Genomic DNA, 288,358 nt, shown 5'->3' on the forward strand with positions numbered 1-288,358 from the left:
CAAGGATCTCCTGTTGTAGAAGTCTCATGTGGGCCTGAGCATAGGGCACAGCCTCAAAAGAGGACACCATCAGCCCCAGCACATGCATCGATGACCGAAGAGACAATAGATCGCAAGCCAACAGAGACAGAAGCGCCTCCTGCTACTTCTGCAACTTCGCCGGCGGAAGAAACACCTTCGCCGCAGTAGAGTCCAGGAACAGTGCCCAGGTACTCTAGTCTGGTCGATGGAACCAGTGCAGATTTCTGAAGGTTGGGAGTCCAACCAAACTGCTGTAGAGATTTAATGGTCACCCCCAAATCCCGTTCCAATTGCACAGCAGAATCTGCTCAGATCAGGAGATCGTCCAGATAACCCAGAATGGCTATGCCTTTCTGCCGAAGCAAAGCCAGTATAGGGGCCAACACCTTGGTGAAGACCCTTGGAGCAGACGCAAGCCCAAACGGCAATGCCACAAACTGAAAATGGTCCTGGCCCACCGCGAAATGGAGGAACCGTTGATGGGCCTGACAAATGGGAACATGGAGATAGGCATCCTTGATATCGATCAAAGCCAACAGGTCCCCCTGATGCAGGAATGCCACCACTGAACGCAGGGACTCCATGCAAAACTTCTGAATGTGCACAAAACGGTTTAACCGTTTGAGGTCCAGGATTGGACGCAATTTGCCCTCCTTCCGGGGAACGGTAAACAGGTTTGAATAAAAACCTCGAAAGCGTTCCTGATGAGGAACTGGGACAATCTCACCTTGGGACAGAAAATCCCGAATTGCATCCTGCAATCGAGCAAGCCGGTCTGAGGACAGTTTAAGATTGGACGGAAAAAACCTGTCCGGAGGACAGGAACGAAACTCTATCTTGTACCCGGACTGAATCATCTCGTGAACCCACCTGTTGTGCAAGAGAAAGGTCCAGGGATCTGGAAAGAAATGGAGACATCCCCCACCCCTAAAATGGGTGGGGGGTGCCCCTTCAGGCAGAAGGGGTCTGTTTGTGGGTCCCGGGACCGGAAGATTTCGGCTTCCCAGCCCATCGTTTCCCGGTACCTCTACCACCGGAAGTCTGCTTAGTTTGCTGCGACCCAGGTGTACGAAAAAGACGCTTCTGAGCAGAAAAGCAAAGGCCCCGCTTACACGAAGGGGCCTTGTTCTTAGAGGAATGGGGAAGGAGCGTGCTCTTACCCCCGGTAACCGTCTTGATCAATTCATCCAAAGAAGAACCAAAAAGGCGATCACCCTGAAATGGGAGATCAGCAAAAAGCTTTTTAGAAGCCTGGTCGGCCGACCAAGGCTTCAACCAGATCACACATCTGATAAGCACACTAACCACCAATGCCCTGGCCACAAGTGGGAGAACATCCAGGTTAGCATCGCATATGAATTGCAGAGTCTGCAATAATTGTTCAGTAAGTTCCATCATAGCTGACGGCAACCGAGTGACCGTCAGCGCCTCTCTCAGGGCCTTCACCCATTCAAACATAGTCTGAGAAACCAGAATGGTAACCAGGGCAGGCCTGAGAATAGATCCCACAATCGTATACAGGTGGCAAGATAAGACCTCAAAACGTCTATCCGCCGGATCCGACAAAGATGAGGATTCCACCACTGGTAAAACCGTGGACTTGTGAATACCACATATCTGGGGATCCACCTGAGGAGGAACCGTCCATCTGCGTAGGATCCCTTCCTCAAACGGATAGCGTCTAGCCAAGCGTTTGGGAATCACAGACGTGCGATTGGGACGCTGCCACTGCTCTTCCACCAAGGTGGATAAAACCTCTGGGCAGGGAAAGGCCCTTGCTGATTTTTTGGCCCTAAGAGACCAAAAGGAAACCGAGTCCCCTTGCGACTTTGAAATCGCATCCGTGAGTTTAAGGCTGTCCCTCACCAAGGATATAAGAGCATCCACCATTGCCTTTTTCTGTGCTAAGGCAGATGTAGAAACATCCTTCTCCGCATCAGAAACATCTGAATGCGGAGACGCATCCTCCAGAAGAGGGTCTGCATCGCCAGCGAACATGTCAATCTCAGAATCCGAAGCCTGCGAGGAGACAGACGAGGAGCGAGGGCGTTTCTTTGAAAATGCTGCTGCAATAACCTTGTCCATTTTCTTGGACATTTCTTGCATAACAGACAATAAAGACACATCATGAGTATCAGATGCTGGCCCCAGAGATACATCAGGAGTCGCAGATAACCCGAGGAGTCCATGTTAAAAAGATGGCCTATGTGAGCACTACACGTGGTAGATAGGGATACGTGGAAACGCTGAAACCTGCACCGCAAAGGGTTAAACAATGTACACTTACAGGCAGGAGAGATCCTGTAGCAGAAACAAATGAATGCACCACAGGTCCCAGCAAGTCCGCCACCCCCCCCCCACGTGTACCGCACCTTTAAGAGGCGATCGCTGCACACAGAAAACACCAGGTAACCCTGAAGCCCCCACGAGGCCTGAAACTCCCCTGAAAATGCAGCAGTAGGCAAGCAATAGCACCGTTACCACTCCAGGATCAGCGTGTCTTCACAGCGCAGCAGAGTGAAAAGAAACGCCCATCGCTTCCCCGCCCACCAGAGGCAGTAGCTTCCCGCGCTCTTCACGTTCTCGGTCTTCAGCAAAATGGCCGCCAGCCCCAAGGCAGAGAGACAAAACACAGGTTGCTGAGACCTGTGATAAGGGCGCCAGACCACCAAAAAATGGCAGCGCACGCTGCCGCACATGCGGTGTCGTGCTCACTAAAGGCCACCTAACCACAGGCCTGGGGGTCCTGGTGGAGGTCTTCCACGGTGAAGACCCCCCCTGCAGCAGAAAAAGTGCAACCACAACACCCCCCCACCGAGGACATCCCCCCCACTGTCCACTACCCTGCCCAGCACCCTCAGGTGCCACACATATAGGAGACCCCCACCAAAGTGTCCCGGGGCCCCAAGCCAGGGTAGGGGTCATGGCAGGAGGGGAAGGTCCCAGGTGACCCATCATAGTGAGGGGGATGACATGCGGAGTGGGTTCTTAAAAGACCTACTCACCTTGGAAGGCACCCGCGTCCAACCCAGGCCCGCTAACCAGATGGGGGACTGAACTTACCTGACCATGCTGCTGAGGATGGGCGTCCCACCTGACAGATTGTCTCCGCACCGCAGTGAGGGCGCTGTCGACCAAAGGGCACGCTGCGACGCTGGCAGGCTAGGTGTGTGCGGTGCGTCCCGGCGGGAAGTCACCGCAGGCCAGTCCCCGTCCATGGGACTACAGTGGGGATCGACAGTTTGGGCACCCCAGGTAAAAATTTGTATTAATGTGTATAAAGAAGCCAAGGAAAGATGGAAAAATCTCCAAAAGGCATTAAATTACAGATTAGACATTCTTATAATATGTCAACAAAAGTTAGATTTTATTTCCATCATTGACACTTTCAAAATTACAGAAAACAAAAAAATGGCGTCTGCAAAAGTTTGGGCACCCTGCAGAATTTATAGCATGCACTGCCCCCTTTGCAAGGCTGAGACCTGCCAGTGTCATGGATTGTTCTCAATCATCGTCTGGGAAGACCAGGTGATGTCAATCTCAAAGGTTTTAATTGCCAAGACTCATCTGACCTTGCCCCAACATTCAGCACCATGGGATCTTCTAAGCAGTTGTCTAGAAAACTGAAACTGAAAATAGTTGACGCTCACAAAGCTGGAGAAGGCTATAAGAAGATAGCAAAGCGTTTTCAGATGTCAATATCCTCCGTTCAGAATGTAATTAAGAAATGGCAGTCATCAGGAACAGTGGAAGTTAACCACTTGCCGACCAGTCACTGGGACTGTACTGCGGCAAAGTGGCTCGATTCCGTCCAGCGACGTAGACCTACATCGCTGGACTCCTCTCCTTGTGGGCGGCGCTCGCGCGCCGCCGGAGGCTCGCTCCCGGAGGCTCGCTCCCGCTGTTTTCAGTCACAGCAAGAGTTGGGCCAGGGGAGGAGCGGCGGTGATTACCGCCGCTCTACCCCGATCGTCGGGGAATCGAGTCTGGAGATCCGCCCGCTTGTGTAAACAAAGCGGGCGGATCTCCTAAGTGACAAACAGTGACAGATTGCAGGGTTCAGCATAGCTGAACATGCTATCTGTCCCTGTGTCACTCAGTCACCTCCCCCCACACACGTTAGTAAGCACCAGGCATACATTAACCCCTCCCTCTCCAATAAAATTAACCCCTTCCCTGCCAGTGTCATTTTTACAGTAACAGTGCATATTTATAGCACTGATTACTGTAGTAATGTCACTGGTACCCCCAAAAGTGTCAAAAATGTCAGTCAAGGGTCCGATCTGTCCACCGCAATGTCGCAGTCCCGCAAAAAAATCGCAGATCGCCGCCATTACTCGTTAAAAAAAACACCAAAAATGACAGAAATCTTTCCCTTATAGTTAGTAAACGCAATAACTTTTGCGCAAACCAATCAAAATACGCTTATTGTGATTTTTTTTACCAAACATAGGTAGCAGAAAACAAATTGGCCAAAAATTTAAAAACATTTTGATTTTTACATTTTTTGGGGGGGGAATTTCATATAAAAAAATGTGAAAAATATTGTTATTTTTTCAAAATTTGAGCTCTTTTTTTGTTTATAGCGCAAAAATTAAATATCGCACAGGTGATCAAATACCACCAAGAGAAAGCTCTGTTTGTGGGAAAAAAAGGACGTAAATTTTGTTTGGGTACGGCATCGCACGACCGCGCAATTGTCAGTTAAATTCGCACAGTGCCGAATCGCAAAAAGTGGCCTGGACGTAAGACAGCAAAATCCTCCGGTGGTAAAGTGGTTAAAGCAAGATCTGGAAGACCAAGAAAAATATCAGACAGAACAGCTCGCAGGATTGTGAGAAAAACAATTCAAAACCCACGTTTGAATGCACGATCCCTCCAGAAAGATCTGGCAGACACTGGAGTTGTGGTACACTATTCCACTATAAAGAGATACTTGTACAAATATGGTCTTCATGGAAGAGTCATCAGAAGAAAACCTCTTCTACGTCCTCACCACAAAAATCAGCGTTTGAACTTTGCAAATGAACATATAGACAAGCCTGATGCATTTTGGAAACAAGTTCTGTGGACCGATGAGGTTAAAATTGAACTTTTTGGCTGGAATGAGCAAAGGTACGCTTGGAGAAGAAGGGGCACAGAATTAAATTAAAAGAACCTCTGTCCAACTGTTAAGCATGGGGTTGGATCAATCATGCTTTGGGTTGTATTGCAGCCAGTGGCACAGGGAACGTCTCACGAGTAGAAGGAAAAATGGATTCAATAAAATTTCAGCAAATTTTGGATGGTAACTTGATGCCATCTGTGAAAAAGCTGAAGTTAAAGAGAGGATGGCTTCTACAAATGGATAACGATCCTAAACACACCTCGAAATCCACGGGGGATTACATCAAGAGGCGTAAACTGAAGGTTTTGCCATGGCCTTCACAATCTCCTGACGTCAACATAATTGAAAATCTATGGATAGACCTTAAAAGAGCAGTGCGTGACAGACAGCCCAGGAATCTCAAAGAACTGGAAGACTTTTGTAAGGAAGAATGGGCAAAGATTCCTCAAACAAGAATTGAAAGACTCTTGGCTGGCTACAAAAAGCGTTTGGGGACTAGAAACATAAAAGCACAATACACGTTAGGAGGGGAACCCTTGGGGGAATCAAAAATGGAGAAAGATCTGGGAGTCTTGGTTGATGATAGACTAGGCAACAGCATGCAATGTCAAGCGGCAGCTGCCAAAGCTAGCAGAATATTAGCATGCATAAAGAAAGGGATGTATTCTAGAGATAAGACTATAATCCTTCCACTTTATAAAACTCTGGTCCGACCGCATCTGGAGTATTCTGTCCAGTTCTGGTCGACAGTCCTCAGGAGGGATGTGTTGGAGCTGGAGAGAGTCCAGAGAAGGGCAAATAAACTAATTAGGGGATTGGAGGACCTTGATTATGAAGAGCGTCTGCAATCCCTTGATTTATTCTCCCTGGAGAAGAGACTCCTGAGGGGGGACGTGATAGCAATTTTTAAATATCTCAATGGGGATCTCAGCTTAGAAAAAAAGCTGTTTAGTCGAAGGGATTGCATGAGGACTCGGGGGCATACAATGCGATTAGAGGAGAAGCGTTTTAAGCTCAGGCAACGTGGGGGGTTCTTTACTGTTAGGGCTACAAGATTGTGGAATTCTCTACCACAAGAGGTGGTTTCTGCGGGTAGTATGGTGGCTTTCAAAAGACTATTGGACGTGCATCTCAAGGATCAGAACATTCAGGGGTATGAGAGATGATTACAGCCACACACACCTACACAGGTTGAACTGGATGGACTACTGTCTTTATTCAACCTCACCTACTATGTAACTATGTAACTATGTTTACAAGCTGTGATACTTGCTAAAGGGGGCAGTACAAGATATTAACTCTGCAGGGTGCCCAAACTTTTGCAGACGCCATTTTTTTGTTTTCTGTTATTTTGAAAGTGTAAATGATGGAAATAAAATCTAACTTTTGTTGACATATTATAAGAATGTCTAATCTGTAATTTGATGCCTTTTGGAGATTTTTCCATCTTTCCTTGGCTTCTTTATGCACATTAATACAAATTTTTACCTGGGGTGCCCAAACTTTCGATCCCCACTGTATAGTCACTAAGGACACCCCGCTACAGTCTGCAAGCGCTCACTGGCACAAACTGGGAGACCATAAGTCTCTCATACAGCTAGTCTGAAACCCAGCCGGCAGATCCATCAGGAGTCAGCAGCTTCAAAAATAAAACAAAAAAATCCAAAAGGAAAAAAAGGTTCCCTTTAAGACGTTTAAAAAAGGCAGCCAGGACAAACGTCCAAGCAGGGAGCTGTTTGGCCACTCCTAAGACCAGGCAGCTAAAAATGGAAATGCAGTCGTGAGGCTGAGGGTAATAGCCTGGGGGTACCGCCTCCTGGGTGTGTCAAAACATTTTGTTCTGCCTGGACACTCCTAGTGGGAGGGGCTTATTACCCAACCATATATGAATAAGCAGTAGCTATGTCTGTCGGTGGATGAAAGAGAAAAGGTATTTAGCAGTCTATTTACTAAAATTGTGCATTTCCATGTTCTGTCTACTGTGGAAGACCAGATATAGCGAATGCAGGGTCCTGGGTTTGGTAAAATTTTAAAGGAATTCTGTGGTCACAATAATACTTTCATTTTACAACATTAGTTTTGTAACAGCGATACAAATAATAGTTATCTTTTACAATTCCATATAAGCTTTTTTTCAAAACTCTCATTTCATGTTGTGAGTTCTTTCCACAAATTGCTGGATGCCCAACATGTTTTGCAGCTTCATCTCCGCACCTCTGTAGTTTAGAAGGCAGGCTCTGTTATTCTGTGACACAACAGTGCCTACTCACAGGGCATAAAGAGAACATGCCACAGAAGTAAAGATGTAGGGATCTTCCAAAGTAAGTTTACAAACTTGAGGATTGTTCAGGTTATTGGTGTAGTCTAGAAGTAATTGAAATTGAAGGTGGAAAACGAATATAAGGATTTAAGATTTTACCATAGATACTCTTTAGGTAACAAACACACACAATCAGGTTTCTTCAATATTCTTTGTATTTAAAGGGTATTTCATGTAAAAGTGATTGCATGAAAAATAAATATTTCTGCAGTTATATTAAACATAAAACATGTTAATCCTCTATGACAATGTATAATGTGTAACATTTATAAAACTATGGAATGTAGTAGACACATCACTTCAAAAGTTTGATATTCAAACAAGCTAAATTGCTAAATCCATGCCATGTAATCTTAATACAGTGTTAATGATAAAATTACCAGAATGGTACATGAGCACCCAATATTAAACAAACATATATCTCCAGACAGTGCTGAATAAAAAGTGCAGATTTCCAAGAGCGGTTGCTCAGACATTCTTGGGAACAGTGTTCTGGAAATGTCCTATAAATGTATGTGTTTTAAAATGTTATTCTCTGTACAGCAGAAAGCCAAGGGGATATTGTACAGTAGAAACATATGTAAGAATAGCTCCAGGGTTGCCCAGCTAGAAGTTGACCCTATGGAAGGTTTTGAACATACAGCAAGGGTTAGATCTGCCCACTGGCTTGGGCAAATTTGTATGACATTCAAGATCACAGTCCATTAAAGAAGGTATTTAAGGCACAAACATAGCATGAAGCATAGGCATCCTGCATTCGAGTAAACTACCAAAGCAAAGACATAGGAGGAGAAGTTGCCCAAAGGTGCTAAAAAAATACACAACTCAAATCCACAGACACTGCCAGAGACACCAGTTCTTCTGGCTAAATGCAAAAATATCAGGTTGTCAGACCTGCATAGGAGGTACCTAGTGACATACCCAATAAAAATAACACAAAACATGACTTCCAAGTGATCTTGTTTGTTTTGGATGACAGAAGTTATGTTTAGTCTTGGTTACCAGTGTTACAACCAATTCATTCAACAGATGTTCTTCTTCTCAGTGCTTAATACATGATCACAATACTTTGTGCACAGGAAAGCAATGATACAAGATAAGATTTCTGGTCTGTTTTCCTCTCCTTTTGGAGATAGCGTAGAGTCACATATCCTTACATCTGATACAGACTTCATATTAATGAACTGAAGAGCAGAGGAGAACATAACTCCATGTTGCTTAAGTCAGTGAACCAAAGTCCTATACGCATTTTGTGGTTTGAGGGCTTTCTATCAGAAATACAGGGCAGATTTCTTCTTTCTCTGGCTTACTGTAGACATTATACACGTCGCTTTTTAACCATTGCTAGAAAAAAAGAAAAAGACGTAGTCAAGAATTCTGAAACTAAATGCATAATTTGTAATCAAAGTTAAAGAAACAATAAATACAGTTTCCCATTAATGGATTTTCCTATAGAATTCAAACTACACACCCCGTATTTTTCTTTTTTTTTTGAAAGCTGATTGGTTTTTATGCAGAGCTGCACCAGATTTTGCACTCTCCAGTTTTAGTAAATCAACCCCAATATGTTCAGTTGCTGCTCTTCTGTGCTCACATCCCTCAGCTATGGGTTGCCAGATGGTCTGTTGCTTCTCGATCCTCTTCTGTTTGGGTCCCCGCTGATGGTCCTGGCTCCTCCTCCCTGCCAAGTGCCCCCAATAGCAAGCCTCTTGCCTCCCCGCTGATGGTCCTTGCTCCTCCCCCCTGCCAAGTGCCCCAAAGAGCAAGCCCTGAGCCGCGCTCCTGTGAATGGATATTGTCTATTCACACACAGAGTGCGGCTTGCCCCTCCAAGCTCTCTTCTCATTGGCTCACTGGCTGTGATTGACAGCAGCAAGAGCCAATAGTTCCTACTGCTGTGTGAGCCAATGAGGAGAGAGAGACCCGGGAAAGACAATAATCTAAAAATGCTCGATATCGAGATGGGGTTCAGGTAAGTATTAGGGGAGGCTGGGGGGGGGGGGGGAAGCTGCTTTTAGTTTTGGATAAAGTGCAGGAGGATTAGAACACTTGGCAGTTTTTATTGCTGCCTGTGCCCCTGTTATAGAGATCCACTCTCTATATTTGTCCTGTTTACCATTATCATTGAAAGTGAAAGTAAAAGAAAATCCAAAATTTTGTCCCCAGTAAAGTAATAGAGGGGAAATCTTCCAACGGGGGACACTAGTTCTAGTGACTGGGAGGTCCCCATGGAATTGCCTTAATTTGCAGGGATTTCCTTTCACTTTCTGTTTGGCTATGGGACAGGAAGGGAAATCTGCAATGGGTCACAGATAGCAAAAAAAAAAAAATCTGACAGGGGTTATAACCCTTCCTTGCTCTATCCAAAATTTAAAAAAAAAAAACATTTATGCCTATAGTTCCACTTTACGTCTTTTTTAATCTCTAGATTACCTTCTTAATAGAACAAATTTATTTGTATAAACAAGGCTCGCCAATCTACTAGGTGATCATGAAGCAATATAAGAAATTGATTTACATATTTCTCAAGTATGCAAGGTTAGGTGATTTTTTTGGGGGGCGGGGGGAGGGGGGATACCACCAAAATTACAGATTTAGCTTTCTAAAAATTGTTTCTTAGGTGTATAAGTCTTACCTGTAAATCTTTTGGAAAAATTCTTGCAGGATCTGGAATTTGAGGGCAGATAAGGGCCTTTAGTCTGTGTAAAGAAAAATAATATTGTGAACACAGAAAACTTCCTACAATAAAATGTATTTTGTGTGTATTTTTAGACTATCTGCAGTGGCCCTTTAAAAAAAAACAAAAAAATGTTTGTGTATATTATTATTATTATTATAAAGGATTTTTCATTATGCTAACAGTTTGCGCAGTGCTTTACAGCGTGAGGGCAATCAGTACTGTTAAAATACAATTCAATACAGGAGGAATTAGAGGGTCCTGCTTGTTAAAACTTACAATCTAAAAATATTTTTGAACTATCTGCAGTGGTGCTTTAAAAACCAAAAATATCCACAAATGAAAATACTTACCAGTTATCCAAAGCCAACAATAATATATTATATTGGAGCTTATCAGTCCTTAGATGTGGTGACTGCACTGTTTATTATTTTTCCATTTAGAAACATTTACAGATTTTCTATCTTCCTTCTGAATTATCTTTTGTAAACTACTAATCCCCCCCCCCCACCTTCCCAATGTAATGGAGATGAAGAAAGGAAGTCATGTTTAAAATGTAGCCTGGGTGGCAATCATGACTCCCCCATAGATGGGCTAGAGGAGTAGGCGTAGCTACTCTAGGACAGGAAGTGTGTTATTCTCGGGATTACTACTAGATGAAGACTATTAGAAGGAATGATAAGAGGTTGTATCCAAGAATCTAGTGATGAAAATAGTATCATTAGTAGTAACCAACATTGATTTATGAAAGACTAGTCTTCCTAGATCAACCTTTTACCATTCTATAAGTAGGGAAGTTGTAATTTGGATAGAGGAAGAAGGCCTTTGGGAGTATTATACCTATATTTCACTAAGCCATTTGATACAGTATCCCACAAATGTTTAATTTATAGATTAAGGTCTTTTGGCATTGATTAGATTGTATGTACCTGTATAGAAGACTGGTTGCAAGAGTGTGTCTACAGGGTGTTGAATAATGACATATTTTCTGAATCTTCTGGAGTTATGAGTGATCTACCCCAGGGTTCTGTCCTGGGACCAATTTTGTTTAACTTTTTCATAAAGAATATAGAGATTGGAATAAATAGTTCCATTGCAGTGTTTGCTAAGGATAAAAAGCTATTCAGGGTAATAACTTCGCAAGAGGATATAGCAACTTTACCAGAAGAGCTTGATAAAATAGAGGGCGGCTATATGGCAGATGAGGTTTAATATTGAAAAGCATAAAAAAGCATATTCTCCCATGGTTCAGTATGTTTTCTTCCCTCTTTTCTCCCCTTCCACATCATTATTTGACAGTCTTCATTAATATGCATTACACACACCTGCATTGATTTCATTCACAGCCAATGATGCTCATATACCTATGCTTGGCTCTGTGATCAAGCCCCATTGTGTGGGGCGAAAATTGTCAGAGGGCATGGCTGGAGTAGCACTTGCTGAGGCCACATTTATCCACATATTCATGCACTGGGATGGTAAGTGGTGATCCTTCCTTTCTCTGTTAATGCTCCTGCACTCCTGGTGCACAGACACCTGCTCCGTTCACTGCAACTGGCGGGGAGATCTTTGTCTCAGCTTAGAGTGGCACTCCAAGTTATACATGAATCACTTTGACCAGCCATTTGTCACAAGTTGGGGAAGGTTGCAGAGGACTGACGCCGCATCAGTCACAGACACATCTAAGAGCTAGTAAGCTGCAAATTATTTGGTGATACATATATTTTAGTAATTTTGCAGAACCATTATAAATGCTTACTATCAACTTATAACAGTATTTTCACGTTTTATTTGTTGGAATTACATACTGTATGAAAGTATTACCCCCCTAAAACAAACTTTATATGTAACCTCAATTGCCAACAAATCCAAAAAAAAAGAAAAAACAAGGAGCTTACATTTAATTTATCTATAGAAAGAAAACCATGCAAGTCATTCCTTTAAAGTGTAAAGTGTTAAAAATAGTGATCAACCAATATAATTTTTTTATTGCCGATACCGATATTTTGGTCATCGCGTATTCGTATTGGCCCATATTTTCGTACATTTAAAAGAAAAATATTTTTTATTTTTTTTACTTTACAGGTACTCTTGTGGAGGGATTTGGGGGTCTAAAATACCCCAAACCCCTCCTCTGCACTTAAAAGCATTCAAAACGCCCTTACCTGGTTCCACCCTACTAGTATTAACGAGGTTGCCGTACTTTTATCTAACACCCATCTAACCACCTGCCCCCTGGATCCTGCTCCCTTGCACATGCTACGCTCACCCTCTGACTCTATTCTACGGTCTCTAACTCACATCTTCAACCTCTCCCTCTCTTCTGGCATCTTCCCTAATTCTCTAAAACACACGCTAGTCACTCCCATCTTTAAAAAGCCCTCACTGGACCCCACCAACCTTCACAATCTATGCCCCATCTCTTATTCTCTTCCAAACTCCTTGAATGATTGGTCTAAAACCAAATGAGCGACCATCTGACTAAGAACAATCTTCTTGATCCCCTTAAGTCCAGATTTTGCCCTCAACATTTCACTGAAACTGCTCTCCTTAAACTCACAAACGACCTACTAAAAGCAAACACCAATGGACACTATTCTGTACTACTCCTCCTGGACCTCTCTGCTGCCTTTGACACAGTACACCACCCCCTCCTCCTAGAAAAACTCCACTCCTTTGGCCTCCGTGACCGTACTCTTCACTGGTTCTCATCCTACCTATCCCAACGCACCTTCAGTGCTACTTACAACTCTGCTACCTCCTCTCCTCTTTCTTTCTCTGCCGGGGACCCCCAAGGTTGTGTCCTTGGACCAGTCCTTTTCTCAATCTATAGACAAACAAACAGTGCTGCGCCAGAAAAAACAAAATGAAGAACTAAATAAATATAATAAGTATATGTGCTCCCGGTGTTCAATCATAGAAGTGACTCATGAGAAAAAATCTTCACATCTGTGATCACCACTGCATCTCTGTGACCCCAAAAAAATGCACAAAAAAACGCCAGCTACAAAAACGCCCAGGTGTGTTTTTGCAGCTGGCGTTTTTTTTGGGCATTTTTTGGGGGTCTTTGGAGGCAGGCAAAACATCTGAACTTCTGTATAGGGTTATATATACACACACACTTATATGTATTTATACACATACACACATATAGGTGTTATAGGAGCGGAGACATATTGGTGTTCATTATTTCATTAGCGCAAGCATAGTGTTCTGCTACTTTCACACCTATATATGTGTATGCATATATACCCCTACACAGAAGTTCAGATGTTTTACCTGCCTCCAAAGTCCCCCAAAAAAACGCTTGCTACAAAACCGGCAAGGTGTGAAAAATAGCGGAGCCATATCCCTGTTCTATATTGATTCTAATACAAACAATCTTTTTTTTTCTGGTTCTGGACATGCTACAGAGCTGAAACTTCACAGGTACACTTTTTAGACCCCCCAGACACTAAATCCATAGAAATCTCTTTTTTTTTTTCAATAATTTTTTCAATAATTGGCTCTCTATCAAAAATTAAAATTTTTAAGAACTTTTTTTTGTGTGATTAATAGTCCCTGGGGCATGACCCAGAACCCTAGGCACTTTTTAGGTGCATTTATTGGGTTTTAGGGCTTCAAAATTGTGTTTTTTGATTACCGAAGTTCGGGTCCCATTGATTTCGGGTGTTCTGGTCGAACCGAACTTTTGAAAAGTTCGATCATCCCTATTGGCGGGTAGGACCAGGCTTTAACTGAATGGCTATACCAGGTTATCAATATCCACGCCCCGGGCCATATATTTTTAGACCGTAATAGGAACGGCCCCTCTTGAGCAGCATTGAGCAAAAATAATAACCCAGTGTAAGGTGTCTATAATGCAATGAAATCTCACTTAACCAAATGCCATATACTATCAGTAGTGCCTAGCTATCGAAAGATCTTCTTGCCATTTTATACCCTCTTTGATTTTAATTACCTCAAGAAACAAGCCCCAAGGCAACCCCGTCTTGATTTCAAAGCTGAATTTATTCCTTGAAACGCTATTGTTCGGGAAATCTTTTAGATGGATCAAAGTAGGGTTGCTTTTTATTCGCTCTGGCACTCGTCCCCAGGAGAAAACAATTGTTGGCGTCCCTCTTGAAGGCCACACTTGGTGGGACTATTTCCCAGGGATTTCTGGTCTCTTCCTATATTTATACTCCTAAAGAGATTTAAAACCACGAAACATGTTGAGCAAGGCATAATCGCAGATTATAGCCTAAACATATGTTGTTTAAATACAACATGGGTAAACATACCAGCACTGCTATTGAGCCTGTATTTGTAGTGACCGATTGTAAATGATCATGTGATGTACTTGTGTTTGTAATTGTTGCTTTTACCAAATCTTGTAATAAATAAATCATTTATACTTTTTTATGTAAAAGTTTATTATATTCTTATGGTACCAGCAAAATCCCCTTTGCCCCACTCTCTTCCCCCTTCCCTCCATTGTTTCCCTTTTTTGGCACACGTTGCTATAACATTTGCAATCCATATGGGATGAAGGTACCCTGATAGTTTCATGTACTATTTTAAGAAGCACAAATGCTTTGCAAAATCAAGTTCAGATAAAATAATTCCTGTTAGGGCAATAATGCATACCAGTGTGTTATGAAACATTCAAAAGGTCAATAAACATTGAAAACATTCTAAATCAACCTGTTCTTGAATAAGAAAATCTCTGCTAGTTTAAAAAACCCAAAAAGAAAAAAAAATACCTTTCAATATGAAGAAGCAGGATAACTGCTGCAATAATGACTACAGCTGAAATGATGAGAGGTAAAATCAAAGATGTTTTGTCATCCTTCCCTAGAAAACAACAAAAACAAGCAATTAAGAGATTTACATGTGGAAATATAGAGTTCCATGAGGAAAAAGGATATTCCAAATTTAGTAGATTTATAAGATGACAGACAATGATCATCAATGTCATGGAATATTGGAATTTTGGATAACTGGGAAACACATCTGCTTTCACTCAAGACAAAAACTGCTTTAGGGAAAACCTTTTTCTTGTTTTGGACAGATGGTGAAGAATTTAGGCTTTCTTTCACTGTTTGTGTCCCTAGATAGGACATTTGTTCTTACTATTCTAGAAGCCAGGAGAGAAAATGTGGGGAATTTTTTTATTTTACAGTTGTCATTATACAGAAGTACAGGGGAATCTTCCAACAGGAACACGTGTTGGTGACAGCTGTCAAAAAAGATGGGATTTCCCCTTACATCAATGAGATGAAGTAAATAACTTTGGTTGGTGTTCCACATTTAAAGCTGTCTAGTAGAGACATGGCGGTCGCTAGCACATGGCATGTGCCCTTGCATCTCTTGCCTGGGGTGCCAGGTCCTGATGCTGGTGCTACCCCATCATTTCTCTGGTGTCTGTGTCTGCCCAGGGAAGCTATCAGAAATTTTGGGGCTCCTTACACAGCTTTAGGCCTGGGCCCCCCAGGCCTCACCACCAACATTACCTAGGGCCTGCTCACTGGCCATCCTAACCGAATCTGCTCACTGACCATCCCACCAAGTCCCATACCATTTACCTCTCTTCCTTCCCATGTACTTTTCCTTCTCCTTAAGTCCCATCTACCCATCTCGTGTCCTTCTCTCACAATCTCATCTCCCCCATCACATGTCCTCCTCCTCCTCCATCCCATGTCCTCTTCCTTCACCAGTCCCATCTCCTCCACCCCAATGTCCTCTTCCTCCTCTTCCTTCAGTCCCATCTACCCATCCAATCCTCTTCTTAAAATCTCATCTCCCCATCCCATGTCCTTCTCTTACAATCTCATCTCCCCCATCCCATGTCCTCCTCTAACAATCTCATCTCCCTATCCCATGTCATCTTCATCCTCCATCCCATGTCCCCCTTATCCATCCCATGTCCACCTCATCCATCCCATGCCCCCCTCATCCATCCCAAGCTTTGTCCTCCTCCTCTTCCATCCCATGCCCCCCTCCTCCGCCATCTCATGTCCTCTGTCCTATGCCTTACTCCTCTTCCATCCCATGCCCCCCTCCTCCGCCATCCCATATCCTCCTCCAACATCCCATGTCCTCCTCCTCCATCCCATGTCAGTAGATAGTGAACAGTGTCATTCATTTTTTATTATTATTTTTTAGGGCCCCGGCAGTAGAAAGAAGTGATAAATCACCAGAAAGTCATAGTAGCAAAAGCCGACATCCAGAGTGACAGAATTGCATGGAAAATTGGTAAAATTCAGCAATCTATAAGAGCCACAGTCCCTCCATTAGTGATGTTATCCAGACCTTATATTAGGGATTCTTGCTGGAATATTTGTGCAGCACTTTGTAGTGATAAAAATACTGGATCAGGCATACATACATCATAGGCATAGAAGTAAGCATAGTGAAGGGGATTAGATGGGAACATAAAGATGTTAGACACAAAGGAGTGACTGGACAGATTCTAATATTAGCAGACACATATGAAAAGTGACTTGGGGCGGGGGGTAATACATTAATTGTGAGATATCAAAGTACTATAATCCAGCCACTACCTGTAACATTAAGTTTCACTTCGTACATGTGCCTAAACACAGCCACTCGCCAGCATCTGCAAGGGGAAGGAGCCAGTACATCGATGCAGAAAAGAGGTAGATGGAAGCCCTGTCATTGCATGATAATGACTGGAGGGGTGTGTAAGGAACAGAGGAGAGTGATTCCTGCCAATCCCCTCTGATCCCTCCCCACCACTTTGCTCCCCATCTCCTCCATGGGCTGCTGGGATGAGCTCCATGTCATATGAGAAACTGATCCCTGTCTCTCTCCATCTTCTCTCCCTGCTGCTCCCCAGCGCCCAATCGCCTCAATGTCTGCAGCTCTACTACTTGTGATGTGAAGGAGATCTGGCCCGAGCGGGAGGGGCAGGAGGAGTAGATTGGATGAGAACCCCAGATGCCCCCCTAGTTTCAATCCTGTTCCGGGGCACCAGGAGCTGTCCCATGGCCTAGAGACCCTCTATCATTTGAGCCGCTCCACCACACTTTCTGATTGCTGGAGCAATGCCAAGCTCCTCACAGGCGCTACCGATTAGACGCCTCGGTATGCACTCCTGCTGCGATTGGTGGAGGGGGCGTGGCTGGAAAAGAGCGGTTGTCAATCATCCAGCCTTCAGGCAGCAGATAGAAATAGCTCTGGGGCCCTAGCCCCTTACATGTGTGTGGGTTGTCCTCCCCTGATGTCTGCCCAACATGTTGGTATAAGGCAGCCACATTTGGTATGTATAAAGGAGCATGAGGCCTTAAACAGGGCCCAGGCTGTCATGCCACTCTCCTTAACACTGCTGCACCCCATGCTTTCCTGTTGGCAGGAGTGAGGACAAAGAACTGAAGAGGCTGGAGACCGCCAATTATGTTACCAGAGGGATAAGTGATAGTGTGTGCGGCACTTCCGACATATAGACCCAATTTACCCTGTCGAAAGCCTTTTCAGCATCCATCGAAAGGACCACACAGGGTGCTTGCTCCGCCCCACCATAAAGCCCATTTGATCGGTATGGATTAAAGCTGTTACATCGTAGGGAGGCAGAGAGCAGGATTTTTGGCCAATATTTTGGGGTTCAACAGAGAAATGGGTCTATAATTTGCTCACTACTGGGGATCTTTGCCCAGTTTTGGTAGGACTGTCCCATGTGAGAGCAAGGCCTCAGGGGGCAGAGGATTAGTGAGTGGTAGCAATGGAATTAAAGTAGCTGCAAAGAGTAGAAGACAGAATTGGGAAACATTTTTTGTAGTAAAGGTTTGTAAAGCTCTCAGAACCAGGGCTCTTGCCTGAGGGCAAGCTAGCGACTGTGCTAAACTCCCCAACGGTAATTGGGCATTCCAACACCTTACAGAACCGGGGACAACAATGAAGAGAATTTGGAAGCTGTAAGACATGCCTTAATGTTATCAGCATGGGTCAAGTCCTCTCCCATGGGGGCGAAATATTATACAGGGAGGCAAAATATAGCTAAAATTAGGCTACTATGGAGTGTCTACTATCTGCCTACTCTGAACTCATAAAATGTGAACATGGCAAAAAGCTTGTTGTTTCTTTAGCTGCCTAACCAAACGCCGACCACATTTGTTCCCATGCTCGTAAAAGTGGTGTGCATAATACCAGAGCTTATCCCTGGCTCTGCAGTCCAAACACTGGGACAGGCTAGACCGTAGCACCTCCAATTGTTGGGCATCCTCTGAAGTAAAGTGCTTTTTCTGCTTAACCTCAAGAATGTGAAACTTGTCCAATAGCTCAACATTTTTCTTCTGTTTTTCTTTTATTAATACGGAAACTGTGGGCAATCAATTCCCCCCTGATGACGGCCTTATGGCCCTCCCAGACTGCTTGTCTGGACACCTCCCTGGGGGGGTTGAGCTTAAAGTAGATAGTCAGAGAACGAGAAACCACCTGGATGACCGTCTTTTCATCCAAAAGGGACTTATTAAGCCTCCACGTCCTCTCAACCTGGTGGGCAGTCACCTGGCACAGGGTCAATGTCACATGGGAATGATTAGAGATTGTTAAAGATTCTATGGCTGGGGACATAACATTGTTCAAATAAAATTGATCCACCAAAAGTAGATCTCATCGAGAATAGGGGGTCAAAGGATTTGGAATAGTAACTGTAATCTCTGTCTCTGTCTATGCATCACACGCCAACAGTCCACCAGATGGAGGGAACATAGCAGTTGTATAACATGCCTAAGAGCCCTAAAGGATAAAGAAGTTCTACCTGAAGAGGTGTCCAGGCTAGGGTTTGAGGGTGATATTGAACCCCCCCCCCCCCCAGTACCAGCAGGCCTTCCTGGAAGTTTGCTAGCCTCTTGAGGGTCGTGGAAATTGCGTGCATGAATTAGGGGCATAAATATTGGCAAATGTGTATATACCGCTGTGAATCAGCCCTTTACTGAAAAGGAAATGGCCCTCAGGATCAGCCAGCATAAACTGCAAGAAGAGGCAAGACTTATGTATGGCTATTGACATCCCCCTAGCCTTTGGGATAGGGGAGGGGCCATGAATTCATTGATTAAAGATCATGAGGGGCATAGGAGATTTAAAGTTGGCTGCAAAGTGCGTCTCCTGCAAAATTACAACATCTGGGGACAGGTGACGCAATTCCTGCTAGAGAAAACCTCTTTTTGGTGGCAAGCAAAGACCCCTTACAATATAGGACAGATATTCAATTTACCGGCCATAATTGGAGTACAAGGGGACCTTGCAACACATTACATAATGTATAATGCACCCCATACACAAAAAATTGGAGGATGCCTTTGCTAAAACATATACACCTCAGCGCACCCAGAGAGCAATATAAAAAGGAACAAAGAGTAAATAGAAGCAAAAAAAAAAAACAAAAAAAAAACAGTACCACTAAATAAGGGAAAAACCTACTAAAGGGGAGGGGTAGGCCCGGCGGGAGGTAATACTGCTCCCCGGGGCTCCCCCTGCTGCTACTATGCAGAGGGACCAACCTATTGGGGGGAAAGTGACTGAGTGCATGAATAAAGCCGGTAGAACACCCTGGGAAAATCATGCAAAAGTACATTTAGATTGTTATTATAGTGGCAGCAAGTAATCGGATAAAAAACACAAGCGCATGTGTCCATAGAACATCTGCAAAAGATTCAATGCCCATATAGAAAAACCAGTGTAAGGGGGAAACTAAATTGAACTGGGACAAGGGAAAATAGAAAAAAAAGGGAGGATAAGGAGTTCCCCCCTCCAACATCTGCCATCACCCTCTAGGTAGACACCATCCTCCTTCCATCCTTCAATAAACAATTAACTCACATATCAAAAAGCCCAAAGACAGGAAGATGGAGCAGCTTTTGCTCTTTGATGTGGACGATTCCATCTACGAGAGCGGTTAGGTGGCAGGGCTATCGAGTTGTTCAGTCCGGAAAATCAGTTGGTGAAAGATCCAACATTTTCACAAAGTACTGCAAATCATCTTTAGTGAGAAGGACCGCTGTCTTCCCATTCTGAGAAGCTATCTGGTGAAAAAGAAAACCCCAGCGGTAGCCGATATCCACCGAGTGTAGGGTATCCAACAAAGGACGGACCTCCCTGTGTTGCATAAGGGTGACAAGTTGGTAGAACAGGGATAGCTGAGCACCATCAAAGTAGATTGTTGGTTTACCATGAGATGCTTTCATAATTACCTCTTTCAAGGAATATTTGTGCAGCTTGCATATGACGTCTCACGGCCTTTCAGTGTCTTACAGGACAGGTAGTAAAGCACGATGAACCCTATTCCCATCAATAAATCAGGGGCTGCATCTCCAAGGATTTGGCGAAAAAAGACCTTGCACTGTGGGAAGCAGATCAGCAGTATGCATAGCTTCTGGCAGACCGCCGCGTATGTGGATGTTCTGGCACCAGTCCCTGTTCTCGTAGTCATCAAGTTGATCCAATTAGGAATTTAGGACCTCTTTATGGTGTATAGTTGTGTCCTTTATGGTGGTAACAGATTGCATAATGTCTGTCATCCTGGCTAGTCTCCAGATTCTTCACTCTATTGCCCAGAACCACTGTGTCTTCCCTGAGGCCCGCCACTGCCTGCTTGCATGAGAGTTCCACAGCAGCTATTAGCTGCTGTATATCACACTTAGTGGGGAGAGTCCGGATGTGCTCCCTGAGGTCCCAATCCACCTATGCTGCATCTATTTTGAATGGGGGAGAGAACTGGCCAGCTGAGTGTGTGGAGGTGGAGGGGCTGGAGTACCTCACCTGGGGTGTAGCTACTAGCCCTGGGGAGCCGCAGCTGGAAGTCAGGGAAGCACGCTGGATCTCCTCATGGCCAGATGCCACCTTGGCTGCAGGCCTGGAGCCCAAGGGATGCAGGGAGAAGAAGGACTGGAGCCCACTGTTCCCCTGTCAGCCGCCGAGAGGTTTGCGAGGCAGTGGGGCGCTTGGAGGGCATTGTTGGGTGCGCTGGGTAGAGCGGAGGACAGCTGCCACTATGCTGTGTAGCCCAGAAATGTCAACACTCCCAGAACGAGCCTACTCACTCCATGCAGGTCAGGCCACGCCCCTGTATAGAATACTTTTAACCAAAGTGCTCATTGTCTCAGCTTTTCAATGTTAGGTTGCCCCCAAGTGTATGTTACTCCAATATTTCATATTCCTGATACTGCATGTGTCTGTGTTACCACATACTTATACAAAAAAGTATTTTTTTCTATTTGTATTGCTTCCTTTGTGTGAAATACCTGCTGATTTTTTGAGCCCCATGTTAAATTGACCATGCCGGGGGCATGCAAGCAAATCCATCAGTTTTCTTCTTTTTATTCTACTTGGGAGCACAGTCTGTCCCCCAATGGCCAAGACTTGTGCTGACACTCCCCCCTGCACAGCTCTTCACTGGAAAGATCAATGTATTGCTGTTTCTCTGATTTTTGCTGACACCCCCCCCCCCCCCCCCGCAATCTCCACCTCCTCATACAAATACACTGCTCAAAAAATTTAAAGGAACACTTTGAAAACACATCAGATCTTAATGAAGAAAAATATCATGCTGCATATCTACACTGATATGGACTGCGTAATGTGTTAGGAAAGAAAGGATGCCACATCATTTGAATTAAGCCCTCTGTAGGTTGATCATTTTAATTTCCATCAAAGACACCCCAAAAATCAAAGTGAAAAATTGATGCAGCAGGCTAGTCCATTTTACTGAAATGTTATTGCCACAACTCACAATGGTACTCTTTAGTTTGTATGGCCCCCACATGCTTGTATGCATGCCTGACAATGTCGGGGCATGCTCCTAATGAGGCTGTGTCCTGGGGTATTTCCTACCTGGACCAGGGCATCACTGAGCCCCTAAACAGACTGCGGTGAAACCTGGCGGTCAGATGGACCAAAACAGAATGTCCCAGAGGTGTTCTATTGGATTTAGGTCAGGGGAGCATGGGGCCATTCAGTGGTATCATATCCTAAATTCTCCAAGAACTGGTTGCATACTCTCCCCACGTGAGGCCGGTTATGGTCATGCACCAGGAGGAACCAAGGACCCACTGTACCAGCGTAGGGTCTGACAATGGGTCCAAGGATTTCAGCCCGATACATAATGACAGTTAGGGTGCCATTGTCTAGCCTGTAGAGGTCTGTGCGTCCCTCCATGGATATGCCTCCTCAGACCATCACTGACTCACCACCAAACCGGTCATGCAGAATGTTACAGGCAGCATAATGTTATCCACGGCTTTTTCAGACCCTTTCACGTCTGTCACATGTGCTTAGGGTGAACGTGCTCTCATCTGTGAAAATCACAGGGTGCCAGTGGTGGACCTGCTGATTCTGGTGTTCAATGGCAAATGCCAGTGGAGCTCCACAGTGACGGGCAGTGAGCACAGGGCCCACTAGAGGCCATCGGGTCCTCCAGTCACTCACATGAAGTCTTTTTCTGATTGTTTGGTCAGGGACATTCACACCAGTGGCCTCCTGGAGGTCATTTTGTAGGGCTCTGGCAGTGCTCATCTTGTTCCTCCTTGCACATAGGAGCAGGTACCGGTCCTGCTGATAAGTTAAGGACCTTCTACGTCCCTGTCCAGCTCTCCAAGAGCAGCTGCCTGTCTCCTGGAATCTCCTCCATGATCTTGAGACTGTGCTGGGAGACACAGAAAACCTTCTGGCAATGCCATCCTGGAGGAGTTGGACTGCCTGTGTAACCTCTATAGAGTCCAGGTATCGCCTTATGCTAACAGTAGCGACACTGACCCTAGCCAAATGCAAGTCAGAAAAGATGAGTAGGGAAAAAATGTCAGTGGCCTTTACCTGTAAAACCATTCCTGTCTTGTAGGTTGTCTCATTGTTGCCCATTTAGTGCACCTGTTATTAATTTCATTAACACCAAAGCTGAAACTGATTAACAACTCCTGTGCTACTTAACTGACCATATATTGATGCTATACTCTGATTAAAAAGGGTTCCTTTAATTTCCAGATACCTAAAAAGGCATTTCTTAATATTACTACAATTTGTTTATTACTAATTGCTTTGGTTAGAAATATATGTGTGTTTTGTAATGTAGCCTTACTCAAACAGTAGTTTAAAGTATGCAATTTTATTTTATTTATTTTATGTGTATCGTCATCAATATTTAAATTATGGGCAGATATGTATGAAACTCCCCCTCTTTATAACATTGTCCATGTAAATGCTGCTATCACAAACTAGAAAGCTGCCAGACCCTCTTAACAATTAAAACCTTACAGAAATTAACTTTTTCCCACTTTCTCCAAAATGAGAAAGTAGACTGCAGTAAGGCTTTACATTTTTTCTGTGAACCCAGTGGGGATCAACAAAGGGTTAATATCTCTTGTTCTGGGGATCCTTAATAATCTTATTGTGGACCCCATCAGAAGTCCAAAGTTTTGCTCAGAAGAACGACTGTTCTAAAGACATGTGATCCCTAGATATTGGAGACAATCAGAAGTGCCCTCTCTGATGGAGTGGGCGGTAGAGGTGGATAAAATTAAAGTCTTGGAATGTTTACTTGCGCAAGAACTTGATGATTTGGAACGTTTCGTGAATACTTGGTCCGTGTGGGCTGAGTTTCGGGATTCAGCTGAGTTTGTTAAGTGGGCCACTGATATATCGTCATAGTGGAGTGCGTACTTTCTGTGTGTATTTTCTGTGTTTTTGTGTTTTTTTGTACTTTTTGTTTTTATTTTTATACATTTTTTCTTTTTTTTTTTCTTTTCCCCCCTGTTCGGTGGAGAGTGTTTACATCAAGTCATTAAGCCAACTAAGTGTAATGTTCTGGTACCTCTGGTACCCTTTATTCCACTTTCCAAGTCAGTGTATGCGTCCCACCATTCTCTTCTGGTAGGTGCGCATACACCTTTAAGACCAATGCTGTCATCACTGAGCGCCGCAGAGCGGCTATTTCAACCGCCGGCGTTCTCAATCACATGTTCGTTCAACCTGCCTTGAAGCTCACATGTTCATAAGCGTACCTCGCTGTCGGAACCTCGCTACTGATCCCTGTATCCCGCAACCGGATCACTCGCTCATACCGAACCTCTCTATTACTGCTTGCTATTAGTGATAAGTACCCCGCAGGGGAATCCTCCATAAACCTTCCTACTAAGCTTACACTATCTAGCTCTGCATATTAGGGGCTGTTACTATCATCTGCACTTTTGTTTAGATTGCTAGCTCTTGAGCCTACTAACATCTATCCTTGCACTGGGTTAGTCTCTCCTGTATGTCATCTGCTATCCTACCACCTACTACCATACATGATTGCTAACCTATCTGCATCCTACCTGTTACCTTCTAGACTCTCATGAACATTTCTCTCAAGTGCTGTTCACCTATTGTCACTGTTCATACCTGTCTCTTTAGCTCATCACCACTATACTGCTATATACATCTATCACTCCAGGAACATCTTATTGAGTGTGTATATTTGTATGCTGAATCAGACAGACCACAGTGATGAGTCTTGGGAGTTGGAATTGGTATTTCAACGTATCTCTACATGACTACCGAGTGGAGTTTTTCTGCAGCTGCAAATCCATCTTGTTTCAGAAAACGCAGGAGCGTTACAGATTGAACGAACCACAAATGGATTCAGCAGATTTACCCACTCAAGTGACACAATTAAAACAACAAGTGACTGCGTTAATACACGCTCTTACTGAATTAAAAGAAGACAATCAGGCTCTGAAGCAGCAGGTAACCCGTCTATCACAACTTGCCGCTGCTCAGCCCCCTGAACCCAAAATAAATCCTCCTCTAGTGTTTACAGGTGATCGCAAAAAATTTCGTGAATTCAAAAACGCCTGTCAGTTACTTTTCTTGCTAAAACCTCGTACCTACCTTACTGATCATATCAAAGTCTGTACTATTATTTCATACCTAACGGGTGATCCACGGGCCTGGGCAGACTCTCTCTTTGAGAAAAATGATCAGCTTCTCAACTCCTATGCTTTATTCCTAGCGGAACTCGCTAGTCTATATGATGACCCCAATAGGCAGAGTACTGCCGATATTCAATTGAGGTCCTTGAAACAAGGTAGGAGACCTGTAGAAGACTTTGTAGCAGAGTTCAAAAGATGGACCCTTGATTCAGGGTGGAATGATACATCTCTGAGAACTCAATTTAGACTCGGCCTATCAGAAGCCGTTAAAGACGAGCTCGCCCGAGCGGATTTACCGGACACCCTGGATGCTTTGATACAACTCAGTATCAACATAGACAGGAGGCTGCGAGAAAGAAAGGCTGAAAAAATGGGAATGGCATTGTCCAGTCCTTCTCGGATTTCGGCCGTTGACCCTACTCCTATGGAGGTAGGAACCATACGCCCACCTTTATCAACTACTGAAAGAGCCAGGAGACGATCCAGTAATGTTTGCTTGTACTGCGCATCCCCGGATCACATGATAAGCGTCTGTCCCCTTGTCCGCAAAAAAGAGGGTGAGTGTTCACATGTCCTCCTAGGGGGATTGACAACTTCATTTACTAACCCTTATCTTTTTGTTCGTTTGACATTGCAGTGGGACCAGACTAGGATTACCACTAAGGCCATGATCGACACAGGATCTTGCGGAAATTATATCGATATACGTTTTGCTACTTTAAATAAAGTACCTATTATTTCAAAACCTAAGCCTGTCTCTGTGAGTCTTATTAACGGTATTCCGTTATCTTCTGGCCCAATCACTAATCAGACACAAGCACTCCTAGTCACCATTAACGAGTCTCATACGGAGACCACTACCTTCGACCTATTATCTTCGCCCCACTTTCCCATTGTTTTGGGACTTCCCTGGTTACACACACATCAACCAACCATAGATTGGAAGAAACGGACCCTAACCTTCCTCTCTTACTATTGCGAGAGTACGTGTAACCTCCCGTCTTATGGAAAGATCCTGTCTGTGGTGTCAGATGAGATTGCACCACTATGCTATCAGGATCTGTCCGAAGTTTTTCTTGAGAAAAATGCTCAAGTACTGCCTCCCCATAGGGATTATGATTGTACTATTGATCTACTCCCAAATAGTAAACTGCCTTTTGGTCATGTTTATCCTCTTTCGCAGGATGAACTTTCCCATCTCAAGGAATACTTGGATGAGAATTTGACAAAAGGTTTTATTAGACCTTCCACTTCTTCCACAGCTGCAGGACTTTTTTTTGTCCGCAATAAAGACTCAAGTCTCAGGCCTATTATCGACTATAGGCAATTGAACGCCATTACAGTAAAAGATCGCTATCCTTTGCTGCTTATCCCTGAACTCATTGAACAAGTGCGTGGAGCTACCTACTTTTCAAAATTGGACCTGAAAGGGACATACAATCTAATCCGAATCCGTGATGGAGATGAGTGGAAGACAGCATTCAGAACCAGATACGGATTGATCGAATATCTTGTAATGCCATTTGGGCTATGTAACGCTCCCGCAGCTTTCCAACGATTCATAAACGATATCTTTAGAGACTTACTTGATGTCTGTGTTGTGGTATATCTGGACGATATACTTATTTATTCACGATCCTTGTCTGAACATATAAAACATGTAAGACTTGTGTTATCCAGATTACTCACACACAATCTATACGTGAAACTAAAAAAATGCTTATTTCATAAAGAAGAAGTATTATTCCTAGGATACATCATATCCAAAACAGGAATCAAGATGGATATGAGTAAGATATCCTGCATTCAGGATTGGCCTATACCAACCACCCGCAAAGCACTACAGCGATTCCTTGGATTTTCAAACTTCTATAGGAAGTTCATCAAGAACTTCTCTGCCATTGTGAGACCTCTCACACAACTCACAAGTATTAAGAAACCATTTAAATGGTCAGATGAAGCAAATGAAGCTTTTCGCTTGTTAAAAACAAACTTTACCTCTGCTCCCATACTACGCCATCCAGACCCATCCCTCCAATACATTCTGGAAGTAGATGCGTCAAATATGGCAGTAGGAGCAGTACTCTCCCAACGACCAACGAATACTTCACCACTCCATCCAGTCGCCTTCTTCTCTAAATCTCTAAGCAGCCCAGAGGTGAATTACCCAGTGGGTGAAAAGGAACTGCTTGCTATAAAACTGGCTCTGGAGAATTGGCGACATCTACTTGAAGGCACCCGATTACCAATACTCATATATACAGATCATAAAAATCTTCAATATCTTCAGACTAACAAAACCCTCTCCCACCGGCAGGTACGATGGTCACTATTCTTCCTAAGATTTAACTTCCTAGTGACCTACACACCTGCAGACAAGAATAAAAAGGCGGATGCGCTATCACGATTAACTGAAGATAATTGCTCCGAAATCCCTTCCGTTCCTATAATACCCTACAAGCGTATTATTGGGGTTGTCCGTTCCTTGAAGGAAGAGATTCTGCACGGTATAGGTTTGGATTCACCTCCACCACAACTAAGTGCTGATGCAGAAGGCTTCCTCTACTACAACGACAAACTCTACATACCCCCTACTATGCACACCAAGATCTTGGAATTGTCACATGATGTGCCTATGGCAGGACATATGGGTATGACAAAGACTCTTAATTTGCTTACCAGGCAGTTTTGGTGGCCTGATATGAAGACATCTATACAAAAATTTGTCTCTTCATGCAACGTCTGTGCCAGGTCCAAAATTGACACTACAAAACCATCCGGTCTACTATGCAGTCTACCAATACCCCAGACTCCATGGGAAGTTGTGTCCTTGGACTTTATAGTAGAACTACCACCTTCCAAAGGATTTAATACCATTTTAGTGTCAGTGGACCATCTGACAAAGATGGCACATTTCGTTGCTATTCGCAGACTACCTTCGTCCAAACAAACACCGGAACTACTAATGAAACATGTCTTTAAGTTACATGGAATTCCAAAAACTCTTTTGTCTGACCGTGGATCACAATTCATCTCCAAGTTTTGTCAAGAACTATGTCACATACTACGAATTGAGCGAAAGCTCACTTCTCCCTACCATCCTCAGACCAACGGACAGACTGAAAGAGTCAACCAGTGCATCGAGCAATATTTACGTTGCTACACATCATACCTACAGGATGATTGGGTGGATCTCCTCCCTCTGGCAGAATTTGCCTACAACAACGCAACCCAAACAGAGTCCGTTCTACTTGAACTATGGGTTTCATCCCACTATTCTTCCACCACGCATCCTTCCATCAAGTAACCCAGTAGCCTCAGACTATCTTACCCAAATAAAAGACTCTCTGGGTTTACTTAATACTACCATCTCACACGCTCATAGTCAACAAAAAAAGTACTATGACCTTCGTAGAAGACCTTCTCCTCAGTATGCTATTGGGGACCTTGTTTGGCTATTGGGGACCTCGTTTGGCTATCAACAAAAAACTTAAGATTAAAGATCCCTAGCAAAAAGCTTGGGCCTCTATTTTTGGGACCCTTCCCAATCAGGAAACTTATTGGAAAAGCTGCAGTACAGCTCACATTACCAACAGACCTCAAGATACATCCCATCTTCCATGTGTCGCTACTGAAGCCCCATGTTCCTGACCAAGGAATAAGGCCTACCATCCCACCTCCACCTCCTGTACAAGTTGAAGGCGGAGAAGAATATGAGATAAAGGAGATTCTGGATTCTCGTATCCACAGAAGAAGACTCCAATATCTAGTACGATGGAAGAACTATGGGCCCCAAGACGACACCTGGCTGGATACCTCTGATATACATGCCCCTAGACTGATTCGCAATTTTCATGCGAAATACCCGGAAAAACCAGCTCTAGAGGCCTTCAGGAGCCGGCCTTAAGGGGGGGGTACTGTAATGTTCTGGTACCTCTGGTACCCTTTATTCCACTTTCCAAGTCAGTGTATGCGTCCCACCATTCTCTTCTGGTAGGTGCGCATACACCTTTAAGACCGATGCTGTCATCACTGAGCGCCGCAGAGCGGCTATTTCAACCGCCGGCTTTCTCACTCACATGTTCGTTCAACCTGCCTTGAAGCTCACATGCTCATAAGCGTACCTCGCTGTCGGAACCTCGCTACTGATCCCTGTATCCCGCTACCGGATCACTCGCTCATACCGAAACTCTCTATTACTGCTTGCTATTAGTGATAAGTACCCCGCAGGGGAATCCTCCATAAACCTTCCTACTAAGCTTACACTATCTAGCTCTGCATATTAAGGACTGTTACTATCATCTGCACTGTTGTTTAGATTGCTAGCTCTTGAGCCTACTAACATCTATCCTTGCACTGGGTTAGTCTCTCCTGTATGTCATCTGCTATCCTACCACCTACTACCATACATGATTGCTAACCTATCTGCATCCTACCTGTTAACATCTAGACTCTCATGAACATTTCTCTCAAGTGCTGTTCACCTATTGTCACTGTTCATACCTGTCTCTTTAGCTCATCACCACTATACTGCTATATACATCTATCACTCCAGGAACATCTTATTGAGTGTGTATATTTGTATGCTGAATCAGACAGACCACAGTGATGAGTCTTGGGAGTTGGAATTGGTATTTCAACGTATCTCTACATGACTACTGAGTGGAGTTTTTCTGCAGCTGCAAATCCATCTTGTTTCAGAAAATGCAGGAGCGTTACACTAAGACATTTTGACGTATTTGTAAATCAGGATTAAGTGATATATTCAGAGGAGCATTTAGTTATGGGATTATAATCATGATATGAGTTGGTTTTACTAACAATATATTAAGGTTTTGTAAGATAAAGTACTCTGTGTAGCCATAATGTTTGTTGAATATTAAATGTTTGATATCTATATTTCTAACATCAACATGAAATACTTCGTATCATGTTAAGTGGTATTAAGTAAGATGGTTCTGGAGAGAATTTCTGTTTTCCCTTTTTCTTGTGTACACTTGTATTTTCTAATAAAAATAAGATTGAAAAGTAAAGACATGAGGCAATCATGCAATGCAAACAAAAGCAGAACAGTGGTCTACAAAGGCCTATGCAGGGCTGAGATCCTTTATATCAATAAAAGGAAAGTTCCTAGCAAACAGTGGCTTTTCATGTTTCCAGGAAACCCCTTGATATAAAAAACCTTCCTACACACTCAGTACTGCATTTATAAGAAGGGAAAAGGGACAATTGTCCAGCACCCCCCTCCCCCTGCCAGAAGGGGTTCCAGAGTTCCTTTAGAAAAAAAAAGAAACATATTTTCCCTAGAGACTTCAGTCTTTGAGGAAATTGTCCAGTTTCCAAGGCTCCGATCATGTCTCACTCTATCTCAGTTTATTACATGATGAAGGGCTCGCTGATAGGTTTTCAGGTATTAATGTAGCTCCTAGAAAATATTTGAGCAGGATCGTTCAGGAGAAAGCATGTTCAGCAAATTAGCACTGATAAAGAATTAAGTGAGATCCACGATGACCCATGAAAGACTAAGTGCTCTGCGCCTACTGGCTGTCGAGAGCAGTATCCTCAAGATGATACAGATTCATGAGTTAGGCAGCCTCTAGATTATGCAATTTTCTTTCCTTCCATCATGGGAGCCCAGGGAGCCTTTCCGACCGGCAGAACATGATTAATACTGCTAGCGGCTGTAGCTGTCAGCAGTAAATGCTGTAAAAAATCCAACAGGTTGGTTGCACCCAAGTCAATCGATGGATCATATTAGGTACAACCAGCCTTCCCATAGATGGATTGAATCTCAACCAGTCCCTGCTAAACCAGCTCCCTCTACAGTCAATTAAAGATTTTTCAGGTGCTAAGGACAGGAAGAAAGGCTTTTTGTAAATATTGTAGTTTGTAATACATAACTGTGACATACAACTTGCCATTTACAATTACCTGCGTAATGTGTATTCTTACAGTCAATAAAATTGGGTAAAACAAATCAGACAAGTGTCTTCTTCAGAACCTAACTTTTTTAAAAAAATAAATGTGATTTATCCTTTATTTCAGTTCACTTTTTGTCCTATCATTTATTTGTATGTTGAGGGCCCCTGAACTTGAAGTGCCCAGGGCCTCCCAAGGTCTAAATCTGGCACTGTAGACACTATGACCCCTTAAAGACAACCCTAAAGACACAAAAATAAAAAATAAATACCTGGAAATATTGTTTCTTTACTCCAGTCGCTCCAGATAAAATTGTCATTGTCATATAACAGAACCTTTGAAGGCTTTACCCGTACTTTAATTGTGTATGTAACATCAGGCAGAACATTAAGAGTCGTGCTGTTGTTAGCCATCTAAAAAATCAAATAATCATGTGTTTGGTCATTTAGAGAATATATCAATATTGAATTACTACGTAGTCCCAATTTTTCTTCCAATTAGCCTTTCCTAGCCATATCACATTGACTATTAGTGCTATGCACAGTAGCGAGAGGAACAAATGCCAGGGATTCTGTCTAATCAAACAGTATTACATAAATATTACCTATTTCCTAAAGTGGTTGTAAACCCTCACATATACCCAGTGAAGTGACTGGCCTCAGGTGATACGTAGAGATGAAACAAATCCTCCTACATAAGTTGTACCTGTCTATCTACAGTATTCTCTCCTCTACATCTGTTCAAAGTGTCAGAAAACAGTGGGCAGATAACTGAAATTACACACCGCAGAGCTAATTGAGAAGAGCTCTGAGAGGGAGGGAAAGGACACACTCCTCTTTACACAGCACAAAGGAATACATCTGAGGCGTTCAGTCACAGGATGTGTGCTAAAGATCCCTACCCTGTAACCTTTTTTCTCTTGGTGTCAGAAAATTGTGTCAGAAGTGATTCATGCAGATGGCAAAGGAACAAGGCAGCAGACAGAAATTACACTTACGGCTCTTATAAGAGACATCTACACACTATAAAGGGATATACTTTGTTCATATTTCTGAGGTTTTGCAACCACTTTATGTAAAAATATAGTATCTTATAGATATACTGTAACTTTTTGATGTTAGAAAGATGTTTAAATTTATAGCAACCAATTTAAATTACACCACACTCTTTTAAAATACTGTTGTCAATTTAAAAGAGTATGGACTGATCTTGGCCACATTTAGATGATCTTAATGGATAAATAGAGCAAGTAGCTTGCTCCAGAGCACAGGAAGGGGCCTGGAGAACAAAAAAAAAGATAAATATTATTTGAGGAAAGAATCAGTAACAAGCAGACAATCAGGGTAGAAAGGAAATGTTCATTAAAAGGTAGTCAGTCCTTGGCTTATTATATACACTATATCACCAAAAGTATTGGGACGTCTGCCTTTACATGCAAATGAAATGTAATGGCATTCCAGTCCTAGCCTGTAGTGTTCAGTATTGAGTTGGCTCACCCTTTGCAGCTATAACCGCTTCAACTCTTCTGGGAAGGCTGTCCACAAGGTTTATGAGTCTGTTTTTTGGGAATGTTTGACCATTCTTCCAGAAGCGCATTTGTGAGGTCAGGCACTGAAGTTCGAGAGAAGGCCTGGCTTGCAGTCTCCACTTTAATTTATCCCATAGGTGTTCTATCGGGTTGAAATCAGGACTTTGTGCAAGCCAGTCAAGTTCCTCCACCCCAAACTCACTCATCCATGTCTATATGAACCTTGCCTTGTGAACACCTTCCCAGAAGAGTTGAAGCTGTTATAGCTGCAAAGGGTGGGCCAACTCAACATTGAACCCAAGGTTCTAAGACTGGGAGACCATTAAAGTTTATGTGCATGTAAAGGCAGGCCTAATATAATGTATCTTGGGGACTCAACAGCAAGATATGCCTAGCACTTTCGAATCCGCCTTGAAGATTAAAATGTGTCCACACACCCTTCCATCACCTTTTGTTGCCTTCTCTATATATAAAGTTGAAATTAAAAGACCAGAGCAGATGTGCAGACCCAGAAATTGAAGCAGAGATTGCAAGTAGTTTATCTCTTCAGCATCCACCAAAACTGAAATATCAGTTTGGCATACACAGACTTACAACGTAAAACTGAAACTCAAAATGACCTGCCTACTTTGATCAGATCAAGTAAGGACGAGCAAAAAGAGACAGCAAGTGAGAGAGAGATTAGGAAGAAGAGAGAGAACATGAGAGTATACATGCATGTTTAAGGGGGAGGTGTAAAAGAAAATCAGAAGAAAAAAGTGAGACTTAAAGTGGTATTAAAACCAAACATGTAATATATTGTAGTAATTAGTGATGGGCCAAACACTCCCCTGTTCAGTTCGCACCAGAACATCTTAAACAGGGGAAAAGTTCATTGCCATAAAAGGTACAGTATATGGGGACCCGGGTACTGCCCTGGGGGACATGCATCCATGCAAAATATTTTTTTAAAACAATAATTTTTACAGGAGCAGTGATTTTAATGATGTTTAAAATGAAACAATAAAAAATATAAAATACCTTTAAATATCATGCCTGAAAACTTTTTTTTTTTTTTGGAGGGGGTGCCCTTAGTGTGCAAAGTGGAGCATTTGTGTGATGTATAGATCTTGCTGCAGCAATACTGACATTTCTAAAGGAGAAAATGTAATTCAAACTTGCTCACGGCTGTAATGTATTGTCAGCTCCCGGCAATACAGAAAAAAAAAAGAAAAAAACAGCGTGGGGTCTGCCCTCCAGTCCATACCAGGCCCTTCGGGTCTGTTATAGAATTTAAAGGAGAACCCCCCGCCAACTTTTTTTTAAAAAAGGGCCCCCCTAGCTGTTTTTTACCCCAATTTTTATTTACATTCTCTTTTTACAATTATTTTTTTAAATTCAGCTCTCAGCGGGGAAGCCTTAACAACCTATTGACTGTGCACTCAGCGGGCGAAGTGCCGAGGTGTTAAGCGAGTATCTGAGTGGGCTATGTTTAGGCCAAACTTATGCTCGGCCCAAACTGTTCACCCATCCCTAGTGGTGCCTGAACACTGTAACCCCTCACAGTTCCTCTTGCTGGGTGCAGGAACAGGCCCTGCTGTTAAAAATGAGAAACAAAAATTTAAATTACATGCACTTGTCATACAGGTGCAGAAAAATTGGGCCTTGGGTGTTGGTGGTGCCTGACAACAATGTAACCCCTCACAGTTACTCTTGCTGGGCTCAGGAATGGGCCCTGCTGTTAAAAATTAGAAACAAAAATTGAAATTACATAAACCTATGATGCAGGTGCAGAAAAATTGGGCCTTGAGTGTTGGTGGTCCAGTAAACCAAAAACATTGTTGGAAGCTAGCATAATCAAGATTCAGGAACAGGATAGGCAGCATAGGCAGTCTTCAAGGGATCCCAGATCCCGAGCAAATTCAATCAGTTACACCAGCATTAGGGGCTTGATAGTTGCTGTAGATCCAGGATTGATTCATTTTGATATGTCAGCCGGTCAACGGTGTCTGTGGACAGACGCACTCTTTTATCCATCACAAAATCTCCAGCAGCACTGAATGTCTGCTCAGAAAGCACACTGGAAGCAGGACAAGACAGTAGCTTGATTCCATATTGATTCCATATTGAGCAAGTTCTGGCCAGTGGTCCATCTTCAAGACCCAGTAACCCAGTGGATGCTCAATTGGAAAGGTCTCCAAGTCCACTCTTGTCCCTAGACAACCCTGCACCATATGCTGCAAATGCTGCATATGGTCGCTTAAACCTAACAGCCCTGGGTGCTGAGGACTAAAGAATTGTTTAAAGGCATTGGTCAGCTGGGCGCCTTCTCCACCGCTCTTCTTTTGACTGAACGAAGCCTCAGAAACACGTTGTCCAGGAAATGGTAACCTCTCAGTGTCTGGAAAGGTGTTACACAAATTTATCTTCAAGGCTTCCTCAAGATTTTTCATCCTCTGCTCCCTCTGTGAAGCCAGGATGAGCTCTGCAACTTTACCCTTGTAACATGGATCAAGAAGGGTTGCCAACCAGAAATTATCCCTCTCCTTGATACTACGAATCCTTGGGTCCTTTCACACACTTTGCAGCATCAGGGAGCCCATGCAGAGTAAGTTTGAGGAGGCATGAGATTCTGAGTCCTTTGGGTCACTAGGGATGACATTATTAAGAGCAACCTCTCCCCAGCCATGTATCAGCAACCACTGTTGTGGTGAAAAGAAGCCAAACTCTCCTGAGCCTGTCCTTGTGCCATACTCACACAGATACTAATTGATGGCCCTCTGCTGCTTGGGCAGCTTCTGCAGCATTGCCAATGTTGAGTTCCACCTTGTGGGCATGTCACAAATGAGGCGGTTGGTGGGCAGGTTGAATTCCCATTGAATGTCAGATAGCCAAGCACTGGCATTGTACGACCGCTAGAAATGGCCACAGACTTTTCTGGCCTGCCTCAGGAGATCTTGTAAGCCCAGGTACCTGTTCAAGAAATGCTGCACCACCAAATTCAGGACATTTGCCAAGCATGGAACATGTATCAAGTGTCCCTGTCGGAGGGCAGAGAAGGTTGGTGCCATTGTCACATACAACCATTCCTGGCTCAAGCTGCCCGTGGCATCAACCACCTCTGAGCCAGTAGAGCTGACAGAATCTTTGCCATCTTTTAGCCTGACTGCTTGCGTAGCCCCTTGAACGCTTAGGAAACACTGCTGGTTCAGAGGACAATTTAGCAGAAGTAGCCATAGAGGAAGAAGAAGAGGAGGGGGTGGAACAGACAGATGGGGCAGAATCACCACCAATGTTTTGGAGGCGTGGTGGCGGAACAAGCTACAGCACTCAAACCATGTCCTGCATCCTTCCCAGCTGTCACGGAACCATGAACCAGACGTACAACAACAGATAAGTGAAAATAAGAAGGCTTTATTGAAAATCAAGCTGTAAAGCAAAAGTCCAAACGGATGGCAAAACCGAAGCAGAGTCTTTGCGAAGCCAGAGGTCAGGAGCCAGGAGGGTAGTCAGACGAAGCCGGGATCAGGAACCAGCAGGGTAGTCAGACGAAGCCAGGATCAGGAACCAGCAGGGTAGTCAGACAAAGCCAGGATCAGGAACCAGCAGGGTAGTCAGACGAAGCCAGGATCAGGAACCAGAAGCAGCAGCAGTCTTAGAAGCATGTGAACACAGGAGGACCAGGCAAGGAACTGAAGCCACAGACCTCCTATATATATGAGCTAGGCATCCAGCTCCTCCCAGTGGGAAGGAGGAGCCGCAGAGTGGGAGGCTACAAGAAACCCAGAAACCAAGATGGCCGCCAGCACATGTCAAACGAAGGAGAACAGCAAGAAGGTAAGACCATGACACCAGCTGCCAGCAGAGTTACCCAGTGCACCCTGAAGGAAATGTAATGTCCCTGACCATGCCATGCCTGAGTCCGCAGAAATGTGAATCTTCCTGGTGACTGCTCTGTCCAATGAGGCCACATGATTGCCTTCCACATGATGATACAGAGCTGGAATGGCCTTACGTGAAAATTTATTTTTGGAACCTTCCACTGGGGTACAGCACATTCTGCAAAATCACGAAAGGGGCAGAGCCTACCAGATGAAAAGACAGCAGTTGTAGTGCTAGCAACTTGGCCAAGCTAGCCTTTAGACGTTGAGCATGTGGATGGCCGGGACAGTTTTTTTTATGGTTCAACAACTGGGTTAGTGAAATTTGCCTGCTGGTCAAATTAACAGGTGGTGTACTGCTAGCAGATTGGGTGCAAGTACCTGTGGCACCCAATGCTATACCATCATCATCAGTGGAGGTTATTGAGAGGACTTGAGGTAGAGTAGGGGTAGAGATCCAAGATGAGGAGCAAGGAGGAGTCTTCATTTTATCATGATGTGGGTCTTTCAGGTGTTGTTAACAACGGATTGCATGGCAGGTCATCATATGTCTTGTCAAGCATGTCGTGCCCAAGTGGCTGTAGTTGTGGCCACGTTTGATCCGCTTCAGAGAGAGATTGCAAACAGCAACGCTGCAGTCTGCTGCACATGTGTTGAAAAAAGCCCACACAAATGAACTTTTGGAAGTCAGCGGGGAGTTAGCAGAACCCTGCACCTGTGGAGCTCTGTGGTGTGATGCAATAGGGTGGCTGTTCTTAAGCTGGCCCCTGGAGGACATCCTGCTTAGTTGGAGTTGTGCCGCCTCCTCCAACTCCTCACTTTCCTCCTCTACCCTCTCAGGCACCCAAGTACCGTCAGTGACATCATCATCCCCTCCCTCCTCGTCACTGGAGCAAACTTGGCAGTATGCTGCAGCTGGGGGAACATGACTGCTAGTTTCTTGTTTGTCATTGTCCTCCCCTCTCTCTAGGCTCGTGGTATTCCCTTCCTCAACCTGGGAACCAACATCGGAGCATTCAAATTGCTGCGCATCCTCCAGCATAATTTAACGACACTATGAGCGAATAATTCAGGTGACTCCTCCATGCATGATGGTGGGGCTATGGAAGGAGTAGCTGTGGACAAGGAGCCTGTGGAATATGCCGCTTTGGCAGCTGCAGTGGAAGGCAAACTAGTATGAGCCTGGGTGACAGTGGATGGGAAGGATGAGGATGGCTTAATTATCCACTCCACCATCTCTTCTGCACGTTGTGGCTCAATAATATGTCCAGCACCGGAAAGAAAGGACAAGAGTGCCCCGCCTGCAGAGGATGTACCATGTCTGTGACCACCACTTTTCACTGTGGACCCAGAGGCTGCTTGCCCTCTTTTAGTGGCCTATGAATGTCTGCCTCTCCTTGTTGGCCTTTCGGACATGATGGGGATTTTTAGGGGAGTATTTATAACTTTTTATTATAGAATTTGGGATGGAAATATTTTTTGGGATGCAATACTTTTGTTCTTGGTGCACTATAAACCGCTTTATTTTTATTTTATTTTTTGGGGGGGGGGGGGTTTATAACTTATTAAATAGTGTAGGAAGGGAATATGATGCTTGGGTGCAATACTTTTGTACTTGGTGCACTATAAACAGTTTTATAGTTTTTTTTTTTTAATAAATAAAAATGTGTTAAAGCCAAAAAAAAAAAAGAAATTCCCTGCTGATGCAGAAAGAATAGCACATATGACACAAAAGGGGGGACAGCAATTATGCCCTTAATAAAATTAGTGCTGCTGCGCCACAAAAAAAACCCCCTGCTGATGCAGAAGGAATAGCACCTGCGAAGCAGAAGGTGGGACAACAATAATGCCCTAAATATTATTCGATTTGCTGTGCCACGAAAAAAAAAAATATGAAAATAAAAAACCCACTGCTGACACAAAAGGAATAGCACCTACGACAGAAAAGGGGGGACAGCAATTATGCCCTAAATAAAATTAGTGCTGCTGCGCTCCAAAAATATATATATATATTACTGCTGATGCAGAAATAATAGCACCTGCGATGTAGAAGGGGGACAGCAATTATGCCCTAAATATTATTAGTCCTGCTGTGCCACGAAAAAAAAAAAGAGACCCACTGCTGACGCAGAAGGAATAGCACCAAGACACAAAAGGTGGGTAAGCAATTATGCCCTAAATAAAATTAGTACCGCTGCCCCACAAAGAAAATCACTGCTGTCACAGAAGTAATAGTACCTGCGACACAGAGGGAGTACTAATATTGCAGCAACAGAACACGGTGCTGCAAAAAAAATTGAAAAAGAAAAAAAAATGTATGGAAAAAAAATTGGATTGGTGGGGTGACACAGACATGTTGTATACATCAACACTTCAGTGGCCCCACTACACTGTGTTACACAAGAATCACAGCACAGCACTATACTGACTGCACTACACTGTGTTACACAAGAATCAGCACAGCACTACACTACACTTACTGCACTACACTGTTACACAAGATGAATCAGCCCTACACTATACTGCACTGACTGCATTAAACATCAAAGCACAATCCACTAGTTACCATGCCTAATCTCCACTCCTAACACACTACACACGGCTGCCATGTAAGCAGCCTTATATAGTGTGGGGCGGTGACATAGCCCGTGAGCCACGATTGGCTAATGGCACCCTGCCTTTGGCCAATCATGGCTCTGACAGGACATTGTACTGTAATTGGCCAAAGCATACAGGTCAGGTGCATGCTTTGGCCAATCACAGGCACTTAATGCACTGCAATCGCGCAGTGCATTATAGGGCATTATAGGGCAAACCTCTCTCCGAGTGCCCCATTTGTTTGTGTGTTCGGCATACAAAGGAACACCCCATGTTTGAGTCAAACTTATGTTCGACTCGAAGGTTAAGCCCATGACTAGTAGTAATGACTGCATTAGTTTCTTTTTTAAAGCTTTCCTCTTTCTGTTTTCACCTGTGATCTTGCCAGTAACACACCACCTGTATTAAAGCACATCTACTCTGGATGAATGAGCACAGGGGGCACAGCAGACAGCAGCCATGCCAGTCTGGGGGGAGGGGAGAATTAGATGCACTAGCAGATTTACAATAAATACACTAACAAGTTGAAACCAAATTCTAGATGACATTTTATGTTCAGTTACAGCAAACCGTTTTTTTTTTTTTCCTTGTGGGAAAAAGGTTTTGCATGAATAAATAAAAGTTGATCATTGTAAGCGCCCCTGTCAGTGTTAAATGGTTAGAGTTCTCCCTGTAGGTTGACATATCTGGAAAAGACTTTGTTCTTTTAAAAAACAAACAGACCTTCTGGCTGGATCACCAGATTCAAATAAAAGAAAGAAAGCCTAAAAAAGTAACCTAATTTAGCCATCACAAAAACAGGTAAGCTGCAATATGATAAAGGTTTGCTCTTGGGTTTAATACTGCTTTAAAGGGGTTGTAAAGTAAGAAGGTTTTCAAGCAATCATCTGCCATGAAGGGGGGAGGGCGTGGTTCGTCAATGGCTCCGTGAGAGGCCGAGCAGTGAGGAGCTCTGCTTGGTGGAGGAGAGCGCCGTGCAGTGAGTGAGTGGGCTCTCCCCCCCCCCCTCCCCCGCTAGGTGCAGAGCGGGGCCCGAGGCTCACAGAGGACGGTAATGGGGAAATCCAGGCTCGGGGAGCCATAAAGCAACGGTGGTGGCAAGGAAGCAGGCGGTCATACGCTGAATGTGCGGGACCCTGCCTCAGAGTGAGAGAGGTACAGCATAGGGTGAAAGACCGCGCGGGTCGGCGTGGGGCTGAGGGGCTGTGGAGGAGGAGAGCCGGGGTCGAGTGCCAGCTGGGACAGTAGATGCAGAGGTCGCTGGTCTCCCCTGTATATATGACTCAAGCAGCCAGCCTGGAGCAGAAACAAGCCCTAGAGAGAAGGACAGACATTACCTCATATTTTCTGAGACACACAGTGGCATCACGAAGCACTGTTGGGACCAAGGCATCACAGAAACGCCAAACAAACTCAGTAATGGCAGTTCAGCAGAAAGGGCCCAAAGCTAAAAACACTCAATCTATTGGGGTCTCTGCTGGTGGGAAGAAGCCTTTAGTAATGGATATATCGCAGGAACAAAGTAACGAAGAGCCCAAAGAGTCCCTGACTATACCGCAACAGCCCCAAATACCATCAACAGCGGAGTGGGGTGAGTTTGTAAAGCTGATCCCGACGAAACAGGATATCCAAGATATGGCTGCAGCAATCGTGAGTGACATTAAAATGGAAATGGAAAAAAGTTGACCAAATTGAAGGCAGACTGGTGAATACAGAGTCAGTACAATGTGATATTGAAGCCAGAATCTCTGAATTAGAAAGTTCATGAGCACAGTTGCAAAAACAAGTCACCTGGTTGCGGCTGCAGCAGGATGATGGCGAGAACCGCAGCCGGAGGAATAATATTCGACTGCGGGGCTTGCCTGAATCCGTAAAGGGCCCAGAGCTCAGAACCACGGTAGTGGGTATTTTGAATGGTGTGTTGGAGAGACCCCAAATGGAAAAAATGGAAATTGACAGAGTGCACAGGGTTAAAGCACCCCGAAGGACGGTAACAGAACTAATCCCAGATGTCCTGATTAGGATTCACCTGTTTTCACTTAAAGAAGACATAATGAGACAAGCATGGGCAAAAGGGCAGATTGAGTATGAAGGTTCTCAGCTGAAATTGTTGCCAGATCTTTCACGGGGGACCCTAAAGATGAGAGCCGCAATTACACCCCTCCTAGAGGTCATAAGAAAAGTGGGAGCAACCTATTTTTGGGGACACCCCTTCCATTTGAAAGTGGTGAAAGACAGAGTTCTTATTGAAATGGCCAGACCAGCTCCCCGGGCTCTTTACATTTTTGGGGTGCGCCCCGATCCATGTGAGTGACTGGTTAGATGTCCTAGGAAACTCCGTGAACTATTACATGAATTAAGTCATACAACATGGGTGAAATTTGGAGCAGAGGTGTGGGAGCAAAACAGATACTCAGGACAAGGAGACATTAATACAACGAACCTAAAAGTGCTGCACACAGGTTCCTGGCCTATTCCATGTTTTTTTTTTTTTGTATTTATTTTTCTGGTTTTTCCCATGTGTTTTTTTTTTCTTTTGTTTGTTTCTGGGGTTCTCTCTATCTCCTCTTCTCCCTCTCTTTCTGGGAGGGGGGAAAGTTAAGATGTGTGGAGGTCCCTGGTATCCCCACACCCGCCTCGAACATTTGCTTTGTCAAGATATGGGCGTTTTTTCTGCATTTTTTTCTGTTTTACTTCTTATATGTCCTTACTATCTGAGTCACCCTCGAAGGGGAAGGGGGGGGGGTTACTTTTAGTGTGATTTGTGTTATTTTTTCATGTTTTTCTTATGGGGGATTTGTGGTGTGCGTTTTTGGATTTTTTTTTTTTTTTTTCACAGGAAAGTTGGATATTATATATTTGTATCTGTAGAAATCAACTATAACTTCACAATGTGTTTTTTTTATAAAATTTTTTTTTTTTTTTGTTTCTGTTCGTGCCCCCGCCAGCCATGGAGGGCCGGAGCACGATCTTAAGGGTTAAGAGGGAAGGGGGCACTGAGGTAGAGGTAATTCGAGAGTGTTCCCTCACTTCGTGCAGGACACGCTTAAGACATAAAAAAGAAGATATGTGAGACTTAATAATACCGAATTTAAATCACTATTAGGGTGTATACAGAGGATATAGTGACTCAGGGAATAGTTATGGTTAATAGCAACTAGAAGTGAGTAAGAGAGATCCTCCCAGGACCTAGCGTAAGTCTGAAGGGTTAAGATGGAGTTGAGGGGAGGGTAGATGTTTTGCAGAAGAGGGGGTGAGGGGGCCCCGGGGCCCTCAGGAAGGGAGATGGGAGAAGGGGGAGGGGAATCCATAGAGTGATAGGAGTAGAAGGCACAAGCAAGGGATTTGACCATGTAGCAATCAAGTCCCCTTTATCTGTGACCTGGCTCGGGGTAGTTTGACTAGATTGTGAGGCGTAAGAGGGGGTCTCTGGGGCGGGGGGGGGGGGGGGAGTAGGACATTGACATTATATGAAGGGAGGCGATCGTCCGCCCAGTTAGAGCTCCTCTAGCTGGACACTTTAAATTTATAGTTTTACTGTCTGCCAGTGATAAGATAGGGACTACATCCTTACCACCACGGTAGGGGTGAGAGGGAGTAGAGCCCATTTTCTTAGCTCCAATTTTTGGAGCCCAGCCTTTTCTTCTTTTTTCTTCCCTCTTGTGTTCTTGAAGGAGAGTGTCCAGGTACAGTGGCTTGCTCACGGGGTTTTGGGAACCACAGCCCCCTCAGTAGATAGCGCCTGGTTGCGCTGGTTTAGATAACCATTAGAGGGGGGTAGGGGTAGTGGGCATTAAACAGTATATACATACTTGTGTGGGTGAAGGGGGTTTCTTTTCTTGTCAATTTTTATTTTATTTTTTTCCCATAGGTTGTGTGGCCGTAGGGGGCAGGGACCGTTTCACAATGGTGGCTGGAGGTGGGGCAGCAGGTTGTAAGATTACGACCTATAATGTGAGGGGACTATCAACCCCACAGAAGCGTAGGAGACTTATGGGGGATCTAAAACGAGATGCTACACAAATAGCTTACATTCAGGAGACCTACTTCCGCAAGATGCAGTACCAAAATTGTACAATAAAGACTTTCCATTGGTTTACCACGCTACATCCCCTATTGCTAAATCAAAGGGTGTGAGCATTTTAATATCAAGTGCTATGAATTGGACCCTGAAAGAAGAATTGGCTGACCCAATGGGTAGGTTCGTGTTGGTAAAGGGGTGGATAGGACGGGTCGAGGTAACCCTCGTAAATGTCTATTTTCCCAACTATGAGCATGTAATGTTTTTACAGAAAATTATTCCAGTTGTCTTGGAATTCCGGGAAGGGCACTTAGTGATGGGAGGTGACTTTAATTATGCCCCAGAACCTCTGTTGGATACCTCCAAAAGAAGCTCATATATGTCATTTGCTAAATTACGAAGGCTACAAAAAGAGATCTCCCTCCTGGGCCTCATCGACCCATGGAGGTTGATGCACCCAGGGGAGAGAAATTACACTTTCTATTCTCCAATCCACAAGGCATATAGTAGGATAGACAGAATCCTGGTTTCCCAGGCAGACCTGCCGTTAGTGACAGACTCAGATATCGGAGATTTTTCAATCTCTGACCATTTTCCGGTGTATGTGAGTATAGAGTGGGAATCAAAAAACTGTAGTCCAAGATCATGGCGCATAAATGAGGCCTTATTACAATCCTCGGAAATGGAGGGGAAGATAGATGAGGCGTTACATAACTAATTTTTGGAAAATACATCGGAGTCGCTCTCACCTTCCACGATCTGGGAAGCGCACAAGTGCGTGATAAGAGGGGTTCTGAGTAGACAGCATAAGAGAACGCTTGCGGAAGTTCACTTGATCCCTCTCATGCGGGTAAGAGAGGAATTGAATCAGATACTTTTCCAAAAGACAGTACGAAATATGTTATGGTTGAAAAGACACCTGTATGAATACGCAAATAAACCAGGGGCGATGCTGGCACGAGCATTGAGGGGCCCAAAAAGACGAACTCAAATTTTACGTCTTAGAAATACAAAAGGTGGGGAGGTTCACACTTCAGCTGACATAGCAGAAGAGTTCTGCTCTTTCTATCGGTCACTATATAACCTACCGGAAATAGGGAGCAAGAAAAGTCCAGAAAAGGGGAAGCAGATAGAGGAGTATTTACGAGACTCGGGCATGCGTACACTTTCAGAAGACCAAGTACTGACTTTGGAAGGTGAGATATCGGGGGAAGAGCTGGCCGCTGCGATTTCACAGACCAAGGCACATAATGCACCTGGCCCAGATGGCTTTACTTTAAGTTATTACAAGAAATTTGGGGAGCGTTTAAAGAACCCCCTACTATCACATTTCAATGAAGTGGGAAGAAGAGCGGCGTTCCCGTTGGATTCTTTACGGGCGCATATTACTCTAATACTTAAAGAGGAGAAGGACCCCCTGTGTTGTGGCAGCTATCGCCCGATATCTTTGATAAATGTAGATACGAATCTATACGCAAGAATATTAGCAAATCGGCTCTTACCACATATGGCAGACTTGGTCCATTTCGACTAAGTGGGCTTTATTCCTACCCGGGAGGCCCGGGACAATACAATCCGAGCCATAGATTTAATACATCGGGCACGTACATCACGGAAGAAGATGGTTCTCTTTGCAGCAGATGCGGAAAAGGCCTTTGACAGGGTGGCGTGGGATTTTATCTGGGCCACCCTGTCATACATAGGCCTGGGACCACAAATGCTGCAATTTATACTGCCACTTTATACGGTCCCTACGGCTGCGGTTAGGGTAAATGAATGGAGGTCGAGTTACTTCCCTATCTCTAATGGCACACGGCAAGGGTGCCCTCTATCCCCGCTTATATTCGTGTTGTGTCTGGAACCCCTATTGTGCAGAATTTGGAGTTCTCCGGATATAGCGGGAATCCAAAGCGGGGGGGAACAACACAAGGTGGCCGCGTTTGCAGATGACCTGCTGTTTTTTGCTACTAACCCTTCTCTTTCATTACCAAATATTCTAGACGCCCTGAAAACATACAGTGTGGGTTCTCTAATTATAAAATTAATGTAACTAAATCAGCGGCACTCAACATATCGTTATCTGACCAAGAAGAGAGAGCACTTGGAACAGCGTTCCCGTTTCAATGGGCCTCAGATACGCTGAAATACTTAGGGATACAGCTAACGGCAGATCCCGCGGATCTCTATAGAAAGAATTATCTTCCGCTTGTAGGAAAGATTAAAGCAGATCTTAGAATATGGCAGCTGTTGGCAGTGACGTGGTTTGGGCGCTGTAGCGTTATTAAAATGAATGTGTTACCCCGTATTTTGTATTTAATGCAGACAATTCCAATAGCAGTTCCAAAAGAATTCTTTCAATCAATCAAGGGCATACTCCGCGCCTATATTTGGGCAAACAAATCCCAGAGAATTAAGATGCAGACGTTGGCCTTACCCAAAGTAAGAGGTGGGATGGGATTACCAGATATCCTGAGATATTACAGGGCGGTCCATATAGTAAGGGTGGTAGACTGGCACTGCAATAAACTTACCAAACGATGGGTGGATTTAGAGAATGAGGAAAAAAGGTCAGCTAACCCCCCCAGCCCCATGGTCGGTGTTCGAATCAAAAGACGCTATTCTCAAACATCCTACAGTGGGAGCGACTATAAAAGAAACTAAGAGAATTCAGTCACATTGGAGGATAGCCCCGGGTATATCTCCGATGACACCGATCTTGGGGAACCCGGATTTTCCCCCGGGGTGTATAAATGCCAGACTCCGTAGGTGGGCTCAGAATGGTAAAAGGCGCCTAGGTGATATATGGCAAAATGGGCCTATGCCCTCCCTATAAGAACTTAGGACAGGTGCAGGAGAATCGCTAGATTATTTCAGCCTTTATCAGTTGTATAATTATATTAGATCAGTTCGGCAGAAAGGGTATGCACCATGAGAGCTAACGGATCTGGAAAATATGTGTAGAACAGGTAACGCGACGGGCCATTTGATCTCAAGGTTCTATACACAATTGTCAGAAGATGAGGGAGACCAACAATTGCCGTTTATCCAAAAATGGGAGCAGGAGTTAAACACCGTGTGGTCAAAAGAGCAGATAAATAAGATCCTGAGATTAGTTCACCAATCGTCACTAGATTGTAAGATCCAAGAGACAGGGTATAAAATTCTAACCAGATGGTATAGAGTCCCATCACTATTACACAGAATAAAAGAGGCGGTCTCAGGAAAATGCTGGCGGTGTGGATTGGAGGATGGAAATATGGTACATATTTTTTGGGGATGTAAAAGAGTGCGGCCATTTTGGAATAAGATAGCAGTGGCTATAAAACATATAGCCAACGTGGATATACTAGAGGACCCCGCGTTGTGCTTGCTGCATTTGACAGGAAGCTCAGTGCGGAGCTACAGGAAGTCCCTGACTCTGCGTCTGTTGAATGCAGCAAGGGCATGCATACCTATTTTCTGGAAACAGACAGTGATCCCAACTTACGAGTTGTGGTGTGGGAAGGTCAACGAGATTTTTAAGATGGAAGAACTGTCCGCCATATTGGGAAATTCAGAGGATCAAGTTAAGTTGAGATGGAGACCCTGGGTGCAATACTTGGAAGCCAATTCTTCTTAAAGGGAGTTTAAGAGAAGGTCACCCTGGGCGGAGCCTGGTCCAGGCTGCGGGGGGACGGTCCCCATACCCCTTCTGGCGTACGGTAATATAGTATGGAATACATCTTCATACGAAGAAATGTTGGGAATGAGTGCATAAAAGTAGAAAAACTTTCTTTCTTTTTTTTTTTTTGGTTTAATTGGGGGGAGGAGGGAGGGGGAGGTAAGGGGGGTGGGGTTTGGTCAGATCATGACAATGTTTGTTTGAAATGTATGTATATATAAAAACAATCACCAATAAAGATATAAATTTAAAAAAAAAAAAAAGTCATAAGGTTTTTTTTTTTATCTTATTTCATTCTGTGCATTAAGATAAAAAACTTACTGTGTTCAGCAGCCCTCCTCAGCCCCCAATACTTACCTGAGCCCCCTCTATATCCAGCGTTGTCCACGAGTGCATCAGCCATCTGGGACTCTCTCTCATGATTGGCTGAAACACAGCAGCGGCACTTGGCCTGCTGTCAATCAAACTCAGTTAGCCAATCAGGAGAGAGAGGGGGCGGGGCTGAACTGCAGCTTCATGTCTGAATGGATACACGGAACCTGCAGCTTGGCTCAGGTGCCCTCAAAGCAAGCTACTTGCTGTGGGGGCACTCGACAGGAGGGAGGGGCCAGAAGTGTAAGCAAGGGACCCCGAGAAGAGGAGGAACCTGGGCTGCCCTGTGCAAAACCAACTGCACACAGAAGGTAAGTATAACATGTTTGTTATTTTAATAGAAAAAAAAAAAAACACAAGACTTTACAATCACTTTAAGGCAAACAGATTTTGCTTCATGCCTATATACCAAGGGTGCGACCTGTAATACATTCTGTTTTAAAAGCATTATACTTACAATATATGATTCTGTATGGCCACTGGATGATGTGAGTAATAATTCATATTCTATATTCGCAGTATCTTGTGATTTATACCAGCTCACATATATATTGTGTGAAGTCCTGTTTGCCTCAATTATTGTTGGGGGTTTAAATTTTGCTAGAAAAAAAAACAAACATTTAGATATAAGTAATCTTTATAGTTATAGATCTTAACTGTATTATTTCAAATTATTTCAAGAGGCTCTTTCACCTTGTACTCAAAGATCAAGTCCCTTAGCCTTATTATCTGGTTCCCATACCCTCAAACGTTATTGATATTACCCCCTGTTGGGAAGAAGCTTTATTCCCAAATTTTGATGATCCAGGGTTTTCTGTCATGATTGTACTTCTTACATACGGTTTTCAGTCATCAAATAAATGTTTGCAAACACAAATATTATGTATGCACTGTCATCCAAGTGACCATGCAAAAGGCCCTCAGATCCCCTGTACTCACCTTACCTGTGTTCCCTTGGTACCACACTTCCAGCCCTTACGTAAATGACTGGTGTCCGTGTCAGCATCCTGGAAGCAGGGCTGGCCCAGGACATTGTGCTGCCTGGGTCCATGAATGAAATGCTGCCCCCACCCCCCTAAAAATAAAAACACGCCCAACAAAAGGCCCCCACGTCTATTATTTTATATAAAATTTAGAAAATATTATATATACTGTTATCTTCTTCCATAACTCTCCACCGGTCCACCAAACACCCACTGTCTGTCCTCAGTCCTTCTGTCACTCCTGTGTCTGTCAAGCCCACCGCACTAGAAGATCCAGCCTGCCCTGAGATGGAGTGCGCTGATGTCTGATGTCATTGCTTACACCACGATCATGTGAGGGACGTTCACCGGAGGAGACGCTCTGCCTCCTCTTATACTTTAGTTTGCACTACAGGTGGCAGTATGAGATGAGGAAATGCTGCCTCTAAACACGCCGCAAACTGATAACACACAAAACTTCTAAAAAAAATCTTGGGAGTCAATTTGCTGCCGCACCCCCCCCCCCCCCAAGTGCTGCCCCAGCGGGACCCATGGTAGGGCCGGCCCTACCTGGAAGAGTAGTCCCTCCAGCCATTTGACTCTGCTAGGGTGTACTGTATTTGTAACTGAAATTTTGCTTACTCACTGATAAGTTAGCTTCATCCTACCCTTCAAGTTAGTCATCTACCTTGTAATTATGCTGCATCTGCTTTTGCACTTTATTTCTGGACTCATAAGTTTTGAAACATAAGCTTGGGTATTCTTGAACGTAAAACTTATTAGTATGCTTTGTCTATTACTTCCAGATTGGTGCAGCAATCAACATTGGACTTTTTTAAACGGTGGGAGTGGGACCTAGCAACACAATGCTCTTGAAGTGAACATGTTAGGTCAAATATGGAATCTGCCATTGCTGATCTTATTTAGAAAGGTGCATGCTATGGGTTAGTGTTTCACTACTTAGTAAATCACTGAGATGGTATGCAGCCAAGTTCAGCCCTGTAAGCTAGTTTCAGTTGAAAGCCTCAATAAGCAGAAAAAAACAGGATGAGAATAAAAGCCTTAGTGATGGTACTTTTAAGCTGACCATACGCAAAGTGAGTTTCAGCCTGTTCCTGATAAACCAGCCAAAATGTAAGCTGTGAGGGGCCTTGAAAATCAAAGTAGCTGGCATAAAATTATTAGCCGAACAATGAGAAATCTAAACAGATGCAGCCGCTCTTGGAATACTCTGACAACTGTGAGTGCAAGCTGTCAGAATACAATAGTTGGCAGGGTAAATTTAGCAGTGATGAGGGAACTGATAGATCAGATACCGTGCAAGACCAAATCAGCTATGGCAGCTTGTCCTGCCCCACTTTCATGTAATAGTTCTGATTTGTATTGAACTGCATTAGGATGTTATGGTTTTGTAGTATGCTGACATGTAGTTGCCAGAAACTGCAACTATAACTTGTTTCCTATGTTATTTTGGTACCTCCCTATGTCCACCCCTCCTGCTTAGTACTTGTAGCACCCTCCTTGGTAGATGCTAGAAAAGAGTATAGTTTTTGGGTCTTTCTGCTTACCAGAGATTGACAGGTGAATTTAGATTGCTCTCTGCCTACCAAAGAGCAGGATCCATTAATAGGGTCTGCTCATGGTGCCCAGGTGCAGCTCGGCTTGCCTGAAATGTTTCACACTGGTCCAATAGGGAGGCATATTGGACAGTGGGAAGAAACCCGACAAGTGAGGGCACAGGCATTGTTACAGCCCTGGTAATTGGCACAGGAAAGTGCCTCGGGCCGTGCTGGGTAACTGTATGAATGCCAGGGGCACATGTGCTCCGGGTCTTCGGTTGGAGAGCAGGGTCCCGGAGGGAGGGGGTAGCTGCCATGCCTCTGTAGAATTTGCTTTGTGGCCTCAGGTAGTCGACCTGAGGGCCTGAAGTCAGATATGAGCTGAACCCAGAGGTCCTGCAGAACTGACTGGAAGGGAGACACTGGAAAGGATCTGATCCTGCCTACAGTGAGTAAAGATCTGTGTCATGGGGCCTTTCATGTGAGGGCCATCCCTTCAATGAAAGAGTCAGTGGACAGATGTCAGTCAAGGGGATGCTAGAGAGTTTTGTGAAGATAAAGTAGTTGCATCAAGTCTGCTGCTAGAGAAAGCAAGAGGACTTAATTCTTCCATACAAGTGGCAGTATGGTAAAGGCAGTGTGTCTGCTTCCACAAATAACCTGGTGAGGCCAAGTGAGAGTTGTCCTTATCTACTGTGAATAGTTCAGTTGGAGTTTCCCACTATTCCCTTCTTCCATACAAGTTCCATAATAAATACAAAACCAAATACCCTGAACTGTTTATTAAGTAATGAGCAAATGAGTAAATGAGTAAGGATGGATGTGTGAAAACTCCCTTAGTGACTTTCTGAAGGAAATCAGAGGGAGGCCCAAGAAGTCAACCGGCAGCAAGCCCTACGGGGACAGTGCTACATTTGGGGGCTCATCTGGGATCTTACAGCAGTGGTTGCTAGCATCAATAACTGTATATATATCTATGAAACACCATGTCTTTTCATGTAAAGTGCTGGAGTGTCAATGAAGAAAGAATGCTGTACTGTAGAAGAAAGTAATGTCTGATTTTCAGTGATCAGTACAAGTGTGCTTTCAAGTTATGGTCAAGAAACCAGTAACCTGGGAAGCAGGGATCAGTGCGTCAGGGGTTGTTGTGTCAGTATATGTGCTGTGGAAGAAAATGTCTGCTGTGCAGTCGGTAACAGCAGGCCATTTTTCAGCAGCAGTGGGGGAGTTTGGCTTGCATGTGAACAAAAAGGGGTAACCGGAGCTAAAGTAAAGACAGAAGGGCAGATGTATGTGTGTCTGTGGCAGGGAATACAATCTGTATTGCAGTACCATTACTGCAGTCTAAGCCTTGTTATGGCAGCAGCGAAAAGGTTGCTGCACCGCCCAGAAGAGAGGGCGCCAAAGAGATCTGCCTAGCAGGAGGAGCCACCGGTGGAGAGTCAGCTAGTCTGGGGACTCCGCCCATGGGCTGCCAATCTGAACGGAGGAAGGGAGCTGAGATGTCACTTCGGCCGTCGGGTGTAGCTGAAGAGAAGACACGTGTGTGGAGTAGCAATATGGCGGATGCCGGAGTGAGCTGGAGCACAGAGGCTATCCCACGTGTTGGGTGGAGAGCCTGTAGCAGAGCGGACTGAGACGCAGAATCTGATCCTGTTGGACACAGGAATCAGATTGATGCCCAAGGCAAGTCTGGAATTGTGCAGCGGAGGGGACACGTAGTATATTGGACTGGTATGTGGCCGAACCTTGAATGTATCTGTGTGGCTGCGAGCGTGGGGCCAGTGTGGGCACTGCGGTGACATGTTGCTGAAGTTGGAGCAGAGCAATTGCAAGCCAAGAAGACTGTATGCGAACTGGGAGGCAGATACTTTGAACTGCTAACGCCAGTAGTATCTATTCTCTTGGGAGAGGACAGGGACTGCCGAGAACCCCGCTAGGGCTGGGACCAGTGGTGCAGATCCGCACAACCATCTGCCAAACCAGGGAAACCCATATTTCAGAGGTGCAATGCACTCTAGTCGTGAGGGCTGAGCAGCGGCCACAGGCTACATTGGTTGGAGTCGCAGCAACAAAAGGTCCAGCTCTTAAAGAGGCAGAGGGGCATCAATGGATCTGGAAGTTGAAGTCCTCCAGTTGGTCCAGTGAGGAGGAGGCAGGGATCATTGATGTGAGGTCACCCAGCTTTGAGTACTGATTCGGATCCCTGGCAGAGGGAATTGGTGAAAGGGGATCAGATGTGGAGACTGAGTGGAACTGGTAAACTGAAGGAAGAAGAAGTCCAACAAGTTCCAGTTCACTTAGCGAAGAAACAGAAGCAGCGGTCGTTCGTATGAGGTGTGCGAGGAATCTCGGATTCTGTGAGGCCTATGCTACAAGGGTCTCAGATTTATCCCCACCCTGCACCTATGCTTGGGCCTGAGTGCAGAATGATGCTTATTCTATACTGATCTCTAAAGTGGAGACCCCGTATTCCCCGCCTGGGAGATAGGCAGAAACTTCCCAGGTTCTTTCGTTTCCAAGGATTCATCCAGAGGAGGGTGGCCATGGAATACGGATACAATTATTCATATGCTCCAGGGGAGGTAATGGAGGAAATCGAAAGCAAGAGGAAGGTTTGGGCTGAAGAAGCTGTCTGGGACTTTCTATATGTCCCAAGGCTGCGTAGGAATTCGTCCAGGACTCAGCTGTGGGAAACCTTCCTATCCATCAAAAATTGGAATTTAGCGTGGTCGATATACATTGATCAAGTGGAAGTCAACCATCCAGACAAGAAAGGCCAAGCTTAGGCTATCAGAATCTTGAGTCCTGAAGGCTTGTTTGTATACCTCATCCTGACCATTACTACTGAGGTATGCCTTGTTCTTGATCCATTTAAAAGAGTTTTTTGTTACTAAGAGGCGGTTGAGCCCGAAGAATTACCACTGTTGAAATGTTGCTGTTGGGGCTAAGAGCCCTTTTCCCAAATCCCCTTTCCCTTCTTTCCTTGCAAATGAATACCGGGATCATTGAAACTGCTATTGTTTCATCACCTGGGAGAAAATAACTTCTGCCACAGAGGACTTCTGTTAAAGCCAGGGGCTGCTACCTGGAGGGGGTAAACCCCTAGTTCACAGAGACACTTTGTGAAGATCCTTTGGCCCATGGGCCATTACTATTGCTGAGGCAATATCTCTTTAAGGACACTTCGCGAAGATTCCTTTGGGCTAATGGGCCAGTGTTATGTGGATGGAAAATGTGTGTGAGTTGCTACGTTTTTGAGAAAGAGGAAAAAAGAAGGGTAGTGGCTCATTGTCTCTCCATAGAGAGGGGTGCCAGAGAGAAAGGACCTCTTAAAGTATTGTTATAGACACTCACAAGTAGGCCAGCTATTGCTAAGGCTCCAGCAATGACAGCATGCTGCAAAGAGATGTGTTGTGTCTGTGTTGCAGAGGGAAGGACACTATGAACACCATAGTCAGGTGGACTCCGCACTTCTTCATCCTAACTTGTGGGTCTGACTAGGATAGGAAATAGTCAGTACCCTGGTACCTGGTACTGAGTTTTATGGTTTTTGAATGGAACAGGTACAGGATATGCTTAGTTAGTCAGATTGGCAGGTTGTTCTGTTTGTCTATTACAGGAACACAACAGGACAATGAGTCATGAGTTGCCCTTAGAGGGCTGGATGCATCAGCTGTCTCTACATGAATGCCAGTTTCAGAGATTCTTCAGGTGAGAAGGTCACCTCTGCGGAGAGGACAGTCTCACTGTGAGTACATATAATGTAAATTTGCAACATGCTCATATTACCTTTGCAGGTTTGCAAGGGGTCTCCATGCCTCTTGGGAGATTGTCCATTGCTCATTTCTGTGTATATGTGTACAAATGTTATTTGTAGTATAGTTAGTCAGGATGCTTAACCATTTCCTGTCAAGCAGTTTTTGTTTGGCGGGGGGGGGGGGGGGTGCATACGTCTGTGTATAAAATTATTATAAATTCTTACAGCAGATGTCTTTTTTTTTTTCACGTAACTTACTGTGTTCACTGGCCACATTTGGGGTATGCCCCATGGCCCTGTACATACATTATTTCCTTTTTCCAGGTTTGTGGGATATTTTGTAGGTATGTTTGTAGGGGTGGATGCCCAGAGCCAATGAGGACATGGCTCAATTTGGTGGGGGTGGATGTATCACCCTCCTAGATAGGTGCTAGAAGAGAGTATAGTTTTTTGGTATTTCTGCTTACCAGAAAGATTTTCAGGTACATTTATATTGTTCGCTGCCTACCAGAGAGCAGGATCCATTGATAGCGTCTAATCATGGTGCTCAGGTGCAGCTCAGCTTGTCTGAAATATTTCACACTGGTCCAATATGGAGGCATATTGGACAGTGGAAGGAAAACTGACAAGTGAGGGCACAAGCATTATTACAGCCCTGGTGATTGGCAGAGGAAAGTGCCGCGGGGGATGCTGGGTGACTGTATAAATGTGCACATATGCTCGGGTCGTCAGTTCTCTGTAGAAGCTGCGACCTCGGGTAGTCGATCTGAGGGCCTGAAGTTAGACAGGAGCTTAACCCAGAGGAACTGCAGAGCTGTCTGGAAGAGAGACACTGGAAAGGATCTGATTCTGCCTACAGTGAGTGAGTACAGATCTGTGTCATGGGGCCTGTCATATGAGGGCCATTCCTTCAGTGGAAGGGTGTCAGTCAAGGGGATGCTAGATAGTGTCCTGATGATAAAGTAGTTGCATTAAGTCTGCTGCTAGAGAAATTAAGAGGACTTAATTCTTTCCATCCACAAGGGTTCCCTTTAAAAATGCCTCCCTCCTTACATTTACAGAACTACCAATGTAACATTTCATACAGCCTTCAAACTTACCTATCTGAATAGCATTTGCATAATATATATAGGGCTTTATACTTTTTGATGTGTCTGTAACTACCATTGCAAAGTGATCAATATCTTTAATGCTGTTGCTTAGTAGGAACTGGCATCCAACAGTATTCAAATCATTTGAGGAAAAAAGCTCACAGGTCCTTCCAGTTTCAAATAAGTCCCATAGCCTGAAAGGAAAAATAAATAATATTCAGTATACTATATATTTTAAGACTTAAAAACTTTGTTAAAGAAGTGACAAAATAAAACAAAAACATGCTTTTTTTAAATCCCTGGATTCCTATTGTAATTCAACAAGCATTACCAAACCATACTCCACTCTCTGTCTCATATTTGAATAACATAGAGCAGAACTTGGAACCTTTGATCAATTTTCATATATTTCTGTGGCACCGTGTCATTCTGAATGCCACCACAGCAAACCTTTCTAAAGCACCACTTCAATACATTGTAACACACTATCATGTGTTATGGTGCATGAAACATTTTAGTGCAGTTTGGTGCATAGGCAATGTTATGGTGCTTTACAGAAATACACTATATCATGCAGCCTTATGTGCATTAGCATGCCTACATTGTTGAACCATAAAGATGTCCAAAATAGGCCCTACAAAAGCTGTCACACCAATTCAGTTTGGTTGGCTGCTGCATTATTATTTATAAGCAAACAGTCATGTAGCACCCTGATGATTGGTGTAAAGTTTGCTTGAGGTTGTAATGGAGGGTAGTCTTGTCTGCTGTTTTAACCACTTGCTTACTGGGCACTAATATCCCCTTCCTGACCAGGCAAATATTCAGATTCCAGCGCTGTCACACTTTGAATGACAACTGCGTGGCCAACAACACCCACCTGGAATTTTAATATTTTTTTTTTAGACAAAGATTTTTTTTGGTGGTATTTAATTATCACTGGGCACTGACAGGTGGCACTGATAGGCGGCACTGTTGGGCATTGATGGGCACTGATTGGCACTGAAGGGACTACACTAATAATTAGGGCACTGATGATCAGTCCCCTGTCAGGACTGCCGGTTACCAGCTCTCCTCTCCTCATGTTGTGACAGCCCGTGAGGAAAGTACTGCCGATAATTGGCAAGTATGTTTACACTGTGATCAGAGTGTGCTGGATGCGTGCCCCAGGGATGTGTGAGGGACGTGGTTTCCGGGAGGACCTCCATGGATGCCCTCCCAGAACACAGAGTTGCGCTGTAGCCATCTTTTGGCTATAGCGTGGTAAGGAAGTGGTTAAAACAAGGCCTGTGCAGGTTTGATAAGGCTGCACAGTGCACAGCACAGCTCTTGATTTTTGGCAGGATCAACAAGGATTTTTTTTAGCACAGTTTTGTTCAACAGATCTAAAAATACTACATTTTTAAATGGTATATTTAACTGACCAAAATGCAGCAAATAAAGAGGACCTAATTATTAGAATTTAAAGGATTTTCACATTTGGTGGACCTGTTCTAAAGTCAGGCACTTCTGGATACTAGTCCATTCCTTAGTTTATTCTGTTACCATGGTCAATATTACTAAAGATGTTCTGATAGCGTTAAATGAACCTGTTGAAAATATCCCTAGACACACACAATCACTGATTTATTTTATCTTTTTGGCAGCCAAAATCACAATAGCCACTGCTAGATATCACTTTGCTGAAGCGCAAGCTGACCTGGATTATGCTCCACATGGATGATGCGTGTCTTAAGAGATAAACAACCGCTATTTGATAAAATATGGAACCCCTGGCTCTCCTATTTACAGGTCCTGGATACCTGGAGGTGGTCTCCTTGGCGAGATGGAGTCAGACTCCTGGATCTTTGGACGGGCCCCTCTTTTCTTTTCTCCTACCGGTTTTGCTGTTTTGATATTTCCTTTCTAAATTATTTTTGATAATAATGTCACGTTTTGTATCCTGACTCCTGATCCTATCTGAAGTTTATCACAGTATGGAACCTATCATATTTTCAAATTTTTATTGCTGACATTTTTGATGGGTTCACTTTAGGTGTATACCCTTGAGCTAGTCCCTTGGGTCTAGTAGCCTAATGGTTGCGAATATTACCTCCTTAAAACATGGGACTATACTGGTATGCCTTGACTTGTTACTACTGTATGCCTTTAGCCTTCTTGATAGCCTCAATAATGTAAACATGCCTACTAAATTATATATATATAATTTATATATATATCTTTTGTAAAACTAAGGGCTCTTTCACACGGATGTTCCGTATGTCCGTATATCACCCCATCAGTTTGCGGGTGATACACGGACATAATGCATGTCAATGGGATTGCGGACGTCAGCGGATGACTATCCGCTGACATCCGATTTGTGTCCTTTCAGTTCTGTTCCGTTTTTTAAAAAAATGGAACGGATGCAAAATCGGATGTCAGTGGTATCATCCGCTGACATCCACAATCCCCATAGACATACATTATGTCCGTATATCATCCGCAAACAGATGGGATGATATGCGGACATACGGAGCGGATGACAAAAGTGTCATCCGTGTCCGTGAAAAAAAAAAAAAGTGCCGCAACGGAAGAAGAAAACGGAGCGGCCGTGTGAAAGAGCCCTAATAAAAATGAATGAAACCGAATTTAAATGATATTTATAATCAAACTTACTCTGCCTGTGTATACAGTCTTTCTGTGTTTGAGGTGTTCTTTATCCTAAAAAACAAAAACCTACGTCAAGAAACTACAAACATTTTTACTTGCTTGAAATGTTTTTTAACTAAAGAGGTGTGAACCCAGCCATATGATTACCTAAGTACAGTTACCTGAAAAAAAGTATTAGTTCTGAAAAAAAAAAAAAAAAAAAAATGCTGTTTTTTGACAGAAAATACCTGTATATATGTTGATTATTATTTATTACTTACATTTCTACAATCCAGCACTCACCGATAATAATTCCCCATAATTCTACCACTAGTGAGACCTACCTTTAAATACACCTACCTCACTCCCATTACCATGTCATTTATGAGATTTGCACCCCAGCACACATACCTCACCCCCACTAACCAAGTCACTAGTGAGATGTGCACCCCAGTACACATACCTCACCCCCATTAACCTTGTCACTAGTAAGATCTGCACCACAATGCACATACTGTAGCTCTGTTAACCATGTCACTAATGAGATCTTCACCCCAGTACACATTCCTCACTCCCATTAACTATGTTACTAGAGAGACCTGCAACCCAATATATGTGCCTCACCCCCATAATCCTTATCAATAGTGAGATCTGCACCCCAGTACACATACTTCACCCCCATTAACTATGTCACTAGTGAGATCTGCACCCCAGTACACATATCTTACCCCCATTAACGATGTTAATAGTGAGATCTGCACCCCATTACACATACCTCACTCCCATTAACTATGTCACTAGTGAGATCTGCACCCCAGTACACCTACCTCACTCCCATTAACTATGTCAAGATCTGCCACCCAATACACATGCCTCACCCTCACAATCCTTGTCACTAGTGAGATCTGCACTCTAGTACACATACCTCACCCTCATAATCCTTGTCACTAGTGAGATCTTCACCCTAGTACAGATACCTCACCCCCCCCCCCCCCCATTGACTATGTTACTAGTGGGTCTAGCTGTTGCCTGCGTCTCCTGTGAGACCAGAAAGTCAGTGGAGTGGTGCTGCAACTGGGGCAGCAGTGAATTGTGAGAGGAGCCAGGTTAGTGTTTAGCGGCAGGGGGAAGGGGGGGGGGGGGTTGCTAGTTTGTGAGAATAAAGGAATCTGGTCATCCATAGGTTTAGGCATGGTGATGATTTTGATATACAAAAGAATACAATACACTTCAATACAATACTAATTAAATAGATACAAAAGTATAAAGCATGTAAAGCAATAAAGCATGCTTGGTATATTCACTGTGAAACCTAAGGGGGTTAATCCTCTGCATTGTGTAAAAAGGCTGTCTGATCTTGTCTTCTCTGATCCTCCCCTTCTTCCACTGTCACCAATCTATCTGCAGATAATACAGAGGCTGGGGTACAAGCTGCACACGCTCACTTTGGTGTATATTGCTAGAGAGTTTTTTCTTTATTTTCTTTTTGGGGAGAGTGCATGTGATCAGCACAGGACCAATCAGCACTGTCCAGACAAAGGGTCAGGAGTCTTGCATCCTCATAGGACAATCATGAGAGAATGAAAACTCCTCCTACAAGCTTTAACCAGACATTGATAGAAGTCACAAGACTGCTCTAACTGCTGATAAGAAAAGGTATTTAAAAGTTAATATTTACTAAAACTATTGTATATTCATGTTCTGGGTACTGTGGGAGACCAGATATAGTGAATGCAGGGGCCTGGGTTTAGTAACACTTTAACGAGTGATGAATGTGCACTCAAAAAATGTAACAACCAGGCAAATGAGTGGAGAATCCTTTGTTTTCAATGTTTTTATTAAAGGTTTTCTCTAAACAAGAGTCCAGAGATTACAACTTTAGTTTTGAACAGTACACAATATCCACGAGATTACATATCAAGTAAAGATATGAGGTTATGTGATGTAACTACTCAAGTAAAGCGCAAAAGACATATATAACAGCAGTCCTCACTTTGATAAAGGTTTAATCCGCCTGAAACCACTTTATTCAACACACATCTAAGACATTTAGCCACAAATTGCAACTTGTTTTTCAATCAACTGCAGTATATCTTTATAATTTGTAAAGAAACTGTAGAACATAAAAATCGCTGTGTATCTTTTTATTTTATTTATTTTTTTCTCTTTTCCTTTTTCCAATTAGTAACAATGTGTTTTGATGGAGTTCGAAGTGCCTCCTCCACATTGGGAGGTGCAAATCCTCTCAACTACGTAGAGAAGCACGCTCTATCCTCCGTACCCGCGGAGGTATGCAGTTCAAATCCCTCTATTACAGAGGCTAAAATAAAATAAAAGAAATGAAAAAAAAGGAGAAGAAAAGTAGAAAAAGAAGAGAGAAAGGGGAAGAACAAAAGGGGGGGGGGGGGGGGAGAAAGGACTCCGCGCCCTGGTTCGCATCCACCATGAGGGGCTCTAATCAGGTATGGTCCAGGGGTCATGGGTTGAGTATCTAATCCACAGGCCGCCCCATACCTTTTCACCCATACCTTTTCAAACACCTGTATTTTATCCTGCAGGGTAGCCTTTAACTGTTCATTTATCATAATCCAGGAAAGTTTGTGCTTAAGCTAATCAAATAGTATGATAGCCAATTTCCAATTTTTGGCTATAGTAATTTTAGCGGAAACAAATATAAAAGTGAGGAGTCGTCTCTGGTTATTCGTGGCTTCCTCCACTTTACATCCCAGTAACATGTGCTTTGGGGATTTGGTCAGAATCATTTGTGTAAAGGTAAAAATGAAATTATTAACTCTGATCCAAAACCGCTTCCTTTAGGACATTGGCACCATATGTGGTACACTTTCCCTTCCTGACCACTGCCCCAGAAGCACTTAGAGGAAACTTCCGGGACATAAGTGTGGAGAATCCTTTGAACATATGCCGAATTCGTTTAAAGGATCCATTGATACTAATTTGTTTGTAGTGTGCAATACAATGTTGCAGCCATTGTGATCTATTGTGTCTAGTCTCTGCTAGGGACAAAATGCATTAGTGAAAGGATATAGTAAATTGGTGGAGTATGATTACACTGCATGCTTTTTATGTAAGAATAGTCCTCGTCAGGGTAAAAATACATTAGTTAAGAGATGTGATAAATTGGTGGAGTGTGATAACAATGTTTACTGTTTATGTAAGAATACTTGTGGCGGATCAGTTCTTAAAGTGACTAATCTGAAAGTGAGAACTTGTACTTGTGGCTTACGAGAGCCTTAAATTGTTTGCCATTTTCGAATCGGCTGTAAGGAGGATTCTGCTGAAAAAAAAAAATATGTTCCTTTTAAAGAAACCATTGTTTAAGTTACAATAATTGCTAGAAATGTCAGTGTTTTAGCACACACAAAGTGAAAGTTGAAAACTGTCTTTCAGTGGGAAAACTTGTGATGTACGCTATGAGCTTATAGGAGAGAGCAGCTCAGGGTGTATCATGTGGAAATGTTCACTAGTAAAAGGTGGGATAGTGTCACAGGTTCTGCAGTTTTGGGAACTCTGAAAAGGACTGTAATTCTTTTTATACTAGACAATCAAATAACTTAGCAGGAAATAGTAGATGGCAAGAGGAAGTAAAAAATAAAATAGCTCACATACTGGGTTTTAGATTTGCAAAATGTCCCCACCATTCAAATTCCAGGTGTCAGTTGCCAACATCCCAAAAGTTACAACAAAAAAGCAACCCCTTTGGTAAGCGGGACTTTAAAGGCAACTAATACATGATAAAAAAGTATAAATGTATTATTCCACATTAAAAAGAAGATACAAGTATTGAAAACACATATATATATATATAGATTACAATTTTAATAATTCATTTATAATTTGTTATAGTTTTATAGTTTCTAGCTGACTGGTTGGATTTGCCCTTTAGGGGAACAGTAACATTTAGGCCACGCAGTAATGTGTGTTTTTTTGGCAACACAGTGCACCACATGGTATGTGTGCTGTAATGTGTGCTGCAGTGTGTTATGCTCTACTGCAGGGTTCTCCAAACTTTTTAAATAAAGGGCCAGTTTACTGTCCTTTCGACTTTAGGAGGGCCAGTGGCCCACTATGGCCATTGGGAGTAAATAATGCCTGTGGTCAGTTGGAGGAGGACTAGTGACCCTCATTGGTGTTAGTGGGAAAAATAGTACCTAATCATCCATATCAGTGGAAAGCCTAGTGCCCTGTCATTTGGAAGAGATAGTTCCCCATTGTTGGTATCAGTGGGAGGAATAGCCACCGCCTGGGTCAGTGGAAGGAATAGTGCCCCATTGTTGGTGTCAGTGGGAGTAATAGTTCCCCATCAATGGTGTAAGTGGGGGGAATAGTGCTCCATCTTTAATGTCAGTGAGAGGAATAGTAGTCCAAAGTCAGAAGAGGTAAGTATGGCTCATTGTTGGTGTCATTGGAAGGAATAGGGCCCAACTGTTGCCACCAATGAGAGGAAAATGCCACACTGTTGGTATTGTTGGAAAGAATAGAGCCAGTAGGAAGAAATAATGCCTTGTATCAATGAGAGGAATATTGCCCCAATGATTGGATAAGGGCAAGCATCTGACCCTTGGGCCACAGTTTGGAGACCACTGGTCTGCTGTACAATACGATGAGGTGCCTTTTATAATAAATAATTGGTGCCACAACACAATGCACATAGAGCGGATTAATTACCATGTATTGCAGAAATGTGTATTATCTCACAGGTTTTAACACACATTGCGCAATTCCCAAGTGTGAATGGGCCCTTAAGCTGACCTGCAGTGCATATAAATAAGCTCATTGTGATTCATGTATCAAAGCAAAAGCCTTGCAAATTACTAGCCCACATAATTTTCCTATCAGCTCACATTGACGTCACAAGGCTCTGAACTTTGAAGCACCTACATGTTCCAACACAGTAAGAGCTTGTTCTACTACTCTATGCATTAAATGCAGGTGTGAGGCCAACAAAAGTGGATAGTGAGGTATAGTAGGATCGGAAAAAAACTGTAAGGATAGAAATATAGAATAAACTATTGGCATCTTGCAAGCTCTAGGGGCAATATCCTTAACCACTTATTAAAGGGTGTGTGTGATCCCTGCGCTATCTGAGGTGGCAAGAGAATCCCTGCTGCAGCGCCACTGGGACTGATACTAAAACAGTAAAAGATATAATTGTGGGAGTAGTGGTGCGCTTCAGGGGTTAACTCTTGTAGATCTCTATTTAGGTTGGTGGGTGTAATGTGTACAAATCTTGATCTAAGAGTGCTCAGTGTAATAAGTCTGTGTATGCGTCTATATTCCAGGGAATGGATGATAAAGGTGCAAATGCGTAGTGTCAATCAAAACAATGTGTGTCAATAAATAAATAAATAAATAAATATCAGGCTTCTTCTTCTTTGCATATAAACATCAATAAATAAATATATAAATACAGTGTTGGTCTTCAATCTGGTTCATAAAAGGAAAAAATATATGTATATGTGCTCAAATAAAGTGCTGCATGCAATTTCTAATAAAACGGTGCTAAAAATATATGTGAGCGGTTCTGTTGCAATCCTTCAAATAACCAATATCAACTAAAATAGTCCAAAAAAATATATTCCAAAAAAATATATAAATAAAGTCCGAAGAAAACTTGTGTAAATAAACTCCTCGCTTATGTCCGTGCTTCACTAATTAAATCAAGTGACTGTGATCTCCTTCACCTTGTGTGTCACCTCTATGTGCTCTAGCCTCTCACCTTATAGGCAAGACCAATATGCCTTTGGTATCTATCCAGACTTATCAATGGACTCTGTTTCTCTCAATCCGGATCCTTAATCTCTTTTTGAAGCAGACTTCTTGAATTCCTATGGGTGTTTGTCTCGATCGTTTTCCTAGTCCTATCCTCCTTATCCGGTCTTTAATGTGCCTCAGAGACAAAGACTATTCATGGTGCAGTATATCCAGCTCATTTATTAAAATATACAGATTTGCACTTACATTTTAGGCGAAGAAAAATCAGCATGTAAAAAACAACCGCCGCTGTGGAGATCGGGCTCCGTTGTAACGTCACTTCCGGGTATAGGGCTCCTCCTACGCGTTACGTCATGAGGTCACGTGACTTCCTCAGGGGAGGAAGTCACGTGAGGAAGTCCCCTGAGGAAGTCACGTGACCTCGTGACGTAACGCGTAGGAGGAGCCCTATACCCGGAAGTGACGTTACAACGGAGCCCGATCTCCACAGCGGCGGTTGTTTTTTACATGCTGATTTTTCTTCGCCTAAAATGTAAGTGCAAATCTGTATATTTTAATAAATGAGCTGGATATACTGCACCATGAATAGTCTTTGTCTCTGAGGCACATTAAAGACCGGATAAGGAGGATAGGACTAGGAAAACTATCGAGACAAACACCCATAGGAATTCAAGAAGTCTGCTTCAAAAAGAGATTAAGGATCCGGATTGAGAGAAACAGAGTCCATTAATAAGTCTGGATAGATACCAAAGGCATATTGGTCTTGCCTATAAGGTGAGAGGCTAGAGCACATAGAGGTGACACACAAGGTGAAGGAGATCACAGTCACTTGATTTAATTAGTGAAGCACGGACATAAGCGAGAAGTTTATTTACACAAGTTTTCTTCGGACTTTATTTATATATTTTTTTGGAATATATTTTTTTGGACTATTTTAGTTGATATTGGTTATTTGAAGGATTGCAACAGAACCGCTCACATATATTTTTAGCACCGTTTTATTAGAAATTGCATGCAGCACTTTATTTGAGCACATATACATATATTTTTTCCTTTTATGAACCAGATTGAAGACCAACACTGTATTTATATATTTATTTATTGATGTTTATATGCAAAGAAGAAGAAGCCTGATATTTATTTATTTATTTATTTATTTATTGACACACACATTGTTTTGATTGACACTACGCATTTGCACCTTTATCATCCATTCCCTGGAATATAGACGCATACACAGACTTATTACACCGAGCACTCTTAGATCAAGATTTGTACACATTACACCCACCAACCTAAATAGAGATCTACAAGAGTTAACCCCTGAAGCGCACCACTACTCCCACAATTATATCCTTAACCACTTGCCGACCTCTCATGTTGCTGCTACTGCAGCAGAGCGGCTCGGCTGCGTCTGGGCATTCACGGGTCGCAGGGCGCACGGGCGAGCCGATCCTGGTGTGATTGGGCTCAGAACCAATCAGTCACCAGATGCAGACCAATGATTTTTGGTCTGGATCTGGTGATCGGTTTTGGCCAATGGCATCATGTCCCCTGCCTGTAAAATATAGGCAGGGGAAGTGATGTAATTTTCCCTCCGGGGGCCCTTTCGGTTCCAGTAGAAGAAGGAGAGACATCTAAAACGTGAGTTCCACCAAGAGCACACTAACACCACCTCACATAGGCACACTTTGACCCCTTGATCACCCCTGATCACCCCCCAAACCCCTCACAGTGTACACTATATACAGTGGTATACAGATCTTTTACTGATCACTGTATTTAGTGTCATTTGTGACCCTAAATCGCGCTTGCGCTAGGCCCAAATAGGTTTAGGGCACCCTCCATCTATCCCCTAAAAAAGTTTTAACCCCTTGTTTACCCTCAGTTAACCCTTTCACTTCCTATCACTTGTGACCCTAATTTGCACTTGCGCTAGGCCCAAATAGGGTTAGGGCACCCGCCATCTATCCCCTAATAAACTTTTAACCCCTTGATCTCCCCCAGATAACCCCTTCACTCCCTATCACACAGTGCACTAATATATACAGTATATCAGCTAACTACTGATCACTGTATTAGTGTCACTTGTGACCCCAGTTTGCACTTGCGCTAAGCCCAAATAGGTTTAGGCCACCTGCCATCTATCCCCTAATAAACTTTTAACCCCTTGATCACCCCCAGTTAACCCCTTCACTCTCTATCACACTGTGCACTAATATATACAGTATATCAGCTAACTACTGATCACTGTATTAGTGTCATTGTGACCCAAGTTTGCGCTTGCGCTAGGCCCAAATAGGTTTAGGCCACCCGCCATCTATCCCCTAATAAACTTTTAACCCCTTGATCTCCCCAAGTTAACCTGTTCACTCCCTATCATACAGTGCACTAATATATACAGTATATCAGCTAACTACTAATCACTGTATTAGTGTCACTTGTGACCCCAGTTTGCTAAACAAAATAGGTTAAGGCCACCCGCCATACATTCCCTAAAAAGGTTTAACCTCTTGATCTCCCCCAGTTAACCCCTTCACTGCCCTGTCACAGTGTTCACTGTATACAGTGAATACAGTGATTACTAGCTAGGCTAGTTAGCGTCAGGGTCCCACCACACCACCATTATTTAGCATCAGTTACAGTCAATTACACTAACACACACACACACACACATACATACACCTCCATTACTAGTATAGTGTTTGAACAGATCAATATCTGATCTGATCAGAACTATACTAGCATCCCCATAGTTTAGTGTTCCCAAAACGCGGTGTTTGCACAATCAGCACTGATTCCTGCCAGCACCTGCGTTTAGCCCCTCCGCCCAGCCCACCCTACCCAGACAAGTGCAGTAATCAATAGATTACTGTCACTTCCAAAAAACACAAATCACACAAAACCGCTGCATTAGAAGAGTCAGGCCTGATCTCTGCTAGCACTAGCAGTTTTTTTTGTTGCGACCAAATAGTCCTTGACAACCAGGTGCTTTTTTACCTGTTAGTCACACTACTGTACTTTTAAATTTAGTTGCTAAAATGTCCAAAAGGTGGTACAGTAGTGCAGAGGCCTACAGTATACTGACCATGTCAGATGAGAGCGATGGGGAAGCCTCACTGACAGAATCAGGGTCAGTATACGAACCTTTAGAGAACAGCGGTTTCCTGACAGATAGCTCCGACGACGGATGGGTCCCTGCTAAGGTCAGGCGTACCCGTCTCCATTCTGGAGTTGCTGAGATGCAAGAACCGGATGCTTCTTGTATGCAGCAGAGTGCCAGTACTAGTGCCGCTCACACTTCTCGTGATCTGGCAAGCGCGAGCGGCCTAGTACACCCTGGACCTAGACATACCAGCACTGCAGTAAGACTTGGTGACGTGGTGAGTCCCATAAGTGCAGTTGAAGCTGGTGTGGTGGCTAGCACGAGTAGTGGCCCGCAGCCACCGCGTATTCGAAGACAGGCCTATAGTGCCTGGTTGTTGGTGTCAGTGCCAGGGCTGGTCTGAGTACTTCAAAAACTGCTGATCTACTGGGATTTTTTGCGCATAACCATCTCTAGGGTTTACAGAGAATGGTCCAAAAAAGGGAAAATATCTAGTGAGTGGCAGTTGTGTGGACGAAAATGCCTTGTTGATGTCAGAGGTCAGATGAGAATGACTGGTTTGAGATGATAGAAAGGTAACAGTAACTCAAATAACCACTCGTTACAACCAAGATATGCAGAATACCATCTCTGAACGCACAACACATCAAACCTTGAAGCAGAAGGGCTACAGCAGCAGAAGATCACGCCAGGTGCCACTCCTGTCAGCTAAGAACAAGAAACTGAGGCTAAAGTTTGTACAGGCTTACCAAAATGTGACATTAGAAGATTGGAAAAAGGTTGCCTGGTCTGACAAGTCTCAATGTCATCTGTGACATTCAAATGGTAGAATCAGAATTCAGCATAAACAACATAAAAGCATGGATCCATCCTGCCTTTTATCAACGGTTCAAGCTGGTGGTGGTGTAATTGTATGAGGGATATTTTCCTGGCACACTTGGGCCCCTTATTACCCATTAAGCATTGTTTAAACGCCACAGCCTACCTGACTATTGATCCTGACCATGTCTATTCCTTTATGACTACAGTGTACCCCTCTTCAGGATAGTGCACCATGTCAAAAAGCTCAGATCATCTCACCAATGGTTTCCTGAACATGACAATGAGTTCACTGTACTACAATGGCCTCCACAGTCACCAGATCTCAATTCATTAGAGCACATTTGGGATGTGGTGGATTGGGGAATTCGTATCATGGATGTGCAGCCAACAAATCTGCAGCAACTGCATGATGCCACCATGTCAATATGGACCACAATCTGTGAGGAATGTTTCCAACACCATGTTGAATCTCTTCCACAAAGAATTAAGGTAGTTCTGAAGGCAAAAGGGGGTCCAACCCGGTACTAGCAAGGTGTACCTAATAAGCGGGCCGCTGAGTGTATATTGTACATGCACATCAGTCCCTGCCCTCAAGGAGCTTACAATCTAAGATCCCCCACATGTATATGTGAACATACTAGGACCAATTTAGACAGGAGCCAATTTTTCCAACCAGCATGTCTTTGGAGTGTGGGAGGAAACCCACACAAGCGAAGAAGAACATGCAAACTCTAGGCAGGTAGTGCCATTATTGGGATTTAAACTGATGGCCTTAGTGCTGCTAGGCATTACGTGTCACCTCATCCTAGCTGGAACACTGACATTGCTGATGAACAGCCTAAGGATGAAACACTAATTGACTGCTTTAGAAGTCTCTGACAACAACTCTGTAAATGTAAATGTGGCAGTGTTTGTACTTAACCACTTTAAGACCGGAAGAATTTGCCCCCTTTCTGACCTGGCCCTATTTTGCGATTCGGCACTGCATTACTTTAACGGACAATTGCGCAGTCGTGCGACGCTGTACCCAAACAAAAATGTATGTCCTGTTTTTCCCCACAAAAGGGCTTTCTTTTGGTGGTATTTTATCACCTGTGAAATTTTTGTGCTATAAACAAAAAAAGAGCGTCAATTATGAAAAAGAAAAAACAATATTTTTCACATTCTGCTATATAACATTCTCAAAAAGAAAAATTTAAAAATCAAAATTTTTTAACGTTTTAGGCCAATTTGTTTTCTGCTACATATTTTTGGTAAAAAAAATTGCAATAAGCCGTATTTTGATTGGTTTGCGCAAAAAGTTATCGCGTCTATTAACGGGAAATATTTATGTAATTTTTATTGTTTTTTTTTTTTTTACTAGTAATGGCGGCGATCTACGATTTTTAGCGGGACTGCTACATTGCGGCGGACAGATCGGACCCCTAACTGACATTTTTGACACTTTTGGGGGTACCAGTGACATTACTACAATAATCAGTGCTAAAAATATGCACTGTTACTGTAATAATGACACTGGCAGGGAAGGGGTTAATACTGTGGGTGATCAAGGGGTTAAATGTATGCCTCATGCTTACTGACGTGTGGTGGGGGGGGGGGTGGAGTTTCTGTGACAGACACAGAGATCGCAGTTTCAGCTATGCTGAATCTGCTGATCTCTTCCTGTCTGTCACTGAGAAGATCCGCCTGCTTTGTTTACATAAGCAGGCAGGTCTTCTCACCATTTCCCCAAGGATCGGGGGAGGAAGGCGGCATTCTGAGCCGCTCCTCCCCCAGCCAGACTCCAGCCGTGTCTAAACCGCCGGAATCACTAGGAGCCCAGTGACGTAGGTCTACATCGCTGGACCCAGGGGAGCCAACCTGCCGCAGTAATATTACTGTTGGCGGTCGGAAGGCGGTTAAATAAGGAATACTGATAAAAGTGTGGTATTAAAGTTGAGCAACTGATGGTGTCAACAAAGTATTATGAAGAAACCCTTGTTACTAATTCCAGGACCCTGCATTCACATATATTCTGGAATGCAATAGTTTTAGTAAATATAAACTTCTAAATACCTTTTCTCATTAGCAATATATAGCAGTCCTGTGACTTCTATTAGTGTCCGGTTGAACAATGGTTAAAGCTTGTAGAAGGAGTTTCCATTCTCCTCTGACTGTCCTATGAGGCTGCAGGACCCCTGACCCTCTTCTGGACAGTGCTGATTGGCCCTGTGCTGATCACATGCACCCTCCCAAAAAAAAAAAAAACTCTCTATCTTTTTACTGATGCATGTTTTTGAACTACTGATCACTGACCTATATTCAACTTACTTTTGGTTCTAGATGCTGTTTTTATTCTGTTCTGATTTTGTGCAACGTTTCTATACATTCTTTGTTGTGGCATCAATGTTATTGCTGTATACAATATTTTTTGTTGGACAGTATTGAAGTCCCCTGAGTGTGAATTCTGTACCTTTTTCTGTTTGATTTAATAAAGAATTTAAAGAAAAAAAAAACTCTCTATCAATATACACCAAACTGAGCATGTGCAGAGTGCCTCCAAGGCTCTATACTATCAGGAGATGGATTTGGGACAGGGATAGATGGGAAGGATCAGAGAAGACAGGATCAAACAGTCTTATTACACAATGTGGAGAATTAACCCCTTAGTTTCCACAGTTAGTATAACAGGCATACTTTACTATATATACAGACTTATTTTACTGTTGTGGGTTTAGTAACACTTTAAATTAGCTCAGGAGAAATATATGGAATGTCATGTGGGTACAGAAAAAAACACTACCTCAAATGATTTACACTTCTTTTTTGGCCTGAGTACCCGAAGATGTTTCTAAATTCTGTGTTACTATGCCATTGGGACTTTATGGGGTGCCATGAACATTTCAGCACCTAATGAGGGATCTTTTGGATGGGCATACGGAGTATGCTGCTGCATATCTTGGTGATGTGATGGTGTACAGTTCCACTTGGGAACACATGCAACATCTGGATGCCATCCTGTCCAGTAATAAATCTTTAGGACTTACTGTCAACCCCTTAGGGCTCTTTCACACGGGCGCTCCGTATGTCCATATTTCATCCCATTTTTTTGCGGATGAAAAACTGACATAATGCATGTCAATGGGATTGCGGATGTCAGCGGATGACCTTCCGCTGACATCCGATTTGCGTCCTTTCAGTTCTGTTCTGTTTTTTGGAACGGAACAGAACCCTATTTTTCTTCCGTTTAGAAAACGGAAAGGATGCAAGATCGGATGTCAGCAGTGTCATCCGCTGACATCCGCAATCCCATAGACATACATTATGTCCGTATATCATCCGCAAACGGATGGGATGATATGCGGACATACGGAGCGGATGTCACAAGTGTCATCCGTGTCCGTGAAAAAAAAAAAAGTGCCGCAGCGGAATAAAAATATCGGAGCGGCCGTGTGAAAGAGCCCTTAAAGTGTACGTTTGCGCATCTTGGGCAATGGTGAAGTAAAAACTGAAATGCAAAGATCAGAATGATTACCGATTCTAAGATCCCTACCACAAAAATGGTGTTCGTTCTTTTCCAGGTTTCCATCTGGATATTACAGAAGGTTTATCCACAATTGTAGCACCACCAACTGAGCTCACCAAAAAAGCAATCAAGTATTATGGATATAAAATGGGAAAATCTTTCACTAAAATTAACTAAATTGACCCTATTCTGAAAAACTGATTTTTCAAAGCCTTTTATTGTCCAAACAAATGCTTCTGGAGTTGGTTTAGAAGCTGTTCTAAGCCAGGAATTTAAAGGCGAGGACCACCCAGTGCTCTATATAAACAGATTTTTTCCCCCAGAGAAACAAAATGCAATCCTAGAGAAAAAATGTCTGAATATAGAGAAGGCCTCAGAGTCTCTAAGATACCAACTTTTAGGACAGGAGTATCTACTGATAACAGATCCACTTCTGTGACCCCCTATATTTCAGAGTTTAATAGAGTATGTTCAATATTTCAGAGTTTAATAGACTAGCATAAAATAGAGTATGTTACCCCAATATTTCAGGATTCTGATATGTGTCTTTGTGACCATGCACTTATGCTAAAACAAAGTATCCTGCTCTGTTTGCATTGCTTCCTTTGTGTGAACTACCTAGTGATCCTGCAGTCACCCTACTTTCCTATTTCAAACTGACCATGCCAGGGCATGGAAGCATATCCCTCCCAATGTAGTCAGTATGCTTCTTTGCCTACAGCTTGCCTGTTCTACAGTAACCAGACTTTGGCTGAAATGGCCCCCTGCACAGCTCCTTAATGGGAAGATCAGTGTACAGCTGTCCCTCTGCCTCCTGCTGGCATGCATTTTAGTTTGAGATTTTTTTTTTTTTTTAAGATATAAATTAATTATTATTTTTATTTCTTATTTTTATGAACTTTTTTCAACTTTGCAACTACACTGTGTTTTTGCAAATTTAGCTTAGCATTTTTTATTTTGTAGATATGAATTAGTAATTTGTATTTAAGCACTTTTGGCACTTTTGTATTTTTGCACACCATTTGAGATCACCAGATTGACAGCACATTTTTTCTTATGGTTATATTACTTTAAGGGACTCTGTATTCAGGATCTCATTAAGTTCAGCAGTCTAACTCCATTAGTGGCTGAGTGCGAGTTCTGAATTTTTTATAAACAAAACATTATATATTTTCTGAAAGCAGAGACCCTGGAGAAAAAAATGTGGTAGTTCCAATTTTTTATGTCACACAATATTTGTGCAACTGTTTATCAAGTGCAAAATTTTAGGTCAAAATAAATTAAAGTTAATTTTAGGTCACAAAAACGCAATATATTACCCAATTCTTTGTTAAAATGTAAAAGATGGGGTTGTGCCGAGTAAATAGATACCCAATATGTCAAGCTACTGTATATATTATGTGATATAAATGTATTTTCTTAAGACACTATTACCACTGCTGTTTTAAAAACAAAACGAGATAAGCTACTCTTCAAGGGATGTGCACGCTGAATTGGTTGAACTGTATTCTGATTGGTTGTGGATCAGTCAGAAGTCAGAATTAAGCAGTTACACCCCTTACAGACTAATCACTAAATGCCGAAGTGGGAGAGATGCTCAGAGAGCTGCCACTGCTGTATAAGGATCTGCTGTCAGCGTCGAGTGGCTGATCCAGTTTATATATGGGAGCTGGAGGATATATTACTACATTACAGTACTTTAGTCATGGAGCGTGGTGGGCATGGGAACTCTACCCCCATTAATGATTAGGTAGTATCAGTAGAGCACCAATTTACTTTCTCTTGCGCCACCACTGTTAATGCGCATGTACATGTTATTTCTGATTCTTCTGATCCCTGCTGTGTAGTGTCACTGTGTTCTCATCTTCTGCTACCACCTGCCATGTGTTCAAGTACTCTATCTACAAATCTTCGGTTTACGAACCAGTAAAAGATCCGGTAAGTTGTGTTGGGTGGTGTATTTGGGCCAGGTTGCCAAGTGCACTTCACATGTTCCTGATAATGCCAAACACAGTGGAAATTGTTCACAGCTGTTCGTTCATCACCTAGAAAAGAAGCAAATTTTAATTTTTGCATGAATTCAGCATTGTCAAAATGTATTAATTTGCATAAGCCAAGCTGTATGATGTCACATTTTGTACATAGAAAAATTAGGACATGTTTATTCTTTGATAACCCCACAAAACTGACACCGTACTAACTGGCTAAGGTCTCGTTTACACTAGTGGCAAGGACTGGTGGTGGTATTTGACAGGTGGTGGGGTGGCAATCTATCCCTTTCCCACCACCTGTATTAACCCCCTAAATATCGTACTACCATACCGCATGCCTTGCAAGCTGTTATGGGATCACCTTCAGTAGGTGCAATTGCCTGCTGAATGTGACAGGGGGTATAATTCTTGCCACAGTCATGAAGCAAAGCATCATGACTGCGACATGTGTACACCTCTTGTGAGGGGGGGGGGGGTGCGTCTCAGCTACATGCCTTTGCTGCCTCCCAACCGCAAGTGTAAACAAGCCTTAAAGCGTATTGGAGTCAGTTTCTCCAATACTTGAAGAAAGCAATCTTACACAAGCTCCACCCACTCACTTTATAATTCCCATTCGACTCTCTGATAGGGCTAATGACACTTCCTGCTCTGCCATGTTGGACTCAGGAGCGGGGGAAAATTTTATGGATATTGGATTTGCTCAAGACCATCATATTGAATTGAGGAATAAATCCTCACCTGTAGATATGGAGACTGTTGACGGTTCCCCCCTATCCTCCGGGCCAGTTACCCATGAGACTGCTCCTCTCAGTCTGTTTTTTGAGCCTGATCACCAGGAGACCATATGTTTTCAGTTGATTTCATCACCAAAGTTTCCTATCATTCTAGGTATTCCCTGGTTCTCTATTCATAACCCCTCTGTCAATTGGGAAACACGCTTTTTTAACTTTTGCCTCCGAGTACTGTAAAGACATTGTCAACCTGATTCCTCCCATGTCCAGAATCTCCGGGTGGAGGAACACATGGTTCCTGGATATGAAGGCCTGCCACCCCAATACAGAGAATTTCATGATGTTTGTGATAAGAAGAATGCTGATCAGCTACCCCCACATCACCCTTATGACTGTCCTATTGAACTTTTACCTGGGGCAGAGATTCCTTTTGGCCGCCTCTATTCTATGTCTGAACCTAAATTAAAGGTGTTAAGGGAGTGGTTGGATGAAAACTTGGCAAAGGGGTTCATAAGACACTCAACCGCTCCTGCTGGGGCAGCTCTCTTCTTTGTTGAGAAGAAGGATAAGACATTGAGACCATGCGTTGATTATAGGGAATTAAATAATATCACTATCAAGTATCGCTATCCCCTCCCACTAATCCCTGAGCTTTTGGAAAGACTTTGTTCTGCAAAGATCTTTACTAAATTGGATTTACGGGGTGCATATAACCTCATTCGCATTCGTAAGGGTGATGAATGGAAGGCTTTCAGAACCAGATATGGACATTTCGAGTCTTTGGTCATGCCTTTCGGTCTTTGCAATGCTCCAGCAAACTTTCAACACTTTATTAATGATGTGCTGCGAGATCTATTGGATCAATTTGCTTATTTAGATGATATTCCTATCTTTTCAGATTCTCTACAGGAACATCGCAAACACGTATCCATTATTTTCGAGCGGCTGAGGAAGAATCGGCTGTACATCAAATTGGAGAAATGCGAATTTGAACAGACCCAGATTCAGTTCCTGGGGTACATAATCTCCCCTGAAGGGTTGAGCATGGACCCTGATAAGATTAAAGCAGTGGTGGAGTGTCCTGCTCCTTGGAATGTTAAAGAGATTCAACGATTTCTTGGATTTGCCAACTTCTACAGAAAGTTTATAAGGGACTTTTCCAAGATGGTTGCACCAATTACCCAGTTAACCAAGAAGGGACAGCTCTTCACATGGGCACCAGAGGCACAAGTTGCTTTCAGTAAACTGAAGACACTCTTTACCTCTGCACCAATTCTAGTACACCCTGACCCTGAACTGCCCTTTGTTGTAGAAGTAGATGCCTCCGATTCTGCTGTTGGAGCAATCCTTTCTCAGCGTATAGGTGAAAAGATGCAGCTTCATCCCTGGGCTTACTTTCCCCGGTTGATGTCCTCTACTGAAAGGAACTTTGACATTGGGAATAAAGAATTGCTGGCTATAAAGGAAGCTTTCTCTGAATGGAGGCATCTGTTGGAAGGGGCTGAGCATTTAGTGACTGTTCTTACCGATCATCGGAACTTAGAGTTCATCGGTTCTGTAAAGAGACTGTCCTCACGACAAGCACGCTGGTCTTTATTCTTCTCCAGATTTAATTTCATTGTTTCTTACAGACCTGGCTCAAGAAATGGCAAGGCTGTTGCCCTGTCACGGAGTTTGTCTGAATCCCCTCAAGGAAGCAACTCTGACTGTACCATTCTTTCTCAAAATAACATTTTAGGAGCCACTAATCCCAAAGAATTTTTGACCTTGCTTAAAGATGGCTACTCTTCTGATACCCTCCTTAAACATCCTCCCAAGAACCTGAGTCTCACCTTCAGAAATCGCTTTTGGATTCAGAACCATTGCATCTATGTCCCTCAAAGTGCATGGCTAGAAGTTCTCAGACTGGTTCATGATTCTAAGCTTGCAGGACATTTCGGGGCCTTTAAAACTGCTGAACAGTTGTCTCGTTTTTTCTGGGGGCCTAGTTACAATAAAGATGTAAAGAACTATGTTGCTTCTTGTCCAACTTGTGCACGTCATAAGACACTCCGATCTTCCCCTGTGGGATTGCTTGAACCGCTTCCAATTCCATCACGGCCTTGGGAATCAATTTCCACGGATTTTGTGGTTGAACTCCCTCCTTCGAAGGAAATGACCACCATCTTGGTAGTGGTTGACCGCCTCACCAAGATGGCTCACTTCATCCCAACTGAGGGGGTACCCAATGCGGAACTAACTGCAGAATTAATGATCCCGGAAGTATTTAAACTACATGCGATCCTGGATGATGTGGTCTCAGATAGGGGAGTTCAATTTACTTCCAAATTCTGGAGAAGTTTCTGCATGTCCCTGGGTGTCACAGTCAATCTTTCCTCTGCCTTTCATTCTCAATCCAATGACCAAACGGAAAGAACAAAATCAGACTTTGGAACAATATCTTCGCTGTTTTGTTAGCTATTTCCAGGATGATTGGGTGGATTATCTTCCAACAGCGGAACTTGCCTACAATAATTCTAAGCACAGCTCCACATCTCTTAGTCCTTTTTATGTGAATACAGGGTACCATCCAGTTTGCATTCCTGACCTCCCTATTGCTACACGAATTCCTGCTGTTAATGAGAGGTTATCTCTTTTACAGGAAACTCTCAGTAAATTGCTTAAAACATTGAAGGTGGCACAGGAGGCTTACAAGAAGACATCTGATAGACGTTGAAGAGAAATACCGTCTTTCCGTGTTGGAGACAAGGTCTGGTTATCCGCAAAGAATCTCAGGACTCAGGTACCATCTTTTAAGTTGGGGCCAAAGTATTTAGGACCTTTTCAAATCCTGGGACAAGTTAATGCAGTTACTTTCCGCTTAAAACTTCCTGACAGTATGAGAGTTTATCCTGTTTTTCATGTTTCTTTACTTAAACCCCTCCATGAAAATTCCTTCCCTGGGAGAGTCCTTCCTCCTCCCCTGCCTGTGGTTGTTGAGGTTGCAGTACCTGGTGAAATGGGAAGGATACGGACCTGAAGAAAATTCTTGGGAACCTGCTGAGCATGTCCATGCTCCTAGACTGGTTCGGGAGTTCCATCAAAGGTTTCTGCTTAAACCTGGTCCTGAGACGCCCTGTGGCCATCTTGGAAGGAGGGGCATACTGTCAGGGCCCAGATTCAAACCCAGGCCTTCGGTTCCTTCTGGCAGTGCTTCTTCTTGCTGAGCTATCCGGCAGCTGATATCTATGCATTCTAGATCTATGTGATGACCTAGACCAGTTTCCTGTCTAGTTCCTTGACCAGCCTCCTGTGAACTCTGAACCTTTGGCCACTCCTTTGAACTTCCAATTTAAGCCTGATCTGGGAACTTCCTGATGCCAGATTATTGAGCTTTTGCCAAGATCTAGCTTTGTTTGCTTCATCCTCCCGAATCTTCTACTTGTGTACCGACCTCCAGCTACGTTCCAGGACTACGCCTCTGCCTGCTGCCATTTGCTCTTCACTGATTGTGTACCAATCTTCTGCTACGACTACTCTCCTGCTTGCTACCTCACTTCGGCTGATCTCTTGTGTACCAGACCCTGCTTGTTGACCACTGTTGTGCTGCTGCTTCCTGCGACTGGACTCTGAGCCTGACCCAGTAATCGTGACAACCTGCCTAAAACTGGCCATACACTATTAGGTTTTTTCATTCAGCCAACAGACTATACAAAAAAAACGATAGATCCCTCTATCCACAAACAAGGTGGATGGTGTTACACCCCCCCCCCCTCCACCACCCCAGACATTTTACTCTGACAGCGGCACCTGCTGCTCTTAGAATACACTGATCAGCGGCTGCAGCTGCTGCTCAAGAAACATTTTTCAACTTGTCAGTTTGAAAAAAGTCGATCAAACAATCAACTTCTGTCAAGCAGGGACAGTCACAAACTGAATGAAATTCATCTGGCTTCTTCTGAACCAGCTGGACTTTGATCAATTTTTTATTGTACGATCAGCCTAACTTATCCTCGTTACCACTCTTTTTTTTTATCAAAACGATTTCTCAACAAAATAAAGCATGGCGATATGGATGGATGAGCACGTTTTCTTTGAATAATAAAAATGTATTAATTAGCATTATTAGTTTGTGGTGCTCAGATGCAGGTTCGTTTCACTTTAAAATTGAGAAAACAAGGCTTAGCTGGATTTGTGGCTAGTTGAAAACAGCTGGTCGGCACGGATCTGAGATTTCTGGTATGACAGGAAGTAAAAGGGAAATCTTTCCAAAAGGAGCAGAAACAGGAATAAAAACCCAACATGGACTCTAATACTTAAAACACTTTTCACAGCGCTGCCCTTATGATGCTGCCACAAACACAATATATACCTTGAATGGACAAAAAATAGTATGTGCTGACAAAAAAAAAAAAAATCTGAAAAAACAAATGTCCCATTATAGTCCAAACAAATACAGAGACACGCACAAAAAAATAGGATTATAATTATATATCTGGCTTGCAAAGTGTCATTGTGCTTAAGGTGCTCCAAAATATGACTTCATACGGTGCTCTAATAGAAAGTGCTTCTGTGCTGCTATTCCTGTTTCACAATAATGCATGCATTGCTCTGTGCCCAGTATCACTCACCAGATTCTTTTGACTTTGTGCTTCTTAGCAATAAAGTCTCCCAGGCTTGTGAATATTCCCCTCCCGGGTCTTTGTAGGATGAATCTCCTCCAGTCCCTTGGCCTCAACTCCTCAGGCCACATCCACCATGTATAGGAACAGAAGGTGAATGTGATCTATGTTTCAAACAATTGCCTATAGTTCTCAGCTTGGGCATTTTGTGAGCAGCTAGCAGTCTCAGGTTAACATTCATGCTCGTCAAGTGACAGCGCTGTGGTTAAGTTATCATCTCTAATCCTTAAGCATAGTACACACTAGTAGTTTTCTTTCATTCAACCCAGCAGGGCTGAACAAAAAAAAACGACAGCTCAGGAGGAGCCGCTGTACTAACTATCCAACGTTAGTACAGCGATCTCCCCTGCTGTACTTTTATGTTCTGACACAATAGCTATTGACTGAGTGCACTGATCGGACCTGATCGGCAGACTTTTTTTCGGCCATACCCCTTCGACACAGGCCTGACATTCAGGCTGTTTGTACTTCGCTTTACTCTACACAAAATAATATACATTTTTGCTGAAGTTGGACTTTAAATTATTAAACCATTAAGGACTACAAAAAGGAAAAAGAAGCGTGCATGTGACACAAAAACACCAGTGTGACATGCCAAGAATTAGATTAAAGCTAGATCTAAACTATAGACAAGTAAAATAATCATATTGCAAATGTCCATTTGAACAGATAATTATGATAAACTCTAGATAAGTAAAAACAGATATATTATGGCCAGTAGATATCTGCGCAGACATACAGCATATGTGTTTCTGTGCAGCTAGCAAACGGTTCCAGTGAATAACCTAAAATTCAGAACAGACATCTCTGTGCTCCAGAGTCTCGGAATCTGCTAGTGTGCCAGACATCAGTTACTATTGAGGACTCTGCTGGATTGAGCACAGAGACTCTGCCTTTGGACTGAACTATTTATCTGCAGTTTAAAAATAAAAGTGTAGAGAAATGTACATAAAATATGGATATGATATTGAACATTGGACAAGTAGTAGACATAATGATATGTCAAATGTGAATTTGAACAGATATTACCTGGTGCCAGCTGTACAGTCCTGTTCATTGATTCTCTTGTCATGTTGTTGCACTCAGCTTTAGCATAAAGGGAGAGTTTTACATTCGGATCAAACAAGTTCATTGTAAATACATCATATTCCCCGTGTGGTGATTTTCCTTTCCCCTAATGTAATTGCAATATAAAAAAAGGAGCTGTCAAACTCAGCAAAATAGAGTACATGCATTTTATTTTGTTACTGATTTACAAGTGAAAAATAAAAATAATAATTGATAACTAAACCCTAGAACAAAAATGCAACATATTGCAGCTTTTAGTCCTAAAATGGCCTGGGTGGCTAGGGATTTAATTTTTTTAAGCAAAGAACATGTTTAACCACTTAAGCCCCGGAGGATTTGGCTGCTAAAAGACCAGGGGGTATTTTGCGATTCGGCACTGCGTGACTTTAACGGACAATTGCGCGGTCATGCGAAGCTGTACCTAAACGAATTTGACGTCCTTTTTTTCCCACAAACAGCTTTCTTTTGGTGGTATTTGATCACCTGTGCGATTTTTTGATCATGCGCTATAAACAAAAAAAGAGCGTCAATTTTGCAAAAATAACAATATTTTTCAAATTTTTTTATATGAAATTCCCCCCAAAAAAATGTAAAAATCAAAGTTTTTTAACATTTTCAGACAATTTGTTTTATGCTACATATGTTTGGTAAAAAAAAATCGCAAAAAGCGTATTTTTATTGGTTTGCGCAAAAGTTATCGCGTTTACTAACAAAGGGAAAGATTTTTGTCATTTTTGTTGTTTTTTTTTTAACGCGTAATGGCGGCGATCTGCGATTTTTTTTGCGGTACTGCGACATTGCGGCGGACAGATCGGACCCTTGACTGATATTTTTGACACTTTTGGGGTTACCAGTGACATTTCTACAGTAATCAGTGCTATATATATGCACTGTTACTGTAAAAATACACTGGTAGTGAAGGGGTTCACTTTATTAGAGAGGGAGGGGCTGTGTGTGTCCCTAGGGGCGTGATTCTTACTGTGATTGGCTGTGGCTTGAGCTGTAGGGACACTGATCAATGGTCCTACTTTGTAGAACCGTATGATCAGTGTTTCTACACCGGGGAGAATGACAGGTGGCGTGTTTACACAAGCCGCCTGACTTTCTCCCTCTCCCCCGACGATCCGAGTAACCGGCGGACATCGGGTCCGCCGGTCACACGCGCGGGGAGGGGGTCCGTGACCGTGCGGGAGCGCGCCTCCAGCAGCGCGCACTCGCTCCCCAGAGCCTCACAGGCTAGCGACGTAGACCTACGTCGCTCTGCCTGTGAGGGGCTGACTGCCGCAGTAAATATACTGTGCGCAGTCGGCAAGCGGTTAACAAATATAGAAAATACTTGCCAAAATGTTATCTTCTTTCCTAGTTTTCTTTTGTAAATTACCAATTACCCTTCTTCATGCAATGAAGATGAAGCAATGTGGATATATTTGTAGTCCCTATCACCAGCCCAGGGTGACATCCATGGCTCCCTCCATAGATCAGTGGAGGAGTCATATAGCCACTTAGAGACAAGTGGGTTATTTGCAGGCTCACCAAGAGAAAATAATGCAAAAAAGCTTAAAAAATAAAACAAATGCAGCCACCACACCAAAGACTAGTAAGCTGCAATATCCAATGTCAGTATGAACATGAGTGGTCTTTGATCTGTGTAATGTACAGTGTATGAAGAAAGCTAAATTATATGTAATGATTTCCTATAAGGGTATGAGGATTTGCTACAGGGTTATGTGGTCTTATACACAGAACAAAATTATAAACGCAACACTTTTGTTTTTGCCCCTATTTTTCATGAGCTGAACTCAAAGATCTAAGACTTTTTCTATGTACATAAAATGCCTATTGCTCTCAAATATTGTTCACAAATCTGTCTAAATCTGTGTTAGTGAGCACTTCTCCTTTGCCGACATAATCCATCCACCTCACAGGTGTGGCATATCAAGACGCTGATTAGACAGCATGATTATTGCACAGGTGTGCCTTAGGCTGGCCACAATAAAAAGCCACTCTAAAATGTGCAGTTTTATCACACAGCACAATGTCACAGATGTCGCAAGTTTTGAGGGAGTGTGCAATTGGCATGCTGACTGCAGGAATGTCCACCAGAACTGTTGCCTGTGAATTGAATGTTCATTTCTCAACCAAAAGTCGTCTTCAAAGGCATTTTAGAGAATTTGGCAGTACATCCAACCAGCCTCAAAACTGATGACCACGTGTAACCACACCAGCCCAGGACCTCCACATCCAGCATCTTCACCTCCAGGATCATCTGAGACCAGCCACCTGGACAGCTGCTGCAACAATCAGTTTGCATAACAAAAGAATTTCTGCACAAACTGTCAGAAACCGTCTCAGGGAAGCTCATCTGCATGCTTGTTGTCCTCATCGGGGTCTCGACCTGACTGCAGTTCATTGTCGTAACTGCCTTGAGTGGGCAAATGCTCACATTCGATGGCATCTGACACTTTGGAGAGGATGAATCCCGGTTTTCGCTGTACAGGGCAAACGGCAGACAGCATGTATGGCGTTGTGTGGGTGAGAGGTTTGCTGATGTCAATGTTGTGGATCGTGTGGCCCATGGTGGCGGTAGGGTTATGGTATGGGCAGGCGTATGTTATGGACAGCGAACACAGGTGCATTTTATTGAAGGAATTTTGAATGCACAGCGATACCGTGACGAGATTCCAAGGCCCATTGTTGTGCCATTCATCCACGACCATCACCTCATGTTGCTGCATGATAATGCAAGGCCCCATGTTGCAAGGATCTGTACACAATTCCTGGAAGTTGAAAACATCCCAGTTCTTGCATGCCCAGCATACTCATCGGACATGTCACCCATTGAGCATATTTGGGATGCATATTACGACAGCATGTTCCAGGTCCTGCCATTTATCCAGCAACTTCACACAGCCATTGAAGAGGAGTGAACCAACATTTTACAGGCCACAATCAACAACCTGATCAACTCTATGCAAAGGAGATGTGTTGCAATGTGTGAGGCAAATGATGGTCACACCAGATACTGACTGGTTTTCGGACCCCCTAATAAGTAAAACTGCACATTTTAGAGTGGCCTTTATTGTGGCCAGCCTAAGGCACACCTGGGTTTTCCTAAATAGTACCACAATAGTGTATGGAAGTGTTAAAGTGAAACTCTACTGTAATATACATACACATTATTTACAGTAAGTGTGCCCATTAACTATAGCGTTTTTTCCAAGGTAAACCATATTGGCGCTGCTATCAATGACCTCTAGCCACAAGGCTAACAATGCATTACAACATCGTTTGTGATTTTTGTTTTTTATTAGTAGTTTTTCCTTATAATATGCTTTCCCTAGATTTACTGCCTTCTCCTTTCTGGAAAAGTACTGCATTTCACTGAGACACAGACATTAAAAAAACAGCCACCAGAGCCTTTAGGGTTTGCCTTGACAATCATGTGAGCACTGCTTGCTAATGGCTCCTGGCTGCAACAGAAAACAGTGGAGAAGGTACAGTAATATAGTGGGAAAGTGATGAGCACAGCATAGATAGCCATAGTGAGTGTAATGTTCTGGTACCTTTGGTACCCTAATTCCACTTTCCTTAGTGTATGCGCCCCACCATTCTCTTTTGGTAAGGTGCGCATACACCTTTAAGACCGATGCTGTCATCATTGAGCGCCGCAGGAGCGGCTATTTCAACCGCCGGCGGTCTCACTAACATTGTTCGTTCAACGCCGCATAACCTGCCTTGAAGCTCACATGCTTGCAAGCATACCTCGCTGTCGGAACCTCGCTGCTGATCCCTGTATCCCGCTACCGGATAACCCGCTCATACCGAACCTCTCTACTACTGCTTGCTACTAGTGATAAGTACCCCGCAGGGGAATCCTCCATAAACCTTCATACTAAAGCTTACACTATCTAGCTCTGCATACTAAGGACTGTTACTATCATCTGCACTATCTAGATTGCTAGCTCTTGAGCCTACTAACATCTATCCTTGCACTGGGTTAGTCTCTCCTGAATGTCATCTGCTATCCTATCATCTACTACCATACATGATTGCTAACCTATCTGCATCCTTCCTGTTACCATCTCATTCTCAAGAACATTCCTCTCAAGTGTCTGTCAACTATTGTCTCTACTTAAACCTGTCTCTTCAGCCTATCACCACTATACTACTATATACATAGATCACTCCAGGAACATCTTATTGAGTGTGTATATTTGTATGCTGAATCAGAGACTATCCACAGTGATGAGTCTTGGGAGTTGGGATTGGTATCTCAGCGTTTCTCTACATGACTACTGAGTGGAGTATTTCTGCAGCTGCAAATCCACATTGTTCAGAAAACGCAGGAGCGTTACAGTGAGCCCCCATTGGTGAGAAGAGCCTAGGTTAATGCGATGCAAACACCAACCCTGGTGCAAGTGAATAGAATGTGTTTTAATTTATATTGAGTCTGAAGACACTATGTACACAGCAGAAGCACTACCGTATACAATTTAATGAGCCCCGCATGCCGAGTATCTGTGCTAAAGGCACTGTACACAACAGAAGAATTGCCCCTCAATGAGCTCTGCTGTCTGTGTTTAAATGCTCTCTACTGTGTAAAATTGAACTACTGAAGCAGGCTCTAAATGTCCAATAAAACTTCCTTAAGGACAACATTATGTTAGACAATAGCAGTACAGTAGGACGTTTACACACAAAGGTAAATAATATCCAATTACCCCTTGATGGAGTCCATTTTTTAATGAACGTATCTCTTTGTAATAGTTTGAGCAATTTGCACTTGAAGGTGTCCATTTCCAAAAAAAAGTAAATATCCCTTTTAAACCAAATGTGATATTGTCTGGAGAGGAAACATCTGCAAAAAAAACAAACAAAATGTGAGCTGCTATTACCAATACCAATACAAGACACAGTTCATTCATACTTCATCAACAATGAAACACATACAGGAGATATGTCCTACCTTCCCTTCCTTCTAGTAAAGTTTGAGCACACCAGGCTACTCTTCTCTAGAAAATCCACAGTAGAAAAACAATTTGCCCCATTCTTTGGATCTGACTTAAGTGTACTCACACAACGTGGGCAAATTATCTTTTAACTTCTTCATTTTGGCCTTGCTGTGCCTTGTGTGACTAGCTATTATGTCTGATCCTGTTAGAGGGAAATTAAGCCCAGTCAGGCAACTGGAGGGGAGGAGTGGCACCAGCTAGTTGGTCTAGATGGGGCATGCAGTTTCTGCATAACTTTGACGCAGTGGTGGATTAAAGTGTAACGTCACTATCCCCTTGCCTATTTATTTTTACAAAAATATATATATATATATATATATAAATATATATATTTTTCATGCAGGCTTCTAGCCTATCTGGTGATGTCATGGAAGCTGCATTTCTTCCTCGGTAGCTGCAAGTGGCAGGTATTCTTCAAGGGACACTTATGTAAAGTTGTGTGAGCACTGCTCAGTTCTGGAGTACTAGGAGTCTAGCCTGCCTGATGGTTTGCCCCCCAGAGAGTGTTTCAGCAAAAGGTTGGCCTCCCATGAAATGACCAGAATGATATTAGTGATGTTCAGCTCAAAGAGAAGCAGCAATGCTGGTCGGGAGAGGGTAGAGAGGGTAAGTACAGCTTGGGAACTTTACTGCGTGAGAGGGGAACTTAAATAATTGAAAGGGGAGATCCAAATTTATTGTACTATGGGCCCTGGGCTGCTTTTATTTAATGGGTCCTCACTAGTTTATTGGGATTTCATATAACGGTATAACAGTCAGTGTACACAGACATTTTGTTTTTCTTTTCAAGCGGGTTTGTGAAACATGTGTTTAAATTTTGAATTGAATTTTATTCATCCGTATACTGTTTGCCAATTACTTATATAAATATACCCAGGAACTTGCCAGGACGTATCCCTTAATCACAAGGGTTAAGGGGTGGGAGGTAGAAGTCCTGAAATGTTTTATAATAATCCAACAGACTCTTCCTCGGTGTCAGTTTTCCTGAGTGGCGTCATCAAATGTATGGTACCACACGCTACAATTTTATAACCCACATATTATCGTGCAGGATTCAATGGCCTAAATCTGCCTGGTATCAAAACTGCTCATAAAAAAAGTTAATACTTTCAGCTAGATGCTTGTTATTAAGCTTTATTTTAATAATTTTTATGAATTGTGTATGGATTTTTAACAAATGTGAGTTTGAAAGGCCATTTTATATCAGCCTAAATGTCTTTACAGTATCAGTTAGCCCTGTGTATCATGTTTTTTTTGCATGCCAGGTATCCTTATTGGACTTTATTTTCTTGAGGTCTACAGTGTGTAGGCAGGTCCAGTTAGCTTTCCCATCTGTAGATAGCCTAATGTTATTGTTAAGTAGGGAAGTCTCATAAGGGAATTGGCCCCTTAGAGCTTCCATACAATGCCTTGAGAGAGGAAAGTTTTGTGAGATTTCTTGCAGCCATCTTGGGTAAGGAAACCTTTCAAATAAGGGACCCCATGTCATTTTGGCACACTTTTGGTAAATGTATGATAGGCAAAGAAACTCGCTTTAGAGGGACAGTATTTAACACAGGGTCAGGTTCCAAATGAGGTTGGATAACTCAGGGAAGAATCCTTCTTCATAGTGTACTTTCATATAAGCAAGTGCAAAGGTGTGGAGCTGGTACAGACTGCCAAAACATCTACAGTCTTTTCCAAGAAAAGTGGGACACTGCCACTGGTAATGGAAGTCTTCCAGTAATACCTCCTGTAAAATTCAAAGACTGTATGTTTGATTGCATATACCAGTGTTGAAGATCAGTTATCTGCATGGTTATTAGACTGTGCCAATGCATATTACATAGTTATATATAGTTACATAGTTTGTGTGGTTGAAAAAAGACATCAGTCCATCCAGTTCAACCTATGATGTGTGTGTTTGCTGTTAACCGTACATTGTATACCCCTTTATGTTGTGGTCTTTAAGGTGCCCATCGAATAGTTTTTTGAAACTATCGTTGCTCCCTGCTGATACCACTGCTTTTGGAAGAGAATTCCACATCCTTACTGCTCTGACAGTAAAGAACCCATTACGTATTTTAAGGTTAAACCGTTTTTCCTCTAGTTTTAGTGAGTGGCCACGTGTCTTATTGTATTCCCTTTCTCTGAAAAGTTTGTTCCTTATGCTAGGGTCCTCACCAGTACAGTATTTGTACATTGACACCATATCCCCTCTCAGGCGTCTCTTCTCCAGAGAGAATAAGTTCAATGCTTGTAGTCTTTCCTAATAGTTGATGTCCTCCATTCCCCTAATTATTTTAGTTGCTCTTCTCTGGATTCTCTCCAGTTCCAGCACATCCTTTCTGAGGACCGGTGCCCAGAACTGGACGGAATACTCCAGATGTGGCCAGACCAGAGTCCTGTAGAGTGGGAGAATAATCTATTTCTGGAGTGAATCCCCTTTTTTATACATGCCAGTATTTTGTTGGCTTTGCTTGCAGCAGCTTGGCATTGCATGCCACTGCCAAGCCTGTTGTCCACTAGTTCCCCCAGGTCCTTTTCCATCTTAGATTCACCCAGAGGTTCCCCCCCTAGTGAGTAGCTTGCTTTCGTGTTTCTGACGCCCAAGTGCATATCTTTAAATTTTTCAACATTAAACCTCATCTGCCATTTAGTTGCCCACCCCATTATTTTGTTCAGGTCCGCTTGTAAGATTTCCACATCCTGCATAGAAGATATTGGCATGCTTAGTTTAGTATTATCCTCAAATACCAAGATTGTGCTGGATATCCCCTCCTCTAGGTCGTTTATGAATAAATTAAACAGGATTGGCCCCAGGACAGAACCTTGGGCGGACCCCCCTTTCCACACCCGCCCAATCCGAGTGCTCCCCATTTATCACCACCCTCTGGACTCTCCCCTGGAGCCAGTTCTCTATCCAGGTACTCACCCTATGGTCCATACCTACGTACCTTAGTTTGTACAGTAAGCGTTTGTGGGGGACGGTGTCAAATGCCTTTGCAAAGTCCAGATACACCACATCTACAGGCCTTCCTTTGTCTAGATGGCAACTCACTTCATCGTAGAAGGTTAATACATTGGTCTGGCAAGAACGATTTTTAATGAATCCATGCTGATTACTACTAATAATACCGTTTTCATTACCAAAGTCTTGTATATAGTCCCTTAACATCCCCTCCAAAATCTTGCAGACTATAGATGTTAGGCTGACAGGTCTATAGTTACCCGGGATATATCTCGGCCCTTTTTTAAATATTGGTGCCACGTTGGCTTTTTTCCAATCAGCTGGCACCATACCCATCTGTAGACTATCCTTAAAGATCAAGAATAATGGTCTGGCTATCACCTGGCTGAGTTTCTTAAGTACCCTCGGGTGCAAACCATCTGGTCCCGGTGATATATTTATGTTAAGTTTATCTTCTGTTAACCATGGGGGTACTTCCTGAGGTGTATTATTTAATTTATCATTACAAGCTGGGTTAGTGTAGCCCCCCCCCCCCCCCCCGATTCTTTTGTGAAGACTGAAGAGAAGAAATTATTTAACACTTTCGCCTTCTCTCTGTCCTCTGTGGCCAGCTTCCCTTTGTCATCTTTTATGGGGCCAATGTGTTCTGGCCTCGCTTTCTTACTATTTATATACTTAAAGAATTTCTTGGGGTTTTTTTACTCTCTTCCGCTATATGTCTCTCGTGTTCTATTTTAGCCGCCTTGATTTCACCTTTACATTTCTTTGTAATGCTTGAATGCACTCTTTGTAATGCTTGAATGCTGCCAATGACCCCTCAGCCTTGTATTTTTTTGAAGGCCTTTTTTTTAGTATTAATATGCATTTTTATGTTGGAGTTTAGCCACCCAGGGTTTACTTTTGCTCTTTTAAATGTATTCCCCTTTGGAATGCACTGGCCAATCCCTTTGTTTAGCATGCTCTTGAAGCACTCCCATTTTTCCTCCGTGTTCTTTGTTCCCAGGGTTCTATCCCATTTGATATTTTCTAGCAAAGAGCGCAGTTTAGGGAAATTGGCTCTTTTGAAATTCAGTGTCCTTATATTACCCTTGTTTCCTTTTACTATGATTAATACTGAAACTAATTGACCTATGGTCACTGTTTCCTAAGTTGCCCCGTATTTCTATATCCGTGAGCAGGTCTGTATTGTTGGTAATCAGTAGGTCTAGTACCGCATTGTTTCTTGTCGGTGCGTTCACCATCTGACCCATGAAATTGTCCTGCAAAAAATTTAGGAACTGCCGAGCCTTGGATGAGTGTGCGGTTCCTTCTGCCCAGTCTATATCTGGATAATTAAAGTCCCCCATTATAATGGAATTTCCCATCCTTGCTGCCAATTCAATCTGTGAAAGGAGGTCCGCCTCCCCCTCCTCCCTCCGGTTGGGGGGTCTATAGCATATGCCCAAAATTACTTTTCCCATAGTACCTTCCCTTTGAAGTTCTACCCATAGGGATTCTACCTCATCCATAGCTCCATTACTAATATCATCCCTCATATTTACCTGTACATTGTTCTTAATATACAGACATACCCCTCCACCTTTTTTACCTTCTCTATCTTTGCGATAAAGGGAATACCCCTGAATGGTCGCCAGCCAATCATGAGAGCTGTCAAACCAAGTCTCTGTAATCCCCACAAAATCTAAGTTCTCCTTATACATCAGCAGCTCCGGCTCTCCCATCTTTTGGCCAGGCTTCTAGCATTGGTATACAAAATGTTGTCCGGTTGCATACTACATCCTCGTTTGATGTTGTTTTTAGGCTGCTCTTGCGATTATTTCCCCATACCCACCTTGGATTTAGGAAGACATCTGTACCCTATCACTGTGTGCGACTATTCCCTCCCAATACAAGGTACCTAGGATAGGCCCCCCACCTTGAAGTGTGGCAAAACTGGAATGCTATTAATACATTTATGATGGGCTAATGCCAGTTCCCTGGGTATCAGTATGATTATGTAATTGCTTATAAAACTTGTATATTTTTACTGCTAACAGACCTGATGACATGATTCTAATCAACTACTAAAAGACTGTAGTGTGTTGTTTCAGATATCCCAATAAAACATTTAATTCCTTTTTTAAAGATTTAGCTATTGACAGCTGTGAAGGTTTTACTGAGTACGATTTATGGTCCTGCTTCCCTTACTGGAATTTTTGACACTACTCCATTTTGGGGATGCTCATTACTGTCACAAGATTGTTTGATTAAAGAAAAATACAGAGACTAATTGCTGGTCACTTTCTGAAAGAACATTTTAAAGATTTGTGAAACTTTGTTTTAGCATCTTTATGACCCCTTTGGAGTCCAGCACCCCAGGCAGCCTCCAGTTGTGTCCATATTATAATCTTCCACTGTCCTAATGATTCAGAAAGACTGCCCCATTGCAGTCTACAGCAAGCAGGCAGACAGACCAGGATGAAGTAAAGCTGCTCAGACTGACTGTCAAAAGGCTGCACTGCTACCTAGGGGACTTCAGAAAGTCTTTCACGATCTAGTAATAAAGAAATTATATAAAAGTTGAACTAAAGATAAATTTAGTAGACTGAATTTGGACAGTAGGAAGGTTTTCCTAGATTACATTAGAAGTCAATTGCATAATTTTATTAGACATCTGGAGTTGCAATCCAAAAATGGTCTGAAATCTCACAAATTAGATTATTGTCTTTCAATGCAGTGAACTTTCTGTAAAGAATGGTAATCTTGCAGCTGGCAGCTTGTGTTATATATTCCAGAAAGTCTCGCTGCTGGGAAATGTAGGAGTATGTAAAACGTGCTGAACTGCACATACAAACTGAGCTCTGTATTCCCTGGGGATGAATTTTTTGTGTTGTGCTCTGTTAGGACAGCAAAAACACAGCAAAAAAAACCTCAACTAGTATCCAACTCACCAGAAATGCTTTATATTTAGGTTTGTTGCAGTTCTGGCCATGTGTTGTGAAGCCAAAAATACTGCTTAATACAAATATAAAGTGCATAAATGAGTTTCAGCATAAAGCCCAATTTCAGGAAACTTGAAATGGATCCCTTGCAGTAGGGCTGCACTCACACTGCAAGGGTTAATTGCTCACTTAGGCTTACACACTAAGTTTTTTTTTTTTCATTCAACCCAGTGGGCTGAATTAATAAAAACTGAAGAGCTCGGGAGGAGATACTGTACTAACAATCCAATGTTAGTACAGTGATCTCCCCCCTCTGAGCTATTGTGCTGTGACAGGGGTGCTTCCTCCCTGCCCGATATGGACCCTGCATTGTTCATGTTGACATCAGAATCTTAGACCAATGGAGTATGGGGGAGACCAGGCTGCCGTCTATCAGCGTAGAAGAGCTAAGGATCAGGTAAGTAAATCATCTTTAACATGTTCCCTAGATCTAGATGTGCAATCAGGGCAGCCATCAGAAATTTTGGGGCCCCTTACACAGCTTTAGGCCTGGGCCCCCCCGGGGCCTGACCACCAACATTCCCCATGGCCTGCCAACTGGCCGTCCCACCAAATCCGCATCCCTTTCCACAATGTATCCCTATCCCCACCCAGAATTATCCGCATCCCTTTCCACAATGTATCCCCATCCCCGACCAGAATTATCCGCATCACTTTCCACAATGTATCCCCATCCCCGACTAGAATTATCTGCATTCCTTTCCACAATGTATCCCCTTCCCTGCCTAGAATTAACCGCATCCCTTTCCAAAATCAATGTATCCCCTTCCCTGCACAGAATTATCTGCATCCCTTTCCACAATGTATAGCCTGGTATAGCCTTTCCATAATGTATCCCCATCCCCGAACAGAATTATCCGCATCCCTTTCCACAATGAATCCCTATCCCCGCACAGAATTATCTGCATCCCTTTCCACAATGTATCCCCATACCGCACAGAATTATCCGCATCCCTTTCCACAATGTATCCCCATCCCCACACAGAATTATCCACATCCCTTTCCACAATGTATCCCTTTTCCTGCACAGAATTTCCGCATCCCTTTCCACAATGTATCCCTGTTCTCGCACAGAATTATCCTCATCCCTTTCCACAATGAATCCCTTTTCCCGCACAGAATTATCCGCATCCCTTTCCACAATGTATCCCTTTTCCCGCACAGAATTATCTGCATCCCTTTCCACAATGTATCCCCTGGTATGGCTTTTCCATAATGTATCCCCATCACCACCCAGAATTATCCGCATCCCTTTCCACAATGTATCCCTATCCCCGACCAGAATTATCTGTATCCCTTTCCACAATGTATCCCCATCCCCGACCAGAATTATCTGCATTCCTTTCCACAATGTATCCCCATTCCCGCCCAGAATCATCCACATCCCTTTCCACAATGTATCCCCTTCCCTGCACAGAAGTATCTGCATCCCTTTCCACAATGTAACCCATCCCAGCCCAGAATTATCCGCATCCCTTTCCACAATGTATGGCCGGGTATGGCCTTACCATAATGTATCCCCATCCCCGTGCAGAATTATCCATCCCTTTCCACAAGGTATCCCCATCCCCACACAGAATTATCCATCCCTTTCCACAATGTATCCCCATTCCCGCACAGAATTCTCCATCCGTTTCCACAATGTATCCCCTTCCCTGCACAGAATTATTTGCATCCTTTTCCACAATGTATCCCCATCCCCGCCCAGAATTATACGCATCCCTTTACACAATGTATCCCCATCCCTGCCTAGAATTATCCACATCCCTTTCCACAATGTATGGCCTTTCCATAATATATCCCCATCCCCGTGCAGAATTATCCATCCCTTTCACAATGTATCCCCAGCCCCGCACAGAATTATCTGCATCCCTTTTCACAATGTATCCCTATCCCCGCACAGAATTATCCGCATCCCTTTCCACAATGTATCCCTTGGTATGGCCTTTCCATAATGTATCCCCATACTGGCACAGAATTCTCCATCCCTTTCCACAATGTATCCCCATCCCTGCCCAGAATAATCCATACCTTTCCATAATGTATCCCCATGGTATAATTTTCAAGCTTCCTGGAGTTGAGTTTTAACACAGGGTGATTGACAAATTGCCTTTGCAAAAAGGATGGCTATTACACTAATTTCTCTTCCTTTTTTTTTAACAATTTAAAGGCATAAAAAGGTATGTCACTTTGCTACCCCAGATAGCAGCTAAGGGAAAGTATGTATAAGCAGGCCCAGATTTATCCTTTCTTCCCGCCTAGGCCAACTGCCTTATGCCTCCCCACTACCACCTCTGTTGGCATGCTAGCCTAAGTACCACACCAACAGGATCAGGCATCATAACCACACAAGTCACACCAAGGCTGGGAGCAGAGAGGCAAAAAAGGGGAAGTTTGCTTAATCTGCATCAGCATGCTTAAACTTGTTGGGACAAACTGTAGGCCTATACTGCTAGCAGTTTGTTTCTGGATGTACAGATCTGGTTAGCCACATGAACTGTGGGTTTCTGTGAGCCACCCCTAAAAGCCCAGCCAAGGGCACTCTGCCATATGCTCCAGTCACATGAGGTTTTAGACCTAACAACACAAGTCACACCAAGGCTGGGAGCGGAGAGGCAAAAAAGGGGAAGTTTGCTTAATCTGCATCAGCATGCTTAAACTTGTTGGGACAAACTGTAGCCCTATACTGCTAGCAGTTTGTTTCTGGATGTACAGATCTGGTTAGCCACATGAACTGTGGGTTTATGTGAGCCACCACTAAAAGCCCAGCCAAGGGCACTCTGCCATATGCTCCAGTCACATGAGGTTTTAGACCTAGGCCCACTTTTTACCAGCTTTAAAGCTGACTCTGGTAAACTTTTACTTACAGGAGGCCTCCCTTTAACCAGTTGCTCCAGGCAACTGCCCCCAGGGACCCATTCCACTCCAAGGCCTTCAAGATGACAAGACTCAAGGTTATATACTTGACACAAGAGAAGGTAGACCCAGACACTCTAGACTCCAGCAGTGCCAGCCCATAGGTAGCCCAACTTAGACAAAGTCCAATCTCTCCACATAGCCCACTTTCACAGTATAACCGCAAGTTTCTTTAAAACAAAAGCAAGCCCTCAATCGATCCAGTGCTTTGCACAGCTACATCTCTTCTCTCCTCTCTTCCTCTGCTCGCAGGGACTGGGGCAGCAATGACAGTCAGTTGCTCCTGTCGATCAAATACTGTGAGGAGGGAGCGGGAGGCTGGGCCGATCCACGCTGTGAGTGTCAGTGGACGCATACAGCCCGGCCTGAGATCGAACCTGCACATCTTCCCTCATAGCAGGCTGTTTGTTTTGTGGAAAAGCAACCAAAAAAGTCCTGGCGCTGGTCCTCCGGACAACCACCTATAGAATTATAGGAGCCAACAGCCACAACAGTGTGGTGGTGGGAAAAATTGCTGGGAGTTAAATGCCACACGCAGTGCTGCCAAATCCCTAACACAGGATGAGTTGTGTGGCATGGAAGGACTGGAAGGAGGGATGGCGCATAGCAATGTAGTGTAGAACTGATACCCCTGGATGAAGGACAACCAGTGGATGATGACAATAAGAAAGTATATTGGAAAGTACAATAAAATCCACAAACCGGTCACAAGGTCTTCGGCATCACGTGAGGACACTGTGGGGGTCCCGCTCAGTCTAATGGGATGTCACTGTACCAAATCCAGGGAAGGACCGGGAGTAAAATCCGATGGATCACATAGACAGGGAAGGAAGTGCGCCCTCGCGTCACTTTCGGGATACTCCTACCGCACAGCGTCACAGGAAACAGAGAGCCGAGGACAGGACAAGGCGTGGAACTCAAGCTTCAGGTTGCCATGACTACATGTTTCACGCGCATGCGCTTTGTCAAGTCACGGCAATCAGCAACCTGAAGCTATTTAAAGTCAACGAGAAGGGCGGGAAGTGGACGGAGCAAAAAACAAAAACCATGGGAACCAAAACAAGCTAAAGGAACAGAAGAAAGAAAAAAGGGCAGGGAAAGGGAACCCCACATTAACCTCACAGATAGAAAAGGCCACATATGATCAAATTAAACAATGTGATGAGAGATAAAAATATCAAGATATATCTAAAAACAATACTAAAAAATATTGATATTAATAATGATTAAATACATATGTGTATACACAGAAGACATATGGAAATACACATATGTGAATAAAAATTGCAATATATACTCACATATATGTTGGCATAAAATAAACACACATAATTCAAATGGTTATACCATACCCAAAATTTTTTTTTAAAAAACATAAAAATTCTACGCCATAAAATGTTTAGCTGCTGAAAAATGCCAAGGACCACAAAACCTTTATACAAGATTATGTACCTCAAGATCCTTATTCAGGCCATTGGGTGTTAGAGAACCAAATTCATAGATCCAAAAAACCTCCCTTCTACAGAGAAGGGAGAAACGCTCATTGTCTGTGAGTGCTCCTTTGGATATAGTGTCGATCGCCATCACCTCAAGACACCCAAAATCCTTGTTGTGCGTCTTGAGAAAGTGACGAGGGACACTGTTTATCGCAGCCTTTTTGTATCAGCCTACGGTGCTCCCCTATGCGCTTCCGCAATGTGCGCATGGTGCGTCCAACATAAAGTAGGCCACAGGGGCACCTCAGGACATAGAGAACAAATTCTGTAGAGCAAGTGATGAATTGCTTGATGGTAAAAGCATTACCCTTGTTATCATCAATGGTCATACGTGCATGTGGAATGGACTGACAGGTTAGACAACCCCGTTTCTTGCACTGAAAGATGCCAGTCCTACTATCAAAAGAGGATCTGATATTCTTGGGAGACCTATTATTGTGGGTTTGAGGCTTGCTAGGAGCTAGAATATTTTTGATGGTGTGGGCCCTCTTGAAGGTGACCTGTGGGACTGGGGGTAAGACTGGAGCCAATCTTTGATCCAACTGGAGGATATTGAAATGTTTATTGATGATGTGGGATATGGCTCTAAACTGATCAATAAAGCTAGTGGTAAAACTCACAGTGTTGTTATTCTCTACCTTATCCTTCTTTCTAATGGGAGCTGGATCCATATTTTCCTTGAAGGCGCCTTTAACAAGAGATATAGGATAACCCTTGTCCGCAAAGCGTCTCATTATAAGAGGGCCCTGACTAAGATAATCAGTTTGTTCAGAGCAATTTCTACGGAGTCTGTGAAACTGGCCACTGGGAATGTTCCGCTTCCAAGCTGGATGGTGACAGCTGGAGAAGTGGAGATAGGAATTGCCACTAGTGGGTTTGGTATGGTTCCTACTCGTGATGTGAGAACCATCATGGGACAGAACCAAATCCAAAAATACTATCTCCTTCGGGTCAATCACATGGGTAAAAGAGAGCCCTAAAGAATTGGAGTTGCAATGAGTGACAAAAGCATTAAAGGCCTCAAGGCCCCCACTCCAAATCAGAAGGACATCATCTATATATCATTCATAAAAAGACAATATGACGAGTGAAGGGGTTGTTGGTCCAAATTGACCTCTCTTCCCAAAAACCCATGGTGAGGTTCGCATATACAGGGGCAAAATTAGCCCCCATAGCAGTGCCTTTGACCTGTAAAAAGTGATCTAAAAAAGAAAAATAATTGTGCCGTAGACAAAATTCTGTGCCTTCCACTATAAAAATTGATTGTTCGGAGTTGAAATTACCCGATTGGATCAGAAAATGTTGGAGGGCGGCCAATCCTACCTCGTGTGGTATGGATGTGTATAAAGAGGAAACATCCAGCGAGGCCCACATATAGTTATCATCCCATGAATAAGATAAAAATATCCAGAATGTGTCCGAAATCTCTGATGTAAGAGGGTAATTGACATACCAGCGGTTGGAGAAAATTATCAATATACTTGGAAATACCGCTGGTGAAGCTATTGGTACTGGCAACTATGGGCCTCCCGGTTGGGTTAACCAAAGATTTGTGTACCTTGGGTTGATGGTAGAAATATGGGGTACTACATTCCACAGGGAGCAAAAATTTCCTTTCTTTATCACTAACCACACCACATCACCATGCTCTCTCTACCAAATACTTTAGTTCTAGTTGGAAACCCGGAAGTGGATCTGCAGCCAGTTTCATATAAGTGTTGGTATCAGCCAGAAGGCGACAAGCTTCCTGAAGATAGTCTGTCCTATTTTGTACGACCAGGCTGCCCCCCTTGTCTGCTTGCTTAATAATAATGATCTGTTTGTTGTTAGTCAGATCCATCAGGGCCTGTTTCTCTTCTCTACTGAGATTCCCTCAGAAGGCATCCCTAGGGGTCTTACAGAGCATCTTGAGGTCCTTATACACCGCCTGGTAGTACGTTTCTATGTATGGACCCTTGGGCTGGGTAAAAGGTAGATTTGAGTCTAAAGTTGGTATGTATGACCTCAGGGTCCATACATAGAACGGTAGACGCCTCCAAGACATTGTTCTCAGACCATAACTCCTCCAATATTTCAAGAGCGGGATCCCCCATGCTAGTCGTAACATCACTATCCTGAACCTAAGGCGGCAACGACACTGTCTGAAGGGGAGCAACTTTAAATAAATGGTCATTAGCATAATGTCTTTTAATCGTTAGTAGTCGTATAAATCTGTTCAAGTCCTTGAACAAATTGAAATCGTTGGGACCTACAGAGGGAGAAAACCCAAGACCCTTCCTGAGAATGACTGATTCTATCTCAGAGAGGGTATGGAAAGACAAATTAAAAATTTTAACCACTTGCCTTCTGTGCACTTAAACCCCCTTCCCATCCAGACCAATTTTTAGCTTTCAGTGCTCTCACAATTTGAATGACAATTGCGTGGTCATGCAACACTGAACCCATATGAATTTTTCGTCCTTTTTTTCACACAAATAGAGCTTTCTTTTGGTGGTATTTAATCATCTCTGGGTTTTTTATTTTTTACAAAAAAAAGAAAAAAAGACAGAAAATTTTGAAAATAAATACATTTTTCTCCTTCACTGATGTGCGCTGATGAGGCAGCACTGATGGGCACTAATAGGCTGCACTGATGGGCACTGATGAGGTGGCACTTATGGGCACTGATGAGGTGGCACTGATGAGGAGGTACTAATATGCCGCACTGATGAGCACTGATAGGCGGCACTGATAGGCGGCACTGATGAGCACTGATAGGTGGCACTGATGAGCACTGATAGGTGGCACTGCTGGGCACTGAGAGGTGGCACTGAGAGGCGGCACTGATGAGCACTGATAGACGGCACTGATGGGCACTGGCGGGTGGCACTGATGGACACTAACGGGTGGCACTGATGGGCAGCACCATCAGCGCCCACACCCAGTGCCCATAGTGCTGCCAGTCAGTGCTCATCTGTGCCTAGATGAGCAGGCACTGATGGGCACTGACTGGCAGCACTATGGGCACTAATTGTGGGCACTGATGGGGGGCACTGATGGCGGGCACTGTGGGCACTGATGGTGGGCACTTAGTGTGTTTAATTCAGTGCCCCCCAATCAGTGCCCTGATTACATTCCTCTGTGTCCCCGATGGCTGATCGGCTCTGCTCCTTCCTCACACTGCAGTCTCTGTGTGAGGAAGGAGCGCTGGCGATGAGAGATGATCTCATATGTTTACATACAAGAGAAACAAAAATAAAAATGGAAGTAAAAAACCAAAAAACTCGTTGTAATAGCTATGAGATATCATAAGAATTAACCAATCATGATATTACCATTGCAAGTAGCTCTCGAAAGTAAAAAGTAAATGGGTTATATTGTTTGAAGTAACAAACATACACATAAACATTTTACCTAAAAAAACTGGGTGAACAATCCACATGGAGTTTGTTATGTGGGCAGGCTGAGAAGAGGAGGAGCGGAAGGCAGGGGACCACAAAAGAGGAGGTTTGGGGGCCGCTCTGTGCAATACCATTGCACAGAGCAAGTAAGTATACATGTTTATTACTTTAATTTAAAAAAAATATATTGATTTTAGATACACTATAAGTATAGAACACAATATTATACTGACTATGGTCATGGCACCAACCCTTTGAAACATCCCACACAGGCATTTTGTGACTGGTTCTGTCGGGATTATTGGGGGTAATTAACTAATAGAATAAAATGATTTTAAAAGCCATGTATATTTCATATTATGCATATAAGATTCTGAATGGTGCAGCGTCCATCTTGTTCAGGGTGAAAGAAAGTTCATATATGTTCTTTGCAAAATGTCTCTTACAAGTTTACAAAGGGTCTATGGTTTCAACAGAGATCTTTGTATTTCTTTTAAAATCGTAAATAAGGTAATACATTGACATCTCATCAGATAAGGACAATTAGTGAGACACCATACTAGTCTATCTTGTAATCTTATCTGTATATAACAATGAACAATGGCTCAGTGTTCTTCATCAGACATTTAAAATATAAATGTTAAAGATACATCATTATGTGTGTGAAGATATTAGCCATAATTATGTCATTATATTATGTAAGGCATATACATATATATTTAGGAATGTTATATTACCTTTTGGGTTTATATTCTTACAGTAGTAATCTTACTTAGAATACATTATTATTAAGTGTAAGAACATATGTATCTCGTCACTAATTACCTCATTTCAGAGAAGTTTGTGTCTAAGTGTTCAGAGGTATCATAAATTCTTCCAATCCTAGACTAAATGTCTGACAGCCTATGGCATGGTCAAATAATTAATGGATCTTCACTAGCTAGAGGTCAATAAGGTCATCAGATAACAATGGTGTCTAATTATTATAAATACAAAATCTGATGAACGGTACGATACTGCCCTCTATAGACGAAATACCAAATGCAGTTTTGGAATTATTCAGATATTCCCATATAGAAATATTATATTGTATTAAAAATAATTATTATTGAAATGGTTTACCAGATCCAATAATTGCCAAGGTGAATGATGGAGATACAGATGGACATTTATATATGTACTGGGAGTATGGACAAAGTTTTATGTTGTGTTTTATGATTACTCTTACATATAGAGAAATCATCCTTTAATTTTATTATACCAAGTATTGGGTTAATTATCAAAAGAGGTGTGTCTCTGACCTCACCAGTTTAGGTATAGAATATCCCGACCAATGGGGATAATGTTTCATCCCTCTGGGTTTTACTTATGGTAATTTTAATAGCCCTTTGTTCTTACCATATAAAAGACCAACCCAGATGAGAGATAGGACACATTACACAACACATTACATTACACTACTGACAACACACCTTACACTTACATCACACACGCTACTACGTCCATCTATAGACTCATCCAGACATACTCCATCTTGGTCCATCATTCATCTGAAACTTGAAGGGAAGCCCCCATCTTAAGAAAGGCATCCATCTTAGGACTCTGGTACCGACCATTTGAAGCTAGCGGCCATCTTAAGTGTGGTAAATATGCCTTGCTATGTTATTTGATTTTATTTAACGATTGTTAATTCCTTCCTTATATGTTTTATATTGCTTATTTAAGGGTAATAAGATTACAATCCCAGCCGTATGAACCATAGTAGATTTTTCTCTAGAAAGCTGATTTTTGTTTTTATACATTTTTATTAATATCAGATTTAGCGCATTATTGCGAATTTAGTCTTCCGTTTTGCCTGGCTTATTCTCACTCCATCTGCAGTGGAATGACTTTCGGCCGTGTGATTCGCAGACAATTGTGGTCTGTTTATATAGAACACATACCTATGGCTCATGCTGTACCTGGAGAAATGGTAATCTTGCTTTCGTTTCACTTTCACTTTGTTTCAGTTTCACTTTCATTATTGAGCTGAACATCACATTGCATTAATTGTATGAAGTTAATATTTTCTGAAGAGTTATCTTTTTGTGTCATTTCTTGTTTGATCATATATCGTGATTACATGTCTTGAGAATAAATATTTTTATATATATTCCATACTGTAGACTGTACTCACTAAGATTGGTATATGCTTTTAAAAAGAAATTAATCAATTAAAAAGAATTCATGACATATTGATTTGTGGCAATAGGTAAAGACTCTCCTTTATCATAGATCTTTGCTTATTAACCATAAATAGACACTGTTATATTCAGAGCTGTATAAATTTCTGACATAATGAAGTACGAGCGTGATATTTATTATTAAATATTCTTACAGTTCCTTCTAAATTTTAATGTTGCTAAGGATAGATAGTCTATCATCAATGTTTTCCTATTATTATGGTGAATTTACTGTTTGTGAACATTAAATTAGAATTTTGAGAACTCTAACAATACAAATAGAATAATAGCACAGTTGAATGCATTTCCCACAGACATAAAAGCACTGGTTGGCTTGCCCACTGAAACCTACAATTTAATTGCCAATCAGCACAATATTCTTTTGAGTCAGTCGGCTTGGTGATTTAAAAGCTGAACTCCAGCATTACCTTGTGTCCTTAACAATTTTATCGGCTTCTCTACTGTACTTAAATTTCTTACTCTGATTTCACTGCAGACTCTGAGCTTCTTACAGTGTGCAATAGAAGCTGCAACAACTGCCTCATTTCCTGGCTGGAGGTCTATCATCTATCATCTAACTCATTCCTGCCCAGCCTAACTATCCCTGGCCTGCCCATTTAATTTATTGGATTTCAATTCTTTCAATAATTGAGTATCAGCATCACAAATAAGCATTGCCACAGCTTCCGGTTTTAAGAAAGCTATGTACAGCATTTTACCAGTCATGTTCTGTCTGCATTACATAGAGAAACACAAAGGCCTAGTGATGATATTACAACCATGGAAGGCAAAATATAAGCAGATTAAAGTGCTTTTAAAGGCTGAAGGTTTTTTATGTGCTATTACAAAACTGACCACGCTGGCCCTGAGTGCACAGTGTGGTCAGTTTTCTAGTTGTGTTCAGAAGTTGGCCTGCTTTCCTTCAATGATTAGATTAGTGCTGTTATTAGGTATAATGGCATTTTTTTTGCTACAGTTAAACTTCCTAAACCTCTTCATGATGCAAATAGGGGATGCAAATAGTGTGTCAATCCCTACAGGGATCACAGCCATAGCATGAAAACTGATTAGCTTTTTTTAGACCTTGCTACTGTAATTCATAACAAAAGGATAGCACTCTCTATTTCTTCAATAACCACTTCTAAACTGAGTACAAAGCTGGAACAAGGCTAGCCATGCAGCAATAACATTATACAAATTCCAAATACAGAGTAATTTATGATGATGTGGCTGTGTTTTCTTTGCCAATATTTTTATTATTTTCACAATACCTAAGCATACAAGCTTTTTTTCAGGTCAAATGACAGATGATAGGCTTCAATAAGTAACAAGTCCCACCACATATGATGTACTGTACACGTTGTATTCAGTAGACCAAAAAGGACTTAAGATATAAGGTTTTGCCTGCAGTCCAGACATATGGGATATGGTGCGAATGATAAGACATCTGAGGCGCTTGGCAGTCAAATCCATTGACCAAAAACAAAAAATAGCGAGACTGCATTTATGGTCAAATATGAAAAGGAACACAAGAAAAGCAGCTCGCACAGATGTCAAATGTACCATATAATACTGTTATATAAATATAGGTGCTGCACTAATCTCGTATGTGGGGGGTGCTGAAGACCTAGAGCTTATTGTGCCACATCCCTAATAGAAATACAAAAAATTAAGGTTCCCCTAAATCAGGACTTTTAAGGCACGTAAATTTTTAAGAAAATAGATAATAGTGATATGAAAATATTAAATTTTATTAAGTTAACAAACACAATAGTAGATTAAAAAACATTGTGCAAGCAGGCAAAGGACAGAAGGAAACAACTCATATCGCTAGAACATATAACCCGACATGTTTCGGAGCTGAAATACTTGCTCCTTCTTCAGGGGTGGAGGTTCAAAGCGGTACTCTGGTGGTAGAAAAATGGACGTAAAAGAACCAACAATTATAGAGGTTTTTACATATTAGATAGTGACTATTACAGTTCACACATGTAATGAGTACTTACAGAGTTAGATCAAAACTGAGCTTGGAGAGCCTGCACAGGGGTTAAAAACATCTGGTGGTGTGGATCTATCTGGCGGACATATGCAGCAGCATCAATTATGGATTGGTATACAAATTGCAAAAACCACAGCTGTTGGACCAGGTCAATGACCGCAATCAACTGGACATCTGAAGTCCTCAAAACGGGAGGAGCCAGGAGCAGTCTCCTAGGGGCAAAGTGTATCCAGTGTGAGTGCTGCCGATCTGGAAGATAGGCAGACAGCAGCTGGTTAACTTCAAATTTAGTTCAACAGTATAAAATAAACTGTATAGCAATGTTTAAAAAAGAAAAAAATTAAGTAGAAAGATGACAAAAAGGAGACTGCAAAATGCCAAGGGATTAAGTTGCTTTAGGGGATAAAGCAAGAGAGAAGTATAGAGCATACCTTATTGTTAGACCAGATTCAAATAGCGGCTTCCTCTCCACACTGCAGCCAGCAAACAAAAGCGCTGGCTGTGTGTTGGGAGAGGTGCACTATAAGAGTGCTCGCCGATGAGTGGAGATGTGTTACAGCTGGCATCACAGGGAGGACTCCCTGGAGCGCTGATGCCGGGCCCGTCCCCAACCCATGTGTCACGCAGCAGCGTGACCTGGTGTGGGCGGAGCCGGCACTTGCGCTCCACCGGCACGGAGATTGCAACCGGAAGTGTGTAGAAACACCACGGCTGCTAATTGGTCGAACACTGGACCACCAGGGAACAGAATAGATGGAAGGAAGGACCAAGACAACACATCGCTAGACCGCGAAGTGTGTCTCACCGTGCCGGGATGGACAGAAGAGGGGGGACATAATCTGGAGACACAACTAGCTGGGAATTATATTAAAAATATGGCAAAATATTACATTAAGAAGTAATGCTGCATGTGCCATCAGCTAAACGGGCAGAAGAAAAGAAACTGTATATAATAAGCAGCCAGCAAGTCGCCAAGAAAAGATCGGCCACCAGATGTAATTAGAGTGCTGGTCATTGACAATTGATAACAACCATGTTCAAAAAAAGGGGAAAAGGAAGACAAAGAGGAACATAATAAGCAAAAAATAATAATTAATATATATATTTTTGGAGGAACAATACTGTAAAGAGACGATTGCGTAGTACATATTAATATATAAGAACAGGGACACAATAGACTGATGCATGAAAACATATTGAAAAAAAAAAAACGGTCAAAGCCTATGATACAGTTACATACAAACAGTCAAAAGGACTAATGTAATACAATAGGCATGGAACAAAGGAAACATAGATGGCAAAGGGGATAGCAATGAAGACATGAAAGGACAAGCACCAAATATTATGGGAGATAGCATAATAGGGGAGTGGCATGGAATTACAGAAATACTGTATTTTAGGTTTCCATACCCCCCGAGTTAAAGCCCTCAAGGTATGGTTTGAATGATAGGGTCCCATTCAACCCTGGGGGTTCAGTGGCCTTCAAATAATAAATCCACCTTAGCACAAGCTGGAGGAGAGCCTTGTTCCAGTCACCTCCTCTGGAGCCAGGGTGGATTCCGTCCAAGATCAAAAACTTGATCCTGGGCATTTTGCCGGCGTGTACTGTGGCCACATGTCTACCCAAGGGTAAATCTGGATCTGATTTTCTCATGCTCAGAATGTGGCGGTAGGCACGTTGCCAGAATTTTTGTTTGGTTTTACCAATGTAAAAACATTGGCAAGTGCAGAGTAGAAGGTAAACTACGCCAACAGTCCGGCAGTTAGCAAAATGTTTTGCTTGATATGTGTTTCCATTGGGTAGTAGGGGACATTTCTGTGTGAGCATGTAGCCACAGTATTTGCAACTGCCACACATATAAGTCCCCTTATACTTGCAGCAGGTAGACGTTGTGCTATCAATAAATTCGCTGTGGACTACCTTATCTTTTAGGGCTGGAGCCCTTTTAAAGGTGAAATTGGGTGCGTCAGACACGTACTGGCCCAGCACTGGATCTGAGGACAGGAGATGCCAGTGCTTGGACACAATCTGTCTGACCTTTTGGTGTTGCTGCATGAAGGGGGTGATAATCCTTAATGTATCCCTATTGTCTGTTGTATTAGCTATTTTTGGGGCTAATAGTTCTTTCCTGTCACTCGATAAGGCTCTCTGGTAAGCTTGTTTAAGGGATTTGTTAGAGTAGCCTCTACGTTGGAGTCGTTTTTGAAGTGCGTTGGCAGCCACTTGAAATGATTTGAGGTCAGAACAATTGCGTCTGAGCCTCAAATATTGGCTGATGGGAATGGACCGGAGTAAGGGAGAAGGATGGAAACTCGATCCATGCAGGATGGTGTTTCCCGCCGTGGGCTTACGGTATAAATTGCTGTGGAGGGTGCCATTCTCACTGCGCGTGATTTCAACATCCAAAAAAGTAATATGCTGAGAGTCAACATTCATAGTAAATGACAGGTTGAAATCATTCTTATTCATGCGGGCCAAGCATGCTTCAAGGGACTCGGTAGGGCCATCCCAGATGAGGAACACATCATCGATGTATCTGGTCCAAAAAACTATGTGATCGGTGTATACTGACAATGTGTCGTCGTTCTAGAAAAATTGCTCCCACTCCCCCAGGTACAGGTTAGCGTAGGACGGGGCGCAACATGTGCCCATCGCTACTCCCTGTACCTGGAGGTAGTGGGACCCATTGATTGTGAACACATTGTGAGTGAGAATATGTAACAAAATCTCGTATACACTATATCACCAAAAGACCCAGTGAACAACAAACTCAAAAAATTGTGCAAAGGAATACAATCGAGTTGACAAAAAAAAAAAAAAGTGCATAAAACATTAATAGTTCATCTGTTTGACCCTTGTGCAACAGAGCTAAATCTGTACTTCCACTGTGTTATTCCACTCCCCACACCACACATGAAGGTTTACTAGAAAGACATGGCCCTCAATGCATGAGAAGTTAGAATACACATCATGAATCATCAACACAGCCATTGTGGGTGTAAAACGTAGTCGCCTTTCAATCTATCTCCAACAGCCATCCGTACAAATAGGAAAGAAAAAGGAAGAGCCCCATGCTGCAAATAGTGTGAAGTCCAGAGATAAGATTTATTAAAATGGTAAAAACACATCACATGCACATGACAATGGCACCAAACAAACTACATTTTTTGTGCATGCGTGGTGACACCACAGCCTCCTGCTCTGCAATAAAAATTTTGTCAAACATGATGTCATCCATTGACCAAGGCCACCATGCAGCTAGCTCAGGTGGTCCATATCTATAAAGAGATGACCAATAATCCCAACTATAAAAAAAAACGTACGAAAAAAATAAAGAATAAGACTAGTATAGAAGAAGAAAACTAAAGATTCTGTAGGTGGGATAAAGAAAAGGAGAGAGAGGAGTACATTTTTTTGCTCTCCTTGTCCTGATTTCATGCAGGTGACTGCATATATCATATTCAGGTGTAGCACCCTACAAGGTAGGTGCTAGGCAAAAGTATAGTGGGCCTTGGCTGCCTAACAGCAGGGCCGTGATTTTAAGCTGGGCTGTCATGTCTCCCATGTGTTGCTATTGAGAGTGGGGAGTCTCCCCACTGGCTCCACAAGAGGGTTCTCATCGAGCAGTGGAGGAAACCCAATCAGTGGCACATTCAGGTTTGTATCTACCCCAGAAAGGCAGATTCTGCCGCACAGGATTCTGGGAGTGGGTATAAGTTTGAGGGGAGCGCATGATGCAGCGTGTTTGGCGGGAAGCAGAGTCCCAGGAGGGAGAGTACAGCTGTCTCTCCTCTTGTCAGAAGGATCGTGTGTCCCAAGCGGCTTGCATGAGGGGAGATTTTTACATTTTTTTGGGGGAATTTCATATAAAAAAAATGTGAAAAATATTGTTATTTTTGCAAAATTGACGTTCTTTTTTGTTTATAGCGCAAAAAGTAAAAATCGCACAGGTGATCAAATACCACCAAAAGAAAGCTCTGTTTGTGGGGAAAAAAAGGACGTCAAGGTACAGCGTCGCATGACCGCGCAATTGTCCGTTAAAGTCACGCAGTGCTGAATCACAAAATAGGCCCTGGTCAGGAAGGGGGTAAAATCTTCCGGGGCTTAAGTGGTTAAAGTTCTGCAAGGACAGTGACTTTGGCATTATGGGAGGTGTAGTACGGGAGGAGCAAGATCATAGACTGAGAGAAAGAGAGACTCTTCTCCCAGGGAGAAATAGGACGAGAGCTTGCTGGGAGTGTCTATATAAAGGGGGCAGAACTCCATTTCACTCTCTTGCCTCGAGGACAGCGTACTGACAAGAAGGGGAAGAGCTGCTGCGGATAGCAGGAACTTAGGGCTAGTGACAGACACCGGAGTGAAGCCGACGGTGGGAATGAGCGGAGGAAGTCTCGGTAGCGTGACCGAGCGGAAGGTTGCTGACAGGCGGATGCAGACTCAAAGAGGAGCGGGGCCTGGACGTAGAGGAGATCGGAGCTCCCGGTTTGGGTGAGAGACATCCAGTATCCACATCTCTGTTAAACACAGATCTAGATTGAATCCGGGCAGGACAACTAAACTGTGTACTTTCATAAGGCCATACTGACATCCTGCTAAACCACTGGACACTGCAAATATACATACAGTGCAAAGTGGGTGAACCAGGCCTCAAGCCCTCTACTCAGAACTAGGCTGTTAACCTGTTGTGACGCATTAGGATTTATTACGTTTGCTACTCTGTGGATTACAACTATTGATTGCTTTGGGGAATACAGTTCATCATCTCTACCTTTATTGGATTACAAATACTTTCCTCAGATTGTTGGGAATTCCTTGCCGGTGAAGACAAGTGAGGCCTCACTCTCCAGGAGACGCTTGCAATTCATTATAAAGGGGGCCCCTGCTAGTACACAGAGTGCACTCTGATAGTTGTTTTAATATTGATATATATTGCTTATGTTGCATTCAAGTTACCAATTGTAGTCACTCTTATCTGTGGTCACTCTCTAATTACTTAAGCTTGGTTAGAGTATTGTTATCGTTGCTGAATGCAATCCTCTAGCATACATACACATTTGTTTGTGTATATGTATGTGTGGCCTGTGTTCTGGATCCTGAGTGCTGAACTAAAAGGCCTAAATCCTTGGTTGGAAATTCAGGATCTATCCTTTAAGCAACCGTTGTGTTATTTCTGATTCTGTTTGCATATTCTTGTTTTGCATAAAAAGTCAAAAGCAGTAAATTGATTATTCACTGCAATACTTGTGGCCTCCATTGTTCATAATGACAGAACTAATAGTGTGAGATGGGTTGGAGCAGGCTCAGGGCGCAAGAAGTGAAGAGGATACCCATACAACCAAGATCTATTTAACTGCTTTGACAAGAACAAATTCCATACAAGTTATTTAGCACCATAAACTGATACTTGGGGCAGTACTAGGTGGTAGGTAGGGGGTGAAACCAAGGTACGGTTCTTGGAGAGGGGTGGGGAGCAGAGACAAGGGGGGACTTATAAGGGGGGAGTTCCTGCACCTATTCTCTGAGAAAAAAAGCCCTGTATATATATATATATATATATATATATATACACACACACACATACACATATATATATATATATATATATACACACACACACACATATATATATATATATATATATATATATATATATATATATATATATATATATATATACATACACACAGTGTGTATATATGTTGCCGCTTTTAAGTGGTTTACTGGGGTTATGGCTGAAGCTATCAGCCATAACCTTGGTGTTTTTTCTTTTCAGCCGGCATTTCTCTTTTCTAATAAGCTACTTAATCACTTTTAGAAGCAGCAGGAGGGGTTTTTCCCACAGAAAACGCTACAATGGTTTGCGATAGGGATTGGCTGATTATCGGCAAAAGAGTGCCAATATTCACTTTTCCCGATATATCGATATCGGCCCTGGAACTTGCCGATATTACCAATATTGTCGTGATGTCACTGCGTATGTTGCGCCACGTGCCTCCACGAACTGGGCCTAAACTTCTGCCTTCTTAGGCCACCTCCCTCAGCTTGGACAGCCTCGTCTGGAGTCAGGAGTCTCTCGGGAGTGTATAACACAGCCATACACCCACCCACAGAAGCCCGGTGCCAGGCAGCCACCCACACCCACTGGTCCTGTACCAGCCAGCCACAGGCACTGTACCAGCCAGTCAGCCCACCACAGGGTGCCAGACAGCCAGCCACCCACCCACCACAGGGTGCCAGACAGCCAGACACCCACAACAGGGTGCCAGCAAGCCAGCCACCCACCACAGGGTGCCAGCCACCCATCACCACAGGGTGCTAGACAGCCAGAGACCCACCACAGGGTGCCAGCATGCCAGCCACCCACCACAAGTTGCCAGACAGCCAGCCACCCACCACATCGGACCTTCAGAGCGCATGCGCCGCTGGTGTCAGCAGCTGCATGCGGGGCGAATATCTCCTAAACCGTGCAGGTTTAGGAGATATTGATTTTACCTACAGGTAAGCCTTATCATAGGCTTAAAAACAAAACTGTAGCGCTAAAAACCCTTGGTCATGACAGTCCCACTTGAAGATGTGAATAAAGCAATATGATGACAGTCCATATGAATCCGACTCTTCATTCAAAAAGTGATTTCTAGGATAGAAAACCGCCACCAGACAGCACTCCAACACCAGTAATTCTAACTTCTTACCAGAAGCTGTTGATCCCCATGACAGAGATCAAAAATTGCGCATAACCAGTGATAGGTGAAGGCTTCTCCAGTGTGTTCCTGATATGCTCACAGTAGAATGTAATATGCAGAGAGAGAAGGAACATCTCATAGCGTAGACTGTTTAAAAATGCTTTATTCTAAAAAGAGGTATGGTACTCACAAACATCATGATGTAACTCGCATGTAGTAATGAGCATAGAGACCTCCGGGTGTCTATAGGGCGTCCTGTCCGTGGACCACCAAACCTATGGCCGTCCTACAGTTTTGTTTTTATTTCTTTTTAATCTGCTACAATTCGGATTAGTGTGGCTGCTGGACCCAACTACATTTGCTGTTTTTACAGTTATTACATTTCTTCTTTAGCGCAGCAATTTTATTGTTTTGTTTTATCATAGGCTTACCTGTAGGTAAAAGTTTATTGGAGGAGTATACTACCGCTTTAAATAAAAAAAAAAAATGCGTTTGAAAAACCGCTGCATAAATGCCATGTGACATAAAAATTTGCAACAATCACCATTTTATTCTCAATGGTCTCTGCTATAAAAAAAAAAATATATATATATATAGTATCTCAAAAAAGTGAGTACACCCCTCACATTTATGTAAATATTTTGTAAATTAGTGAGTGTACAGCTTGTATAACAGCGTAAATTTGCTGTGCCCCCAAAATAACTCAACACACAGTCATTAATGTCTAAGCCGCTGGAAACAAAAGTGAGTACACCCATAAGTGAAAAAATGTCTAAATTGGGCACAATTAGTCATTTTCCATTCCCGATGTCATGTGACTCGTTAGTGTTACAAGGTCTCAGGGTTGAATGGGGAGCAGGTGTGTTAAATCTGGTGTTATCGCTCTCACTCTCCCATACTGGTCACTGGAAGTTCAACATGACATCTCATGGAACTCTCTGAGGATCTAAAAAAAAGAATTGTTGCTCTACATAAAGATGACTTAGGCTGTAAGAAGATTTCCAAGACCCTGAAACTGAGCTGTAGCACGGTGGCCAAGACCATACAGCAGTTTAACAGGACAGGTTCCACTCAGAACAGGCCTCGCCATGGACGACCAAAGAAGTTCAGTGCACATGCTCAGAATCATATCCAGAGGTTGTCTTTGGGAAATAGACGTATGAGTGCTGCAAGCATTGCTGCAGAGGTTGAAGGGGTGGGGGGTCAGCCTGTCAGTGCTTAGACCATACGCCACACACTGCATCAACTTGAACTGCATGGCTGTCGTCCCAGAAGAAAGCCTCTTCTAAAGATGATGCACAAGAAAGCCTGCAAACAGTTTGCTGAAGACAAGCCGACTAAGGATATGGATTACTGGAACCACATTAAAGTTTATGACTGTAGCCTATCAAATTTTATGGTGGGCTGAAATACATTGCGGCTGGGCGGGGCTGTACCAAGTGATACTCCAGATATACATCCCTGAACGCATGGGGCTACAAAAGAGAGTACCACTCGGTACTGCAGTCAACCTCATCCAGCCACAGTGTTTTTGAGCCTGCCATAAACTTTGACAAGCTGCAGGCAGTGGGGCTCGACACAGCAATTGTGCCTCCTAAAACACTAGGACAAGACAAAATGCTATTCATTTTTTGGCCTTTCCATTTAATTAAAATGTCAAACTACGGTTAGTTTCCCATGCAGGATATTTTTAAAACATACTCCAGCATATCATTCTGATGAGAATCTGCTCCACTTACATAAGTAAATAATTACATTTCCATTAGGTTTATCTTTTTCAAAACAGCACACTACATAGAAATGTGTTGACTGTGAAGAAGACTTAAAAAGTTGTGGGGTTCCACCATATGTTTAAGCATAGGGCAGCTGTGACAAAGGGTGTTCTTCAGCAGAAAAGGGAATATCTTAAAAGCAAACCCTTCTCTGCGCTGAGCACATGAAATCCCCTATGAAAAAAAATAAAATAAAATGTGCTAAAAAATATTGCGCTTAAAAAATACAAGTAAAAATAGAAAAAAATATGTGTCTCTTCACTGCCCTCACTTTACATCCCAAATACAAATTACAACAAAGTAACCAATAATAATGAGTTACTAGGAGCGCTGTGTTTCCACCCTAAAAAATGCACATACATTTATAAACAACTCTATATGTATCTATACATAAACGTGTATGTATTAAATAAACAACCTTTTCTAAAATATCTTTGTGAGTTAGTGAGTCCAGTAATATAGTGGACAATAAAAGTAATTCTCCCAATGCAGGTAAAAAACTCACCAAACAATATTGCCTGTCATTTTTCAGATAGCCAATATGAACTTGTATCAGAAATCCCCCACACCCCTTTTCTCAACGAGCTCTGTTTTACCTCTATTCAGCTCCACTACACCAAAGCAGGTGTTAATGGTCAGGGATCACATGAAAAGAAAAATGCTCCACATAGAGCAGAAAAACTCAAATAAAACCTTTATTCCACTAGAACATATCTCACCAGAAAATTTCTTATCACAGGTACATCTAAAAATTTCACATATATCCAATAAGTAGAGGTAACACCTCACACTAACAGATGTTGGGATCTCACCAAAGCATTCTGCTACTGGTATAGGCCCAACTTCACCGTTCACCATCACTCTTACTGCTTACACCAAGTCACAGCCCAACATGTTTCATCATATCTGACTTTATCAAGGTATCACTCTTAATGATTACACCAAGTCACGGGCTAACATGTTTCATCATATCCGACTTTATCAAGGTTTCACTCAATGCTTACACCAAGACACAGTCCACCATGTTTTGTCAATTCCAACCTTATCAAGGATACCTTAAAAAAGTTGGAGATGACTAAACATGTTGCACTGTGATTTAGTGTAAGCAGTAAATCCCCTTTCACACTTGTGTGACCTGAAAGTCATGTGACTTTGTCACAACTTGAAGCAATGCTTGTGTAATCTTGAGGTCTATGAACCTCAAGTTGCACCAAAGTCGGACCAAAGTAGTGCAGGGACTACTTTAAAGTCACTGCAACTTGAAGCAAAACAGCTATGTACTCATTGGAAATCATGGGGTACGACTTGTCATGGGACTTTGCAGACCCATGTCGCAGGACAATTCGCACAATAGGAAAGGGGCCTAAGAGTGATTGGCAGTGGTACTGGACTGAAGTCGGGTCTATACCAGTGACCGAGTGCTTTGGTGAGATCCCAGTATATGTTAGTGTGTGGTGTTACCTCTGCTTATTGGATATCGAGCTATGTGGAATTTTTAGATGTTCCTGTGACAAGAAACTTTCTGGTGAGATATGTTCTAGTTCTAGTCACTGGGGGAGGTACAGGGGGCAGAGCGTCAAGTGTCTATGTGTAATGGTTGTGAGTCGTCCCGACCGCAGCTCTGATTTCCCGGGGGGGGGTGGCCTCACAATCAGTAATATTTTCTCGGGAGGAGCAATTGCCCTGTTGCCCCCCCCGCGGAACCCCTGAGACTGACTCACCGAACCCCTAGGGTTCGATCGAACCCAGGTTAAGAACCACTGTTCTAGTGGAATAAAGGTTCTATGTAAGTTCTATTGCACTTTGTGGAGCATTTTTCTTTTCATGTGATCATTGACCATTAACACCTGCTTTGGAGTAGTGGAGCTGAATAGAGGTAAAACAGAGCTCGTTAAGAAGAGGAGTGTGGACAGTTCTGATACGAGTGCATATTGGCTATTTAAAAAATGACAGCAATATTGTTTTGTGAGTTTTTTACCTGCATTGGGAGAAGGAAACTGCACAGTGTAAACACTTTTGGTGTGGTAAAAGAAGATATCTATGCTATTATTTACATTTGGACTTTTATTGTCTACTATATTACAGGACTTACTAATTCTCAATGGTGTTTTGAAAACTTTATTTACTTATTAAATACATATATATATATATATATATATATATAGATACATTCTGTATAGAGTTGTTTATAAATGTATGTGCATTTTTTAGGGTGGAATCACAGCGCTACTAGTATGATAGCGATATACAAATTAGAGATCGCCTTTCCCCGATATATCGGAATTGGCCTTTTGATTTACCGATATTGCCTATATTTTTGTGACATCATCGCGTATGTTGCGCCACTGGACAGCTCTTAGGCCGCCTCCCTCTGCCTCCTTACAGTGTCTTACCCGCTGCTGCCACACTGGAGTCTGCATGCGGCACAGGCGGTTGGTTGGGAGAGTAGGGACAAGAAGAATTCTGCTACATCTAGTGAGTGCAGTGACCAACAGTCTGACACACGTTCTGTATTCTATCTGTTCTGTGATAAATGAGAACAGTGACCAACAAACACTCTGACACATGTCCTGTATCTCTCTGTTCTGTAACACAGCTGCCGCGGCCACCCACCACCCACAACTGCCCAGTGCCAGCCAGCAACCCAGTCCCACACAGTCCAACCAGCCAGCCAGAGACCTGCCTGAGTCCTCCTCCTGACTGTACCAGCTCTCCAGCCACAGGCCCTGGGCCTGTACGTGCCAGGCCAGCCACCACTACAGGGTGCCAGCCAGACAGCCACTACAGGGTGCCAGCCAGACAGCCAACCACCACAGGGTGCAAGCCAGCCACCCACCCACCACACAGGGTGCCAGCCAACCACCCACCACAGGGTGCCAGCCAGACAGCCACTACAGGGTGCCAGCCAGCCACCCACCCACCACACAGTGCCTGCCAGCCAGACAGCCACCCACAACAGGGTTCCAGCCACCGCAGGGTGCCAGCCAGACAGCCACCCACCACAGGGTGCCAGCCAGTCACCCACCCACTGCACGGTGCCTTCCAGCCAGACAGCCACCCACAACAGGCTGCCAGCCACCACAGGGTGCCAGCCAGACAGCCACCCACCACAGGGTGCCAGCCAGCCAACCACCCACCACGCGGTGCCTGCCAGCCAGACAGCCACCCACAACAGGGTGCCAGCCACCACAGGGTGCCAGACAGCCATTTTGTGTAAGCCTAAATTAGTGTCTGACTCTTTCTTGTTTCAGTGGAGATGGATGGAGATAGAAAAATTAAAAGTGTGGTCTGGGAGTATTTCTCTTTTCCATCGCCAGGAAAATCAGTAGCACTGTGCAACATGCAAAAACAATGTGAGCATGGGATCAATAACTGCAAAAACCAAAAATATGTCTAATCTTTTGGGCCCATCTAAGAGTTCATCATCTTGAATTGTATCATGCAGGACAGAAAAAACTAAATTAATCACAAGGTGAATCATCCCTATCCCAGGCAACAATAACAGATATGTTTCAGAAAAATATCACAACTGCTGGACAGAGTAATCACTGAGATGATGGTCACTGATAACCAGCCATTTACAATAGTGTCTGACTGACACTAGGTACAAGGTACACGGTACACACTGAAGAGTGACAAGTTTTATCGGACTGAAATGCTGCAAAAGATTCACCAAAAGGTCGTTGACAAAGTTAAGACTATGCTGCAACCAGGGAATGCTGACAACTCACTCTCATTCACGACAGACTGCTGGTCAGGACAAACAGAATCACTAATGAGTCTTACATGCCACTACATTGACAGCGGATAGACAAGAAGGCATTTGGTGTTGAATACAAGAGTGATGCAAGGATCCCACACTGGGGAGTACATTAAAGACATGTTTCTAGGCATGCTAGAAGAATGGGGAATCAGCAAAGACCGAGTGATGCTTGTGCTGCGAGACAGTGGAGCGAACATAGTTAAAGGTATGAGACTTGCTGAAGTGTCAGACCTCAGTTGCATGGCACACACCCTCCAACTGGTGGTAAATGATGGTCTGTCTTGCCAGAAAGCTTTGCTGGACATTATTACCATGCTGAAGAAGTGCGCAGGCCATTTCCACCTTTCTGTTCTTGCCAAGCAGTGACTGGGGTGCATTCAGGAAGACCTTGGCCTACCCAAAAACAACTTGATACAGGCTGTTCCAACACGATGGAACTCAACGCTGCACATGTTACAGAGGATGCTGGAGCAGAAGCGAGCTCTCGCTATATATTCTGGTAAATATGGACTTGGAGGACATTCTAGCCCTACTGCAGATCAGTGGGACATAGTAGGCAACATTATAGAGACGCTCGTACCCATTGAGGAAGTGACACTGGAGGTGAGTCATTGCGACTCATCTGTTTCCTCTGTAATCCCATGTGTGAGAGTCCTGAAGATGCTTCTTCAACAGAATGAAGGACCCAACACATGTGGCATCAAAGCATGTAGGCAGGCCATGAGGGACGGCCTCACCAAAAGCATGAGGAGAATAAAACTGTTGTGCTTGCATGTCTTTTGGATCCTCGATACAAGAACCATCCTTTCTCTTCTGATGATGTATTGGCCAAGGCAAAGCAATGGCTGACAGAAGATATTCAACAGAAAAGTGCAGGAGGTTCCTCCTGATGAAAAGAAGAGTCAAGGACAAGAAGAGAAGGTTTCTGATGTGGAAGAGCAGGATGCAGGAGAAAAATGTCCCAAAAGATAATGGACAGAAGAGAAAATTAATTGTGATCAAATAGATGCAATGTTCAGAGTTTTATTGGGGCCTCATGCAGAGGTTTCATCAAAATCGGCAATAATGAGCCTGGATGATGAACTTCATCTCTATTTGAAGGAACCAGTAATTGACAGAAGAAGTAATCCTCTTCCGTGGTGGAAAGAAAATGAGGCACGCTACAAAAAGACTTGCTTATCAGATACCTTTCTGCTCCTCCTTCCCCAGTACCAAGTAAGCGTGTTTTTAGTGAAGTAGCAGCAATTTATGGAAAAGAAAAGAAGCTGTATAACTGGTGAACATGCTGAAATGTTATGTACTATAATACACTATAATATTGTTCTACTTAACTGCGAGTATTGATTTGAAATTGTAGCTAGTCTATAGTGTAGTGTCTGTCCACCAGTCCACTGAGTCTGTCCAATCCACTGTCTTGCTTGTGTCTATCTATTTGTTTCTAACAATTTTGCACTGACTGCGCTGTGCTGAAGTCAGTGCAAATGTGATGTAAAAAAAAAAATGGACAAAGACAGTGGATTGGAGTCAGTGCCAGTGGACTACTGCTGCAGCAGGAACGCCACTGACTGCTGCAATAATTTTAAATCACTACTGCAGTAGATCGCGATCGTCAGTTACACCGGGAGAAAGGCAGGCGGCTAATGTAAACACAGCCGCCTGTCATTCTCCCCTGTGTAACAGCACAGATCATACGGTCCTGCTATGTAGGACCGTAGATCTGTGCTGTTACATCACAAGCCACATCCAATCACAGTAAGAATCACGCCCCTAGGGACACACTTAACCCCTCCTTCTCAAATAAAGTTAACCCCTTCCCTGCCAGTGTCATTTTTACAGTAACAGTGCATATGCATAGCACTGATTACTGTAGTAATGTCACTGGTACCCCCAAATGTGTCAAAAATGTCAGTCAAGGGTCCGATCTGTCCGCCGCAATGTCTCAGTCCCGCAAAAAAAATCGCAGATCACCGCCATTACTCGTTAAAAAAAAACAATAAAAATGACAAAAATCTTTCCCTTAGTTAGTAAATGCAATAACTTTTGCGCAAACCAATCAAAATAAAATTTTTTTTTTTTACCAAACATATGTAGCAGAAAACAAATTGGCCTAAAATGTTAAAATATTTAGATTTTTACATTTTTTTTTGGGGGGGGGGGGATTTCATATTAAAAAATGTGAAAAATATTGTTATTTTTGCAAAATTGTCGCTCTTTTTTTGTTTATAGTGCATGATCAAAAAATCGCACAGGTGATCAAATACCACCAAAAGAAAGCTCTGTTTGTGGGAAAAAAGGACATCAAATTTGTTTGGGTACAGAGTCGCACGACCGCGCAATTGTCCATTAAAGTCACGCAGTGCCAAATCGCAAAATAGGCCCTGGTCAGGAAGGGGGTAAAATCTTCCAGGGCTTAAGTGGTTAACTTCTTGCCGCCCACGCTATAGCCGATCCCGCGAGCGCGCATCGGGGAAAATCTGTGTCGGCCGTGTCCCTTGGACACAGCCAATCACAGATCATGGTAAATGGCCAATCACAGCGGCCATTTACCACGTGATCGGACCATGCAATGAGAGATGATCTCATATGTAAACATATGAGATCATCTCTCATCGCCAGCTCTCCTTCCTCACACAGAGACTGCGTGTGAGGAAGGAGCAGAGCCAATCAGTGGTTAGGGGACACAGAAAAATTTAATCAGGGCACTGATTACAAAAGAGGTGAATTAAATACAATAAGTGCCCACCATCAGTGCCCACAGTGCCCGCCATCAGTGCCCCCCATCAGTGCCCACAATCAGTGCCCATAGTGCTGCCAGTCAGTGCCCATCAGTGCCTGCTTATCTAGGCACTGATGGGCACTGACTAGCAGCACTATGGGCACTGAGTGTGGGCACTGATGGTGCTGCCCATCAGTGCTCATCAGTGCCGCCCATCAGTGCTCATCAGTGCCACCCCTTAGTGTCCATCAGTGCCACCCATCAGTGTCCTGCAGTGCCGCCTCTCAGTGCCCGTCAGTACCGCCTCTCAGTGCCCAGCAGTGCCACCTCTCAGTGCCCAGCAGTGCCACCACTCAGTGCCCAGCAGTGCCACCCATCAGTGCCGCCTATCAGTGCTCATCAGTGCCGCCTATCAGTGCCACCTATCAGTGCGGCATATTATTACCTCCTCATCAGTGCCACCTCATCAGTGCCCATAAGTGCAGGGCTCAACAATCCCCGGGCACCAGGTCGCATTTGCGACTAGAATTAGCGACCTGGCACCTGGGGGTGCCCTGCAGAAGGTGTCCTGTCATTTTTGCACGGGCCGTCCGAAAATTGAGGCCCCGGCTTTTCGGCCTACTTGAGATGACAGGCTTCCAATGGGGAACTGGCGCCCTCTTGTGGTGACTGTTTCCACTTCCACTGTTCTCAATTCATTACCATCTCCCTGTCCAGTTAGTTACCTTTGACAGGGAGTGTGGTTATTATTATTTATTTAATTTATTTTTTAAATGTAAAAAAAAAAAAAAAAAATAATATTTTTTTCTTTTTTTTTTAATTATTAAAAAAAATAAAAAAAAATATTTTTTTTCCAATTATTAAAAAAATATATAAATATATATAAATATATATATATATATATATATATATATACTTTTTTTTTTTTTCCTCATCGCCATGCCACAGCCGAAGGCCCCTTTCACACGGGCTGTCTGATCAGGTCCGCCTGTCAGTTTTTCAGGCAGACCTGATCGGACCCTTGATTCTCCTCTATGAAGCAGTAATCTGCCGCCATCTGATCCTGTCCACCAAAAGCAGACGGAAGGTGGTTCTATTTTCTATCCATCCCGTGGATCGGATCAGATGGCATCGGATGGAAAGAGATAGACAGTCTGTTTTCATCCAATTGTGCTATAGAGGAGAGTGTGGTTCTAGTCGTATTTATGTGTAAATTTAGTATCCGTTTTATTAAATAAAGCTTTGTTGTTAGTTTAACCACTTTACCACTAAGTACTGTAATAGTACTGCGGCAAAGTGGCTCGTTCCCGTCTGACGACGTAGACCTACGTTACCAGACTCCTCCCCTGTAGGCGGCACTCGCGCGCCGCCGGAGGCGCGCTCCCGCTGTTTTCATTCACAGCGGGAGTCGGGCCAGGGGAGGAGCAGCGCTTATCGCCGCTGCTCTGCCCCGATCGTCGGGGATCTAGTGTGGAGATCCGCCCGCCTGTGTAAACACAAGCGGGCGGATCTCCTCAGTGACAGGGAGTGACAGATCGGAGTGTTCAGCATAGCTGGACATCCGATCTGTCCCTGTCTCACACAGTCACCTCCCCCCCCACACGTCAGTAAGCACCAGGCATACATTAACCCCTCCCTCTCCAATAAAGTTAACCCCTTCCCTGCCAGTGTCATTTTTACAGTAACAGTGCATATTTATAGCACTGATTACTGCAGTAATGTCACTGGTACCCCCAAAAGTGTCAAAAATGTCAGTCAGGGGTCCAATCTGTCCGCCGCAATGTCGCAGTCCCGCAAAAAAAAAAATTGCAGATCGCCGCCATTACTCGTTAAAAAAAAAAACACCAAAAATGACATAAATCTTTCCCTTTGTTAGTAAACGCAATAACTTTTGCGCAAACCAATCAAAATACGCTTATTGCGATTTTTTTTTAAGACAGCAAAATGCTCTAGTGGTAAAGTGGTTAAAAAAAAAACTGGCTCCTAACTTTTTTAGCTGGCTCCTAGATTTCAGGAAAATTTGTCAAGCCCTGCATAAGTGCCACCTCATCAGTGCCCATCAGTGCAGCCTATCAGTGCCCATCAGTGCCGCCTCATCAGCGCACATCAGTGAAGGAGAAACATTTATTTATTTTCAAAATTTACTCGCAGAAAATAAGAAAAACTTTTTTTTTTTCAAAATTTTCTGTCTTTTTTTTTTGTAAGAAATAAAAAACCCAGAGGTGATTAAATACCACCAAAAGGAAGCTCTATTTGTGTGAAAAAAAATTATAAAAATTTCATATGGGTACAGTGTAGCATGACCGCGCAATTGTCATTCAAAGTGTTAGAGCGCTGAAAGCTGAAAATTGGCCTGGGCAGGAAGGGGGTGAAAGTGCCCGGTAGGCAAGTGGTCAAAGGAAACTTGTTGCTTTGTCCTGCAAGGGTAAAGCACAAATTCCCTTTCAAGTTGGACTCTTGCTTGTTTTCCCCCCCACATACACCATTTACCCCCCACTATATCGCTGAAATAAAAAGAAAAAATACCGAAGTTAAAAGCCCCATTTATTTATCTTAATCGGTTGTCACATGTCATATAAGGTCTCTAGTCTTCTATCCTCCTCAATGCAGAGAAGGAAGGTCCTCCTTTGGGTGCCCACATCATTGTCTGTGTAAAATTAACATTTCCCATTGGATGTCCAATTAACATTATTGTTTTGCTGATGTTAGCTATAAATATATACACAAGGTATCTTGCTCCAGCTACCTGCCCACTTTTCCTAGAACATTGCTGGATTTTTTAAGTAAACCTAAATTCTTTAAAGCTGGGATAAGCCAATATTGTCCAAATACAAGAGGCGAGTGTATCCTATCAGAATCTTAGTGTGCTTTGTGTATTTCCTACAGACCTGTGGCGTAATGCAGGGTAAACTTCACCTGTGTGCAGGAGCTTCCTGTAATAAAGACCAGTCACCGCTGCTCTCTATCTTTGTGCAGGGTGACTAGTCTTGTCCCTGCCCCCTCCTGTAGTTTTCTGCAGGTGGCCTGTGGGTAGGGTTGCCACCTCATACCTGGACACACATTAATTACACAGGTTCTGTGGCAGATAAAGGTGGTAATTAAAATCACTTGGTGCCTTATGTGCATTGTATTAGCCTCAGAACGTGTAATTCATGTATGTCCTGGTTTAAAGGGATGAGGTGGCAACCCTACCTGTGGGTGCAGCTGGTGGGCCTTTTCCCCCGCTCAGCTTTCTGCACAGACTGTGAGCATCAAAGTGGGGTTGTTTATTTCCTCTGTGTCTGTTGTGGAATATATTCAAAGGAAAGTCTGTATACCTATAGCTCAGCTATTTTTGTAACCTCGGGCAGCAAATAATAACTCCAAGATTAAGGTTTACTTGTACAGACTTAAGAGAAAAACTGAAAGCAGAACACTGACGGCAGAAAGTCTGGTTAACACATGTTGCAAAGTTCTTTAATTAGTAAAAACAATTCAATTTAAGGAAGGTTGTAGAACACATTTAATTGAAACGTTTTAGATCAGGGGTGTCAAGCTTAATTTCATTGTGGGCCGCATCGGCATTTTGGTTGCCCTCAAAGGGCAATTGTATCTGTAAGACTAGATGTCCAGAGTCCCCCCACCCTCCTTTACATTACAGTGCTCCTCCGTGTGCTGTTTCCGAGAAGAAGTTGCGGGTTGAGCTGGGAAACAGTGCAGCGTCTGGAGGACCAGAGAAGGGCTGGAGTCATGCTGAGACCGGGGGAGGCAGAGAGGGGTGCTGTCACCTCTCTATTGCCAACTGCTGAGACAATGTGGGGGCAGAGATGAGGGGGTGCCGTAGCTGCAGGAGGGGTGCGAGGGCCACATGAAATGGCCTAGCGGGCTGGATTTGGCCCCCAGGCCTTGAGTTTGACACTTGTTTTAGATGAATGCTATATTGTCAAGACTTCTACACATAACGCCAGATATAAGCCTTTCTCTGCTGTTCTAGGGTTTGCAAGTGTAGCCAGGTGCCTCACCCCCAGAGTTGTATAAAGTACTCGAAACCCATACTTGAGTAAAAGTACAAGTGCTCGATCAAAAAGTGACTTGAGTAGAAGTGGAAGTGCTCGATGAAAAAGTGACTTGAGTAGAAGTACTAAAGTATTCAAAGTAACATTTTTTTGTATTTAAGTATTGCAAGTATTTTTTTAAAAAAATTTGCTACTCAAGTACTGAAAGTAAAAGTACCAGTAGTTTTGAAAAAAAAATTGCTACTCAAGTACTGAAAGTAAAAGTACAAGTACTGTGTTATGTAGTTATTAAAGAAAGAAGTCAAAAGTTTGAACATCATATTGTTTTTATTATTTCAAATGCAGCTTTTATTTATGCATACAGTAGCATTTATTTTAGTATGCGCTGATAATACACATGTTTTGAGCTTCATGAAACCTGCCATCTACTGTTCTGGCAGTGGTAATTTTTATAACAGTAACGAGTAACTATGCAGCACAAAAAAAATATCAGAGTAGAAGTATTGAAATCCTCGAAAAAATGTAGTGAAGTAAAAGTGGAAGTAGGAGAAAAAAATTATACTCTAGGAAAGTACAGATATCGCCTTTCAGTACTTAAGTACAGTAGTGAAGTAGTTCTACTTAGTTACTATACATCTCTGCTCACCCCCCCCCCCCCAGCCACTGGGAGAGCTGGACTGTTTCCCTCCGTCCCTGCAGCCGCTGCACTGTGCGGCTCTGTGTGTGTGTCTCCCAACACCCCCCCCCCCCCGCCTAAAACCGAGACGAAAGACAGCAAAGAGGGCAAAGAATGGACCAGAGCTACTGTGCTGGGACACTAAGGAGGTATAGCGGTAGGCTCTGTGTAATCCCAGGTAGCTGCCAATCTGTCTCTTCCCTCTCCTTCCTGGCAGTGGCAAGGGACCAATTAGTAGTCCCCTAAGAAGCGCTGTTGATTAAAAATAATAGGGTTTAAACTACAGCCCCCACCTAGCTCAGCTAGGGAGAGGAAGAGGGAAGAAAGTTTTGGCGTCTATCAGAGTTCTTCAGTGTAGCGTGGAGGGGGAAATTGCCAAGATGAGTGCTGTGTATCTGTACTAGAAAGTGGGAGGGACTGAGCCAACCAAGAGCACCCTTTGCTTTGCCTACACCTCGAAAGAGCAGAGCTGCCAGGACCCTGCTGCACTGCCTGCCTCCAGCAATCTAAGTAACACCTGCCCAAAGGGGCCACCACCACTGTATCGCTTAGTTTGGCTGAAAAGTTTGTTCCCTATGCTAGGGTCACCAGTATGGTATTTGTACACTGATATCATAACCCCTCTCTCTTCTTCAGAGAGAATAAGTTCAATGCTTGAAATCTTTCCTCATAGCTGATGTCCTCCATTCCCCTAATTATTTTTGTCGCCCTTCTCTGGACTCTCTCCAGTTCTAGCACATCCTTCCTGAGGACCAGTGCCCAGAACTGAATGGCATACTCGAGATGCGGCCAGGCCAAAGTCTTGTAGAGTGGGAGAATAATCGTTTTGTCTGTGGAGTGAATCCCCTTTTTTTATACATGCCAGAATTCTATTGGCTTTGCTTGCAGAAGCTTGGCATTGCATGCCATTGCTAAGCTTGTTTTCTACTAGGACCCCCAGGTCCTTTTCCATCATAGATTTACCCAGAGGATCGTTCTCCCCCTGGGGAGTAACTTGCCTCCGTATTACTGGCACCCAAGTGTATTACCTTACATTTATCAACATTAAACCTCATTTGCCATGTAGTTGCCCACCCTAATATTTTGTTCAGGTCTTCTTGTAAGGTTTCCATCTCCTGTATAGAGGATATTGCCATGCTTAGCTTATTATTATCCGCAAATACTAAGATTGTGCTGGTTATCCCACCCTTTAGGTTGTTTATGAATAAATTAAACAGGATTGGTCCCAGCACAGATCCTTGGGGGACCCCACTTTCCACACCCGACCAATCCGAGTACTCCACACTTATCACCACCCTCTGGACTCGCCCCTGGAGCCAGTTTTTAATCCAGGTACTCACCCTATGGTCCATATCTACGTACCTTAGTTTGTACAGTAAGTATTTGTGAAGAACTTTATCAAATGCCTTTGCAAAGTCCTTCCTTTATCTAGATGGCAGCATACTTCTTCATAGAAGGTAATAGATTGGTCTGGCAAGAACAATTCTTCCTGAATCCATGCTGATTACTACTAATGATACCGTTTTTATTACTAAAATCTTCTATATAGTCCCTTATCATCCCCTCCAGTTTCGTCAGACTACTGACGTTAGGCCAATCGGCCTGTAATCCCCCGGGATATATCTTTACCCTTTTTTAAATATTGGTACCACATTGGCTTTTTTCCAATCAGCTGGTACCATTCCCGTCAGTAGACTATGCATAAAAATTAGGAACAATGGTCTGGCTAACACCTGGCTGAGTTCCTTAAGGACCCCCGGGTTTAAGTCATCTGGTCCTGGTGACTTATTTATGTTATGTTTTTCAAGTCTAGTTCTGAGTGTCTTCTGTTAACCATGAGGGGGCTTCCTGTGAAATGTTATTAACTTTAACACTACAAGCTGGGTTAATGTAGCCCCCCAATTAGTTTGTGAAGACTGAGGAGAATAATTTATTTAGCACCTTTCTTTGCCTTCTCTCTGGCCATTTGGTTGTAGAATTTTGGTGGAAAAGGTCTTCTCTAGTGTGGGAACACAATGTTGGATTCTTCTGACACATATATATATTTGTGTACTGCTCATGGAGTGGACTGTTTCACTAGTTGTTGGTACTTACATAGTTTAAGATTGGTTACTTTATCACATTTTTGGTCACTTTTTATTTAGCGCAACACAATTTAGGTAAAATGGTTACTATGATAAATACCTCATAGGTCATTTTTTTCTTTGTTCACTTTTACTGTACTATATTCTGCTGAGATAGCACTATAGTAGGAACAGAAAACACAGCAGATGTAACCAGGAATGTTACAGGAATGCTGCAAATGGAAATAAGCCTTGCTGCAGCTGTTAACATCCATTGTGCTTGATTTTTATCTTCTCAAGGTAGAAATATACAATGGTCATATAGAATGGTCACCAGGACAATGAACTGAGATTTGGACTCAAAACTTTATCATAAGAGTTTGAACATTAGGCTGCATTGATCAACATTGGCTCAACAAAAGGACACAACAAATACTACTGATGTCCATGTACCCAGTTCATATCAATGCATTATATTGGTGTGCACTATGGAAAAATGTAGACACGCTGCATTTGTTGCAGTGAAGTGAAGCACATAGAACGTAATTGAAGTTAAAAAAATAAAAAATAAAAAAAAAATAAAGGAAGGAAAATTGCAAGCTTCGTTTTTCTTTTTCCTCAAATTGTTGGGGTTGGACGTAGGCATACTTCTCAGAAGCTTTACCACATACTGGGAAACTTGACCACAGCATAACTGATATTTATCACCTAAGAATTCTTGTTTTTCTACATACATTTTAGCATACCTTAAATGATTATCTTAAGAAAACAGAAATTGCTGGGTTCATGAGCAGTGAGTATTACGACATTTTTTTTAACACCGTCCTGCTATCATTTTTTTTCTCATTAGCTGGACTAAGAACCTTAACCTAACCCTATCCATAGCAGCAGCATTGCAGAACTGAATGCCGTTAATCAATTTGACTGTGTTGTTAGGATCAGATTACCAGATTATTCCCTATTTTTAAAGGAAACCATGTGTTGGATAAAATTATACTGTGCCCAGTAGTGATATTTATTTATTTATTTATTTCAGGTACTTATATAGCGCTGTCAATTTACGCAGCACTTTACATATACATTGTACATTCACATCAGTCCCTGCCCTCAAGGAGCTTACAATCTAAGCTCCCTAACTCACATACATACACAGGGAGAACATGCAAACTCCAGGCAGGTAGTGTCGTGGTTGGGATTCGAACCAGCGACCCTCTTGTGTGCCACCCTAAAGGTTACCGGGTGGAACCCTGGAACACAGTGAAGGATCAGGAGGTTGAAACTCCCAGAAGTGTCAGTTTCTGTTTGGATTAAACGGAAAACCCTCTGCTAATCCTACTATGAGCCTGGGTTCACACTATTGCGAACACAAACATTGCATGTGATTCGCACCGCATTGCTGTGCAGATCACATGCGATGTCTGTGCAATGCAAATTCAGCCATACAGTTTGTATGGCTGAACTCGCATTGCATTCACATGAAAACGCTGCAGGAACCTTTATTTTCCCGCACTGGAATTGGATCATGTTCACACCCATCCAATCTGATTCCTGTCCAAATTCACAGTTCACACTGCGATCTGCGAACAGATCTGCGGGTGTCATAAACTTGTATTGACATCTGCAGCAGTTTGCAGAGGGCAGTGTGAACTGCCTGCGAAGGAGATGCAATGCAGGAACCCACACTAGAAACGCACTGAATTGCAATAGTGTGAACCCAGGCTTAGAGTTTATCCAACTTTGGAGATAAGCATCACCATTCCTGACACTAAGCTACATTTATATTATGCGTGGTTATTAAGTGCCCTGTGAAGATAATAAAGTGGCAAGCAGGGTGAACTTTCCAAATCCCACCTGGTAACTGCCCTTAGGCAGACATGTTAGGCCCTGTTCACACTTGAGTATTTTGTAGCTTGTAGCTTGAAGCTCAAAAGTGCTCAACAAGCAAAAACCTATTGTTTTCAATAGCCCTTGTTCACATCTGAGCGTCCTGTCACTTGTAGCAAAACGCCTGTCGCTCAAAAAATTACTTCAGCTAATCCTCAGGCAGAATTGAGTGTTTTCGTCCCCATAGACTTCAATCAAAATTCCTGAAAAGCACAAGCATTTTGTTGCAAGTTTTCTGCTCAAACTGTAGCTTCCTGCTTCTTTTTCAGCAGCACTCTACTTATTTTAATTGAAAAATGCCTGACAAAAGGTGCCAAAAACGTGCAATACTGCTCCAAATAACGCTTAAAAACGATTGAAAACGTGACGTTTAGGTGTGAATGTAGCCTCAGTGTTTAAACTAGATTCTATTTAAAATGGACTGAGAATTGCTTTCAAGAGTGTCATCTTTGGTGGATCAACCATATACAGTATATCAATACAAACTAACACAACCAAGACAATTTTGCACAAGTGAAAGATTTCATAAAGTGGCCATTTAAACTTCCTGAATATGTTTATTTTATTTGGACTGGGATTTTTTTCTATGCAATTTAAATAGCTATGTAATAATAATTCAATTGCATTTAAATAAGCATTTAAGGATAGAAAAAGTCACTTCTATTGCTGAATTTTAACCACTTCAATACAGGGCACTTATACCCCCTTCCTGCCCAGAACAATTTTCAGCTTTTAGTGCTCTCACATTATGATTGACAATTACCCAGTCATAATACACTGCACCCAAACAACATTTTTATCATTTTTTTCACACAAATAGAGCTTTCTTTTGGTGGTATTTAATCACCGCTGGGTTTTTTATTTTTTGCGATATAGGAAAAAAAAAAAAAACAGCAAACATTTTGAAACAAAAACACCTTTTTCTAGTTTATATTATAAAATTTTGCCAATTAGTAATTTTTCTTCAAAAATTTGGGCCAACATTTATACTGGTACATATATCTTTGGTAAAATTAGCCCAAATTAGTGTATATTATTACTGATAGCGGTACTATGTGACAGGTCACTGATGGCGGGCCTGTGCGACAGATCCAGATGTGGTCACTGATGGAGGGCCTGTGTGACAGATTTTGACAGATCCAGATGTTCTGTGACAAATCCAGATGTGTTGTGACAGATCTAGATGGTGACAGGTTCTCTTTATTGGGGGGGGGGTGCAAAGTAATGTGTTTTACAGGCAAAAATGTCTCACACACTGATCCTAGCTCTCCTCCTCACTCGATCGGTGTGTGAGGACGGAGAAGAAGCTGGATCAGTACTAACGGCTGTTTATGTTTTGATTTGTGACTGCCTGTGATTGGGCACAGCCGATCATGTGGTAAACAGACAATTTCATTGGCTGTTTACCCTGGTCAGGGAAGGGGAGGGACATGCGTCATCCCCGATCGACGCGATGCGCGCCCCCGGGGCCGTGCATTAGCTGCTCTTCCTGCTGGAGGTCATATGACGGCCAGTCAGGATAGTTTAACCACTTTGCAGGCGTCATTCTGTTACATGGTGGGCGGGAAGTGGTTAAGCAACAGGCTCCAGGACTAAAGTAAAATTTTGGGTTAGCAGCAAACATCATTATTGGTAGCCATTCCCCCCCCCCCCCCCACCTTCCCTCACATACACTATATTACCAAAAGTATTAGAACGCCTGCCTTTACAAGCACATGAACGTTAATGGCATCCCAATCTTAATCTGTAAGGTTAAATACTGAGTTGGCCCACCCTTTGCAGGTATAACAGCTTCAACTCTCCTGGGAAGGCTGTCCACAAGGTTTAGAAGTGTGTCTATAGGAATGTTTGACCATTGTTTCAGAAGCACATATGTGAGGTCAGGAACTGAAGTTGGTGAGAAGGCCTGGCTCGCAGTCTGCATTCTAATTCATCCCTAAGGTGTTCTGTCGGGTTGAGGTCAGGACTCTGTGCATGCCAGACAATTTCCTCCACCCCAAACTCGCTCATCCATGTCTTTATAGACCTTGCTTTGCTCATTGGTGTGCAGTCATGTTGGAACAGGAAGGGGCCATCCCCAAACTGTTCCCACAAAGTTGGGAGCATGAAATTGTCCAAAATGTCTTGTTATGCTGACGCCTTAAGAGTTCCCTTCACTGTTACTAAGGGGCCAAGCCCAACTCCTGAAAAACAACCCCAAACCATAATCCCCCCTTTTCCAAATGATTTGGACTAGTGCACAAAGCAGGGTCCATAAAAGACATGGATGAGTAAGTTTGGGGTGGAGGAACTTAACTCGCCTGCACAAAGTCCTGACCTGAATCCGATAGAACATCTTTGGGATGAATAAGAACGCAGACTGCAAGCCAGGCCTTCTATCCAACATCATTGCCTGACCTCACAAATGAGCTTCTGGAAGAATGGTCAAACATTCCCATAGACACACTCCTAAATCTTGTGGACAGCCTTCCCAGAAGAGTTGAAGCTGTTATAGCTGCAAAGGGTGGGCCAACTCAGTATTGAACCCTACAGACTAAGACTGGGATGGCATTAAAGTACATGTATGTGTAAAGGCAGGCATCCCAATACTTTTGGTATAGTGTATACAAGATTAGGGATGCTGTTCAGGTGCACCGCTACTATGGGTTTACAGGAAATTCAAATGAAATTGTAAGTCCCAGTAAATTCATGTAGAATATTCACCAAACTGAATTCATTATAATGATAAAGCACTGCCTGGACTCTAAACTTAGATCAGCTGCCACAGAAAAGCCAATCATGGGTGACTTTAAAGTGGTTGTAAAACTTTGAAATGAAAAATGAACAAAGCACAACCTTCTATAGAATGTACAGTACTTTCTTCAACCCAAAGCATTTTAGGGATTTCTGTCTGCTGTCTTCTTCCTCTGCTATCTGCAGAAGTCACTGCTGACAGCTTATGCTGGCTCCAAGAGATCCAGGGGTGGGGCGGGGAGCTCCAACACACATTCTGTGATTGACAGCCTCGGCTGTTCATGTTTCCTTATGAGACTGTGTAGAGGTGGGTGTGCCCATTTCCTCTACTCAGGTCTCAGATTACACTCAGCACTCCTCTTTATGTTGTGCAGTGTGTGACTTCAGGTTCCTCTCCCCCTGACTTTTGAGATCAGAATTTTTGTGTAACCTGTATATTTTGAACCGCTGTGGATAAGAGATATCTACAGATAAATAGGTTGCAGATAAACAACCTATGTAGGAGTGGTTGTTTCATTTCTATATATCACCTAAGACTTTAGTGGGTATATGTAAGGAATTACAGCCACTTTAGGCTCCAGCCCCCTCACAGACACTTATCAGAGTGTGGTTGAGTAGTTCAGGTTGAGCTGACAGTCTGCTGGGAGAATACATTGGTATACGGTGCTATATTAAGCTATGTTGCACTAAATAACTGAATTGCAGTGTGGTGGGCTACATATTCTTGTTTACTCCCTGTGTTCGCAGAGATGTGTAATGGTGCATCACAATGTTTCCACAGCTGGACCTCAGCTGCAAAATTTCTAATGTTTGCTGTAGGGTACCTCCTGCCAAATTTCTAATGAATGATGTAGAGTAAATCCTACTTTGTGTCTCAAAGTTTGCAGCGTATTCCAGTGTGTACTGTAAAGGTGCCACACAATGTTTCCACAATTGGATCTCAGCTGCCAAATTTCTAATGTTTGCTGCAGAGAAAATCCAGGGCTGCACCTTTTCCGGAGCTTTGACACTCAAAAAGCTGAGATCCAGCTAAGTAAACATTGTATGGCACCTTTACAGTACCTTGGCATTGGAATAGGCCTATTCCAACCTCCTGAACAAAACTAGCATTATATTAAGTATATGCGGGGGGATTAAGAGGAAAGGAGTGGGCTGTTGTTATTTATTTTTATTAAGCTGGGCTATAAACTTACACCTTATATGCATGTTTGAGGAGAGTGACTTGCCAATAATGAAGCAGTAAGAGTAAAGATGACTAATATAATACATATTAGGTTTAGTTTAACTTCCTTGTTTAAAAAGCCTGTTGACCCCTTTAGCAAATACATGCACAAATAAGAATTGCTCCAAAACCATGTTTTATTTTTATTCAATATCTATTTCTCATAAGACGTCGAAAACATCTTAAATAGATTTTCTACATTAACCACTTGCCTTCTGTGCACTTAAACCCCCTTCCCATCCAGACCAATTTTTAGCTTTCAGCGCTCTCACACTTTGAATGACAATTGCGCGGTCATGCTACACTGTACCCATATGAAATTTTTATCATTTTTTTTTCACACAAATAGAGCTTTATTTTGGTGGTATTTAAAAATCTCTGGGTTTTTTATTTTTTACAAAAAAAAAGAAAAAAGACAGAAAATTTTGAAAAAAAAAAAAGTTTTTCTTATTTTCTGCGAGTAAATTTTGAAAATAAATACATTTTTCTCCTTCACTGATGTGCGCTGATGAGGAGGCACTGATGGGCACTGATAGGCTGCACTGATGGGCACTGATGAGGTGGCACTTATGGGCACTGATGAGGTGGCACTTATGGGCACTGATGAGGAGGTACTAATATGCCGCACTGATGAGCACTGATAGGCGGCACTGATGAGCACTGATAGGCGGCACTGCTGGGCACTGGGAGGTGGCACTGCTGGGCACTGAGAGGCGGCACTGACGGGCGGCACTGATGGGCACTGGCGGGCGGCACTGATGGGCACTGGCAGGTGGCACTGATGAGCACTGATGGGCGGCACTGATGAGCACTGATGGACAGCACCATCAGTGCCCACACTCAGTGCCCATAGTGCTGCCAGTCAGTGCTCATCAGTGCCTAGATGAGCAGGCACTGATGGGCACTGACTGGCAGCACTATGGGCACTGATTGTGTGCACTGATGGGGGGCACTAATGGCGGGCACTGTGGGCATTGATGGTGGGCAGTTAGTGTGTTTGGTGTACCTTGTGTAATCAGGGCACTGGTGATCAGTGCCCTGATTACTTTTTTCTTTGTCCCCGACGGCTGATCTGCTCTCTCCTTCCTCACACTGCAGTCTCCGTGTGAGGAAGGAGCGCTGGCGATGAGAGATGATCTCATATGTTTACATATGAGATCATCTCTCATTGGACGGTCCGATCACGTGGTGAATGGCCGCTGTGATTGGCCATTCACCACGATCTGTGATCGGCTGTGTCCAAGGGACACGGCCGACACCGATTTTTCCCCATGCGCGCTCGCGGGAGCGCGCGGGGAGCGTGTGTCTGGGAGGCCGTTTAAAGACGGCCTCCCGAAAATGTGAGTCCGCGCTGCAGCCGTACTTCGGCTGTAGCGCGGATGGGAGGAGGTTAAAGTCACTATTAATCAAAAATGGAATAACCACTAAGGCTGGGTTCACACCTAAACTGGATACGGCTCACAGCAGGGGTCTGGTGCGTCCCTGTTCTCCGTTTCAGGAATGAATCAGGCCCGAATTTTTGGCAAAATTCGGACCTGAAATCAGCCAAAGACACACAGGACTCCTGTGCAATGCACTCCACAGCCGCCACAGCGATGTGTGAAACGGCTCCATTGAGAGTCGGGCACACTCTCCTGTCATGCGAATTTGATGCGGGGAAACTCACATCCAGTTCGCACTAGTGTGAACCCAGCCTCAAGGTATTACACAAATTATTAGTCAGTTTCGCAGCCTACCCTATGCCTGAATGCCTGACTTTTCCGATTGGACAAAGCTCCGGCACTTCCTGGATCATATTTAGCTCCTCCCACTATTTGCTTGCTCTTTACACCTGCCAGCAGCTTAATTTTTTTTTTTAAAGTGACAGTCACTTTAAATATAGTTTTACAATCCCTCTTGCACTTCATTTGAATAAAAATGACCTATTCTTTGTTTTGTTTTTTTAATTTTATGACTCAGGCTCTCTGCACACAAATTGCCAACAAGTATGCATTGTGAGGGTCTGCATGATTGTGTGAAGCTTGATGTAGGTAGGTCCTCATAGTACATACAGTAGTTTTGGTAAATCTAAGTTAATTTACAGAGATTGTACAGTCAGATTGGAATGTGTAGTAAATCTTAAGGGATAATCCCAACTTCAAGTCCTAGCAGGGCTTATTTACTGCCTGGACCTAAAAAGCACAAAGCATTAGAAACTGTAAATACTCTTTAAAGTGGTTCAATGCTAAATCCTATGAGTAAAAGTATAGCTAAACCAAAACATTTAATAAAGTGTTGGACAGAGGTACAAAGAATAAAAACCCCTGTCTGGTTCTTTTTACCATCTGTGTCCCATTGGGGAGAATAACCTTCATTTTTATTTCCATAGAAACAGGAAGTGAGTGGAAATCTCCCCAAAGTGACATTCTACAACTAGTGTCCCATTGGAAAATGAACCCTCTATTCTTGGTGACAACTCAAAATTTTGGATTTTTTCACACTGGGGAATGGTTACCAGGATGAAAAGAGTAAATCCCCCCAGATGAAAACCAGCAATAACAGCCTAACAAACATAGTAACCCTTAACAACTAACCGAAATATAAAAAAAAAAAGAAATTTGGCTCTATCTAAACTGTAAGATGTCCTGTAAACCACAATCATGCACACAAAATTGTTTGCTTTGAAATGCCTTATCCTTTGAGAGCTAAGATCATCCTTGACATCACTTCCAGTCCATGGTTTGGCGATGACATCTCATCTCATGTGTGCACAGGGCGGCCAACAAGTTGGTTGGATTCCAGCCACTGCTACGCTTACCTCAGATTGGTGCTTCCCTTTCTCCCTGGCACATTCGCGGCTCCCTGTCCATCCCACTGCCACATGGGTATGTGTTTTTACCAATCCCAGCCTCTTTATCACACCAGAAGCTGTAATACACATTGTGCTGCAAAGGCTTGGTGGAACCAGGAACTTCCATGTATGCATCATAGTGCTTATCATTTATCCTCTTGATTAAACTGAGGTATTGTTACTATCATTGATTTTGCTAAATAAAACTGTTTTAATCTTTTGGACTGAAGTTGGATCATCCCTGTATGCACAATTAACTATACAACTCCGAAGGGTTTGTGTACAGAACTTTAGTGCGCTGCCTCTTCTCTTTTCTACAAACCACAATGTATTGGCGCTTTTCCACTGCATGGAACCGAACGGTTCGGCTCACTTTTGTGCTTTTCCACTGCTGGTACCTCATGGTACGGTGTAGGAACGGTTTCGGTACGGCGTGGTGGCGCTTTTCCACTGCATGGAACCGAAGGGTACGGCTACCACCTCGATTGTGTTTCCAAGAGGTACCATACCCGGTACCATATCCCACAATCCTTTGCATGCAGTCACTACTAGCCACTGGTTGGTCAGAGAATCATTGTTATCCCACCCACTTAACTTTAGTACTACTTTAGTGGAAAAGCAAACCATACCATACCGTACCGAACCGTTCCAACACCATACCATGCGGTACCAGCAGTGGAAAAGCAAACCAGGCCAAGCAGGGCCGAGTAGAGCCGAGCCGGTACTTGCAGTGGAAAAGTGCCATATGTGACCTACAGGGTCTGTAGTTTCTACACTGCTATAGTCAGAAAACATACATTGCATAAGCTAGATAAGTGAAGGTCCAGAACAGTTATTCAAAAAAACTGACAGATCTGTACGATCAAGTTATGGATATAGTTTATACAATAGAATGGCATTGTCCCGAATGTACTGAGTGCAGGTATCAGATGACAACTTCTAAGGTACATATACAGTGGATTAGACATCTGTGCAGCACAGAATCCAGCAGGACTTTGGTAATCACTATAATACAGAGTTCACTACGAAAAGCACGTCTAAAAGGTTACAATTACTGTAAAAGCACCAAACTGCACAACACAAGGCTTACCACAGAGCTCCCAACTTCCCTTTATTTGAAGGGACTGTCTCTCTTTTAGAACCACTTCCCTCTGCTCCCCCCCAGTTGTTTCTCTTTTTGATCTGATATGTAGACTTCCATGAAAAAATGCACCAATTAAGTACCAAAAATGTTATACTTCACCAAACCTTTAATTCAACCTTTTATAAGAGATGTATGTGATTTTTTTTTTCTTGAATCATACTTACCTAGGTGGATGCAGCATTGGTCTGATGCTGCATCTGTCACCCGCAGGCTCTAACACTCAAAACCGAGTGATCGCTTAGTTCCTAGAGCTCCCTGAGCAGAGAGCTGGTGATCGCTCTCTGTTCTGCCTCCTCCTCGCTCACTGGAGCGCTGGGCTGTGGAGGGGGTTGGGAGCGGCTGGCTCAGGGTCTCAGCAACTCGCTGAGAGGCTTAGCCAGGTGGCGGTCCAGGCATGTGGGCAGATCCTGACCATATAATCATGATCCTTCCTGAGCCTGAGCCGGCTCTGTGACATCAGCCGACAGTGGACATCAGCCCGCTGTCCGCTGAAAACGGGAATGAACTGCATTCCTGTGATCGACAGGAATATTACAGCTAAACAAGCTCCTTTATTGATGTCATTTATTTTTATTTTATTATTTATTTTGAAAACTCATTAAAATATAAAAGAAATAAAAGTGAGATAAAAATGGATTGGAGGTCTAACCCAGCAGTGGGCAATTTTCAAAAGTGGATTTCACCTACACCCCCAACACATAAATTATGTTCTTGATTTCACATTGCAAGGGGAGAGATTAACCTACAAACATAGGGGATGTCCTAACAAATGTAAAATAATTATAGTCCTGGTGGGTGGACTCTAATAAATCACTTTTTGATGCCCCCCTCCTGGAGATGCAGAAGATATTAATTAAAACGCAAATAATAGGCTATGGGTGACAACCGATACAGGGTTAAGTAGCGAGACACACTAAGGTGGACGGAGGGTAAGGTCATAAGGGGGATGTCCAGTATTTAACGTGCAAAACGCCACATTCAGCAGATGTTGGAAAGTACAAATTCATTAATAATTGGATTCAATAAGGGTATTACACGGCCTGTGAGTCAATACGTATATACAAATATCTTATGGTATTTAGAAGCATTTGCCATTATTGCTTTTAAATTGTCTGTGAATGACTGTGATTGGTTTTGTTTTATATGTTTATTTTATTATTTTTTTTTACCAGAAACTTTTCTTTGTAATACGCTTCTGGTATTGCGTATTTGTCTTTGTATTGTCAAAAAAAAAAAAAAACAGGTTTGACAAAAGCAGGGTTGACGCGTAATAAACCACAAAATATACAGACTCAGTGAGGTAAATAGAAATTGCATTTGTTACTGTTATTTGCCTTTGAATGACCCTGCCAAAATGGCGTGATAAACGACGCTACCAGCAGCAACAACAGCAATATTGGAAGTAAGTTTATCCAGTTCTGGATCGGAAGGATTTGCCCCCTTAATGACCAGGCCATTTGTTATTTTACCGGAAAATTGGGTGGTCGTTGTAGTGTAATAACACAGACCAGGTTGTACAGGTTGCTTCTTTATTCACTGAACATCACGCATGCAACTAAACTTCAGCCACACCCAGCTCCCAGACATATACATAATTGTAACATTTTGCAGACATCAACTTAACCAGTTGCTTACCATACTACATTCCCTCCTCTCTTTGAATAAAACATAACATGCACAACGTATTAATAAGATTAACAAAATGCATGGATGAACAACTAGAAATTTAAACTATAAACTCCTGACTATACACATAGTCCTTAAGGTAGGCCGGTGGATTAGTTGCTCGTTTTTCTCTTGGCCATTCCGATGTGGATGGTTGTGGATTGAAGTCTGGATCACTGGCAGTATCATCACTACTCTTTGCCTGTTCGCCATCGTCCGATACTTGACCTTCTGACTCAATAAATTTCTTCACAAATGAGGAATTACGCACTTTTGGGTGTCCATCTAAATCCTCTAAAACCACTTGAGTACCTCTTTTCTCCTTTACAACATAAGGCTCAGGTTCAAAGGACGGAGCCAGTTTGTTAAACCGATCATTTTGAAGCAACACCTTATCACCCTGTTGAAGGCCACTAGGTTGACAATGGCGGCGGTGGTTTGCATACTGTTCAGCCCGGATCTTCCTTTCCTCATCAATATGCCAAAAAGGTTTCTGACTCGTAGGAGGACCCCCAATGTCTGGCAATTTTGTCCTGAATTTGCGACCACAAAGAAGTTCCGCAGGACTAACTCCAGTGACAGTATGCGGAGTTGTGCGATAAGCCAAAAGAAAACGCCACAGTTCCTTTTTCCAGTCTCTTCTCTCTAAATGAGCAATCCGCAAAGCTTTCAGCAAGGTTCGATTCTGGCGTTCCACTTCCCCGTTAGCCTGTGGCCAGTATGGAGTTGTACGATGATGTTCAATAGCATTTGATTTCAGATAGTCCTGAAATTCCTGAGAAGTAAATTGGGCACCATTATCACTCACAATCCATTTAGGCAACCCATGAGACGCAAAAATGCTCTCCAACCCCTCAATTACAGTTGATGATGTAGCTTTAGTGAGAACTACCACCTCTTGCCACCTTGAATAATAGTCCACAACAACTAAAAGATGGTGTCCAGATGGAATGTCACACAGATCAATGGCTAAATCTTCCCATGGTCCCTCAGGTAGAACAGTGTGAGTTACTGGTTCTGGTTTAGGTTTGCTGCCCACCAACTGACATTCTCGACATGAAGAAACCAAACGTTCCACATCCTTGTCAATTCCTGGCCACCAGACTTTCTCACGTAATCTTTGTTTGGTGCGTACAATGCCTTGATGGCCCTCATGGGCTAAATGTAATGTACGTTTCCGTAAGTCTCTAGGCATCACAATACGATTGCCACGTAAAACTAGTTGTCCAGCAATACTCAGCTCTTGTTTGATTCTGTGATAGCTTGGGTCACAATCCACCCAAACCCCTTGTCTTACACATTTTCTCAATCGAGCAATGTCCGGATCCACAGATGACAATTCTTCAACCTCCCGCGGTGTCAATGCCTGAGGCATGGCATTAGTAGCCACAAAACGAATGTACTCTTCTGCTAGGTTATGAACAGGTGCTGAAGACTGAGGCAATCTGGAAAGTGCATCTGCCGCATTAGTCGGTCCAGGTCTGTACCGCACTGTAAATCGGAACGGTAACAATCTGAGAACCCACCTTTCAATTCTGGCGGATGGTTTTGAGCGTGGCAAATATATCACTTCCAGAGGCTTGTGGTCTGTGATGATTTCAAAATCAAGGCCGTAGAGATAGGTGTGAAACCTTTCACATCCCCAAACAACAGCCAAAGCTTCTTTCTCGGTCTGAGAATAACGTCTCTCTACATCAGTAAGGGATCTGCTTGCATACTGAATAGGCCTGTAATCGCCTGTGCATTGTCTCTGAACCAAGATGGCGCCTAACCCCACAGGGCTAGCATCGACAATAACTTGGGTGTGTGCAGTAGGATTGAAATAAGCCAAAGTTGTGGCGCAAGTCAGCCGTCTCTTAAGTTCATCAAATGCACCTTGTTCCAAAAGGCCCCACTTCCAAGGGACTGCTTTGCGAGTTAACAATCTCAGAGGTTCACTGACAGTCGCCATATCTGGAATAAACTTGGCACAGTAATTCACTAGCCCAAGAAAACTGCGTACTTCTGCAGGGTTTTCAGGATTTCTGGCATCAGACACAGCTTTAATTTTACAGTCCTCCGGACCAATGCCCCTGTCAGACAGCACATGGCCCATAAAAGTAATTTTATTCATTTGAAATGTGCACTTCTTCTCATTTAATGTTAACCCTTTCTCCTTCAAGAGATTTAGCACTGCACGGAGACGTTCATCGTGCTTCTGTGTGTTTGTTCCCCACACAATTATATCATCAGAAATGTTATGCGTGCCTTCACAACCATGTAGCACTTGCTGAATCACATGTTAATGGGCCTCCGGTGCTGACGATACGCCAAACATCAACCTCTTGTATCTAAAAAGACCTTTATGGCTTGCAAATGTAGTGATGACTCTAGATGCTGAGGTCAATTCAATCTGATGATAACCCCATTTCAAATCCAGTTTACTGAAGACACTTGCCCCATTCATTGCATGTAGAACATCTTCAATAGTGGGAATTGGACGTCTCTCTCTCTGCACAGCTTGGTTAGCACATCTCATGTCCACACAAATCCGAATATCTGTGCCCTTTGGTACAACAACTAACGGCGATACCCACGGAGTGGGTCCTTCCACAGGTTCAATAATGTCAAGGTCTAGCAGCTCTGCCAGTTTGTGCTCAACAGGTGATCTCAGGCTATAAGGAAGTCTGCGTACTGGCTGTGCAATAGGCTTTACATGTGGATCAATGTGAAGCTCCAACTGAAAATCCTTTAATTTTCCAAACCCAGAGAAGCAATCTTTAAATTCCTCTTTCAATGCAGAAATAGCAGGAGACAGCATATTCACTCTTGCGCTGCCTACATCACGGCCAATCTTTAACACCCCTAGTGCCATTGCGGTTTGACGACCAAGCATAGGCGACCCTGTGCCATCTACAACATAGAATTCGGTCTGCAATGGAGGACCAGTCTCATGTGTTTGAACAGAGGTATAAAATTTGCCTTTAAGTTGTAGTGGTGTACTGGAGCCATAAGTATAAATCTGTTTAGTGGTGTTACACAATTTAAGGTGGTTTTCTCTGCTATTAAGACTGTGCCAAGAAGTCCATAACATTGCATGTAGCTCCAGAGTCAATCAACACTGACACATCTGTATTTCCAATCTTAATGGTTAATGTCTTAGCTTGCAGAGAACACAGGGAGAATATAAATTCACAGTCAGGAGCACTCTCTTTATCCTCAGCTATAACATTTACTTGTGCTGATGGTCCTTTGGTTTTGTTATCTCTGGTTGTACTTCTACACACAGCTGCAAAATGACCTGTCTTTCCACAAGCATAGCACATTTTATTCTGTACCACAGTGCAGTCCTGACTTGTGTGTCCCTCTCTGCCACATTTACTGCAGGTTATATGTAAAGTCCTCTTTGGAAAACTCTCTTTCCTACTCCAGATATTCCTATTATTATAGGTAGGTTTGGAGACTGTATTGACAGATGCAGTGTCCTTGGTTTCAATATGCAGAGCCTGGAGCTCAGACAGTTCAATGGCTCTTGCAATCTCCTGCAGACTAGTGTGAGACTAGGTTCTCTCAATAATCTCCTCCTGAGGTGCACAGATGTGCATTTCTCTATGACCTGATCTCTGATTATCTTCTCAGTTACAGTCCCAAAATCACAAGACTTTGCCAGATATTTCAGCCTAGTCACATAACTGTCTGTGGTTTCTCCCGGTTCTTGCACAGCCTGTCTAAACTTATATCTTTCATAGGGAATATTTTTCTTTGGCTCAAAGTACTCACTCAGTCTATTCATGGCTGTCTCATAGTCTGAATCATCCCCTGTTGCTCCCAGGGTTTCAAAAATGTCCTGAACTTGAGGTCCAGCTAGATGCAGCAGCATGGCTCTCTTCTGAGCAGGTGCAGTCACTCCTGTGGCTATAACATAGAGCTGAAATCCTTTCTTCCACTTGTCCCACCGCTGTGAGAGACTAGTGTGGTCTCCAGACACATCAAACGGTCCGATAGCCGGTAAATCCAGAAAGCTAGCCATCCTCGTCGCCAAAATGTAGTGTATTAACACAGACCAGGCTGTACAGGTTGCTTCTTTATTCACTGAACATCACGCATGCAACTAAACTTCAGCCACACCCAGCTCCCAGACATATACATAATTGTAACATTTTGCAGACAGCAACTTAACCCGTTGCTTACCATACTACATTCGTGCGACGCTGTACCAAAATAAAATTGATGTTCTTTTATTCCCACAAATAGAGCTTTCTTTTGGTGGCATCTGATCACCTCTGTGATTTTTATTTTTTGCTTTATAAATAAAAAAAAAGAGTGACAATTCTGAAAAAAAAAAAAAAAACAAAACAACAAAACAATATTTTTCACTTCTACTATATAATATTCCCCCCCCCCCCCAAAAAAAGAATTAAGAAATCTAATCTATCTAATCTTTTTCATCCTTTTAGGCCAAGTTGAATACTGCTACATATTTTTTGTAAAAAAAAAAAAAAATCTCAATAAACATATTTTGATTGGTTTGCACAAAAGTTATCGCGTCTACTAACTAGGGGAAAGATTTATGTAATTTTTATTTTATTTTTTTTACTAGTAATGGCGGCGATCTGCGATTTTTTTTTTTTAGCGAGACTGTGACATTGCAGGGGACAGATCGGAAACCCTAACTGACCTTTTTGACACTTCTGGGGGGACCAGTGACATTACTACAGTAATCAGTGCTAAAAATATGCACTGTTACTGTAATAATGACACTGGCAGGGAAGGGGTTAACCTAGTGGGTGATCAAAGGGTCAAATGTAAGCATGGGGGAGTGTTTACTAACTGTGGGGGGAGGGGCTTGTGAAATGACTATAGAGACCTGTGATCCTATATAGAAGGATCACAGACGCTCTGTGATCATTTCAGAGAGAAGAACGGTCAGCTGTGTTTACAATAGCTGACCGTTCTTTTCTCTCAGCGGGGAGTGATTGTGGGTGGCCGCCAGCAATCAGTGCCGCCAGCTCTATGCATCGGCATCCCCGCTGTCTAGTGGGGGCAGGGGAGCACATCTGCGGCGGCACGCATTCATCCCCCAACACCACGCGCGCGACCGACGTAGTACTATGTCTGTTCACGCAGCCGAGCCAGCCTGCCGCAATAAAACAAGTGGTTCAACAATATGTAAAACAGTGGGGCCTATCCTTTCTCACCCCGTCTCTGCCCTCTTCTTTGTTTCATAGGTGGGGTTGCAAAGAAATGCTGCTAATATCAATGCTGCTCTCAGATCCCTAGTAAAATGGCCACAGCTCCTTCTGTACTGGGGACAATTCCTCCTCTCACCAGCATTCTGTCAATCAGCAGCAGTGAGGGAGAGATGAGCGGTGAGTAGCTTAAAGGGGCCACCAGCCAGGGCTACAAGGAAACACAAGTGCTGCTGTTAGAGATAGAAGATATGCAATAGGAAATGGTCACAGATTAACATCATGGTACAAGAGATAGTCAAAGACTGCAGATACACTGCAGATGGTAAGATACTGTAAACATGGGCATTGTTTATGACTGAAGACAATATACACATTTCATGACACTTCCAAAGATCATTGCTATCACAGCCCCTCCACATAAAAGTAGATAGTGTGAAAAGAAAATAACAAAGTCATTTTTACTAGAACTCAGTTGAAAATGTTTTTTTCATTCGCTGGCATCAATAAGCTGGAAAAACACATACTGCTGTTTGCAGGGATCCCGCCACCAAAAAAGTGTGCCTCATTCAGCTCTTGGGGCTCAGGTGGGGCACGAAGGGATAACTCAATATTTTTTGTAAATAATTCTATTTGTTTTTTTTTTTATTTGGGAGCTGAATTTAAGCACTTGCGGTTGAGCCTGTAATATTCCTAATTACTACGCCATGTTTCCATTTTCTATGCTATGACAGTTTGATTGACAACTACTTCGTCGTGCAACACTGTATACAAATTCATTTTATACCATTTTTGAGACACATTTCTTTTGGTGGTATTTAAAACTTAAGTATAAAAAAAAAATAAATAAAAACACCTATCCAAGTAAGAGCAGGGAAAAATGATGGAGTCCAAAGGCAGGAAAATAACCTGGGACATGGAGGAAACTGTGCCTTTTGATCCATTAAACTGAAGGATGGCTTAGGAAGAGGTGTCTGGAAGCAATACTGAGGGGTAAGGTAACTGATGCACAATGAACTACATTTGTCTAAATTTAGATGTTTGCCTTTTAAAAAAATATGTTTCCCTTAAGGCTCCTTCACAGGGGTGGCAAAAGTAGAGGATGGAGCTGTGGTCTTACTGCCCCTGACCACCCACCTAAAGAAAGACATGCAGTCTGTCTCTCAGAGCTGTATATATGCCATCGTCACAACAAAAATTAAAGTAGAAGTTCACTCTATACTAAAATCTCTAAATCTACTGGCATCCACAATCTACATTAAGACTAAGCAATATGGCCCTGTAAAGAAGAAATTGCTTTACATATCTTTTCTGAAGCCGATCCGGTTCGGTCCCACGCTGAGTTGTCAGTGGCAGCTTCTCTATGGAGACGGCTGCAGGAGAGGCAGCGGACAACGGACGCCTCATAGTAACTCTATGGTTGATGTCCCTTCCCAGGCATTTCCCAGCCATTGTCGGCTGTCTCTTCTGCAGAGCTCCCACTGCTGGAGCCTGGACCAGAGCGGCTTCAGAAAAGGTATGTATAGCGATTTCTTTTTTACAGGGCTAGATACAGTAGGTTAGTCTTAGATTGTTGAAGCCAGTAGATTTAGAGATTTTAGTATTGGGGTGAACGTCCACTTTAAACCTCATGTTGTTTCAGTGGGCAGAACCACTGTTGAATGCAACCAGTTTAAGTGCATAGGGCCATGCCACAAGCACCCTGCAACAATGCACATGGTTTTGGCGCAGTGGTTCACAACTGGTAAATCTGGTCCATGTCGCTAATTGTACCAAAATCGAGTGACCTGGCATTTTATATTTGCCATCCTGCGATATGTGGGTTTGGAAGATGGGATAGTCAAATAGATATCTAGCATTTATTCTGCCCCGACAGCATCAGTCAAAGCTAACAGCATACACTTGGGCCCTTTTTCCCATCACAAAAGGAACCTGGTAGGGTTGTCCCCTATCACCACTGTACTTCGCCCCTACATTGGAACCATTTATTTGTAGGATTAGGTTGAATACAAATATAACCGGCCTGAAAGTAGGGGACACGAAACATAAAGTTGCAGACAATATACCTTTTTTCTCTGGCAAATCCTCCAATCTCCATATCTAACCTTCTTCATGAATTTGAACAGTACGGAGCTTTATCTATTCTGAAATTTTGTAGAAAATCAGAAGCGATAAGCATAGCTATACCACACTCTCAAATCCCAAACCTGCAGCTCAATTTCAAATTTAAATGGACCTCCACGGCCCTGAAGTACTGTACTTAGGCACGTACATACCTCTGCATTTGGCTTGAACCTTTGCATTGAATTTCCCACCCCGTCTTAGCAAGACTCGCACGTTGCTAAATAAATGGCATCAATGCCTTCACTCATGGTTTGGATGGTGAAACATCATCAGGGTGATTATCTTGCCTAAATTCCTGTACCTACATCAAGCCTTATCCATTAACCGGTTGCCGACCGCCGCACGACTATATACTGCGGCGGTCAGCCCCGGCCAGGCAGAGTGACGTATCGGTACGTCACTCGCCTGTCACTGACTTGCGAGCCTATCGCGGGCGGGCGCGCGCCCGCCGAGGCGCGCGCCCGCCGCGGCTCGTTCACAGACAAGTCAGTGCGTGTGACCGGCGGACTCGATGTCCGCCGGTCACACTGCGATCGCTCCTGTGAAGGGAGAAAGACAGAGCAGCTTGTGTAAACAAGCTGCCTGTCAGTTCTCCCTGTGTAAAAGTGAAGATCTGACCGTTCTACTATGTAGAACGGTTGATCTTTGCTTTTACACCAATAGGAATGTCCCTGCACAGTAGAAAGCACGCCCCTAGGACACACTTAACCCCTCCCTGTCCAATAAAGTTAACCCCTTCCCTGCCAGTGTCATTTTTGCAGTAACAGTGCATATGTATAGCACTGATTACTGCAGTAATGTCACTGGTACACCCAAAAGTGTCAAAAATGTCAGTCAAGGGTCCGATCTGTCCGCCGCAATGTCGCAGTACCGAAAAAAAAATCGCAGATCGCCGCCATTACGCGTTAAAAAAAAAACACCAAAAATGACAAAAATCTTTCCCTTTGTTAGTAAACGCGATAACTTTTGCGCAAACCAATCAAAATACGCTTTTTGCGATTTTTTTTACCAAACATAGGTAGCATAAAACAAATTGGCCGAAAAATGTTAAAAAATTTTGATTTTTACTTTTTTTTTTGGGGAATTTCATATAAAAAAATGTGAAAAATATTGTTATTTTTGCAAAATTTACGCTCTTTTTTAGTTTATAGCGCGTGATCAAAAAATCGCAGGTGATCAAATACCACCAAAAGAAAGCTCTGTTTGTGGGAAAAAAGGACGTGAAATTCGTTTAGGTACAGCGTCGCACGACCGCGCAATTGTCCGTTAAAGTCACGCAGTAAAAAATCGCAAAAAAACCCCTGGTCCTTTAGCAGCCAAATCCTCCGGGGCTTAAGTGGTTAATATTACCACCGTCTACTTTAAGCAATTTAACACTATTTTTCCTGACTTTACATGGGCGAATAAGTAGCCCAGGATATGTCGACACCTCCTGACCTTGCCCAAACAACATGGGGGAATAGCTGTCCTGGACATATAGAGATATTACCAGACAGTCCACCGCGGGAGACTGAAAGACTGGTGCCGACATTCAGATATTAAGCTCTGGCAGAGGCTCAAACAAGATCAATGCAGGATTCCCCTCCGTAGAACCCCTTGGTGTTATGTAGACCTACCACCTTTGCTGAAAGTTCGTTGGACAGCACAGTGGCTAAGTGGTTAGCATTTCTACTTAGCAGTAGGGATGATCGAACGGTTCAGGTCCACCATCGGTTCGACCCGAACATTGGGTGTTCGAGGTTCAGCCGAATTTAGAACTTTTTGCCCAAAAAGTTCGGAATTCGGCAACCAGAACCGCCAAAAATGCAATGCTTCAGGAAATGGACTTTAAAAGCCCGTGATTGGACCAGAACCATTAGCAAAAGCCAATTGAGGGGGCAGGAGAATGCTAGGAATGTGATTGGAGTGACTAGGGGGTCCCTAGACCAATCATTAGTGAATACGCCCCCCAGTATATAAGATCGCCCCCGCCATATTCCTAGCATCGTTATACTGGACATGGAAGAGAATGGAAGCAGTTCTGTTAATTTTACTTTAAAAGTGTCATTCAGCTATTTTTAGTGTGAGGAAAGGGATATCTAGTGTAGTTAGAGTGCTCCTTTACACTTAAGTTAGCTTCAAAAATTTAGTTTCTGTATGGAAAGTGTTAATTGTAAGGGGACAGTAGTGTAGTGTAGGGTTAACTGGCAGTGACTGCTATGGCAGGGTGACAAAACCCTTCCATAGCAGGGTGACCGCTATAGAGAAATGATCATTTCTCTGAATAGCTTTGTAACTGGAATATGGCTTCTCACCAGCCAAGCATTTTTTATGCTGCAGGGGCTGCCACTGCCAGTGCTTTTTTGAGGACATGTTTGATGTCAGACATGACATCTGAACATGTGTATAGGGGGTATATATAGACATATATGTCTGAATATATACCCCTAGACATATATAGGTGTGATAGTAGCAGAAATAAATGCTTGCGCTAATGAAATCATTTACAGTAATATATTTCTGCTACTATCACACCTATATATGTCTAGGTGTATATATTCAGACATATATGTGTTTATATATACCCCCTATACACATGTTCAGATGTTTTGCCTGCCTCAAAAGAACCCAAAAAAATGCCAAAAAAACACTAGCGTCAAAAAAAAAAAATGCCCAGGTGTGTTTTTGCTGGCATTTTTTGGGGGGTTTTGGAGGCAGGCAAAACATCTGAACTTGTGCACAGTACCACTATACACAAGTTCAGATGTTTTTCCTGACTGCAAAGATCCCAAAAAAATGCCTTCTATTAAACCGGCAAGGTGTTACAGCAGCGAAGCAAACCCCCTGTCAGAAAGTTTTCTAATACAAACAATCTTTTTTTTTTCTGGTTCTGGACATGCTACAGAGCTGAAACTTCACATGTACACTTTTTAGACCCCCCAGATCTGAAATCCAAAAATCTCTCTCTTTTTTTTTTTTTTAAATTTTTCAATAATTGGCTTTTTTATCAAAAATGACAATTTTTAAGAACTTTTTTTTGTGTGATATTATGTCTGGGGGGTCTAAAAGGTGTACCTGTGAAGTTTCAGCTCTGTAGCATGTCCAGAACCAGAAAAAAAGATCATATAGGTGTTAAAGTTAAAGGAGGGTCCCGACCCACATCCCTGTTCTACTGAAAAATTATATTTTTTTTTTCATGGTTCTGGACATGCTACAGAGCTGAAACTTCACATGCACACCCTTTATACCCCCCAGATACAAAATCCAAAGTAAAAATCAAAAAATCTCTTTTTTTTTTTTTTTTTTTAATTTTTCAATAATTGGCTTTTTTTTATCAAAAATGACAATTTTAAGAGCTTTTTTTTGTGTGATTTTGTGTCTGGGGGGTCTAAAAGGTTTAGCTCTGTAGCATGTCCAGAACCAGAAAAAAAGATCATATAGGTGTTAAAGGAGGGTCCCGACCCACATCCCTGTTCTACTGAAAAATTATCTTTTTTTCCCCCATGGTTCTGGACATGCTACAGAGCTGAAACTTCACATGCACACCTTTTAGACCCCCCAGATACTAAATCCAAAGTAAAAATCAAAAAATCTCTCTTTTTTTTTTTTTTTAATTTTTTCAATAATTGGCTTTTTTTTATCAAAAATGACAATTTTTAAGAACTTTTTTTTGTGTGATTATTAGTTAATGGGGCATGACCCAGAATCCTAGGCACTTTTTAGGGGCATTTATTGGGTTTTAGGGCTTCAAAATGGTGTTTTTTGATTACCGAAGTTCGGGTCCCATTGATTTCAATGGGGTTCTGAAATCCGAACCGAACTTTTGGAAAATTCGGGTGTTCTGGTCGAACCGAACTTTTCAAAAGTTCGATCATCCTTACTTAGCAGCACTAGGGTCGCTGGATTGAATCCCAATCACGGCACTACCTGTATGGAGTTTGCATGATCTCACTGTTCCTGAGTGGGTTTCTTCTGGGTACTCTGTTTTTCTCCCACACTCTAAAGACATGCTGGTAGGTTAATTTGCTCCTGTCTAAATTGGCTCTAATATGTGTATGTATGAATTTGAGTTAGGGACCTTAAACTGTAAGCTTGTTAAAGGCAGGGACTGATGTCAAAGTACAATATATATGTGTAAAGCGCTGTGTAAATTGACAGTGCTATAAAAGTACCTGTAATGAATAAATAAATCCATTCTTAGGCCCCCCATTTAGAGTATGCTCCCCTTTTGCTCTACTACCGCCTTATCCCCCAGCCCCTCTCCACTCTTATCTGATCCTGGGCACCACATGCTTCCCTTCAGGGCTCCAAGATGGAACCTTCCCTACTTTACTTGATTTTCAGTGCTTTCAGGCATCTCACTTCCTTAATACCGCCATCTTCCCATCTGGCCTGCTATACAGACATTAATGAACCCGGTGGGGCCTTTTGACCTAGACTTCTATAAAGCACTACAGCTCCAACATTTCTTTAGTTCTCTAGCTCCCCCATTGTTTTCAATGCCCTTTAACTACATTTAAAGAACCACATAATATTACCAAAAGTATTGGGACACTTGCCTTTACATGCACATGAACTTCAATAGCATCCCAGTCTTCGTTCAGTAGGGTTCAATATTGACAACCCCCCCTTTGCAGCTATAACAGTTTCAACTCTTCTGGAAAGTCTGTCCACAAGGTTTAGAAGTGTGTCTATGTGAATGTTTGACCATTCTTCCAGATCACTCACGGTCTGTGCTCTAATTCATCCCAAAGGTGTTCTATCGGGTTAAGGAAAAATTAATAAACAAAGAGGGTGCACCCGCCTAGCGCATTACCTTTGCAAAAATGGTCTGAGGAAGCGGGGACACCCCTCGAAACGCGTCAGCTTCTTTTGGAGATATCCATTCCACGACTGTCGCTGACCAGCAGACCATGCCAAGTGGAAATCTGGGTTCATTCATACTTACATTTGCTTGAATTGTCATCTTAATTTGTGAGTATGATGTGCATATATTTTAAATAAAACCATTTTTGCAAAGGTAATGCGCTAGGCGGATGTGCCCTCTTTTTTTTTTCTCTCTAGAGTGCCATTCGTGTTTCCCCTGACCTGCTGAGAGTTGCAGCACAGTTCACATGGTGCTTGTGGTAGTGGACCTTCAGTTCCCATTCCGGACATTACCGCCTCTCAACCGCAGGAGCATTAACTTTCTCTTTTCTTCTATCGGGATAAGGCTAGGACTCTGTGCAGGCCAGTCAAGTTTCTCCACCCCAAACTTGCTCATCCATGTCTTCATGGACCTTCCTTTGTGCACTGGTCCAAATCATTTGGTGGAGGGGGGTGAAGGATTATGGTGTGGGGTTATTTTTCAGGGGTTGGGCTTGGCCCTTAGTTCCAGTGAAGGGATCTCTTAAGGTGTCAGCATACTAGACATTTTGGACAATTTCATGCACCCAATTTTGAGGGAAGAGTTTGGGGTTGGCTCTTCCTACACACCAGTGCACAAATCTGAATTTGACTGACCTCAACTCGATAGAAAACCTTTGGGATGATTTAGAGCGCAGACTGCAAACCAGGCCTTCTCTCCAACATCAGTGCCTGACCTCACAAATGCACTTCTGGAAGAATGGTCAAACATTCCCATAAACACACTCCTAAACCTTATGCAAAGAATTCCCAGATGAGTTGAAGCTGTTATAGCTGCAAAGGGTGGGCCAACCCAAGATTGAACCCTACGGACTGGGGTGCCATTACAGTTCATGTGCGTGTAAAGAAAGGCATCCCAATACTTTTGGTACAATAGTGTATGTACGTGATCAGGGTAAATAAAGGCAAAATGTTTTTGCTAGATCAAAGGAGACAAATTGTCTTATCTGCCATGAAATCATCCATCTGTATGTGAATACAAGACTATAACTTGAAGATCTTAACCAGATAGTACCATACACTGCACTTCATAATTTTTTTCCAGTGGCTATGGATCCCTACTGTAGATGCCAGGAGGAGCAGGGGATGTTGCTGCATATATTTTGCTCCTATTCCAAGCTAAAACATTTCTGGAAGAAGTATGCAGAATATCACAGAAATGTATCTATTCATCTGACTATCAGCTCCCAGAGGACCCCTCCATTTTTTCTTCTGCATGTTTCGGACATCCACGCCAGAACCTGCAAGAAATCCATCCTATGTCATTTTCTTAATACCAAGTAATGCATCTCTCTGAGATGGAAAGATGCCCAACGTCCTGCTCTCATGCTCTGGCTTAAGGACCTTGCACTTTCTGCTTCCAGTGAAACCTGTTTTCACTAGAAAATGTTTATTTATTTCAAGAATGTCCATTTGCGTCTCTGTCCTATCGTGCCACCATTGATTTTTTTCTTTTATTCCTTACCCTTCTACTCCTCTCCCTCCCCCCCCCCCCCCCCAACTACACCTCCTCCCCTTTTTTTTGTCTCTTCCTGTTGCCCACCCCCCCCCCCCCCAATCTTCCCCCATCCCCTCTGTTTCAATTGTACTTCTTTGTGTCCCTTTCTCATCTTTCACTTTCCCAGTGAAAATGAAAATGCATAAATACTTTACTACAGTCATGGCCGCGAACTTGAGACATTGAAAAGTATTGCATGTTTGTTTTACGGACTAAGAGCTCAGAGAAATTCTAGAGCTTTTTGTTTATTTAGCATGGGTTTATGATGGCTGTGCTCTACTGTATGGTTTGTTACCCTGTTCATCTACTGTTTTGCTAATAATGTTTGATATTCCAATTCTATTCTATATGTTTGCTTATGTTGTTATCTAAAGGTGGCCTCTATGTATTAGATTGTATAATCTTGGTTACCATTTTTTGTGTGGTGTATTGGATTCTGTACTCCTACAAAGAAATTGCAAAAAAATAAAATGCTAGTATTTAGGGGGTTACAACATGGCTTTGGTAGTGGTGCATTGGATATTTTGTTGTACAGGCCATACACTGAGAAAGGAGATGAAGGGGTTAATATACAGGTTACATACAGTGGCAAGGTAGACAAGAAGGGGTTCATTTGCAGGATATGGGAGGTGAGGGGTTAAAATCCATTCACAGACTGCTACAATCCCTCTCCTTCCACTGTTGTAAAAGGAAGGAATAGGGTGGTCAACCATGTAAACAATAGCAAGTGATTGATGTGAAAACCAATTACAGCTATCACAAGGTACTAATCCCCTTTGGATCAGCTTGATACATTTACTTTGTGTACAGAGCAGTCAGATGGTGGCTCAATATCAGCTATAGGTGTGTGTAGCCTACTGCATTACTACCTACTGCACCCCAAAGCTCAAACACACATGTGTGTCTACATACGCTATATAAGACCCCAGCACATTGATCTCCCATTGGCAATAATGCCAATGGGGTGATGAGGGTGTGCCCAGGCAACTGGTGGACTCACTCATACTGGTCACTGAAAGCTCAACATGGCACCTCATGGCAAAGAACTCCCCGAGGATCTGAAAAAAAGAATTGTTGCTCTACATAAAGATGGCCTAGGATGTAAGAAGATTGCCAAGACCCTGAAAATGAGCTGCAGCACGGTGGCCAAGACCATACAGTAGTTTAACAGGACAGGTTAAACTTAGAACAGGCCTCGCCATGGGCGACCAAAGAAGCTGAGTGCACGTGCTCAGCGTCATATCCAGGGGTTGTCTTTGGGAAATAGACGTATGAATGCTGCCAGCATTGTTGCAGAGGTTGAAGGGGTTAACCTGTCAGTGCTCAGACCATACGACACACACTGCATTAAATTTATCTGCATGGTTGTCGTCCCAGAAGGAAGCCTCTAAAGATGATGCACAAGAAAGCAAACGATGATGCGCAAACAGTTTGCTGGAGACAAGCAGACTAAGGACATGGATTACTGGAAAAAATGTCCTGTGGTCTGATGAAACCAATATAAACGTATTTGGTTCAGATGGTGTCAAGCGTGTGTGGCAGCAACCAAGTGAGGCATAAAAACACATGTGTGTCTTGCCTACAGTCAAACATTGTGGTAGGACTGTCATGGTCTGGGACTGCATGAGTGCTGCTGCCACTGGGGAGCTAAAGTTCATTGAGGGAACCATGAATGCCAACATGTACTGTGACCTACTGAAGCAGAGCATGATCCCCTCCCTTCGGAGACAGGGTCGCAGGGCAGTATTCCAACATGATAACGATCCCCAAACACACCTCAAAGACAACCACTGCCTTGCTGAAGAAGCTGAGGGTAAAGGTGATGGACTGGCCAAGCATGTCTCCAGACCTAAACCCTATTGAGCATCTATAAAGCATCCTCAAACAGAAGGTGGAGGAGCGCAAGTTCTCTAACATCCACCAGCTCCATGATGTTGTCATGGAGAAGTGGAAGAGGACTCCAGAGGCAACCTGTGAAGCTCTGGTGAACTCCATGCGCAAGAGGGTTAAAGCAATGCTGGAAAATAATGGTGGCCACACAAAATAAAAAACACTTTGACCCAATTTTGACATTTTCACTTAGGGGTGTACTCACTTTTGTTGCCAGCGGTTTAGACATTAATGGCTGTGTGTTGAGTTATTTTGAGGGGACAGAAAATGTACACTGTTATACAAGCTGTACACTCACTATTTTACATTGTAGCAAAGTGTCATTTCTTCAGTGTTGTCACACGAAAAGATATAACAAAATATTTACAAAAATGTGAGGGGTGTACTCACTTTTGTGAGATACTATCTATCTATCTATCTATATATATATAAAAAATGGTGCAACAAACATCTCTGAAAATTATTTGAGGCAGAACTCTAGTGTTCTTTAGTACTGTAACATACCTACTATGTAAGTGCAGAAGTTAAGATAGTGTTTTTACATTTTTTACAGCTTCTATTTGCTTTTCTTTAAAAAAAAAAAAAATAAATAAAATAAATAAATAAATAAATATGCAATTAAATTTTCAAACTTTTTTTTAAATTTCCTAGTAACAACAATGGGCAAGAAATGGTTAGAGTCACCAGGACAGGTTGTAGAGGGGGCACCTCCCACCAACTATTCACACAATAAATAATGCCCTGACAGAGTTCAGTACACATAAACTAATACATTTATCTTCCAGAACACTAACTAATGGCAAAATGTACCTTCTGCAAATGGGGTTAAATTTTGCACCACTAACAAACCTAAATGGTTTAACTTGTATCTAAGTAGATTTGTAAAATGATGCACAACAAAACCAATTGTTTCAAATAAAACTTTTCGTGAAACACGCTCTCATAAATGACCTGATCAAACATTTCTTAATATGCTTATAACAGATTTGTCAAGAGACGATATGGATTAGAAGTGTTTGGTAATGTTACAAGAATTGCAGTAAGAATGTGGAAACATTATTTTTCTTCCTTGTTCAAGTATCAAACCTGCATCATGCTAAGGATTCTTTCATTTAAACTTTTTACCATATGGTATAAATGGCGGGTCTTGCTGACTCAAATCTATATGAACTAGAACTAAAAGTCCTAGCAGACCTAGAATAATCTGACAATTTTGGAAGCACAGTAATCCCTATTTGTGATGAATACATAAAAGATTGACTGATACTTCCACATTTTTGGTTTTCTTCAAAATGTTTACATCCAAACCTTCAGCACTCTCATGGGGGCAAGTTTTATAGCATATTAGGAGGATTTATTTATTAGGGCAAATAATCTCTTTTTTCCAAGCATCTAGTCTTTTATTGGCAATATATTGATTATGTAAATATTATCTGGCAAAGTAGTGATCATTTTGTGAATGATTTTGTAATGTTTTTTTTTTTAAACCAGCCTATTTGGGATTACATTTACTTCTGTATTTGACAGTTAGTCTAATTTTTTTTTCTACTTAGGATAAAGGCATGATGTGACAGGAAATATGTGTTCCAAAACTCATTCTAAAGGCCCGTACACACGTACCGATCGTCGGCATACAAACGTCGGTGGACGAAGGATCTGCCGATTGTACGCGTGTTAGTATGGTGCCTCCGACAGATGTCTGCGCACAATCCGCGGACAAAAGTCTTTCGTGCAAACATGAAAATATTTGTATGCCGACACCAGAACGGACGATTGTTCGCCTGTCAGTACACAATTCGGCCGACAGACCGCAGATTTGCAAGACTGGGCATGCTCAGAAAATAGAAAACACAGGGAAAGTTAACCATTACATGACATCACTTCTGCAGTCGGCGGACAAAATTCTTGTGCTGTCCTTGTGCTGTCTTTGCACTTTTCAGCAGACACCGACATCCCGGGGAGAAAAGAGGAACATTTGTAAGCCGACCATCGGTACGTGTGTACGGGGCTTTAGCCAACAGCTGGAAATTCTTGTACACCAAACTAGCTGAAGTCACTTTCAAAGGAAAAAGAATATTTTGTTTGAGCAATTTTGTTGATTAATAGGAATTGCTCTTCTCAAAGGGATTTTGAAACATAAAATGAGATACTCTAAGATGGGTTCATTGAAAAAGGATATAAACAAAAATGTGATTAGTATAGCCTATAAGAAATGCTACCAGTTATATGTAATGTCCCCTTAGCCAAAGGAGGGGGGCTTATTTATTATATAATTATTTAATAAAGAGCACTACACAATCTACAGCACAATTGAAAATAAACATTACTTAAAGTTGCTGTAAAGGTTGAATTTTTTTTTTTTTTTTACCTTAATGCATTCTGTGCATTAAGGTATAAAAAACCTTCTGTGTGTAGCTCCTCAACCCCCTTATACTTACCTCAACATGATTTCAATCCAGTGCTGTGCCTGAGACCAGCGGCTCTCTCCACTCTCACTCTCCTCCCTGGACATGGAGGCAAGAGCCATTGGATCCTGCTGCTGTCAATCACAGCCAATAAGCACACAGCTGGGGGCAGGCCTGAGCTGTGCTCTGTGTGTCAATGGACACACAGAAAAAGGCTTGGGATCGAGCCCACATGAGTGCCTTGCTATGGAGGGGGACTCAGTAGGGGGGAGGAGCCAGGAGTGCTGGCAGGGTACCCTATTGCACAGAGCAGGTAAGTATAACATGTTTATTTTTTATTTTAACAAACAAAAAAAAAGTTAAAATATTAAGGCCCCTTTCACGTATAAGGACCGTGATCCATTTACATTAATTTTCATCCGCTTTTGTCAACATCCGTTTTTTTTTGAATGGATGAAAGCCCTATTTTTCATCCGTTAAAAAAACGGATCGGATGAAAAGTAGATGAAAAATGGTTGACAATGTATAAAATAAGATGACAACGGATGAAAAACAGATGACAGCGGAACACAACGGATGAAAAAGAGATGACAACGCATGAAAAATGGATGTGAAACTGATGTTGACTGAAAAAAAACTGATGACAAAAAAAAGTGACTGAACTGATAAAATGAATGGATGAAAAATGCATGTGTGAAAGGGGCCTTATGGTTAATAAATAGAAATGAACTAAAAAATCTGTAGGAGAATAATAATTTAATGAATAAGGAGAATAAGGAGGTAATTAGGGCTGATTAGAGTAAATGAAGGGTTAATAAGGGTTTAAACAGAAAAATTTTATTAAAAAAAAAAAAATACTTCTTTTACTTGACAGGCTCCTGTCTTTATCTGTAGATAAAAGTTTATCCCTTTAACAGAATGATACAAATGTTACAATAGGTTACATTGTATCTTTCTGTAGCATCTAAATAGTGTTATATAAACACTGTCAGACTGCTTTTTTGACACCTAGAGCTGCCTACCTTCTCAGTGTACACAGCAATATGGCTTTGATTAATTAGAGCCAATCTGCTGTGTACTGGGAGTGGGAAGAAGGGCAGAAGGACTGGATGTGCTACACATGCCCAGTATACAATGATGACCTTTTTTTTGGGTGTGTGTAGCATGCCCAAAGCCTGCATATATATATATATATATATATATATATATATATATATATATATATATATATATATATATATATATATATATATATATCATATTAGAAAGGAACAGTAAAGAGCAATCACTGCACCAAAGACAGCATCATAGCATTTATCAGTGGTGAGCAAATATTGCTACACTCATGTACATAGTGTATATGATTACAAACTGTACTTATAGAGAAAGTATATAGATGTATTTTAAATTGTCCAAGTGCAGTCTTTTTCGTATCTGATTTTTCTCCTATGAAAACCGTACGAAAACAGTACACATTAAACGAAAATTGTGACTGTAATAACAAAAAGTCCCAAGTGCAAAACGTATTAGTGAAATTCCAGGGTGATATACATGACCCACAGAAGGCATCAGCTCCCAACAACAAGAGGAAAGACAAATAATCACGCTCACCGGAACAAATGGACCCAACTTGCCATATGACAAAGGGGGTCAAAAAAGGCTCATACGGTATCCTTCAGATCTTCAAACTGCAGTAATGGATGTTCAAGTTTGCGGTCAGCGGGTCAGAAGGAAAAATACTCCTCTCTCTCCAGATTACATGGAAATGATAATTCCAAACAAAGCAAACATGGTGTAATTTCACTTTGAAACGATTTATTAAAAGTAAAGGGTACACTTACAAACATCCGCAAGCATGAGACAGTAAATAACAGATGCATAGATCAGGCAGTCCTTGGCATGTTCCTGGCTGGATAGGCAAAGTTCTGACACGTTTCATCAAAAACGATTTCCTCAAAGGTAAATGCCCTAGGGGCATCCCTCTGCTTTCTTTTAAAAACTGGCTACACTAAGCAGGAGAGCACACCGTGGTTCTTCAGTTCTCTAGCTCCAATGATCAGACTTGTCCTGACATGCCCCAGTTGCACAGCCATTCACTGGGAAGCTCAATGTGCTGCTGCTGCTTCTACCCCCCCCCCCCCCCCCAGGTCTTATGTAGCTGAGAACAGTGAGAATGTGATAATTTATAAAAAGGAGGAAAAAGGTATTTATATCGCTTTTTATATGTATACAAAAATGTTTTGCCTTTCATTTTTATTTTAAACTGATGGGTTGTTTTACAAGGTGATCGTTTACAATCACCTTAAGGATAACTAATGTAATGTAAGGTAATGCAATGTTAAATGTAACAACTTTCTTTGCTTAACATATCTGACAAATACAGTAGTATTAGCATTTTGCATTGTTTGAAAAAATGGTATTAGATTGTACATTTAATCATTTCATTTTCTGGCATTGCACAACCACTGATAAGATGTTCTGAGGTTACACTTGAAGGTAATAGCCCCATATCTCCCCAGGATCTTTGCTGTCAGTGTTCATAAATGAGGCTGCCTCTAGATATCAAAACCAACCACAGCAAAAGTTGCTAGAAAAGGTCAAGTGCAAAATCATAAAGAGAGTTGAGCATAAAACATTTTTCAGGCAATTTTCTAGAAATTGGAAAACATCCTCTATTGTATTTAGGCTGCTTAACTAAGTCTAAGTTTGCCTTTTTGAAAAAAAGAATGCACTTGTTTTTGCAAGGGAAGCAGAAAGCCTCTTCTTGGTAGGGGAATCCTCTCCTTGGGCAAGAAAGCCTATACTTGGTTCACACATTGTAAACACCCACTGTGTAAGCCATTTGGTACAATACGTAACCTATAAAATACAAGATATTGGTAAGTGCAACTGGTTTGTCATATAGGAATTCTATTATATGCCTTGGAGCCCCCGGAAATAACCTATTTTAATTCTAACTTTCTAATAGGTTTGCAAATGCAATGGGCAGGGAATTATGGGTTTGCTGGGGATTTTGGGACATGCCTATGCTCCCACTACCTGGTAGAGGTTATTTTATGCAAAGTGATGTGAGGATACAGGGGCACACCAAAACCTGATTTTCAGCAAGCGAGAATAACTGCCAACATCTGCTGATATCTGTTTACTCAAGCAACAGAAGTTTGCTGTGTGCATTATTAGAAAAGGATAAACAGGGCTGAGTACAAAATTGATTAATTGAATGGATTGGGGAAAGGTTAAACCCTTTTTTGTTGAGGCCTTATGTGTCCATTGGACGACTCAGGTGTTGTGCTGTTTCCACACCAGCCATGGGTGCATGACGCGGCTAGAAGCTGCTGCATGACGAATCCACAGCTGATCTCAACCGGAAATTACGTAGGTAGGGAAATCTGACGGGGTAGGGACATCTGATAGAACACCGGTTGCCCCTAGAATCCAACAGCTCCCTTCCTAAAGCTTAAAAAACAGCGTGAAGCCATATACCACTGATCCATCCAACTTAAATCAAATGTATTAGTCCAGTAGCACTGAGACACTCCATCAATGACCTTACCTAATGTGTTTTGCCCCCTACCGGTCCTTTATCATAGCAAGAACGGTTGTGGCTGAAGATCCATACGCCAGCCATAGATGGTTAGATTGTGCGATTTTTGTGTTCCTGTTTGAGATTATCCCTTGCATCCTGTCCCAGTGACAAACTTTTTGATCCATTATCAGACATATTAATTCAATCACTTGGAAAAATCCTGCCTCATAAGGAAGAAAGTGTTTGCTATGCCATTTTTTTTAAAAAAAATGCTAAAATCAAATCAACTCAAAACCATAATCCTTCAGTTCATTTTATAGTATTTGAAGAGTTAACCAAAGATTTTTCAATTTCTTTCTCTGCATGCAGCTGATTTCCTGAGAGTAAACTGCAGATGTTTAAGAGGATAATACAATAACTTTTTGGGCTAAAGCTGGATACACATTACATAACTTTTGTTGTTCGATTTCCTTTAGATTTACCTTCAACTATGTAGTGCAAGGGCCTGCCTGATTGCATACACATTGAAAGTGTTTAGGTTTGACCTCATATTACCGTATTTTTCGCCGTATAAGACGCACCGGCATATAAGACGCACCCAATTTTAACCACTTGCCTACAGTGCACTTTCACCCCCTTCCTGCCCAGACCGATTTCCAGCTTTCAGCGCTCTCACACTTTGACTGAGAATTACTCAGTCATGCAACACTGTACCCATACAAAAATTGTGTCCTTTTTTTCACACAAATAGAGCTTTCTTTTGATGGTATTTGATCAATACTGGGTTTTTTATTTTTTGTGCTATAAATAAAAAAAGACTGAAAATATCATGAAAAAACGCATTTTTCTTTGTTTCTGTCATAAAATTTTGCAAATTAGTCATTTTGCTTCACAAATTTTGGCCAAAATTTATACTGCTACTTATCTTTGGTAAAAATAACCCAAGTAAGTGTATATTATTTGGTCTTTGTGAAAGTTATAGAGTCCACAAGCTATGGTGCGAATCATTGAAAATTGATCACACTTGATCACACCTGATGTACTGAAGGCCTATCTCATTTCTTGAGACACTAAAAAGTCAGGAAAGTACAAATACCCCCCAAATGACACCTTTTTGGAAAGTAGACATTCCAAGGTATTTAATAAGGGGCATGGTGAGTTTTTTGAAGTTGTAATTTTTCCCCACAATGCTTTGCAAAATGAAGATTTTTTTTTTTTTTTTTTTACAAATTGCCGTATTAACAGGTTATTTCTCTCACACAGCACATGTATACTTGCAACTACACCCCAAAACACATTCTACTACTCCTCCTGAGTATGGCGATACCACATGTGTGAGACTTTTTCACAGCCTGGCCACATACAGAGGCCTAACATCCAAGTAGCAGCGTCCGGCATTCTAGGAGCACAAATTACACATATCATTTCCTGACAACCTATCGCACTTTTGAAGGCCCTGGAGCACCAGGACAATGGAAACCCCCATAAAATGACCCCATTTTGGAAAGCAAACAGCCCAACGTATAATTTTTGAGGCATAATGAGTCTTTTGAATATGTCATTTTTTTCCACAAGTTTTTGGAAAATGTGGAAAGAAAATGAAAACACATTTTTTTTACACAAAGCTGTCCATTTATGCAATATTTCTAACACATAGCATGTACATAGCAAAAATTGCACCCCAAAATACATTCTGCTATTCCTCCTGAGTATGGCGATACCACATGTGTAACACTTTTTCACAGCCTGGCCACATACATAGGCCTAACATCCAAGTAGCGCTTTACACAAAGTTGTCCATTTATCCACTTTAAGACTGGGCCTATTTTTGACACTTGGTGTTTACAAGCTAAAATCATTTTTTTTTGCTAGAAAACTACTTGGAACCCCCAAACATTATATATTTTTTTTAGCAGAGACCCTAGAGAATAAAATGGAGCTTGTTGCAATATTTTTTATCACACCATATTTGCGCAGCAGTCTTCCAAATGCGATTTTTTTGAAAAAAATTCACTTTTTTGAACAAAAAAATAAGAAAACAGTAAATTTAGCCCAATTTTTTTCCATAATGTGAAAGATAATGTTACGCCGAGTAATTAGATACCCAACATGTCATGCTTCAAAATTGCGCATGCTCACAGAATGGCGCCAAACATTGGTACTTAAAAATCCCCATAGGCAACATTTAAAAAATTTCTGCAGGTTACTAGCTTAGAGTTACAGAGGAGGTCTAGGGCTCAAATTATTGCTCTCACTCTAACGATCGCGGCGATACCTCACATGTATGGTTTGAACACCGTTTACATATGTGGGCGGGACTTGCGTATGTGTTTGCTACTGCGCGCGAGCTAACGGGGACAGGGCGCTTTAATTTTTTTTGTTTTTCCTATTTATTTTATTTATTATTTTTTTTATTTTTACACAGTTTAAAAAAAAATGTTTTGATCATTTTTATTCCTATTACAAGGAATGTAAACATCCCTTGTAATAGAAATAGGCATGACAGGTCCTCTTTATTGTGAGATCTGGGGTCAAAAAGACCTCACACCTCACAACTACACTAAAAAAGAAAAAAAAAAAAATTGTTGAAAGAGGGAAAAAAAAAAAGAAAAAAAAAAAAGCGGCCCTTTGAAACCGGTTGCTAGGCAACGTCTTTTGACGTAGCTCCGGTCCTCCAAGACCATAGAGTCGAGTGAGGGCCATCTTGCCCTCACTCGACTTCCTGTCTCTGAGGATCCGGAACGGATAGTTTTCCCCCGCTGCCGGCGGGTCCGGTAAGCTGGGAAAACGCCTGGGACGCGGCAGGAGGGGGGGGCACCTCTTCCCCTGCACCGTAAGGGTAATTCCGCGGCGAATCCGCCACTGGGACCACCCTTATCTGAAAGCCGACCGCCCGCCGTTTCAAAAAATACCGAGGTTATAGGGGCTATCTGCTGCCATAACCCCAGTATTTAGCTTTTAATGGCCGACGCATATAGTCGTTAGGCGGTCAGTAAGTGATTGCATGCATATGGCAAACAGGTGACGATGACTGATGGGGTGACAGGTGACGATGACTGATGGGGTGACAGGTGACAATGACTGATGGGGTGACAGGTGACAATGACTGATGGGGTGACAGCTGACGATGATTGATGAGATGACAGGTGATGATGATTGATGAGGTGACAGGTGACGATGATTGATGAGGTGACAAGTGACGATGATTGATGGGGTGACAGATGACAATCACTGACGGGGTGACATGTGACGATAATTGATGGGGTGACAAGTGACGATCACTGATGGGGTGTCAAGTGACGATGATTGATAGGGTGACAGATGACGATGACTGATGGGGTGACAGGTGACGGTGACTGATGGGGTGACAGGTGATGGGGGATGGCCACTGATGGGTGACAGGTGATGGGCGATGGTGCACGGCGGTACTGATGGCAGTCTCTGGTGACCGGTGAACTTTAGGCTACGTTCACATGTGAGTGTAGCGATCGCGGGCAGAATCACTGCGATTCTGCCCGCGATCCAGAAATCATTGCAAATCGCGGGGCGCCTGTGTGTTGCCCGTGATTTGGAATAGCACCCCAAACGCTGTGCGATGTTGCTGCGATTTCCGCCTGCCGAATCGCGGTAACATCGCGCAAACAACGCATGACGCCCCAAAGAAACTCTTGTACTTTTTTGGAGCGTCATGCGTTGTTTGCGCGATGTTACCGCAATTCGGCAGGTGGAAATGGCGGCAACATCGCACAGCGTTTGGGGTGCTATTGCAAATCACGGGCAATGCACAGGCGTCCCGCGATTTGCAATGATTTCCGGATCGCGGGCAGAATCGCAGTGATTCTGCCCGCGATCGCTGCGCTCACATGTGAACGTTATGGGTGTCAATTTCTGGGCACTGATGAGGTGACTGTTGGGTGACAGGTGACATTGGGGGGGGGGGGGGCTGAGGACTGTGTGTGGACATTTATTTCTGTGCTTTTACTTTTTACATGTGTACAGAGCAGTAACTCACTATTTATAGCTCTTCTCTCCTCACACTGGAAGCTGTATGAGGGGAGAAGAGCTAGTAACAGTGAGTTACTGCTCTTTGTTTACATTTTGTGATCGGCTGTGAATGGATTCACAGCCGATCACATAGTAAACAGTCACTGTCAGTGACTGTTTACTACCGCCGGTGACAGCTGTGTTCCTTGGGATCACAGTGCAAGAGGCCCTTTGAAATTACTATACTTTTGTTGAACCAACAAAGTAATATGGCATAGTGATGGATTTATTATTTTATTGATGGATATTTCTTGGCAGCATAAACCATTTCAGTAGTTTTTTAACGGTGTGGTGTACAAAATAGTTGCAACCACTTTGGATTAAAGAACAGCATAGAAGGCTGATTGGCTGGGTTTGACTTCAAGCTTTTTATTATACTTTAAAGCCTCGTGCACACGATCAGATTATCGGACAAATTTTCTTTAGTTTTTTGTAGCATGCTAGTCTCATATGGAAAGTGAAGAGGTTACTTTCATACGAAAATTCTCATATGACAGAATTCAACTTCAGAAGTGATGTCATGTGTTGAATTGTTTTGTATGTATTCTTTCGTTTCCAGGCATGCCGAGTCTTGCTTTTACGATTTTTTTCTAATTAAATGCGAATCGGACGTTGTGTTGGCGTACGATAAAAATTTTATAGCCTGCACATCCAGTTTTTGTCATCCGAAAATTTGTAATCGGGTGTCGAAATCACTAACGATCCTAAAATCAGCAGATCGTTCGTCGGATTAAATTTTACTTCCGATTTGCTTATTGTGTGGGCCTTAAGAGACACTGCCACTTTGCCCATGCAAGCCCCCCCCCCCTGCCCCCTATAATACCCTTGTCTGTGCTCCTTCATCCAGCGACCAGAGGCATGTGACCGTGTTCAGGCCACGGTCACATGCCTCTGGTCGCTGGATGAAGGAGCGACGAGGGAGCACAGACAAGGGTATTATAGGGGGCAGGGGGGGGGTGGTTTGCAGAGACACTGACTGGCTGCTAGGCTTGAGCACACCTAAATGGAAGGGGTCACATGCTCCTCCATACCGGAGAGTACCAGGTAACATAGCTAGTTGCGTGCAGGAAGGACCAGTTGGGGAGCTCTGGAAAGATAAGGATACAGGGGTTGGGGGTTGAAGACTATCATTTTTTCTTCGAAATCTTGCCATTTTTATCTTTATTAAATAAAAGATTCTGAACTAGCAGGGAATATGTGATCAATAGTCTAGGTTTTTACTCAAGTGAGCGAAACTGGAAGGATCCTTGAGCAATGTATTCTCCAGGAAAAGTATTTCATCATGTTGATGTTCATCTATTTCAACAAATCTGGGTTGGTTCACACCACAGAAACACAGTCTGGATGCATTTCTGCATGTGTGTGTTTTTGATGTATTTTCTACCCTGTTTTTTCCAAGTTTCCTGTGGTTTCTTTTTTGCTGTAATGCATTTTTGATTTATTCTGCTGCGTTTTGATGCATTTTGCAGTGTTCCAGTACAGTTCTGTGCATAAAAAAATGCATCATCATGTTTTACTTTTTTTTCTGCACTGGAGCTGACTGCATTGGTGTGAACTAGGGCATTAGAACGCATATAATCTACTGTCCATGCGTATTTGATGCAGAAAACAATGCACTGGAGCTGACTGCATTGGTGTGAACTAGGGCATTAGAACCCATATAATCTACTGTCCATGCGTATTTGGTGCAGAAAAATATGCACTGGAGCTGACTGCATTGGTGTGAACTAGGGCATTAGAACCCATATAATCTACTGTCCATGGGTATTTGATGCAGAAAAAAAATGCACTGAACTGACTGCATTGGTGTGAACTAGGTTGTTGGAACCCGTATAATTTACTGTCAATGCGTATTTGATACAGAAAAAAACGCACTGGAACTGACTGCATTGGTTGGAACTAGGTTGTTGGAACCCGTATAATTTACTGTCCATGCGTATTTGATGCAGAAAAAAATGCACTGGACTGCATCTGATGTGAACCAGCCCAAAGCGATTTTAAAGGTTGTAATATGAGAAAAAACAAACAAACAAACATGTTGTACTTACTGCTCTGTGCAATAGTTTTGCACAGAGCAGCCCCAATCCTCTTCCTTTTGTCTTCTCTCCCCTGCTCAAGCAGGCTCGCCCCCTAGCCGCACTCCTGTGCTCGGCGCCATCCTCGCTCTCTCCTCATTGGCTCACTGGCTGTGATTGGTAGCAGCAGGAGCCAATGACTTCCACTGCTGTGTGAGCCAATGAAGAGAGAGATGCCTGGGAGAGAAGCATGCACATCACTGAATTGAGATGTGGCTCAGTTAAGCATAAGATGGGGGGCTGCGGGGGGGAGCTGCACCCAGAAGGTTTTTTACCTTGATGCAAAAAATGCATTAAGATAAAAAAACCTTCTGCTTTTAAAACCTCGTTATAGTCTGATAGCAGACCTGATAAAAGCAAAGGAGAGATAGCGAGGGGAAATAACTTTAAGGAAACAAAATCTTTGATTGATAATTTAATTTGGACCTTTCTTCTATACATTGAGCTGATTGGTGTATGAAGACAGCCCCAGGAGATATCATAGGATATTTAAAGGCTTTGTCTTTTTATACTGAAGGTGAGCGTGCATTTTAGCCACACACTTTGGTGGAAGATAATTCACCCATTTTTTTTGTTTTTGTGGAACACTGTACAGTGTTTTTTTTTTTTTTTTTTTTTTTACTGAGGTGGATTGTTTTTTTTCCACCTGCTATTACTTCACTTGCACAATTGCACATGTCACAGCATGTTGGTTCATATGCACTGCACTGATTGATGAACCTTCTATGTCACTTATTATAAAGATAATTTACTTTTCTTGACAATATTACACTATATGCTGTTTATTTTTTATTTATATATCTGGGGAAAATACGTCAAGAGGAGAAGTCTCCCCACAGGGAGGAATCGCATCACAGTTTGTTAGGCTCCTTTCACACGAACGATCCGATCAGATCCGCCTGTCAGTTTTTTTAGGCGGATCTGATTGGATCCTCCATGCATCCCTATGGGGCAGCGGATGTCAGTGGAGACATGTCCGCTGACACCCGCTGCCATCCGCATCCGATCCTGTCCGTGAAATCCGGAGGGATGGAAACCCTATTTTCCATCCGTCCAGGGGATGGGATGAGAGCGGACAGGCGGTCCGCTCTCATCCGATTCCCCCATAGAGAGCAACAGGGCTCTGACAACTCCCTCTCTGCACACAGTGCGGAAATGGAGCTGTCATCTGCTTGCTCAGCGGGGATTGGTGGATGGATCCCCGCTGAGCACAGAGCGGTCCGCACAGCGGACCGTGTGAAAGGACCCTTACAAGCATTGGCTCTAATTGTTAGAGCTGATAGCACCAGATTATCCAATCAATTAGTGGATGAACTTTTCACAGACTTTTTCCTTTTTGGACTTTCAATAGTATTTATATTTTTTATCTTTGGACTTCTCTCAATTAGTTTTTTTTTTTTTTTTTGCACTCTTTGGCATTGTTTGCACATTTAGAAATTCACTGCAATTGGGAAGATTATATATATTTGTGCTTTATAAGTATTCAGCATTTGATTTTTCATTTATATATATTATATATATATATATATATATATATATATATATATATTGGAGGTTTATCATATTGTTTTTATCTATTACATTTTCTGGTTTATCTTAATATTATTTTAGCTTCATCACACATCTGAATAGCACACTACCCTTTGCAAGCTCTTGAGTACTTGTGTTGGTGAGTGCTGCAGTTCATTTAGGCCCCTTTCACACATGCTGTCCGTTTGTCCGTTTTTCATCCATTCGTTGACGGATGAAAAACGGACATCAATGTATCTCTATGTAAAAACGGATGACAACGGATGATCATCAGTTAACATCCGTTTTCATCCGCTTCCGTCAATGTCCGTTTTTTTGAACGTATGAATGCCCTATTTTTCATCCGTCATAAAAACGGATCGGACGAAAAACGGATGACAACGGATGAAGAACGGATGACAACGGATGAAAAACAGATAACTGACAAAAAAAGGATGAAAAACGGATAACAACTGACGAAAAACGGATGAAAAACGGATGAAAAAAGGATAACAACTGACGAAAAACGGATGACAACTGATGCAAAACGGATGAAAAATGGATGGGAAACTGATACATTTTGACGTGACTGAACTGATGAACTGAACGGACCGTATGTGTGAAAGGGGCCTTATAGGTGTGATATTAGCCATCCCAGCAGCGTACTTGTCCTAATACTTTATATTTACTGACAGCAGACCTGCTTTAATGACCTGCCAGTTAAAGTAAACGACCCTTGTACCTTGCACAACAACCCATTCAGTTTAAGGGCTCATTCACACAGGCGATCCGATCAGATCCGCCTGTCAGTTTTTTAGGCGGATCTGATCGGATCCTCCATGCAGCTCTATGGGGCAGCGGATGTCAGCGGAGACACCTCCGCTGACACCCGCTGCCATCCGCATCCGATCCTGTGCGTGAAATCTGGACGGATGGAACCTCTATTTTTCCATCCGTTCAGTAATCGGATCGGATCGGATCTGATGAGAGCGGACAAGCGGTCCGCTCTCATCCGATCCCCCATAGAGGGCAGCGGGTGCTGAGACACCTCCCTCTCCGCTCTGCAAGCGGAGACGGAGCTGTCATCCGCCGGATCAGCGGGGATCGCGGATCGATCCCCGCTGAGCAACACGGATCCGCCTACGGAGGCGGACCGGGTGAAAGAGCCCTAAAATAGAAATGAAAGGCAAAACATTTGTGCATAGAAATAAAAAAACATTATAAATACATATTTTCCCCTTTTTTATAAGTGATTACATAACCCCTGTTCTCAGATGGATCTTCGAGAGCTAGGAGAGGAGAAACAGCAGCACACTAATATTTGCAGTGAATAGCTGTGATGGGGGGGGGGGGTGTCAGATCAAATCTGATCATTGGAGGAGAGCAGGCTGAGCTCTCAGTACAGCTACGGACTGACAATGCTATGCTGGCATGCTTAGTGTGGTCAGTTTTTAATCAGAAAGAGGGAATGGCAGGAACACCAGGAATTTCACACAAAGGAAGCAATACAAAGAAAACAGGATTGTGAAAATAATAATATTAAACCCGCGCTAAAATGATGTGAACTAAAACCACCTGCAGCTGCTGCTCACTTAGGTAAAAAAACAAGAAATCAATAAAATATTATAAAACAGCGCTACTAGGCGTTTACATGCCTAGTAGCGCTGTTTTATAATATTTTAAAGAAAACAGGATACTTTCTCATACAAGTACATGCTACAGCAGGCACATATCTTATTTTAGTCATATTCCTTGCAACAAAGGCGCATGGTGTTTTCTTTAAAAGCTTCAATTACACCAAGCTGAGTAACAGCTCAGTAAACACAGAGCAGGTTCACAGCTTGAATTGCATCAAGAAAGGAAATTATAGAAAATACTGAGTCAGACATTTTAGCTGTGACAAAATGAGGAAGAAGAGCAGTTTAACATATTTTCTACATGAGAGAGTGTGGTTTTCTCTAAAATGGACATTGGTCTATATCATGTGACTATTTAGAGGCTGAAATCCAGAAAAAACTTTAATACACACTTATAATACATTTACTGTGTTTAAATTGTGCTACCTGCCAACAGATTTGTACTTCTGTTCAGCCAGCCTTATGATCCATGCATCCCTGTCAAACAGCATTGGCATTTCAAGGACCTCACCTTTTTTCCATTTGAGTAAAAGTAAACGTTTTCTAATGTAAAATAGATTGAAGTATTCACATGTGATGCTAACAAGTAGCAGGAGGGCACATGGGCGTCCGCAGAAGTTTTTTCAGGGGGGGGGGGGGGCATCATTTTAAGGTCACTCATGCTCTGCCCCTTTTCAACAATGTCATGAAGGGGAGGGGCTTAATCATTATACTTATTTTGAGTATTTATTTTTAAAGAGCAAACAGCAGCGTTTTTTTTTTAAAGCATTTGTTAACCTAAAAAAAAAAAAAAAAAAGATCCTGTTTTCTTGAAGCATGTTATACAGCACAGTGCTGAAATACCTGGCTTATCCTGCCTGATTATGTCCTCCCCTCTAAACTGACCACGGTATATAATGGCTGCTGAGCCCTAAAACCGTGGTCAGTCTATGTGTCTCCGTCATCCGCAGCCCTCCTGTCCTCCTCCGTCTTCTCTCCCCCCTCTCTCCCTGCCTATCTGCTCCTGCTTTTCCTCCCCTCCTGATGCTGTAGTTTTATTTCAAGTTTTATATCTACAGTCTGTTTAATAATCCTGTGTGCCCCTGGGTCTGTGTTTTATAAAAATAAGCCATTCTTTACAAGTTTTCAGAGTGCCACTCATCGCTCACGTGACCGGTCGCTTCTCTCCTCCTCTCCCCATCCTCCCCTCCCGACTGACATCAGTGAGGATTCCTTGGCCCTGCCCGCTGCATGGAGCTGTCAGACGGGGAGAGGAGAGAGCCGATGGGTCACGTGAGCGGTGTTTAACCCTCTGAAAACTGGTAAAGAACAGCTTATTTTTTAAAAACACAGACACACAGGCACACAGGATTATTAAACAGACCAGACAGGATGGTATAAGGTGGCTTAACAACCACTTGAAAGGGGAAGTTGAGATTCCAGGGGGGGGGGGGGGCATTTGCCCCCCCTTGCCCCTACCTGCGGATGCCCATGGGTGGGCAGCATATTTAACAGGTATAATCCACATTCTAGAGATGTACAGTTCTTCGAGAGTGAATGTTTTTATTGTAAAATAGCCCATAGCTGGATTCGCCCAGAGCTTTTTGCTGGGCGACATTTGTTTATTTTCAGAGAGCGTGCTTATTGTCAAATACAGCTCTCAATCTGAACTAATGATCAGTAGCTGCCCAGACTGGCTCCCCATCATGTGACCACTGTGACAGCTAGTCTCAGTAGTCACATGATCACTGAAACTTTCTGCTCCTGGTCATTCAGGAATTTTTTTAAAGGGACGCTGGAATGGGTGGGGTGGGAAGGAGTTAAACTAAGCAGCACAACTTGCTCAGTAACCTGTCCCCCCAGTTTGCTGTTTGGACATTATGGCCCCTTTCACACAGCCCGTCCGATGTCCACATTGTCTCTGGACAGGCGGCTGCGCTTGTCTGTTATAACACCCCCAGCCGTGCTAAATACCCGTTCAGATAATACACTGGCTGCAGGGCACGCCAGCACCTCCAAGGCTTTATTTCGATCCGCCGATCCCCCGCTGCTGAGTCTCCGGGAGATCGATCCGCCGATCCCCCGGAGACACAGCTGTCAGTTCCCCATACATCTCTATGGGGGAATCGGATAGGAATGGACCTTTGGTCCATTCTCATCCAATCCGCTGGATGGATTGAAAATAGGGTTTCCATCCGTCCAGATTTGACGGATTGGATCGGATGTCAGCGGACATGTCTCCGCTGACATCCAATGCCCCATAGGGATGCATGGGGGGACCGTTCAGATCCGCCCAAAAAACTGACAGACGGATCTGAACGGTCCACCTGTATGAAAGAGCCCTTAAGGAGCATCATAATGCTGATTAATGCCTCGTACACACGCAACGATTATCGGCCGACCGATCGGCCGTCTTTTGTCCGGTGTTGTTGTGTTGGTTGAAATGTGCTCTAAACTTGCACTGGACTTTTGTTGGCCAACAAAAACCAACTTCAGAAGTGATGTCATGTGCTGGTTTACTTTCCGTGTTTTTTTTCTTTTCTGAGCATGCCCAGTTTTGCTCATCTGATTTTTGTCTGCCGAAATCTGTACTGACTGACGAAAAATCGGCCGTTGTGGTGACGGCCAACAAAAATTTTATAGCATGCACACCAGATTTTATTCGGCCGAAAAGTCACAGTCGGTTGTCGGAAGCATCATACTAACAAGCCGAAAATCGTGCGATCGGACGTTGGCCGAAAATTCACGGTCAACAATCGTTGCATGTGTATGAGCCATAAGTCATCATTCTTCACTCCCCTCCTGTCTGCTTGCTTCCACTGCTTTTAAACAGTGTAGAATATCTGACTGAGCCACCGCACTCCCCTTCTTTCATACTAAACCCCGCCTGTTAAAGAATAAGTATTCGCTTAAAGTATGTTCTTCTATTAGGATTTTATTCTCTGATTTGAGCAGTGGCAGAACTACCAGGGTCCTAAAGGTCGCACTTGCAACTGGGCCCTGGCGTTTCACCACCGTGGGGGGGGGGGGGGTGCTGCATTACAGTAAGGTTTGATTCCCGCTGCTGCGATCTCAAAGTTATGCAACTTACTTGTGATCTCTTTGCAACTTTTGTGGTTTAACACACTCAAATCTCACCAGAGTGGCAGAGAAGTAGTGCAGGAACCTTTTATTTTGTCGCTGCTACTTGAGTCACATTGATTGCACCTAAAATTAATGTGTTTAACCTACCATGCAACTTTATGGAGGATATTTACTAAAACTGGTGCACACAGAATCTGGTGCAGCTGTGCAAAGTAACCAATCAGCTTCTGACTTCAGTTTGTTCAATTAAGCTTTGACAATAAAACCTAGAAGCTGATTGGTTGCTATGCACAGCTTATGTGTGCACCAGTCTTTGTAAATCACCCTCTATGTGTTGCAGTGCAAAACGGGGCTTATAATATGTCCCATGACGGGAGTAAAGGGCCCCTGGATCAGTGGGTAGGGTCCTGAGCCTGAACGGGAGGGCTCGGGATCCAGAAGAAGAGGCTCCGGGACCAACAGAAAGGGCTCTGGCGGTCAGGGGGGCCCTTCATGGTTTCTTGCAATAGGGCCCTGAAGGTTTTTATTAAGCCTCTGGATTTAAAATTGTTCATAAGGATTAGTAAAAAAAAAAAAAAAGACTTAATGGCTAACTGCAAAGAGCTGTATCTTTTTAATTTCAGCCTTCAATTAAAAGAATACTCACATTTGTTATGTAAAAAATGTCATTCATAATTTGCCTTTAAACAGTTTATAGCCTAACGTGCATTTTCAGGATTTAGTAATAAGTTCCTCCAGTTCCCTTTCTTTACACGCATATTACTCAGAGTTGGGTGACCCCCCTTCAATCTTTGATGGCTACAACCTACAGATCTGCAGGGGTGGGGAAGACCCCTAGCTGCATGTATTAGGGGGGCTAAGAAGGGGGCAAGGGGGATTTTTGCTAAATTCTGAACACATATTTTAATCATCTATTTTGACCACAATCTTAGAAGGTCAGAAGTTTGCAAAAAAAGCAGAACTTAACTTTCTCAATCTACATTAACTATTTTTAATCCTTAAACCTCTAGCCTTAGTAAATAGGTAGGAAAGTATATTATAATTACTTTTTTACCTTTTATTTATTTATTTATTTATTTTTTCTTCAGTTGCTTCCTGGTTTCTGACCTAGGATAAAATACTGATATACACTATATTGTCAAAAGTATTGGGACACCTGCCTTTACATGCACATGACCTTTAATGGCATCCCAGTCAGCTGGATACACACTATACAACTTTTGTTGTCAGATTTCCTTTAGATTTACCTTTTCTATGTAGTGCAAGGGCCTGCCTGATTGCATACAAATTGAAAGTGTTTAGGTTTGACCTCATATTATCTGGTTTTGGTAAGTCTGAAGGAAAAAATCTAAAGAAAATTGTATAGTGTGTATGGCCCATTAGTCCATAGGGTTCAGTATTGAGTTGACCCATCCTTTGCAGCTATAACAGTTTCAACTCCTCTAGGAAGGCTGTCCACAAGGTTTAGGAGTGTGTCTATGCAAATGTTTGACCATTCTTCCAGAAGTGCATTTGTGAGGTCAGGCACAGATGTTGGACAAGAAGGCCTGGCTCGCAGTCTACACTTTATTTCATCCCAAAGGTAGTCAGGACTCTGTGCAGGCCAGTCAAGTTCCTCCACCCCAAATTCACTCATCCATGTCTTTATGGACCTTGCTTTGTGCACTACTCCAAATCATTTGGTGGAGGGGGGATTATGGTGTGGGGTTGTTTTTCAGAGGTTGAGCTTGGCCCCTTAGTTCCAGTGAAGGGAACTCTTAGGGCGTCAGCATACCAAGGCATTTTGGACAATTTCGTTCTCCCAGCCTTTTGGGAACAGTTTGGGGGGATGGCCCCTTCCTGTTCCAATATGACTACACACCAGTGCACAAAGCAAGGTCCATAAAGACATGGGTGAGCGAGTTTGGGGTGGAGGAACTTGACTGGCCTGCACAGAGTCCTGTCCTCATCTTGATAGAACACCTTTGGGATAGATTAAAGTGGAAACTGCGAGCCAGGCCTTCTCCTCCACATCAGTGCCTGACCTCACAAATGTTTAAGTTCCTCCACACCAAACTTGCTCATCCATGTCCTTAACCACTTAAGCCCCGGAAGATTTTACCCCCTTCCTGACCAGGGCCTATTTTGCGATTCGGCACTGCGTGACTTTAACGGACAATTGTGCGGTCGTGCGACGCTGTACCTAAACTAATTTGATGTCCTTTTTTTCCCACAAACAGAGCTTTTTGGTGGTATTTGATCACCTGTGCGATTTTTTGATCATGCGCTATAAACAATAAAAGAGCGTCAATTTTGCAAAAATAACAATATTTTTCACATTTTTTTATATGAATTTTCCAAAAAAAATGTAAAAATCAAAATTTTTTAACATTTTAGGCCAATTTGTTTTATGCTACATATGTTTGGTAAAAAAAAAATCGCAAAAAGCGTATTTTGATTGGTTTGCGCAAAAGTTATGGCGTTTACTAACTAAGGGAAAGATTTTTGTTGTTTTTTTTTTTAAACGAGTAATGGCGGCGATCTGCGATTTTTTTGTAGGACTGCGACATTGCGGCGGACAGATCGGACCCTTGACTGACATTTTTGACACTTTTGGGGTTACCAGTGACATTACTGCAGTAATCATTGCTATACATATGCACTGTTACTGTAACAATGACACTGGCAGTGAAGGAGTTAACTTTATTGGAGAGGGAGGGGTTAAGTGTGTCCCTAGGGGCATGTTTCTAACTGTGATTGGCTGTGGCTACTAGTGTAAGAACAGAGATCAACGGTCCTACATAGTAGAACCGTCTGATCTCCATTCTTACACAGGGAAGAATGACAGGCGGCTTTGTTTACATTAGCCGCCTGCCTTTCTTCCGGTGTAACGGAAGATCGCTAGGGTCCGCCGGTCATACGCGCGGTGGGGGGGTCCGTGACCGCACGGGAGCGCGCCTCCGGCGGCGCGCGCTCGCTCCCTAGAGCCTCACAGGCTAGCAAAGTAGACCTACATCGCTTTGCCTGTGAGGGGCTGACCGCCGCAGTAGATAGTCGTGCGGCGGTCGGCAAGCGGTTAAAGGCAAGCGTCCCAATACTTTTGACAATATTGTGTACATCCAATGAGTTCTCAAGGGCATTTCTTTTTCTTTCATCTAGAGGTGGGTGGAGGGGCTTTCTCAGCTAAGCACACCCTCCTGCCAGCGTGCCTGAGATAAGGACATATGGATTCCAGAAATAAGTATGTACATGAATCATCTGCCCTTACTCAAGATGACCATGGCTAGAAATGCTAGGGGTTGTTTTTCAAAAGTGATCTCTCAACAAAATAAAGCATGGAAACATGGATGGGTGGGTTTGCTTTGAATATAAAGAATTAAACAGTGTTTTCAGTTTGATGAAACCGAAATTATGCAGCGCTAGCTCAAAACAAAGTGTTAAGTGTTGTGATATAAATACAATAATCAGTATGATCAAATATACAAAAAAAGTGCTAAGTGCTTATAAATATCTGAGCAGTAACAGATAAATATATAATTAAATATGATAGTGCACAATAAATAAGTGATTGAAAATAGTCCAAATAAATATTCAGTGCTTGAAAAAGTCCTTATAGTGATCCAATTAAGGTGCCAAGGTGCCAAATAATTAAGGTGCTTGCAGAGTGATATGGTGCCCCTCAAGGTTCCCCACTCACCAGATTGCAGATAATCATAGACCTTCAAAGTTATTGCACATTGCCCGGGATCTTTACAGGACCAGAACTTCTCCTATGTAGCCTTGGAAATTGTTTTGGGTCAGCTTCCGCTTCCACCGTTAAACAAAAAAATGGCCATACATGGTGAAGTAAGTATGAGCAATTTTATTCCCAAAAAAAATTTAGATGGGTACTCACAAGCAAGAATATAACTCAGGCATATACAAGGAACTCGTGTGGCGCCGCTCTCGTGTGTGGAACGCACGCCGAGAGCGGCGCCACACGAGTTCCTTGTATATGCCTGAGTTATATTCTTGCTTGTGAGTACCCATCTAAATTTTTTTTGGGAATAAAATTGCTCATACTTACTTCACCATGTATGGCCATTTTTTTGTTTAACGGTGGAAGCGGAAGCTGACCCAAAACAATTTCCAAGGCTACATAGGAGAAGTTCTGGTCCTGTAAAGATCCCGGGCAATGTGCAATAACTTTGAAGGTCTATGATTATCTGCAATCTGGTGAGTGGGGAACCTTGAGGGGCACCATATCACTCTGCAAGCACCTTAATTATTTGGCACCTTGGCACCTTAATTGGATCACTATAAGGACTTTTTCAAGCACTGAATATTTATTTGGACTATTTTCAATCACTTATTTATTGTGCACTATCATATTTAATTATATATTTATCTGTTACTGCTCAGATATTTATAAGCACTTAGCACTTTTTTTGTATATTTGATCATACTGATTATTGTATTTATATCACAACACTTAACACTTTGTTTTGAGCTAGCGCTGCATAATTTCGGTTTCATCATATTTTCCTAAGACTTTCTTAGTGTCTGCAGCAGCTGCCCAATATTGCATTTATCTTTATTTAAATTCTCACGTTGTGTAGCGCGGGTTTAATTTTTGTTTTTTCACAGTGTTTTCAGTTTGTGGTGCTTAGATACAGTTTAGTTCCGCTTTAAGGAATGGCTGATTTTATCAGTCACATACTCTACTAACTGCAAAGCAAAACACACAAAATACTGTGGTTTCACTTTAATGAAGATCCTGTAGACATCAACAGTCAGGAAGAAAATGATTGATGGAAAAAAATTGTCCTCTTACTGGAACTGCAAGGATAAACCTTTAGCATTGGACCTCTCCTAACAGATTTTAGTTTTTGTTAGATGCCAATGAATCATTAACCTTCTGCCCTCATCCCCTCATCCCCTGTATTCTGGTAATTATTTCTAGTAATCACACTGCATTCCTCATAAAAACAAACAATGTCTGACAAGGACATAGAGGTGAACACATATTGCTAAAAATGTAGGAAGTGACTCAAAGATGAACTTTCCACAGATTGAAAACATCTTGAGACCTTCTCCTGTCGTCTTGGAAGCAGTAGCACTCAGGATGTGAAGGGCAGCACCAGAAACGAATAAAGTCTTGCTATATGCACATGTACTGAAAGGTAACACGCCAACAGGAGTAGAGAGCGTAGTGTGAAGAGTTGTGATGCTGCTCCCTTATTGTCCAATCAGTAGGCAGTGGGCAGAAAGATGATATCACTATAAACTGAAATCCGGGCAGAAGAAAAGTCACCCGTGCAGTGGGGGCCCCTGGACTGCAAGGGTTAAATGCTTGTTATGTGCAGAGATGTATAGCAACTATGTAGAACTACTTCACTACTGTACTTAAGTACCGAAAGGCGGTATCTGTACTTTCCTAGAGTAGAATTTTTTTCTCCTACTTCCACTTTTACTTCACTACATTTTTTCAACGATTTCAATACTTCTACTCCGATATTTTTTTTTGTGCTGCATAGTTACTCGTTACAATTATAAAAATTACCACTGCCAGAACAGTAGATGGCAGGTTTCATGAAGCTCAAAACATGTGTATTATCAGCGCATGCGAAAATAAATGCTACTGTATGCATAAATAAACGCTGCATTTGAAATAATAAAAAACAATATGATGTTCAAACTTTTGACTTCTTTCTATAATAACTACATAACACAGTACTTGTACTTTTACTTTCAGTACTTGAGTAGCAATTTTTTTTCAAAACTACTGGTACTTTTACTTTCAGTACTTGAGTAGCAAAATTAAAAAAAAAAAAACTACTTGCAATACTTAAGTACAAAAAATGTTGAATACTTTAGTACTTCTACTCAAGTCACTTTTTGATTGAGCACTTCCACTTAAGTCACTTTTTGATCGAGCACTTGTACTTTTACTCAAGTATGGGTTTTGAGTACTTTATACAACTCTGGTTATGTGCAGGGGGAGAGAAATAAGGTCAAATACTTTGCTTTTTCCTCACTTCTGCAGGATTCTTTCTCTTCATTAGACATTTCTTCCCAGCAGCTCCTCTTGACTGGTTTAGCGGTCACAGCCCTCCGATGTAATCAGTCACTTACAATATGACGAGTGGTGCACCATTATATGTAATGATATAGAGGGCCAGGGAGGACAAGAGTGCTGGAGGAGCAGGAAATTAGGTAAGTAGTTTACTCTATTCATCCTCCCGTAGAGAAAATTATCATTTAAGTATTGCAGTTCAAAAGGGAGCTCCACTGCAACGGGCAACTTTTTCTTCAACTCGGGTTTCAGCTTTAGGGCTCATTCTCACATTCGGCTCCCGGAAAGAGATCTGTGGTGGATTGCTTTTCAGAGGGTGTTTAGCAGGTGGTAAGGAGGTAATATGTCACCTCATACCTACTTGTTTTAACCCTAAAAAAGCTAAACCACCGGCTGTGCATGCTGTTGAAGGGTGGTAGTGGCATGGCCCCATACACTAAAGCCAGTTGTGTTCCTCGGTGGTACCACCCCCCAAATACGACATGCAGTTGAATTTTTGCCGCAGCTGCAAACCAAGGCTGCATTTTTTAGGTGGGTGGTTAGGGGTTGATAAAACTGCTTTTAACCCCCTCACCTTCCCCTAGCTGTCTGTTTGAATGAGCCCTTCCAGCTGAATTTAAAAATTATATACATAAAAGAAAGCTGTTTCACCTTCCAAAGGATTTTTGAGTTTTAAAGAGCTCTGCCACACAGGACCCATTTACACTGTTGCATTCTAATACATGCATTGCAACATTGCTAAAAACTCATGCATCCAAGTTCTCCACAATAAAAATAGTGTCTGTGCCCATCTCAGCCCTGCAATGCAGGGCAGGGCAGTGCGCTCCATAGTGTGCTTCCAGCATGGAGACCAAGCTGTTACTGACAGCTTTGGGTCTTGTAATAATGATCAGGAGCTGGGAGCAGAGGCGTAACTAGAACCTTCAGGGCCCCGGTGCAAGAAACCATGAAGGGCCCCCTGGCCCGGGCCCTTCCCTTCAAGCCTGGGGCTCTTCCCATTGACTCTGGGGCCCTTTACTCTCATTGCAGGGCCCTTTATTCTGCAGTGGGACCCTTTCACAAGTTCTGCAGTGGGCCCCCTTCCTGCCATCTTGGGGCTTCCCCGCGGTGGTGGAATGCCAGGGCCCGGTTGCAAGTGGGACCTTTGCAATCCTGGAAGTTCACCCACTTGTGACACATCCCCTGCAGCAGTCGGCAGGAGAGAGGAGGGAGCATAGTGGGGGGTTGGGGTGGGGGGGGCAGGGGAGCACATTTGGGGGGGCAGGGGAGCACACAGGGGTCCAGAGACAGCATAACACAAGTGAACTGGATGGTAGGAGCGGTGGGGGCAGCATACAGAGGAACCAATCTCCTCCATTTTCCTTCTGCAGCTACAGGAGGAAAAAGGAGGACAGTGATTTCTCTACATGCTGCCCCCACCGCTCCTCCTATTCAGGTGTACATGGGAGCCACACAGGCCCCCTGGAGCATGGGGCCCGGTAGCGATTGCAACCCCTGCAACCCCTGTAGTTACGCCCCTGGCTGGGAGGACCAGCTAGGTACTGATCACCACTAGGGATGGGCTCAGGCATGTTCAGATCATAGTTCCAACCTATTTGCGCAATCCCACTAGGAAGACATCACTGCATACCGCCAATCATAGGCAGTGAGGCTTTTCCTGGCTCGCAGCTGCACATACACACTCCCTGACTCGGCTGTTCATGATTGACAGTGTGCAGTGATGTGTTCCTGGCGGGATTGCTCAGGTGGGTTGGGACTAGGATCAGAACACGCCTGAGCCCATCCCTACTGATCACGTGATTACTGTGATGGCCTGTACTTAGCTTTAACAGTGATCACTCAGTATAACCTATTCTGGTACTCCCTCTCCCTTTTAAATGGAGAAAAAAATATATATTGCATCTTTTTTCCACTAGTAAGAAGAGAAGAATGTATAAAAAAAAAAAAGTCTGTGTTTAAAAGAAAAAAAAAAAAAAAGAAAGAAAATAATAATAATAATAGAGCTAAAATAGCTATACTAGGGCTTGATGTAGGTTAGTGTTAGGGTCAAGGTTGGGGTCAGCATGTTTTAAGTAGGATTAAAAAAAAAAAAAACGAAGAAAGTTTTTATTTAGTGTTAAGGCCCATACACACGATCAGGAAATCGTACGAAAAATACCACTTTCAATGCAATCTTATGATAATCTGATCGTTGGTACGCAGCTTTCGAGAGTCAATCACGACAGATCATGTAAAATTATCTGGTGGGGCAACCACAATATTTTTTCTCAATACAATACCAGATCGTACGATTTTCTGAGGTTTTTCGCCTTCCGCTGGATTAACTGTGGGTATAGGATTGTGTATATAGGATTGTATAGTTGTGTTTTTTTTTTGGATGGACTTGTGTCTTTTTTCAACCTGGCTAACTATGTAACTATGTTTAATCAGTACAGTTGTTGTCAGAAAAGACAATACATTACATCACTTCCATATTTTTATTCTGTCATACGAGAATTTTTAGAACTTTAGTAACCTCTTTTATTTTTGATATGAGACTAGCATGCAAAAAAAAAAACAGACAATCATTCGTACGATAACTTGTGTGTACCAGACATTAGAATATACAGTACAAGCAATAAACGAAAAAAAAAAAATACACACTATTGTTTCTTGGCCCTTCTATAGATAAAATAATAAAATATCAAATAATATACATATACGCACTTCATAAGTATGAGGATTTCTTTTTGGGTTTTTTTTTTGGGTGTTATGGTAGTGGTAAGAAATATTGTTAAATAAAATAATATATATTTTTTGTACTATTATGAGCTATTTTCCTTTAATAAAAAATAGCAGGAGATATTACCATTAACATTTACCATCAAATAAAAGCACAGTTTTTCCTGAAAAAAAGATGATGATGTGTCCAGTGAGTCAGCAACATGCCAAAATTGCGAAACTGCGATCAGACGATCATATTGGTTTTACTTTCAGGCATTAAGTGGTTCACTTCCTTTTCACCTGTTTTTCATGAATTAACCCCAGTATTAAAAAAGTCCCTCATCCCCCCCCCCCCCACGTGATTAACCATTACAAGCCAATAACATGAAAAGTAAGTAGAAGTAATCACATTTTAACAGGACTTGTTTTGTAATGCTGAAGAGGTTTTGCAGCTCATGCCTCCACTTGTTCACTTCTTGTGCAAGGAATTTGTTAGAGCCGAAGAAGTTCTCTCAACTCCATCTACCCTTATCTATTAATAATATTTATATACGTGTAGCAGAATTTCACGGCATTGTGCCAGATGTGGGTCTGCCAGGGTTACCGCTAATAACAGCACATTTGAGGAAGTTCTCCAAGTGTGAGCACTGAGACAAGAAACAGTCCAGCATCTTTGGGTTTTGTATTTATTTTAGGAACTTGGATGGGAGAAGGGAATGAGTGGGATACTCCTCTGGGACAACTGAGAAAAATGCCTCTTGACGCTGACTTGCCCCCGGCTGAATGCCGGTCAAAGCTAGTTGGCGCTTGTTAACGCTGACTTGCTGTCCTGTTAACTCTGTACTGACTTTGACACTTCCCCGGTGACACAAAGTCCTTTGCACTGCTCCCTTTAGCCCTCCTAGCTAAGGGAGCTACTTGAAATACTGCTGCAGCTCTTAACACTTCAGGGCCCGCACCGGGACCCTCTTTACTCTTATACTTCTCTTCAGGGCTTAGACTCAGGCACCCCCTTTTCTAACCTTCCTCCTGGTTAGCTGGCTCCTGGATCCCTCTGACCTTCCTGGAGTTGTCTCCTATCCTAGGCAGACTCCTGGGCAGTTTACAGTACTCACGACTCTGCTTTCCTGGAAACTCCGGCCCCAACAGCTCCGCACAGCCCTCAGCACACTGGATCCCTCTCTGCAGCTAAGCTCAACCTTCTGTCCTCTAGGCCGACCGCCAAGGACACCTTCCTTCACACTGACAGGAGGAGAGACAGCCATCACCACCCCCCCCCCCTCCTGGGACTCTGCTTCCCGCCAAAGACACCCTGTCATGTGCTCCCCTCAGACTTATATCCCCCTCCCAGGATGCATTGCGACAGAATCTGCCCTCTGGGATGGATACAAGCCCTGGTGTGCCATTGGTCAGCTTTCCTCCACCGTCCAATGAGAGCCCTCATTGGATACAGTTGGGAGACTCCCCAACTCAACAGTCACACCTAAGAACACATGACAGCCTGACTGAATAATTGAACCCTGCTGATAAGCAGACAAGGTCTCCCCTATAAGGTTACCTAGCACCTACCTAGGAGGGTGCTACATCCCCTTATGTTCTAAGGAAGCTGGAAACAACATATGGTGTAATACTATTTATTTTTCTTTTATCGCCATTTACTGTAATGTAATTAGTATTCATGATAACCTGTGAACTCTCTCAATGTATCTGTGCTTTTTGGTATGTGGCCTTTTCCATCTGTTGCCCTGTTTGCATTACCATGATGTTTGCTCTGAAGAGTCTTACCATGTTTTATGTGATGACCTTATCTTTATGACCTTTCTTGCTCGTCTGACTTTAGAAGTGAAAGGTCCATTCTGATTGTTAGGCATCCTTATATCCACTCACGACTAACAAATTTTCACCCCAACGCTTATACCAGTATAAATTTAGTGCACCCTTAAGGGGTCAGCACATTGCTGGGGGAAGCGCCTTGCAGGGCATCTTTCCTTAAGGCTTATTTCTCAAGTGATATGCACTTCAAGCTCTGCATTTCAGCAATTGGTGCTTGTTGGTGTAGTTTGCTGTGTATGCTCGCTTCGTACAAACAGGCTACAGATGACCCTGTCTCTCTATTCAGCTTTTTTTCCACTCTGTAACATGTGATCTCTACCACTCCTGCTGGCAATGGTGTCCTCTCTTCTCAAACTCAGTTACCTTGCTCCCTCTTCTCCACCCCACAGCTTATATATATATATATATATATCACCCTACCTTCTGTCCTCTCCCTATTACTGCTCCTACCAAATCTTGCTAATTTTACATCCATATACTGAGAAAACCTCCAGGACTCTGGGGCATGTCCCTTCATATAAATCACACTCCCTCACCCTCCTGCTTCTCCTTACCTCTTGGGACATATCCCCAAAGCCTGGGCCTCCATTTGGCTTTTCCCTACGCTCCCACCTCCCTACACCCTCTGGCAGCAGCCGTAACCCACAGAACCTAGTTTCCATTCCTCTTCTTTCCATTCCCAATACCAGCCTCCCCTTCTTCTGTGCCCTCTGGAATGCCTGCTCTGTCTGTAACAAACTCATCTTCCTCCATGACCTCTTTATCACAAATTCCTTTAACCTACTTGCCATTACCAAAACCTGGTTTCATGATTCCGATACTACTTCTCCTGCTTTCCTCTCCCATGGTGGCCTTCTCTGGACTCACTCCCCCAGACCAAGTGGATGGAAGGGAGGTGGAGTGGGAATCCTTATAGACCCATGCAGCATCTATCAGGTACTTCACCCACTTCCCTCTCTGACATTCTCCTCTTTTGAGGCACATTGTATTCGTCTATTTTCTCCGGTTTCTCTAAAAATTGCGATCATTTACCGTCCCCCTGGACCAGGATCAACCTTCCCTGATGACTTCTCTGTCTAGCTACCCTACTTTGTCTCTTCTGAAATCCCCATGATCATTCTCGGTGACTTCAACATCCCTGTTAATGCTAATACTACTACTGTTTCTAAACTTCTCAGTCTTACCTCATCTCTTGACCTAAAGCAATAGATACAGGCTCCTACACGCTCCAATGACAACAGCCTTGACCTTGTCTTCTCCTATCTATGCACTCCATGCAATCTCTCCAACAATCCTCTTTCACTCTCTGATCACCACCTTATTAGTTGTGCTCTCTCCCTGTCTTCCACCTCCTCTTACTCCAACTGCCTAACAGTTACACATAGAAACATTCGCCACCTCATTCCTTCTTTTCTCTACTCTGCTACTGACCATCTATATGACAAAATCTCACCCCTGTCATGCCCCAACCTAGCCAATTCCATTTATAACAGCTTATTGTCATCCTCCCTAGATAAGCTCGCTCTCCTCACTACACACAGAATTCGGCCCCGACCGCTACAACCCTGGTAAACTGACGACACCAGAAGCCTCAGAAAACGTAGCCGCTCTCTTGAGCACCTGTGGCGTAAGACTAAGTCCTTGGCAGACTTCCACCAATATAAATCTGCCCTCCTTAAATACTGTTCCTGCCTCCTCACTGCCAAGCAAACCTATTTTATCACGCTCATTCACACATTCTCATCTAGTCCCTGTCAACTCTTCCACCTTTAACTCTCTACTCTGTCCTCCACAGACTCCACCCTCTAACTTAATCACTGCCCAGGAGATCACCAATCACTCGATCAAAAGATTGATACAAATCGCAAGGAGATCTCCAATGTGCAGAAACCTCCCCCACTTAACACCCTTAATGTCCACAGGCACAATCGTTACTTCCCTCGTTCAAGCCTGCTAGTATTATCTAGGTTGTTGTACTTTTTTCTAACACCCATCTAACCACTTGCCCCCTGGATCCTGCTCCCTCGCAAATGCTTTGCTCACCCTCTTACTCTATTCTATGCTCTCTAACTCACATCTTCAACCTCTTCATCTCTTCTGGCATCTTCCCCAACTCTCTAAAACATGCGCTTGTCACTCTCACCCTTAAAAAGCCCTCAATGGATCCCACCAATCTTCACAATCTATGCCCCATCTTCTCAGTGACCATCTGACTAAGAACAAACTTCTTGATCCCCTTCAGTCCGTATTCCACGGAAGCTGCTCTCCCTAAACTCACAAAAGACCTACTAACAGCTAACACCAATGGACACAATTCTGTACTACTCCTCCTGGACCTCTCTGCTGCCTTTGACATAGGGGACCACCCCCTCCTATTCTGTGACTGTACTCTTCACTGGTTCTCATCCTACCTATCCCAATGCACCTTCAGTGCTACTTACAACTCTACTACCTCCTCTCCTCTTCCTTTCTCCATCTGGGTCCCCCAAGGTCCTTTTCTTGGACCGCTCCTTTTCTAAATCTACACCTCCTCCCAGGGTTAGTTGATTTCCTCCCATGGCTTTCAATATCATCTCTAGGCTGACGACACCCAAATCTATCTCTCCACCCCTCAGCCTCCTACATCAGTCTCCTCACGCATCACCAACTTACTAACAGACATATCAGCCTGGATGAAACATCCCTTCCTCAAACTCAACCTATCCAAAACTGAGCTCATGATATTTCCTCCCTCACATTCCTCTTCCCCTGATTTCTCTCTCAAAATCAACAGCTCAACTATGAACCCATCCCCCATGCCAAGGTCCTGGGTGTAATCCTGGACTCTAAACTATCCTTTCGGCCACACATCCAGTAGCTGTCCAAGGCTTGCCGCCTCAACCTCTGCAACATATCCAAGATACGCCCCTTTCTAACCAACGACACCACAAAGCTTCTAATCAACTCCCTGGTCATCCCTCGTCTCGATTACTACAACTTTCCTTCTCATTGGCTTACCTTTAAATAGGCTATCCCCCTTCGGTCTATCATGAACGCTGCTGCCAGGCTCATCCACCTTACTAACTGCTCGGTGTCTGCTATTCCTCTTTGCCAATCCCTCCATTGGCTGCCACTCAACCTAGGAATTCATTTCAAGATACTAACCATAACTTACAAAGCCATCTAGAACTTGGCACCCAGCTACATCCCTAACCTTGTCTCAAAATACCAACCAAATCATTCTCTGTGTTTCTCCCAGGAGCTCCTGCTCTCTAGCACCCTCGTTACCTCTTCCCATGCTCGCCTCCAGGACTTCTCCCGAGCCTCTCTCATCCTCTGGAATGCTCTACCCCAAACTGTCTGACTATCACCTACTTTGTCCACTTTCAGACGATCCCTGAAAACACATCTCTTCAAAAAAGCCTATCTGGCACCCACCTAACAACTGAACATTTATTTTCTACATCAGCCCATCCCCCACAGTTATTATCTCTTGTATCTCTTGACCCTCCCTCTTAGATTGTAAGCTGTAAGGAGCAGGGCCCTCTGATTCCTACTGTATTAAAGTGTATTGTATTTTTACTGTCTACCCTCAAGTCGTAAAGCACTGCGTAAACTGTCGGCGCTATATAAATCCTGTATAATAATAATAATAAAATCTGCACCAGCTAAAAAACAATGGGATCACATTTTGCTTCATTGTTCATATCTTTCCTAATAACGACTGATTGTAAAGAACTGAAAAAGTAGTTTGGATAAGCTATGAAACATTCTCAGTAGACATAAGTTTAGGTGGCCTCTGAACTCATCTCTAACCCTAAGGCTTCGTTCACTTGGGCTGGGGAATGGTAAAACCAGATGGTTAAGCCATGGTTAACTGATCCCCCAACTTCCCAACTGAACTCAAGGATGTATACATGCCACAGGTGTAATGTTATGCTTCACAGCAAAAATGAAACCGCATGTCACATTTAGCAGGCATTACCATTGTCAAACGTGACCAGCATAAGTCTACAGGGAAAAACCACAACTGCCTCCCCACTCCGGTGCAATGCATGCAATTGCCATGCAGTCGTCTAGCATTTGAGTTAAAGCAGTAAACGACATAACACCTCGACACTGCCTAACATGGATCGCACTTCAAAGGGCTCTGCACCTGTGTGAACAAGCGCTAACACTTTTTCTTTTTACTCCAATGATCTGCAGGTCGGGTCGTTTGTTTGCTTGAGAGCTGCTATTTGGGTTAGAGATGAGTTTTGAGCTCATTCCTAGTCCTTTAGCATCACAGAGCACGTCTCGTTGAATGTGCCTAAAGCCGGCCATACACTGATTGCAATTTGGCCGGTTCAGCAGGGACTGCTGGAATTTCACTCAGTGCATTGTTATCCCTGCTTAACAGAAGTCAATCGTGTGATCAAGTTCTGTTGAAGGGCCATGCTGGAAAATGTTTTTCCATCATCTTCTGCAGTCTGTGATCAGTGAATTCTGATAGCAGCTGATCTGCTGTCAGAATGCGATGTTCCAGTGGGGGGGAATTCCTCTATTCATGTCACTTATGTGGAAGAAGGAATCTTTCATTTGTTTTTTTGTCTAGCCCACAGTTAAACAAAAAAAAAAAAAAAGCAGTCCCTTTCACACGGGACCAGATCTGTTTTTCTCAGCAGGGGATCTGTCCGATCTGATGACAGCTCAGTGTCCATTCCACTTTTGCAGAGCGGGCATAGCCACAACCTACTCTGCTCTATGGGCAGTCAGATGTAAATGGACCAGCTGTCTGTATACACCTAACTACCTTCTCATCTGGCCAGGCAGAGGGGAACGGATCCCCTTCTGTTTGTTTTTGCCAGATCGTATTGGAGGTAGGCAGGTGTAAATGGGTAAAGTCCATTTACATCCACTGCTTCATAGAAGAAAATGGAAGGTCCAATCGCATCCACCTGAAAAATGGATAGGCAGACCTACTCTAACTGCTTGTGCAAAAGGAGACTTAAGCCTCGTACACACGCAACGAATTTCCGCCGACCTGTCGTCCGTCTTTTGTCCAGAGTGGTGTCTGTTGGTTGGAATGTGCTCTAGACTGCACACAAATTTTCCCGTAAGACAGAATTCTACTTCGGAAGTGATGTCATGTGTTGGATTGCTTTCTATGTGTTCTTTCATCTCTGAGCATGCCTAGTCTTGCTCATAAAATTTTTCCCCATCGAAATCTGTACTAATGAGACGAAAATCGGACGTGTTTTGACAGAAGACAAAAATTTTAATGCCTGCACATCAGGATTTTGTCAGCCGATAAGTCGGAGTCGGCTGTCGAAAGCACCATACTAACAATCCGAAAATCGGCAGATCGGTCGTCGGACGAAATTTCCCGTCCGAATTTCTTATTGTGTGTACGGGGCTTTAGGGTGGAACATGTAACATGCTCCAGTTTCTGCAACCCCCCCCCCCCCCTTCCATCCCTGTAACAGTGGATCTTCTCCTCACACACACTGTCAGAATTTAAAATCAGGGTCTCCACACACATAGCTGCATCATCCATTCACAGAGTTCTGCAAATAAATGAACTACAAGTATCGTTGGCCACCATGGCTAAAGGCTTGTAATTCTCAATGAACTGCGAGGGCACTGGTGTGCACTCTCATAGTCCATTGATTCCTCCTGCCATTTAGTAACTGTCTGCCTGTATCAGATCTGCAAAATCAGAAGGAAAATTCCGTACGAGGCACAAATGCTAAATTTTCAGATAGTGTGTACACAGCTTTTGACATCCGATTGAGACTTTCCAAATGAAAATTTCTGAAGGGACAAACTTCAAAATATTTATCTTAAAGCGGTTGTAAACCCAAAAATGAAAAAAAAAAAAAAAAAACCTGCAAGACAAAGCCATAATGAGCTAGTATGCATCGCATACTAGCTCATTATGCATTACTTACCTTAGAACGAAGCCCCGACGTGGACCCCCGGACATTGCTGCGGGCGCCGCCATGATCCGGAAGCGTCTCTTCCGGGTTCGGCGGCTCCGGCTCTGTGATTGGCCGGAGCCGCGATGACGTCACTCCCGCGCATGCGCGCGGGAGTGATTTTCCGGCAAGCTGCCGGCTAGGAAAACTGAAGGTCCCCCCGGACCTTCAGAGCGCATGCGCCGCTCGCGTGAGCGGCTGCATGCACTGCAAATATCTCCTAAACCGTGCCGGTTTAGGAGATATTAATTATACCTACAGGTAAGCCTTATTATAGGCTTACCTGTAGGTAAAAGTGTCAAAAAGCGGGATACTACCGCTTTAAGCTGGCCATACATGATCCAATTTTCTTACAATTTTCTGTCCAATTTTCTTGAAATTTACCTTCAAGTATGTAGTACGAAGGCCTGCCTAATTAGATACAAGTGAATGTGTTGTTTAGCTTTGAACTCACATTTTGTGGTTTGTGGTAGGTCTACCAGAAAATTGTACAACAAAAGTTGAACATGTATGGCCAGCCTAAGGCCCCGTTCACACTGGGGCGACGCTACTTTGCCGGGCGACCTCATAGGTCGCGGCGCGCTGCTCGCCCCGTGACCTCGGAGCGGCCGGCACGGACTTCATAACATTGAAGTCTATGCAGGTCGCTCCGGGTCGCCCCAAAGAAGCTCCGGACCCTTTTTCTAAGTCGGAGCGACTTGTGTCGCTCCTATTAGAACGGGTCTGCAGCTTCTCTATGGAAGGTGACCTACGGCGACCTGTCAGGCGACCAGGTCGCCCCAGTGTGAACGGGGGCTTACTTGAACAGAACTAACAATTATTGTTCGGATAAGAAAAATCAGATACAAAAGACTGTGCATGATTAGAAACAATAAACAACAAAAAAATAATCTTTTGTCATACGAGAATTGTTTGTACATTAGTTCCAATCTTGGTTTCGACTTGTGAAACCTTGAGAAAAAACAGATAATCGTTCACCTGATTTTCTTATAGTGTGTACCCACCTTCAAAAAATAATAAATGCACAAATGTAGCCTTTAACTACTACTAGTTATGATATGACCTGGATAATTGAAAACTTTTACAGACAACATAAGTAATATAATAGTCTATATCAAAGTACTTGATAAGCCACCGACATTCTCATTTCATTTCCTAAGGAATGAACATACTGTCAATCAGAGATACTGTATGACACTAGAAAAACACAATCACACTAAAGTCTCTTCTAGTAATTTGTACTCACCATTCCTAGAAGCTGTACAAGCCATAAAATACAGCATGGATATGATCAGTCCTTGGTGACATAGAGAGGTTTCCATTTCTGGGTTAAATTCAGCTTAGAAGTCAATTTGAGTCCTAAACAACTCAGCAGTGCTGCAATCTTTACTGTTTCAGAAGCTTTTGCCCAGAAAGAATAAGGAAACTAAATTTCCAGGAAAACACGCTTCCCCCTTCAGTGTGTCCACCCCTTTCCTCCCATCGAGTAGAATACGGCCTCCTACAGAAAAAACAATGCCAGAAGTGGTGAAATCCACAACACAACTAGTCTCCTCTCTGTGCTAAGCAATGACATTAGAGCGCAAAGTGACACAGGCTGCGTGTACACAGATTGACAACTACAGTGTGATATAAACCACACATCATAGCTATTCATTGTGGAAACACCCATAGAATCATTTCCTCCCTGTTCCATTCTGGTAGTAGTGAGAGTTTATTGTTATATTAAATAATAACAAACCCCAAAGGGAAAGCAGAACTTGAAATGTCTTAGGAAATAAAATAAAAATCAACATTTGTGCAATGTTGTGTTAAGTACTACATGCAGCTGAAATAACAATAAACAATGCACTTGTCATTCATCAAATATTGTACTCCAGTTAAAGCATAACTCCACCTTTGTTGGGAAACAAGACATGGGAATGTAGACTGCTATGTCAATAAATATTGATAATAAATAAACACAGACCACTCAATAATGCACAGACCACTCATGGATGGATAACATTTTGGCCGCGGCACATTTATTGGTTTAGAATTAATGTAACAACTTTAATAATTCATCAAATAAATAATAATAAATATAAATAAATATAAATAAATAAATATTCCATAAATATTAATAAATTCAAATTTCAGAAAACCACATCACTCAGCCGCAGGACTCGAGTGATGACCAGTCAAAATAAATCTTTAAATATTCAAACAAGTCCCCCCTTGATCCAAGGGTGACAGACCACATAAACGGGCCACGACAGGGAGGGGGGGTGGGGAGCTCGCCAAGCCGCTCAGAGACACCGAGGAGACTGAAGCCGCGCCGCCCTTTATATAGGCCTATGCCTATGACGTAGCCGCACGTGGATCACATGTTTCCCGCCCGGCTGACGCGTGACTTTCCCGCCTTCTTTGACTTGAATCAGCCAATCAGAGTTCTTCCCGCCTAGAAACTCCATTCAAAAACCCGATAAGCAAAAAAACATAGCGGCGATTACGCTAAAGTCCCGAATTTAAAAAATACTTAACAAAACGATTGCAGCCACACTCCCATGCCGTCTAGGCATATTATTATGCCCAACTGACATTCCCCTCTGGGTGATCTATGTACATTACAAGGATTTTATCAAACTTTGTTGCAGATTCCTACCTTTTGTTTTTCTGAAGAAATCCCTGTGTGTTTGTCTGTATCCATGTGGAAAAGTGAGTCTAATGGGAGTGGTTTCATAATTATCAATCAGCTGTGCACCTGCAGGGCTCTGATGAGGAAAGCTGCAGGGACTGCATCCCTTTGGGCATGATTTTTCTATTGGAAGAAGCTCAACAAAAATGTAATTTTTTGTTACAGGGGATGCCTAAAATCTGACTTATCTTATGGCAGACTTATGGGATAATCAGTGAGCCAATCACACAAGCAAGAAATTTTTTTTTTTTTTTTGGGGGGGGGGGGGGGGTTGTTGTGTACACATTCTGTGTACAGAACACCTCCTTTTAGCCATATTGCATTACATTCAGAGAAAATGACAGCGCTGCAGATTGAAAAGGAAAGGTCATTTTTAATACGATTCAATTACAATTGTATACGCTATAATATTTTTTCTATTTATTTCCCTACAAAAGTGGAGTTACCCTTGAACTGCAATCAGTGCAAATCTCCAACATTTTAGGATTCGCTCTGCCAAATAAACATAATCAATATCATAACATAAAATAATCAATCTACATTGTTTGCAAAATAAATTAAAGTGGAACTAAAGGCAAACATTTTTTCATTTAGATGAGCATTGGTCTTAAAACTGTGGCCCGGGGAACAGATGTGGACTTTTGCTTGCCTTTACCCAGCCTTTTGAGCACTATCCCTCCTGCTGATAGGAGGGGCTATCCCTGCCACTGACACCAACATGGGGCAAAATTCTTGGCATCGACACCAACAATTGAACACTTTTCCTCTCACTGGCACTAAAAATTGGACACTATTCTTCTTACTGTCACCAACAACTGGACACTATTCCTCTCACTGACACCAATAATTGGACACTATTCCTCTCACTGACACCAACAACTGGACACTATTCCTCTCACTGACACCAACAACTGGACACTATTCCTCTCACTGACACCAATAATTGTACACTATGTCTCTCACTGACACCAATAATTGTACATTATGTCTCTCACTGACACCAATTACTGGACACTATTCCTCTCACTGACACCAATAATTGGACACTATTCCTCTCACTGACACCAATAATTGGACACTATTCCTCTCACTGACACCAACAACTGGACACTATTCCTCTCATTGACACCAATAATTGGATGCTATTCCTCTCACTGACACCAACTACTGGACACTATTCCTCTCACTGACACCAACAACTGGACACTATTCCTCTCATTGACACCAATAATTGGACACTATTCCTCTCACTGACACCAACTACTGGACACTATTCCTCTCACTGATACCAATAATTGGACACTATTCCTCTCACTGACACCAACTACTGGACACTATTCCTCTCACTGACACTAATAATTGGACACTATTCCTCTCACTGACACCAACAACTGGACACTATTCCTCTCACTGACACCAACAACTGGACACTATTCCTCTCATTGACACCAATAATCGGATGCTATTCCTCTCACTGACACCAACTACTGGACACTATTCCTCTCACTGACACCAACAACTGGACACTATTCCTCTCACTGACACCAACAACTGGACACTATTCCTCTCATTGACACCAATAATTGGATGCTATTCCTCTCACTGACACCAACAACTGGACACTATTCCTCTCATTGACACCAATAATTGGATGCTATTCCTCTCACTGACACCAATAATTGGACACTATTCCTCACACTGACACCAACAACTGGACACTATGCCTCTCACTGACACCAATAATTGGACACTATTCTTCTCACTGACACCAATAATTGGATGCTATTCCTCTCACTGACACCAACTGGACACTATTCCTCTCACTGACACCAACTGGACACTATGCCTCTCACTGACACCAATAATTGGACACTATTCCTCACACTGACACCAACAACTGGACACTATTCCTCTCACTGACACTAATAATTGGACACTATTCCTCTCACTGACACCAACAACTGGACACTATTCCTCTCACTGACACCAATATTTGGATACAATTCCTCTCACTGACACCAATATTTGGACACTATTCCTCTCACTGAAACCAATAACTGGATACTTTTCCTTTCACTGACACCAACAACTGGATACAATTCCTCTCACTGACACCAATATTTGGACACTATTCCTCTCACTGACACCAACAACTGAACACTATGTCTCTCACTGACACCAGCAACTGGACACTTTTCCTCTCACTGACACCAACAACTGGACGCTATTCCTCTTACTGACACCAACGACTGGACACTATGCCTCTCACTGACACCAATATTTGGACACTATTCCTCTCACTGAAACCAACAACTGCACATTATATGCGTCTCACTGACACCAACAACTGGACGCTATTCCTCTCACTGACACAACAGCTGTACACTATGCCTCTCACTGACACCAATATTTGGACACTTTTCCTCTCACTGACACCAATAATTGGACACCATGCCTCTCACTTACATCAAACAACTTGACACTAGTGATGACCCGAACACCCCCCGGTTCGGTTCGCACCAGAACTTCGCGAACAGGAGAAAAGTTTGTTCAAACAAACGAATCCCATTGACGTCTATGGGACTTGAACCTTGAAAATCAAATGGCCTCATTTTGAAGACTTAAATGCAAGTTATTGCCCCAAAAAAGTCTATGGGGGTCTGGGTCCTGACATGGGGAACATGTAGCAATGAAAATTTTTTTTAAAAACAATCGTTTTTAAAGGAGCACTGATTTACTGATTTTAATGAAGCTTAAAGTGAAACTATAAAAATGAAACATTCCTTCAAATATCGTGCCTGGGGGGTCCCCTGAATGTGCCTGTAAAGCAGTGCATCTCTACGATATATGTAGCCTGCTACAGCAATACTGACATTTCTAAAGCAAAAAATGTCATATACAAATATACATACAAGTTTCAAATCGCATGCACTTGTCATACGGGTGCAGAAAAATTGGGCCTTGCTAGTTGTTGTTACCTGAACACCGTAACCCCTCGCAGTTACTCTTGCTGAGTGCAGGAAAGGGACCCGCTGGTAAGAATTCCATGCAAATTTGAAACCGCATGTGCTATACAAGTGCCAAAAATTGGGCCTTTGCGGTATGAGGTGCCTGAACACCGTAACCAAGGCCTCGCAGTTACTCTTGCTGGGTGCAGGAAAGGGACCTGCTGGTAAGTATTCCATGCAAATTTGAAATCGCATATGCTATACAAGTGCCAAAAATTGGGCCTTTGCGGAAGGTGGTGCCTGAACACGGTAACCAAGGCCTCACAGTTACTTTTGCTGGGTGCAAGAATGGGACCTGCTGGTAAAAATTCCATGCAAATTTGAAATCGCATGTGCTATACAAGTGCCAAAAACTGGGCCTTTGCCTTTTGTGGTGCCTGAACACCGTAACCAAGGCCTCGCAGTTACTCTTGCTGGGTGCAGGAATGGGACCTGCTGGTAAGAATTCCATGCACATTTAAAATCGCATGTGCTACACAGGTGCCAAAAATTGGGTCTTTGGTGTTGGTGGTGCCTGAACACCGTAACCCCTCACAGTTAGCAGGGCACAGGGACAGGACTGTTAAAAATTACATACAATTATTTAAATTGTATGCACCTGTCATACAAGTGCAGAAAAATTAGGCCTTGGGGGTTGGTAGTGACCTAAACCAAAAAAATTGTTGGAAGCTAGCAGAATCAAGGTAGAGGAATAGGATAGGCAGCATATGCAGTCTTCAAAGGATGGCAGACCCCTGGCAAATTAAATCTGTCAAATCGCATGCCAAATCGCAGCCTATTGCTGGCAACGACACTGTCCAAATCGGTGTGATGCTAACTTTGCAGCACCACACAGATTTCCAAAAGTGGTTCTTGCACTACGTTTGGCGACTTCAGGGGGCGATTTCAATAGACATATATGCATGAACCCTCACAGATGTCTTTCAAATCGCCTCCAAACTCGCACTGAAATGCAGGTTCGAAATTACAAATTACAAACCCGTGTACAAACTTCGATTACAAACCCATGTTTAATGTGAACGAGGGCTTATTGTCGAAGCCTAATTGAACAAGCTAAAGTTAGAAGCTGATTGGACTATGCACAGCTGCATTGGATTCTGTCTGCACCAGTTTTAGTAAATCTCCCACACTGTATATACAGTATGCTGAGTCAGACATGAGTATATGTTGAATGGTGGGAGTTTATTTAAAGACCCCTTAATGCTGATGTAATGCAAATTTGCATCCTTCAGCTTCAAAGGGATGGTACGGGGGTGATGCCTGCAGCTGCAAGCATCACCACGTTACTGTTTTTTAGAACGGACAGTCGGCTTTCTTGTGATGACAATCAAAGCAGCTGCTCTGCCCAGGTCGCCCATCCCAATGGGAGACCCAAGTGACCAGTCCCACGTCCCCGGGCTGGACAGAGTCCCGAACAAAGCCGGATTCAGCTTTGATTGGGTCTCTGATGTAAACCCGGAAGTGATGTCATGACTAAAGCCCTAAAGGCTCCAGATGTTAAAAAAATTACAGTATTCAAAACAGCCACATTTGGCATTTCAAATGCTTTAGGTGCAAAGGAGGGATTTGGGGTCTTATAGACCCCAGATCCCTCCATAAAGATTACCTGTCACTGGCTATAACTGGTCACAAGAGATGTTTACATTCCTAATGACAGCAATAAAATTTAAAGGCACAGTGTAAAAATAAAAAAAAAAAATGCAATAAAATAAATAAGAAAATTTAAAAAAAAATTAAAGCGCCCCATTTCTCTGTGCTTGTGCGCAGATGCGAACACATACGTGAGTCGCACCCGCAAATGTAAACAGTATTCAAACCACACATGTGAGGTATCGCTGAGATAAATAGAGTGAGAGCAATAATTCTAGCACTTGACTTCCCCTGTAATGCTAAACAGGTAACAGTTAAAAATGTTTAAAATGACACCTATGGAGATATCTATGTATTGTAGTTTGTCGCCATTCCACGAGTGTGAGCAATTTGAAAGCATGACATATTGGGTAACTATTTCTTCAGCATAACATCTTTCACATTATACAAAATTGGGCTAATTTTACTGTTCTGTTTTATTTTAAATTAATGAAAGTGTATTTCTTCCAAAAAAAATGAAAGAACGCTGCGCAAGTACAGTGTTGCATGAAATATTGCAACGACTGCCATTTTTTTATAGGGTCTCTGCTAAAAAAAAAAAAAAAAATATATATATATATATATATATATATATATATTGTTTGGGAGTTCTAAGTAATTTTCTAGCAAAAAATACTGATTTTAACTTGTAAGCAACAAGTGTCATAAAAAGGCTGAGGCATAAAGGGGTTCATTTATTTAACCACTTCCGGACCACCCGCCGCCTTTTTACTGTGGCAGGGTGGCTCTACTGCACGAACCAACGTAGACCCACTGGGAGACCCAGGGAAGCTAGGGGGCGAGTGCGCGCCGCGGGCGGCACGCTCTTGCCCCCACTTGGCAGCTCCGAATGCCGCCTGACACCCGCGACCGCTCCCCACTGAGAGAAAAGGATCGTCGGCTGTTGTAAACACAGCCGACCGTTCTTCTTCCTGAAATGATCACAGAGCTCACGTGATCCTTCTATATAGGATCACATGTCTCTATGGCCATTTCACAAGCCATGCCCCCCACAGTTAGAATCACTCCCCTAGGCTCACATTTAACCCATTGATCACCCATAGGGTTAACCCCTTCCCTGCCAGTGTCATTATTACAGTAACAGTGCATATTTTTAGCACTGATTACTGTAGTAATGTCACTGGTACCCCCAAAAGTGTCAAAAATGTCAGTTAGGGATCCGATCTGTCCGCCGCAATGTTGCAGTCCCGCAAAAAATCGCAGATCGCCGCCATTACTAGTAAAAAAGAAAAAAAACAATAAAAAATGACGTAAATCTTTCCCATAGTTAATAACTTTTGAGCAAACCAATCAAAATGCTAAATATATATATATATATATATATATATATATATATATATATATATATATATATATATATATATATTTTGTTTGGGAGTTATAAGTAATTTTCGAGCAAAAAATACTGATTTTAACTTGTAACCAACAAGTATCATAAAAAGGCTGAGGCATAAAGGGGTTCATTTATTTCATGAGCACTGCTAGTTGATTTTGTTTATTTGGCACTGTTCATCTTAAAATGTAGGTGATCTGCATTGATTGCGCATAAAAGAAATCCCCCCTGATTGATGCACATTGCAAGGCTTTTAAGGCTGAAAAAAAAATCTCCTTTGCAGTAGGGCTGCCCCTGCACTGCAAGGGTTAAATGCTCGGCTATGTCTAGGCTAACAGCATCTACCAGTTGCAGTGTGGGATTTTTGTTCTCCCTGGAGATAGGCTTTACCAACCTTCTTGCAGATTCCCACCTTTTCCTGTTCTGGATCGACTGTTGTTTGTTTCACTTCCTCACTTCACAGTAAGAACATATATGAAGGACATTTGTAGTGATCAAAAAAAAGAAAAAAAAAACACACAAAAACACTAAATATATATATATATATATATACACAGTGCCTTGCAAAAGTATTCGTCCCCCTTGAACTTTGCGACCTTTTGCCACATTTCAGGCTTCAAACATATAGATATAAAACTGTAATTTTTTTGTGAAGAATCAACAAGTGGGACACAATCATGAAGTGGAATGAAATTTATTGGATATTTCAAACTTTGTTAACAAATAAAAAACTGAAAAATTGGGTGTGCAAAATGATTCACCCCCCTTAAGTTAATACTTTGTAGCGCCACCTTTTGCTGCAATTACAGCTGTAAGTCGTTTTGGGTATGTCTCTATCAGTTTTGCACATCGAGAGACTGAAATTTTTGCCCATTCCTCCATGCAAAACAGCTCGAGCTCAGTGAGGTTGGATGGAGAGCATCTGTGAAGAGCAGTTTTCAGTTCTTTCCACAGATTCTCGATTGGATTCAGGTCTGGACTTTGACTTGGCCATTCTAACACCTGGATATGTTTATTTGTGAACCATTCCATTGTAGATTTTGCTTTAGGTTTTGGATCATTGTCTTGTTGGAAGACAAATCTTCATCCCAGTTTCAGGTCTTTTGCAGACTCCATCAGGTTTTCTTCCAGAATGGTCCTGTATTTGGCTTCATCCATCTTCCCATCAATTTTAGCCATCTTCCCTGTCCCTGCTGAAGAAAAGCAGGCCCAAACCATGATGCTGCCACCACCATGTTTGACAGTGGGGATGGTGTGTTCAGGGTGATGAGCTGTGTTGCTTTTACGCCAAACATAATGTTTTGCATTGTTGCCAAAAAGTTAGATTTTGGTTTCATCTGACCAGAGCACCTTCTTCCACATGTTTGGTTTGTCTCCCAGGTGGCTTGTGTCAAACTTTAAACGACACTTTTTATGGATATCTTTAAGAAATGGCTTTCTTCTTGCCACTCTTCCATAAAGGCCAGAATAGTGCAGTATACGACTGATTGTTGTCCTATGGACAGAGTCTCCCACCTCAGCTGTAGATCTCTGCAGTTCATCCAGAGTGATCATGGGCCTCTTGGCTGCATCTCTGATCAGTCTTCTCCTTGTATGAGCTGAAAGTTTAAAGGGATGGCCAGGTCTTCGTAGATTTGCAGTGGTCTGATACTCCTTCCATTTCAATATTATCGCTTGCACAGTGCTCCTTGGGATGTTTAAAGCTTGGGAAATCTTTTTGTATCCAAATCCGGCTTTAAACTTCTCCCCAACAGTATCTCGGACCTGCCTGGTGTGTTCCTTGTTCTTGATGATGCTCTCTGCGCTTTAAACTGACCTCTGAGACTATCACTGTGCAGGTGCATTTATACGGAGACTTGATTACACACAGGTGGATTCTATTTATCATCATTAGTCATTTAGGTCAACATTGGATCATTCAGAGATCCTCACTGAACTTCTGGAGAGAGTTTGCTGCACTGAAAGTAAAGGGGCTGAATAATTTTGCACACCCAATTTTTCAGTTTTTTATTTGTTAACAAAGTTTGAAATATCCAATAAATTTCGTTCCACTTCATGATTGCGTCCTACTTGTTGTTGATTCTTCACAAAAAATTACAGTTTTATATCTTTATGTTTGAAGCCTGAAATGTGGCAAAAGGTCGAAAAATTCAAGGGGGCCGAATACTTTCGCAAGGCACTGTGTATATATATATATATATATATATATATATATATATATAAAGTCATACTTATGTATTATGTACATATGTATTTAATTTTAAAGTCCACCTCTGGGATGATTTAAAATGATCCCTTGTAGTGGGGCTGCGCCTACTTACTTTACTGATCCTCCGCTCCCCCGGCAGATGCTGCTTCCCCACACTCAGTGGTGGACTGTTCCTCTGTGCCATCATTTACAGAACTATGGACCCTGCTTTGGTCTTGATGATGTCAGGATCATAGAATGCTGGAGTGTGGGGGAGAAGAAGCTGTAGGGATTTAGGACCAGTCGCATTCGAACCAAAGTCGCACAGGACCCTTTTTTTGGTCCACACCAGAATCGGGACGCATTGGTGTTCACACCTATGCAATCTGATTCATGTCTGAATTTACAGTTCGCACTGCGATTTGCGAACTGATCTGGGTGTGTCGTTAACTTTGTATTGACATGCCCAGCGATTCGCCTATGGCAGTGTGAGCTGCCTGCGAGTCGAGTGCGATGCGGGAAACTGCAGGGGATTCGCAGGGTTCCTGCATCGCATATGTGTGAACCGGCACTGAAGGAGAGAGGTTTAAATCCAGTGTCAATCAAAAGGAGTTTGATATAAAACCATTCATTAACTGCAATACCAAGAATGTTATTTATCTTATCACCTGCGCTGAATGCAATATACAGTATGTAGGGAGATCCACGATATGGTTACGTGACCACGTGTAAGATTATTTAAGCTAGAGAGAAAGTTTCCACTCCTAAAAGAGGGGGAGATAGATTCAGATTATTATGCATACGAGAAGTGTACTGGATTTTTTATCTCCATACCAGAGATCCAGGAGGTCTTAACTTTCAGTGGCACCTAACACATTTTTATGAACTAATTGGGTGTTGTTTTTTTTTGGGTTTAATAACGCATTGTCCAACTGTTTATTTCCCTATTTTCCTTGTCTTCCTTGTATGTGTGTGTATAGATGTATAAACACTGCTCAAAAAATTAAAGGAACACAATCAGGGCATAGCATCAAGTCAATTAAACCCTTGGGATATTGATCTGGTCAGATAGGTAGCAGAGGAGGTTGTTAATCAGTTTCAGCTGCTTTTTTGTTAATGAAATTAAAAACAGGTGCACTAGATGGGCAACAATAAGACAACCTCCAAAACAGGAATGATTTTACAGGTGAAGGCAAATTACTTTTCCATCCGTCTGGCGGATCAGATCGGATGAGAATGGACAGACGGTCTGTTCCCATCCGATTCCCCCATAGAGATGCATGGGGACCAGACAGCTGTGTCTCCGCACACAGCGCTGAGACACAGTTGCCATCCGCCTGCTCAGCGGGGGATCTGCCTGATGGACTCCATGTGTGTGAAAGGGCCCTTAGAGGGCTGGAAAAAGCCATAGAAGGTCCCTTAGGCTGCCACCTGAGCGTAGCGTCTTTGAGCAATTTTTTGCACATTTTTATGCGTGACTTGCGCATTTTTATACAGCGTTTTTGAGCTTTGGCATTTATTTTATTAGCCAACAGAGAAAACTATCATCTGTTGCATCATTTGTTGCTGGGCATTTCAGCTTTTTTAGCTTTTTCATTAGCTTTTATTTCTTTTTTATTATTATTATTCATTTATTTTTATTTTTTTCATTAGGGTTACAGGGTTAAAGTTAAGGTTAGGTTAGGAATAGGGTTAGGATTAGGAGTTGGGGATTAGGATTACGGTAATATATATATTTTTTTGTTAGGGTGTTAATACTACGCTACTACTACTCCTATTACTATAACTACTACTACTACTAATAATAATAATAATATTAATAATAATAATAATAATAAAAATAATAATAATTAAATAAATAAATGTAAAATACACAAATAAAAATAATCATAACTAATTAATATTAAATACATTCAATAAATGAGTACTAAAAAATAAATAAATAATGAATTAACCCCTAACTTAAACCTCTAACCCTTAACCACTTAAGCCCCGGAAGATTTTACCCCCATTCCGACCAGGGGGTATTTTGCGATTTGGCACTGCGTGACTTTAACGGACAATTGCGTGGTCGTGCGACAATGTACCTAAACAAATTTGGCGTCCTTTTTTTCCCACAAACAGAGCTTTCTTTTGGTGGTATTTGATCACCTGTACGATTTTTTGATCACGCGCTATAACCAAAAAAGAGCGTCAATTTTGCAAAAATAGCAATATTTTTCACATTTTTTTTATATGAAATTCCCCCCCAAAAAAAATGTAAAAATCAAAATTTTTTAACATTTTCGGCCAATTTGTTTTATGCTACCTATGTTTGGTAAAAAAAAAAAAAAATCGCAAAAAGCGTATTTTGATTGGTTTGCGCAAAAGTTATCGCGTTTACTAACAAAGGGAAAGATTTTTGTCATTTTTGTTGTTTTTTTTTTAACGCGTAATGGCGGCGATCTGCGATTTTTTTTGCGGTACTGCGACATTGGGGCGGACAGATCGGACCCTTGACTGACATTTTTGGGGTTACCAGTGACATTTCTACAGTAATCAGTGCTATACATATGCACTGTTACTGTAAAAATACACTGGTAGTGAAGGGGTTAACTTTATTTGGGAGGGAGGGGCTGTGTGTGTCCCTAGGGGCGTGCTTTCTGCTGTGATTGGCTGTGGCTTGAGCTGTAAGGACACTGATCAACGGATCTACATAGTAGATCTGTGTGATCAGTGTTTTTACACCGAGGAGAATGACAGGTGGCTTGTTTACACAAGCCGCCTGACTTTCTCCCTCTCCCCCGCCGATCGCCGAGTGACCGGCGGACATCGGGACGGCCGGTCACACGCGCGGGGGGGTCCGTGACCACGCGGGAGCGGGAGCGCGCCTCCGAGGGGCGCACGCTCGCTCCCTAGACCCTCACAAGCTAGTGACGTAGCCCTACGTCACTTTGCCTGTGAGGGGCTGACTGCCGACGTAGATCGGCGTTAGGCAGTCGGCAAGTGGTTAAATAATAGTAAATAGCCAAACACCCTAACCCTAACACAAAATAAATATATAATTATTATTATTATAGTAATAGTCTTTTTTTTTGGGGGGGGTGGGTGTTTTTTTATTATTTTTGTATTATTATTAACAATAATAATAATTTATGTATATTTTTTAAGGTTAGGGGATAATTATTATTTATGTATTATTACATATTATTTATTTATTATATTTATTATTTATGGTGATTTTTGTTTTTTCTGTATGTATTTTACATTAACATACACCGTATTTTTCACTCCATAAGATGCACTTTTCCCCCCATGAATGGGGGGAAATGTATGTGCGTCTTCTGGAGCGAATCCCTTCATTATTTGTACCGGGCAGTATCCCCGAGGCTCTCTGCGATGTCTCCCAGTCTCCCCGATGCAGTGTGGTGTTTGGCTCAGCTGTCAGTGTAGAACGGAGCAGCTACTTCCTGTATTGGCCCGGCTCACAGGCGGAATGATATCAGATGCACTCCGCCTGTGACAGGAGGAGCCATACACAGGAAGCAGCGGCTTTGCTCTATACTGCAGCGGCGTGCTTCCTCCCGGGCTCAGCACACCACAGACCTACAAGCAAATTACTGTGTACCGTAAATACTCACACCGCATTATACCCACCTGTATTACCTGGCCGCCAGCAGTACATATCAGCAGTGCCAGTCAGGATTACCCGCCAGTAGTTCCTGCCAGCAGTACCTGCCAGTAGTACCAGTCAGGATTACCCGCCAGCAGTACTCCCCAGCAGTACCCGGTAGCATTAGCCACCAGCATTACCCGCCAGCAGTGCCAGTCAGGAATATTCGCCAGCAGTACTAGCCAGCAATACCCGCCAGCAGTACTAGCCAGCAATACCCGCCAGCAGTACCAGCCAGCAATACCCGCCAGCAGTATCCTCCAGCAGTACCAGCCAGCATTACCCATCAGCAGTACCTGCCAGCAGTACCAGCCAGCAGTATCAGTCAGCATTACCCACCAGCAGTACTCGCCAGCAATACCCGCCAGCAGTACTAGCCAGTAATACCCGCCAGCAGTACCAGCTAGCAATACCCGCCAGCAGTACCAGCCAGCATTACCTGCCAGCAGTACCAGCCAGCAATACCCACCAGCAGTATCAGCCAGCATTACCCGCCAGCAGTACCAGCCACCAATACCCCCATCAGTACCATTTGGTTCAGAATATTTTTTTTCTTGTATTCCTCCTCTAAAACCTAGGTGCCTCTTATGGTCAGGTACGTCTTATGGAGTGAAAAATACGGCATTGATTCATATATTATTGCTATTTTATTTTTTTAATTTCTTCAATTGAGCAGAAAATAGCGCAAATAATGCGTTTCCATTTATTTCTATGTGGATAAAAATGTGACAAAACGCTCAAACCTGCCCAATTTGAGCTACAAAAAAAAGCTCCAGAACTTTTTTGGCTTCAGGTGACTTGAAGTTGAGATGTGAACCATCTCCAGAGAGAATTATTGATTTTTTTCTTCCCCAGCATTTTGGAGCTTCGAGCTTCAAGCTACAAAACACTGAGGTGTGAATGAGACCTAACCCATATGCAGGACAGGTATCTGCTCCTTTGTGCAAGGAGAAACAGGATGAGCACTGCCAGATTCCTACAAAATGACCTCCAGCAGGCCACAGTTGTGAATGTCTCTAACCAAACAATCATAAACAGACTTCATGAGGGTGGCTTGAGGGCCTGACATCCTCTAATGGACCCTGTGCTCACTGCTCAGCTCCATAAAGCTTGTTTGGTATTTGCCATTGAACACCAGAATTGGCAGGTCTGCCATTGGCACCCTGTGCTTTCCACAGACAAGAGCAGGTTCACCCTGAGCACATGTGACATGTGAAAGGGTCTAGATAAGCCGTGGAAATTTGTTATGATGGCTTTAACACCGTTCAGCATGGCTGGTTTGGTAGTGAGTCAGGGATGGTCTGGGGAGGCATATTCATGGAGGAATGCACATACCTCCACAGGCTAGACAATGGCACCCTGACTGCCATTTGGTATCAGGATGAAATCCTTGGAGCCATTGTCAGACCCTACGCTGGTGCAGTGGGTCCTAGGTTCCTCCTGGTGCACGACAATGCCCGGCCTCATGTGATGAAAGTATGCAGCCAGTTCCTAGAGGATAAAGGAATTGATACCATTGAATGGCCCCCCATGCTCGACTGACCTAAAACCAATAGAACACCTCTGGGACATTTGGTTTTGGCTCCATCCATCAGGTTGCACCTCAGTCTGTTCAGGAGCTCAGTGATGACCTGGTCCAGATCTGGGAGGAAAGACCCCAGTGCACCATCCGTTGTCTCATTAGGACCATGCCCGATGTTGTCAGGCATGCATTCAAGCACGTGTGGGTTATACAAATTACTGAGTACCATTTTGAGTTGCGTTGCTGCAATGAAATTTCAGCAAAATAGACTAGCCTACTGCATTATTTTTTCACCTTGCTTTTTTGGGGGTCTTTGAATTCAGCCCTCTGTAGGGTGATAGTTTTCATTTCTATCAAATTATGTGGTATCCTTTCATTCCTAACGCATTAGCCAGTTCATATCAGTATGGCTATACAGCATAATATTTTTACCTATTGAGATCTGATGTGTTTTAAAAAGTGTTTCTTTAATTTTTTTTGAGAAATGTGTATGTACAGAATATGTATATATATATAAAACACATTTTAAAATGTGGTTTACCTGGAGTACTGGTATGGAGTAAATGTACCCAGAAAGTGTCATTCTCTAAGCACTTGAATACAAACAAGCATGATCTAAGACTAACCTATCTAACCCTGTAAAGAAGAAATCACTATACTGTACATACCTGATCCTGTGCCACACTGAGCTGTCAGCGGCGGCTTCACTGTGGAGGCAGGTGCAGAGCAGGCAGCCGACAACGGAAGCCCTATAGTAACTATATGGGTGATGTCACTTCCCATTAATTTCACAGCCGTTGTCAGCTATCTCCTCTGCAGAGCTTCCCCCGCTGGAGACTGGACCAGATCAGCTTAACAAGAGGTATTTATAGCAATTTATTCTTTACAGGGTTCAGTGCCGTAGATAATTTTTTGTTCTGGGGGGTTCAGCATCAGGTACCAAGTAAATGTCTTTTTAAAAACCATAACTTGCGTCAAAATACATAAAGTTTGGAAAAAGGAAAAACTATGTAATGCCCATCTTTAATTCTATTTTCTCACATCCTCTTGAAAATTAACATTTTACATTTTTTCTTCTTCCAGTTTTTATGATGTGGCCCAGCAACAGAAAATACAATGCATCATGCATGAGGACATTAAAAAAAAAATCTACCAAAGCTACAATGACTTGCCCAGTTTCTCTTTTCTTCTTAACGAGCTCATCCTAAAAACTTCCAAGGTTGTCATTGGTTCCAAGCAGTGAACTTGATAGGGGTGCTAATCCATTTAGCCTGGCCTGATAAGATTCTATAAGAAGAGATTCGATAAGATGGGGCCCTTAGCACCTGCTCAGTAAGGATGGCTATTACCCAATTAAAATGTGCAAACTGAACAGATACAAAGTGAGTGTGCTTCTGCCTACCTTCCTCAAGATGGTGCCCTTTGCACCTGGCTCAGTAGGGTTGGTTATTGAGGTGACAGAGCACCATTTTGTGTTAGGCAGTGTAATTCCTGACTTTTTTTTTTTTTTTTTTTTTAAAGGGAATGCCCTGCCAGTGCCATCATCAGGATGGTGCACTGTAATAGCCAACTTTACTGGGCAGATGCAAAGGGCACCATCTTGTGGAAGGAAGCAGCAAAGCACACACTGATTTTTTGTTAACAGGCATACAGGACAAGAGAAGTGGTACTTTGCAGACACCGCAGAGTCCATACATACAGAAAAAGAGAATATACTTAGAATGCGTTGCATCTGGAAAACACAACAGCAATGGAAGACTGAGCCCAGCCTTAATCTATGTCATTAGGCCCTGTTCACATGTAGTGATTTGGGATCACGGGCTGGCAGTATCCCCATGATTCTGGCTGCAATTCCAAATCACACGGCAATGCTGGCAAAATGCAGCACGTGTGTTTGTGTTCCATTCATTTTTAGTGGCACCAAAATATGGTGTGGTTGTGGATCCTTGTGTGATAAATCGCTAAACAATCACAGCAAAACCACACCACATTTTGGTGTCACTAAAAATGAATAGAACACAAACACACATGCTGCATTTTGTCAGCATTGCCATGCGATTTGGATTGGAATCTGGGTGTGGCGGCGGGCGGAATGACAGGGATATTCTGCCCACAATTCCAAATTGCTACATTTGAACAGTCAGGGCCTAACAGGCTAACACAACAGTAATTATAGAAGACTCAGCACCCAGCACCTCAATCAACAAACTTTGCCAGCAGTTCCCACAATCTCAGATACCTAGTGGTAGTATGAATCAATGACAGGAAGAAATTCTGCACTGCAGTTTTAGCCTGAGGAGCACACAAGGGAAAGAGACACACGCACACACACACGCACACATATAAAATCCAAAATTTGAAACTGCGCTTGGAAAAACATCATTATTAAAACCACAACTAATTGGTGATATAAGCAGCGACTCTGCTCTGCTGTGAGATGTATAACACAGAATACATTCAAATACGTAACAAAAGAGCCGCGCAAAAATAAAGTGATAATAAAAATAATGTGATATTAATAATAATAATAATAATAGTAAGAATGTATGCGATGCATACTAGCACATTATGCCATTAACTTTCAGGGAGAAGGTTTTTTGTGGTTTACTACCACTTTAAGCTAAGATCAGTAGGCCTAGCATTGCATGGATAGGGTCAACAACTTTCTCAGCAGGACTACAATGTTGCAGGCTAGCAACAAACATTTATATAGGGATTAATAACCTTTAGGGCAGCAGTCAAATGTAGTAGCACAGCACTCCATACAGCTAAGGGTAAATCTCAGAATGTTCCCACTGTTATGTGAATGTGCAGATAGCACACACATGGGGAGAGAGAGCCTGTTCATTTGTAGGTCTCCTTCCTTTTTTTCAGAGCCAATCTTTGTCATAAAATAGATAACACAAGAGCAACAAAAAAAATCCATCCTGCCCACTGTACTTATATTCATAATGGCAGGATTGGCTTTTGTAAGAGATCATCAACCTTACACCTATATTACACTCTAATGTTGAGACTGAGGTATGCATTGCAAGCATGAAATAAGAGGAGGATAAGAAGAGATATTATGAAAGAGTTTATAAAAACAGAAGAAAAAAACTGATCTCCAACTGTTCTAGCAGCCCCGAACTTGATCCCTGGTTGAAGTTCAGATCTAGAACACAGCACACAGAGAGAGACACACCTGGTGGTTGTTGGTGACCTGTACTCCTGGAGTTAATGTTGAGGTCCAGACTCCAGCACAGCACAGCAGCACTTCAGAGAAAATTGAGATGATCCTTCCACGTGGTCTTGGCAAGCAGGCAGGCAGGGTCAGCTGAGCTAACAGCACTCAGACTCAGGCAGCTCCTTCCCCAAGTGACAGCCAAAGGCAAGAAGTGGCAGCTCGAAGAGAGGAGGAGCCGATCATATGTGTCAGTGGGCAGGATAGGTGCTGCCCCCTCCCTCCCGCTCTGCTCTCAGTGCTGCTGTCCTCCTGGAAGCTTCTGTAACTGGCTGGGCAAGTGAAGACATGTCTCTGGAGTCTCAGTCTGGACTGGAGAGGAGGTGTGGAGGCCGAGCAGACAGACGAGAGCACAGTCAGCCAGAGTCTCCCTCATCCCAAGCCAAGCCTACAGCTCGGGCGACGCTTCAGGTGGAGTAACAGCAGGCAGCAGTATTAAAATAGCAATCCATTAGTGCCGAGCGCGGCGCAAAAAAAATACGATTTTCTTTTTATTTCTTATATTTTCAATGTATATTAAACACTGACGCTCTGGGGGAGGGGGGAGGGGGGTTGGAAATTGATTTTTTTTTTGGGGGCATTGGGATTGAAAATTATATATATATTTTTTTTTTTTTAATTTTCAAGATATATTGTACATTGATGCTCTGGGGGGGTTTCAACACCCCTAACCCCCCCCCTATCTACGGCCCTGACAGGGTTACATAGGTTAGTTTTAGATCATGGATGCCTGTAGATGTAGCAATTTTAGTGTTAGGGTGGACTTCTCTTTTAAGTGCCAGTTCACACTATTGAGATTCGGGAACACTGTGAATCTACTGCGTGTTTCCGCATCGCATTCACAGCACAGGCAATTTACACTGCCCTATGCGAATTGCGTGGGGTGTCAATTCAAAGTTAACGACACCCCCAGATCAGATCGCAATGCGATCTGACAGTTCGCACATGAATCTAATCGCACTGGTGTGAACCACCATGCTATCCGATTCTGCTGCGGACCAAAAAAAGGTTCCTGTGCTAGTTCACTGTGATTGCGGTGCGAATTTAGCCAAACTGTATGGCTGAATTCGCACCGCACAGACATGAATTTTCTTAATTTGCACCGCACAGAGGTCCCATGGCCCTCCCCACTGATCCCGAAGCCCTTTACTCCTGTTGCAGGGCCCTTTAATATGGTCCCGCAGCAGGACCCTTTCATGTGTTCTGCAGTGGGCCTCCTTCCTGCCATCTTGGGCCCATCCCACAGTGGCAGAAAGCAATATATATGTCACCAGCACACCAGGGAACTCCATATAAGGGTCCAAAGCAGTTGAAAAACTACCAGGGTTGCAAAGGTCACAATTACGGACTTGGCATTCTGCAACTGCTGGAGTCCCCAACCTCCTCTTGATGTCATGCCCCTCCTATAGACAGCACTGGTCTGGCATCTCTGTCCCCATGGCAGCAGTGGCAGTCTATTAGGACTAGTGATCGACTGATATCGTTTTTTTAGTGCTGATAGCGATATTTTGGTCATCGGATATCGGTATCGGCCGATATTTTCGGACATTTGAAAAAAAAATCTTTTTTTACTTTTCACAGGTACAGTTTTGAAGGGATCTGGGGGTCTTTGATCGGGTCTTCTCTTCTGGGGCCATGCAGGTAGGATGCCTGAGTCTCCCGGTGGGATGGGAGACCCGGGCAAGCCTCGGAAGGCGGGGGGGGGGAGGAGGAGACGTCCCCTCCGGCTCCTTGTAATGACAGCCGAGCGGCTTCTCAGCCGCATCGGTTGTCATTACAAGACAGTCGACCGTCGGCTATGGACGCCGGTACCGGGGTGATACCTCTAGCTGCAGGCATCACTCCGGTACATGCACTTTCCCGAAATATCGGTAACCTCAGGGGCCGATTCCAATATATCAGGGAAAGTGCATATCGACCCCTGATATATCGGCATTGCCGATAATCGGTCGATCAGTAATTAGGACCCAGTGCTGATTACATTATGGATTTGATGGGTGCATGCGGGGGAGGGCTGACACTATTGATTGTAGACAGCTTGAGCCCCCCTGCCAGTTACCTAGCAGCAGTAAAGCTGCATAGCTTTCGGCAGCCATATGGGCTCCATGCCAGTTGGGGGGGGGGGTTTCTGATCAATAAAACCAATTATCATATTTAATATTAGACCTGTCTGAAAGCATCACCTGGATCACATCATGATCAGCATGTCAGAGAAGGCTATGCAGTGCTACTGCTGCTAAGCGACCTACGGGAGGCTCAGCTATCTACAACCAATTGTACTGGCCCTCCTGCGCATGCGCCCATCAGCCCAATAACATGACCAGCACTGGGTCCTAATGTGCTGCTGCCATGGAAACTGAGACCATCGCTGTCCATAGCTGGCTGGACATCAACCCTGGTTGTAAGGCCACTGGTCCACAGTGAGAGGATTCCCCCATCCACCTGGAATGTGTAGATGGGGAAATTGGATCATATATTTTTTTTTTTTTTCGCAGTGTAATGATCGAACAAATAAAACATCTTTTACCTCTTCCATCAGCTCATTCCCCACAGTTACAACCTCTTGTAACAGCTGCCCCACCCTTTTTGATTGTAAGCTCCTCTGAGCAGGGCCCTCTTAATCCTCTTGTATTTTATTGTATTGTAACTGTATTGTCTCCCTTTTATATTGTATATCGCTGCGTAAACTATTGGCGCTATATAAATTCTATATAATCATAATAATAATAAAAAAAAGCGGTCAATGTATGAGCTGCATAAGTGCTAACTGGTACTTGGAAGAAGAGGGGGGAGACAGATAGGGCAGACAAGGGAGGGACATAGGGACAGTTCAGTGATGTGTAATGAAAAATGTGTAAATGCATTGGAATGTGTAGATGCTGTTCTTCGTGTTTCACTCCTACATCCACCCCTCTCTGTTCTGCATAGCTGTACGCCGGGATAAGAGAGTGGGTGGGCCGGTGTTCTATCAGAATACAGCTACCTATCAGATTCTACAACCAGAAGTGAAGTTTGGACAAGAACAACTTACTGTGCATGCGCCATGCGTTCCAACATGGCCGCTATGCCTTCCAATAGCTTTCCTTATGTGACAGAACACGAAGCAGCAGCGGACATCTTCTAACACCCACTCAAGTCTTGAATTTTACATTTATTTTAGCAGTAAACTTACTTTATATACTGAATAACAGTATTACATTTCTATTATTATTGTAATATAGTAAATATAGCGAGAAACCTGCAGGTAGAAGGTGGCGACGGCCATCTTGGTACACCACGCACTGCTCAGTGACAACTGATCATATAGTGAAATAGAATATTTCACTCGGTCGCGGTAAAATGGTCTATTTCAGTATATATGGAGAATTTACTGCTAGAAAAAATTTTAAAATTCAAGACTTGCCTGGGCGTAAAAAGATGTCTGCCGCTGCTTCGTGTTCTGTCACATTAGGAAATCTATTGGAACTCATAGCGGCCATGTTGGCATGCAGTAAGTTGTTCTCGTCTGAACGTCACTTCCGGTTGCAGAATCTTATAGGTAGCGATATTCTGATAGAACACCGGGCAGACAGAGGGGGAACAGGGACGGGAGAGGGAGGAAGAGCTGTATGCCTCCCTCCCCTCCTGTCTGTTGCTGGGAGGGGGGGAGTTAATTTGCCGGGCTGTGTGAGATGAGGTGTCAGAGACTCCCGGCTCATCTGCAGCCACTGGCCCCTAATTCTACAGACCGATTCTCCTGTCCTACAGACAGGAGAATTAAGCTGGATACACATTATACAACTTTTGTTGGTAGATTTTCTTTGGATTTACCTTCAACTATGTAATGCAAGGGCCTGCCTGATTGCATACAAATGAAAAGTGTTTAGGTCTGACCTCCTATTATATGGTTTTGGTAAGTCTAAGGGCTCTTTCACACGGGCGGTCCGATCAGATCCGCCTGTCAGTTTTTTAGGCGGATCTGATCGGATCCTCCATGCAGCTCTATGGGGCAGCGGGTGTCAGCGGAGGTCACCTCCGCTGACACCCGCTGCCATCCGCATCCGATCCTGTGCTGAAATCTGGACGGCTGGAAACCCTATTTTTCCATCCGTTCAGTAATTGGAGCGGAGCGGATCTGATGAGAGCGGACAAGCGGTCCGCTCTCCTCCGATCCCCCATAGAGGGCAGCGGGTGCTGAGACACCTCCCTCTCCGCTCTGCAAGCGGAGACGGAGCTGTCATCCGCCCGGCTCAGCGGGGATCGCGGATCGATCCCCGCTGAGCAACACGGATCTGCCTGCGGAGGCGGACCGTGTGAAAGAAGCCCAAAGGAAAAAATTGAAAGAAAATTGTATAGTGTGTATCCAGCTTTAGTCTGCTTTCTCAAACTGTCACTGAGTTAATAGGAAGTTGGCAACACTGCTTGGGCCCCCCTACAAGGTGGAACTCCAGGGCCTGTTCGCAAGTGCGACTTCTGCAACCCTAGTAGTTCCGCCACTGGTAATCTGGTTATGTGGGCTGCTTTCTATCTTCAGGGGTCATGGGTTTGACACGAACGACCAAACTCTTTTGATGATCTCATGTTTTTTAATTAAATAGATTGCATGGTGTATGGCAGCACATGGCACACAAGATTTGATTGTATGAGAGGAGTTGCTGTGTTTAGCTAGAGGAAGACATTAATTAACCACTTTACCGCTGCTCACTGAGCTGCTACTGCGGCAAAGTGGTTCGTTATCATCTGGCGACGTATCATCTGGCCAGACATTCCCCTCTCTCGGCGGCGCGTGCGCGCCGCCGGAGGCTCGCTCCCACTGTATTCAGTCACAGCGGGAGTTGGGCCAGGGGAGGAGAGGCGGTGATCACCGCCGCTCTTCCCCGATCGTCAGGGAATCGAATGTGGAGATCCGCCTGCTTGTGTTAACAAAGCGGGCGGATCTCCTAAGTGACAGGCAGGGTCAGATAGCTGAACCTGCGATGTGTCACTCAGTCACCTCCCCCCACACACATCAGTAAGCACCAGGCATACATTAACCCCCAATAAAAATTAACCCCTTCCCTGCCAGTGTCATTTTTACAGTAACAGTGCATATGTATAGCACTGATTACTGTAGTAATGTCACTGACACCCGCAAAAGTGTCAAAAATGTCAGTCAAGGGTCCGATCTGTCCGCCGCAATGTCGCAGTCCCGCAAAAAAAATTGCAGAACGCCGCCATTACTCGTTAAAAAAAAACACCAAAAATGACAGAAATCTTTCCCTTAGTTAGTAAACGCAATAACTTTTGCGCAAACCAATCAAAATACGCTTATTGCAATTTTTTTTACCAAAAATATGTAGGAGAAAACAAATTGGCCTAAAATGATAAAAAAATTAACATTTTTACATTTTTTGGGGGGGAATTTCATATAAAAAAATGAAAAGTGAAAAATATTGTTATTTTTTCTAAATTGTCGCTCTTTTTTTGTTTATAGCGCAAAAAGTAAAAATCGCAGAGGTGATCAAATACCACCAAAAGAAAGCTCTGTGAAAAGGACGTACATTTTGTTTGGGTACAGCGTCGCACGACCGCACAATTGTCCGTTAAAGTCACGCAGTGCTGAATCGCAAAAAGTGGCCCAGACGTAAAACAGCAAAATCCTCCGGTGGTAAAGTGGTTAATCAATTGCCTGCACCTGTGCCACTTATATTGGTCAGTCTTGGTATGACACAGGAGGTTGAGGAAGCGCTGCTACTAGCGTAGAACATGTTCCATCTGTGATATCCCCATGGCAATGTTTTTATGATATACCATAAAGGAATTTGAGGAGTACAGTGATTCTGGAACTTTTCTGTGATAAGCAATTAACCCTTGCAGTGCAGGTACAGTCCCACTGCAAGGGATCATTTTAGTTGCCCAGGGTTGGGTTTTAAAACTTTACAATAAAATGAAAAAGTATGCAACCCTAAAACCAATATACCTTTAAAAGTAAAACTACAGGCAAAACCTTTTTTTAGTTTTGGATAGAGTGAAGAGGGATTAGAACCCCTGTCAGCTTTTATTGCTGTCTGTGCCTTAGTTAGGATGATTCCCCCTCTCTGTCCTGTTTACCGTTATCATCAAAAGTGAAAGTATAAGAAAATCCTAAATTCTGAATTGACACTTGAACAGGAATAGAAGGGAAATCTTCCAATGGGGACACTAGTTCTGGTGATCCCTGTGACAACCAGGGATCTCCCATAAGGGAAAAAAACGGATGCTATAACTGGTTGTGTAACTGCAATGCGAGCTGGAGTTTGGCTTCAGTTTTTTATTGTATCCTAATCTGCTAGTACATCTAAGGTCCCTTTCACACTTGTACGACCTAAAAGTTATGCGATTTTGCCGCGCTTTTTTGCCACTATTTTGACTGGGCGCTTCCACTCTTCTCCCCCAAGACTGACAATGTTGCTGTCCAATGGGGCCCCTGTGCTCCTCCACCCAGAATGGAGGATCTCTAATACAGGAGGTGTGTTACTGGCCAGATCACCAGTTGAAAACAGAGGGTAAAAAAATCTTACAAAAAGAAAACGAATGCAGCCATCACCTCTAATGATTGGTAAGCTGCAATATATTACATTTTAGGTTTGGCGTTTAACTCTTTTGCTGCTACATATATTTTCTGAAAGCAGACACCCCCGAGAATCAAATAGTGGTAGTTCCCATTTTTTATTTTACACGATATTAACGCAAAGGTCTAGGAAATGCAACATTTCAGTAAAAAATACACTTAAATTAATTTTAGGGTGCACAAACATAATAAATTACCTAATTGTTTTGTAAAATCTATAAGACGAAGTTGCACTAAATAGTAAATAGAGTAAATAGACACCCAAGATGTCAAACCTTACATTTGCACGCGCCCATGAAATGATGACAAATTCCAGTGTCCTATATCTAACATAGGCTACACTTTAAAAGCCTTTATAGGTCATCGGTTTAGTGCTACAGAGGAGGTCTGGTGCTAGAAATATTGCTCTCACTCTGGCGTGTGCGGTGATATGTAACATGTGTATCGCAATCAATGTTTTCATGCATATGTGCCCCGACGCATCCATTTAAGTTTGTACGTGCATATATAGAGGGGCGGGGGCCTCAAACATGTTTTTTGGGGTGGGAGAGATTTTATGTGCTATGGTGTAACTATTTATTTAAAATCATATAGCATCTCTGCGCTAAAACAAATAACTTACAAATGAGCAGCCGCTTTAGCAATCTGTGACACTAGATGCAAAAATTGTGATAAATATACGAAGCAGTGCTAAAAAAATGGGAGAGAAATTGTATCTTTTTTATTGCTATATGCAAGTTTTTTTTTTAACCTATTGCCCAAGCATTTGCCTTGTGTAATTCCCTTTGCAAGTTTCACTTGTTACTTTTTGAATAAATATTTTTTATGAGTTACACTATAGGCGTATATGCTTATTATTTTTCATCCTGCTGATGAACCAACCCTGACTGGATCCAGTTTGCCGCTTCAGAGCTTCCCTTCATTAGGGGATGTAACACGCGCATTTGACCATACTATATAAAGGTCGACAGAATCTGGTAAGAAGCTTTAATACTTGGTGTCACCTGGTGGTGGAAGCATTACGAATTGTGACTGTGAGGACACTGGTGGAGCAAGTGAATCATGGACAATTTGTTTCCTTTGGACTTTCTTATATCACATATATTTTTCCTTTTCAACCCTTGTGTATGGGCTCTTGTGGAAAATATTTATATATTTGCTGTGATTTCTTTATACACATTTTTCACGTAATAAGTTTGATTGACTCATTTTGTGTTTTCGCAATATTGAGTTACATTTTTTGTGTTGGTTCATATATTTATCGTAACTTTATTGAGCTATTACTATTATAAAACATTTTTTGTTACTTACCTTTTTTTTTATCACATATGAATGAAAAGAAAAGTCCCCTTTGTGATGATTTCTTGGTGACAGGTAGAGTTGAGAGGACACCTGGATGTCCGTGTTCGGCCGAACTTGAAAAAAAAGTCCGGGTCCGTGTCCCGGACTTTTTCCGAACTTTACCCGGACACCGAACCCCATTGAAGCCAATGGGGACCCGAACTTTCAGGCACTAAAATGGCTCTAAAACGCCAATGGAAAGGGCTAGAGTGCTGCAAATGGCAGCAAAACGTAGTTAAGAGCATGGCAAGTGCTCTGCAAACAATTGTGGATAGGGAAATAACTTAAAACAACAAAAAAAAAACAGAAAAATAAAACAATTTTCTTCATCTGTGAAGGACGAGGCCCATATGGAGTAGGAGGGAGGTTGAGGTGGTGGTGGATGTGGCGGTGTAGGTGGAAGCGGCGGTGGAGGAGGACGAGGTAGCCAATACTGCTTTTTTTCAGTCATTTTAAATAAGGGTACACCCCAAAAGAGTGAGAAAGATCAAAAATATAACAATGGCTGGGTAAGTTCGGTATCCATCTCTATTCTGCACAAGGTACGGAAAAGTCCTGTGGGATCCATGCCTGGTTCATTTTAATGAACGTGAGCTTGTCCACATTGTCTCTGGACAGGCGGCTGCGCTTGTCTGTGATAACGCCCCCAGCCGTGCTAAATACACGTTCAGATAATACACTGGCTGCAGGGCACGCCAGCACCTCCAAGGCGTAAAGGGCAAGCTCAGGCCATGTGCCCAATTTGGAGACCCAGAAGTTGAAGGGGGCAGACCCGTCATTCACTACATGTAGGCGTGTGCACACATACTGCTCCACCATGTTGGTGAAATGCTGCCTCCTGCTAAGACGTTCCATATGAGCTGCTGGTGCTGCTGTTTGTTGTGGCGTGCTGACAAAGCTTTTCCACATTTCGGCCATGCTAACCCTGCCTTCTGAGGTGCTGGCGGTGCCCTGGTTGCGTTGGCGACCTCTTCCTCCTCCTCCTCTGCCTTGTGCTTCCACTGTGGCCCCGCTGTCAGGTGGGAATGCCAGCAGCATCGCGTCTACCAGCGTGCGCTTGTACTCGCGCATCTTGCGATCACACTCCAGTGAGTGAATTAAGGACGGTACGTTGTCGTTGTAACGGGGATCCAGCAGCGTGGCCACCCAGTAATCAGCACAAGTTAGAATGTGGGCAACTCGGCGGTCGTTGTGGAGACACTGCAGCATGTTATCGCTCATGTTTGCCAGGCTGCCCAGAGGCAACGAAAGGCTGTCCTCTGTGGGAGGTGTATCGTCTGTGTCCTCTGTATCCCCCCAGCCACGCACCAGTGATGGTCATGAGCTGGCCTGGGTGCCACCCTGCTGTGAACATGGTTCCATCTCCTCCTCCATCTCCTCCTCCTCATCCTCCTCATCCTCCAGAACTGTGCCCCTGCTGGACAATTGTGTCCCTGGCGTTTGTGTGTGCAGGAACCCACCCTTGGAGCCACTTGCGAATGACTGCCCTGAAAGCCTTGGAAATGTTACCTCTTCATCCTCCTCCTCCTCCTCCTCCTCCTCCTCCTCCTCCTCCTCCTCATCCTGTGCCACATCCTCTTCCATCATCGCCCGAATCGTTTTTTGAAGGAGGCATAGAAGTGGGATAGTTAAGCTGACAACGGCTTCATCGGCACTGGCCATGTTGGTGGAGTACTCAAAACAGCGCAACAAGGCACACAGGTCTCGCATGGAGGCCCAGTTATTGGTGGTGAAGTGGTGCTGTTCCGCAGAGCGACTCACGCGTGCGTGCTGCAGCTGAAACTCCACTATGGCCTGCTGCTGCTCGCACAGTCTTTCCAGCATGTGCAAGGTGGAGTTCCACCTTGTGGGCACGTCACATATGAGGCGGTGAGCGGGAAGGCCGAAGTTGCGCTGCAGCGCTGACAGGCGAGCAGCAGCAGGGTGAGAACGCCGAAAGTGCGCACAGACGGCCCGCACTTTCTGCAGCAGCTCTGACATATCGGGGTCATTTTTAAGGAACCTCTGCACCACCAAATTCAGCAAATGCGCCAGGCAAGGGATGTGCGTCAAACCGGCTAGGCCCAGAGCTGCTATGAGATTTCGCCCGTTATCGCACACCACCAGGCCGGGCTTGAGGCTCGCTGGCAGCAACCACTCATTTGTCTGCTGTTCCATGCTCCTCCACAACTCCTGCGCGGTGTGTGGTTTTTCCCCCAAACAGGCAAGTTTTAAAACTGCCTGCAGTCGTTTACCCCTGGCTGTGCTGAAGTTGGTGGTGAAGGTGTTACGCTGACCGGATGAGGAGGCGGTAGAGGATGAGGGAGCGGAGTAGGAGGAGTTAGGAACAGGAGGCAAACTGAAGCGCCCTGCAATCCTCGGTGGTGGAAGGACATGCGCCAAATTGCTATCCGCCTCAGGCCCATCCGCCACTGCATTTACCCAGTGTGCCGTTAGGGAGATATAACGCCCCTGACCGTGCTTACTGGTCCACGTATCGTAGTTAGGTGGACCTTGGCACAGATGGCGTTGCGCAGTGCACACCTGATTTTTTCCCCAACTTGGTTGTGCAGGGAAGGGATGGTTTGCCTGGAAAAGTAGTGGCTGCTGGGCACGACGTACTGTGGGACAGCCACCGACATAAGGCTTTTAAAACTGTGCGTCTCCACCAGACGGAATGACAGCATTTCAAAGGCCAAGAATTTTGAAAGGCTGGCATTCAGGGCCAGGGATCGCGGGTGGGTAGGGGAGTACTTCCTCTTCCTCTGAAGTGTTTGGGAGATGGAAAGCTGAACACTTCCACGGGACATTGTGGAGATGGTTGGTGACCCAGGTGGTGGTGTTGCTGACAGATCCTCTGTTTGCGGGGTGGCAGGTGCCGGTATCACTACAGAGGTGGATGAAGAGGCCGAGACTGCAGCAGAAGAGGAAGCAGGAGGAGCCAGAGACCTTTCTTGGTTTTGAAGGTGTCTATTCCACTGCAGCTCGTGCTTTGCACTTAGATGCCTGATCATGCAGGTTGTGCTCAGGTTGAGAAGGTTTATGCCTCGCTTCAGGCTCTGATTGCACAGGGTGCAAACCACTCGTGTCCTGTCATCAGCACATTTTCTGAAGAACTTCCACGCTAGAGAACTCCTTTGAGCTGGCTTTGGTGCGCTCGGTCCCTTGCTGCATTGGGCAGTAGCAGGCGTAGTGTCTAGGGCACGGCCGCTCCGCTTCTGCACCCTGCTCCCTCTTCTGCTGTGCTGGTGGCTCTGTGCGACCACCGCCTCTTCCTCCAAACTACTCAGGTCACCTGCATGACCTTCATTCCATGTGGGGTCGAGGACCTCATCGTCCTCCACATCATCTTCCACCCAGTCTTCACCCCTGCCCTCCTTGTCGGTCTCCACAATTCTGAGTGCCACAGCAGTTGGCACCTGCGTTTCGTCATCATCAAGGCAGGATGAGGAGTAGGAGGAGTTCGGAACAGGAGGCAAACTGAAGCACCCTGCAATCCTCGGCGGGGATTATCTTAGCTTTCACAAAGATCGAATATTCAAGGAAACAATGGTTCCAGTTAAAACAAACCAAAATAAAAGGAACTTTCAAGTTAAACAGGTATCAGCTCATTTCTGCAAGTTACAAATAATTTCTTTTCATTTCCATGTCACATCATAAGGACATAAATCAGATATAGAGCAGCCAAAACAACTAGTGGGTACAGAAACCAAAACCCCTGTTTATAGGGAAACAATCAGCGCTCATAACTGTAGGAGCCGGTCCATTACGAACCACGAAGGAGCCAGACTAGGCTTGTAATAATGCATTTTATTAGATTGCATTGGTGCTCAACATAGGCCCCTCCAGCTGTTTACTTTTTTACTTGCCATCCCCAAGCGTAAATCCTGAAGAAGCAAATGTAGTGAAACGTGTTGAGTCCACATGCTTGCATTGCCTATAACTGTCTGTTCAACTTTATCCTTTTTTGTATTGTTGGTTTTAAATCAGATGCCATCTTTTAATGTTATATTATAAACATATGCTTTTGTGACGTGAGGTTTTCTTCTCTGTATATCCTTATTTTTTGTTTTTTTCTCATTTGTTTGGCACACTCAAAGTCCCCTTTCTCTGTGGATGGAGAATTCCTTATCTGTTTGGGTTTGGTCCCTCTTCTACAGAAAAAAAAAGTTGACAGTTTTGCATGTTTAATAATGGGATGGTGCCACAATGACAATAAATCCATGTGTTTGCATTGTTCTAAACCTTCCCCACTGTATACAAAATAAAAAAAAATAAAAAATTGGAATGCACTTACACTTTCATGGAGTAGAGAGAGAGAGAGATGGACAATACAGAAAGGTTTTCTAACCTATTTGATTATATGTTCTTTTGTGAGAGAAGGGGTCAGAACCAGCTGTTGAGCCTCCAAACGCTACTGGAATAGCTATAAAAATGAATCAAACTCAAAGTATACTAGAGGTTAGTAAGATTTCCTATGGTGATTATAGCTGTGTCAGTGCACATGTAACCAGGAAAGAACTGGGCTAAGGGCAGAGGGTCAGTTGCTTGGGAAGAGGGAAGTCTTCTGGTATTGACTTCCTCTGTGGCTCTGAGATGTTATGTAACCAAATGTAAAGAGCTGCAAAGGAAATCAGTGCTGGAAAAATACAAAACGTGAAATGTGTTGTGCTCATTTGTCAGAAAGGTTTCGTTTTGTGATGATAGTTTGGTATTTTTTTTTAACGTGCATTCTAAATATTGGTATAGGCTCCCCTAGGAGCTGACCTTCAGGCAAACTGCTAAATATATAGATTAAATACATAAAAGGTAATTCTTCATCCAGTTCTAAGGTTCCTTCCACACTAGCAGTGGTATTTATCGCTCCGCTTCCCCAAAAAGTGATCTACGGTGGATTGCCTTTTAACTTTAGTTCACACTTGTGCAGGCCAGAAACCCTCACAAAATTGCATGCAATACTCACAGGCAAAACAAGCTGCTCATTAGCAGATATACGGAGGAGCCAATAACTCTTAACCACTTTACCACCGGAGGATTTTCCTGCTTTACGTCTGGGCCACTTTTTGCGATTCGGCACTGTGCGACTTTAACTGACAATTGCGCGGTCATGCAACGCCGTACTCAAACTAAATGTACGTCCTTTTTTTCCCACAAACAGAGCTTTCTTTTGGTGGTATTTGATCACCTCTGCGCTTTTCATTTTTTGCGATATTAATAAAAAAAAGCGTCAATTTTGAAAAAATAACAATATTTTTCTACTTTGACAGTTAAAAAATATCCAATATATTCAATTTTTGTCATATATTTAGGCCAAAATGTATTTAGCTACATGTCTTTGACAAAAAAATTCTCAATGACCGTATTTTTAACCGCTTTAAGACTGGAAGATTTTACCCCATTCCTGACCAGGCCATATTTTGCTATTCGACACTGCGTTACTTTAACAGACAATTGCGCGGTCGTGCGATGCTGTACCCAAATTAAATTGATCCTTTTTCCCCCACAAATAGATCTTTCTTTTGGTGGTATTTGATCACCTGTGCGATTTTTACTTTTTGCGCTATAAACAAAAAAAAGAGCGACAATTTTGAAAAAATAACAATATTTTTCACATTTTTTTATATGAAATCCCCCCCCCCCCCAAAAAAAAAAATGTAAAAATCAAAATTTTTTAACCTTTTTTTGGCCAATTTGTTTTCTGCTACATATTTTTGGGAAAAAAATCGCAATAAGCGTATTTTGATTGGTTTGCGCAAAAGTTATCGCAGCTACTAACTACGGGAAATGTATGTCATTTTTATTGTTTTTTTTTTAACTAGTAATGGCGCCGATCTACAATTTTTTTTTTGCGGCTGCGACATTGCGGTGGACAGATCCATTTTGGAATAAGGCTGTAACATAATAAAATGTGGAAAAAGTGAAGCGCTGTGAATACTTTCCGGATGCACTGTATTTTTTTCAGCAGAGGCACTAGTTAACCACTTCTGGACTGGAAGGATTTGCCCCCTTAATGACCAGGCCATTTTTTTGCGATTCGGCACTGCATTACTTTAACGGACAATTGCGCGGTCGTGCGACGCTGTACCTAAATAAAATTGATCTCTATTTTTCCCACAAATAGAGCGTTCTTTGGGTGGTATTTCACCTGTGATAGGTGAAATAGGTAATCACCTGTGCAAGTTTTTTTTTTTTTGCGCTATAAACAAAAAAGTGACAATTCTGAAAAAAAAAAAATATTTTTCACTTTCTGCTATATAACATTCCCAGAAAAGATAAAAAAATTGTATTCTGCTACATATTTTTGGTAAAAAAAAAATCGCAATAAGCGTATTTTGATTGGTTTGCGCAAAAGTTATCGTGTCTACAAACTAGAGAAAAGATTTATGTCATTTTTATTTATTTATTTTTTATTAGTAATTTTTATCGCGATCTGAGATTTTTAACGGGGCTGCGACATTGCGGCGGACAGATCGAGCCCCTAACTGACATTTTTGACACTTTTGGGGGGACCAGTGACATTACTACAGTAATCAGTGCTATAAATATGCACTGTTACTGTAAAAATGACACTGGCAGGGAAGGGTTTAACTTTTATTGGTGATCAAGGGGTTAATGTATGCCTGGTGCTTACTGACGTGTGGGGGGAGGGGACTGTGTGACACAGGCACAGATCGGGGGAAGAGCGGCGGTGATCACCGCCGCTCCTCCCCTGGCCCGACTCCCGCTGTGACTGAATACAGCAGGAGTGAGCCTCAGGCGGCGCGCGCGCCGCCAAGAGGGGGGAATGTCTAGGACACCTTTATCTGCATTTCTGTGGGTAGAGCAGCCTATTAATTTGAATGGGCTGCCCTACCCACAGAAATGCAGATAAAGAAGTCCTACCTGCAGAGCGCAGGTGACACAAGTTGAAGCCTTTTGGACTAGGTTTTTTTTGGTAATTTGAAAGGAGGTTTGTAAGCATTCAGGAGATTATCTTTTATTTATTGCCTAACAGCAACTTTGCATTGCGGTAGCACACTACAACTGCGAACCAAGCGTTTGACTCACAGTTGTAGCGCGGTTAATTTACATGGGAGAGTTTTAGGATGCCTGTTAAACCAAGCAAGTAGTGTTAAAAATTGTTTTGCATTGTGTCCTTGGCAACGTACATCCGTCCAAGTGGCACCGTGTCAGCTTGCAGGTAGGCAGTTGGTGGTAAAAATGTGAATGAACCTCCTGTTTTTACCACCCCCTGTCTGCCTGTGTGAAAGGAAACTAAGATTTAAGCAGCTCTGTCACACAGGGCTGCCCTCTTCGACCTGATTTTTGTTTGCTGCAGTTAGGAAAATTTGTACGTCCTGTGCCCCCTCCAGTTAGAGACTGGACAGTGCAGGGAGTAGCATCAGACTGATGAGCTCATCTGTCTGTCACCCTGTTCTCTCCTCCTGTTTGCATGTTCTTTGTTACCACATTGTCTTGACTCCCCTACTCCCAGTCTGAGCTCTCTGTACAACGATTGCAAGAGCCTCATATCTGTTGCAGAGTGCGATCACTGGGTGCAGCGGAGTCCATTCAGATCAGACATTGTGGAGTAAACAGGAACTGGCTTCTTTATTGGAGCATAACACAGATATCAAAGATATCACCTTCTCATTTGTAAGAAGAACGCAGACAGGAAGAGATAACCAACAAGTAGAGTGCAGTGTACAGGAAATACACATCATAGAAAATGCATAGCATATCACTTAGCATTAGCGACATCTACTGTCCTATTTGTGAACTGCAGTTTATCTGTAATAAGCTGAAAGCTGTTGTATCTCCAACACTCCTTCTCAACAGCTAAGGCTTAGTCTATTAAACCCATCTTCTTTGTAAGCCTTGAGTGTCTTTCAGCTGTCAGAGGCTTTGTAAGGATATCTGCTGTCATATCCTCGGTTGGGCAATAAAGTAACTCAAGAAGACCTTGCTCTTGGAGATCCCTAAGAAAGTGGAACTTCACATCAATGTGCTTGGTTCTTGAATTAACTCCTTGCACAATCAAAGTGCAAGGCATCCTTGATTGTCCTCATAGATTTCTGTTGGTCCCAACTGTGGTTGACCCAAGTCTGTTAATAGCTGTCTCAGCCATATAACTTCTTGGCTTGCCTGCGCTGCAGCAACGTATTCTGCTTCAGGAGACGACAGTGAAACAGAGAGTTGCTTTTTACTAGTCCAACTGATGGCACCTCCTGACAGAAAAAATAAGTAGCCACTGGTAGATTTCCTGTCGCTGGTGTCTCCTGCCCAGTCAGCATCCACATATCCTGTTAAGGTGCTTTCATCACTCGCTGGTAACTTTAACTTGTAGTGCAAAGTCCCTTTTAGATAGCGAATGATTCACTTTACAGCATTCCAGTCCTTTTGACTTGGCATTGAAACCTTTCTGCATAGGATTCCAACAGTTGCTGCAATGTCCGGCCTTGTAGCAGTGGTAAGATATAGCAATTTTCCTATTGCCTTCCTGTATTGAGTATTAATAGGTAATGGGTTATCTTGGCAATTCATCTCCTTTAGGTAGTTGGTTTCCATAGGAGACTTTACTGGTTTGGCATCTTCCATTCCAAATGTTTCAATTATTTCTTGTATTTTGTGTCTTTGGTTCAGAAGAAAGCTGCCATCTTCCTCTCTCTCTCGATCTGGATGCCGAGGTAATTCTTTATGTTGCCAAGATCTTTGGTGTTGAAGTTCTGATTTCGTTTTTCTAGTATTTCTACTTCATCCCCTTCTTGCTCAAAGCAAATCAGGATATCATCCACATAAATAAGCATATAGACCCATCTGTCTCCCAATTTCTTTGTGTATAAGCAGGGGTCTGCTTTACTCCTCAGAAAGTTTTGATGTGTAAGCACTTCATTTATTTTTATATTCCACGCTCTGGCTGCTTGCTTTAGACCATATATACTCCTGCGAAGTTTGCATACTAGGTCTGGCCTTTGTTCATCTTTGAACCCTGGCGGCTGTTCCATGTAAATTTCTTCTGTTAGCTCGCCATGTAGAAACGCGGTTTTCACATCAAAATGTTTCACTTGCATTTTCCTTGTGACGGCTACTGTCAGTAAAGTCCTTATTGTAGTGTGCTTGACTACTGGTGCGAATGTCTCATCATAGTCCTCTCCGTATTTTTGAGAATAGCCCTTGGCTACTAGCCTTGCTTTGTATCGCTCAATTGTGCCATCTGCATTGTATTTCACTTTAAAAGTCCATTTACAGCCTATGGCTTTCCTTCCGGGTGGTAGTTCTGTAAGTGTCCATGTTTTAGTGTCATGCATGGATTTTATCTCTTCATCAGCAGCCTTTATCCATTTACTTGCTTCTTGTTCTGAAAGCTGAGATATGTCTTCCCAGGTTGCAGGTTCGTTGATACTGGCAGTACTTGCTTTGTATGAGAGACGTACAGGTGGTTTACCTTTGTTTTCTCTTGTTGAACGTCTCGGTTTTGTGTCTGAGCCTTCTTGTGTTTGCTCTTCAGTACTGGTAGAGTCTGCACTCACTTCAACTGTTTGTTCAGAAGTTACAGAGATGGGCTGGTCAATGTCAGTTTTCTCTTCTATTTTTGCTTCTACTGTTGTCATTACATTGTCTCTGAAATCTTCAACAAAAGTTATGCTGTTGCTAATGGTAACCTTGTCTGTTTTGGGATCAAGGATTCTGTAACCTTTGACATTGTCACTGTATATAACGAAGATACCTTCAAATGCTCTGTTTTGGAGTTTGGTGCGTTTTTCTTCAGGTATGTAGATGAATGCTTTGCATCCAAAAACTCTTAGGTGTTTTACATTTGGCTTCTCATTGTGCCAAAGTTCATACAGAGTTTTCTCTATTGTTCTGGAAAGAAGTCTGTTCTGCAAATATGTAGCTGTCATAGCTGCTTCACCCCAGTATTTTTGTGGTAGTCCAGAGTTGTCAGCATACATCTGATCATTTCAGTCAGAGTTCTGTTCTTTCTTTCAGCTACTCCATTTTGTTCTGGTGTATATGGGACTGTCTTTTGATGTTCTATTCCATTCTGTTTTAAGTACTCTTGTATCTTATATCCTGTGAATTCACCTCCATTGTCACTCCGAAGTATGAGAGGCTTCCTCTGAAACTTGTTACTGGTCTTTATTATATAGTCTTGTAATTTGTCAAAAACTTCACTCTTGTGTTGCATTAGGTAGGTGACTGTGTATCTTGAATAGTCATCTATGAAAGTCACTATGTACCTTTTGCCTCCAGGTGTAGGTGGGTTTAGGGGACCACACACGTCACTGTGAACTAAGTCAAGTGGTCTTGAAGCTCTCTTCTGACTGACTTTAGGAAGTGTTGCTCTTGTAGCTTTGGATTTAATGCAACAGTCACACTTAATAGTAACTGGACAAGGGGATATTGTTAGATCCCTTGTCAGATTCCTCCTCTGTAGTTCCTGTATGCATTCTGGGTGTCTGTGACCTAGATGTCTGTGCCATATATGTATACAGTCATTGTGCTTGTGTGTACATAGTCTCACCTTTTCCTTCACTGTGTAGAGGTGATATAGATGATCATCCAGCTTGGCACTTGCTACTGTCTGGTTGCCGTTTAAGATTGAACACTTGTCACCTTGGAATTTTACAGTGAGTCCTCTGGCTGTCAGACGCTTCACAGATAAGAGTCCTCCTTCTAGATTAGGAACATAAAGTACATCTTTCACTGGTATGGCTAGGTTGTGTCCCGCATCATCAGGGCATACAAGGGTTCCATGCCCATATCCTTCTGCATGTATTTTGCTTTCATCTGCAAGATAAATAGTTTCTTTGTTGTTCAGATCAAGTTCTGTGAAAAAACTTCTATCACTCGTCATGTGACTGGTTGCCCCCGAATCGATGCACCAGCCTTGACATTTATTGTTGCCTGTCACTTTAAATGTGGCATTCCAGTTTCCTTCCCATGGATCATTGATTATGGCTTTGACCTTTTGTTTAGCATAAGAAGGATGCTGTCTTCTTTGCTCTGCTTTCCATATAGTACAGTCTTTCTTTATGTGTCCCTGTTTGGGACATCTGAAACACACTCTGGTCTCTTTCCTGTGTAACCTTGCGTCTGTAGCTTTAAGAGCGGTTCTGGTGTCGGTTTCTGTGGAGTCATGCACTAATTCCTTTCTTCTCTGATACTCATCTATGAGCCTGGTTTTTACAAATGTTAGCGTCAGATCTGTCTCAGGCCGTGTCTCCAGTGCATTGATCAGTGCAGTATATGTATCGGGCAAACTGCATAGCAACATGGTTGCAGCGTGGCTGTCTGTTATATTCTCCCCGATTGATCTGAGTTGCGCAACCACTTCCAGCATTGCGTTTATGTGCGCCTGCATGTCCTGTTCTCTGCTAAGTCTCATTCTGTAAAGTTTCCGCAGTAGAAACAGCTTGCTGTTTAAACTGGATCTTTCATGCAGTCTTTTTAGAACATCCCACATACCTTTCGCTGTGTCCTCATGGCGTATATGTATGAGCTGATCATCCTCCACTAGTAAGCTTATGGGTGGCCCGTGCTTGTCTGTTTTTCTTGTCCCAGTCCTGATTATTGTCCTGTGGCCTCTCTGTGGTGGTAACCTCCCACAAGTCATCTCTAGATAATAGCATTTCCACTTTAAACATAGCTGATAATTGTCATTGTTCAGCTTGGCCACTGAGAGTTTAAGTTCTGAGTTTCCAGACATTTTTCCCTCCTTTATATATAAACAGTCTTACTTGTCTATAGGAGATGTCACTGGAAAGTTTCCTTATGTCGATCTTTGCATCGGTCACACTGTCTCCCATTCAAAGCTTTGTTCTGCCTGGGCTGCACCTGGTCATAAGACTTTATCCGGATCCTGGGCCCATAACCTGTTGCAGAGTGCGATCACTGGGTGCAACGGAGTCCATTCAGATCAGACATTGTGGAGTAACAGGAACTGGCTTCTTTATTGGAGCATAACACAGATATCAAAGATATCACCTTCTCATTTGTAAGAAGAACACAGACAGGAAGAGATAACCAACAAGTACAGTGCAGTGTACAGGAAATACACATCATAGAAAATGCATAGCATATCACTTAGCATTAGCGACATCTACTGTCCTATTTGTGAGCTGCAGTTAATCTGTAATAGGCTAAGCTGTTGTATCTCCAACAATATCAAGTCATATTCGGGTACTTACATGGCTTGCATTAAAAAAAAGAAAATAATAATAATTTAAAGTGTTACTAAACCCACAACAGTAACAATCAGTCTGTATATGCAGTAAAACATGCTTGTTATACTCACTGTGGAACCTAAGGGGTTAATCCTCTACATTGTGTATAAAGACTGTGTGATCCTGTCTCTCGGATCCTCCTCTTCTTCCACTGACTCCAGACCATTTCCTGGTAGAACAGAGCATCAGGAGGCACTCTGCACATGCTCAGTTGGTGTGTATTGCTAGAGAGTTTTTATTTTATTTTGGGAGAGTGCGTGTGAAAAGTACAGGGCCAATCAGCACTGACCAGACAGAGGGTAAGGGGAAAATGAAAACTCCTCCAAGCTTTAACCAGACACTGGTACAAGTCACACGACTGCTCTAACTGCTGATGAGAAACGGTATTTATCAGTTTATATTTACTAAAATAATTGCATTTCTATGTTCTGTGTACTGTGGGAGACCAGATACTGTGAATGCAGGGTCCTGGGTTTAGTAACACTTTAATTACCGGTATGTATTATTGAATACATCAATTTGTGTATTTTTTATCTGCCTGAAGTAGTGGGAGATTGTGTGTTTTTTCTAGTATGTATTGCCCAATGATTTTTGCATATTTGAGTGATATAAATCTGGAGGTGTAAAGGTTTACAATAAAAACTACTTCACAAAAAAACCCAAACATGTAATATGAACTTCATGTAACCTTTCCTCCCACTTAAATTCACTTTGAAAGTGTTTTGTCACTACAGATGTCCTACACAGAGAACACTCTCATTACGCCTCCCTCACATCACCATGACTCCACTAGCACACCACATACCACATCCTGAGGTGTAAGTACAGCTACACTTGAGGTCTTATTCCTTTGATCGCAAAAGCCTTTAACGCCTTGTTAACTACTACTTCTTCTTCTTGAGATCTGTTTATTGCAGGTAAAGCAACTGTAAATGCAGCGCTTACCTCCCATTCAGAGTGCAGCCCCCCTCAGCTCCCCCCCCCCCAAATTCACATTACAGACCCCTACAGCTCTGTTCCCCCATTCATAGTGCAGCCTCACTCAGCTTTGCCCCCATTCACATTACAGACTCCTAATTCTGCCACCCCATTCACATTGTAGCCCCCTAAGCTCTGACCCTTCACTCTCCTACCTTACTTGGGTACACAGAGGGTAGAGCTGGAGATATGACAGCTCTAGATAGCGTGAGACACAGCAGCTTTGGATGGAGGGCAGGAGAGGGAGTTGCAGGAGTTAAATATTCAAGAGTCCCAGCGGGTGATTGGTTGCTAGGACTGCCCTTCATCCTAACAAACAATTACCCACTGTGATATTTACAAAATTAACCCTGGAAGCTCCTGCCCTCCATCTAAAGCTGCTTTGTCTCCCGTTCTCTGTCTAGCATGGTCTCATGGCTGCCTCCCGCTCTTCGTTCTGCTATGATGACATTGGAGGAAGTGGTGGTGGTGAAGAATAGGCTCCTAAATAGCGGAACCGCAGCGATCTGAATGGAACAGTGACTTGGTTTGCATCCGGCCCACAATCCGCCTTTTAGTGATACCTGATCTAAGGTATATAGTTGGTGACAACAAGTAAAGAATAGTTGGTGACAACAAGTAGAAGAAAGGACAGTCCCAGAACCCTATACTGGGGGTAGCCCTGCCCAAAGAGGCTGCTACCACGGTAGTAGTTCCACAGCCTATAATAAACCTGTTTTAGTTGGCCAGCATGTTGGGGCCCAGCCTCAAGTCTTTTTAAGTATGATTCTATCAGCTTGGCACACCTATTTTTGGACAGTTTCTCCCATTCTTCTTTGCAGTACCTCTCAAGCTCAATCAGGTTGGATGGGGAGTGTCGGAGCACAGCCATTTTCAGATCTCTTCAGAGATGTTCAATCCGGTTCAGTCTGGGCTCTGGCTGTGATAGTCAAGGACATTCACAGAGTTGTCGCGTAGCCACTCATTTGTTATCATGGCTGTGTGCTTAGGGTCGTCCTGTTGGAAAATGAACCTTTGCCCCAGTCTGAGGTCCAGAGCACTCTGCAGCAGGTTTTTTTTTTTTATTTAGGATGTCTCTGTAGTCTGTACAGTGCTGCATTCATCTTTCCCTTGAACCTGGCTAGTCTCCTAGTTACTGCCGCTGAAAAACATCCCCACAGCATAATTCTACTAACACCATGCTTCACTGTAGGGATGGTATTTGCCAGGTGATGGGCGCTGTCTGGTTTCCTCCAGACATGATGCTTGCCATTCAGGCCAAATAGTTTAATCTTTGTTTCATCAGACCAGAGAATTTTATTTCACATGGTCTGAGAATCCTTCAGGTGCCTTTTGGCAAACTCCAGGTGGGCTGTCTTGTGCCTGTTACTAAGGAGTGGCTTCTGTCTGGCCACTCTACCATACAGGCCTGATGGTGGAGTGGTGCAGAGATGGTTGTTCTTCTGGAAGGTTTTCCTCTCTCCACAGACAAATTCTGGAGCTCTGTCAGAGTGACCATTGGTTTCTTAATCACCTCCCTGACTAAGAAACTTCTCTCCCGATCACTCAGTTTGGCCAGGCAGCCCACTCTAGTCCTGGTGGTTCCAAACTTCTTCCATTTACGGATGATGAAGGCCGCTGTGCTCATTGAGACCTTCAATGCTGCAGACATTTTTTTTGTGCACTTCCCCAGAACTGTGCCTCAATAAAATCCTGTCTTGGAGGTCTACAGACAATTCCTTGGACTCCCTGGATTGGTTTGTGCTCTGACATGCACTGTTAAACTTGGGACCTTATATAGACAAATCAACTACATTTACCACAGGTGGACTCCAATCAAGTTGTAGAAACATCGCAAGGATGATCAGTAGAAACAGGATGCACCTGAGCTTAATTTTGAGTGTCATGGCAAAGGCTGTGAATACTTATGTACATGTGATTTTTAAATGTTTTACTTTTAATAAATTTGCAAAGAGTTTAAACACACTTCTTTCACATTGTCATTTTGGGGTATTGTTTGTAGTCTTTAGAGGAAAATAAAGAGTTTAATCCATTTTGGAATAAGGCTGTAACATAATAAAATGTGGAAAAAGTGAAGCGCTGTGAATACTTTCCGGATGCACTGTATTTTTTTCAGCAGAGGCACTAGTTAACCACTTCTGGACTGAAAGGATTTGCCCCCTTAATGACCAGGCAATTTTTTGCGATTCGGCACTGCGTTACTTTAACGGACAATTGCGTGGTCGTGTGACGCTGTACCTAAATAAAATTGATCTCTATTTTTCCCACAAATAGATCTTTCTTTGGGTGGTATTTGATCACCTGTGCGATTTATTTTATTTTTTTTTTTTGCGCTATAAACAAAAAAGAGCGACAATTCTGAAAAAAAAAAAAAAACAATATTTTTCACTTTCTGCTATATAACATTCCCAGAAAAGATTAAAAAAAATGTATTCTGCTACATATTTTTGGTAAAAAAAAAAATTGCAACCACTTCTGGACTGGAAGGATTTGCCCCCTTAATGACCAGGCCATTTTTTTGCGATTCGGCACTGCATTACTTTAACGGACAATTGCGCGGTCGTGCGACGCTGTACCTAAATAAAATTGATCTCTATTTTTCCCACAAATAGAGCGTTCTTTGGGTGGTATTTCACCTGTGATAGGTGAAATAGGTAATCACCTGTGCAAGTTTTTTTTTTTTTTGCGCTATAAACAAAAAAGTGACAATTCTGAAAAAAAAAAATATTTTTCACTTTCTGCTATATAACATTCCCAGAAAAGATAAAAAAATTGTATTCTGCTACATATTTTTGGTAAAAAAAAAATCGCAATAAGCGTATTTTGATTGGTTTGCACAAAAGTTATCGTGTCTACAAACTAGAGAAAAGATTTATGTCATTTTTATTTATTTATTTTTTCATTAGTAATTTTTATCGCGATCTGCGATTTTTAACGGGGCTGCGACATTGTGGCGGACAGATCGAGCCCCTAACTGACATTTTTGACACTTTTGGGGGGACCAGTGACATTACTACAGTAATCAGTGCTAAAAATATGCACTGTTACTGTAATAATGACATTGGCAAGGAAGGGGTTAACCTAGTGGGTTATCAAAGAGTTAAATGTAAGCCTAGGGGAGTGTTTACTAACTGTGGGGGGTGGGGCTTGTGAAATGACCATAGAGACCTGTGATCCTATATAGAAGGATCATAGGCGCTCTGTCATCATTTCAGAGAGAAGAACGGGTGGCTGTGTTTACAACAGCTGACCGTTCTTCTCAGCAGGAAGCGATCGCGGGTGGCCAGCGGCAATCAGTGCCGCTAGCTCCATGCATCGGCATCGCCCCCCAGCACCACACGTGCCACAGACGTAGTCCTACGTCGGTTCACGCAGGAGGGGCTGCATGCCGCAGTAAAACTGCGGTGGGCGGTCCGGAACTGGTTAATAAAATGGTTCATTTTGCAATTTTTTTGTCACACTGTATTTGCACAATGTTTTTTTTTTTTTTGGGGGGGGGGGGGGAAATACAGGTTTATGAATTTTAATGCACACAAACTCAACATAATAACCAATTTGTTTGATAAAATATAAAAAAAGATAGTGTTACTCAGAGTGAATAGATACCTAACATGTTATGCTTCTGTAGAACCAACCCTGTAGGAACTGCTGATTTAGATTGTTGGGTCTACCAACCCCTGGAATTGGCTCAAACCCTCCCTAGGCACAACTGACACGAAATGGGACTGTAATACCAAATGGCTACAGGAGAACACAATTCAGGATATATCACCCCAATAAGTAATAATGGCTTGTTACCTTTCTCCAGCTGCAGTCCCTCTCGTTGACACAAGGTGCAACACACAGGCTTTTGCTTAACCAAAATAGCTTTTCTGAGCATAAAACAGAAGAACGGGGCACAAGTTGACTCTGTAAGACACTACAAGAGTCAACTAAGAAAGATAAGGTTAGTGTCACAGTAATAGACAATATGGTTAAGACAGCTATTCAATTTACATGATGGATACATTACAGCCACATGGGTTGAATATAGATATTGATTTAAATTGCTTCCTCACAAAATTTTTAATTAGCCGAGTTCTTAATATTTTCCAACTCAAATAGATTTTTATATATATTTTTTTATAAGAATTAATAATTCATTTTTAAGATTTTATATATTCATTATAATCAATACTGGTGCAATAAATTGTATGTATAATCAATGTAGGGAAGATAATTTACCTATTTAAAGATGCTAAAGCAGATTCTGTTGTGATGCGGATAACTTTTTTTAAATAATATAATATATTTTTTATAAAACATTTTTGGGGATGATATTTTTTTGAATAATAATATATATGGGATTTGTTATATTAATAATTATAATTTATTGTTAGGCAAAGATTGGTTTGTGATGCATACATAAATCATTTGGGTATCAACAATACAGTGATGACAGCAGATTTCAATTATTTGGTGTTATTATGGTGTTTTCAGCTGTGAACACTAGATGGTGCTGAAGTATATAATGAACAAAAAAACATTTGTATTAATTGAATGCATTACAAAATTTATAATGATGGACATTATCAATGGTGTTATTACTAACTTAAACCCACATTATTCATATAGTTGGCTCTGTTGTATTAAATATAGTTGTTTTGCAGAGAGGATGTAAAATTACAATGTTATAAAGAAACTAGACATTCATTTCGTTAAATTAACGGGCGCTAGAACATATGGCTGACTGAGCGGCTCTCGTTTATCTCTTTTTTTTTCTAACAACGCGAGAGCCGCATGACGTAGCCAGCTCTGCTCATAGCGTCCCTGTTGCCCTAGCAACATCTGAGACACGCGCAGAGCTGACCGAACGGCTCTAGCGTGCGAACGCGCACCCGCCGCGTGTCCGCGCACACCCGCTACTTCAAGAGTTTTGCCCGGCCGCCCAAAGTCTCTGCGCTCCAAGTCCCAATGGCTGTCCGTGGGGCACATGCGCAGTAGCGCGCAGTAGCGCGCAGTAGCGCAATCCCACGGACACAGGGACTGGACGCAGAGACACTTGTACTTTATATAATAAGATATATACATAATTATTATATTGGGGTGTAAAGTATAGGATGAGGTGATTATATATTATATTGGGGTGTATAGTATATGATGAGATGATTATATTGGGGTGTATAATATATGATGAGATTATTATATTGGGGTGTATAGTATATGATAAGGTGATAATACTGGGGTGTATATAGGATATCAGGATATCTGATGAGGCGATGATACTGGGGTGTATAGTACATGATGAGGTGATTATATTGGGGTGTATAGTATATGATGAGGTGATAATACTGGGGTGTATGTAGGATATCAGGATATCTGGATATAACAATCACTGTTGTGATCAAACTATTTTTTTCTGAATTAAATCTGTTCATTCAGTGTGTACTATTGTGCTTAGCTGTGATTGATCACAGCTTATCACTTGATACAGATAGGATGTGATTGGCCCTGTCTGTACCATACAATCACTGTGACCAATCACAGAGATCAACATAGTAGTACACAATAGAACACAATGAATGGCTATTAATGGAAGCCATCCATTGTATACAATTGTCATGTGATTTGCTGTGATTAGTCACAACCACATTGTACCTGCAGTGGCCCGGTACACTGATCTGTCATCTGCTGTGTCCAGCAGACACAGCGGGTGACAGATCATGCCACAGCGAGGATAAGAGTGCTCCCGCTGAGCCATCATTATACAATAGACCAGGCAGGAAGCAATTTAATAGGTGTTGCGGGTGCTTTAAATCAATATTTATGACAGCTATTTTATGCTAAAGTTAATCACTTTTCAGAAGGTAATATAGCAGCGGCTGGCAGGCCTCTTTTTTTTTTGCTAAATGGAAATTTTACATTGCAGGACTGTGTTGCAACAGTGAGCCAAGTGTTTGGCAGAGTTCGATAGACAGCGTTGCCACCTGTCAAACTCTGCAGCCCAAGTTAAAAATGTTGCGGCCGCAAAGTAAATCATCGTTGCCGCAGCTCAGCTGCTTTTACTATCACCCTGGCAATTTAGGAACAGATTAAAGTATATCTAAACATAATACCAAAATATATTACAAGTTGTCAGTCCTTAGATGTGCTAGCGTTGTGCAATCCAGTGGTGTGAAGAGCAAAATGGCCACTGGGTGTCAAGTGTGGTGGCCAATATTCCTGGAAACACCTGGATAGAACAGCAGATCACTCAAGTGGTGACAGCATTTGTTTCTGACTCAAAAGTGTTCATAATGGACTTATAAACAGACCAAGTGACCTCTTGCACATATGCACTAGAATATGGAAGAGGAATTCCTGCATGTTTCCAAGGGGCCAGTCCCTAAATAACCAATGAAGCTGAAGCACGTCTGATACAGCCGAGGGTGGTGGAGCCAACCAAAAGAGTTTAAGCCAGACACCACCAAAACCGGAGGTAGCTACCAAAACACCTATGACACGCCCTGGATTCTCTCCTGTCTCCTTCACATATGTGGGAAAGCTGATGGAGAACTTTGTGAAAAATAGTTCTGTCCCTATTCTCCATGGGTAGAGGAAGCTGCTGTTCTTCTAAGGAAGACTTCCAGTATCTGCAGGAGATGAGGACTTTGAAATAGGGATGAACCAAGCTTCTTGAGCACTGGAAGAGTGGGATATCCCAAATGCCCTAAAGAAACAAAGAATCAGTGAGAGCCTGAGGGGACCTACTACAAAGGTCATTCACACAACCTAAAGCTAGGAAAACAAGACAGTACAGCATGAGAGTACATTGAGGCACTGTATGCTGTGTTTGGGAGTCGAAAAACTTTCTGACTTAATGTATAAATTAGAAAAGACCTATCAATACAGAGGGAAGAAGTTGTCCAACTACATAATCTGTGTGGATGACATCCTACACCAGATCATCCAGAAAAAACGGATAGACCAATTGGGTGTACACTGCCCCGTGGAGTGGTGTAGGTTGTAGGTGCTCCAGATTACCTCTTTGGCAGGTCTTGACCTTCTTTCCTTTTCCCATGTGGTCCTAATCTCTGAGCCTGTTCTCTCCCCCCACCCCCACCCCCTTTATGGGGTGACACAGTGGAGGGCAGAACCCAAAAAGCCTGGGAAACAAGCAAACCCAAAGTTTAGCTCATGCTCTCTAACTTTCTGGCAATCTTACATGTAGATACCTTTCAGGTGGGATAATCCTGGGGAATTGCTGTATAGAAGTAACATTGAACACCCCTGCTTGTACCTGGTTGTAATCTAATTAAGTTTTGTGTTATGTTCTGACACATTTTAAAATACATTTTTAAGGTATTGATTTATATAGATGGGGTGGCAATTGAATATTGCCTTGCATCCATACAGAAAAATTGAAAATGTTCTGTGAATGGCACCCGTGCCAAACAAGTAACTCCCTGTGTTCATTATTCAATTGGGACCCAGAAGCTAGCACCAATCACTGCAGTAATGGTGCCTACTAAGGTCATTTCCACTTTCCCCTGGTATTGCCTAGGTATGAAACATGTATTCTTACAATAGCCCAAGCAGAACAATGCAAAAAAGTCATACTTAATATTTAGCTGTCACAAAATGACACTTTTAAAGTTTATGTAGCACAAATGAGCTGCAGTGAATTGACAAGCAGTGACATGGGGGTACAGCGAATTGCGCTGCTGCTAAATGCAGTATGTCTGCATTTTTCTCTTTGCACATTACAGCTGTGTTGAAGTACTGTATTGTTGAATGAATGGGACACATAGAAAACAATTGTTTTCTCTGTGCCCTTGTAGTTATCTGCATTGTTGTTTGGGCAGAGAAACACATAAAACCGCATATAGTGTGAATAAGTCCTAACAGAAAAAAGTTTTTTTTGCACTAATAGACAGATGAATAAGAGCACTCAGCTGCTGCAGAGCCCAAGAAAAGTGCATACAAAGAGGAATAGAAGAGAGATGCTTGTACTGTATATTAACCATTGTGTAAGTCACATGTCTTACCACATCTAAAATAAGCTGTACTTCATCTTAAAGCAGATCTTCACCCTCCATGTATCATTCCTCCTCTCCACCCCTCCTCCGGTAATCTTCATGATTAGGAATCTTTTTTTTTATTTCCTTTTTAATTTTAATGAAATTGCCGTACCCCCCATTGTGTTCCCCCTTTACCTCCCAGGATATGAACATCACATATCCCAGTGGACAAAGAATTTCATTCAGCAAAAGAGGAGGGAGCGGGCCTACCAGGGCGCCATCCAGAGACATGCCAGATGAACCCGGAACAGCCAGCAGCCTCTCGATGATGTCACAGTAAAACAGAGCGAGACTGAGTGATTTGTAAACAAATAAAATTAGCGTAATTTCCGTAGATTATTTCATGCTCTATCTAATTAATACGGTATGAGTACTGAACTCCTAATAATTATAGCTGATTTTATATATTAGAAATCAAAATAAATTTAACTAATCAATAATTAAAAGTGCTAGTGCATGAACAAATGTGCAAATAAATGTGCCAAACTAAAGTGCAAATGTCATATATATCTCTCTCAATAGCAGCTGTGTTAATATGTGTTATCTAGCTCTAGCCAATATATATACAGGTATATTATATCCAGATAAATCTTCAACTTTAAATTATGTTAGTGCAACGAGTATCAAGTCAAAAACTACCAATACGTTTGGTCAAGTGTAAAAAAATATAAAAACAGTCCTGCACACTGGAAAATATGTGATAAAGTGCAAAATATGTGCAGGACTGTTTTTATATTTTCTTACACTTGACCAAACTTATTGGTAGTTTTTGCCTTTTTTTTTTTCTTCCTAGTACAATCTCCACATCAAAAATAGAGACAGTATCAAATCTTGCACTAGCACTTTAAAGCATTACATTTTAAGTCCATCCAAATAATTATTTTTGCTAGAGTTGGGTCTAAACAGAATTTGCGCTAGTTTTTTTTTTTCTTCACGGGGCGGTCCGACTTTGAGACATACCGCGCCATCTTAAAAAGGGGAAGGGAGTAGCGGTTCTTCCACATTTCTTTATACCATTGTAAATTTACATCCCCTCTCTAAAACAACTATATTTAACACAACAGAGCCAACTATATGAATAATGTGGGTTTAAGTTAGTAATAACACCATTGATAATGTCCATCATTATAAAATTCGTAATGCATTCAATTAATACAAACGTTTTTTTGTTCATTATATACTTCAGCACCATCTAGTGTTCACAGCTGAAAACACCATAATAACACCAAATAATTGAAATCTGCTGTCATCACTGTATTGTTGATACCCAAATGATCTATGTATGCATCACAATCCAATTTTTGCCTAACAATAAATTATAATTATTAATTTAACAAATCCCATATATATTATTATTATTATTAAAAAAAATATCATCCCCAAAAATGTTTTATAAAAAATATATTATTTAAAAAAATATATTATTTAAAAAAGTTATCCGCATCACAACAGAATCTGCTTTAGCATCTTTAAATAGGTAAATTCTCTTCCCTACATTGCTTATACATACGGTTTATTGCACCAGTATTGATTATAATAAATATATAAAATCTTAAAAATGAATTATTCATTCTTATAAAAAGATATATATATATAAAAATCTATTTGAGTTGGAAAATATTAAGAACTCGGGCTAATTAAAAATTTGTGAGGAAGCAATTTAAATCAATATCTATATTCAACCCATGTGGCTGTAATGTATCCATCCTGTAAATCCACTGGGTTTCTTTTTGCGATACTTCCTTAGTTCTATCAGACCCCCTCCAATTTTCCTTGACCCTATCAATCCCATAAAATGAAAGTAGACTCGAATCTTCATTGTGTTTTATTTTAAAATGTCTGGACACACTGTGTTTGCACAATGTTCCCCTAGCCTTACTTTTAATGGTCTAGTTGTCCTACCCACATATTGTAAGTGGCATGGACATTCCTACCCACATATTGTAAGTGGCATGGACATTCTAGGACATACACAACATGTGTGGATTCACATGAAATCACAGAACGCATTTCATACTCCTTATTAGTGTTGTTTGCTGTGAATTTTTTCATTTTTTTATTTCCTTTCTTTGTTGTCCGACAAGCTTTGCATGTCTTACATTTGTAAAACCCTTTAGATTGGGGGAAATCTGTATTGCACGCGGTGGGTCTAAAACAGTGTGGACTATTTGGTTCTTAATTGTCCTATTCTTCCTGTAAATGAAATTTTGGCAACACTAGGGGCATATTTGGCGCCCATTGCTACGCCTTTACATTGCAAATAATACTTCTTCCCATACCAGAAGTAATTATTCTTCATTGAAAATTCTAAAAGCTTAAGGATAAAATCAATTTGTTTTCTTTTTAGCTTAATTTTAGTCTTCAATGCCCATTCTACTGCCCTCATAGCATCTTGTTGGTCAATACTGGTGTACAGTGCGTTCACATCTACAGTGGTGAGGGTGCAATCTTGACTCACCAGTAATTCTTCTAGTATTTTAATCAATTCACCACTGTCCTTCAGGTAGGAATTATTTTGTTTGACAATATCCTGTAAGTAGTAGTTGATGTATTCACCCACTCTAGAAAAAATGGATTAGATCCCGCTAACGATGGGCCTCCCTGGGGGTTTCTTTGCATCCTTATGAATTTTTGGCAAGTAATAAATCGTAGGTACCTAAGGAGCTTTTGGTACCAAATACTTTGCCTCTTTTTCTGTAAGTATCAACACTTTTTTACCTTTGGCAATGATCTTGTTCAGATTCTGCTTTAATTTGTGCGTGAGATTCCCCGGGAGTCTCTTATAGATATCCTTGTTTGATAACAGTTTTGCCATTTCCTCTTCGTAATCACATTGATTCAAGATGACAATTGCTCCTCCCTTATCAGCTGCTCATATAATAATATCTTTTCATCGCATTGCATTGTTACACTGCTCCAGGAACACTGTTACGGCAACCGGGGCAGTGGAGGATTTTATATACGCAGATTCTTTGTGTCTGATAGACACCGGCCCATGTGAGTGTGTTTAATCTTATGTTTAAATAAACGAGTGTTATACAATTTTACACTATGGTTGGCATTCATTTTTATGTTAGCTTCATACGGACCATCCTGAACCCTGATCCATCCTGGTGTGATTATAAGGAGAAAAGGTGTCTGGCTGATTGCTGTTGGGGTTTATGCTTGCTTGCTGGTTTATAATTTTACCAGCAGAGCTTCTGGTGAGTTTGATCTAGACAAACTATTATAGCACTGTGGGTGAGAGGATCTTCATGTGTGAACACCGTGAACACTTCGTCTGTGATCAAGCAGCACTCTGCACTTTAGCACTGGAGGATTTTTATGGATTTGTTTGATGGACATATTTCTCATAATATTGATTGATTTGTCACTATTATAATGCATATATAACATCGAGAGGCCTTGTGATGACCCCCAGAGACAGGGAGGGCCAACATTCCTCCTCAGGGTGCAGGTTAATAGGAATGGCAGGTTGTGTGCACGGTAGAAAGATGAGCGCCAGTCACTTTTTTGCTTAACCACTTACCCACTGGACACTTAAACCCACTTCCTAACCAGACCAATTTTCAGCTTTAAGTGCTCTCACATTTTGAATGACAATTACTCAGTCATGCAACACTGTAGCCATATGAAATTTTCGTCCTTTTTTCCACACAAACAGAGATTGCTTCTGGTGGTATTTAATGATCATTGGGTTTTTTATTTTTTTGCGCTATAAATGAAAAAAGACCGAAAACTCTTATGGTCTTTGTGAAGGTTATAGTGTTTTCAAGCTATGGTGCCAATCATTAAAAATTGATCATGTCTGATGTACTGATGGCCTATCTCATTTCTTGAGACCCTAACAAGCCAGTAAAGTACAAATACCCCCCAAATTACCCCTTTTTGGAAAGCAGACATTTCAAGGTATTTAGTAAGAGGCATGGTGAGTTTTTTGAAGTTGTAATTTTTTTCCATAATTCTTTGCAAAATGAAGATTTTTTTTCACAAAATGGTCAAATACTTGCAACTACTCCCCAAAATAAATTCTGCTACTCCTCCTGAGTATGGCGATGCCACATGTGTGGGACGTTTCCACATCCTGACCAAATACAGAGGTCCAACATCCAAGTAGCACCTCCAGGTGTTCTAGGAGCAAAAACACATTTTTCTTTACACAAAGTTGTCCATTTATAAGACATTTATAACACAGGGGATGTACATAGCAAAAATGACACCCCAAAATACATTCTGCTACTCCTCCTGAGTATGCCGATACCACATGTGTGAGACTTTTACACAGCTTAGCCACATACAGAGGCCCAACATGCAGGGAGCACCGTCTTTTCCTGACTTTCCATTACAATTTTGTGAGTAGTGGCACAGATGAGCAATGGTGTGGCATGGATGAGCAATGATGTGGCACGGATGTGGCATGGATGAGCACTGACGTGGCATGGATGTGGCACGGATAAGCACTGATGTGGCATGGATGTGGAATGAATGAGCACTGACGTGGCATGGATGTGGCACGGATGAGCACTGAAGTGGCATGAATGTGGCACAGATGAGCACTGAAGTGGCATGAATGTGGCATGGATGAGCACTGATAGGGCATGGATGTGGCACAGATGAGCACTGACGTGGCATGGATGTGGCACGGATGAGCACTGACGCGACACAGATGAGCACTGATGTGGCACAGACGTGGCACGGATGTGGCACAGATGAGTACTGACGTGGCATGGATGTGGCACAGATAAGGGCTGACGTGGCAAGGATGTGGCATGGATGAGCACTGATGTGGCATGTATGTGGCAAGGATGAGCACTGACGTGGCATGGATGTGGCACCTCCAGGTGTTCTAGGAGCAAAAATGACACATATCATCTCCTGACTACCTATCACACTTTTGAAGGCCCTGGAGCACTAGGACAATGGAAATGCCCACAAAATGACCCCATTTTGGAAAGCAAACACCCCAACACATAATCTTGGAGCCATAATGTGTCTTTTGAAGATGTAATTTTTTTCCACAAGTTTTTGGAAAATGTGGAAAGAAAATGAAAACGCATTTTTCTTTACACAAATTTGTCCATTTATAAGATATTTCTAACACAGAGCATGTACATAGCAAAAATGACACCCCATAATACATTCTGCTACTCCTCCTGAGTATGCCGACTTTTACTCAGCTTAGCTATATACAGAGGCCCAACATGCAGGGAGCACCATCATTTCCTGACTACCCATTACAATTTTGTGAGGCACTGTAGTGGCACAGATGAGCACTGATGTGGCATGGATGTGGCACGGATGAGCAATGATGTGGCATGGATGTGGCATGGATGAGCACTGATGTGGCATGAATGAGCACTGATGTGGCACGGATGACACAAAAAAATTTGAATTGTCACAATTTCAAAAAATAAAAGGTAATTATAATGATTTCAATTATAAATTGAACATAATTTCCCTGGTGCAATGCGTTTTATTGTTTTGTTAACATTTGCAAACATTAAAGTGCATAAACAAAGTACAGTATAGTGCAGGAACATTGTGCAATGTCATCTTAAATTCACCTTTATATATTTGCAGAATCCACATTGACAAAGGGGTTTTCCAAAATTGCAATGTGTTTAAAGACACATTCTGCACTATGATTTATCAAACATTACTGCAAAGATCATAATTGGTTATGTGCCGATATAGCATTAATACACTTGTTTTGTCTAAAAAATTAAATTTGTCTATCATGTCTACACAAGCTATATTCATAGCAGTTTAAAAAGACACTTTTAATATTGCTTTAATGGACCGGTTTTGAGTATTACTACAGAATGTAAAGTGATTAGCACACACCCTGAATCTGCATTACTAGTCTCTGTGTTATGACCTAGCAGTGAGAGATAACTGTGGCACCCCTAAAGGCTCGTACACACTTGACGGAAATCTGACGAAATATCCTCAGATTTTTCTCTCTCTTGCTCAGCGGCCATAACCGTTTTTAGTTGACAGTGCATAAATGTTCACGAAATTTCTCGTCCAATTTTTTTTTTGGGACATTTGTTCCAGACTTCCGGGGTCGTCAGCAACTTCAGATCATGCGCGGTCTTTCGTATCCGATTTTTCACGGACGTACTGCATACACATTAAATGAAAATTGGTCGTCTGGGGACGGACGATAAAAATTTTGGTGTTTGTCCCTCCGTTTTTTTTTGTTGAAAATGTCGGCATTGGTTGCTGAAAGTTGTGTACTCACTAGCCGAAAATCGTACGATTTTACCTCGGACGGGAATTTTTTTGGCAGATTTTCTACCCCACTTTAAGTATTAAAAACACATTTCACATGTCACACAACGCAGGAGACTGGGCTGCAGCTACCGCACATTCCATCTGGAGATCCCTGCAAGACTTATACCTAGATGCCTATATGTCGTGGTCCACATGTGAGTGTAAAACCTACTTTCTATTTAAGTAGTACTTTGAACGTATTACACCATGTGAGGTCTTTTCTTCCTACATGTGGCATGACTATATGTTCCCTCGAGAGGATCTTATTTGATGGTACTGAGGCAGTTCTTTGCTGGAGGTGATCTTTTACATGTACAGACATTGAAGAGTGCTGTGAAGTGTGAGGAGCCCTTGTTGCAAGCGCTGTATGATCTCTGTCATGGGGATCATATAGGTCTGGTAAGAGGCCATTGCTTTTGGGTGTTTGGTGGAGGTCACATCTATTCAACTCATCACCTGAGCTTCCTGTTGGACCTTTTTTCCTCTTCACGGACTCTTCTTTCACTGCTTTTTTCAATTTACTTTGTTATATTGTGAAAATACTGTATATCTATCATAGATTGCTGGTTTTTGTGTTTTCCACCAAGCGCTGCATACTCCTGTTTTCATTTTATTGGGTTGAGGTACAACAACTTTTTTATGCTAGCAGCTGGTAATATTAAAACACTGTTTTTTACTTTGATCTAGTGCAGTATATACCTGTTTTTATATATTATGTGTTTCAAGGTGTGCCATCATTGAAGACCTTGCGTCAATCCTGTATGTATGCAGATTTTATGAGCAGTGTTATAACATTTGTTCATTAGAATTAGTTTCAATATCTCTTTTTGGAAACAAGTACATTAACGCCATGCCGGACATTATAGGGTATAATTGACCTTGACAAGTAAAGAAAAAGTGAACACTTTTGAAAAAAACAATGTCAATTATACATAATTAGAGTTTCAAAATTAACATATGTTCTGGTGTCATTGCCTTCCATCTTGATTCAAGATGAGGAGATCAAATTACACAAAATAAATAAACATAATTTTTTGATGATTAATGAAATGTGGCTAAAGAGGGGGATGGGGAGGGGGGGCAGGAAGGGTTTGGAAGACAACTGCATCCCTGTGTCAGAGCACAATATTGGAGATGATCATCTCTATGAAAACATGGAAAATGGTTTTCGGCACATCACTTCAAAATTCTATGCAGCCTGCAAAGCCTTGAAAGCAAAAGACGCATAAAGATGCCGACAAATCTACCTCATAGAATTTAGGTGAATGGACAATGACATGTGTGAAAAAAAATAACAACATTATTAAATATTCACAACCATAGTAGACTGTGGCAATGACAACATAATGATTGTCACCACACTACAGCTCTAGAATTTACCAAGTACACCTATAAAGTCCTGCAATTTTTGACGTAAAACAGTTGCTGCATCCTTTATTTTTTCTAATTCATGACAGCAGTGGAACAAATCCTTTGTCATCCTTGAAATTGTGCCACTATCCACACCATGACCTGTAGGGATAAAGACAATTATCAAACCAAAATTGTCAAAGGTAATGTTAATTAAAATAATACGTAAACATACATGTGTAGGAGACAGAATCACTGTCATGTCTTCTTGGAGAAACATGATCGTCTGCATCATCTCCATCCAAGCTCACATCAAGATTTGGAATGTCATAAGTGACTGGGCTTGAGGACTGGTCTTGTATGTCAATTGCAGAATCCTGATAGGTAGAATCACAGTGGTCATGTCCACACCTTACAATATGAAAAAAAAGGGTGTGTTTACATTTTGTCAGGGGGGTGGTGACATTATGTTTGGGATGTTCTTCAAAACAATATTTACCTTCTCTAAATATAACGATGTTCTAATCATTATCATACAAAAATATGTGCACAATGGCTGAGAGCCTTGGGAAACCGCAAATTTGGAGGCATTTTTCGATGATATCGTGTAGAATTCTGTATTATTCAACTCACCTTTGCACGGGACATCTTTGCCCGCGATTTTCTCAGGTGTTTCCTCTTCAAATTCTACATCTTGTATATTAGTAGTATCCATTTTCTTAGATGTATCATTATCACTAACATCAATCTGTATGACTGCTGATTATAAAAACAATGACATTAACATAACATAGTATTCAAAATAATTGTATCACCTAAAAAAGTCAATGAAAAGTGACTGTACACTTGCTGAGGTGATTTTATATATATATATATATATATATATACATGTATATATACTGTGCATTGTACATTGGATAAAAAAAAAAAAAAATCAGAAATTATGTGCACCTACCTGTACTGCTGAGAAAGGTGTCTGAGTCAACGTTTTCAATTGTAATTATTGAACACTGCTCACTTTTCCCATTCGTGCTGTCAGCATATCTTTTCCTAGATAATTTTCTTTTTAAAAGGTGCTTTTTCAGTTTTCCTGAAAAGAGGAACATGTCATGTCAATCCTATATGCATACAACAGATGCACAGTTCTACTACACTGCAAAAAACATACAATTCATGAGCCACAATACTTACTTTTCTTTATGATCTTATGAATGTGGGCAAGCTTCTCAAGTTTTTGATGTTTGAGATCTGACCATTTCTTTCTCACTTGCTCTTTGGATCTTTCAACCCCACACTTCTTTTGCAGGACTTGCAGAATTTTCTTCAAAATCAGGTCCTTTCTGGCATTGGGTTTTAGGTTAAACCTTCCGTCGTAATCACATTTTTCGAGCAGGTACACCATCTCCACCATTTCATCCCTGCTCATGGCTGTTGCCTTGCCTCGCCCTGCTTGGTTGCTGGACTTGCAGCCTTCTCCGGTGTCCTCCTCTTCCTCCATCTTGCAGCTCTGTGTCGCAGATGGCGGCTGGCGGGCACATACCGACTCCACGGGACAGGCAAGGGAGGAGCCACACACAGAACGCACGAGAGGTGAGCGACTTTTCTCACAAACCTTCTTTGTACCGTGAGCACACCGGAACTTTCTCCATTACAGAAGTTCAGCACGAAAGCTTCTCTTTACTACGGAACTTTCTCCATCACCAAAGTTCACCGCAGAATCTTCTCTGTACAATCGAAGGTACATTCATTCCTTTACAAAAATTTTCTTTGTAGTGTATATGCTATTACAAATGATGGTTTACATTCCTTTTGTATGTTGCAGGTAACATGGCAGACAAATTCATATCCCCTTCCTTCTTGCCCCAATTTATTGAGGAATACAGACAGATGCCATATTTATGGAAAATTAAATCCAAGGAATATTCCAACAAGGTTTTGAAAAATGAGGCTTTGGGAAAGCTTATAGAGATGTGCAAAACCATAACTCCAAATGCAGACATAAATTATGTGCGTAATAAAATTTACAATCTGCGCAGTGTTCAAAAAGTAATTAAACAAGATAAAGGAGTCAGAACGTTCTGGAGCCGCAGCAGATGACATCTATGTGCCAAGACTGGTATTTTGAGAGCTTGCGCTTTCTGACCGATCAGTGTGACTGCAGGCCTTCATTGTCTACTTTACTGTCTACCTCAACTGAGCCTGAGTCACCTAAAGTGGTAGGAGAAGACCAGGAGGAGATAGCGCTCATACAAGAGCCATCATTGACCCAGGAGCTCTCAGGGACACCAGTAAGTTTTTACATTTATATTGTCATTTATTTATTTTTAATTTATATGGAAAAGATGTTTATATGTCTTTTGTCATTATCATCCCTAGGGCAGCAACGCTGTCATGCCCACACCACGCTTGCCTGTAGCGAAAAGGAAGCCTAATAATATTGAGGATGCTACGAAAACATTTTTAAAGGCCCGTACACACGTACCGATCGTCGGCATACAAACGTCGGTGGACAAAGGATCTGCCGATTGTACGCGTGTTAGTATGGTGCCTCCGACAGATGTCTGCGCACAATCCGCGGACAAAAGTCTTTCTTGCAAACATGAAAATTTTTGTATGCCGACACCAGAACGGACGATTGTTCGCCTGTCAGTACACAATTCGGCCGACACACAGCTACAAATCCCAACACGCATGATCAAACCAAATGAGTTCCCGGAAGAATTTTCTCTAGTAAACTCAACATTTTATTCAGAAAGAACTTTCGGCTCGCGGAAGTCCAAGAAATAGGTGAAATGCGGAGCACATGCTCATCTTGATAAATGTGAGAAGAAGGAAGATGCTGCTCATAATGCCATACTTTTCTAATAAAAAGGCATGTGTTCTGTTATGATGAAGATAATGTTTGTCTATTCTATCTGTTCTATCAAATTTTAGAATTAAATAATTTGAACTCTTCACCATTATTTTTGTATTTTCACACCAAAGATCTAACTATTGATATGACCCTTTATTCTTGTATGAATTAATGTCTAAAACATATTTTTCAGGTTATGCACAATATTAAACATGTTAACAAATTCAGATAGGCCATTTTTTATTTTCATTTTCTTTATTTTTTGGATCTCAGCAAAAAAAAAACAAAGCAAACATCAATACTTTCCGTATAATAAACTAAACATAAAAAAGGTCCATTTGGACAAAGTAAACTAGAAACTGGCAAACAGGGGTAAAATAAATAATAGGGGGTTACAAAAATTAAAGTTGCTGGTAACTGTAATCAGGTTGCCATGAGGGCAGGTTTGGATCCTGCTGGCCATATTGCCACTGGCCATGTGGCATTTGGCGAGGTGGTGGGTGTTGTGGAGGTGGAGGTGGAGGTGGAGGTGGAGGGCACGGGTGCTCCTGGCATGCATGGCTGTGCTCAGTAAGTATGCCGTTTTCAGCCTTTTGCAGCACATCGAGGATGATTTTTCTGGCATACTGACACTGCCTGAGGTCCACCTTATCCAAAATTTTTGCCGTCATGTTGCCGAAGGACTCATTGGCCTCCGGTTTCCGACGTAGGGCTATGGTGGCCTCCTGGATAAACTCGTCGGTGATGTCATCCACGTGCTTCCTCTTTTGCCTCCGTTTGGCAGGAGGAGGTGGTGGTGGAAAGAGTTCCACAGGCTCCTCAGGCTCCGCAGGCTCCCCAGGCTCCTGGCTGCAACCTGGCTCCTCCTCAGTGACACTTCCCTGTTGATGAAATGAACAATTGATTAGAATGTTATAGTGTATATAAAAATGCATGTTTGTTATATTATTGTGAACAAATAGCAGACTTTACATACAGTGGCGTATCTAGGGTCTCCAGTGCCCTTGTTGAGGAGCTGTATTTGGCAACAACCCCCCCCCCCCCCAAGATCAATGTAAAACTGTAACCCACCCCCCCAAAAAAAAATTTAAGGGCATTAAAAGTTTCTAATTTGCCCCTTGTTTGCCCAGTGTAGAGCTCTCTAGTGGGCAATCATTGTCTCAGGTGTGAAAAAGAAAGAGAGGGTTGAGAGATAGAGAGAGGGAGAGAAAGAGGGGGTGTGAGAGAGAGAGGAGGGGGTTGCAGAGAGAGAGGGGCCTGAACTTGCAGAGGGCTTGATGTAGGGCATTGAGGGTGAAGCAGTGCAGGGAAACAGGAATAAGGAAGCCACCTGCCTTGCTGACCCAGAGTGAGAGACCAGAGACATGGAAGCAAGGATGGATGGATCATTTGCAGGAGCTGTTAGTTTTGTATTAAAAAAGGTTGAGCCAGAGGAATGCTGAGGCTACAGCAGTGTTTGTTAGGACCGGAGGGGTGCTGGGGATGCAGTGAGAGGCAGTCTCAGTCTCCTGGTCTTTTGGCTCAGCTGCTCTCAATGTTTTACACCTGCATGAAGCAGCTCTCAATGTTTTACACCTGCATGAATCCGCCTGCAAACTGGGGGTTCTGGGGTGTGCAGGCTGAGTGGATTGTTAAAATAAACAATAAAACAATGCCAATGTTTTTGTGACCCACCCCCCTTGGCCTGCGCCCCTGGCGGTTGCCTGTCATGCCAACCCCTTGCTATGCCCGTTTACATAAAGGGTCAATTATGGTTTAGCTTATAATTTTGTTACATGATTACATTTTAGCAGACAATATATTGTGAAATGCCATACCTGAGTAAAACTCTCCTCCAGGAAATCCTCATCCTGGCTTGGATCAACCGACACTGAGCCCTCTGCCGAAGTAGAAGGCAGTGTTGAAATTGACGGCCTGGATTCCATGGTGTCTGCCAGGAATCGCATGTTATCATAGTACCACAGCCGTGGTACATATACATTCCGTGCACCTGCTCCAGACTGGGTGGACTCCTCTATTTTTTTTAACTCCCGCCTGTAGGCAGTGCGAATACTGTTTATTTTTTTGCGGATATAAGTAAAATTTGCCCCAGGACAGACGGGCTTGTAGAAGGCCACCAAATGTTCCATGGCCTGTTTTCTGAGTTTTCTATTTTTATAATCTGCGGACATGACTTGCCACAAACACGGCAGTTGCCTGAATTCATCAATGAAACTGATGAGAAAGTTGTGGGTGGTGAAATTGTCCACCATATTGCAGGACAGTATATGCCTGCAAGACACAAAACAACACAAAACATATTAAAATAGCATGTATTTTGGCACATAATAAAGATATTCCTAATAAAAGCTGTATAGGGCCCAAAACACACACTTTCTATTAAAAGAGTCGTACCTTTGTTTGTGGGGAAAAGTCGTGATTCGCCGCTCGATCGTGCTCCAACTCTCGATATGTCCGCTAGCGAATCGTCGGCCGAACGATCTGGCGTCCTTTAAATACAGCGCAGGCGTCAACTCCTCCTCCAGTGGCGGGCTTGTGCAGGGGTGTGTACGTGCCGAAGATCAGGCCTACATGCGGCACTCACACCTGAGGCAGTGGAATAATCATTGTTTAATTACGAACCATGTCTCAACAATCTGGGAGCTCAATTAGTGGGGGCCGAAGTGATTGGGCCACCCGAAAATCAAGGGCTACACCCATGTCAAAGCCAGAAATGGTGGAGATGGTCTCCATTTTAGAAAAAATGGATTACGATGGAAAGTTGGCAAATTACGATCGGCCCAATGCCAGGAAAGATGGCATCATGGACAAGGTGGTGGCCTGTTTGGTCAAAAAATTCGGTGTCGAGCGATCGAAAGATCAGATTCGGAAACGGTGGTCCGACCTCAAACACCGTGAGCAGGATCAGCTTTCCCAAATCCATCGGATTTTGAAAAAAAGTAAGTTTTATTTTTTCTTTATTTTTTTAATCATGCAATATGTTTTTTATAATTTGGTGTATGTTGTATTAACATGTCTAGATTATAATGTCTATGTAAAAAGTTAGATTACTCATTTTAGTTGTCATGTCGTGATTTGATCGATCTATTGTTGATGTTTTAGTATATGACATTAAAAGTCAGGAAGCCATAGTTAAAAATATATGTATTGTGTTGCAACGAACGTTCTTTCCTGCACGAATCTTCTCAGCAAACATTCCTATTAATCACAGCTTATTATTCAAACCTTTAAATAGGAGAAAAACGTAAACTCCGTGCCAAACTATGGGAAAGGAGGAGGAGAGGTTTGGCAGCTCCATCGGCAGTTGTGGAAGAAGAGGAGGACATGGGCCCAGATGGTGGCACAGATTCCACTAAAGGTAATTGGTTCCTATGCACTGTCAAACATTAATGTACCATATTTTTCGTAGATAACCATGTACATGTCTTCATATTTGTTACTAAAAGAGCTATCAAGCAGGGCACCATGTCCTAACAAATGTACCTCTTGTGACTTTTATGATATGGCCAATGTTTTGTATTATGTAGATGAAGACATTATGCCTGAGGTGATTCTGGTGGAGCCAACAAGTGACCAGACACCAGAGCAACAAGAAGGTTGGTAGTCACAGATTTTTGTGTAGTGGGATCATAGAAATATGTGTATTTGCAATGATTGTTTAACCTTATATTCTTGTATTCCCTTACAAATTTACATTGCAGATGTTGCATCATGCCAGGATGTGGCATCCCCAGCCATGTCAGAACCCCGATCTCCTGGCAACTTGCCAAGCAGCATGGAAGCCACTTCCGAAACTGTGGAGGAACCAGGACCAAGTGTCCAAGAGCCAATTGTGTGCCCACGTAGGTTTTTTCAGAATGATTTTTATCAGTGTTATTTTTAGCCTCCAATTTACAACACTAGTTCCCTATGGGAGCCTCTTTATTTGAATGGAAGTCGCACCGTAAGTCGGATCAGGATGCTCTGACTTGCGGGGCCACTTGCGTTGTGAAGATTTTTGAGGGGGAACTACACCAAAAAATTGAAGAACCCACCGTGGGTGTCCCCCCAAGTTCACAACCAGGCCTTTTGTGTGTGGTATTGAGTTTGAGGGTATGCCCACAACAAAAAGACAGCGTGGGTTACCCCCAAAACCCCTACCAGACCCTTATACAAGCATGCAGCTTGTCAGGCCAGGAAAGAGAACGAGCAAGCGGACCAAACACCCCCTGGACCACAGCAGGACACATGCCCTCAACATGGGGGGGTTTTGTTGCTTTAGGCCAGGGGGCCTCTGCACCGCACACCCAAAAGCACCTTACTCCCATGTAGAGGAGGACAAGAGCCTCATCCCCACAACCCTGTCTGGTGGTTTTGGGGGGTCATGCGGCCAGGGGGTTCCTAGGACTTTGGAAGCAACCTTTAACAAAGGGTGGCCCCCAGATCCCAGACCCCAATCACTATGTGAATGGGTATGGGGTACATAGTACCCCTACACATTAACCACATAAATGGAAGTGTATGTGAATAACGACAGGAGACGTTTATGAAATGTTCTTAAAGATCTTCATCCGGTCTTCTCCACTCTGCTCTTTGGATCTTCTCCTCTCCAGTCTTCTGCTGTCCAATCTTCTGCTCTTATGTTGTCTGCTCTTTTGCCCTAGGCTCTTCTTCTTCCTCCTGTCCTCCTCCAATGCTGTTGCCGTGCATTCTGCCCGTCTCTGGTCTCTGCATCTTAATATATATACATTACAACCATGCCCTCACAATGACGTCATCATGCGTTCACACCCCTAATGAATATATAGTAAGCTCAGGAGACCGGCAGAATCATCAGCAACAGCATTGGAGGAGGTCAGGAGGAAGATGAAGAGCCTAGGGCAAAAGAGCCTAAGAACAGGGTAGGTATTAACTCGAGAGGAATTTAAAGATTACCTGCACACCAAATGTTTCTATATTATGACCTCATGTAGGTGATTCACATTGACTCCGTTGTATTTTATTTTCCAGATCATGTATTACATAGTTGCACATTGGCCAAATTGACCCGTGAGGCTCTTCAATGCTGCTCAGACCTCGAGCAAATAAAAGAGACTGCAACGGCATTGCAAGGAAAGATGCGTGATTTTGTGGACATGCTTGCCAAATTTTAAAAAAAATTATTTTAAAATTTTTTACTGTTTGTATTGGGATGTTCCCATTTTTATATAATATTTTATGCCAGTTTTATGACACTCAGATGTTAAAGAGTGTACCCAAGTTTGGGAAAAGCACTTTCCAACACCCTAACCCTAACCCTAACCCTAACCCTGTGAATGTTTGATACTAAAACATTTTTACATTCAACAATGTGTGTTCAATTCTTTATTAGACTTTCGTTGGGGGGTCGAGGTCTAAAGCTGTGTAAAGAAGCACTAAATGTATGATGGCTGTCCTATTCACATATTTACATGTTAATGAAAGCATTTTGGACACTGCCATATGCAAGTTGCTGGAGGTGTCAATGAAATGTTAAAGATACCCCCAGTTTTAACGCATATCACAGTGCGATCTGACATTTCACACAGGATCGGATCACACAAGTTTGAACGACTGTGCGATCCTATCCTGATGCGGCTGAATAAATGCATCATGTGCGACTTTTGTGCGAGTGCAGTGCGAATTGAGCCATACAAACTGTATAGCTGATTTTCGCATGAACATCTGATCGCATGTAATAAAGGAGCAGTGCGCTACGATATTACATGCCATCAGATGTGCAGTGTGAATTGAGACATACACTTTGTATGGCTACATTCGCACTGAACACGCATACAAGTCGCACATGACCCTTTATTTCTGATGTATCTGGATTGGATCGCACAGTGCTTAACACTTGTGAAATACAATCCTGTGGAAAAAGTAAGTGGCGGGTCACCCTTATGCAATGCTGGAAGGCTGCAAAGTCGCAGACTTTTCGCATCGCATAAGTGTGACTCAACACTCAAGGTACTAGCAGTCCTAGGATTCAATATGGCATTGATATTGCCAGTAGCAATCAGTGTAGGGAGATCAGTGTAATCTATAGTGTATTGCTTGTTCGTTGCTCTAGTTCACTTTCCATTACCTATATATATATAACACTTTGAGATGAACAATGATCAAGTTTCACATAACACTGACATATCCTAACATTGGTGGGCAGTGAGAAGGATGTCATAAATGAACACAACATAACAGGTGTAGGTACTTTGTTAATACCCTAATGTATTATCTGAAATATATAGTATGGGCAACTTCTGGACAATGAACACCAATATAAGGTGACATTAGATGAACCTTGGGTGTGACCTAGTTCTCAATGTGACAGGGTTTGTGTACATTTTGTGGGGTGCAGAAGGCCCTTGTATTTACACCACTGGCTAAAAAATAACACATGGCCATCATCACTTTGGATCAGCTGGTGAGAGACTACAGTCAAGAAACACACTGATGAATGTATTAACCCTTCCAAAGTCACACATATATAACACATGATTAACCCAAATAATTGTGTTTGGCATATGTGCCCAAATGATTATAATCCACAATACAGAATCATTGCAATTTTTGTTTAATGTGTTGAAAAATAATATATCTCTGACATTTATCTTGTGTGTCCAATCTTTAACAAGATTAATGTGTTTGTGACAGTGATTGCTGCCAGGACACAGCTCCTCTCCCCACGAAATAGTCCAGATATTCCTGGCGGATCTGACGGGCCCTGTGTGATGCCAATGCTGACCGTCCAACTTCCATTGACGGCATGGACTCCACTTGGTTAGAAGGTTGGGCCTCTCCACTTGTACCTGGCATAGCAGGGTCAGTATCCAGTTGCTGCAATACATAATTTTGTGCATTCCTGCGTAGGAAGTTGTGCAAAATGCAGCAACACAAGACCACATTATCCACTTTGTACAGTGCCAGGTTTATGGACGTCAGGAATATCCGGAACCGGTTGGCCATTATCCCGAAGGCATTCTCCACAACTCTGCGAGCTCTGGACAACCGGTAGTTGTAAATCCTTTGGTCTGGGGTGAGGTTCCTCTGAGGGTAGGGCTTCATGAGATGCTCCCCAAGCGCAAAAGCCTCATCTGCGATAAACACAAAGCTCATACCCTCAACAGTTTGCTCCCTGGATGGCAGGTTCAGAGTGCCGTTCTTTAGACGACGAGCGAACTCCGTCTGATCAATAACTCCCCCATCCGAATTGCGGCCATTTTTGCCAATATCCAAAAAAATAAACTCATAGTTTGCATTAACTATGGCTAGCATGACTATACTAAAAAAACCTTTATAATTATAATAAAATGTGCCGGAATTCGGAGGGGGGACAATGCGGACGTGCTTCCCATCAATAGCACCCCCACAATTGGGAAAATTCCACTTCTCCAGAAATTGATCAGAAATCTCCAGCCATTGCTCTGCGTTTGAAGGAAACTGTGGGGAAAAAATAAAAAAAATAAAATTAGTGCTTGAGCACATCACATTATTAATTACACACACAGTTGTCTGTTAAATGCTTATGCAACTTGCTAAAAAAATATACAACAGGAAGGCAAAGGTTTGGATATGGGGATGTAACATCTACATACATTTATTTTCAACCTCCTATTGTTCTTATATTGTAAAGGGCCATACACACTAGAAGATTCTCTGAAGACTTTTTCGTGCAGATTTACCTTTTCTATGTAGTGCAAGGGCCTACCAGATTGCATAGGATTTGAAAGTGTTTGTTGGACCTCATATTATTTGGTTTTGGTAAATCGGAAGGATAAATTGTTCTGACAATCTTCTAGTGTGTATGGCCCATTATACTCACCAGCTAGAGCTGAGATTTACAAACTACGGCCCTCCAGCTGTTGCAGAACTACACATCCCATGAGGCCTTGTAATTCTCTGACATTCACAGACATGACTAGGCATGATGGAAATTGAAGTTCGTGAACAACTGGTGGGCCATAGTTTGAAGACCTCTGAACTTGAGCTTTGGTATATGCTGACTTTGAGATTTAGCATGTGGGTGGGGGATGGGTAAGTAAAACTGGGCATTTATACATCAATAAGGGCTTGTGGTCAGTGAAGGTTTTAACATCATTACATAAACATACAGAATCATAGGTGGGAATGGATGGACTGATGTATTTTAGATAAATCATTAACTAGGTACTAAAACATTGGCCAAGGAATAATTGTTTGAGGGAAAGCAATAAAATGACCCAAATTCAAAATACTGTTAACAGGCAATGCGTTTAGGGACACATAGGAGAGAATGGTGGGGTGGTTAGTGGGTAATTTTACAAATGGTTAAAGATAATCTACATCTTTACTACTATGTGCATGCGGACAGAGGGTAGTTTACAAATAATGGCCTGTGTCAATTGCTGTACATCCAAAAACATCATAATTCGGGTGAAACTAGTAATACATGTAATGTAATGTAAAAAATCAAACATACCTTGATATAGTCCTTCTGCAAGACCTTGATGATGGCAGAGCAGGTCTCAGGGATGATGATACCAAGTGCTTGGGGGGAGATGCCTGTGGTGAACTTCAGATCCTGCAGGCTTCTCCCTGTTGCAAGATACCTCAACGTCGCAATTAACCTTTGCTCAGGAGTAATTGCAAGCCGCATACAAGTATCCTGCTTCAGAATATAGGGGGACACCAGGGCAAGAAGACGGTAAAAGATGGGATCCGTCATCCTCAAATAATTCCTGAAGTCATCAGGATTATTTTCCTGGAGCTCCCTCAGCAAGGACATATGAGAAAATTGATCACGGTTAAGCAACCAATTTTTCGTCCAGGAGGTCCGCTTCTTCTTCCTATTGCTCGTACGTCGTCTCAGAGCCAAAACTCCAACACTAACGACAGCAACGGACGAATTCACGGTCGCCATAATAAATTCTCGAACGATGTCTCGGAAAATAGCGAAATGTCATCAACCAAACAAATGCTACCGAAATCAGCGCGAGATGCCCAGAAGGGTCACGGCCAAACACTCACTTCCTCTTTTGTAGCGGCGAACGTGCGTGGAACGTAGTGACGTCATTTTCTGTCGGAAGACAAATGTCCTGGGCAAGTTTAGAGCACTTTTCAACAGACAAACAACAAACACACCAGCCGCGAACATTTGTAGGACGTTCTGTCGGCCGACGATCGGTACGTGTGTACGGGGCTTTACACTAGCTTCTGCAGCTCTAAATAAAAATTATGATGCGTCAGATGCTTTCGGATTACTGACCGCCAATAAATTACGCAGCATGTCTGAAGAGCAGAGACAAATGGCAGAGTGCCTGTTGCTAAATGTACTAAATAAAGGAGTGAGAGGTGATATTACAAGCAACACTTGTATCTCTGAATACATGGCTCCTACTCCGACTCCACCTTCACCTTTACCAACATCACATTGGCATTATCCAGGACCAGATATACATAACACATCATGGTCCCAGGATTACAGATACACGAATTTATAAGTTTTGGTTCATGTGAAATCTTTGGTTTGCATTTGCACTTTTGTTTTGTAATTTATGTTAATTTAATTTCAAGAGTGATAAAAATATAAATGTATTTCCATTTCCAGTTGAGATGAGTTTTGTTCAATGTTTGGTTTATCATAATAATAAAATATAATGCATAAATTATATTTGTGTTTTATTTATCACCACACACACATACATCTTTGCAATGTGTACAGTATATATATCTATATGTGTGTGTGTGTATATATATATATATATATATATATATATATATATATATATATATACATATATACATGCACATATATATATATATATATATATATATATATATATATATATATGCACACACATATATATAGAGATTGCATAGAACAGTGTATATGTAAAGTATATAATTAATTGCTATACACACACAAAGACAGTGGATATCTAAAGTCTACACAACACTGTAGGTTTCTGTATTCTGACATATCAACATTGGTGTATAGACTTTACATGTCCCCTATACACTGAATGTGTGGATAGATGGAGATAGATAGAGAGAGAGAGAATTGGTGCTCAGTTCATAGTGCAACGAATATAGATACAAATGATCAATTTCTGTTGTTTTTTTATGATAAACTTCCGGGTCGTCAGCAACTTCCGATCATGCGTAGTCTTTCGTATCCGATTTTTCGCGGACGTACTGCATACACATTAAACGAAAATTGGTCGTGCTGGGGACGGACGATGAAAATTTTGGTGTTTGTCCCTCCGTTTTTTTTCTTTGAAAATGTCGGCATCGGCTGCTGAAAGTTGTGTACACACTAGCCGAAAATCGTACGATTTTACCTCGGATGAGAATTTTCTACTAGTGTGTACCCCACTTAAGCTAAAAAACAGTACCGCTCTAATGCCCCAACTATTTTTGCTTTACAGTCTGCTTATCCTTCATGCTGGCAGGCAACATTTTTTTTTTTTTGATAGCATGTTTACAAAGTGTTCATTTCAGTTCTGTGTTAAGTTGTGTTTTATTGGGATCAGCTCATTTTTTTCAGTTGACAAAAGCAACCTCTTGATTTTATTGTGAATATCTAAATTGTCAAAAGCAACTATAAAACATTATTTAAAAAACTCCTGTTACATAATTTTGTTGTATAGGTTTTGCCACTTTCTGACCAGACCTTTTTTGTTTACATGTAACAATCAGTATTTTTTGCTAGAAAATTACTTAGAACCCCCAAACATAAATATTTTTTTATTCAAAGCAGAGGCCCTATAGAATAAATTGGTGGGTTTTGCAATTTTTTAGGTCACACCGTACTTGTGCAGTAGTTTTTCAAACGCAATATTTTGGGAAAAAATACACTTTTTAATTTTATTGCAAAAAAAAAACACAATACATAACCCATTTTTTTTGTAAAATATAAAAGATGATGTAACGCTGAGTAAATAGATACCAAACATGTCACACTTTAAAATTGTGCATGCCTGTGCAATTGAGACAAATGACGTAAATTTTACTATTCATAGGCGACTCTTTAAAAGCCTTTACAAGTTACTAATTTAGATTTACATAGGAGGTCTAGTGCTAGAATTACTGTCCATGATCTGATGTTCGCAGGCCCAAAAGTTTGCATACCCTGGCAAAAATCGTGAACTTGCATTAGTATTGAAAATATGACTGATCATGCCAAAACTTTTATTTAAGGACAGTAATTTTATCAAGCCGCTTATTGACACATATTTGTTCAGCTCCTTTTTCAATCCTAACAGAAATCACCCAAATGGCCCTGATCAAATGTTTTCATACCCTGAAATCTTTGGCTTTGGTACAGACACAAAGGTTAAAATGGCAATTAAAGGTTAATTTCCTACATCTGTGGCTTTTAAAATTGCAGATGGTATCTGTGTATAACTAGTCAATGAGTTTGTTAGTTCTCACATGGATGCACTCTGCAGGCTAGATACTGATCCACGGGGAGTAAAAAAGAACTGTCAAAAGACCTACGAAACAAGGTAATGGAACTTTATAAAGATTGAAAAGGATATGAAAAGAACATGCCAGTCAGTACTGTTCAATCACTTATTAAGAAGTGGAAAATTCAGGGATCTCTTAAAACCAAGCAAGCCAAGGTCAGGTAGACAAAAATTTGCAGCCACAACTGCCAAAAGAATTGTTTGGGATACAAAGTAAAACCCACAGGTAACCTCAAGAGACATACAGGCTGCTCTGGAAAAAGACAGCGTGGGTGTTTTTAAGGAGCAAAATACAACAATACATGAACAAAAATTAGCTGCATGGTCTAGTTGCCAAAAATAAGCCATTTTCAATATCGATGCAAAAATGTCACGATTTCTTCCAGGATATGCATACTTTTGAGCAAACTGTACCTCACGTGTGTGGGATTATCGCTGTTTGTGTGCGTGCAGGACCAATGTGCGTGTTTTGCCTTTGCGCCCGAGCATGGGGGGACAGGGGCACCTTAATTCTAATTAAAATGTTTTTTTTTTAAACTGTAGCTTTTTTTTATCACTTTTATTTATGTCACAAGGAATGTAAACATCCTTGTTTACATTAGCAATAGGCATGTGACAGGTACTCTTTATGGTGAGATCTGGGGTCTTTAAGACTTTCAAAACCCTCCTCGGCCTTTAAAAGCATTCCAAACACACCTCCTGAACGCGGCGCGCCGCTTGGTGCCGATTTATTGGAAACAATCGGTGGTGCCAACCCGCGCGTCCTGGGTAAAGATGGTGAACGATATCATGTCGGCAGAGGAATGGATGGCCAGATGTAAAGACCGATATGATAAGTTTTACACCAAGTGGGCGTTATGGATACACTATACTACTCCTGACTCATAGAGACTCCTGATCCAGTTGCTTCTGCCTTTGTACACATTGTGATGTTTATTTCTCTGCTTCTCGATCCACCCATTTCCCTTTGTTTTTCTCCCCCACCCTCCCTCCCCCTCTCCCCCCCTCCCCCTCTCCCCTCCCTTCCCTGCCCTAGTCGAACCCTGGCCTTAGCCTCTCTATTCCTGCCTTGTGTTGGATGGGTGGAGGCCACCCTGCTTCCCACCCACTTTGCCCTGTAGTACGGTTTCACTTTGTGTCAAGCTTTGCGGCTGTGGTTGTGGGGTGGGGGTGGCTGCAGTTAGGGAAGCCTGTGGGTGTGATGCCGATCCCGCCCAATTGTGCACATTGTGGTTACTTCATGTGTTTAACAATTTTAGTAATGTCTATTAGTGCCTTGTTGCTCTCCATCACCCCTCCGGCTCATGCAACACAGTCGACTACCGGGGGTTTCTGTTGTTCCCCCTCTTTGTTTACTATGCATATCCTGCTTTATTGCTTTATTGTTACATGTCTTTTATTTTCTTAAATAAAGATTATATAAAAAAAAAGCATTCCAAACACCTGATGGGATGGGAGCAAGCCTCACAAGATGGGGGGTAGGGGAATCTCCCACTGTTTGTAAAAGCAATCCATCGACTAGTTAGCCACTAGGATTGCTTTTACAAGAGAACTCTAAAAAAACGGCTCTAAAAAAACGGTACCAGGGTGATGTTTGCAGCTGCAGGCATTATCCTAGTAAAACCACCCGAAGTCCAGCAACGTCCAGGTACGTTGCTGGTCCGGAAGTGGATATGCAACGGCATGCTTATTTGGTATGTTTATGAATGCGTATCTTTTAAACACCCCCCACCCTGCCAATTAAATAGACGATAGGGTATCCTGATCACTGCCACACCAGTCATAATGTCACATTAAGAACTTGTTTACATGTGTGATGTACTCTAAAGAGCCATCCATGTTCGGATCTTTCTTCAGAGAGCATTTGACAGGCAGTGTCAGAGGAGGCTTTGCACCACCTGCTTTAACCCTCTGGACCCTACACAAGCAACCCCTTGAATCAGCGGGCATACAGGGGGTATGAATTAGTACTAATAGTGGAGCAAGTCACAGTTCTCCAATTACTACCACAGCAGCTACTGTATCCAGAGCTGTGTAGCATTCCCAATTGCCTCCATTAGACCAGTGCAGCAAGCAACAATTTTCTTGACCACCCCCACACTAGTACCATTGTCATAAGACCAGCGTATACCAGCAACAGTGTTCCTTATCACTGCAATTCCAGTCAAAGTGTTACCACACCAGTCAGCAATGGTGTCTCTGATTGTCGCCACACCAGTCCCCATGTCACCAGGCCAGTGTAAGTCAGCAGAAGTATTCCTGATTGCTGCAAATGTAAGTCCCAGTGTCACAGGGGTAAATCAATCTTTAAGCCATCCCTGCTACAATATGTTCACAGTATACTAAGAAAAGTTAGCATATCTCTAATAGGTATGTCGGATTCTTTTAATTAGCTTGGAGCATTTCAATTTCTAATATTCTTTGCTCTCCTGAAAACTACTTTTGGTGTGTTTAAAAGTATTTTTTTGGAGTTTCAGATCCTTTTGTAACATGGACCAGGGCTTTTTTTTTATAATTCCATTGATTGTCTGATGTTGATTGTTAAATTATAAAACAGGAAAATATGTGCGCTAGGTCAGGCAAAAAGAAGGAAAAGGTAAGCAGCCACTTAACCAACTATGACAGCAGCTGTAAATGATCAATAAAAATAAGAAGCGGCGCTAAATTCTAATGGTGCAATCATGAATAATCATATGGTATGAAAGCAAAAAATAATATAAACATGTGGCACGAAAACAACTAAACATACAGTGAATAAATTATGAGCAAAATATATCATTGAAAAAAATCAGTCACATGAAAGAGATATCAAGAAATAGATGCAAAATCCAGTGTTAGGTGAACATAAAGTCCTTTTCAATATTAAACAAAAGTGTCCATAAATTGCAAAAAGGGTATAAGTAACATTGATTGATGAAATCCACCACCAAGCACCAACACTTAGCATTTGCTTCTTACCAGATAGCATATGTAGCACCCTACAGGTAGGTGCTAGGTAAATATATAGTGGGCCTTGTCTGCCTAAAAGCAGGGCTGTGATTTATTTGGCTAGGGTGTCAGGGCTTCCGGATGTGCCTGCTGAGGGGAGAAGTATCCCCAATGGCTCCTGTGAGAGGCTTGTCATAGGGCAGTGTGGGAAGACCAATCAGGGGACACATCCCAGCTTGTAACTACCCCAGAAGGCAGATTAGGCTGAAAAGGATTCTGCTAGTGGGTATAAGTTTGGGGGGGAGTGCGTGGCATGGTGTCTTTGGCAGGAGCAGAGTCCCATGAGGGAGAGTACGGCTGTCTCTCCTCCTGTCTGAGGAGGAGGATATCTCGGGGTGTCGCCTGAGTATCTAGAGAGTGCTGAGTTGAGCTGAGGGGATTCAGTGTGCCGAGAGACTGTGGAGAGCGAGAGGGGTCCAGTCCCAGGAAAGCCTACACAGGTTGTGAGAACTGAGGATTACCCCTGGGGGTCTGCCTAGAGTCAGAGGGGACCACTCCGGAATAGGTTCTAGGATCCAGTGTCAGCTAGCTGAAAGGGGGTACCTAGGTTAAGCCTAGGTTAAGGACCCTGAAGTTACAAAGGAGGTGCATAGTCAGTGGACCCTGAAGAGTTACAGTCAAGGGGGCATCTGCATCTGGGCCCTGAATTGTATAGATTGTGTCAGTTGCAAGTACAGCTATACAGAGTTTTACTTCATACTACCTCAAGCTGGCCAAAGCGGGGGGGGGGGGGACAGTATTTAGTGATTTATACAGCATAACAGTGTCAGGAGTACATACCACTTACTCTTTTTGGTTAATATAGCTTGGGTTCATGCCCGTGTTACTTTTTTACACCATTGTACTGTACTTTTGATTTGATATTGTTTAGTTCGCCCCGTTCTGTTTTTGCATACTGTGTTTATTTTTTGTTTATTGATAATGGGATATGTGTGCAATGTACGATGGTTTCTGTTGTGCAATGTTGTATCACCTTGTATCATCTGGCCTTGCCATCTCGCCACTTGTTGTTGTTGTTGTTCACTTTCTATTTTTCAATAAAACGTTTTAAAAAAAAAAAAAAAACAGTGTCAGGAGTTCTACAGTTTCACAGTCCTGTATCTTCTGGACTTCCAGTCGAGGATTCAGCACTTCTATCAAGTTGCGGTGTTAGTGAGCCTTGGCATTTTCAGGAACAAAGTCCCAATTGTAATTAGTTTGAGCCTAAAGGAGTATCCCACTCATTCCCTTCTCACATCCCCTTTAATTTATAATAAAAACCACAAACAAAGATGCCGGAGTTGTCGCTGCTTCAGTTGTCACACCCAGGGACTCAGCTCACATGGGCTGGAGAGGATTCCGGTACTAATGGTAGACCCACATCAGGCCACAGGCCTGGAAACCTTGCTACACATAGACCATAAATTATAATGGTCATAAAAGTACAAAATAACCCGGCATCCGAGATAGGCAGTGGCTGCTCAGCAGCAGCTCCAAATGGATGGGGAATAAACAAAAAAATGAACAAGCATAGTGAAGCCTGCTAACATTTAAGTCCTTTTATTCAAAATATATAAAAAGTAACTTCGATGAGTTTTAAACAGGCACAAACGAGTAAAAAAACAGCAGATTGTTGGCTCTTGAGAAAGGAACACCGTGAGTGATGGCTAAGCAAGCATGATGTCTTTAGTAACAGCCAATTCCGCCGCGTTTTGTCATCGTTGGCATCTTCCCAGGGGCAGGCCGCATGTCAGATAATGGGACGCCTGCCTTTACACGCACATTAACTTTTAATGGCATCCCAGTCTTAGTCTGTTAGGTTCAAAATTGAGTTGGCCCACCCTTTGCAGCTATAACAGCTTCAACTTTTCTGGGAAGGCTGTCCACAAAGTTTAGCAGTGTGTCTATGGGAATGTTTGACCATTCTTCCAGAAGCGCATTTGTGAAGTCAGGCACTGCTGTGGAGGAGAAAGCATGGCTCACAGTCTCAGCTCTGATTCATCCCAAAGGTGTTCTATCTTGTTGAGGTCAGGGCTCTGTGCAGGCCAGTCAAGTTCCTGGACCCCAAACTCGCTCATCCATGTCTTTATGACATGCTTTGTGTCCTTGTGAGCAGTCATGTTGGAATAGGAAGAGGCCATCCCCAAACTTTTCCTACAAAGTTGGGAGCATGACATTTTCCAAAATGTCTTGGTATGCTGATGCCCTAAGGCTGGCCATACACTATACAATTTTCTTGTTCAACTTTCCTTTAGATTTACCAAAACCATGTAATATAGGGTCAAACCTAAACACTTTCAATTTGTATGCAGTTAGGCAGGCCCTTGCACTACATAGATTAAGGTAAATCTAAAGGAAATTGAATAAGAAAATTGTATAGTGTATGGCCAGCCTAAGAGTTCCCTTCACTGGAATTAAGGGGCCAAGCCCAACCTCTGAAAAACAACTACATACCATAAGCCCCCTCCACCAAATTATTTGGACCAGTGCACAAAGCACGGTTCATGAAGATATGGATGAGCGAGCTTGGAGTAGAGGAACTTGACTTCTTGAGTCCTGACCTCAAGCCGATAGAACACCTTTGGGATAGATTAGAGCGGAGACTCATGTGCATGTAAAGAGGCAGGCGTCCCAATACTTTTGGTCATATAGTGCATGTACATTGGACAGAAAGCAGTTAAACAATTTAAACAAGTTAGGTTAGATATTTGGGGAAAAACAAATGCAAACCCATTTGTAACAGGGATATGGTATTGTCATCCAATTTTTATTATAGGCAAGATTTTCTTTATTGCTTCTCTTTTTTTGGTCTGCCCTTTTCAACTCTGGTTCTTCTGTGTTGTTTATTCATTTATTTTCCTTTTTTTGGGGGGGGGATAAGGGCTACCCCTATAAAAGTAATACCAGAAAACTGTAATCCATCACCTCTAATATTGCCTAGATCATGGGTTGGAGTATATCATCTGCTTCCTCTCTTCCAGTAATTTAAATGAATTTGAGAAAGGAATAATAGATTGTAAGAGTATGTCACCCTGTTGCAAGAGTAAGGGGACAGTAGAGGAAATACGTACAACAGGAATAGCAGTTTTACCCTCATTAACTCATTCAGTTATAGCCTATGATCTCTCAATATTATCTCTTGTGATCCTGTTTTCATTTGTATTTTTATTGATATTGTTAACCGGGGGCAGGGCCAGTGCAAGGATTTTTGTCTACACAGACGATAGGTCCTTCCGCCATTATGCTGGTCCCGGCCCTGATCACACCAACACCTTGGGTAAAGTGTGACAATACCAGACATCACCATCCTAGGTAGTGTGACCATACCTGGCATCACCCCCCAAGTAAGAGTGTGATCATACCTAACATCACTCCCCCACCCCCCCAGGAAGGGTTTGAGCATACCTGGCTTCAGCCCTCCACCCAGGAGGAGTGCGACCATACCTGGCATCACCCCCCGGAAGATTGGCGCCCAACCTTCTACAGCCCCCCCCAGAGGAGTGTGACCATACCTGGCATCATGCCCAAACCCCCCCAGCCCCCCCCCCCCGAAAGAGTGTGACCATACCTGGCATGATGTCCAAACCCGCCCCCCCCCCCTTCCCACAAGACTGTGACCATGCCCAGCATCATGCCCAACCCTCCTGAAAGTGTGTGACCCCCCACCCCCCAGAGAGTCTCCCATGCCAGTCCTCACCCTCCTGGTAACTAACTTCTCCCCTGTCCCTCTTCAGCATTGGGCCGCTTCCGTGAATCTGTCATTGTACAGATCTGAAGTTAGAGGGTGAAAACACTTACCTGAGGAGATGTAGAAATCTAACAAGCTGGAGTTGCTGAATTCTGCCATGGCAAAGCAGCCAAATGGGGGTGTGGAGCCTAGGACTGGTCTACCCATGTCAGAGTGGATCCTGCACAGTGCAGTCTCCAGCCCCCTCCACTTTGTCTGCACTTTCCGCTCTGCATGCTCGGCTCTATTCTGCTCATCATCTTCCCAGGTGTCACTGGTCCCGCCTTGTCACCCTGATGTCCTGGCTCTGCTGGACTATAGGCGATGACAGCACAGAGAGGGGCCTGGCGGAGCCTCCCCCTCCTCCCCACCTACTGATCACAAAGGCTTCAAGCTGTACACCTTCCTCCCCTCTCCTCAGCAAGATAATAAGATATAAGGCTCCATGAACAAAATAAGCTACAAAATGCCAGAAAAATGCTGGATGAAAAACAGTCATAATAGCATTTTTGTGCCAGCTTTTAGCAGCGTTTTAGCGGCAGTTAGGAGAGTTTATCGTCTTTTTTCTGCCTGCAGATCCCTTCCAAAAAAACGCAAAAAAAAAGTGTGCATAAACGTAAAGGATAAAGCCTCTTTAAGAAAGGGGTGGACTCCATCAAGTGGATCCACCTGCTCAGCAGGGGATCTCCTGGCTGATCCCTGCCGAGCAGGCAGATGACAGGTCTGTGTCCGCTTTGCTTTGAAGAGCAGACATAGACACAGCCCACTGTATTCTATGGAGCAGTCAGATGAAAATCCATCTGTTTTTTGCAGACCGGATAGGGTGTCAGCAGACACTTGTCTGTATAGTTACTATGTATAATAGTAGCATTTAGTTTAGTAAATTATATTCTTCTTTTCTTTGGGGATATGTGCAAATCTGTATGTTAAATTTCTATAGAGAACACAGACCTTTGTTTTACATAATGTGTAAACTTTCCCCTGAAAAATTTAGAGGATAGTGCTGATGTCAATTTATTCATTAAGCTTTGAAACCTAATTAGCTTTTATTTCATAAAGGGTTACGTCTGGCATCATTTTTGGCTAGTAATGAGGGGCAAGGTCCCTTAATAATTGATAAGGCTTGCACTGGAAGCAGAGGCCTGGCTTGCCTTGAGCAGCTTGCAGTAGGGTGTCTTTCATGCAGTAGAATGTACTGTAAAATGAAGCAATGTCCTTAGGTGAACCGACTGCATTTTAGGGCCCCAGGCCTGGTTCACACTGGTGTGACACAAACGTTGTGTGACTGTCAATCCGACTTTGCTCTGCAACTTCAGTCTAACATTGATCTGACTTCCATGCAACTTTAATTAACTGGAGCCAATTTTGATCCCACTTTGAGATGAGTGTGACTTGGATCTGGTATGGATTTTGAGGGGACACCCCATGCCAAAATAAAAAAAAAAAACGTGTGAGAAGCCCCAAATCCTTACCAGACCTAAGTTGGTGTAGCACCCTACAGGTAGGTGCTAGGTAAATGTATAGTGGGCCTTGTCTGCCTAACAGCAGGGCCATGATTTCTTTTAGTCAGGGTGTCATGAGTTCCAGATGTGTTTGCTGAAGGGGAAGTCTCCCCACTGGCTCCTGTGAGAGGCTTCTCATAGGGTAGTGGAGGAAGCCCAATCAGGGGACACATTCAAGCTTGTAACTACCCCAGAAGGCAGATTATGCCGCAAAGGATTCTGGGAGTGGGTATGAGTTTGGGGGAAGTGCGTGACACAGTGTCTTTGGTGGGAGCAGAGTCCCAGGAGGGAGAGAACGGCTGTCTCTCCTCCTGTCTGAGGAAACGGATGTCTCAGGGTATCACCTGGGAATCCAGAGAGAGTGCTGAATTGAGCTGAGGGGATCCGGTGTGCCGAGAACCTGCGGAGAGTGAGAGGGGTCCAGTCCCAGGAAAGCCTACACAGGTCGAGAGTACTGAGGACTGCCCCCGGGAGTCTGCCTAAAGTCAGAGGGGACCACTCCAGAAGAGGTTCTAGGATCCAGTGTCAGCTAGCTGAGGAAAGGGGGTACCTAGGTTGAGGACCCTGAAGTTACCGAGGGCGTACATAGTCAGTGAACCCCAAAGAGTTCAAGGTTAAAGGGGGCACCTGCAGTTTGGGCCCTGAATTGTACAGAGTGTCAGTTGAGAGTTGCAGCCATACAGGAACCTACAACAAACTACCTCAAGCCAGTTGTTAGGAATGCTTCCTGAGCACACTGATGTGCTGTCATGAATCTGCAATCTAAAGGGTTAACCTAGAGCAGACTAATTGCAGTAATTGGCAAACAGGCTGCCTTATTTAAACAGCTCAGAAGCACTGTGTCTTTGCTGTCTTGTCTGCAGCTCCTCCTGTGTTCCTGAAGCCTGCTTCCTGTTACCTGTTTGATATCCGTTTTGACCTTTGGCTTGTTCCTGACCTTGTTGACCTGCTGCCCGTCCTGACCCCCGGCTTGTTTGACCATTCTCTCGGATCTCCCTTGTCTGCTTATCTGCCTTCGGATCTTGACCGGCTTCTCCCTTGGTGGGGCGACCCTGAGGACTGCGACCTGGTATCCACACGCAGCAAAATCCATCCTTACCACTAGAGGCTCTGGCGAAAACCGGTGGATACTTAGATTCCGCACCTCAGGTTAGTCTGTGTCACATACCTTGGGGGTTCCCGTCTAAGCTCCGCCCTCTGGCACACGTGGGGCCTTCCTCTGCCATCAGGCTACCACTTGTATCCCTAACACCAGTGCAAGGCTGGGGGGAGTAGCCAGTGACTTTGCAGTGCAGCAGTGTCAGTAGTTCTATAATCCACAGTCCTGGATCTTCTGGACTTAAAGTCGAGGATTCAGCACTTCTATCGAGTTACAGTGTGTTCTGAGAGTCAGTGAGCGTTGGCTAGCATTGGCTGGCATCAAGGCAGCGCTAACAGACATTTTTCCTGGATAAAGTCCCAAGTGTATTTAGTTGAGCCTAAGGAGTATCCCACTCATTCCCTTCTCCCATCCTCTTATCTACAATAAAACCACAAAACAAAGATGCCGGAGTTGTCAATGTCTCAGTTCTCACACCCAGGGTAGCAGCTCACATGGGCTGGAGAGGTAACCGGTAACGATGGCAGACCCACATCAGGCTCAATGCCTGGAAAACCTGCTACACTGGTATAAATTTTCAGAGGAAACCCCATGCCAACATTTTTTTTTAAAAAGCAGCGTGTGGTTCCCACCAAAATCCATACCAGACCCTTATCCGAACATTTAGCCTGGCAGGCCAGGACAGGAGGGGACGATCGAGCGCACCACCCTCCTGAACTATACCAGGGCCCCATGCCCCCCACCCCAAAGCACCTTGTGCCCATGTATTTTTTCTGTTATGAATTTTATGCTGTTTATTATGGATTCTACACTAATGTCTTTTTTGCAGTAAGTCATATTTAACTTGTTGCAGGAGTGGTGGCGGTATATATGTTATAGCTATTTTTGGCCAATATTTTAAGTATGATGTGTTTCTAGGCTTATTGAAAAAAAAAAGTATGTAAGTTTTATGAAAATATCCATCCTGATATGTCCTATAAAACAATTCTGTAAAGGTTGTCTAAGCCTGAATATTTATTATTGGAGTATCTAATTAGTTCTGTTACTCCAGACACTTTCCCCTATATTTATATGTGATTATATACTCATAATTATATATCTTCCCAATTGTGAGAGGGACCGGGTTGAAGAATTTTTTAATGGCTGCACCATTTTTATAGATTCTGTTGTCCTGTACATAATTTTGCTTCAAGTTGTTGTACCAGGGTGATGCCGACGCTCTGCTTTCTTGTGATAATAACCTATGTGGCTAAGCAGCCGCTCAATTGTTATCCCAAGCAGCGGGAGGCCTGAGCAACCAGCTGGCATGAATGGGACCTGAACAAAGTTGGAATCGGCTTTGATCTGGTCTCTGATCTAGAAACCCAAAAGTGACATCACAACGTCACTTCCCGTTAATAATAAATAAATGAAATCAATAAGAAAGAAAAAAATTAAAGCATCCCATCCCCCTGTGTTTACATTCAGAAGAGAACGCATACATAAGTTGCGCCCGCAAATGTAAACAGTGTTCAAACCACACATGCGAGGTATTGTAATGATCGTTGGAAAAAGAGCAGCAATTCTAGCACTAGACCTCCTATATTACGCAAAAAATTTTTAAAGCGTCACCTATGGATATTTTGAGGGACTGAACTTTGTTGCCATTCACAATTGTACACAATTTGAAAGCATGACAGGTTAGGTATCTATTTACTTAGCATAACATCATCTTTCGCATAATACACAAGTATTGGGCAAACTTTACTGTTTTCTTTTTTGTTTTGTTTTTTTATTGGTATATCTTTTCAAATACAGTGTGACATAAAATATTGCAACAACTGCCATTTTATTCTCTAGGGTCTCTGCTAAAAATATATATATATATATATATATATATATATATATATATATATATATATACAGTATATACACACACAGTATCTCACAAAAGTGAGTACACCCCTCACATTTTTGTAAATATTTTATTATATCTTTTCATGAGACAACACTGAAGAAATTACACTTTGTACACTCAGTATTGAGTGTACAGCTTGTATAACAGTGTAAATTTGCTGTCCCCTCAAAATAACTCAACACAGAGCCATTAATGTCTAAACCGCTGGCAACAAAAGTGAGTACACCCCTAAGTGAACATGTCCAAATTGGGCCCAGCTAGCCATTTTTCCTCCCCGGTGTCATGTGACTTGTTAGTGTTACAAGGTCTCAGGTGTGAATGGGGAGCAGGTGTATTGGTGTCATCACTCTAACTCTCTCATACTGGTCACTGGAAGTTCAACATGGCACCTCATGGCAGAGAACTCTCTGAGGATCTGAGAAAAAGAATTGTTGCTCTACATAAAGATGGCCTAGGCTATAAGAAAATTGCCAAGACCCTGAAACTGAGCTGCAGCACAGTGGCCAAGACCATACAGTGGTTTAACAGGACAGGATCCACTTAGAACAGGCCTCGCCATGGTCGACCAAAAAAGTTGTGTGCACGTGCTCAGAGGTTGTCTTTGGGAAATAGACATATGAGTAGTGCAAGAATTGTTAAAGAGGTTGAAGGTGTACGGGTCAGCCTGTCAGTGCTCAGACCATGCGCTGAACACTGCATCAAATTGGTCTGCATGTCTGTTGTCCCAGAAGGAAGCCTCTTCTAAAGATGATGCACAAGAGGGTCCGCAAACAGTTTGCTGAAGACAAGCAGACTAAGGACATGGATTACTGGAACCATGTCCTGTGGTCTGATGAGACCAAGATATACTTATTTGGTTCAGATGGTGTCAAGCTTGTGTGGTGGCAACCAGGTGAGGAGTACAAAGACAAGTTTGTCTTGCCTACAGTCAAGCATGGTGGTGGGAGTGCCATGGTCTGGGGCTGCATGATTGCTGCTGGCACTGGGGAGCTACAATTCATTGAAGGAACCATGAAAGCCAACATGTACTGTGACATATTTAAGCAGAGCATGATCCCCTCCCTTCAGAGACTGGGCCGCAGGGCAGAATTCCAACATGATAATGGCCCCAAACACACCTCCAAGATGACCACTGCCTTGCTAAAGAAGTTGGCCAAACATGTCTCCAGACATAAACCCTATTGAGCATCTGTGGGGCATCCTCAAACAGAAGGTGGAGGAGCGCAAAGTCTCTCACATCCACCAGCTCCATGATGTCGTCATGGAGGAGTGGAAGAGCACTCCAATGGCAACCTTTAAAGCTCTGGTGAACTCCATGCACAAGAGGGTAAAGGAAGTGCTGGAAAAAAAATGGTGGTCACACAAAATATTGAAACTTTGCGCCCAATTTGGACATTTCCACTTAGGGGTGTACTCACTTTTGTTGCCAGTGGTTTAGACATTAATGGCTGTGTGTTGAGTTATTTTGAGGGGACAGCAAATTTACACTGTTATACAAGCTGTTATCTCCCTACATTACATTTTAGCAAAGTGTAATTTCTACAGTGTTGTCACATGAAAAGATATAATAAAATATTTACAAAAATGTGAGGGGTGTACTCACTTTTGTGAGATACTGTATATATAATGTTTGGGCGTTGTAAGTAATTTTCTAGCAAAAAATACAAATTTTAACTTGTAAGCAACAAGTGTCCTAAAAAGGCCTTGTACCTTCAAAGAGAAGTATGGCTTTTGGTGTTTTCCCCAATTATACTTACCTACTTGGATGCAGCATCGTCTGTTGCTGTATTTGTCCCTCAGCACCCCTGCACTGAGAACCGAGCGATCGAACACCACCGATCGCTCGGTTCTGACAGCACCCCAAGCAGGGAGTAGCTGACTGTCAGTCAGTCACTCTCTGCTCTGCCCCCTCCTCACTCACTGGAGCGCTGGCCTGTGGAGGGACGGGGAGCTGCGGGCTCAGGGTCTCAGTGGCTCGCTGAGAGGCTAAGCCGGGTGTCAGTCCAGGAACCTGGTGGATCCTGAGATCCATTGTTGTGATGACGCTGTGACTTCTGTGACGTCAGCAGAGAGTGGACTTTGACACGCTCTCTGCTGAAAATGGGTCACAGGAGTGCTAAACGAATTGCACTCCTGTGATCCATAGAAGTACAGCCAAACTAGCTTTGGCTATACTTCTTCTTTAAGTGGTTAAACAAGTTTTTGTTTTTTCCTGATTGCTTACAGATAATGGCCTGTGGATTCTAAACTTGAAAGAATGGGAGACCACTATTTTTATTAGTTTAGCCAAACTTTATATAAAGAAGTGCTTTTAAAAATGTGTAAGCCAAAGAATAATTCATATTTCTATAAAAAAAAAAAAAAATACAATTTTCCAAGCACAGACCATTAGATTGCGTGTTTTGAAGTGGGTTTAGCCCAAATTACTCCTTCTCTAAATTTGAATAATCACTGCACTTTCACTGGTTGGCATGTTTATAGGCTTTACTTTCACAATATTATAAATATGGGGCTATTTCTATAAGTGGGAGCACTTCTGACTCTGCACTCATCGTCTGAATGTGTCATCTGAAAATTTCTTCTCTGTCCCTCCACAGGTATGTTCTTACGGGTGCAACTCCACCCTAAACTGTGATACTGAAAACTGCTCTCCTCTTTATGTTTTGTCTTTAACTGTGGTATGTTTATTTTTCTTAATCATCTATAGACTGTCCTCATTGCAATGCTTTATTTTCCTCCTATGTCTTACCTTAAATTTTAGCCTGTTCTTATCTTTATTACCTGTCCTCTTGTAAGTCTGTTTCTGAAGTGAAAATGTTACCCTGTTTAGCCAGCGGTACTTAATTAACTCCTGATTAGTTAATTGGAAAGCACCCACTCCCATCTCTAACAGTATACAACTAAGCATCTCTTGGGGAAGGCACATTTGCAAAGGGGGGCACGTTTGCTGTGGAGCTCTTTCTATAAGTGGGAGCTCTTCTGTCTCTGCACTTCAGCGATCGCACAAAGTGAATGAACACAGTAAATATTGAGATAAATACTACAGGTGACCTTGTTTACCCCTTCAGCTCTTTCTCCTTGTAACATGCACTCTCTACCACTCCTGGCAGCCTGTCCTCTCTCCTTAAACTCTCTCTCTCCTTCACCCCTCTTCTCCACCCCACAGCTTATATATATCACACTCACTTCTGTCCTCTCCTTATTACTGCACTCACCATATCCTGCTTTTTCTAAATCGATACCCACACAAAATCTCCAGGACACTGGGGCATGTCCCTTCATATAAATCACACTCTCATATTACCTCCCTTTTCTGCTTCTACTAACCTCTAGAGATATATCCCCAAGCCCTGGGCCTCCATAATTTACCTGTACTCAACACACCCATTACCCTGCACCTTCTGGCTGCATCTGCAATCAACACAATTTAGTTCCCATTTCTCTTCTTTCCAAGACCAAACTCCCTTTCTCTTGCGCCCTTTGGAATGCCCGCTCCGTCTGTAATAAACTCACCGCTCTCCATGACTTCTTTATCGCTAACTCATGTAATCTACTCCCCATTACCCAGACCTGGCTTCATGAATCCGACACTGCATCTTCTGCTGCCGTATCCCAAGGTGGTCTTCTCTGGACTCACTCCCCCAGATCCAGTGGACACAAGTGGGTGTTGGGATCCGTCTAGCCCCACATAGCACCTTTCGTGTACTTCACCCACCTCTGTCTATGTCACTCTCCTAATTTGAGGCACACTGCATTCGCCTTTTCTCTCCATTTTCTCTAAGGATAGCTGTGATCTATGGCCCCCCTGGACCAGAATCAACCTTTCTTGATGACTTCTCTGACTGGCTACCCTACTTTCTCTCTTCTGAAATCCCCACAATTATTCTCAGTGACTTCAACATCCCTATTAATATTAACACTCCTGCCACTTCCAAACTTCTCAGTCTAACCTCCTCCTTTGACCTGAAGCAATGGATACATGCTTCTACTCACTCTGAAGGCAATATCCTTGACCTTGTTTTCTCCCATCTATGTACTCCGTGTAACTTCTCCAACTATCCTTTCTCTGTCTCTAATCACTATAAATCTGCCCTCCAAAAATCCAATTCCAGTCTCCATACTGCCAAGCAGACCTCTTTTTTTTCACTCTCATTAGCAACTTATCATCCCATCCCTGGCAACCCTCCCCTACCTTCAACTCTCTAGTTTGTCCTCCACTACCTTCACCCATTAACTCACTCACTGCCCAGGAGATCGTCAATCACTTCAAACAGAAGATTGATACAATTCATGAGGAGATCTCTACTGTTCAGATACCTTCCACGCTTTGCACTTCATGCCCACAGGTACAATCACTACATCCCTCATTTATCCCCACCACTATAGACGAGGTTGCTAAGCTAGTTGCTAACGTCCAGCTAACTGTCTGCCCTCTGGATCCTGCTCCCTCACAAATGCTAAATTAACCCTCTGGCTCATATTCTACACTCTCTAAACCACATCTTTAATCTCTCCATCTGGCATCTTGCCCAACTCTCTAAAACATGCACTAGTCAGTTCCATACTTAAAAAAACCCTCACTGGACCCAATCAATCTTACCAACCTACGCACTATTTCCTTGCTCCCCTTTTTATCCAAACTCCTTGAACATCTGGTCTACAACCGACTGAGCAACCACCTTGCCAAGAATAGCCTTCTTGATCCCCTTCAGTCTGGATTTCGGCCTCAACACTCTACAGAACCTGCTCTCCTCAAACTAACAAACAATCTACTAATGGCCAAAACCAATGGACACTATTCTGTAATCCTACTTCTGGACCTTTCTGCTACCTTCAATACAGTTGACCACCCCCTCTTCTTCAATAAAGTCCACTAGTTCTCTTCCTACTTATCTCTCCTCTTCCTTTCTCTGTTGGGGTCCCCCCAAGGCTCTGTTCTTGAACCTCTCCTATTTTCAATTTACACCTCCTCTCTGGGTCAGCTGATAGCCTCCCATGGCTTCCAATACCATCTATATGCTGACGATACCCAAAGCTATAAAGCTATTTATCCACCCCTCAGCTCACTCCCTCAGTCTCCTCATATATCACTAATTTACTAGCAGATATATTAGACTGGATGTCACACCACTTCCTCAAATTCAGTCTATCCTAAACCAAACTTATAATTTTTCCTCCACCACGTGCCCCTTCCCCTTATCTCTATGTCAAAATCGATGGCACAACTATCAGCTCATCACCACATGCCAAGTTATTAGGTGTAGTCCTGGACTCTGAACTCTCCTTCAAGCCCCTCATCCAATCACTGTCCAAATCTCGCCGCCTCAATCTCCACAACATCTCCAAAATGCGCCTCTTTCTAACCAATGACACAACAAAGTTCCTAGTTCACTCCCTGGTCATCTTGCGCCTCAGCTACTACAATTCCCTTCTCATTGGTTTACCTCTACATAGGCTATCCCCCCTTCAATCCATCATGAATGCTACTGCCAGACTGATCCACCTTACCAATCGCTCAGTGTCTTCTACTCCTCTCTCAGTCACCCCACTGGCTTCCACTCACCCAACTAATTAAATTCAAAATACTAACAACAACTTACAAAGCCATCCACAATTTAGCCCCCAGCCACACTACTAGCCTAGTCTCAAAATACCAACCTAATTGCTCTCTTCATTCCTCTCAAAACCTCCTGCTCTCTAGCTCCCTCGTCACCTCCTCCCATGCTCACCTGCAGGACTTTTCCAGAGCCTAGTAGCTTTTAGACGATCCCTGAAAACCCTCCTCTTCAGAGAAGCCTATCATACCCACACCTAACAACTGTACTTCCATTTTCTCCATCAGCTCATCCCCCACAGTTATTGCCTTTTGTTTCACTTGACCCTCCCTTCTATATTGTAAGCTCTAATAAGCAGGGCCCTCTAATTCCTCCTGTATTGAATTGTATTGTAACTGTATTGTCTTCCCTCATATTGTAAAGCGCTGTGCAAACTGTTGCCATTATATAAATCGTGTATAATAATAATAATATGCCTGCATTTTCTAAATATGACCCAATATGTTCATTCTTAAAAAATATTCCTGTATCTGTGATCTAATTTAATCTTATAGATCTATTAAGAACATTTTAAAATAGACATTTTTTTAGGCATATTTATTTTAGTTCATCTTTCAGCATGAATATATAAAGTTTCCCCACTAGAGGGAGCTTGTGGTCTAATTTAGTCATTTACGTATTAAATATTTTAAAATTGATCTCCTATATATAATTTAGTTCATCTTTCAGCATGCACGTATCACATTTTTCCAGTAGAGGGTGGTTGTGGTCTAATTTAGTCTTATACCAACTGAGCAAAATCAAAAAGGTACACTATGCAACTGTTAAAATGTGACCTCTCAACAAAGGTATCCAAAAGAAGTTTAATAAAACCACAGAATTTTTATTATTAGAAATTAATAAAAAAAAAATTGTGCATTGTAAAACGCAACATGCATTTTTGAACATGCATATTGTATTTTCAATGTGTTTTAATGCATTGCGTTAAAATTTAACGCAACACATAATACTTTTTTTTATCACGCGTTTACATGCATTTTCATCCTTGTTCACCTGGGAAAGAATGGACAGGTAACTCAAAAAACTCACTTAGAAAAACGAGTAATGCATCTTTGATGCTCTTCATACACTTCAATAGAAGGCACATTGTGTGGCATTTTCCAAAAGGTCACTAAAGATGCCCAAAGCAGGACTTTTCAAAAGTGCAGCGCAATGGGAAAAAAAACAGTTGGATAGGATTTAGGGGGGGATGTTTTTCATGTGCTTTTGACAAGCTGGGAAGGTGCATTTTAGCGTGGCAAAATTGCACAGGTGTTAACCACTTGCCGACCGCCGCAAGTACATATACTGCGGCGGTCAGCCCCTCACAGGCAAAGTGATGTACCAGTACGTCACTAGCCTGTGAGGCTCAGGGGAGCGAGCGCGCGCCACCGGAGGCGCGCTCCCGCGCGGTCACAGAACCCCTCCCCCCCCCCCCCCCCGCGCGTGTGACCGGTGGACCCGATGTCCGCCAGTCACTCGGCGATCGTCGGTGGAGAGGGAGAAAGGCAGGCGGCTAGTGTAAACAAGCCGCCTGTCATTCTCCCCTGTGTAGAAACAGTGATCATACGGTTCTACTATGTAGGACCGTTGATCACTGTTCCTACAGCTCAAGCCACAGCCAATCACAGTTAGAATCACGCCCCTAGGGACACACACCACCCCTCCCTCTCAAATAAAGTTAACCCCTTCACTACCAGTGTAATTTTACAGTAACAGTGCATATATATAGCACTGATTACTGTAGAAATGTCACTGGTAACCCTAAAAGTGTCAAAAATGTCAGTCAAGGGTCCGATCTGTCCGCCCCAATGTCGCAGTCCCGCAAAAAAAATCGCAGATCGCTGCCATTACGCGTTAAAAAAAAAACAACAAAAATGACAAAAATCTTTCCCTTTGTTAGTAAACGCGATAACTTTTGCGCAAACCAATCAAAATACACTTTTTGCGATTTTTTTTTACCAAACATATGTAGCATAAAACAAATTGGCCGAAAATGTTAAAAAATTTTGATTTTTAAATTTTTTTTTCGGAATTTCATATAAAAAAAAGGGGAAAATATTGTTATTTTTGCAAAATTGTTGCTCTTTTTTTGTTTATAGCTCATGATCAAAAAATCGCACAGGTGATCAAATACCACCAAAAGAAAGCTCTGTTTGTGGGAAAAAAAGGACATCAAAATCGTTTAGGTACAGCGTCGCACGACCGCGCAATTGTCCGTTAAAATCACGCAGTGCCGAATTGCAAAATAACCCCTGGTCGGAATGGGGGTAAAATCTTCCGGGGCTTAAGTGGTTAAAGTACCTGCCACCCCTGCATGTTTACTGGTTCAGACTACATTTGATGCTCTTTGTTGCGCATCTGGATTTCTTGAATCTTGAAAGTGTCTTATTATGCAGCCAATAAGGGAGATTTACTAAAACTGGTGCACACAGAATCTTGTGCAGCTGTACATAGTAACCAATCAGCTTCCAGGTTTTATTGTCCAAGCTTAATTGAACAAACTGAAGTTAGGAGCTGATTGGTTACTATGCACAGCTCCACCAGATTCTGTGTGTATCAGTTTAGTAAATCTCCCCCATTGTTGCATCGACTTTACTTTGTGGCATTTACCACATGGAAAGGGCATTGATTTCAAAATTTTCACCCATTGTTCCCTTAATGATTTACTGCATTAAAGTGATAGTAAAGACTAATTTTTATTTTTTTTTAATAATAGAGGTTATACCTTTTTGCTCTGTGCAATGATAGCACAGAGCTGCCCCTTGCTTCCTCATTGGCTGTCCCCCACAGACGCTGTCTGCTCCTCCTTCCTTCCTTCCCCCTCAGAAAGAGATATGCTTATGGGGCACCCATGCAGACACACTCCCAAACCGGGTTCGGGCACGCCTCCTGCTTCCTCCTCACAGGATCTGACTGACAGCAGCAGGAGCCTACTTCTTCAGTTGCACTCTCCTGTAAGACTAGGAAAAGGGGAGCAGCTCTGCTGAAAACAGGACAGCGCTTGATCAGTGAAGAAGTCAGGTAAGTGTTTAGGGAAGGGGGACACAGTAAGCAGTGGGACATTTTTTCTTTACCTTAATGCAGAGAATGCATTAAAGTGGTTCTAAAGGCAGGACATTTTTTTCTCCCCATTCTCAGTAGTAGTTTCACCCCACTTACCTCCATAAATACTTATCTGAGTCCTATCTCAATCCAGATCTGTGCCCATCTGCAATGCTGATCTGTGTTCCTCTCCTCACAGGACACAGAGGCAGCAACAGGAGCCATTGGCCTCTGCTGCTATCAATTAAATCGAGTGAGCAGGGAGCGGGGGCAGGGCCAAGCCTTGTGGTGTGTGTAAACAAAGCGGGCGGATCTCCTAAGTGACAGGCAGGGTCAGATTGCAGGGTTCAGCATAGCTGAACCTGCGATCTGTCCCTGTGTCACATAGTCACCTCCCCCCACACATGTCAGTAAGCACCAGGCATACATTAACCCCTCCCTCTCCAATAAAGTTAACCCCTTCCCTGCCAGTGTCATTTTTACAGTAACAGTGCATATGTATAGCACTGATTACTGTAGTAATGTCACTGGTAACCCCAAAAGTGTCAAAAATGTCAGTCAAGGGTCCGATCTGTCCGCCGCAATGTCGCAGTCCCGCAAAAAAAATCACAGATCACCGCCATTACTCGTTAAAAAAAAAAACACCAAAAACGACAGAAATCTTTCCCTTAGTTAGTAAACACAATAACTTTTGCACAAACCAATCAAAATACGCTTATTGCGATTTTTTTTACCAAAAATATGTAGCAGAAAACAAATTGGCCTAAAATGATAAAAAATTTTGATTTTTACATTTTTTGGGAGGGGGGGGATTTCATATAAAAAATGTGAAAAATATTGTTATTTTTTCAAAATTGTCGCTCTTTTTTTGTTTATATCGCAAAAAGTAAAAATTGCACAGGTGATCAAATACCACCAAAAGAACGCTCTGTTTGTGGGAAAAAAAGGACGTAAATTTTGTTTGGGTACGGTGTTGCATGACCGCGCAATTGTCAGTTAAAGTCGCACAGTGCAGAATCTCAAAAAGTGGCCCAGACGTACAGTGGGTACGGAAAGTATTCAGACCCCCTTAAATTTTTCACTCTTTGTTATATTGCAGCCATTTGCTAAAATCATTTAAGTTCATTCTTCTTCCTCATGAATGTACACATAGCACCCCATACTGACAGAAAAACACAGAATTGTTGACATTGTTGCAGATTTATTAAAAAAGAAAAACTGAAATATCACATGGTCCTAAGTATTCAGACCCTTTGCTCAGTATTTAGTAGAAGCCCCCTTTTGATCTAATACAGCCAGGAGTCTTTTTGGGAAAGATGCAACAAGTCTTTCACACCTGGATTTGGGGATCCTCTGCCATTCCTCCTTGCAGATCCTCTCCAGTTCTGTCAGGTTGGATGGTAAACGTTGGTGGACAGCCATTTTTAGGTCTCTCCAGAGATGCTCAATTGGGTTTAAGTCAGGGCTCTGGCTGGGCCATTCAAGAACAGTCACGGAGTTGTTGTGAAGCCACTCCTTCGTTATTTTAGCTGTGTGCTTAGGGTCATTGTCTTGTTGGAAGGTAAACCTTCGGCCCAGTCTGAGGTCCAGAGCACTCTGGAGAAGGTTTTTGTCCAGGATATCCCTATACTTGGCCGCATTCATCTTTCCCTCGATTGCAACCAGTCGTCCTGTCCCTGCAGCTGAAAAACACCCCCACAGCATGATGCTGCCACCACCATGCTTCACTGTTGGGACTGTATTGGACAGGTGATGAGCAGTGCCTGGTTTTCTCCACACATACCGCTTAGAATTAAGGCCAAAAAGTTCTATTTTGGTCTCATCAGACCAGAGAATCTTATTTCTCACCATCTTGGAGTCCTTCAGGTGTTTTTTAGCAAACTCCATGCGGGCTTTCATGTGTCTTACACTGAGGAGAGGCTTCCGTCGGGCCACTCTGCCATAAAGCCCCGACTGGTGGAGGGCTGCAGTGATGGTTGACTTTCTACAACTTTCTCCCATCTCCTGACTGCATCTCTGGAGCTCAGCCACAGTGATCTTTGGGTTCTTCTTTACCTCTCTCACCCAGGCTCTTCTCCCCCGATAGCTCAGTTTGGCCGGACGGCCAGCTCTAGAAAGAGTTCTGGTCATCCCAAACGTCTTCCATTTGAGGATTATGGAGGCCACTGTGCTCTTAGGAACCTTAAGTGCAGCAGAAATCTTTTTGTAACCTTGGCCAGATCTGTGCCTTGCCACAATTCTGTCTCTGAGCTCTTCAGGCAGTTCCTTTGACCTCATGATTCTCATTTGCTCTGACATGCATTGTGATCTGGAAGGTCTTATATAGACAGGTGTGTGGCTTTCCTAATCAAGTCCAATCAGTATAATCAAACACAGCTGGACTCAAATGAAGGTGTAGAACCATCTCAAGGATGATCAGAAGAAATGGAAAGCACCTGAGGTAAATATATGAGTGTCACAGCAAAGGGTCTGAATACTTAGGACCATGTGATATTTCAGTTTTTCTTTTTTAATAAATCTGCAACAATGTCAACAATTCTGTGTTTTTCTGTCAGTATGGGGTGCTATGTGTACATTCATGAGGAAGAAGAATGAACCTAAATGATTTTAGCAAATGGCTGCAATATAACAAAGAGTGAAAAATTTAAGGGGGTCTGAATACTTTCCGTACCCACTGTAAGACAGCAAAATCCTCCGGTGATAAAGTGGTTAAACTTTAAACTTTAGAACCACTTTAATTCTTGATGACCACCCATACACACATTTGCTGCACTTCACAGTGGTTGCGGCCTGGTCATGAAAATTCATCCGCATCCTGGCTTTTGCAGCGCTCCTAGACACTGGGGATGATGAAGCAGATGTGTGGGGGGAAGATGATGGTAATCCTCCTCCTAGTTCCCTGGGATCATCATCCGGAAGATCTGTGTAGGCCGCAGTATCACAGCATTGTGGTGGCACGGCGGAGCCATCTTGGGATCCTCTTGATAATGAAGCAGGTCTATTAAAGAATGCTGTTAGCTTTTTGGGGCATCTATCTTCTTTTCACTTTTGGGATGACATTAATAAGAAAGAATTGACCGCCAAGATGTATGTCCAAGAGTCTTTTGAAAGTAGCCATACTTCCTGCAGAAACTACCTCTTGTGGTAGAGAATTCCACAATCTTGTAGCCCTAATGGTAATGAAACCCCTGTGTTGCCTGAGATTAAAACGCTTCTCCTCTAATCTCATTAATCTCATTTTATGTCCTTGCGTCCTCATGCAATCCCTGCCACTGAATCGTTTTTTTTTTTTGTCTATGCTGAGATCACCATTGAGGTATTTGTAAATAGCTTTAATGTCCCCTCTCAGGCGTCTCTTCTCTAGGAAGAATAAATCAAGCGATTGTAAACGCTCTTCATAATTAAGGTCCTCCAATCCCCTAATTAGTTTAGTTGCCCTTCTCTGGACTCTCTCCAGCTCCAACACATCCCTCCTGAGGACTGGCGACCAGAACTGGACAGAGTACTCCAGATGCGGTTGGACTAGAATTTTATAAAGTGGTAGGATTATAGTTTAATCTCTGGAATACATCCCTTTCTTTATGCATGCTAATATTCTGCCGACTTTGGCAGCTGCAGCTTGACATTGCATGCTATTGCCTAGTCTATCCTCTACTAAGACTCCCAGATCTTTCTCCATTTTTGATTCCCCCAAAGGTTCTCCCCCTAAAGTGTATTGTGCTTTTATGTTTTTAGTCCCCAAGTGCAAAACCTTACACTTCTCCACACTAAACCTCATTTGTCATGTAGTTGCCCACTCTGTTATTTTGTTCAGGTCATTCTGTAAGATATGTGTGAAAAAAAATTGTAACTGAAAATTACAAAAGTGCGCTATTACTAAACAATAAAACAATAAACATTGTCCATATGTGAAAAAATCCAAACAACAATGCAGAAAACAATGAGGAGTCTATTCCATCTGAAGGGGAGTGTTCCCAAGGTGATGCATGTAAAACGGACCAACTTGATTGGTGATAGGTGAATTAACCTCTTACCAAAACAATAATCCAGTAAAACGTGACTTGGTGCAAAAACTGAAAACTTAAGGTGACACCCAGTGATGTGAATGGACTCTTACCACAATGGAGAGAGAATGGAGCATATGCTGTGGTACCAGGGAGTGTATTGAATAAAAAATGGTAAAAACACTTACAAACATCCTTTGAGGTTAACAGCAAAATGCTCAGAAGAAGTCGCAGTCGCCTGCAGTTTTGCATTGTTGCCAAAAAGTTTGATTTTGGTTTCATCTGACCAGAGCACCTTCTTCCACATGTTTGGTGTGTCTCCCAGGTGGTTTGTGGCAAACTGTAAACAACACTTTTTATGTTCTATCTTTAAGAAATGGCTTTCTTCTTGCCACTCTTCCATAAAGGCCAGATTTGTGCAGTATATGACTGATTGTTGTCCTATGGACAGAGTCTCCCACCTCAGCTGTAGATCTCTGCAGTTCATCCAGAGTGATCATGGGCCTCTTGGCTGCATCTCTGATCAGTCTTCTCCTTGTATGAGCAGAAAGTTTAGAGGGACAGCCAGGTCTTCATAGATTTGCAGTGGTCTGATACTCCTTCCATTTCAATATTATCGCTTGCACAGTGCTCCTTGGATGTTTAAAGCTTGGGAAATCTTTTTGTATCTAAATCCGGCTTTAAACTTCTCCACAACAGTATCTCGGACCTGCCTGGTGTGTTCTTTGTTCTTCATGTTGCTCTCTGCCCTTTAAACGGACCTCTGAGACTATCACAGTGCAGGTGCATTTATACGGAGACTTGATTACACACAGGTGGATTCTATTTATCATCATTAGTCATTTAGGTCAACATTGGATCATTCAGAGATCCTCACTGAACTTCTGGAGAGAGTTTGCTGCACTGAAAGTAAAGGGGCTAAATAATTTTGCACGCCCAATTTTTCATTTTTTTATTTGTTAAAAAAAGTTTGAAATATCCAATAAATTCCGTTCCACTTCATGATTGTGTCCCACTTGTTGATTCTTCACAAAAAATTACAGTTTTATATCTTTATGTTTGAAGCCTGAAATGTGGCAAAAGGTTGCAAAGTTCAAGGGGGCCGAATACTTTTGCAAGGCACTGTAGTTGTCCTGTAAGGTTTCCATGAAGAGACGGGCCTTCTGTGAGTGTGTAGTCCCCTCTTCCCAGTCAGTGTCGGGATAATTGAAGTCCCCTAATATGATGACTGATCCCAGCTTTGCCACTTTACCCAACAGTGACAAAAATTCCAGCTCTACCTCCTCCCTTTGGTTGGGTGGCCTATAACAAACCCCCACAATTGCTTTTCCCTTTACTTCTTCCCTATGGAGTTCTGCCCACACTGATTCTAACTCCGTACTCATCCCTTCCATAATGTCACTCCTCTCTACCACCCTTACATTATTCTTGACATAGAGACATACCCCTCCCCCTCTTTTTCTTACACTGTCCTTCCGAGGTGAGCTTGTAAGTTGGAGACATCCTGTAAGGAAGTTATTCCACTGCAAAGCTTGGTGTCATCTGCAAAGACTGAAATGGTACGTTTAATCCCTGACCCTATATCATTTATAAAGATATTAAAAAGTAAGGGTCCCAACACTGAACCTTGGGGTACACCACTGATAACCTTAGACCATTCAGAGTAAGAATCATCAACCACTACTCTCTGAATTCTATCTTTTAGCCAATTTATATCCATTTGCAAACTGATCTTTCCAAGCATGTAGACTTTACCTTACATATTAGTTAAAGACTTTATCTACCTTGCAAGTATTCTATCTTGATGCTGTGAATATGATTTCACTGCCTTATACACCAGCAACATTTGGAAGATCGCAAAAAAAAAAAATCACCCAAAAACTGAACTGAACTTATTTTACCAAAGATAACTTTCCGAAAATTCTGGGCATCACATACAAAGACTGTATCACAAATGAGTAAACTTTGAAATGCAGTAGTATGCAGAAACTAGAAGATATTGTCACCGATCAGAAGCTTTGGCTGGTTGGACATATCCCGCTCCTTCCCAACCACCACACAGAAGAAAGCAGAAACAAAGAGACCACCAACAACCTGGTGGTCCACCTTTAAAACAAACCTGAAAGCCATTGAGGTCCAATCCCATGGTATTAGGTTGAATCTGCCAAAGCTGCCAAAATTTGATGGAAAGCACTACCCAATGTGCCAAATTGCATGGGAGGAACCAAAACTTTATCACTCCTCTGTGCAATACCCTTCTCTCTGAGGAATTTTAAATCCATTTCTGGTTCTGTTTCTTAAGTTCAACAGGAAAGTCATATTGTTTCCCAGATGTACTGCCCAATGGAGACTAAGTAAATCGAAAGGTTTCTACTACGATCTACTTTAAAGTGTCAGTTCACCTTCAAGAAGATTTTCCAAAAATCCCCCAATGCAATACTATATCCAATGAACAGTGCATACCAGCAAAGTGGTGCAGTTCAGTGCCAGGACAAGGTCAACTATTCCCCAGGGCAAAGATGCCAAGCTTCACTCCCAAAGATATTCAAGGAATATGTGTTAGAAAAGTCAAAATGCTCCCCAAACGAAAAATAATTTTCCCGCTGAAATCCCCCCCCCCTCCCTCCCAGCACAAATCTTTGGCCCCCTTGTTTAAATCCTCTCCCTCCCCAAATCTTCCCCCAGCTTGAATCCCCCCTCCTAGCACAAATTCCCCCCCCCCCCAATATTCCCTCCAGCACAAATCCCCCCTACTAGCACAACCCCCCCATTTTCCCACAAGGACAAATCCTCCCCCAGCACAAGTAGTATAAATCCCCTCCCAAATAATCCTTTCTAGTGCCCCCCACCAAAAAAATCCCCCTCCTTCACAAATCCCCCCCCCCCTTACTCTGCTCCCCAATGTCCCCAGAGCAATCCCCCCCTCCCCCAAACACACAGACATCAGGTGGCTGTGTGATATCCTTCCTTCTAGGTTCCTCTTCATTTTGACATGTCCAACTTGAGGTGGAACCTAGGGCGAACTGATTTTTAACAATTTTGCCAGGCAACCAGCAGGGAGAGATGCTGCTGCAGAGGTATGGGATCGTAAGTTGGAGACACCACTGACTGTCACAGCAGGACTTCAAATAGTTTGCTTACCCCTACCCACATTCCTTGCTTGGAGGAGATGGGGGTAGGTAAGCAAATTCTCCACAGTCCCAATCTGACAGTCCCAATGCATAAGTACTGTAGTGGCAGTAGGAGTAGCTGGAGGGGAGAAAGAGCACCGCCACCTCCCTGCTCTCTTCAGCTCTCCAGATTTGGCTTGTCACTTCCTGCGCTAAGCTGACAGGATTAGTGATGCTGCTGTTATTACTCCTGTCAGCTTGGAGCAGCAGGAACTCTGAACGGTGTCCCCACCTCACATCATACATCAGCTTCCAGGGGGAAATCCTGTACAATTCTTTACATAATGACCTTCATTTCCACTCTTCCAGACCCCAAAAAAACAAAAACCTTATAATCATAGACATGTCTGATCCTGTATTTTCCCTTTCACCAAATGACATAAAATGAGGGGCAAACCTCATGTTTTTTTCTTCTTGGTTTTTGTGTGGGGTTCCCCCTAAAATCCATACCAGATCCTTATGGTTAGTATGGAATTAGGGGAGGCACCCCCATTTGTTATATTTTTTCTTGGGGTTCCCCTTAAAACCCATACCAGAGCTGAAGGGCTTAGTAAGAAATTTGGTGGGACCCCACACCTTTTCCGCTGGTATGAATACTGGGGGAAAGACCCCATGCTCTTTTTTTTCCACACTGGCCTTTTTTTTTTCATATTCATTCTATGTTAGCTGGGAATTCCTAGTACAATCCTCCTTAGAAGATAAACATATGTAGCACCCTCTAGCTAGTGTGCTAGGTGTAAATAGGTTTTGTTAGTGTAGTTAAAAAGTTTGGCTGGGTTGAATCCGGGTCAGAGTTAAGTGGCTCAGTGAGGCTGGATGATTCAGCAGGCAGCATCTTTGGTGCCTCCCCCTGCTTTCTGGAACCTTGGAGAACTTTCCAGACTTAGTGGGTAGAAGCTAGGAGGAGCTGCTTTGCATATTTATGAGTTCCTCTCGACCAATCCCCAGCAAAAAGGGACTAGAAGGGGGTAGAAGGGGGTAGGCCCCTCATAAATAGGTATGAGTCATGCCAGCAGGGGCAGTCGGGTGGAAGATGGAGATGGAGTGCAGAGGAGGCTGTCGGTGACCCTTGAGAGCGCCACCTAGTTTGGGGGGTGACTTAAGGCCTGGGGCTCAGGTGCTTGAGGGACCCTCTACAACACATGAGGGAGTCTTATCCTGGAGGCAGGGAAGCAAGTGAGAAGACAGCAGGAGCAGGTCAACGCGTCTGGGGATTTCCTGAAGTCAGCTGGGTGGGCAGGGGAGTGTGCAGTCTGGGAGGACTGAGGAGAGAGTGTCCGTCTGGAACTACTGTGGAGAAGTTATCCAGGAGGGCTAGTGAAAGAGGCAGCTGCACCCAAGCAGGCTAGCAGTGCCCGAAGAGGTGGTGCTGGGATCTGTAGCTACAGAGATATATGCTGGACACTGACTTTTTGCTATACACCAAGGGGCCTCAGGTTCCTGCCTGTAATGGACTGATGCTCTAAATATAACTTAGTGTCTTTGTGTCAGACCTGCAAACAGTGTGCCAGCCGTAGTTCTGCAAGTCAGTGTGCTGGAGCAAGTGACAAGTGTATATAGACTGTATAGAAGAGAAGTTGTACCTGAAGTTGTTTGAAATCAAATGGGCATCCCATAATTCCCAATCCTCATTCAAGTTCTAATCCCTAGATAAAACAAAAAAAAAAAACAAAGTACTGAACTGTTCTCTGACTTTGGAATGACTTACAACTCCTACGGGGGGGGGGGGGGATGCTACATTTGGGGGCTTGTCTGGCAAACCACAAGAGCAACCTGCACAGCCATTGCTCTTGGCACCTGGAGATATGCATTGAGTCGGGGAACTGTACTTTGCTTCAGGACCACTGTGAGGGTTAAAACCAGGGAAGCAGACTTATGTGCTCTGCCTATTTGTGACTGTGTGCTCAAGTCAAGTGCCATTGTCCATTGCAAGAGGCGGGAGCTGCTGTTCAGTTATTGCTGTACCCAGTTGCCCCAAAACTGTGGCTGGTGTGGACACTTTTGCTTAAAACCTGCTTTATAGTAAAGAACTGTGCAGGGGATGGGGAGGCTGTGTCTACAGTGTCCTGGTTGCAGACGACCAACCACGGTGGTCAGTGCCTGGCTCTGGGAAGGCACTGAAGAGCCGCTCACCAGGCTGATGCCCAGCTAATAGGAGCCACTTAACTACAGTGTGGACCTGCAGTCAGGTCTCAGCATAGAAGAGCCGCAAAAGTCCCGGAAGGCCGGAGCGGGCCTTGAAGAATCTACTGAAGGCAGGGTGGAGTCTGAGGCTGGTGACCCCCCTGCAAAGAAAAGTGGCATTGGGAAAGCTGGAAGTCTGCCTGCAGCCCAGTCAGGGAGCTGGTACCTGAAAGTACTGCCCAGCGGGAGACAGATGCTGTCCCTGAATTGCAAGCCGTATACCCTATCAGCCCTACCTGGAAGGAGCCAATGTTGGAAGCTTGTCTTCAGGTGAGTCAGTGGGTAGTGGCAGTGGTGGGTGCATAGACTGGGGGTCGGCCAGACTGCAGGAAGAATTTGGGCCCTTTGATAAAGGGTTGGCTGAGTGGTCATTACCCAGTAACTTGGAGGAAGAGCGGTAGTGGGGACCCTCTCAGGAGAAAGTGGAAGTGTTGTCCGAGGTGTTTGATGTACCAGACACAGCTGAAGGAACCAGAGGAGCCGTGCAGATTCCAGTCAGTGTAAGGCAGACATTTCTTAACAGACCCTCTACCACCCAGACTAGAGCCATTCAGTGCAGGCAGTGCGTAGTGAGGTCACCCAAAGCCTGTGTACTTACTGGGAAGGAAAAGCCAAGCTTTTCCAGTTTCCAACAGGAGGTGCAGTGAAGAACAGCTCTGGAGTGGGGTCTGGAACATCTCTATGTCCCTCCAAACATCATGGACGTCATTGAGGACTCCCGGGGTGAGTGGGAGGATGATCTTGTGTGGGAATATCTGCAAGTCCCCAAGCCTTTGCGGGGACCACATTGTGAACAAGCTTGGACCCAGTTTCATGAAATTCGGCAGGAATTGCGGCTGGAAAGAGCTATTCACAAAGACAGGGTGGTGGTTGTGAAAGCTAGGCAGCCCACCAAGAAGATTGCTGTCTTTGTTGTTCATGGACTAGGTGGTGTGCCTGGTTGTGCAGGGCAGGGAATCCCAATCTACTTGCAGCTGTGTGCATTAATATATGTGTGCGCCACACATATAATGTTGAAGTGAATGTGCTTTGAATGTCCTAGTTGCTTTACATAATGAGTTAATGAGTTTCTTTTCTGTATTAAATGTGAGGATTGAACATATGAAGTTTGTGCAGATGAGGGGCCAGACTTTACCTGTTCTAACAGAATGAAGAAACTGCAAAAGGTTTTCTCACGTAAGTATTCTTTGAACTTCTATGGAACAGAAAAGCAGAAGTAGCCACATTACAAGTGAAAGATATTACAAAATACATGTACCAGACATGTATTCAAATAGAATGTTTGAATTCAGAGATTGTCTCTAGTTTACTAACCTGCATTCTGTACTTGCTGTTTCACTTGGTTCAAAGGACTATGGCTCTTTAAAACAAAATTGATCATTGGTATAGAAGTTCTGGGTTTTTCCATAAGGACCCTCAGTACATGGGACTTGCTTTGAGAAGGATGTTGATGCAAAGCCATATGTCCAGAAACATTTCATTTGTATAATTTTAAGGCAAAGATGTTTCTGTCCTTTTTGCTGTTGAACTGTATTTTAACTAAAAAGTTTTCTTTTTTTTTTTAGATACCACGAAGTAAAAAGACATTTCTCCCAAGTAAGTGAAATCCCCTCCCAGACAGTTGTGGCTGGGACATGTGGCTCCATTAGTAGCTTCCCCCTATTCTGAGAAAAACTCAATATTTTGTGTTTTCCATCACTTTCTGTCTCAGTAAAAATGGCCACATATGGTGAGGATGAATCTCCAGAGCAGGGACACAGCAAAATAACGCTTTGTGACTTTTGCCCAAATGCTGAGACATTTGCAAAGCAATTTCTTTTGTATATAAAACCCATAGTCTTCAGGTAAAACTGCAAAGTGTAGACCAGAGTATAACATCAGATATGACTATACAGTTATCCCATAAAGATGTGAAGCATACATAAAAGAATAAAGGAATAATTTCAAAATGGCATGTAGAGACAGACCCCATATTTCTAATAGAATAAGTAATTTGCATATGTCAACTCATATATTCGGTCAACCAGAAGCCACCTGAAAGTTACAGGTGATGGGGAAAAGGGAACAGCCATTTTATTTATCAAACATTTATTTATGATTATCAAATATGTATTTATAATTAAGCAGATATATTGGATGCATATGTTGCGAGAAATCATATTCTATAACAGCTGTTGTGTTCAAAAGCCATTTACACCTCCAGCTGTTAGATTGCTATCTCGACCTTTGAAGACCTGTTTAGCCAACAAGCCTTGGAAGTGACATGTCTATGTCAATGACCATCCGCTTCAGATGATATAAATTGTAATACAAGTCCTTAGGAAGTTAGAGCAATGTTTTTTCAAACCAACAGAATGTAATGTGACTGAATTATCACAAAAAAGGACTGAGCACCAAGAAAACCTGAACACTCAATCACCCAGCGCTTAGTATAAAAGACTAAAAGAGCAGCCACCTAAATAAATACACAAATGGAAAAAAAGGTGCATATAAATACGCACAAGCGGCGCTTAATGAGTTATCCACATAGGATGCAAAAGTGATCATAAGCAAATAAATTGCTACAAATGTATGAATTAAATATAAGTCCACAGTAATTAATGTAATAAAAATAGAATAAAGTCCGTGCTGATAGAGAAGTCCAACACCACTTGGCTTCAGTTCGGGTATAACGCTCCACCTTGCCGTTAGTCAATGTGCACCTCCACCTCACCACTCGTGGGATATATGCATATATACGCTTACCAGAAGGCTCAAGCATACACGCCCAATAATGAAAACCAGTCTGGACTCTCTCCGCAAACGGATCCTTGGAACACCGGGTCATACACAGTAGAAAATCTCCCAAATGGTTGCGGTGCATAAGGAAGGAGCAAAGATACACATAGGGCAATATTGCTTAAAACACCATGTACCTTTATTCACAACTCCCCCCTTCACCCATTACACTCACATAAAAAGGAATAGAACAAGCATGTATAGATCGGTGTGGCAGTACGGTCACTGTCGGCCGCTTACCGGACTCCCGCTTGCTTCACAGCGTCCCGGAAGCTCCGGATTCCGAGGTCGTACAGCGTCCTGTTGCCGAGGTGCACATTGACTAACGGCAAGGTGGAGCGTTGTACCCGCACTGAGGCCAAATGTGACTGAATTGCTCTCCAAACATGTCTGTCTACCTACATGTTTGTCTAATAAATAATTTTTCAATCTGGCTTCAACAGTCAAAATGTAACTGAAACCCATGGGTTTTGGGGTTTCCCCTACACAGGTAATGGCAGTCCAAATGACTCATACAAAATCAATCCACAGAGAAGTAGGCAGATTCTGTCAATCGAACAGTTTCTGTAAATCATAAAGGAGTCCATCCACAGAAAAAAGCTAATCCTGTGCACTTCCTTCTGTAGTGTTGCCCTAAACCATCAAAATCCAACAGGACTATGAACTTGAATGTTGGTGTAGTACCCTCCTAGGTAGGTGCTAGAGAGAGAGAGAGTATAGTTTTGGATCCTTTCTGCTTACCAGGAGGATTGCCAGGTAAATCTATATTGCTCTCAATGAGAAGGAACATACTCTTTAGTTGGGATTTTAAGGTCAATAATATAACAACATGATTATATAAAAACTTAATTTTATTGTTTCCAAAATTGTATAAAAAACACATTCACACATTGACCATGATTACAACAAATAAAATATCATAAAATTGGTTAGTGCTACAGAAGTAGTTTACCCCAGCCAGTGCTGGACATGGAGTAGAGTACTGAGAATTGGACCAAAGCAGTCCACAAAAGATGGGGATGTCCAACATGTTTTAAATTTATGTCAAAAATATTTTTACTCAGGGA

The 288,358-nt window shown here is 42.7% G+C and overlaps 1 protein-coding gene across 1 annotated transcript; it reads right to left on the bottom strand.

The window, feature by feature from the left end:
* Positions 1–7,991: 7,991 nt before the first annotated feature.
* LOC309560049 (interleukin-13 receptor subunit alpha-1-like) lies at positions 7,992–186,590 on the bottom strand. The gene is made up of 11 exons (XM_082263557.1): positions 186,283–186,590; positions 83,326–83,462; positions 78,566–78,710; positions 72,078–72,198; positions 57,015–57,059; positions 54,369–54,553; positions 47,445–47,587; positions 31,219–31,360; positions 14,871–14,961; positions 10,084–10,147; positions 7,992–8,792 (listed from the first exon to the last, which is right to left on the bottom strand). The coding sequence occupies exons 1-11, from the start codon at positions 186,356–186,358 to the stop codon at positions 8,688–8,690; spliced, it is 1,254 nt and encodes a 417-aa protein (XP_082119683.1). The 5' UTR covers positions 186,359–186,590; the 3' UTR covers positions 7,992–8,687.
* Between the last annotated feature and the right edge of the window lie 101,768 nt (positions 186,591–288,358).

Source organism: Pelophylax lessonae (assembly GCF_965119305.1).
Source record: "Pelophylax lessonae genome assembly, chromosome: 7".
In the NCBI taxonomy this organism is placed as follows: Eukaryota; Metazoa; Chordata; class Amphibia; order Anura; family Ranidae; genus Pelophylax; species Pelophylax lessonae.

Excerpts from the sequence above, each read along its gene's own strand:
- LOC309560049 (XM_082263557.1), bottom strand. The coding sequence starts at position 186,358 with ATGGAAACCTCTCTATGTCACCAAGGACTGATCATATCCATGCTGTAT. Across the intron at positions 83,463-186,282 it reads TTGTACAGCTTCTAGGAATG|ATGTTTCCTCTCCAGACAAT; the intron begins GTGAGTACAAAT and ends TTTTTTTTGCAG. Across the intron at positions 72,199-78,565 it reads GACTGTACAGCTGGCACCAG|GTGATGAACGAACAGCTGTG; the intron begins GTAATATCTGTT and ends CTTCTTTTCTAG.